The 243,793-nt window shown below is 40.6% G+C and overlaps 3 protein-coding genes and 1 pseudogene across 6 annotated transcripts; 2 read left to right on the top strand and 2 right to left on the bottom strand.

Annotated features, from left to right (window-relative positions):
- Positions 1–6,404: 6,404 nt before the first annotated feature.
- PTCD2 (pentatricopeptide repeat domain 2) lies at positions 6,405–34,203 on the bottom strand. 2 transcript variants are annotated; one of them, XM_088796559.1, is made up of 10 exons: positions 34,047–34,203; positions 32,639–32,731; positions 30,069–30,198; positions 27,605–27,722; positions 24,819–24,897; positions 24,371–24,462; positions 20,817–20,930; positions 18,845–18,919; positions 13,035–13,148; positions 6,405–8,980 (listed from the first exon to the last, which is right to left on the bottom strand). In XM_088796559.1, the coding sequence occupies exons 1-10, from the start codon at positions 34,156–34,158 to the stop codon at positions 8,756–8,758; spliced, it is 1,152 nt and encodes a 383-aa protein (XP_088652685.1). In that variant the 5' UTR covers positions 34,159–34,203; the 3' UTR covers positions 6,405–8,755. The 2 variants fall into 2 exon arrangements, with proteins under 2 accessions (XP_088652685.1, XP_088652686.1); XM_088796560.1 differs by lacking the exon at positions 6,405–8,980 and adding an exon at positions 12,623–12,775.
- A 12-nt stretch (positions 34,204–34,215) lies between these two features.
- On the top strand, positions 34,216–108,241 carry MRPS27 (mitochondrial ribosomal protein S27). The gene is made up of 11 exons (XM_019728090.3): positions 34,216–34,339; positions 38,694–38,771; positions 50,315–50,385; positions 52,469–52,527; positions 89,222–89,336; positions 92,596–92,674; positions 96,090–96,205; positions 99,889–99,991; positions 102,065–102,207; positions 104,076–104,246; positions 106,974–108,241. The coding sequence occupies exons 1-11, from the start codon at positions 34,267–34,269 to the stop codon at positions 107,211–107,213; spliced, it is 1,248 nt and encodes a 415-aa protein (XP_019583649.3). The 5' UTR covers positions 34,216–34,266; the 3' UTR covers positions 107,214–108,241.
- An 8,507-nt stretch (positions 108,242–116,748) lies between these two features.
- Positions 116,749–210,541, bottom strand: MAP1B (microtubule associated protein 1B). 3 transcript variants are annotated; one of them, XM_019728087.3, is made up of 7 exons: positions 209,994–210,541; positions 201,925–202,026; positions 139,640–139,722; positions 137,360–137,500; positions 123,269–129,764; positions 120,054–120,292; positions 116,749–118,668 (listed from the first exon to the last, which is right to left on the bottom strand). In XM_019728087.3, exons 1-7 carry the CDS (start codon positions 210,175–210,177, stop codon positions 118,513–118,515), a joined length of 7,401 nt encoding a protein of 2,466 aa, XP_019583646.2. In that variant the 5' UTR covers positions 210,178–210,541; the 3' UTR covers positions 116,749–118,512. The 3 variants fall into 3 exon arrangements, with proteins under 3 accessions (XP_019583646.2, XP_074184952.1, XP_019583647.2); XM_074328851.2 differs by lacking the exons at positions 201,925–202,026; positions 209,994–210,541 and adding an exon at positions 150,595–150,808; XM_019728088.3 differs by lacking the exons at positions 201,925–202,026; positions 209,994–210,541 and adding an exon at positions 143,256–143,579.
- Positions 210,542–214,392: 3,851 nt separating this feature from the next.
- LOC109445680 (large ribosomal subunit protein uL24 pseudogene) lies at positions 214,393–215,083 on the top strand (annotated as a pseudogene).
- The last annotated feature ends 28,710 nt before the right edge of the window (positions 215,084–243,793 follow it).

Below are 243,793 nucleotides of genomic sequence, written 5' to 3'. Positions count from 1 at the left end.
AAAAGCAGCGTAGATGAAGAAAATGGGGCAGAAAGTCAATAGCAAAGGTACCTCTGTAAGTTATGGAAACTTGTGTAAGAGGAACCTTGTGGTGATAATGATGGTTTTCGTTTCCTATTCTTTGTTGAACTATAGGTTGCCAGGAAAGGCCTGTCACACATTTGCGTTGAAGGATAAATTTCTCAAAATTTGAGCCACAACAGCCTCTTAACAGTAGGGAATGTGAAACAAAAGGGTGAGCTTTGCTCCTGTCATTGTCAGCAGGTACATTTCTTTAGCAGTTTGCTGTGCTTCTGTTGGATCTGACCAGAAGAAATATAGCCACGGACTCATGATTTGTTAGTTGGTCATCCTTCCTTTTTTCTTATTATTTTGGACAAGGAATCTATTAGACAAGGTGAAGAAATAAAAGGCATTTTCATCGTCATTTTAAATATCAATGATAGGTGACTACAGAGGCTTCCAAAATAATTCTGGACAAACTCATCACAGACCAGCACCTTTTACTTTCCCATGTGCTTCTGAAAGTTTTGACACCAGGGACCAGGGATGAAGCAGTGCTTTCCAAACAGTGTGGGTTTTACCTAAAAGTGTTGTCAACTGAGTCATAACGAGCATCATGGTTCATTCTTTTCCCATTGTTGTCTTAATTAGGTGTACAATTTTCCTTAATTTCACATGCATACAATCTTTGACTTCTACTCTGAGGTCTGAGCATCTTCTACTCACTTATGCATTTATAAGAATGAGGAAATGGCATCAACTTAAAAATAAATATTCCTCTCCTTCCTAGTTGCTACAGACAAACACAATTTGGGTGCCTCAACTTAAAACAATAAAGATGAAAGTGATGGGATAATGTTATTAATTTTGTGGTAATAAGCAATTTCTAAGCTTGAATAGAGGATGTGACCCCATAGTTGGGCTTTAAACCTAGACTTGAAGTTCATAGTTGTTAGGAGGTATCTGAATATCAGGTCTGGAAATATTGATCTGGCAAACACATATGTTATTTTTAAGCTTTCTTCTCTGTTTTCCAGGCAAAATGGGTACTTGTTAAATATTCTCTGCTGAACAAACTGGGAAAGTAGAAATGTACCTTGGATTGTAGCAAAAGACAGTTTTAGTTGGTTAATCTCACCATGTCCTACTTGGAGAGACTTAATTCATGTCAAAGGCTGCACAAGATACTGGACCTGGAGATATATTTAGAGAACAAATGGGCAGCTCCAACTGGCCTTGTTACCTTTCTTCAGAATATAGCCCAAGGGCAGGTGGTGAAGAAAATGGGTTTGTAGGCTTGCTGCTTGCTTTTCTCAGTTTGACTTATTCAGATCTTGTCCCCAGAAATAAGATTTTATGCTGGGGGGAAACAGGACAGAAAACAAATCTCTGGTTTCTTCTAAGTTCCAGTAAAGTAACCTCCACTCTTAGTCAGTGAGTGAAAGAGTGAGAACACAGGAAGCCAAACTCCGTCACCAAAGAGTCCAAAAAACGGACCTAAAATATTTTTTTTTCAAAGGGAGGAGCATTAACAAAATGATGGGGAAGACGCAAAATAGAAGAACAGAGAAAGAAAAAAGAGGAAGTAGCATTCAAGGAGGAAAAAAACCATTAAAACATTCATTTATTGAAATGTGAATAGAAGGCAAATTGCACCCAACCTACTCAAGCTCAGCATGCTTGCCAAAATTTTAACTCGAAGCCATGGAGACTTTTATCACCTATCTGTCTCAGAATCTTCAAAATGGAGTCAGGAGATTTGTTATTTAGAAATAGCAATGGTGTGCTGGTTATCTCTGTTTCCCCCTCTATCTATATCCAGATGTTTTGCGCATAAAAGGATTTCAATAGAGTGAAATAATCAATAATTTATAAGTCTCACTTTGCTACACTGGCGAAGTGAAATGTGGAATTGAAAGGAGAAAAAGATTTTTTTAAAAGACTCAAATAGTCCGTGTGAATAGAAGATTTATTTTACTTTTGGGCCAGACCCCTGGTTCACTGAGTTCAATAGTTTGACTCTAAGAGAATAACAAAGGCTGTGGAAGGCCAGGGATGTAGAAGTCCAGAGCCGCCATTCATACCAGTTGGTTCACTGGTTAACTGCTCAGTTCTTCCCTTTGTCAAGACAGATCCTGCATGAGTGAGCTTCATGCCACTGATTGTTTACTTGCAATGCAGGCATCTTGTCATCACCTCCCCCTGTGCAGTGCAGTAGAAACTACCTTCATATGACCCGTCTTCCATCTCTAACATCCTAAAGGGATAAAAGCCTGTTAATGCAGCTTATAAAGAGAGACTGAGTTCTGTCCACTCAACTCCAGACTCCTAGAGGAATTTGACCCAATTGACATCAGCCAGGTGTTTTGGGATTCTTTTCTTCATTTTATAAGTAAGGTAAATCAAAGCAAATATGTGGGGAATAGCACCTAGTATATGATTTTTTCCCCAGACCTTTATTCCCGAGTTAGTAGTATGCCCAACACACACCAACTCATTGGGCCACTTTTAGAGTAATTAACAGTTTGGGGGTTTGTTTTGCCCCCATGAGTTGTCGTAGAAAGTCCAGTTGTACAGAATCTCATCCAGGTATTTTTGGTGACTCCAAAGAGTTATCTATTGAGTTCTTGTGAGCAAGTTGTCTTGAGCAAGGGCCATTGTCCTCCTCCCTAGCTCGGTGGATGTCTTTCACCGGAATCCCAACCCCCATCCCATTAATCAGTACTCTATGAAGCTTGAATGGACATTAAAGGTTTCTGATAATGGAAATTTGATCTTTGACCTATTCCCCAAAATGAGCAGTGATCAATACACCAGGAGGCCGAAATGCCCCTCACTTAAGTGGAGAAAGTTCCAAGACTGAGTACCTTCCTGATGATGGCAGGAAGAGATAGTCAGGCTGCTATCATTTTTGATGGATTTGAGGAGGATAGAAAGGCAACAGAAATAATTTAAAGCCGAATTCCTTTGCACATCTCTCACATACTAATGTGATTTTAGAAAATATAGGTAAATGGTTCATCGTGAGGTTTCCTTCCTCATTTAGGAGAAAACTCTTTCCCAAGCGAGGCAGAGGATCATGCTTTTTCTTTCATAAGGAGCTGAGTTGGGTGTTTTCTCGTGAAACATCTAGCGTATGGGCTCACACACTTGGCATTTGTGTGCTACCGGAAGAGGACCATCCTCGCTGTTTCATTTTTCTAAAAACATCCTTTGGACACTGCATAATTCTTAATCTGAACGAAGGAAATAGCCTATATCTTCCTTAAAGTCTATCTACAGCTACCTTTCCTGTGGACCTCTGTTCTCTCTGATTGCAGAAATGGAAGATGCGTTTGAAAACTGGCACCTTTTAAAAATGGTGACTCCGGGCGCCCTCTGCTGGCTGCTCTAAGTTCTTCAGCTGTATACTACGTGGTGACGGAGCATGAGGCCAGCCAGGGACTATTAAAAAAAAAAAAAAAGATACACATTTATGTATGTATGTGTATATGTGTGTGTATAACATGTTCATATATGTATGTATATGTGTATTCATGTATATTTTAGCCTTTTTTGCTCAGAGGCCCCTTTGAGGTTCTGTAGAATCAATGGTATAAATCACCTCTCCTGAAAAGTGCACACATGCATATGTGTCTATACACACACACACACTGTTATCATTTGGACAGGCAATACAGAGACAGAGTTTAAAACATGACCGCTGGCATCGGACTACCTGTGCCCACCGATTCCCTAGTATTACATTCGTGGGCAAGTAACTTAACCTCTCTGAGCTTTAGATCCTCATCTGTAAAATGGGGTGATAAGACCATGTGAGGGTTTTCTGAGGATCAAATGAGATACTATATACAAAGTGCTTTGCCTAGTGCCTGATAAATGGTCTTATTATGTATTAGCTGGTGTTTGTTTTTTTTAATTTAATTGGAAATGACATCTCTTCTGCTCTCTAGTTTTATGTAGGGAGACAAACCTATGGCCCCAAAGCCTCATGTTGAGTTGTTTGGTTCTGTCCTGGTTTCTCAGTGAGCAGCGTTTGTGTTGAATTATCCTTGGACACGCAAGTGGCCATCCTGCCACCAGCTACAAGACTGTACTTAATCCTTACACTACGTTGTTAATCCAATTTCCAGCCATGAAACCGAAGGTCATCTGAACCTTGTTGAACTTCAATGACTGCATAATGTGTCCCCCTGGGGTGCAGTGGGAGGTTCTGCTGCTCAGTCGTTAGGCAAGTGACTTACACCCATGGATTCCAAATGAAAGGGAGCCGCACAGCACTCGTTGTGCAGGGCTTAAGCCTTCCTTTGTGATGTCATTTGTAATTCAACAGGATTGTGTTGCTGCCTGGGAGTGAGGGCGATGTGGGAGACTCCATGGCATGGTGACATTGGACTGTTCTGAGAGAGCGGCTTGGCCGGACTTGGGGCAGGCAAGGAATCAGGGGAAGGTGAGGGGTGGAAGCATCACTAATCCAGCAATGCATTTCCCAGGCAGGCCTGCAGGTGACAGATCGTGCTGCTCTGATGCCTTTCAGGCCAACTCAGGAGCTCCCAGTGCATTTTCCTCTCAGGGCCTGATAAACGAGTCTCCTCTCCTGAAGCAGCCAGCTTTGGAGTGTTCCAGCTGCAGGGTAGTGATTAGCAGCCCCGCGTGGGGGTGTTTCCCCCTCTGGGCCTTCTTTCCCGAACCCCACCTTCAATCATGTTGGTAATGCTGCCTCTGAAGCCCTTAGAAACCATAGCCCCCAGACAGTCAGCAGAGCGAGGCTGGCAAGTGGATACCGTGTGCAATTCAGTAGCGTTTTGATCCCCTTTCATTAGCAGCTTGGAAGTTATACCTGGAACCCTTGTGCTCTCTACCTACGCCCCTTCCTCCTCAAATCACTTCTGTCTCAGATAACCTGAGTGCTCGGAAATGCTGCGGGGTAGGGAACCCTATGGAGTCAGAACTGGAAGAGGGATTTGGGGCCAATGTGTGAATGCACTAGTTGGCCCAGGCCCCCTTCTCAGCCATTCCACTTCTCTGGGTCTTGGCTCTGTCATATGTTAAACTGGGACAAAAAGAATGACCGGTATATGAAAAAGCTGTGAGATACTTAAGCATATCATAGCAGGTTATACATATTAGCTAAAATCGGCCATTAATTAATTCACTCTTACAAAACATATTGGGCCCCATTATATGTACGATATTATGCTACATAGGCACTTTGGGGTCATATAAAACCAAGGTAGACTTCTGTGTCCTTCAGGAGACTCTATACATTTGGAGAGAAAACTTCTGTAACAACAGAAGGCAGTGTACTTTATGTGTCAAAATGAGTGACACACATAATTGGTGATACAAAAATCTAGAAAAGGTCCTCCTGTTAGTGTGTGTGTGCGTGTGTGTGCACACGCACACACACCACTTATTATCTTTGTCACGGGGTGATATGAGTATCACCTGAGACTTATTATTTATCCCAGTTATGATCATGTGGTCATTTGCCCAGTTATCTATTTAATATCTGCTCCTCTTGCAGAATGAAAACTCTGAGAACACAGCATTTTTTAATCCCCTTGTTTTGAGTCCATGTTGCAAATAAAAAATATTTCAATCAGAATTACACCAGTATCAATTATTGTTCAGAAGATATTTTTGAACTAATGCCATTTAAGCCATCTTAATTCATTTATTACCTATGCAATACAGTTAAACCATTGCCTTAATCACTTTTTTTTTTTTACTCTTCTGAAATATTTCCATTGGCACCAATTCACAATGATTTGGTTCATCACAATTTTGTGCATAATGCATATCAAATTTCACTGATCACAGCTTCTGCCATTGTGATTTTTTTAAATGGGTATTTTATCTACTAAGTTTAATTTTCCCAAATCTGTAGATAGAAATGTTATAAATTTGAATCTTAGGTTATTTTTGTCAAGCTCTGTGCAATTTTCCCATATGTTGCCTTAGTTTACATGGATGTGTATTAGGTTGGTGCAAAAGTAACTGTGGTTTAAAAGGTTAAAAATAATTGCAAAAACCACAAGTACTTCTGCACCAACCTAATGTAAGTACGTGTAGATGATCGGGCCTCAGCCTCCGCTGAGATCCTGCTATCAAATTGCCCGAAATATAAGTGAGGAAGAAAGCCTTTGAGGTGACTCCAGTCCCAGCCATCACCTGACTACAACCACAGGAGACCCTGAGTAAGGACTGCCTGGCTGAGCCCAAGTATCCTCATCCCCAAAGGATAATGAGAAACAATCAGATAATTGGTGTTGTTTTAAGCCATTAAATTCTGGAGTGTTTTTGACACAGCAATTGATAACCAGAACACTGTCCTGATGTCCTAAGTAAAGAGACATCTTTTTTGTGTCTCACATACTGTTCTGTACTCACCAGTGCGATTTTTAGATTCTGGAGCAACAGCCATTTATTTTACAAGAAGTGAAAACAATCTACAGAGGCACATAACAGAGTTGGGGAATAAGATGTTCTGTCCAGGGAAATATTCGCATTAACAGAATAAGTACAGGCTTCAGGCAAATTGCTGAAGAGTAAGTAGATGCTTTAGGCAAATCATTTATTGCAAAGAAATACTTTTCAAATAAATTAACCAAATTTTTAAAAATAAAATGCTCACTATATACTCAACATACTTTTCCTTTCTTCTTTTTTTTTTTTTTTGCCTTCAGAATCGTGTTTTTGGAGGGTGACCATTATGCACACCAGTTACCTCTGTACTAGGCTGCCCCTCAGTATGACTTGTGGTGACAGGTCACATAGCCCCGCTCTTGCAGTCGGCAGGACACTAGGTACCTACTGCTCAGAGCTGCAGGGCTCAAGGTCACTGCTGCTATTTATCGCTCACAGCTTTTTTTTTTTTTTTTTTTTTTTTTTTTTGCTAATGAATGGTTGTTAGCTAACAACCAGGGCCACATCTACTCAGGGCATAACAGTCATTTGAATGCTCTTTGTTGATGTTGGAGAAGATAAAAGATAAGTTGGGGGACAGGAAGCATGCCCTATTATTCCCTAAGACTTTGAAGGTAGAGAAATCCAAATGTTTGTTTTGTTTTGTTTTTGTAAAGCACTAGACACACAAGATGCAATTAAGATTCTATGAAGGCAGAGAATTTCCTTTAAAAGTGGCTACTAATGCTTCACAGAGCATAAGCAAAGAAATTCTTTTGATATTTCTGAGCAGGAGGAAGAACTCATTTGTTTATATAATTCAACTAGGGGCAGACATTCTGAATGTTACCAGAGTAAAACAGCAACAGTTAAGGTTTATATAGCACTACTTTGTGCCAGGGACTGTCTTGCTTGCTTTCTCTATCTCATTCCATCCTCAGACCACACCTATGAGGTGGGGACTAGTATTATCCCCCTTAACAAACGAGGAAACTGAGGTGAGCCCCTGGCACACAGTAAGTCGTGAGAGCCCTTAGTATTATATCTCTGAAGAGATTCTCCCATTTTCTCTCAGAAGAGACATAATGTGGTATAATGGGAAGGGTATGAGACTACGATTCTAGATTTTAATTTCAGATCCACTTCACACAAATGATTCCAATTTGGACAAGTTATTTCCTCAACCTGAGAGATGAGGGAGTTAAATAGGAGACTCAGAAAATCTCTCCTCGTCTCAAATTTCTGATTCTATGAACAAGTTTGCCTCTGAATAACGATAAAGTTAGCCTTGGCTTGTGAAGCAGCACTGAAGAGTCTGCAGCACTCTAGGAAGATGCTGAGTCCTGAACCTCGTATGGGCACAGCTCCCAGGTGCTGTGCTTCACACCAGCAAGTAGCAGATCAATATGAGAAAACTCTGACCTGCTGTCATGACATTTATTTTTACCAAAAAACAAAATATCCAAAGAGAGAACAGAGAAAATGATACACAAATGAGATGAACTTTAGAACCAAATATTTATGACCCATAGAAACCTAAGCAATACAGAGAGCATTATGTGGTTTTCGTTGGCACTAATTTTGAAAAGCACATGGCTTACCCATGACTAAAGTAGTAGACATTTAAATTTTTGCTTACTTATCAGTTCTGAGAGCTAAATTCTAGTTTTGTTTGTGCTGCTGAGAAAACAAAACAGAATCCCAAGAAGTTTTCTGGGGGATTTTTTTGTTTTATTTCTCTTATTTTTTGAGAAAATTTGACCTTACTGAACCTTGAATGAAAATTTCAAATGAATACACAGGTTCATATAGACATTATTATTTTACAGATGGAAAAATGAGGACTCAAGTATCTTGTTTAGGGTTACAGATAACTGATGACAGAAGCAAGGAGAAAATCCTAGGCTATGCCCCAGCGTGGAAGAATGGGGATTCACACCTTCTGAATTCAGCAAGGGTATAATCTGCAAGTACCTACTTCCCGGAGTTAGTAGGAATTGACCACTGATAGTGAAATTCCTTGCCACTGTTGCTAATTGGGTTCTACTCTGGTACTGGAAGCTGGACTGGAGACTTCCAGAATCCTCACCAGTTTACACAGGAGAAACCTCCTTTCTGAGAGAGCTGAGCCTTCTGTTCGCTTGTATCTAGATCTTCAAAGTGGCAGAGCATAGTAACTTCTCAGGTCAGCATGCAGCCCTCAGTGAGCTTGCAAATTAAGGAGCAGACCAAGTGTTAATTAGTACAGCGTGCACTGGCGTCGGTGCCTGATTCCTCGGGACACCAGTGACTCACTAGAAGCAGGCCCCCTCCAACGTGGGCCCACGGCGGTCGGAACCAAGGCTCACTCAGCCCACAGGGACTGGCTGAGCGGCTGGAAGTTCCGACGGCTGACTGTCCTCTTGTTTAATAGCAACATGTGGGATTTCTGGTCCTTGGGGGTATGGCAGAGCAGAGCATCCAAAGTGTAGGTGGTGACCTGGCCATTTATGTGCAGTTTCTCATAGAGCTCATCAAATCTGGCCAGAAGCGCGGGCACATCCTTCACTTTTTCCCTCACTTTGGCCAGCTGAAAAAATGCAGAAAAAGCAAGTCATTTCATCTTTGAAAGATTTCTTCCTTGTTCTTTCGATCCTCCAAGAAGCAGAGACATAAATACGTAGAAATGTATAGTGTATACGTAAAGTGGTAAAAACCAGGGTAGGGGGCACAGAGAGGTATGACTGACTAAAAGGGATTCCACAAGCTACACACAAAATTCAGACTTTGTACTTGAAAATCATACCTAATATTTTATAAAAGGGGGTTTAAATGGCACCAACTATACAGTGAGACATACCAGGAAAAGGAGCTCAAACATGAATGGAACAAGTTTGTCCCATTTAATGACTAGAGCAGGAGGCAGGGCCAAAACACGTAGGGTTTTCAGTGCGACGTTAGATTGGTTTTCTTTCTTCTTCAGAGATTGGAAATCTTTTGTGAAGCAAGGTTGTGTGTTAGGTTAGGAACACGTTCCATTCTGGCATTTTTCAGAGTGTATTTGGGGTGGAATGAACACATCTTCAGTCTTGAGAGACAGGTTGAATGCGCAGATTCTCACAAGAACAGGTGAGTATGTGTCCCTGTTATTTAGTGTCCTGCCAGCCAAGGTTAGCTTTTGGTAGTGGCAAAAAATAAGCACAGGGAGTCCGTGCTCCAGAGCACGTCTACCTCTGCACCCCACTTGCTTTCCTTTTACATCCGCTCCTCTCTGGCCTGGTTTTTTTCTCACTTACTGCATCCACTTGAATGTTGGCTTCGGTGTGTGCATGGCAAGTGTTTTGGAATTTATTCTAAATACCATCACAGGGTCTAAGCTGGGACATAATGGGATTTCGGTTTACAAAGCTCTGTAGAGAATGGATGGGTGTGAGAATATGGAGACTGCTCAGGACGATCCCACCATTGCCCAGATGAGAGGATGCTGGTTTAGATTGGGAAATGTACAGAAAAGACGGAGAAGTAAATGTATGTGAGGTATATTTTGGAGGTTAAACTGAAAGGATTTATTGTTGAAGGGATGAGGGAAGGGAGGAATCAAAGATATCATCCCAATTTGGGCTTTATAACTTGGGGATGGGTGATGTCATTAACTGAGATAGAAAGATGGGAGGACCAGATGCAGAGAAAGTCAAGAATTCTGTTTTGGACATGACTGGGATGCCTGTCACACATCAAAGTGGATATGTGGAGTTTGTTGGATGTATAAGAATGAGGCATGGAGGAGAGGTCTAAACCAGAGCTTTAAATATTAGAGTCACAAGTATATGAATGGTACTTAATTCTATAAAAATGAGTGGACTCAAAATTAGAATGTGAAGCTACTTTCTGAACGAAATAAACATTCTACTCAGTTCAATCCTTATTAATGATATAACATAACATTTCTTGATGAAATTTAATTGTAATCAAGGTCCCTAACATATCCTTTGGTCATTTTCTAAATATACCATAATCCGATTTGCTACCTGCATACCTTCCTTTCAAACAAAGGCTCCCCACTGAACCTGCAGATAAAAAGTTTAAGCACTTCTTAATGTTCTTAAAGAGAATAGCATGTTTAGTCCTCATGTTCAAGGTGAAGTGACTTAATGTGCAGCTTGTGGCTTCCGAAAGAAGCAAAGCAAAATACGCCACGCTGGAGGTACTGTGCTCTCACTGCACATATGACGTCAGTTCTCTTACATCACTACAAACATATTAAATGGAGTCATTGGGACCATTCTACAACTCAGGCAGGAAAGAGACTGTACCACATTGTTTGTTCATTTCGTTTTAAAAAATAAATCAGTGAAGAAACAGCTAATGTTAGAGTAGTTTCAGTCCCAGTATTGCAGAAAATCAACAAATCTTTTCAACATTCCTCTAGGGGTATAATAGCACCTAATCTCCACACGAGACATTCTAATAACTGTTGGTATAAGCACTAAGTAGAGCAGTTGTAAAATGTAGAGTTGTACAATATAAGCCTCTACATGCAATCTCACAAACATTTAAAACGAGCTCAAAAGCTACCTGGGTTATATGGATAATTCATTTCTCCACAGGCAATTCCCTGAGTGTCTCACGACACCCAGGGGAATACAATGAACTAGAGTGTGTGCGTTCTACTAAGAAAATCAGTCATCTAGGCTTTGGGGAAAAAACTGTTTTTCAGATAAAAACAATCAGTAGTTTTCAATGTGGAGCTTGTTTAGATGCTTTAGTCATATAGTTGACAACATATTGATGGCCCAGATGTAAGGAATGATGCATGAACAGCAGCGCTATTGAGAAACTGATGACGTGTCAGTACCCCCCCCACACACACACGCACACGATTATGCACTTAAAAGTCTGTTTACATTTCCAATGCGCCTACTTTTCCAAAAGGGTTTGGGTGGGTCACAACTTACACAGAGCTCAAGCCCCAAAGAGAAAGAAGCCTTAAATTTAATCATATCAGTTAATTTCCTGCCAAGCACCCTTAACCAGCAGGAAGAAGCCATTGGGTGGAAGTGAGGAAATGGGATAGGGTGTGGAAGGCAACGGTGTGGTAGAGGGGGAGAAAGCAGCCACCTACCTTCCACTGCCAGTCCTGCCATCTCAGCCGCCAGCCCCGACCAGCAGTATAAAAGGCAAGGGAAGGAGGGAGAAAAGCTGGGAAGGACCAGCCAACAGGCCCCTTCGTTGTCAAAATGACAGTACCTGTATCATTCTTAGCACTATGATCATTGCCAGTCATTTACGTTTCCTTTACAATTCTTTTTTTTCCCCCTTTAGGCTATATACTACTAGAAATATGCAGATCACTAAATTTCAAGTGACTTATAATTACTTTCTTTGTATACTTAAGCCATCAATGTGACACATAGGTTCGTTTCATTTTGCTTTCAATTTTTAGAAATTGATTCTTTTTCTTCATTTTTATTTAATTTTGTTTTAGAATTTTACAAAGCATTTATCTAGTACTATTAGTGGGTTTATTCAGGAGCTAAAACCACAATTCTAATTATAGAAGCGTTAATATGGTTTAATATCTGGCAGGTCTAGCACCTCTTCCTGCTCTTCTTTCACAGGGTTTTCGCCACTGTTGGTTCTACTGTGTTTCCCCAAAAATAAAACCTAGCCGGACCATCAGCTCTAATGTGTCTTTTGGAGCAAAAATTAATATAAGACCGGGTCTTATTTTACTATAAGACCCGGTCTTATAATATAATATAATATAATATAATATAATATAATATAATATAATATAATATAATATAATATAATATAATATAATATATCGGGTCTTATATAAGACTTATATTAATTTTTGCTCCAAAATACTCATTAGAGCTGATGGTCCAGATAGGTCTTATTTTCGGAGAAACATGGTACCAAACCTTAACTACAGAAAAAAACCCTTATGGAATTATATTTTTATTGGGATGTTACATTATCATGTTAACTTGGGAAGAACTGACTTTATGAGGTTGAGTCTTCCTGTCTAAACTTTGCATTTATTTAAATAAGGGAGATAAGAGATCCCATCACCTATAGTTTGCTGATGGGAATGATCCACAGAGAAGGGGATATTAATGATGCTCAGAGAGGGTGAGGAAACTTCTGGGCTGACGCCCTGGAGGGGGTCCGAGGGGACGGGCTCCTGGCCACAACTGGGGAGCTGTCTCTAGAGGTGTGAGCTGTCACCATGGCTTCAGGAGGGCAGGCTGACCCCACAGGGAAAGGAGCAAGAAGGCCGGCAATGGGGCAGCAGTTCTCTTCTGATTGCTTCTATTTCCTCCGGGAAACAGGAAATAAGGTCATCACTGAGTCAGGACTGGGGAGAAGGTACTGGAGGCTTGAGGGGTAGGAAAAAGAAAAAGAGAGCCAGGACCCATGCAAACAGTGTGGGGAAAAGAAAAACGTCAAGGGAAAAAGTTTTCCTAGCATTTCAGAGGATATATTCTGTTGGAAGGAAAAAATCTTTGCACCCACACAGAGAAATCTTACAATAGGAATGAGAGACATTGCCATATTTGACCATCTCTCTAAAGAGGTGGCCTTTTTAAAGGGTGCCCTTCACCTGTAAATGATTTCTGTGGCTACCCCATACTCACCACTTCTTCTGAGAACTCATGTTTTTTCACAAATCTTGATAAATTTCCCTTTGTAGCATCCTTCAGTATTTCCATCAGGGTTTTAAACGTATTTGACTGGATATGGATCATAATCTGAATGAAAAGAAGATGCGAGCAAAACCAAGAGTGAGTCAGTACTCAACACTGAGAAACGCACCGTTAGATAAGCTTACATAGGTACCTACCCCGTTTTCATGCTATTTCCTAATTTATTTGCTTGCACAAGGTCAAAAAACTGCTCCGAATGTGTGTCCACCAGCCCAAGCTTGTTTTCCAATGGCTAATCAAAATACCACAGTGTCAAAACTCACTTACGGTTAGAAATGGAGCGAGTGTAGATTTGGGGCTGGATTTCCAACATGCAATTATCAGCTACGTGACTCTGGCCAGATACTTAATCTCTCTTTCAATTTCTTTATTTGTAAAATGAGGAAAATACCTTTACATCTTACATTTTGAGTTACTGTGAAAATTACATAAAATACCAGCACACAGAAGATAACCAATAAACATTACTATCGGCTTCTTCCTCCCTATTTCCTCTAGATTCGAGGCTATGACAATCAGACAATTTCCTAAGATTGCCTTTAGGGCAAATGATACCTTGACATTTATTTATTTATTTATTTATTTATTTATTTATTTATTCATTTATTTTTGGTTAAGAAATTGAAGGCACATATGTTGTTGCAGGTATAAAGTGGAAGTTAATTAAAGCTTTAGTGAGGCACTTCTATTTACACTACTGCCATTAAGGAATTTTCAAAAAACTGGGTACTGTACGTGGCTTTCAAAATGATACTACTAACTACTTTCCATCAGACAGACACAAGTAACACAAGGAAAAAAATAAGAATATTATTTTCCCCCCTCATCACCAATGTTCATTAGTACAATTTAGAAAATACAGAAATGTTTAAAGAAAATGAAAATAACTCTGAATTCACCAACTAATGTTAACCATTATTTATCTTATGTGTTATCTTCCAAACATATTAATTTCCCCCCAAATTTGATTCTGCTCTTTGTCAATTATACAGTGAACATTATCTTATAGCATTAAAAAGAAATTTTAGAAAAAAAGAAAATATTTTAATGATGAGTGAATACTATATAGCAATAGATCATATAAACAAAATAATGCATCAAATAAAACATCATGCTTTATTATGTTGATAAACATACATATTTTTTAAAAAATAAACTTGTTGATTTCTTAGACTTAATTCCCAGAGGTGAAATTACAAAGTCAAAGGGTATAAGCATTTTTAAGGCTCTTGATCCTTAGAAAAGGTAGTTTTTCTGGAAGAGATATTCATTTTTTATTCCAAACCAGCTAAGTTCTCTCAATAGTCCATTTTATAACATCTTATGTTTGCAGAGCAGTGGATTAGGCTGAGGGTTATCTCTGGTCCTGAAGAACAGAAAGAAACGATCCCAAGTAGACTAAATCCAAAGGACTAGATCTAAATTCAGTGTTCTAAACCACAGGCTAACTCTGAGCCCACCCTTTGCTGGGGGACAATTCTCCATTGGTCTCTCACATTTGAGCATAAGCATTGACAGCTTTTATTCCAAACTATTTTCTCAAAGATGTTTGTATAACCAACAGCCTGGGAAGAGAGACAAAGTGTCTCACACAGAGCAAAGGCATGCTTACTGACCATTATAAGATATTTGGGTTCCTCAAATTCAGGGTTCCTCTCTTAACATGTAGCCCCTGTGTGTTTAAGAGGCATATAGACCTCTTCACATCACCCTATGGGAAGTAGGGCACAGGGAACTGACACAAAAATGCTAATACTCTGACTAATGCTATTGCCATGAGTCATAAGCTGTCCTTTACCTCCCGATGTCTTGTACATTCTGCCAGCATCCATGAAACTGTGGCAGGCTAACTCGTTAACTTGCATGTAGAGTAAAATCTCCACTCTTCATAGTTCTTAACCCTTGTTAATAAAAACCAATCTAAATTTGGTTGGCAGTGGTCTGTTTTATTGAGGGCAAGGACAATCCTACCTTGTTAACTGCTACCTCTCCAGTGCCTGGCATCTAGTAGACCCTTAGTACTAATGAATGAGAAGCGGGGGCACAGCAATTTTCAAGGGTAAACCCCCTGAAGATGCATGTTAAAAACTATTAATGATGTGCTTCTGGAAGATTTCAACTTTCTTCCATAAGTTTTCCCAATTTCTTTCCTTGCCTTCAGCAACTATCTCTGATTATTGCAGTAGGGATTTCAAGAGTAAAATTCAATACCTTGAAGTATACTGATGAAGGATGAAACAGGTGAGGCAGTTACTGATGAAAGGCAAAGAGAAAAGTTTAAACTAGGAGCTTGTCTCAAATCGAAGTCTCAGGGTACAATTAAGAAACACTAAATCAGGGTACAGCACATAGCTTTCATCTTACAGATTTCAAACAAAGGCTAGGAAAATTGAATTAGCAAGGAGCAGGAGTAATATTGGTAAGAAAAACTATTAAAAGAACACATACTGCCTGCTAATCTGATTTTCTGTGGCCTCAGGAGTATGTTGAAAAATCACTGGATACCTTTGGCGGAAAAAGAAAACGGAAACCCTAAACATGCCAGATATTTGCACTTCTTTTTTTATTTTCTTTTTAAGTTTGCTATATTTGAAGTAGAATATCACAGTGTGGGAGAGACTGCTACAATATCCATTCTCCCATTCTTTTTTTGATAACAGGACTCCCCAACTTTAACTGATGCTGTCATGTATGGAACTCAAAGACGATCTTTCTCAGGTTTCTTTGCAACTACCTGTGGTCATGGGATTAAGTTCCGGCCAATAACATGTAAGTACCAATTGCTGGGTGAGACAATTTGGAAAGCATCCTTTAAAAGCGCAAACTTCTTTGTCCTTCTCCATTCTTCCTACTTCTCGCTGGAAAAGCGATGCCATGGATGGAAGTCACGTGCTTAGGATAGTGTTACGGAATTACAGAAAGAGGCTGGTTCCCTGGTGATATCATGGAGTGTCACACCAGATCTAGACTGACCACCTCTGATTTTCTATGAAAGAAAAAGCCTCTAATTTGTACAAATGCTCAGGGTTTTTTTGAATCTCCATTGCTCCCTATCAAATGCAATTCTTAACTTATATGCATAGGTGAGATGCTGCCACAAAGAGATTTATGAGAAATGAGTCCTGTCTCTTCCTACTTGTGCAGCCTAAGAGACTTCCTTCCCAGCATGAGCTAGAACATTAGGTGACCTCAGTGAGTAGGAGAAAAGAGCACTAAAGCATTCACCTGTGTTAAATAAATGATAAAAGCAGCAAAACTAACCGCTTGTTAATTCCCTTCCAAGGTAATTCAGTTCCAAAATGAGTGTCCATTTGGGGACATGCCAGATTTCTAGAGAAATGATTAGAATTCAAATAGAATTGGTGAAAAGCTACCCTGTGTTGGTCTCTGATACTTTAAGACTTATTTGGAAGAGGAAATTAATCCTTTGATATAAGCAGCATCACTAAAGAGGGAGCTATAGTTCTTTTAAGGTTGATTGATGGGTTTAAATTCAGACCAAAAGGGCAAAGTCAACATGTGTGTGTTTCGATGAGATCATCCGCTAAATCAGCGCAAAACACAGCACACACTAACTGGGGAAAATGGGAAACCAGACCCTCTGGGTCATATTGGCAGAAGGAGCAATTTCAATGAAAAAAAAATTGAGGAGGAATAATTGAGTAAGTTCAAATTCCAATTGGCAGCAGAAAAAGGATTTTAGGCATTAATTTTTAAAGTAGATCAGGAAAAAAGAAACGTCATTTATTTCTGCTAATACTACTGAACAGACTCTACTCAACTTACTTGTCAGGTTTCCATTTCTTATTAATTAACAAATCGTCCTTAAGGATTTCAAGTAGATGACTCACACTTGGAAAAGCTCGGGCCCATTAAATCATTTTTTAAAAAAACCCATTCTAATAACAGAGACCCAGAATGTGAAAGATTATTAAACCTGAGAATAGCAACCATCTCTTTTTCATCATTCCTGAAGAAGACGAAACAGGCTTATATTGATATATGAGAAATTTAGATTGGACATTTGGAAGAATTTCCTGAGAATTTTTAAGCAAAACTATCTTTAAGTTTGCTGACAACAGATAATTCTGTGACCCAATTCATGGAGAGGATAATTCACATTCAGGATCAACTCAACCTTCCTCACATAGTCCTTGCCTGAAACATGCCCATTCCCTCCACTTATCAGCTGCCTTTGCTTTCCAGCTGTTCTCAGAGAAAGGGAGTGGTTCCAGCTGCCCGGGTTCACGAGCACACTTCCCACCATGCTTTGCATTTCTCCTCCTACTGTGAGTGGACAGCTTCACTCTGGGCAGGCTCATGTTTTATTTCCACCAAAGCATTTTCTCATTTGGGAAAACAAAAAAATCGTTGCTAGAGTCTCATTAGCAACTGTGAGAGATAGCCAAGGATTGAAATAGATGAGGAATCTAAAGTCAAGGGTGCACTAACAGCAGATTTGGTTTTTGGCATCCAGTCCTATGTTCTTTTCATTACTCAGGAGGAGCGGCTAGTCCCAATCCTGGAGAAAAGAGACACAGCCCTTCTCTCTGTAGATCTGGCTGGTGGCTGGGTTTTGTGTTCAAACAGATTTGTTTGTGTTAAAATCCTGACTCTGCTATTTAACTAACTGGGAGAACTTGGGTACTTTACTTACCCGTTGAGTCTTCGTTTTCCACATCTGTGACATGGAGACATATTGTTCTGACAAGTTGTATAAAGTGAACCAACCAATGTAACGCATCTAGCATGGTACCTTAGCTAAATTATATTAAAACCCTGTTGATCTCACTCTTTTCAATAGCTCGCCACCAATCCTTCTTGATCTCCACAACCTCACTTCAACGAGGAAAAGCTACTAATGGCCCATATAAAACCACTCTCACCATCACACTCTCCTGTATTTCTTTCCTACGTGACGCTATGAACCACTTGGCATCTTTGCAATTCTACTTCTGTCCAATCATGAAATGAGGGCATCTGCAGGCCTCTCTCTCAGAAGCAGGTACGTGTTTGGGATACCCAAAGCAGTTCATATCCAGTAGGAAGCAGAGATGATAAAAGACATACGCCATCTGCTGGAAAACCAGACTTCTTAATCTGTTTGGCTTACCGGTATCGGGGGCTTAAATAACTTCAACTTCTGGACTCGGGACCTCTGCCACCTTGGCGTCCCAGACCTGCTTGAGCCTGTGAGCTTTTCAGGCTGACCCACCCACTCTGATTTGCAGCTTCTATTAGGTGCCCAGTCCCTTAGGTGATTCACTGCTCACTGGGGCAGATGGGCCATGGCAGGCTGGCAGCATAAGAATGAGAATAGCCAACATTTATTGAACGTTTACCACATCAGGCAGTGTTTCATGCACCGTAGGTATATTGATTCCATGATAGCATGGATGGGCTGTAATTAGCACGCAGATTTCTCTCAAGTCTTAGTAAAGAGACTGGAGTGTCCATCTCCCTTCTGTCTACATCTACAGCCGTCTGTAGTCATGTGTTATAGTTGCAGCATTTACCTATGTCTTACATCTAAGCATGTCTATATTTCCCACCTATTTACAAACTCCTGGAAGCATAGGCTGTGTTGAATCCTCTCACAGGGACTATACTGTAACTTGCGCACAATAAATGAATGAATTGAATTAAGCCTTCAAGAGAGCAAGTCATTGTATATAAACAAAAACCTCTAGTTATCATTTTAGTACATTTCAAGCCTTACTTTAAAACATAAAGTCACTTACATTTAAATTAGTGCAGATTATGCTTTCTGGCTTCATGATTTGAGAGAAAATGGATACAGCTTTTTCCACCTGGTTCTAGAAAGAAGAAAAACAAGTCATACCCCAAGTCATTTGAACATTACTCTGCTATCATAAAGATCATTTGAAGATGTCAGAAGATTCCTGTTCGTGGTGCCCCAGGATTTTGAAGTCCACAAAGAAAAAACATTTTTTGGTAATCAAGAATGACTATTCTATAAAACGCATTCTACAGCGTCATGTTACCGAATGTTTCAAGAACGTGCCTGAGTTCCAGTGTTTAAGAGGGAGGCATAAAGTTGACATTTTCCCTTTTCCCACTAGAATGAGATTTTTAAAAAGATTGAGAAACAGAAATGCAAACCCCATCTTTGACACAATTAGAACATAGCAGAAACTTCAAGCCACAGAAGAGGTGGAAGCACTGCCCAAAACACTGGCGGCGGAGCAGGGGAAGGGCAGAGAAGGCAGTGAGAGGACAGCACTGCTACGTGTCTCAGAAAGAGCCCACAAAGTAGTTATCAAAGGTGAGGGGCACGGCAGCGAAAAACCTGAATTCCTGTTTACAATGATGGTAACAGAGTTTATGACTAGCAATGAGGAATCCTCTGGATCCTTTTGGTGGCAGAGCTAAGGCTAATCAAGGATTTACACAGATAAGCCACCGTCGCAGGAAGCAGTATGTCACTATAGCAGCAGCAAAGAGATTTTTTATTGAAAACCACTTCCATGCCTACTCCCATTGGCCAGAGAGAAATAAAGCCTATGTATATATGTAGGCAAAACTCTGCATTACATAAAGAAAAATCCTGCTAGCCTAAACATGGCAACACAGCTCTGGTCTCTCTCTGACATGGATCTTCTGCAAATGGCTGGTCTAAGAGAAACTTATTATTTTCAATGATGAATCAAACAAGAATCAGCACATGATCTAATATAAAGACACTACGAGAGAGAAAAAGAATATAGCAGAAGAAAATAAGGAAATAACTGGCAGATGAAGAAACCCCAGCTAAAAGTGTTTCCATGGATACAGAAATGAGAAAAATGAACATGATCAAGTCACTCAGAAACGGGAAAAACTCAGGCAGGCGGCAGATTCTCCATGGCAATACACCATACTAGAAGACAAAAGAGCAATACCTAAAAAAAACTCGAGAAAAGCGAGTGTTACCTCAAAATTTTATATTTCACTGAACAATTAAAAAAAAAACACAGGCAAATAATTTTAAGTACCAAGAACTCGGGGAACACTGTTCCCCTGAAGAATTTACCAGAAGACACACTTCGGTCATAAAGAGATGACTGAAAAATCAATAGTAACACAAGTAGCAATAAACAATGAACATATTTAAATATATATAAGACTAAAACCAATGTGGGGGATATGGTCACAGAATGGATCATATGTTATACACCTGTATAATGAAGAAATGATAATACTAACAAAAGTCGGAAAGAGAAGAAGGAAGATAAGCGATGGAGAGAGTATGCCCATTTCCTTATCTTTATTACCTGGGGTCAAAACAAATCATTTAAAGCTGACAAATAAAGCATATTTAAGGGAAAAGTGAATACTATGAAAGATAACACATCAACCAAAATTGAGTGGTGGAGAAGAAGTAAAATAAGAGAGGAAAAAGAAGAAATATACTAATTTCACCATTACTTACAGCAGGAATAGGTACTGCCAAAAGAATTAGAGGACTAAAATAATTAAATAAAGTTATGGTTTTAAAGTAACCACTAGAGCAGAAACATATACCAAAATGAAACTACCACATGACATAAGTTATCTAAAAAGTTATAAAAATAGAAAGCATAACTGAAACCTAAGATTAAATATGTCTTGTCCATACAGATACGCTATATTAAAAGACTAGCAGTACCTTATAAAGCAAAGTCCAAACCTATGCAGTATATAGAGATAGGTATGTGCACCCCAAAGCCTTACCTGATTCAGAGCTAACGCCACAGCAAAACAGGATGCTCTCGTGGAAAGGACTTCTCCTTTGATTAGGGCTTCTTCTCTTAATGTAGTACAGATTTTGAAAGACTCAGGGCTATTCTGGGGAGAAGATATCTGCAGTGATACATCTGATAAGGGGTTAATATCCAAAATTTATAAAAAACTCATATAACCAAACAATCCCATTAAAAAACGGGCAGAGGACCTGAATAAACATGTCTCCAAAGACAATATGCAGATGGCCAACAGACATAGGGAAAGATGCTCAACATCACTAATCATCAGAGAAATGCAAATAAAAACCATAAAGAGATATCATCTCACACCTATCAGAATGGCTATCATCAATAAATCAAGAAACAAGTGTTGGCGAGGACTTGAAGAAAAGGGAATCCTTGTGCACTGTTGGTGGGATTGCAAATTGGTGCAGCCACTGTGGAAAACAGTATGGAGGGTCCTTAAATAATTAAATAGAACTACCTTATGATCCTCCACTCCTGGGTATTTATCCAAAGAAATCCAAAATACTAATTCAAAAAAATATATGCACCCCTATGTTTACTGCAGTGCTATTCACAATAGCCAAGATATGGAAACAACAGAAATGTGGATCAATAGATTGGATAAAGAAGATATGGTACATATATGTAACGGAATATTACTTGGCCATAAAAAAGGAATGAAATCTTACATTTGCAACAACATGGATGGACCTAGAGAATATCATGCAAAGTGAAATAAGTCAGACTGAGAAAGACAAATACCGTATGATCTCACTTATATGTGGAATCTAAAGAACAGAATAAATGAACAAACAAAACAGAAATAAACTCATACAGAGAACAAACTGATGGTTGCTAGATGGGAGGGGGTTGGGGAGATGGGTGAGAAAGGTGAAGGGACTAGGACATACAAACTGATAGTCACAGGAATGTGAAATACAGTATGGGGACTATAATCAATAGTGTTATAAATACTATGCATGGTATCAGGTGGGTGGGTACTAGACTTATTGAGGGGATCACTTCATAGATTATATAAATGCCTAACCACCATGCTGTACACCTGAAACTAATATAAAGTAATACTGAATGTCAACTATAATTTAAAAAGCACACACACACACACACACACACACACACACACACACACACACAGTTATGGGATGTAAAGTACAGCACAGGGAATATAGTCAATGGTATTGCAATAGCTATGTACGGTGTCAGATGGGTAGTAGACTTGGTGGGATTATCACTTTGTGAGGTTTGTAAATGTCTAATTATTATGTTGACATTAATAATAATTTTTTTAAAAGACTCAGGGCTATTCTGGAAGGAGATAAGATTGCTCTATAAATAAATGCCATGAAACTTCAAGTTGATTAAAATGATTAATAGTCCTTAGCATTTCACATTTCCTTTTGCAAGAATTTCTCAGAGCCTATATCAAGCCCCTTAAAAGACTAAGAACCATATAGAGAATATTTGCAAATAGATGAGGTTATCTATATATCAGCAGCTCAAATCTAAATTAACTTTATTTTTAAAGCTCTTTGTCAATTTTCCGACTTGGAGCAGTTCCACCAGCAAACATACCGGTCTCTTTGCATCTGGGCAGGCTGGTTTCTAGCCACAGGTACCATAATATAAAAGTATAGTCAGCCTGCTACTCTATTAAACAATAAAGCTCCAATCTAAAAATATGCATATAAGTCAAATATCTGAAAGCATGAACACTAATTTGAACACAAATCATGAAAGAATCCCATGAAAACAGAAAACTTAAAAAAAAATTCCAAGTGAGTGATACACAAACCAGCAGCCAGCTGAATCCTCTCCTTCGTACATGATGTGGGAGGATTAGGTTTAGGAGCGCAGCATCAGCTTTGCATCTGTGTATATATGTCATGACATGATTCACAACTCAAATCCTAAAGTAAAACCTGAATTTGATGAGAGGACAGGTCCGAGAATTGGCTTGGAACTTGTAATGGCTGACCAGTTCAATTTTTCAACTCCAGATTCCACTGAGTGAAACAAGCTATTCTAGGACACAACACAGGGGAGAAAAATCCTCTGGCCCTCTGTAAGGGGAAGAAGGAAGTTCTCTCCACTTCAGTATACACTCAGGAGGACATCTCCAAGTAGGTTATAAAACTGGATATCACAATGCTGAATAACTGACGCTCAAGTGCTAAGCAATTATTTTTAACCTTTTAAACTGCAATTACTTTTGCACCCACCTAATATTTTCTTGGCCGTCTGTTTCACAGAACCATGGAGTGGTGTGATTAGGAAGGATCATGAATAATTCAGGGATCAGCAAACTATGATCCTCAGGCCAAATCCAGCCTATGGCCAAAATGGATTTTACACTTTTAACGGTTTGTAAAAGCACAAACAAAGAACATGTGACAGAGACCACATATGGGCCCCAAAGCCTAAAATATTTACTGTCTTGCCTTTTATATAAAAAGTTTGCTGAACTCTGAATCCAACACCCTCATTTCACAAATAAGGAAAGTGACCAGTTTAAAGCCAGTTAATGCAAAAGTTGAGACTAGCCTCCAAGTTTCTCGATTTCCAGGTTGGTTTTCTTTCCACTGTAACCCAACTGCCCCTCTTGTTTTGGAAAATTGGTATTGCTACACTTTTGAGGGGAGTTTTTCAATGGCCCATGTTCTTCTACCTTGCTTGGTGTTCTTTTGTTTTCAGCATAAAACGATATTTTAAGTTTCCAAAGTTTAAATGGCATGAATGACTACAGTTGTGCACGGAACCTTGGTCAATGCACTACTTAAGTTATCATTTATTCATTTATTCATTCAATAATGAAATAGTTTCTATGTGTAAGAAACACTCCTGATACAGTAATGACATGGGGACTTAGGAGTCATGTTCTCCTCAGAGTTCATTTAAATGTTACATACATTTATGAAAGACTGATTTTGTACCAGGCCATGTGTTAGGTGCGGCATACCAAGATGCCTCAAGGAGCTCACACTCTAGTGGGGAGGATGAAATGTGCTACTACTTAGTACAACATCAGGCAGTGTCACAAGTGCCACATATGTGGTACAAACAGAGTACAATCAAGGGATGTTGGAGGCGATGCCAACTTAGGTGACTATAGAAAAATTCACAGATGAGGACAGAGTAGCCCTTGAGTTTGCCAATGAAGGATGTAAGATTTCCATTGGAGAGGGCCACAGAGAAAACTGGTCCAGTAGAGTCCAGCACGAACATGGGAGCAAGACTACTTGAAAGCAGAGCTGAACCCAGCATACTGTTTTCTGTTCTCACTATCTATGCAATTGCCAGAGAAGAGGGAAAGATGATAAAATTGCTTTTCCCATAATAAAACTGTCTGACATGGCTAACTCGAGTTTTCTAAAAATGAACACAATTAAAATGGAAATATCTGCACCAGATGGAAAACAGACGTCAGAAGAACTGAATTTTATTGTAGAGAAAAAAAATAAATCAATCCTCTCACACACTATCCACAATGCTCTGAAGGTTAACAGGAGATAGTCTTACCAGTTTGTAGCAAATTGCAAAAGCAAGGACATAGGTATCTTTGCTGAACTTCACATCTTGGTTTTTCATCTCGATCAATACTTCCAATGCACCTGCCAAAAGTCAGCAACATTAAATGCATTCAAGTGAGTTCAGAGTCCTCTATTGTTGATCTCCAGAGTTCTAATCGGTTCAGCACCATCTACTGAAACGTGCATTTCCGCACAATAAAAGCTATTAGTCAAAGTCACTTAGCAACCAACTACATTTCAAAATTAGTGATCAGGTTATACAGAAAGAACTAAAGCATCGTACGATGCAATGTTTTCACACTTAAACAATGAGTTGTCCATAATTCAGGCACTCATCAGGAACGCAGGCATCATTTCTGCATGGTCTATTGTTTCTCTAACTGTTACACCAGCAAAGACAGCTGAAGTTTTCAGCAAATATAAATCATAATACTTACTTTTATATTTGCCTTTGATAAATAACATATCCATCAAAATATTGAATGACGTGGAATCTGAGAAGAAACCTCGTAAGCGCTAATGAAGAAAAACAATAGTTAGTTAAAACTATTACGGGAGTATTTTTCCTTACACGGCATGTCACCTGTCCAGGACTTATTTTTGTGCATACCTTTCTCATGTGGCTGCCTTAAGTCTCAGATATATCTCTGATAGGCCAAGGATTTCTTTTTCAAAAATTTAAAATGCTGCCCACTGCCTCTTGGCTGTCAAGCTTTTGGCGATGGGCAGACTGAACAAAAAGCAAGAGGTACAGTAAGAGCTATCTGGGTTTCAGGAATACAGTAAAGAACATCTTCATTAAATGTGGTTCTGCCATGCTTCAGAGAAAAGAAACAAGCAATAAACCCTGGTGGGGGTGGTCCTGGAACCTGGGTGGCAGCATATTAACATGAGATGGCAGCTAGAAGTGTACTTGAGCACTAAGGAAGTAGAGTCTAACACAACTAAGATCCTCTTTTGGCAAACAAATAATAGAGTTGATTATTCACTTTTAGTGAATTAATGATTATTAATGATTATTAATTCACTAATAATCATAGTTATTATTTAGTGAATAATTCACTAAAACATTTTTCAATGGTTGTAACATTTTTTCCTCAACATTTTGAATGACATGATAATGTGTCATATGACATTTAAATTTGCCATGAAATGTCTTGCTCAAGTTTGTTCTTTTTTGAGAGCAGACCCTGTTCTAGGTGCTGAGAATAAGGAAAGGATAAACAAGACACAGACCCTGCCCTAAACTCCAGTGGGATTTATAATCTAGTGGAGCTTAAATTCTAGCAGGGGAGACAATGAACAAGTGAAATAAACAAGCGAGAAAAAGAAAAACATAATCTCACATATAAGTAAGGGTTATGAAAAACAATGAAACAGGATAAGAGGGTAGAGAAGATGCTGGAAGATGGTCAGGGAAGGCTCCCTGGGAAGAGAGCTCAGTGAAGTAAAGGAGAAAGCCTCAGTGATGCAGGTGTAGTGCGTTCCAGTCTGAGGCCATGGGCTTAGCACGTCTCAGAAACAACAAGGTGCAGCGTGGAGTGCACAGGGGGGGCGGTGGCAGGAGATGAGATACCACACAGGGCCCTCTAGGTCATGGTCAGGGCGCTGAGTTCTAGACTAAGTGTGATGAGAAGCCACCAGAGCAGCCACAAGTGCAAGCCATGTATGTTTTCAAGTAGCCTCATTTTAAAAAGTAAAGAGAAATACGTGAAATCAGTTTTAATAATGTTACTTAGCCCTCTAAATCCAAAATATAATTTCAACATGTAACCCAAGTAAAAAATTATTAAAAAGGTACTTTACATTCTCTTTCTACCAAATGACTGGCATATATCACGTATTTTACATTTACAGCACATATAAATTTGAAATAGTCACAGTTCAAGGGCTCCAGAGATACACGTAACTAGTGGCTACTGTATTGGCAGCACTACAGGGGACACGGCAAGTTAGGGTGGAAGCAGGATTAGGCTTTATGCCACTTGACGCGAGTTCAGTTTACTCTGCTACTCCAGGAAACAAACTCATACATGACTGTTTCAAACACAAGTAGGTTTAGAAAACATAAAAACTTTCCTTTTGTTTTCTTCCTTTTTTTGTTTGTTTTTTAATCATTATACTCATGGCTATGATTTATTAAAGTAAAACTTTTGTTTTCTTTTAATTACAACATTAAATTACAACATTAATTACAGGCTTATTATAAACTAGTCAAACAATATAAAAATGTAGAAAGTAAAAAGTGAAAATCTTCTATAATTCTACCCTCTAAAACATAAGCAGTTTAGTGTGTATCTTTCTAGATTTTTAATACATCTATCCTAAAATGTAAATATATATTTATTCTTTTAGGAAAAAATAGGCTCCAATTCATCCATACTATTCTGAAACCACCTTTTCTCTGCTTACTCATATATTATGGTCATCTTTCTAATGCATAGGTGTCCTTAACCTTTATATGAACAAAAGTTAGAGGCAGAAGGGCAACTTAGTTAGTTGTGGAGGTTCCTAAAAATATTAAAATGTCCCCGGTGGCCAGTCCTGGCCCCCAGGTTTAACAAACGTTTCTGACCATGGATAAATTTATAATGTCTCTGGGTCTCAGTTTCCTCATCTGTAAAATGGAAATAATAATAGTAGTATCTAGCTCACCAGGGCTATTGTGGGAAACGAGCATACAAAGTGCTTAAGCACAATGCTAAGGACATAGTCAGTACTCAATAAATAATTTAAAAATAATTGTTGCTATTTTCTGTTTTTAGGAAAAAAAATTGGAATATATAAAAGTTTTTTGAAAATAGAAAAGCACTTTACAATGTAGCCTTCAACCAGAAGTAAAACTACAAAAACAGGAGAAAAGGACAGGTAAGGCAGTCTTAAAATGGCAGATGGTCTTAAACTGTCCCCCACTAAAAGCTCCTCAAAAGCGAGGATGTCAGTCCTAGGTGGACACACATCCCAGGTAGGTAGGTACCGTGTAATCTGTCCCTACGTCCCTTCCACATCTGTTCTATACCTCTGTGTAAAGAGACCTACACCTCTTCATGGGAGCTGCTCCAAGGAAACCTTAAAAATGCGGGGAAGAGCTCATTCACTCAGCTCAGCAGCCCTTCTCTAACAATAATGTGTCCAGGGCAGGTGCCTTTCACAACATCACTGAAAACATCCACGTCTCAGCACAAGGAAATGACATTGGCAGGGAAAGCAATCAGGAGACAACCTGGTCTTTGATGAGCTCTGCTGCAGACTCCTCATCATCCAACTCGTAGCACAACCTCATGAAAAGTGGTCCAAACTTATACTCCCCCAAAGTGATGTTTCTGTTCTCCGCATGGTACCTGGTAACCAAAATGATTCAATGAGCCAAATGGTGGGACGGAGGGAAAAGGACAGACAGACCGTGGCATGCACTTTGCTAGGTGCTAGGGACACAATAAAGAAGGAGGCACTCTCATAGTCTGAAGGCGAAAGTGTAGAACTGAAGGTAATCAGAAGAATCCTGGTGTGCAGAAATACACCAGGCATTTCAATCAGCAAATAAACAAACAGGGTGTGTTGGAGGCCCACACACCCTGCGAAATAAAAGAGAGCAAAATGTACAGTGATTATTTTATCAACTGGCCAACAACGCGCTAGGACGGAGTGTGGGCACATGTCAGGAAACAGCAGAGTCTCACATCTGTAAGCCCATCAGAACGACACTGCCTCCACACAGCAGCAAAGAAAAAGGCTGGGGGATGCTCTGTCCCCACCAAGGCTGGCTTCGTCCACATCTAGGGTGGCAGACAGCCAACAGATGCATTTTACCATTCAGACCAATCTCTCTGTTTTTCTCAGCTCGGGGAAAGGCATAGGCGAGCTACAACCACTAGCAAAACAAGTTAAATGCTGGTTTGAAATTTTAGGTTTAGCTAAAGGCAAATTTCAAAGACAGAGATGTCTTACATGTGGATTGAGATTTCTTCCAGCGGCCAGTCTGCCAGTTAGAACTGCGGAACTGTAAATTATTAGCATAAATTTACTTTCAATAACCAACTCTTTGTGCTTTGGATACCAAGGAGACAATCTGGTAACAAAACAAGTGCCTCGTGATTACATGTAATTCAGATTTTAAGACAATTCATACATTGAGAGAATAAATCCCAAATACCATGGTGACAAGCTCTGACTTTAAAAAACAGAACTTTTTAACCTACTGAAGAAAGTCACAGTAGTCTATGAATAGTCTATCCTAAACATATATATTTTGCCAAACAGAATGATGATGTGTACTTAAAGATACATTTGAAATTCCAATTACAAAAGTCATATCAAAACATAAAGTTGTTACATCTTCAATGTATATAATTATCTGTATTTCTTGGGGATGAATTATCAGTTTGTCAGTCATATCTCAATAAAGCAAGACAATATAGTGCAGTGAATAGGATTTTTAGACTCTGATTCCAAAGTGACAGTTCAAATCCCAGATCTTCTATTTATTAATCGTGTAACCATGAGCAAATTAATTAACCACTCCTTGCTTCAGTTTCCTCATCTGTAAAATGGAGATAGAAAGAGAACCCAACTCAGAGTTTTTCTGGGGATTAAATGAAATAACATGCCATTGCAGTCTGGTGTGGTTTGTTATGCAGCAAGAGACAACTGAAACAGCAGGATTTATGATACCTTTCTTCTTTCTACTTTTTTGGTTTTTTTCAAATTTTCAATGAATTTTGTGTAATTTTGTTTTTTCTCTTCTTTTTGAAAAGAACATCAATTTTTTCACATTATAAAATTGATAACGTCCACTATACACAAGTTGGAGAAATAAAAAAAGTACACATTTAGACAAATAAAAAAATATACAATGTGTAATTCCCAGAGAATCATGGTTAACTTTTGGTATATATTCTTCTAGTATTCTATATATTAATACCTTGTATTTCTCTCTATAAGTATGCAATATAAATGCAGGTCCGTGTATAGAAATATATATTTAAAGAATGGTAAAAAGAAGCAATGGACTTAATTTCAGAAATGCAGCCTATTGATTTGCTCCTGAGTAAGTGGAACCTTTGCTGGGTCTCACCTAACAGCTGACTGATTTCATGTGAGTTTCTTCTGACATAGGAAACTCTGGCAATGGATCAGAGACAATGCAACATAACAGGCATAAGCTTGGAGGAGGAAGACTAGTTAGGAGTCCAAATGAGAGACGTCGAGCCTGAACAAAGACACTGAGAAATGGGGACAGAGGTCTACTCGGGAAGAGAAGCAGTTGGATTTCTTACCCTGTCAGGGAGAGCAAATGAGACTAGGAAAAAGAAAGAGGCTCCCCCGTATCCATCCTGAGTGATTGGTCAGTGCAACAGGAAACACAGCAAGAAAGAAATTTGTATAAGTTGAATGTGAAGACCTAGGGGACGTGTAAGTGGAGTTAGTAAATAGGCTGGTGATTTCTTGGGGCATGAATTATCTGTTTTTCTATCCTCAGCACTTGGCATGTAATAGGAACCCAATAAGTGTTTGCTAAATGAATGAATTTAAATGTCTGTAGCTCAGGACAGGCATCTGAATGACAGATTTGGAAATCATCAGTGTATAGGTGATGGCTGAAATCTTGGAAGTAGATGAGACTGCTCAGGAAAAGGAACAGAGTGAGAAGAGACAAAGGCTGACAGAATTCTAAGGAAATGCCTCACCTGTAAATGACACTTTTAACCAGCTCCACATCATCCCGGGATTCACACAAATGAAGCACGGTTCTCAATTCCTCCTTCAAGATGAGCTTGTTCTGGGTCAATTTCTCTTCCAACTTTCTCAAATAGGTTTCTGGAAGAAAGCACAGGGTGGTGGCCGTCGCTAAGGCTGACCGGACTGTCCGAGTCTGACTTCAGGGCGAAGGGGAAGCCAGAACTCAGCATGTTGCAAAGGGGCCGTGAGGGGCTCATGGCTATGCAGCCCCCCATCCCAGGCTGGTCTCCTCGAGAGCAGTGTCAGAGACGGTGCATAAAGCAAAGCATGTGTGTCACAGGGGCAGAAGCCTAGGCCCCACTCCTGACTTTCTAACCAGAATCTCTGAGGATAGGAGCGCAAGAATATGCATTTGTGACTACCTGGGTGACCCTTATGCACACTGAAGTTTAAGAACTAATATCCAAGAGGTTTAGCCCAAAGAACTGTATTTACAGGTGACCCAAGAGGGGAGAAAAAAAAGAAAGAAAATGTAACTGAGATATCCAAACTATCAATTATCAGGGCATCTAGGAGGAAAACTGAAAGAAAAATGTGAACTGAAGATAGTTTTACCCATAATGGTTGACACATGATTCAGGAATACTTCGGGTCTCTTTCATTTGGTTCAACTTTACCTCTCATTCCTCTTTGTGCCTCGCTACTGAGTTGTTAAAAAGCATGCCATAGGAGTATATAATGCACAGAGGGTAAAACAAAAAGTCCCTTTTTAATAAGAATCATTTCAAGGTGATCATAATCTGCCTCTGTCCCTTGTCTTGTACCTGATCAACCAGGGTGGGGACGGGGAGAACAGTCAAACACCAAAAAGAAACCATTGTTTCTTGGCATTGGGAAGGGACTGTATTCTCCCCAGAATGTGGGGTGAGATGCAAGGCAGGCACGAAGTAAGCAGCTGCTTTCCAGAAGGCAAGGCTGTTCTCAGTATCAGAAGCTGCCAAAAAAAAAATTTACAGGATTTGCTCCAAGGCCCAGAGCTTTGAAGGAATGCTGCTTAAAGGAGTGGCACGATATACATTAAAAACATAAGATCTGGAAGCTGAAACAGACACTGCCCTTGATTTATGAGAAAAGCAAGCCCACTAGGTTGTGAGATAAGGTAGTGGGTCCTCCAATCTTGATTTGCAGAACCACATAATGGTTAAAGGTTTTAGAGATAGAAGGACCTGGGCTGAAATCTAGGCTCTGCCACCTGCACGCAGACTCTTGTCATTGAGACCTGATTCCCCACATGAAAAGTGAGGATCTTGACACCTACCTTGTGGGGTTGAGATAATGGATGTAAAGCATTTAGCACAGGGCCTAGCAAAGAGTAACTGCCAGTAAATCACAGACATTATTGTTCTTAATTTTATTCCTTCAATCACTCTTAGATTTAAGAGGATTTATTCTATTAAATATTTCTAAATAATTTCCAACATAAAAAATTTCAATAGGATGACTTTACATCTTGAACTTCTTAATTCTTCTTAATAAACCTTAAGAACCCAAAATTTCAACAACTGTAATTTGTATTGTAATAAATCAATCAAGATTTAAGTGCTTATCATATATGCATACACAGAGGTATGGCTCCTGCCCTGGAAGGGCAAATTCTATTCAAGAAGACAAGATATATTTATACAAAGTTATCTGACAATGGTGGTGACACATGACTGATTATAAATGTAACAGGAGAGAAGAGAGAAATCAGGGTGGCAGAAACAGACCTGGTTTGGGGAAGTGGAGATGTTACCAGAGAGGAAAGAAGCGGCTGGATAGGGTTGGAGAAACTAAGAGGGGGCATTTTAGGTATGGGAATTAGCATGAGTAACAGCATAAACCTGGGGTGGGGGGAGGTGGAGAGGGGAGAGCTGTGACTAGATTAATAGGAAATCACACTGGACTTCAGAAAGGGTAAAGTCAATTATGGAAGAGCTAGGAAACCAGGGGGTGAGTTTGTACATGTAGTATATAACCCAGTACCCTTTTGGAGTCTTATAATATGAAATGTTGACTGGATTTTATAAGTATCAATCTGACAGTGGAGTAGATTGGCACTCATATGAATTGCCTCAGAATATATGCACAACTGTCACAGCCTTAAAAAGACTATGACCATTGGAAATAACAACCAGATAATGACACGGAGCCCTAATTTTGCAAACTTCGCATAACTTCAAAAGACTGAAGTAAAATTTAAACTGGGTCTACTAAACTGGAGATTAATATATTCTCCCTCACTCTTAAGGCATATCTTCTTAAGTACCACAGGTGGTATTATATAACAGTATGTTTAGCAGAGAAGTGAGGGGACACTGATTTCTGAAGGCAGGACTGTGAGTGAAGAGAAGCAAGAAGTGTTAATTAGGTGCCCATAAACACTTGACAGTGAGAAGCAGGACAGCGGAAAAAGTCAGCAGGGACACACAAAAAGTTATTAAAAGAGCAGAATTTTGCTGTGTTTGTAAAGAAGTCGAAGTACCGGGGAAAACTCAATGTGCAGGAGAGAAGGAATGAATGCAATAGATTCAATTACCTTTGGTGCCAGGAAGACTATGTGCAATAGCCACCTTCTTATGCTGAAATTCTTCTAATTTCACAATATTATCTGTAAGTAGATATCTTTTAGCTAAAAATTAGAGAAAGAAAAAGAGTAAAATTATTTTTTTATATTTAGCAAATAACATGAGTAGAGCTTGATAGCTTCTAATAACTAATTTTATCTTCACTTAGTATAAGTAATCCACCTAGACAGATACAAATATAAGTCACCCTAGAGGGAAAAACATCTCCAAACTACCAAAGAATACAAGTCCTCAGCAAGACAAGTTTTGTTTGTGTGAAAGGAGCTAGTGATTGTGTGTGAGGATGGGTTGACAGGAATCTGGGATCTGAAAGACAAATAGACATTCACCATCTGGTTAAGGGATAACAAGGGAATTTAAAAACAAACTAACTAAAGGTCATCGATTAAATGCAAAACAAGTATATCTAGTTTACCTACAAAGAATCATATCGTGCAGTGGAAAAACTATAGTGTGACCATTGGAATTCCCAGTTCTGTCATTTTTGAAATGAAGTGTTGTGGCCTCTCAGATGTGGACTCTCAGTATCCTCAAAGATCACATCAGAGATCACTGACCACAACTTAGCAGAAAAGATGAGTTTGGAAAACATCATCGTTTCTTTAGGATGCTCGGCTGTGCATGGAGTGGATGGAGCTTGGCCAAAGGATCACCCATTAAAAGAGCTCTGGGTACTGCAGTAACAAGGTAACAACAAAAGTTGCTGCTTATTTATGAAAAGGCAGTCCAGAGAAGTGGTTACATCTGGACTCTTCTGTTGGGCTGCCTGTGTTCAAATCCCAACCCTACCAGTTCCCTCCGACCTTGGGCAGATTAGTTCGACTTGCTGTTTCCTCCTATATAAATGGAGAAAAGAATGGTACCATCTATTACTGGGTCTTGTGAGGAGAAAAGGAACGAGTGTATGTAAAATGCACTGATACAAAGTATTAAATATTTTATCACTCACCAGGATTTTCAAATTTAATCATTTTCATAAAGATATTAAGGGATAATTTTACAAATCAAGAAACCTGCTCAAAGTCTTTCAGATTGTTAGCTAACACCTCGGCTCCCCATCTCAGTACAACCAAGAGGGAAGAGGGGTTTCCGGAGAGCAACGTAGCCCCATCCGAGGGAGAGCTACAGCCCCAAGGTCAAGACCCCAGCCCGGCTGTCCTACGGTTCCCAGGCACACCGGCGTCCACGACAGCCAGGAGCCACGGCTGCAGCCACGCACAGCCAGAGGGCGAGGGCACGCTCGGCTGCTCCAGGCCCGTAAATAACTGAGGCGCTGTTATTTCTCCAAAGTGATGTGCGCTGAGGTGAGGTCCCTTGTGTCCCATCCCTCCCCTCCTTCACGGCCCAGGCCGCGGATACCTCCGACAGGGCAGCGGCAGCAGGGGGAGCCTGAGCCTCCCACCCCGGGATACACCAAACTCCGCAGCGCATGCAGTAGGACTTGCTTTGGGGGCCGAAAAGCAGCTGCCATGCCGTCCCGGGCCGCACCAACTGCCGGAACCGGGGGGGAGGAGCATCGGCTCGACTGGGCCCCGCCCTCAACGGCCCCGGACCGTCTTTCTCCTTGGTATGTTCCAAGATGGCGGCCCCCATGGTGCGATGCGGGATCCTCCTGGCGCGGAAAGTACTTCTGCCTCGGCATTCCCTGGCAGGTTGGTGGCTGCTGCCTTCGTGGGGCTGCTTCATTAGGTCCCTGAGAACTATGTTCCTTGAGTGAAGGGAGCGGTGGGCTTTCAAGAGGAGAAGAAATGCTTCTGGAATCTAGTTGCTGGAGAAATGATTTGGAGTGTTTGGTAGCCCAGAAAGGGGAGGTAGGGTCTCTGACCCATTTCCTTCGGTAAAATAATGTGTCTGCCCATCCAAAGATGGAAACAGCAGAAAAAGTCAAGGCATGAACGTTTTTGCCTATGATTTGCTGAGTTTGTGCGTTATGGGTGATTGTCTTTTTGCGGACCGTGAAAAGTCCGAGTATGTCCACCCCTGGGGCTATGCATTTTCCTCCCTGCTGAGGTTTCCTTGGAGCGGCGTTATGAACGTTCTCCTCACCACCTCACACCTGGCCAGACCCCTCGTCTTCAGTTGGTGGAAGAAGTTTTCAGTATACTAATCTTACTTTTCCTGATGACATTGGGCACAACTTTTGATTGACCTTTCTTTGCTACAGTTTTCCATGTATAGACAATAAATGCTAATATAGTTACTTCTAAAAAGTACTTTGATACCTGAATGAATGGCAGCCCACTTAAAACCTATTTCTTTAATGGATCTGCTGCTAAAGACATTGGAAATATTTTTAAATATTTCCAGAAGCTTAATCCTGACAAGTTATATGATTAAAATGCAATAATTACAATCCATGTTTCCAATGCCTGTTATCTCCTCTTTTTCTACATACCTCCTCGAGCCCCTATAAAAAAGTTAACACACACACTCTCTGGCTCACACTTTTTTAGGAACAGCCATTAAATATCAACGTGAAACCTCAGAGTTGGCCACCAGAAGTTTTCTGAGGATTAAACTGGTTGACCAAACTGGTTGACCTACCTGGTGAAAATATTTAATGCCACACATTAGGTAAAGTGGTATGCTCAATACCTGGCACGTCAGTAAGAATTAGCTATTGTAGCTGTTTACAGGTATGTGTAGTTAATGGTTGTTAGTGAATGCTTTTCAATTTAAACAAGACCTTAGATTGTTTGTCAGGGAGGGTATCTTGGTTGCTTAGAATGTTTGGGGGCAATCAATCTAACAAGGGAATGGATAAGGGTGAATTGAGAGAATTTCCAGTTAGTATTTTGGTCTTTGAACTGGTGAACTTGTAGGTTATACACCTGTGCTACCCCCATTGTGGTAACTACTAGCTACATATGGCTATATAAATTACTTAAAAATAAGTAAAATTTAAAATTCTGTTTCTTAGTTGCACTAGCTACATTTTAAGAGCTCAATAGACCCCTGTGACTAGTAGCTACTGTATTTATTGGACAGCTCATAATTGAGCATTTCCATCATTACAGAAAGTTATATTGAGAAAGCACTGGGTTAGACCATAGATGAAAGGAATTTTGAAATTGGGAACGAGAGGCCATACGGCAAATAATATAAGTAAGTAGGATAGTACATTACGAACCACTCGGGGTTTTGAAAATGCTGATAATAACTTGACTTTAAATCATCAAAACATCTTGAACCATTGCAGGATAAGAGAGAAAAAATAGTCTACTTTGTACAAACTCATGATATATCAATATTTGGAACACTTTGGTGCTTCCATTGACTCTCCTTACTTCATAAGGAAGAAAGGCAACTTCAAATGAGCAAGAGGATACAAGGAAACTTGATTGAGTTGAACCAAAAAGTGACTTCACTATATGAAGAGACTAGAGAAAGGAAACTTACTGGGTACCTACTACATAGGGGATGTTAGGTTAGGCACTTACGAGGTTTGAAAGATACGGTGAATGTATAAATAAATAAATAATTACAATAAAAGACACATTGTCATTAATCCCCCACAAAGTACTCCCCCTCACTTCGAACACACATCCCATCATTCTTGCCACTTTCTGAAGCAGTTCTGGAAGTCCTCTTTCATGAGTGTCTTTAGTTGTGCTGAAATTCTGGTTTTAATTCTTTTCAGAATTAAATGGAGAAAATGTTTCTTTTTATAGCGGATAGTTGAGTTAGAGCATATGGTTGCCTCAAAAACTGCCTGGATGAAGGGTAAGAAGGTTACCAAATTAGCACAAATGTGGTGGCTTAAAATCACAAATTTATTATCTTAGTGCGCTGTAGGCCAAAAGATCAATACAGGGCCCTACTGTGCTAAAATCAAGGTGTTGAAAGGGATGTGATCCCTTTGAGAATCTCTAAGGGAGAAGCTATTTCCTCGCCTTTTCCATTTTTTAGAGACCACCTGCACTCCTTGGTTGATGGTCCCCTTTCTCAAACATCTTCAAAGTGAGCAAGGGCAAATCAAGTTCTTATATCACTCTAGCTTTCACACATCACACTAACCAACCTGACTCCCTCTTCCAGCCATCACCACAATCAATTTAGGACATTTTCACCACCTCAAGACCAAACAAACCTGTTGAACAGTTACTCTCCAATTTCCCCCAAGCTTTCCTGACTCCCTACCCTCCAAATCTAGGCAACCACTAATCTGCTATCTGTCTCTATAGATTTGCCTACTGTGGACTTTACATATAAAGAGAATTATATAATATGTGATCTTTTGTAACTGGCCTCTTTTTCACTTAGCATAATGTTTTAGAGATCTGTCCGTGTCATATCACATATATGTACTTCATTTCATTTTACTGCCAAATCATATTCCATTGTAAGAATATACCACATTTTGTTTATTCATCAGTTGATGGATATATGCATTGTTTCCATTTTGGGGCTATTATGAATAATATTGCTATGAACATTTGTATATAAACTTCTGTGTGGATACGTGGTTTCCTTTCTTTTGGGTATATACCTAGGAGAGGAATTGCTGGGTTATATGGCAACTCCAATGTTAATATTTTGAGGAACTGCCAAACTTTTCCAAAATGGCTGCACTATTTTACATTTTCACCTGCAATGCATGTGGGGACAGAGCCCCAAAGAGCAGTTTCCAGGCTCTCAGCCTCACATAGAAAGGTGCTGGCTCAGGTAGTAAATGGCCATCAACTGTGATTGGATGGCCATCAGCTGTGGCTAGTTGGCCGTCAGCTGTAACCAGTGAGCCATTGGCCACTAATGTAACTGCTGTGGCTACGCTAGCAGAAAATGGGGGCTAGCAAGAAGATGGTGGCCGAGCTAACAAGAGCGGATTGCAGAGAGGCGGATGCCACCAGAGAGAATATAGTGATATGATTCCCCTACTTATGGCTCCGTGGGTGTTCCTTTTTGGCCTCACCATATCCTGCGTTCTCTTGTGGGGAGCGGGAGCAGAGACCCCACCGGACACCCCGCATGACAATGCATATCAATGGCTAGTATCTCTCTTTTTTATTATAGTCATCCTAGTGGGTATGGAGTGGCATTTCAATGTATTTTGCATTTCCCTAATGGTAAATGATACTAAATATCTTTCCATGTACTTGTTGGCCATTTGTGTGCATGTGCATATGTTTGTGTGTATGTATACGTCTTTTTGAGAAATATTTGTTCAAATCATTTGCCAATTTTTCAGTTGATTGCTCCTCTTTTTAAATTTTGACTAGTAAGAGTTATTTATGTATTCTGGTTACAAGTCCCTTATCATATCAATGACTTGCAAATATTTTCTCCCATTCTGTGAGTTGTCCTTTTACTTTCTGGATAGTGTCCTTTGACACTTGAAGCACAAAGGTTTTAATTTTGAGTAAGTTGCCACTCATTGTTTCTCATGCATTCCTTAAGCTCATAATTATTGAATATTGCCATACGCCAGTCATTGTGCCAGGTGCTGGGAATACACCTATGTCATTTTGTGGGTTATCTCAAATTTGGTTTACCAGGTTTGTCTTATTTACCACTGGGTGCTGGGTAAGATGTTATTGATTGCTTTATGTGAAATAAGGGTAAATTTGCTGATCCAAGTCAGATGGCAATGTTTTTAGGAGTAACTAACGATTATAAAGCATTTGATTAATGCATTGAGCAACAGTTCAGCAAATGTTTTTGGTGCTAAGGAGTTCTAGGGCTCACCTAGGCTGTAATTTAGTGGAAGCAAATGGCTCCTAGTCCTGAAATTATACGATCAAAATTACCAGCAGTTTTGCCCATAACATTATTGTAAAAATTTTCAGTTTTCTACGTCTTCTGCTTGTTAGAGCTTGTATGCTCTGAGTTGTGCACGTATGCTCTAACTGCGCATGCACTGAATTGTTAACGGTGCAATGTTGGTTACAGTATCATGCTAGGATCTTCAATAATCTAACTGAAGATATGATAGATATGTTTAATAAAACAGATAAACAGAACCTGTTGTAGAACCATGCATGTTGATATAATTGTCTTTTTCCTCAGGTAAAAGATGCCTGCTTTCTGCGGCATATGTGGACAGCCACAAATGGGAAACAAGAGAAAAAGAAGAGTATCACCTTGGTAGGTACCTATGTGTCATTGCAGTCTCTCCATATGTTTATTATCACATATTCATATGATGTATATATGAAATAATGCTTTTATGATAATCTAATTCAGATAAGCACATTTTTAGTCTTAAAAAGAATTAAGACTATTGTTTCACGTGTGGCAAAATCATTTTTGCTATCCTGCAAATTTCTGTTTCTTTTTTGCCTTGACAATTAGTCTTTCTAAATTATATAAGCAATTCTTTTCTTTCTTGTTTTTGTCCACTTTTTATCATATAGTTAGTTGCCACGCAGCCTGTCTGTTCTACATTATCTGCAGAGAAAAATATATTTCATACTTTCATCTTTTGTAATTTTCATTACTTAACTTGTGGTCCTTAGAAAGCTTTTTCACTCTTCTCTATTTTATCACCAGGTGATAGATAGATTTGAAAGCAGTGTTATAATCTCATTTAAACCATTTAGGGAAGATAGTTGGCTAACATCTTCCGGGTGGTAGGCTCCTCATTATATAGAACTTCCCTTTCCCTGTTCCCTGTGTCGTATTACACAGATAGCAGCCTTTCTTTTATAAAAGAACAAGGCCTAAAAGAAATCACTGACCCTATGAGCACTTTGTAGAAATAATACATAAATATAATATGTATTATATATAACATCATTGGGACATTGATAAAGTCAGACGATGGTGATAGTTTTATGAAACTAATTTTTGGATCAGTTCCAGTACTGATCTAATATTTTCCCCCGGGGGGTAGGGAAGGGACATTCTTTTACGGCTGCCTATAACAGCTACCTTGGGAGTGGCAGAGGGTGGAGTGGGAATGTTCAAAGAACTCATTTTCTTCCTTAATAGTACGATTGCAAGAGCAAAGTTGGTTTGTGAGACCTGGGTTTGGGTGTATGGGCCGGGGCCAGCCAAAGCAGAGCTGTGGAGAGTCTGAAGACTAGGAATTGCATGCTTGCACTGAAATGTAGAATCACTGTGAACAACAGGTAGATATACAGATGCTACAAAGGTGGTGTGCTGGCAAAGTCAAATACTGTAGCAAATACCGTGGCAAATATGGCATTATCATAAGTGACACGGTTTTATTCACAAAATGGTGAACTCTTAGTAAAGTTCTCAATGAATCCAAATGCTATCTTTCCACAATTTACACAACAGTTGCATTAATGGAAAATTTAGTTATTTTCAAATTATGCCCCTCAAAGTGCTTTGTTTTTATACTCATATGTAAAATGGAGTTAGTTTTGTTTGTTATGAACAGGTTAGTTTTTTAAAATGTGAATGTCTGCCATGTCATACATGGCATGAAATATGGACCAAATATTTTTAATTTTGTTTTGGGAAATAATTTGAAACTTACAAAAAGTTATAAGAATAATACAAAGAGCATCTGTATACCCTTAGCCCAGATTCACACATTGGCACCATTTTGACCCATTTGTTTTGCTTTCTCATTCTCTGTATGCACACACATTTTTTTTTAACCATTTGAGAGTTTTTTTGCATGTATTACAGCCCTTTATCCTGAATGCTTTAGTGTGTATTAATGACATTTTTTAAGAAGCCAGCCCCTTTTTTAATAAAGTATTCTTTTTGGGTTTGTCTGATATTTTCTCATGATTAGATCAAGTTGTGCTTTCCCAGTTGCAATATTGTCAGTGATATTTGTCCTTCTCCATACACATGTAAAGAGATACCAGTTGTTGATCTACCTTCACTGGTGATGTTAACTTTGATCACCTAGTCAAGTGTGTCTGATTCCCCCCCTGGAGAGTTACTGTTTTCCTCCTTTATGACTAATAGGCAGTCTGTGGGGAGATATTTTAATATCATGCAAATATCCCGCTCTTTATCAAAAGTTTCCCCCTAGATTTAGCATCCATTTATGTATCTTGCCTGAATCCGTCTTTACTAAGACAGTTACAAAATGATGGTTTTCCAGCTCCATTAGTACTTCTACATTTACTAGTTAGTGTTCAGGATTCTACTCTAATCAAGAGCTCCATCTTCTCTCATTTCTTTCTTTGAACTCTATTTATTATCCATATGGTCTTATGGATTGTGGATTCCTCTTTTTATGATTCATTACCATCCTTAATTATTTGGGTGACGAAATTGTCCCAGATTTGGCTAGTAGAAGCCCTTTCAAGCTGGCTCTCCATCTTCTGGGCTCATCTTGTACCTTTCCTGCTGTAGCTCTGGAATCAACTATTTTTCCAAGAAGTCCTGTTTCCTTTTAGTAGGGAATGTTCTTAGAAACAAAGATCTGTATAACGGATGTCCTCTTGCTACTGTGGAGTTATTGCTTCTTGGCCCATTCAGTGGACAGAGCTAGGAAAACATGTATACATATACACATAAGCATATAGATGTGCACATTCATGCGTGTATGCACACATGTACATAGTTTATAAATAATGAGTTCATACTGAAACCTCCAATTCCAGTTCATCCCCACAGGGTTCTTCTTTGCCTTCCTCTAGTCCATATTTGTATTTCCTTTTCATGCTGAAAATGTTGGCTCCCAATAGAGATGATGTTTTGATATGTTGGATTGTCTCGGCATTGCAGGTTATCTAATTTTCCTGTCTTCTGCCCATTAAGTGCCAGCAATGCCCTACAGCCTTTCTGACATTGAAGAAAATACCCCCAGATATTCTAAAATTCCCTTTAGGGCCAGTAGTACTCCTTTTGGAAACCACTGTTATAGTGATGAAACCAACATGGACTCAATTATATTGCAAAGTTTGTTCTGATGTGCCGTATATGAATTTTAAGAAAAGTGCTATGGAAATACAGAGAAGAGAACAAAGAATTTCAGGCAAGTTATTAACACTTTCTTATATGAAGGGGAGATGAGTAAATAAGACCATTATATTTGGCACCTTGGTATGGAGTATAGTCTGCACTCTGTTACTCGGAGACAAATCTAAGGGAAGATTTTCATGGATTCCTGAATAAACAAAAGCTGTTTGCCAGAGAATAAACATAATAATATGCAATGAATAAATGTATGGGGGTAATTGTCTCCTCTCTGTTAAGATTATAATACTTGGAAAAGCTGTACCACCTGCTGTTTGCGGCGCATCCTGAGTCTCGACCCAGTTAGATTTTCCTTGCCCTATATTCTTATAGTACTTTATACCTTCCTTATGCAGTGTGATGTGAAGAGTCCGCACTTGGGGGCCACACATCTAAGTGTGAACCCCAAGTCTGCCAGCTTTCAGAAACTCAACCTCGGTTCCTGTACCTATAAATTGGGGATGATGGTAATGCCTGCCTCTGCTAATACCCTGACATACAGTACGTGCTCCAGAAATATGTGGAATGAATGAGTCCCTAGGCCACTTGATTTTACCCCAATATAAAACGCGGGAGGTGAATAAGGTTTTGAAACTCAAATGGCATGGAAGGAAAAGAGGTTCTTTGAGACAATTTTTTTTTTCCTACTAACAGAATGTGAATAAAACAAACTTGAACTCCTACGTGCTATTAATACATTTTCCCTAACTCTTGAGTGTTTGGGTTGGGATATTGGCACTGAGAAGTGAGACCAGCGCGGGGTCAGGCGCCGCGTCTGAGGCCGCTTCGGAAGATACGGCAGTAGGTGGCAGTGCGCCCTCTTCGGAGACCGCGGCGCAGCCGGTGGAGCCCAGCGTCTGGGTCGGATCCTTGTCGAAAGCCTCCCCGTGCGCGCGTGCGCAGAGGGCTACCTTCAGTAGGTAGAGCTCAGTGATTGGAGGTTGTTATTGGTGCGGGCTCATTCGTTGGGGGAGGGTCGATGTGAGGCCTTTACTCCACGCATCCCGGTTGGAGGGCGTGGAGGGGAGTGGAGCTCCGCAGAGAGGGAGGAGGTGTGGTGTGGCTCTTGGTCTACATCTGCTTAAACTATTTGTCTCCATGCAGAATCCAGTGCAGACGTTTTGGGTTCTCTCTGATGGGCATGCGGCTCTGGTGCCTCCTTTCTTCAGTGTCGTTTGTGGTTCTCAGAGCCTTGGGGGAAGGGTGTGAGGCTCTGTCCCGCTCCCAGCCTGAGGGTAGTTTATTACCATGGAAGTCTTGATCAGCACCTGGAGTTCTCTGTAGTACAGTGTACCTTCACTGCAGTCTAGGGGGCAAGCAGGCCATGGATGCAGTGCTGGTCCTTAGACAAAAATCAAAAGGTAAGCTCTGTTCACTGCTAGCAGTGTGCGGGGTTCTCTGTGAAGCCCTTCACACGCACCATCCTATTTAATGCTCACATCAGCCGGCTAAGGCAGCTGCTATTTACCCCTCAGAGATGAGGAAACTGAAGCCATATTGTGACATTTACTTAGAGCCGTACAGTATTCCATTGCTTTTCTGCTTAAAAATAGCTTTCTCTGTTATTGCTGTAGTACCTGCAATTCTATGATAGCATCTTCCCTTGCGTTGAAACAGTGGATTTCTTGCTTTAAAAACAAACAAACAAAAACAGCTTTGTGATTGCATTGTAAAATATTCTGAGAAGTGCACAAATCATAATTTACAGACTGATAAGTTACCACAAAGTGAGCAAACCTGTGTAAGACAGAACATTCCTACCACTCCAGAAGCCCTTGTTGCAGCTCCCATTCTCTTCAAAGGTAACCGTTATCCTGATTTCTAACACCATAGGTTAATTTTTTAAACGTTTTTAATGACAAATCTGAAATATATACAAAAGTAGAGTGGTATAAGGAATCCCCTTTACCCATAATCTGGTTTCAACAGTTATTAGCCATGGCCAATGTACTTCATCTCTTCTTCTACTTATCCCCCATCCAGATCCTTTGGATTATTTTGAGGCAAATCCCAAACATGATGTCATTTCATCCATAAATATTTCATTGTACACCTCTAAAAGATAAGGGTATTTTAATACCATTATCACACCTAAAATATTAATAACTGTTTAAATATGAAATATCTAGTCAATGTTCAAATTTCCCTGACTCTCAAATATTTTAATGGTTTGGTTGAACCAGAATGCACGTAAGTTTTGTATAGTGTAATTGGTTATGTCCATTCTTGCTGCTTTTAAAATATTTTTTATAGAAACATAAAAGTAGAGAGAATAGTATAATGGACCCCCATGTACCATGACCCAGCTTCAACAGTTATCAGTTTCCAGCCGGTCTTGTTTCATCAATCTTCTACCCCATCACCAGATTGCTTTTTAACAAATCTTTGTTATCAGATCATTTTGTATGTATTTTGATATGTACCTCTAAAAGATAAGGATTTTTTTAAACCATAACTATATCATTTTCATATCTAAAAATTAGTAATTCCTTAACATCTTTATATCCATCAATGTTCACATTTCCCCACAAATGTCTTACACATTTTTTAAAAATTTATAGTTTGTTGAAATGGAATCCAGATAAGGTCCATATCTTATAATGTGCTGAGAGGTCTCTTAGATATCTGTTAATCTATAGGTTTCGCTCGCTCTTTCTTTTAATGTATTTGTTGAAGAAAACAGATCTTTGTCGTGTAGAGTTTCCCACATTCTGAATTTGCTGTTTTTATCCTTATGGTGGTTTTAACATATACTTCTACCTTTCATATGTCCTACAAAACTGGCAGAGAAGGAGGCTTCATCAGATTCAGGTTTTTCTGCTTTTGTTTTTTTTACTTTTGGCATGAATACTTCATAAGAAGTATTGTTTTGTCAGGAGGCACACAGCAGGTTGTCCCTCTGTGATGTTAAGGCCATTCGTGATCATTGCTTAGATCCATTATGAATATCAGGAGCTGCAAACTGTTGCTATTTGAATTCTATCCTTTCTTCCTCACTTATTATCCAGAAAAATTTTTGTAAAAGAATGTCCTTTCATCAACATTTTAGGTATCCTGAGTTGCAGTTTTTATGGAAGAGGCAGTTTTCAATAATGAGTTGACCCCTTACCATCCTCCAAAGATGATCAATAAGGGTTTTTTATATATTATTATGAATTTATGGATTTAAGCATTCCAGACATTTTAATTCATTGCAGTTATTTTTTATTGAAAGTACCTTAGTTCTCTGCAGAGCCGTAGGAGTTCTTGGGCTTTACAACTCAAGTCAGATTTCAGTTTTAGACTGTTTCTGTACTGGACTTCCCTGGGGTTAAAATAAACACTGAATGAAAGAATTGCCTCTGAAATTCCTCTACTGACTGTCACATCTGTTGGAGAAGGTACAGGGTGAAAGTTATTAGCATTAGCCAGTTAGTAGCTTTTGAATTCCACGCTAGGACCCACAGTGAATAGGATTTAGGAGAAAACCATTTGGGAGAACAGGAACATGGTAGGAAGGCAGGTCTGATGGAGAAGCTCCCTGGGTTCTATGACAGGAAGTTTGCTTGTCACCCTGCTAGGTTAAGGGCCCAGGTGACTTAAGCTGAATTGGATGCCTGAGCCCTACTGAATTAAATATTTTACTTCTGAGTTTTCAGTTTATAAGTAATCATAAAGTAAGGGACACCTTTTGGTTTTGGTTACTGTTTTGTTTTTTAAGAAACAAAGGAGAATTTGTAGAATTCAGAAACCAAGGAGAATTTTACCGTTGACACATTTGTGTTCAGGCTGACCCTGAGCACTGTGGCCATCTTTCACAGACGCCTCTCTCTCCCATTAGCTGAGGTTTGGTTTTGCGGTAGCATTTCATCTGTGAAAGCCTTTGGCTTGTTGCAGTAAGTTTTCAAATCCTGCTCTTGAAGCCTGGTGGAGATTTTCTGAAGCCTACTTTCTTAACTTTTATCAATTCCATATTTACATCTCTGTGACACCTATTCATTTACTAGGTTTCATATTTACCATCAGCTGGCTAGTCTAAAGGTGGCCTGACTTGTGCATATCTTCCTCCTTTAGTCTCCTTTTTCAGTATATATGTATACAAAGCTTCGCTTCACATTTTTCCTTTTTTGGAACTATTTGTTTTAAACTTCCTGGTGACAGATAGAGAGACAAATAGAAGGAAATCTAAATATCTATATTCAAAATGGTTCCTAGATTAGTTTTTCCTACTTCCTTCTATTACTTTTATACACATTATATTCATATGTCATCTGTCCTTGTTTTTCTTTTTAAATGTGGGGAGCAAAAACACCGTTTCAGCCTGTTTTTCAGATCACTTTGTCTAGGAAATATAATTATAACTTGTATCCAGTTCTCTATGACGTAAATATTATAGATAAGGTATGTAGATGGTCCTAAGCCCAGAAAGAGCTTAAGGTTGACCGAATGAATAAAAATGATGTACAGTTACACAGAAACCATGAAAAACTGAAACCATCTAACAATTTCTCACTTAAAACTCCCAGGATTCAATAGAGGATCCATCTTTCCTTCAGGGACCTTCCCCATCACAACTTTCACCCAGAGAACATGCTCTCTTATAAGGCACTTCTTTCTCAGCACATCTCTGCTGCAGATTTTGTGATCATTAAGATTGCCATTTTTTTTTCTGAGAATTTTATATACTTTGAAGCTGTGTTACTTTGGTGCACACCAGGTTAAAATTATCTTCTTGGAAAAATGAATTTTTTTTATCATTATGTAATGACCCACCTGTAAAAAGAATGCTTTTTTTTTTTTTTAAGTTTATTGGGGTGACAATTGTTAGTAAAGTTACGTAGATTTCAGGTGTACAATTCTGTATTACATCATCTATAAATCCCATTGTGTATTCACCACCCAGAGTCAGTTCTCCGTCCATCACCATATATTTGAAAATAATGCTTTTGACCTTTAAATCTATTGTGTCTAATGTTAATACAGCTACACCGGGTTTTGTTTGGCTACTGTTTGCCTAGTATATTTTTGATACATTTATTTTTAACTCTTCAGTGTTCTTTTGATTTATATAGCTAGATTTTGTATTTTTAACCAATCTGACAATCGTCTTTTTAACTAGAAACTGTAGTCTATTTATATTGTCATTTTATGATTACTGATATATTTGGATTTATTTCTATCATATTTTGTTATTTCTCTCATCTTTCTTGTTTTTCTGTTTTTTTCCCTTTCTTCTTTTGGATTGATTACCACTGTTTTTGTTTTTTTCATTTTTCCCCCTTACTGGTCTAGAAATTATTTCCTCAGTTTCTACTCTTTTAGAATGGTAGATTCTAGCATTCTAAATCTATATATTTTAGATAATTGCTCTAACTTCCAACATGCATATTTAACTTAAAATCTAATGTTAATCACACTCTCCTATTTTTCAGTCCAGACATGCACATACCCCCAACCATATGTTTTGTCTGATGTTAACGTTTTATCCTTTAAAACACAAACACAACACATTATTATTTTAAACAGTCAATTTTCCCTCAAATTTAAGCAGTTTTACTTACTTGCCATTCTTTTTAGTCTCTCAAGTCTTCTTTAAAAGATCATTTTCCTTCTTACAAAAAAAGACATCTTCTTAAAAACACAACTTCCACAAAATTCCTTGAGTGTTTGTTGCTAATAAATTCTCTCAGTTTTTGTTTGTCTAAAAATACCTTACTTTTCCCTAAATCTTGAAACATAAGATTATTAGATTTGTAAATCTATGTTGATAGTATTTACTCCCAACATATTATTCTACTGTCTATTGTTGTTCCTACTGAGAAAACACCTGTTGATGTAGTTGTTTTTCCTTTATAAGTAATTTATATTTTCCTTCTGGCTACTTTTAAAATCCTCGTTTTCTTCAGTTTCACTGTAATGTATCATGGTGCAGGTGTTGATTTAATTGATTTGAGATTTTATGTGTTTTCTGAATCTGAAAGCATATCTTTTATTAATTCTAAAAAAATACTTAGTTATTATCTTGTCATGCATCACCTCTCCTCATTCTCTTTATTAACTTCTTTTATAAATTCAGTTAAATGTAGTTTAGGCCTTCTTATTCTATTTTCTATATCTCTTATTCCTCTTTCATACATTTCATCTTTATCTTTGCTGCATTCTGTGTAATTTCTTTTAGACCTTTCACTTCATTAACTCTCACCTCACCTCTGTCTAACCTCCTCTTTAACTTATTCACCAAGTTTTTTTTTAGCAGCTTGATTAAGGTATTCTTTATATAAAATACACTGCACATATTAATTTGATAAGTTTTGACACATGTACTTGTATGTACATCCATGAAATCATCACCACAGTCATGATAATGAGCATGTCTGCCACGCCACGCACAGTTTTCTCCTACTCCTCTGTAATCCTTTCCTCCCCTTCCTCCTGACCCTCCCAGATTCCCAGGCAACCACTTATATGCTTCCTATCACTGCAAGATGAGTTTGTATTTTCTAGAATTTCATATAGTAAAATAAACTCTTTAAACCACTTTGAACAAAATTCTCAGGTTGCTATATCATGTGTAACACAGAAGTATGAATTAGGGCGTCAGAGGTGTGAGGGCTGACTGTAGTTTAGGATCCGTGGGGCACAGCATCCTTGCATTTATCTTTGCAGGGTGCATTATTTTCTAATTCACCTTCCCACTCTCGTAGCCCTAGGTGGTCCTGGCTTTACCTGTGGATTCCTGAACCAGTTTGTCATCTTATAAAAGCCTTGGTTTTATCCTCGGTGCCCCGTAAGCCATTAAAACCAAAGCTGTGTCACTAGAGACCTGCAGATGCTCTCAGGTGACTGCAACCATCAGTGCTCCCTTATAAACTCAAGGCTTGTGCTCCTGTCCTGCCTTCGGCCTCTGGCATTTATATCTACCTTCTTGAAAGCTCAGTCATATTTGCAAAAAACTTTTAGAAATATTTTACCTAGGTGTTTTTCTCCTAGGAGGAAAATTTTAAAGGATATTTTGTCCACCTTGTTCCAGAAACAAAATTCCATTTAACATCTTTTCAAGCTTAGGAGGAACACCCAAGACTGATTCTCTGTTGCGCCCATGGTAGTTTTTAAATATAACTCACTCTAGTCTTGGGAAGCTGCATCCCAGTTTCCTGGGGCTTTGTTTAAAAACTTGGATTCCCCTGGTCTCACCTCAGACCTACAGAACTAGAATTGCCCTCTAGGTGTGAGGTGAGGAATCCTCAACCAAGTTTGTGAACCGCTAGGCTCCTATGCTTGGAATAGTGTAGAGTCCTCAAGAAAATCCTTTATGTCCTCAGATCATCAATGGTGTTGTTTTCTTCAAACAGGAAGGACATTTTTATATTAGTAGACATGTCATTTTCTGGGCATACTTCCACATCTGTATAGCTTTAAGTTTTTTTGAATGAAGAATTCAAATTTTCAGACCCATTTTCCCTTGTAGTCGTTGTTGACTTCAACTGTCCACTGCAATGTATATTCCTGAGGAGCTGAGTGACGGGAAAGAAAGCATCTTCCTTAGCACATCCCTTTGAACAAAACCTGGGCATCTGCTGGCCCCTCGGTGAAACATGAAGTGTGATCTTGACTGTTGAAGCCCACAGTCCAGAAGCCTGTGGTGCCAGCCCTCTGCAGGCCGCAGCTGCCCCAGCTTTCCTGGCCATCCCTGCCCTGTGCAGTTTTCCGCCTCATTCATCACGCCGATGCTATCATGGGAAGTGATTGGTCACATATTTAGCAGCAAACCTCTCTCTGACTTGCAATATGCAAATGTTATTCAGCAGCTGCTGGGTCTGCAGCTGTTGCCTTTTTTGAGGTCTCAGCGATTTCACTTGACAGAAGATGTCTTGGTGTGAAGGATTAGAACAGAGTCTTGGGTTATCACACTACAGAAGCCAACCTCATCCAATGTTTCCTTCTACATTGTGCACTATGTGAAATCCACAAGGAAATGGAGGCCACTTTAATTAGGCCAGTAGAGCCTGATCCTCCTTTTTTTTTTTTTAAGTAAAAGTTTACATTTTGAGTAAAGGGAGGTAATTCTTTATAATGTCTATCATCTCAACACAAGGGCCTCTATTGTGAAATGATCATAAAGATTTGGCATCACAGGAGTGCTGTTTAATATTCTGTGAGCAACTAGATTTAACAATATTAATTTGCCTTAGTGTGAAGAGGTTTTAGGGACTTCCTTGTGTGTGTGTGTGATGGGGGTGAGGGTCTTTATCTTTCTATAATCACCTGGTGTCAGTCTCTTTAAGACTGTCATAAGAAAAACGGATTACTTTTATATCACACTAGGTTTTAGGGATTTTGCAAAGTAGCTTTCCCCCAGTAGCTACTGAATCAAGATAGGGAAAAAAATGGTTAATGCACTCAATAGGTCTTCAAAAGATACTTGTCCGTTGATTACCTCTGTCTTCTTATTACTTGATACAGATTTCTTCCTTTCCCTAGAGTCTGTCAATAATAACACTTTCTTGTGCCTCCTTCCAGAGACACTTTATTGGTATATTTTTTTAAAACTAAATATATGCTAGGATTTTTTAAATGTTACTAATATTCCTTATCTTCCTTGATTTATACAATAATGATTTCTAATGAGAGCAAGAAAGAGCATCAGTTTTAATACTGGTTTCATAATGATGGCAGCCATCTGGTAGGAGTTGTAGCTGTTAAGTTGTCCACAAGAAATGTGTAAATTTAACAAGGTTCATTTTCCTTCTTTGTCTTCACAGCTGATCTAGCATCTTTAATGGATAAAACATACGAGAGAAAGTTGCCTGTTAGTTCTTTAACAATATCACGGGTAAGAAAACCTAAATATGTATTTTCAAACAGGAAGGAGGAAGAAAGCAAGAAAGGCTCTTTATATACATGAAGCTGTATAAAGACAGAATATCTTTCACGGGAAATATTTTTCCAGAGTTTGGTATGTTTTTGTAGTTACTAATAGACATTTTATGGTGAAGCAGCAAATTTCTTTAACTGAAGTAAAAGGTAATAAATTTTACCAGACTCTGCTATCAGTGATCACTGTTGTGTTTCTCATTTATTTTAATTTTTTCAGAATATATTCTGCTAGATGATGTCATGATTTTTAAAAATTGATACACTCTTCAAAGTAATAGTATTTACTTGTTAATATTGGAAATGTTTTTGGTAGCTGAAAAAGTCTATAAAAATGTATACTAATGTTAATGTTAAACTGTTACAGAACAATGAAGACGAGAACAATTAGGCTCGGAATTGGGAATAGGAATTGATAGTAACCATTACTGAACACCTTCTGTGCCACCTATGGGACTAGTTTTTGTAACATACATTATCTCATGTTAATTCTTATAGCAGCCATAAGATATAAACATCATTATCTCCATTTTGCATGTGAGACTCAGAACGGTTGATAGCTTTCTCAAGTTCACACAGGTCATAAGTGGAAAAATTGGGCTTCAAACCCAGTTCCCTGTGACATCGAAGTTCTTTCCCCTCAAATAATATCTGATTTGTCTTCATCACAAAATAACTTTGTGACATTGGGCAACTGGGCCCCTCTCAATTTTCTCATTTCCAGAATGGGGACGATAGTACCTTCCTCACAGGGCTGATGTGGTGCTAAAATGAGATCTTAGTTGTGAAAGCTCTTTGTAGAAATTAATGGCACCATAAAATTCAAGGTTATTGTTAAATCTAGAAGAGGAAAAGGAAAGGAACTAGCATCCTAGTCTGGGTCCTTTCTTTCTGCCTCTTGATAGGCTCCTTTTAGAAGGGCAGCAGTTTAAGTCATAACATAAATTTTATAGACTCATAATTTTCAGATTGAAGGGGAACTTAAATACCACTGGTTCATCCCTTGCATGATGGATAAAAATCTCTGTTGCCATAATACCTCATATTTGTTTAGGCAGCACCAAAGAGTTTAAAGACATTTCACATACATTTCTCATTGGAGCTTCAGACTCTTCCGGGCAGGTGCCTTTATTCTGTTTATGCAGATGGAGCAACTAAGTACCAGAGGGGCTATGCCATCTGTTTATGCCACACAGCAAGCAATCAGGAGAGTTAGCTCTCAACTTCAGATCCTGTGTGTGCCCCATATTTCACCCACTCCTTAATGAGATTTCTAAATCAAATTCAAAAGTCTGAGGCCTTTTAAGAAAGTCTCTTCCCTTTTATTCTCCTCTCCCTCTTTATGAGGTTTTAATTATATTCACAACATGCATTATCTCCTACTCCATCTTTTTTGCTTCTTTGTCTCTACTTTAGGGTCCATCTTTGGACTAGCCCTTTCTGTTTGTTTATTTGGTTTAGAATTAAGGAACATAGTCACAGATTTTATGGTTCGAGGGGAGACTTGGTAGAAGAATCACAGGTTGACTAGGTCCATAGTAGAACTTAAATCAGAGTAGGAAAATTGGTTCCAAGATTGAATTATCTAAATTTAGATTTTCATCACTTGGACCATATTTTTGTTGCCATTAGAGACTTTAGCCGTTTCGCTACACATTCCCATGTATTTGGAGCTTGGAATATAGAGAAAGTATCTGGATTTAAAGACAAAGGGAAATATGAATGGCTAGTTATAAATAGTGTAGTAAGTGTAGTAGTATAATTGTAGAATAAGAGGATCTCTCTCGTTCTGAGTAAAGTTCATGTTTGGTTTTCACACAGTTTTTCTGACCAAGGTTGTTCTGTACAAAGAAAAAAGGGAAGCCATTGAATATTCTTCATTTGCATCAGCATAAGGGGGTTTCGAGGATGGCATCATACCACATGAACATTGTTCCAATAAAAAAATGGGTGTTTTGTTTATTTTAAGGTCAATGTGTGAATTAGGCCCAGTATATGGCATAATTTATATTCAACCAAAGGTTTCTTTTTTTGTCTTTTAGTTTGTGGACAACATTTCATCTCGAGAAGAGGTAGACCATGCAGAGTATTATCTTTACAAGTAAGTTTTCCATTTTATTTGGCTCTATACTCTCCTGTTTTATACCACTTTTTAATTCAAATGGTGGTACATATTATATATAATGTTCAGCACCTTGCTTTTTAAGTTTATGTTTTGGAGATTTTTCCATATCAGTATATAGACAGCTTCCTCATTTTTTATAATGGCATCATATTCCATACTATGAATATATTATTTAAACCGGTTCCCAACTGAAGGATCTTTAGGTTGTTTGCTCTCTTTTTATATTGTATACAATGTAATAATTAATAACCTTATACGTGTATAATTTTGCACATAATTCTCAAAAGTATATACTTTTGTAATTTCAATAGCTGTTGCCAAATTGCATTTCATTGAGGTTTTACCAGTTTACATTCCCAGCAGCAGTGTATGAGAGAGCCCTGTTTTTATAGGATGGCCAATAAGGCTATTTTCACACTTTTGGACTTTTTCTGTCAATCTGATAGGTGAAAAATTATATATCTATCTCTTCTCTCCCTTTTTTTATTCAGATGGAATATATACAGTTTTTGTACTGTTTGGCACCTATAATTAATTAAGACTATATTTTAAAACGTTTTCTATATTACCACACTTACTTCATTCTTTCTGTCAGCTGTGAGCCATCCCACTGTGAATTACAGATACATTCGCCCATGTGTACAGAGAAGCATGTTCAGTACATTACCATCTATAGTAGCAAAAGACTGGAACAACCTAGAGCTTATTAAATAAGCGACTGGTCAAATAAATTACAATTCATCCTTATTGTTTAATATTTCACCTATCAAATATCTGTCAAAAGGGTACCTCATAACTGCCTTTTTGTTATGATTCCTTATTGTGATTTTAAAAATCTGATTTATGATTTGTTCCAATTCCTAGTTTCCAAAAATAGACTCAGATTGAAATTTAAAATGTTTTCAGTAAGCATTGCATTAGACTGTCCCACTTGATCTTACGTTATTTTGATCAAGAAAGTTTCGGTTACTTCCATCTGGGGGAATTTTTAAAAGGTTTCTCTGTATAATGGAAATTTATTCAATTTTCTTTTATTTGATTTTCAAAATAGTAATGAGGTTTCTTTTTATTCTTACTTTTTTATTTGGGTAAATTCTACAACTGTTTTGGTGTTTTCTGTTTAAATATAAAACTCAAGTAGATTACATTACACACTTTAAAACCTTTATTTTAAATTTAAGATGGCCTTTAACAATGTCCTAAGTTCATATTTTCGTTCCTGAAATCAGAATCACAAGTGCCTTCCTACTCTTCATTAAAGTAAGCATAAATAGATCCCTTGATGAGAGCAAGCTCTGTCTTCCTTTAGTGGTTCTTTGGTACTGTGGGGTGCCTTTGATAGTTATTTTTGTCTATAATGAAAGGTGTGTTTGGGCTTGGTATCTGCCTAGTTCTCAATCTTTTGCTTTGTTTATGGCAAAATGCAGAAAATAATTCAATTTCTAAATAGAAACTATTTCTTAGAATTCCATCCCATGGAACACAGTGCCATAGTCTTGAAAGAAAGAAGTCCCAAATTTACTTATGTTCGAAAATAGCTCTGTAACATATAATTGATTTCAGTGATTCAACGTTCAACAGTATTTACTGAGCGCCTATTATGTATCCGGGCTCTGTCCAAGGTGCTGGGCATAGAGCGGTGAATAAGTTAGACACTGTCCCTCACGGTCATCGTACATTAGTGTAGCTGAGAAATTTAAGTCCTACCTTCATGAACTTCCATGATTAAGTCTTCATATGATATCCGGTTTTGTGTGACCTGGAGTTTTGCTTAAAGTTTCATAAAATCTCTATTGCTTGTTTCCATATAGATCGTATAAAAGACTCTTGTCCATTTTAAATCTGAGCCACTATTTAATTTGACATCCCATGCTTTGCTTAATCAAAACTAATATTCTAACTATGACCTATCACTTTTTTAGTTGTATTGCTTCTCCCCCTTCTATTGCCAAGAAAATCAGCTTTCTTTTTCCCAGCTTTTTTTTTTTTAAGGAAAAAAAACATTTTTATGACTTCATGAGATGACTGTTGGATGTGTATGAGACTAGGTATAACTCCATAAAGCTGCATCCAGGGATAGATAATGGAGGTTGGCTTGTGTTCACTCATTAGCTAGCTTTCTAGCCTTAGAGACCATACAAAACATAGTAATGCCTTAGCAAAAGTAAAAGTTACAGTTATCGTCTCTTGGAGTTTATCTACATTAATTGGAATCAAGAATGTCAATCCTGAAAGCACCAAGGGCCTGTGGTATTTTCATTAGCTAGGTCTTCAGCACGCCGTGGTCGTCATGCCCAGCACCCCCACATGGGATGGCTTTAGACATCTCAATGAATGTACAATCACAAGTCTAGGGTGAGGAAATATAGAAGCAATTTCTTAATCCTGTAACTAACAGCTCCTTGCTGATCTGCTTTGAGGATTTTTCCTTTCCCCGGTAGTACTGTCTTGAGGGTAAGGCCCACAGCAGGGCTTTTGGCTGCCACCCCTGCCATTGGCTGAACTCTTTCCCTGTCTCGGCCTGTAGAGGTCAGACACTGCAAGCAGAGTGTAGCGACTACATCGTCTCATCTTCTACTGATCAGATCTCCCTGATGACTATGTAAAGAGCATTAGAGCCAAAGAAGTTTAGAAACCTCAAGTGACCTGTGGAGAGCTAATTGAGCCTCTGCCATTATATCAGGTGCACAAGTAAGCAGTTCTAGCGGTTCAGGATGCCGCTAGCACACGCCAGCTTGTTATTACCCTGTCATCCCAGGAGAGAATTCCAGCCTTTGAATCTCCTGAAGTACACGGGTTTAAAAGTCTGGGGACTTCACCATTAAAGAGTCCCAGGGATCTTTTAAGGAGAGTTAGAAAGGCTGCTATTTAGACAGTGGGAGGGAAAGCAAATATCTAACCACCACTGCTGGGCTGTGGGCTGTACTCTGGGGGCCCACAACCCCATGTTCAGCATCTGTCCTGCCACGTGGAAACAAAACATGGTAACATTAAAGAAAGGGAAATGATCTCTAAACAAAAGAATAATGTAAACTAAAGATGATTAAGGCAGTTAATGCCAGAAACTATATAGGTTGACAATAAAAAATTTTAAAAAACCACCCTGATAATACTCTACACAATCTAAAGGGAAAATAAACCAAGAGTAAAAATGATTAAAACAATAAAAAGGCTAAATTGAAGTAAAATACACAAAATATGAAAGCTAAGAAACAAATTGAGGTATGCTATGAACTATTGGGCTGTAACAAAATAAAACATGATTAAAATAAGAGAATGAAAACATTTGAAAAATGAGATAAGAAGGACCTGATACAGGAACTTCATAAAATATGTATAGCTATGGTTGGGAGTGTGGGAAAGTAGAAAATTAAAATTAAGGGATAGGAAATCCCATATCTTGTAGTCTGTGGGTTACAGTTTGTTTTCTAAGGACCATGATTTTAGCTTTTCTCCACAAGGGATCCCTTTTTGGGGTCCGTCAGCTTAAGGTCAATGTTATTTTATATAAAGCTTATCTGGAGTTTTCCTTGATCGTTTAGTGGAGAGCATCACTTTCCTGGCCATCTATTCAGTAGTTCTGAGCTCAGCACCTCCCAGTTCCATGTGTGCTGCCCACACGCAGACAAGTGAGCCCTGAGGCAGCTTCTGTGTTTCCCTTTTCAGGAGATAAGACTGCATTTCATGGTAAAATTGTGGCATTCGTAAAAGCCATTATTTTCATGGTTATAACAAGCTTTAACAATTCTATATAAGTATTTGATTATTGCATTAATAAAATGCAAACTCAAGCCATAAACATTCCTTCTTTCCTGTGGTAGCCTCCTCTTCACTGAGGATGTTTGCACATTACATTTTGAAAGGCTTTTTTAGACTTTCAAATCATTTTGGAACCATGGCAGTTTAGAGATGCATGAAATTAAATGTGTTCCTTTTATTATCAGAGCATAATAATCAGAACTGATCATTTCATCTCCAGCATAATGGTCATTCCTGAAGGATAAGTGATAGAAATTTCTAACATATATATAATAACCTTTTCTATTTTAAGAATATAACATTTATTTAAAGCAGCCTTTTGGTTTTTAGCGAAAATGTGGGGAATGCTGAATTGTCATAAGAAGAAAAGATTGTTGCTGAGCTCCATGGAAGGTCTGTTTTTCTCAGAATACAGCTCTGTGTTGTCATGGAGAGTGGCCTGCCACACTCATTAATGAGAGGAAGTCACGGTTGCGTTGCAGGCTGTGGACTGTCAATACGTTCATCCACACTGTACCTTGGCCTAAAGCATCTTTCATCAGTTGCTTAAGTGACCTGGCATATACCAGGCGTCCCTGGTTGGAGACGGATGGCAGGTCAGGAACAGCTGGGGTGAGGCAGATGGCAGCCTGCATGTCTCCAGGTCCTAGTTGGCAGCCAGCCTAAAAAGGAAGGACCAAAATAGTTTCATTTTTCAATAAGCAAAAATATTCTGAAGGTGAGCACACTACCCCAGGCCTATGCTGTAAGCATCCGTGTCTGCCTAGACAAAGAGCAGAGGTGGGGGCTGATGAGAGAATAACATTCATGAGTTTAAGCAATAGTGATTTTCCTTTGAGGGCATAGAGATTGTTTGCCTATTACAACAATAAAAAGGAATTAATTTTTTTCTGTTAGCATATTGCCAGGTCTCATTATGTATGAACATTATTAAGAAAAGCGTAAGATCCCAAGAGGCGGTAAATGACTCTTGAAGCATGTTTTAGAAACACTTCCATACTTTATGTTGCCAAGTGCTTTATTTAGTTCCTATTTGCTGATCCTAACTACAGGCCTGGGAGAGTTTCTTGTTGTTAATGGCTCTGCATTAGAGCATAGCAGGTTGTCAGGGGCATTGCAAAGGCTCATGGGAGCTTTGTGGTGACAGGATGAGAACCCTCAGCCTCCGATCCTTCAGACTTTGCACTTCTCTCCCCACTGGTCTTATGATGTCGTTCTGGAGCCCGGTCATGGGTGGCATGTTGGGTAACCTTCAAGGTGTACAAAACAACAGTGCTTAGACATTTGTATACCTCACAAAGTGATAACCCCAATAAGTCTGTTACCCATCTGACACTGGATCCACTGTTTTCGCTTGAGTTCCCACTTTATGAAAGTCAGTAATCATGTTTTCCTTTGAAGGCAAATTTAAACTTCCCCTGGCAGAATTTGAGATGAACAGCCCCGAAAACAGATTTCATGTCTTTAAGACCAATGAATCTCAGCTCTGTTTATAAGGGAAGTTCTGAAGCCAACAAAAGGTTAAGAGAAGTATTTTCAAATTTGCCAGAACTGGGGTATGTTCAAAGGAAGGACGTTTATTTAAAATAATTGTAAATTGGTTGGAGATAACTAACTACGGGGAACAACTGAAAATCAACACAAACCCAAGATACAATAAATAGGTGAATTGACTATATGTAACAAAATGTGTGTTTTAGAGAAAACATACTTTGGGCAGGCTGGAAGAGGGATTCATGTCATTATTAGCGAACAGTCATATAAGAAGTAGAACTTGAGAGCGCCTTGAAGATTGGATGAATAGACGAAACAGGAGCAAGTGTTCAAGATGGAACAAGCAGTACAAGTGGAGTTAATAGAGTGGGTGAGAACTGGTGTTACAGGTGTTGACAGGGAACTGTCCTTACCAGGGAGACTGGGACCTATTGGGGAGCAGTGAGCAATAAGGGAGGCAGTTTATAGAAGGAATGGCATGTAGGCAGGGGAGAAAGGAGAGTTTAAAATCTGTCGTTATCATACGTTGCTAGTAGACATGTAAATTGGTCTCTTCTACAGAGAGAACTTTGGCAACATCTATCAAAATTACAAATGCACATACCCTTTGACGCAATCATTTCATCTCTAAGAATTTAGCCTCCGGATATACTCATGCACATGTGAAATAATATTCGTTACAAAAAAGTTAAAATTATGGTCATCGTTTGAGGCCTGGCTAAGTTAATTACTGTACAGCCGTACAGAGGAATACTCTGTAGTGAAGAATAAGGCAGCTTTATTTGTATTTCATATGGAACAAGTTATAAAATGCGTTAAGTGGAAAAAAACAAGGTACAGAACTTTTGTGTTACATTATCACTGTGGTTTCTGTGTATATGTACATATGTGTATATGTGCTTTGATACATGTGCGTGCGTGTGTGTGTGTGTGTGTGTGTGTGTGTGTGTGTGTGTGTATTTATATAGACTGTCTCTGGAATGATACATACACACAAAAAAAACAATTAACATTGTTGTCTTTAGGGGAAAAGACCTGGGTGACTTTCCATTGAATTCTCTCTTGTACCTCTTGAATTTTATATCATGAGTGTATATAGTACTTATTCAAAAAATATTTTTTTTAAAGATCCACAAGATAGTCATTGTAGATTTTTTGAGAAGTACATATCATACTAAAAATATTTCAGAAATATTCATTATTGTAAATTTTGGATTGAAAAGGGGGTGAGTGTTAGAGGGAAATTGAGTATGCATAAGGTGCTTTTTAAAAGGCCTGACCTGTGGTAGTTGACAGTGAAATGAAGAGAGAAATCTTTTGCACATAGGAGGGGAAAATAAATCAACAGGATTAATGACAGCTTGAATATAAAGACAAAACAAGGAGGGTCCAAAATGAACTGCAAATTGAACCTCAGTTAATGAGAAAATGGCTAGTCTGTTGATAGAAGTAATAAATTGGAAGCAGATTTAGAAGACAGCAGAGTGTGGGTTTTTCTTTTGCATTTTCATTATCCACATACAGATTTATTGCTAAGTTTGCTGCATCATGTTTTATGCCAACTGACCACACTTGAACTGTTTGAGAGGCACTGTCCAGACCTTGGAGAAAGAACAGCTGCCGAAACAGACCGACATTAGGGTCTTCCTGGTGTCCTGGCACCCGCTGGGAAATTTTAGCCTATGTCATCCTGAAGTCCTAGCAATGTTCAGAATCTGGAATTTAGACCTGGAAAGACTAAGCAGTTTTCTTAGAGCCATTCTACAAGTCCAAGCTTCCTCAGGATGCAGGCCTGCTTTCAAGTTCAGAGGTTCATCAGCTTGACCAGTGTGTCTCTCTGGGACGGTTCTTTTTCCTAGGGCAGTCTAGGGAATAAACCAGAAGATACAGACTCAATGAATACAGAAATAACTCATAACTAAGCAACACGAAATTAATCAAACCCAGAAAAAAAACTAGAATATCCAGAGATTCAACGGTAAAAATACATAATCATTTTTTTTAAAAAGTGCTGAAAAGACCCTGAAGAATCAGGATGGGAGGACGGAGTCAGGTGACCTGGGTTTTTGGACCAGTTGAGTTCCCACTTTGATCTGTAACTTGGAACTAGTTAATAAACTCTCTGGACATCAGCTTCCTAGATGAGCCAATGACATTGGATGCCTCCCAAGGCGCCTTACCTATCTAAAATTCTGTGTTTCTCAATCTGATTGATATAGAAGCTAGACTTTATAACCAGAGGCCTCAACTTTGAAAGCATGCGTTTCTGGTCATTGTTTAGTTTCTCACTCAGAACTTTATTTACTTAAACAGTGGAATTGAAGTTTCAGCCACATTAATTATGAATATCAAAAGGAAAACTAATAGATGTTACCAGACGTGGGATTTAAAAGGAGCCTAAATAGATCTAATAGCTGCAGAACCCTTTGTGGATTAAACCTAAAAAAAGACAGTTTCATATAAAGAGATATATCCCAAGTTGTCTTTTTCCACAGTGTGAAGTCCTTTGATCTAGAAATCTTTTTACTGGCTATTTCCATACCTGTGAAATCATAATCAAGGTACCAGGAATTACAACTGTAGGACAGAGCAGAAGGCATAACTAAATATATTTATTAAAGAGACTTCAGTAAGGTTTTGCATGTAAAGCTGTTTATTTCAAGATAAGAGATCTTTTCAGGAACTGGTACAATATTTTAAGGGAGAGATGAGTAGATAAACAGAAGCTTGAAGAAGAGATTTGTGGGAAGAGAAGTTTCCATTGATTGCATTGTGAGTTTTGAGGCCAGTGGCAAATAAATTCCTGAGTATTTCCAGATGCTGTGTGTCTAGGCAAGAGGACATTTGAGGAGCTAGAAGTATTTGATGTGAATTCTCTTTAGTGGTCTTGGCTGCTATCATTTCCAAGATAGATTTCCAGTTATGTTTGTTTTCACCAGACGTATTTTATATTTTTGAGGACTATTCTGTTCTTTTTTAATAGCAATGCTGATTTTAAGACAAATGGTATCACCAGTTTCATAGCTAATACTAATAAGCAAGGCCATTACAGCATCTGAGCAATGTATTTATTACATACGGGCTGTTACCCATCTCAGTGATGGATGCTACCAAGAGGTGAAACTCAAATTGGTCATTAGTCTCCATTGATAAAAGCCCAAGCAGAGTTTTGATAGGAAGAACACTGAAATTATTGGTTAAAATGAGAGCTTTGTGGATCTCATACATATAGATTATTACAATTCTCCATTTGCTGACTTAATAGCAGGTAATAACAGTTAATTAACATGCATAGCACACTTAAATACAACACCTTGAGACACCAGCCATAGTGCACTACTGTTCTCTGAGTGTGCCCTATACTTTCTTATCTTTGCCTATCCGCCCCCTTCCGACCCCCTCCCATCCCCCCATCTCCTTCTAATAGAATACAACCTGTCTCATAAGGCCTGTCCCAAATTCCGTATAGCCATAAACTTGCCTTGATTTTCACTATTTAAATGTGATCTCTCTGACCCCTTCTGTGAAATTGTCTTTTATCTATTCAAGGGTGCTTACTTACTTTGTTTTGTCTTTTGACTAATCAAAAACATGTTTCTTATTTTTATTTTTTTTCTTGATAAGCAGTACATTATAGTAGTTAAGATCACAGCCTCTGGAGCCAACTTGCAAAGATTTGAACCCCAGATATGCCATCTATTAGCTGTGTGATTTAGTTACTTGTATTCTCTGCCCCTCAGTTTCCAAAAATGGGGATTAAAACAGTGCCTGTGCTTTAGCATAGTTTTGTGACTTCAAGAAATTAATACGTTGTAAGGCCCTTAAAACAGTCTTGGGACGAAGGTCAATGCTCAATACATTTTAGCTTTAATGTTGGCGATACTAAATTGTAACATGTTGAAAAACAAGGACTATTCCTTCCCCATATTTCTCTCCTTAGAGAAAAATGTATTTTGAACTCCAGTTTTGTTTTCTAAGACTAGTAGTCGCCAATTGTCTTCACCACCCCCTCCCCAAGGTCATCAAGGTACAAAGATTATCAGGACTCAAGGACAGAGAGAAATCGATGCTTATGAACACTAAAAGGTCACCACCCAGATGGAAAGGATATCACATTTTGGAGGAAGCTGCCTACAAGACAGCCAATTGAAGGTCTCATGTGTATACTCCTATTGCTAGGCTTACAGCAGCCAAACACCAGAAGAGGGCAGCAGAAAGTCATGTGCTTCCCATCTGCGGAGAAGGGAAAAGCCGCAGGTGATTACTGGTTAGGAACAACCTGCGCCCAAACTGGTCTCCAATAAGATGTTATTGAATCAGCAATCAAAATCCAGATTAGACATAAAAAGAGAGGTCTGTTCTGAGGGCTAGGAGCATGACAGGAAAACATTTAAACAGTTGAAATAGAAATTGAGGGACCGTTTTCACTGCTTTTAGCTCTGATATCTGGAGTATACAAGAGCAGTTCAGAATGGCTAAAGATGTTCAATGTTGTCAGCATTCCCCACTATTTATTTTAATTTATTGGCTTATTCCCAGCTATGGAAACGGAGGAATAGCTGCTTTTGTGTCGCCTGTTGTTATATGGAGAACTGGGCTGATTGCTAGGGTCCTGCAGGCTAGGTTAGAATATACAGATTTTTCTACATTTTTAAAATTATTTCTTGCTTATGAAAAAAGTAACTACATGCTTTTTTTTTCAACATGTAAAAGAAACATCACTCGCTTTTTAGTATGTTTCCTGCCAGGTTTTTTACTACACATTTCCATTTTGTTTGTTTTAAACTACTTGACACTAACTCTCAGATTTCATCTATAAATTCAATGTAATTCCAACCAAAATCTCCGCAGAATTTTTTTGTGGAATCTGAGAAGATGATTGTAAAATTCAAATGAAAGAGTAAGTGTCCAAGAATAGCTAAGTCAGTTTTAAGAAGACTAAGATAAAGTGGTTGGTTTACCAGATAGATAACAAGACTTAGAAAGCTACAATAAATAAAATGAAATGTTGGCTTAGACAAACAGACTAGTGGAACAGAATAGCTAGAGCCCAGAAATGAATAGATAGAGCCCAGAAATGAATCTATACACAACTTAAGATGTTTTACACATCAACGGGGAAAGAATGGATTTGTTAATAAATGGTGCTTGGACAATTGATTATCTATATGGAAAAAAAATATTAATTTGTACCTGAAAACACATTTGCAAACATAGATTAAAAACGTAAATGGAAATCAAAAACATAAAACTTTTAGAAAGAAATAATAGGAGAGTATTTATATTTGTATGACATATGAAGGATTGTTTTGAACAAGACACAAAAAAATAACATGAGATTCATAAATTTTAATGCATTAAAATTAAAAAGTTCTAGACCGCAAAAGACACCATTGACAAATTAAAAGACAAGCCAAAGGCAAGGGAAAGATTTGCCATGAATGTAACTGACAAAGATTAGTATCTAGAATACATCTATAGATCAATAAGAGAAGATAATCCAATAAAAAAATGGGTAAGGAATATGAACGAACAATTCACAGAATAAAAAAACAAAATGGCCAAAAATACAACCATCTACAAAGGTAAAAACAATTCTTAGCTAACAAGCTGTCCAAAAACCCCTGCTGAGGGTTGGATGTGGCCCTCAGGCCCTAGTTTGCCAGCTCTTAGTCTATACCCTCACCTACTCCCCTGTTCTTACCATTGTTGGAGGGGAAAATCCCAATGTATCATTTCATTCATCCTTACTGTTTTGTTTTGTTTTGTTTTGTTTTGTTTTGTTTTGTTTTGTTTTGTTTTAAGGGAAAAAAAGTAAAGACTAAAAATAAAGCTTTAACTCCTGAGCTGTCTGATTTTGGAACTTGTAGCTTGAGGAGGAACAATCAGTTGGATGTCTATTTCATATCCCAGGATGAGCATGGATGTCATTTTTATCAGTCCTGTAACAAATGCTGGATGACAGCAGATGGCTGGCATGAGCTCCTTTTTCACACAGGTTCCAGAATAAGAAAGATGACCTTGTTAACTGATAAACACCCAACTTACATAGATATTTTTTATTGATACTAATAATTTGACCTTTTATTTAGGCATTTCTCATACATAAGTACTATACAATGATTAAGATCAGAAATCTTAGCAGTAGTACAATACTATAATACACAGTCCATATTCAAATTTTGTCTGTTGCCTCATTGATGTTCTTTATGGATATATTTTTTTTCCTGGTCTAGGATCCAGACCAGGATCACACATTATGCTCAGTTGTCCTGTCCCTTTAGTCTCCTTTCATTTAGAAACAGCTCCTCAGCGTGTGTGTGTGTGTGTGTGTGTGTGTGTGTGTGTGTGTGTGCATTCCTTGACCTTGACCTTTTTGAAGAGTACAGCCCAGTTATTCTGTAGGATGTCCCTCAGTTTATGTTTCTCAGATATTTCCTAGGAAGGAAGGAGTTTGTGGGCAGGAGTACCATAGAAGTGATGTGTTCTTCCCAGTGCGTCATTATAAGGAAGTATGTGTTGATAGTTTGTTCTTATATTGATATTAATTTTGATCACTTTACTAAGCTGGTTTATCCACTCTAAATTTACTATTTTCCCCTTTATAATTAGTAAGTAATGTGTGGAGAAATATTTTGAGATGAAGAAATATCCTGTTTCTCATCAAATTTTCACCCACTAATATTGGCATCCTTTGATGATTTTCTAACTGCATCATCCCTTCTGTATTTTAGTTAGTATTCTACTGTAATAAAGAACTTGTTCTTTCTCCTCGTTTATTTATTCATTTATTTCTACCATAAGGACTCATGACTTTATTTTACTCAGTAAATTATAATCCATTACTCTTTTGATACTCAAAATGTCCCAGATTTGGACAGTAGGAGACCCTGTCTTTTGCATTGTTTTGATCTGTCCCCAGCATTCTTCAAGCATTTTCTTATTTTCTAGCATCAAAATATGTTTTAGTCTCATCTTACACTTTACCTGCCCCAGCCCTGGAATCAGCCATTTTTCCAAAGAGACCTGGTTCTTTTTAGAGGAGAATGATATTGAGACATCAAAATCTGGATGTCACATAATCTCATTGCTATTGGGGTGTCACTGTTCCCAGGCTTTCTCAGCAGACAGAGCTTGAAAAGTCTATCTATCCATCCATCCATCCATCCATCCATCTATCCTTCCATCCATCTACCTGTCATTAGGATATATATTTTAAACCATCTTGCTGGTGCCTCTAGTTTCAGTCTAACACTTCAGGTTTCATTTTAGTTTTGACCCTTCCCTTCTTTTGTAATTCCCTTCTTTGATGGTGAGAAATCTGATTCTCAGTATTTGTTATATATCTGTTTTGCAGATATTTTCTCCTCTAATATATGGCTAATTCTATTTAGTTTCTTAATGGCATGTTTTGATGAGCAGAAATTTTTAATTTTGATGAAATCTAATTTACCTGTCTTTTATTTTATGATTATTGTTTTCTGTGTCCTAAGTGGTTATTGCCTACCCCTTGGACATAAATGCTCTTCTTTTTCTTCTTTAAAACTTTATCAGTTTAGATGTTATGTCTCAATTTAATTTTATATCTCAAACCAATTCTTGTGTATGGAGTCAGTGTTGACATTAATTTTTTTTTCTGTGTGGATGTTTCTGTTTATTCTTTTTCCATTGATCTATCTAGCCTAATGCCAGGACCATACTCTTAATTACTGTAGGTCTTGAAGCCAGATACTGTAAGTCCTTCAACTTTGTTCTAGCTTAGGCCCTTTGTCTTTTCATACACATTTTAGAATCAGATTGGCTAATTTCTATTAAATAGACCTGTTGGGATTCTGATTGGGATTTTGTTAAATATATAGATCAGTTTAAGAATTGACATCTTAATTTGATGTCATAAAATATTGAGTCTTTAAATCCATGAACATGATTTAACTTTTTTTTTAGGTCTTCTTTACACTTCTCTCAGCAATGTTTTATAAATTTCAGTGTAGGCATCTTACAAGTCTTGTTAAATTTATTGTACTTTATGGTTTTTGATGTAATTGAAGCTGTTTTTCTAAATTTCATTTTCTAATTGTTTGCTGCTAGAAGTACAACTGATTTTTGTATCTTGACCCTCTATCTTGAGACCTTGATAAATTCACTCATTCTAGAAGTTGTTTGTATATACCTTAATGTTTTCTACATATCTGATTATGTTGTCTATCTATAGAAATGCATTTTCATCTTTCTTTACAAATTTTAGGCCTTTTAATTCCTTCTTCTTGCCTTATTGCACTAGCTAGCACCTCTAATACAGCATTGAATAGAAGTAGTGGGGACGACATCCTTGTTTTGTTCCCAGTCTTAGGCAGAAAGTGTTTAATATTTATTTCACCATTAAGAATGGTGTTATCTGTCAGTTCTTCAGAGATTATCTTTATCAGGTTGAAAAAGTTCCCCTTTATTTCTAGTTTGCTAAGAGTTTTTATCATGAATGGATGCCAAATTTTGTTAAATACTTTTTCTACAAATAGAGATACAATCATATGGATTTTCTCCTTTATTCGGTTATTATACTGAATTATTTTTATTAGTTTTCAAATGTTAATCCAGTCTTGGATTCTTGGGATGAAGTCCAGTCCCAAGAATGGATTTTCTTAATGTATTCATAAAGCTAATTTGATATTTGTGTCTATGTTGTCAGTAATACTAGTGTCTAAATGTCTTTGCTTATAACATCCTTATGTGGTTTTGGTAACAGGATTATGTTATGTTATAAAATGCATTGTGAACTCTTTCCTCCTTTATTTTCTGAAATTTTATATAAGACATATTATTTCTTCAGTGTTTGATAGTATTTACCAGTAAAGTTATCTGAGCCTGGGGTTTTCTTAAGAAGATTTTTAAATTACAAATTAATATTTTAGAACAGATATATGGCTTCTCGGTGTAGTTTTATTTTGTATGTTTTATTATTGATGACTTTAACATGTGACTAAATGTTAGGAATCACTTATATTTCTGTGAACTTTCTTATGTCCTTCCTACTGGGTTGTGGTCTTTCAATTATTGATTTGTAGGAGATCTCTTAATGTTTAGTAAATAACTTCAAATTGATAAATATTTTTCTCATTTCTTTTTTTTTTAAAGTTACTTTGCTTTATGATAGTTTTTGCTATGTAGATGTTTTCATTTTTTTATGTAAATGAGTTTATCAGTCTGTTATTTTATGTCTTTTGCATCAGACTAAGAATGACATTCTCCATCCCAAGAAATTTTGCCGTATTTTCCTCTAGTGAATGTATGCTTTTGTTTTTAACATTTAAATATACAATTCATCTGGAGTTCATTTTGGTTTAATTATATGAGGTACAGATTTATTCATACATATACTCCTATACATGCATAAAATAAATGGCTACTCAGTTGTCCTAATGTCATTTATTGAATAACCCATCTTTTGCCCACTGATATGATATGCTCCCTTACCATATACTAATTCCTTGTTTGTGTTTGGGTCTCTCTCAGAACTTCTGCACAGTTCCACTGATCTGCCTTTTCATCCAGTAGCATCACCCTTGTTTTAATTATTGTAGCTTTCTAATATGTTTTATTTCAGGGAAAAGGCCATAGTTCTGTCTCTTTGCTCAATTTCCATTGCCCTCCTTTCTCATATGTTTACCTCATTCATTGGTAGAAATACTTCCCAAATGCATTATTTAAATATGCATTCCCTCCTTTTTCTCCCTAGTGGGGAGGCTCCAGTGATGGTTCGAAGTCTCACACGTGACCAGGACCTCAAATAGCCTGGAGGGCATCTTTGTGCAAATAAGAAAAAAACTGCCTTTTCTAGACAGATGATTTAGGGGGAAAGTACCTTTTTCTGAAAGATGTAACCTTATACCTGATTATATAGTTCCTGAGGCTGATTTTAATCCCTGTTCACACATTTGGTCAGTGCTCAAAATGAACCACTTAACCATACAGACCTGTACGTAACAATCTTGAATTGTAGTGCACCATACAAATAATGTAGTCAGTGAAAGAATTGCAAGGAAAGCCAAATGCATATTCCTTCCCTTGCCTCCTCCTTCCCATCTGAGCTGCTAGTCCCTCCCAGAGCTGGTTAATTACATCATTCAATAATGTGCTTCCTTAAGTAGAAGTACAAATGGCTGTTCACACCAACTCCCTGCCTTTGGGAATGCTCAGTTAGATGGGGTGAGAGCAAATAAACCTCTCAAAAGTCCAGTTGGCCACCCATCAATTGGAATGACGTTGTGGGTCATCAAGATAAAGGTCAAACTATAATAATTACTAGTATCTATACAAAAGTACATGTCATCTCATTTTTTATTATCATCCTCATGTAACAGCCTGCAGAATTGAAAGGGCAGATGTTGTTTTGCCCTTCTTTTACCGATAAAGGAAGTGAACCAGAGAGGAAGCTTTTCCAAGGCCAAAAAGCTAGTGAGCGACGGCAGAGGGCCCTGATCCTAGGCATTTTGAGGTTCGGACTCCTTCCTCCAAGTCTGAAAACACTTATTTCCCATATCACCCAATCTCATAAAAGCATTATTGTCAGCTCCACAAACATCCAGTTCAGTTAAATTTAAATCATCATGAAATTGTAGTGATGTGTTTCATCCTCCTCAAAGTATATGTTCATATTTTTGGCATGTTCATATCTATTTTCCTTAGTCGTGCCAAAACATTGTACTTCCTGTTCAGAAACACTCATGCTGCAAAGAGAACAATATCTTTTTAAGGACAAAAGCAAAAGTTGCCTAGTATTTGTTTTGGTTTGTTAGTAGAAGTCTATAAGCCTCTGGGCTTTTAGAAGGCTGAAAGAAAATGATTTTGAGATACATATAGTCCTATGATAAATTAAGTTTGTCATGTTTACGATTCCGAAATTTTATTATATTTCAAAGAGTTGAATTTTAGATTTTTCTCGTAGGGTGATCATTCCCTACCTTAGAAACAAAGTCAGCTTTCAGCTCTGGATATAGATTTGAAACCAAGCAAGAAAACTGCTGAGGCTGGTTTTGGTGCCCATGTTTCTTGGGGTTGGAAGTCACTGTGAAAGGAGTTTATAATGCCTCTGGATGGTTTGTTTCTTTCTCTCTATTTTCATCTCCTCGTATTACCTTTCTTTGCAGATAGTAATCATTTGGACTCTACTTTCAGATCTTTTTGGCCAAGTATTTTGTAGTGATTCACATAGTTCACCTGGATATTTATCTGGAAGGCAGCATCTGACCACACATTTTTATTTTTTAAAGGTCTTGATATCTTATTACGGCAAGATAGTACTGATTCTTTTTCATTTGTTTTGATATCTACGTTTTTGGCAGCAGTAAATTTGATTTTGACTGTAGGCATTTTGACTTTGGACAAAATGTATTTCTGGAGAACTACCAATCTAAAGTGAACTTTTTGAGGATAATGATTATATCTTACTCGATTTTGAATTCCCAGCACTTATCCATGCCTGGAACATAGCTGAGCCTCATTCAATATTTGTTAAATGAATGATAGAATGAAGTCTATGAGCAAATTAATACCCTTTAAAATCCTGACTGCATACACTTTGTCTTCCTCTGTTCATGCATTGTTTGAACCCATTTAATGAGCAAAGTTGGATACATTTTTTAGGCAGTTTCAAGTTAATCTCATTGTGAAACAAAATATCAGTCTAGAGAAGTGTGGTTAACAGTAAGCCTGGACTGGATTGGAAGTTCCATGTGGCGCTACCAAAATTATTAGAGTCTAATACTCGTCAGGTCACAGCCTTGCTGACCTCAGTTTTCTCATCCTTCAAGATATTAAGTGGCATAGGACTCACTCAGCTCATACCTGTGGAAATGCTCTGGAAAGCTTACAGCATTCTATAGCTACAAATGGGCACTGCTGTGTGGGTGGCTTTCCCTAGAGTCCTAAGCCCCACTTTGGGAAGGTTTGGGGGCCCGTTTGTCATAAAATTAAGCATATTTTTTATTTTGAGGAAAGGTTCATGAACCTAATGGTAACACATAGCACATTTCTGGCTCCTTCTGTATTTGCTGCTTTTCCTGTAGTTCAATAACATTTTCCATGTCATTTCTCTGTCTGTGGCTAGGAACTGAGTTGGCAGCACCTACACAGGGCATGAAAAAGCACAGTGTCACTTTGGGGACATCACTTACATTCAAATTCAGGCCTTGCGAAGGTTGGTGTTGAGCTCCTTTACTGAGTTAGGGCAGTCATGTGTGCACTACATCTCGTGATACTTGAAGGAAGCTGATATAGACACCCACTTCCGTGACATGTTAGGAGTGGGTCAGACACGGGAGATGTGGGTCTTAGAACTAGGAGGAGGCAGTGTGGATATCTGATGTTTTCAGACACCATTTCTTTTCAATTCTGTGAGAATAAAGGAACTACTACATAGGGGGATATACCAGTAGTGCCAAAAAAATGTATACACATGACTTGTCTTCATCTTTTGTTATCAGTATATATTGAATATTACAATTTTAATACCGTTTTTTTCCTTTCTTAAAATGTGTATACATTTTTTTGGTACCTTCTGTACCTACTCTCTCAAATTGATACTGCTTTCTTTTTTTTTTTTTTTTTTAATTTTGTATTCTATTAGTTTCAGGTATACAAAGCAAAGTAATAGACATTTATACCCCTCACAAAGGGATAATCTTCCCACAAGCTACTACCCCCCTGACTCCATATATAGCTGTTACAATATCATTGAGTATATTCCCTATGCTGTACTTTACACCCTATGACTACACACACACACACACACGTTTAATTGTAGTTGACACTCAGTATTCTACATCAGCTTCAGGTGTATAGCGCAGTGGTCAGGCATCTACACAGTCTATGATTCCCACTGATAAGTCCAGCACCCATCTGGCACCCTACTTAATCTTTACACCCTTTCTGTTGTTCTTCATGATTCACTTTTAATACCCCAGCACCTTTGCTTCATTCTTTTTATCTATTCCACCAGGGCCTGTTGTTTCTCCCTCCACATTCTTGAATCTTCTCCTTCTCTATCCTATGGAGTATCAGCCCAGGTCAAGCTCTAACCTGTTTTCCATTTTCGTTTCTAGTGTCCATATTCAAATTTTCTTTATAGCAAACTTCAAAGAAGAGAGAATATTATTAACAAATTTCAAATCAGTATCCTCTTTCCTTTTGAAAGTCTAATTATTAGTTTAAAATAGGGAATTTGACCTTAAATTCAGTGATGTCATAGGTCTGCTTGAAGTCATATTCTTGGTTTTCATAACAGAACCAGGCTCCTTTCTTCAATCAAGACACTAATATTACTTGTGCTTTACAAGTTATATTCATGGCTCCTTGGATTTACAATTCCCAGTTGTAAAATAGAGATGTGAACTTCATCATTCACTTATTTTATAACTGTGTGAGACATCTGTCCACGAAAACTTTATTGAGGTGATAAAGCTGTGTGACTTATATGTTCTGACGGTCATCAGTAAGTCCACTATCATTTACTAGATTAGAAGTTAGAAGAGCAATAAAATGATTATCCAGCCTTCCCATCTCCTAACGCTCAGTCCTGTTCTTAATACCACATATATCAAGGATAACCCAGACGGTTTATATAATTTGGTTCCAACCTAATTTTCCAGGCAGATAGCACTACTCCCTAACATAAACCCTACATTTATGCAGTTATCTTTCCTGGCTCATTCAGTTTTGCTCAACACATATTGATTGTATTTCCTCTGTAAACTGGGCCCTGCTGTTGCTCTGGGGATTCATTCCTTTCCTTTATAAAGTCTGCTAGATCTTAAGTGCCCAGACGCCATGATACCATTTCCGGTCACTCCAGCCAGCAATGACCCCCTGACCCGCACCCTAGTAGCACTTAGTTTATATCACTCAGGGACATTGGTCACATGTAGCCTAGCTTTATGGTATTATCAGATTGTGAGCTTATCTGCATTCTGAGTAAACCTTGTCTGATAAAACTTGATAATTAGCAAAGGGCCCTAAAAATGAGTTCTAAACTATCAATAATAGAAAGACAAACATTCAATAGAAAAAAACAAAGAAGGCAAATAGACCGTAAGCATATGAAAAGATGTTCAGCCTTACCACTAAATAGAATATGTAAAAAAATAATAACCAGATGAAGTGGTTTTTGCTTATCCTATTGAGGAAGATTAAAAGTTTACCAATACCCGTTTTCATGGCAACAGACATTCTGAGCAAACCAGTAGGAACTTAAATTAGTATTTTTTGAAAGAATTTATTCTAAGGAGAAATATGTATCGTGTTTCCCCAAAAATAAGACCTAGCTGGACAGTCGGCTCTAATGTGTCTTTTGGAGCAAAAATTAATATAATACCCGGTATTATATTATATCATAGCATAGCATAGCATATATCATATCATATTATATTATATTATACCTGGTCTTACAGTAAAATAAGATGGGGTCTTATATTAATTTTTGCTCCAAAAGATGCATTAGAGCTGATTGTCTGGCGTGGTCTTATTTTCGGGGAAACATGGTACATTGCTCGAGAAAACTAACTGTATTTGTTTATACTAGTGAAATGTGCCCATCATTAGGGGATTAGTTAAATCACTAGAGGATTAGTTAAATAAACAATGGAAAACTAGCTTTGGGTGGTAAAAATTCAAGTAATTTTTTCCTTCTCTGTACTTTTCTATAATGATTAAATTTACATGAAAATTACAGTTATATCAGAAAAAACAGTTTCTTGCAACTTAGAAGAAGGTTTTCAAAGGAAGTTTGTAAAGAAGCTACTGGGGGAATTAGAATTTTAAACTGGGTAGACAGAGATTAACAGATAGATGTTCAGGAGGTCTGGTTAGTAGAATTCAGAGCAGAGTTTTCCGGGTAAGGCGATCCTAGTAATCGTCAGTGGTCTTGGACACTGGGGATCAAGAATACAGAAAATTGAGGAACCATGGTTGAGAGAGGGAGGGTGAGAAGTAAAGTAGATATAATATGCTTGGTTATGAATATGGTGTTTGAAGAGCCTGTGTGAGGTCCAAGTGGAGGTGTCTAGGAGGCAATTGAGTATATGGTTCTGTAGCCGGAGGAGATATTTAGGCTGGAGATGTAGATTCAATAGTTACCTACAGCTAAGTTTTTTTGTTACCTACATTTCCACCCAAGGTCTTTCTTAGGCCTTGAAATCATGATGACAAAGTGGTTCATATTCAGCCCAGAGCATAGAAAGCACAAAATGTATGGACTCCCTCCGCTTGATAAGCCTCTAAAAACAAAAGTTAGACGACATAGTAGGCTTCTTTATCTGACACGTTAGACATCAGTGCATATGGAATAGCAGGTACCTTCACTCAGATGCGTGGGCCGTCTAGCAGCCTCTCTGGTCAGAGTTCTTTGATGTCGTCTGTCTTTGTTGTGGACTCTTGATCTTTGTAGTGTTTTGATGGCAGGGACTCCATGTCTTGATCAAATGCTTGGGTAGAGAAGCAGTGGCTTCTGCTACTGTATATAATCACAAAATCCCATCTCAACTGAGACAGATATTTCTAAACTCTCTTTATTACCACCACTCCAATTCACACTTAATAAATAATAACAATAGTGAAATTGTAATACATTTGGAGTGTCATAAAAATTTGATGCTTATTCTTTCTCCCCATCATGGCCTGGAATATGAAGTTTTAGTCTCCTGAAACAGACTGTCTGTAAAACCCATGCACATGAATCTCCACAGGAGCAATGGAGCTACCACCACCAGGCAGATTCAATTGATTCAATTGATTCTGAATGTCACAGGCATAGGGGGGAGTTTCTCTGTAGCAGCCCATAGTGAGCGAAGAGAAAGAAGACATCAGTCAGGGAGGACAAAAAGTCTACAGTCATTGTAGCGTAGGGAGAGAAATATAGTCTAAGCATTTGTGGACCTCCAAAGGCCAGGTCATATTGTAGATTCGTAATCCATTGGAGCTGTTCAAAATCTTATTTGCAGATGGAAACTATAAACAGAGAAGGAGTAAAAGACTTTCCCAAAGGTACGTAGCTATTTGTAATAAGGTACAGTTACATAAGACTTCTACCAAAAATCATGACAATTGTAAACAGAGTTGGGGGAGGGGAAGGAATCAGAGCTGAGCCTTCAAGTACCTGGGAAAGCTTATCGGTGATTTTCCTTCCTACATCCTATGGTATGTAACTGACATACATAACTGCACAGCCACTGTGCTTATTCTTACATTCGTATTTAGGCAATCATCTTAGCGACTGCCTTCAATCCTGGGTTTACCAAGAATGGCATGTCTAATTGTTCTCTACAGGAACACACTACACCGTCTTATAAGAGTAGCAATATCCTCTGATGATCGATGGAGGAATGCATTAGGCTTTAAGGAGTCTCATAATGTTTCCATCTTAGTCTTGAGGTCTGGTAACAGCATGAATCAGCATAGAGGAGCTGAGTACAGCACTGGTGGACATTTTATAAGAGAATGAGCACATTCTAACGACTGATTGTTTTGAAGATCACTTAGGCAAATACCTGAAATCAGCGCATGGAATAATCCCCCCTCCTCAGTGAGGCTTCTTTCTGAACTGCTTCTACTCTGCCCCACCATATGTTTCTGTGGTCACACCCACTACAGTGCGAAATGACTGGGTGGCTGGGAGGAAAGACAACGGGCAATACGTTAAGGCTCAAATAACATAATTTACATAATGAAGTTGTCAAAGAGCTCTTGCCAAGTTTGCATAATCATTTCAAACTCACTTTTGTATAATGAAGAAGTGAAGGGGTTGAATGGATAATTTGAAGAGCTTCTTTCCAGCTCTACAATACTCTTATAATAGGATGCCTTTCCACTGAGTTAGCATGGGTCTTTTCTCCTATCTATCCCTCCCTTAAATTTTATTTTACTCATTCTTCTAAAAATACTTTTAAATATTTGAGTTTTGGAATGGCTGTAGCTCTGCTTCTTAAATATGAGGGGCATATCATCCATTTGATAGCGTTTCTGATGTGTGAGTATATGTATAAACCTGTAAAAGTACAGCAGAATTCTGTAATGCATGGAATATATCAAATATACACAGATATACATGTATGTGATATCATTAGATGCATATAGTCACTGAGCGGATGTCATAGCAAATGGTGTCATTATGAATAATAGTGGAAACTCTAGGTCTGATGTAGCTTGCTAAACATCTGTTTATAATACTACATTCCAGGATCAGGAGGGAAATGACAATGGCTTTCATTCAGTATGATTCAAACCAAATTATTTTATCTCTAACTTCTGAAATGCAAGATTTTCTTGCTAAATGTCCCTTGCTAAGAGGATAATCTTACTTGGAATAACGCCTCTTATTCCAGTGTCGATAACCTCATTGGAGCATTAAGAAGCCCCCATTGTTGGTGTAGCCGTGGCAGCTGCCCCTTTGAGTGGTTCAGTTTATCTTCAGCAGGTGTCCGTACCCCTCAGCTGACTCCAGCCAGAGGCTGGTGGGCACTCAGCCGACAGAGGACTCTGGCGTAGACCCTGTCGTGTTGTAACCTGCCTTGCCATGCTTGTGAGAATCAGTCCAAGGGCAGAAGAGCACTGACGGGTAAACCAACTCCTCACTAGGTCTCCTCCCAACTTCCTTTCCCTGTCTGGACCTTTTTCTATCGTAAAGATCAGCAACCCTGCCACAGTCACCAGACAGCCTGGCACACCGCGGCACTGGCTGGCTTTGAGCCTTTGTGATTGTAAAAAGGCTCTCTGTTCTCCCGTCGGCTTCACCTTCGGCCCCTCATTTGAGATTGTCTCTAGAGGAAAGAGGGCAAGGGACTCTTCATCCTCTTACGGACCATGGTTTCCCTACTGTTTCCCATCGCAGTTGGCCAATGGCAGTCAGGTATTTGTTACACACATGTGCCCAGCACTATGAAGTCACATCCGTATGGAGGGAAGTGGTCCTAAGAGTGTACATAGAAGCCTGGTCCTAGGCGCTCGCATAGAACGCAGGGCCCTTTCATGGGGCTGTTCTGGCTGCTCCATCAGGCCATCTCAGAGAGCTGTGTGTGAGCCACTGTACTAAGCAGCTCACGTGCCTTACTTCCTCAGTCCTCATGTCAGCCCGGAGTTGTGCTCTAAAGTGAGTACGGCTTTTATTCCCATTTTGCAGACTAGGATCCTGAGGTTTTACAGTCAGTGTCCTGGGGGTATAAAGTAGGAATGAGGTCTGTCTGATGCCTACCTACTTCTCTACTACCCAAGGCAGTTAGGCCACAGGCCTTAGCCTTAGGAAACACACATGTGTAAAGCAACTAGTAAGCAGTATTAGACAGAATGTCATAAGTGCTGTATCAAGTAAATAGGCTATAACAATAATGTTTCTTGTGTGTGTGCGTATTTTTACTCTGCTTAGTTCCAAAAAGGATTGAAAGTTGTCAAAAGAAAAAAAAGTTGTGAAAATACTTACCTAATTCTCCACTGATTTTCATGAGGAACCCGGTGCTAAAGACATTATCGCCTCTATTTCATAGACGACAAGCCTGATTGATTCTCAGGTTGATTTAACCAAGTCTGTCCGTGAGTCGGGGCTGAGTTCCAATCAAACGCAGAGAAGCAAGCACCTTATCAGGGACCGTCTTGTGGCGATGCTGATTGGGCTCCACAGTGAAAGTGGCCTCCAAGCCTCCCTCCTGTCTGAGAGAGCAGTGAATTGTATTTCTCCTGCTCTTGGAAAATGCCGTGTTACTGTGATTTGGCTCAGTCTCTATCAGACAGGCCCTTGGCTGCAGAGTTAAAAGGCGTGTGTGCCTCAAAGGGCGCATCCTAGATGATACAGGTATGAAAACATGTCTGAGAGGGCTGGACACCAGCTTCCCTCCTCTGGAAAGCAGGGGGAGGATATACGCGTAGCTTTATTTATAGCTGTAACATGTTCTTTCTTAAGTATATTCAAAGAGAACAAATAAAGAGATTATTGGGAATGGGAGAGAAAAATTGAATTCACTTTCCTGTTGAGAGCCAATTTAAAAACATTTTAGTGCCAGGTTATTAGGAAATAATCAGGTATATAAATGAGGACGTGCATGTGAGACTTGTGAATTAGCTTTTTTAGCTTGTTTTCGAGGCTCACTGCATACTTGTTTTTTGATAATCTCAGTCTAACCTCATTGAAAGCAGAGTGTGTTTGTGTATCTTTGTCACTTAGTGCCCAGCATAGTATCTTGATCATAGTAGGTTGATAAATGACCAATGCAGAAGAGAGAAGCTTTGCCCTCACTAAATGCTCCATTCTGTTGTAATAAGTGATTCCATATAGGTACAGGTGGAACTATTCTCTGTCTAGTTTAACATTCAGTTTTTCCTTAATATTATTCTATGGGTTTGAAGTGTTTTTTGTTTGGTTTTTTAACTAGCTCCCTTGCTGTTTTGCCCAAAGTCAGTGAAGGAAGATTGTGCCTGTTCAGTGAAGGCTGCGTGCATTGTAGCAGCCATGTACGTACACATGGATAGCCTGCAGCCACTGCAGCGGGGATTCCATTGAACGTGCACTCACAAAGGACAAGCTCCCGCCGGTCCCCGCTCACTCCCGTTGTCCGGCATAGGAGCTAATGATGTTTAGGAAGCTAGGGAAGCGGAGGTATTTGCGTAGCTTATTTTCTCTCCTCCCCCGCAAAGTGCACCATCATCTGACACACGATCAGTGAATGGCCCCAGCCCTTGTTAGGATGCAGAAGATGCGTCCCTGTGTCTGGGTCTCACAGTGACCACAATAGAGACTCCTGCAATGATGTTTTGCCTCCCTGCTGTTCAAACTTCTTCAGCTAAGCCTGTCTGGAATCTATTTAACTATTATCCATCAAAGTTTATATATATTAAAATAAGGTGGAGGCAGGGTGGAACCAGAGAGGAGAGACTCTATCTTTGCCAGGGAGCTCTCTCCTCTCTCTGTGACTCATACGTAGAAAAGCAGAAGGCTTTGGAAAGCTGCCTGCAGTCACATCGAGGCAGGCAGCTCTCCTGGCACTTTCTGCCATTTAAAAATGTTTTCTCAGGCAATAAAAGATGTTTTTCAAATTGTCCGTGCCCTCCTTCTGGGCCGGCCTAAGAGCTTGTTTAGCTGGAGCACGGCAGTTTTATGGAAGGGTTGCCGGCCAGAACAGATGAACCCAGGTCTTTGTATTTGGTATTTTACTAAGGAACTAGCTCTTCCATGTTCAAAATTTGTAATCATTCTTTCTTATGATTGTTATCATAGTGAAAGGAATTGGCTCTGCCCCTTAGTCTTCCCCTGGCATGAAGTATGCATTTGGTCATTCTTAAGAATTTTTTCAGTATATTATGCGTGCTTGTACAATTTCAAATGTGTTTTTAAAAGTTTGACTTTAGTATAGAGAGCGCTAGCTTGAGCTAAATAGAGAAGCTGCTTATTAAATGTAATTGTCCTGATTTTTACCATTTGGCAGCACAGGAAAGAAAGAAAGGTCACCCTAATTTTCCTACCTTCGTATACAAATAAGGGTATTTGGTTAAGCAGTAAATTAAAGCTTCCTGAAAACCAACTGGACTGACAAATCTAAATCTCAATTTTTAAACTTCTGTCCTTTTTAGCTACAAAAAGTGATTCTGTCCTTTTATGGTTCCAGAAACTGGCAGGTAATTTCTTAATATCCCTATGGTCACCCCCATCTACACCCCTTTTTGTAAAGGGTTCAACCACTTCTGCTCTAGGAGTTGCCAGATAACAAGGGTTCTAAGTAAGTTATGGTGGTGAACTGTTGGGGTGATTATGATTACTTAACAATAATTTATTTAAGGAGTAAAAGTAGCAACATACAAAACAATTTGTGTTGTATAAGAAAGTTACTTTGAATGGCTGACTTTTAGATATAAATTGAATACAATGAAGTATTCATTTGAGTAGAAAATATTTTACTAATGGAGGGATCAATTGCTGAAGATTTTATTTCCCACAAAACTTGATCTCCAAGTAAAATCTGCTTTTAGGGACCCTGAGTGAATTTAACTTTAGTGATTGTATCATTTCATCTTGAAATTTTAGATGCCAGTTGGCAGGGTCTGCTGTCCCCGTAATAATCTATGCTGACTGCCCAAACCGGATAAAATGATGTTTACCTGGTAGAGGAATGGAAGCTGATGGAATAGAGCAGAATACGCTGTTGGCTGAATGGTAGCTTGTTTATCTTTCAGTCTCTATTCACTTATTTGTATCACTGCCTCAATTCTGGTTTAATAGAAACATGTAAATAACTGATGTTTTCATGAGTGGATTAGGCTTATTATTCTTTTCTTTTTAACATTTTTTTATTTATTAGTTTCATGTGTACAAAACACTGTAATAGACATTTACCATTTATACCCCTCACAAAGTGATAACTTATTATCACTTTAGACTTATTATTCTTTAGAATAATAAGAATTAAACTTGAGAGCTGGAAGGAGTTTCGGGGTCAGGTCTCGTCCAGAGTTCTGGTATATTTTGTTTGGCCCATATAGTATGTTTTCAAAAACAGTATAACAAGGCAGCTGCTTTGCTTGATGAGAATACAGGCAGCTTTGCACCTATCTCACATGATTCTTCACGCATTTATATTCACTGGCTGCCCCTTTAGACCTTTGAGTTCGTGATCCAGATAATCCTACCTCTTCATTTTACAGTTACGGGAACTAAAACCCTGAAGGACTGAGTGGTTTTCCAACGTCAAACAGCTGGTTCAGGACAATTCAGAACTGTTTCATAACCTGAGTATTTTTCTCTGAATTCTGCTTCTAAATTTAGAAGAGTTGTTATTTATTTCTCATTATGTTAGAGACCTTTGTCAAACTGCAGGGATGATTTTTAAAGATGTCTTACAAATAAAAATTGAGAGGTCACCATAGCCAAGATATGGAAGCAACCAAAATTCCCATCAGCAGACGACTAAATAAAGAAATTGTGGTATATTTCTATTATGGAGTATTACTCTGCCGTAAAAAAAGAATGAAATTTTACTACCTGTGATAACGTGGGTTATTAGGCTAAGTGAAATAAGTCCAACTGAGGAAGACAAATACCATACGATCTCACTTATATGTGGAATCTAAAGAACAGAATAAATGAACAAACAAAACAGAAATGGACTCAGATATAGGGAATAAACTGATGGTTTCTAGGTGGGAGGTATTTGAGGGATGGGGGAGAAGGTGAAGGGACTAGGAAGTACAAATTGGTAGTCACAAAATAGTCAGGGGATATGAAATACAGCACGGAGTGTAATCAGTGATGTTGTAAAAACTGTGTAGTGTCAGATGGGTACTGGACTTATCGAGGGCATAACTTCATAAATTGTGAAAATGCCTAACCACTGCACTATACACCTGAATCGAATATAAAATAATATTGAATGTCAACTATAATTATTTATATATATATTTTTTCCCCCCCACAGGATGTAAAGTGCAGCATAGGGAATATTGTCAAAGGTGTTGTAATGGCTATGTAAGATGTCAAATGGGTAGTAGACTTGTTGGGGTTATCACTTTGTGAGGTGTGTAAATGTCTAATCATTATGTTGTTCTGTACACCTGAAACTAATAATAAAATATTTTTTAAACAAAAATTGAAAGGCGATGGTAGAATAGTACAGAGTCTAGTTTAGTTCGTATTACTAACTGTGCTTATGTTGGACAGATCATTTTATCTCACTGGACCAAGATTCCTCACCTACAAAGTAAAGGAATTAGACTGGACAATTTCACATCACCTAGTACAGGGCTTGGTAAATACTAACTTCTGAATAGATAGTTCAGTGAACAGTGGATATTGAAGAACCCTACCAGCACTAAATTGTAGATTCTCTAATTCTACATAGACTTTTCTTCCTTCCTCTATCCCTAGTTTACTTGACCTGAGACGGCTTTCAAGGTCTCTTCCAATCTTCAGAGGAGTCTAAGTGTTTTGATTGAGAATTTGTTGGGGGAGTTCTTTGAACCCATGTACTGTGTCCTACTCTTTTTGGTTTCCTCTCCTATCAGCTTGTCTATTCCCTGAACTTGTACTGCAGACTCCATGTGTCCTTTCATGTACGATGGGAACGAGACAGCAGGGGGAAGAAACAAGTAGGTGGCTTTCCAGAATGACCTCATATTATTCCCCGCCATCTGTAATCTCTGATCTCCTTTTGCCTTGTACAAAAAAAGAGAGCATTTCCTCCTGGCTTCATCTGTTTATAGGCAGGATGATGCTTCAAAACGAGAAGTGGATTATTCTTTCACATATAAATAATACTCATTAATTTCAACATACGTTATTAGTGTTTATACAATCTTAGCGGGCCTAGCCACTGTTACCAATTCATTAGATACCTACTAGTGTAGGACACACATACACAAAAAACAACAGAAAACTTGTTCCCTTCCTTTTAAGAGCTTGAAGGCTTAATAGGAGAGTTAGTAGAGTTACAGAAGTAGTAAATAGCTACAAACTTGGATTGTATAACTGGAAGTAAGTCCAATCTTAACTTTTGCTCTAAACAGAGAATCCCTAGGGATTCAACTTTTCCATGAATTAGAGAATCAGAACTTTTAAAACACTGAGATGCTTTTCTTCTTTATTAAAGAAAAATTATTTGATTCTTAAGAAATCCAGATTAGTGCTGAGCTTCTCTTGCGTCAAAAATGCCCCTAAAGAAATCCATAATCTCACATGGAAGCACATAAGTCTCAACACCAGCTTAATTCTTCCTGCTTTTATGCTGCTGTGCTTCATCCTCCCGGCCAAGCTCCTTTGCCTGCTCATTTCTTTTGTAGCAGACTTAATCCTGACAACTTCACTAAGCCTAGAATACTCCTGAAATTCTCATTTCTGTTCCTTTGTCTTCCTCCTTTTTGCTTTCTGACCTTTCTTTTCCTCAGAACTATTCCGATGCACAGCCTACCAGTGATTAATACATGTGATCTTCCTGTCTTAGTCACTGTATTACTCATGAGCTTTGCAGACATTTTATCTGAAGTTTCTAGCCAAAACTTTAGAAGACATCGGGAAATGTTTGTGTCTTGTTAAAATTGGCTCATTCATTGCGCATAGATTTCCTGTTCAAAACCAGAAATATTTCCCTTATCTCCACCCAAACCAAGTAGTTCCCACAACTTTATGTGCTTTTATAAATAGGACTGGTTCCAAGATCCATTTCTTCTCAACTTCCTGCTGTTCCTAGTTAAAGACCCTCTCCCTTTAGCCTCACCTTGCCCTTGAACGACTGTCTCTCAGGCATGAAGCTCACCTTCATGACCTGTGTGTCCAGCTTTAAAGTGGCTGGTGTGGCCCCACCAGGTGCTTCTGGGTGCAACCTCACTGACAGGTCAATTGTGGGCCACAAAGACAGCCATTTTCTGCTTTTAGACCATCGCAAAGAAGGTCCCTCAGCAGTCAGTGTAAATGCTTTTTTCTTTTTCTGTTCTCCCCACAAATAATCCTTCCCTGTTACTCATATACATCACCTTTTGGAGGCTGATAAAAATAGCATTCCAGGCTTCAGACAAAGAACAATTGGCTTCATTCTAACTGGCTCCTTCCCTTTCTGTACCATGAAAGAAAGAGAAGCAGAGCAGAGTCAATCGAGGTGTTTTTCTTTCTGTCAGAAAGGAGGCGATGTCATCTTTAAGACTATTTGGAGTTAGAGGAAATTGGGTAGACCAACAGGGATAGAATAGAGATTACTTTTATTGTACCTGGCACATATTTTGTGAATAAGAAATATGTCTCCTAGATTGAGAGAGGTCAGTCGGGCAAAATAACAGCCAGGTCAGAGAGAAGAAAGATAATAATTTGGGGACATAATATCCTACTTGACATTGCTTTCTTTCTGTTCCATGAGAGGACATGGAAAATAGAGTATTTCTCCTAGAGTAGTTTCTCGTATATCATACCAGTGTGTTTCCAGGTGAAATGCTAATGACCTCATTTTTAAACCCTGGATCTGACAAATTTAGACTTTGAGTCTGAGATCTTACAAGCCCCTCTTATCCATCTTCACTTCCAAAAATGTGTTATTATGCTGCATTTATTTAGCACTTCACATTTGCAAAAATCTATGCCTGTGTTATTCTCTACCAAAATCCACTTACTTATCACTCTTTTTAGAACAGCAAACAGGGATACCAGCAGGTCTAATAACTATATGTAAGACTCAGAAAGTGACTTGCAAACTGGGTTTTAATTTTTTCACATTCTTTTTGGAAATTTGCAGAATATAAATTATACACTAACAGATAAAAATGGTAGTTTTATTACCTTATTTGCTTTTCCTCTTATAAAAATAAATAACTGTGGGGTTAGAAAGAGATCCTAGAGGTATCTATATAAAGTTTGTTTAAATTGGCCAGCCAACCCTGGAAAGATTGCCTACAAAGGAGACATTAAGGGATGTTTAGGGATGACAGACTGTTCTTACCTCTTGATTGTGGTGGTGGTTACACAACTGTACGCATTTGTCAAAACTCATAGACCTATATACATTGAAAGTATAGTGGTACCTCGGTTTTCAAACGTCTCTATTGACAAACATTTCAGTTTACGAACGTTGTAAATTTTATGGATCTGTGGTATCATTAGATAGTAAAACTCATGCTAAATTTCCAGTTTTAGGGGTTGATTTTAAAGGTCTGGAACAGATTAATCCATTTTGCATTACTTTCTATGGGGAAACCGTGCCTCAGTTTTCGAATGTTTCAGAACTCGAATGGGCTTCTAGAACAGATTATGTTCGAAAACCGAGGTTCCACTGTATGCATTTTACTGTTTGTGCATTGTATCTCTGTAAACCTGTCTTCTAAGAAAGAAAAAAGTATTAGAATTTTTTTAAAAGGACAATTTAAAAAGTCAGAGAATGAATTCATTGGAAATGTCTGCGTCCACACTGGTTGGCCATTGGAGGGTGAAATGTGTAGCGGGGAGATTCTTCCTCCTGGTGCCTTGTTAAGGGCACACTTGGGACCTGTTTGTCAGAAGTGAAAGTTAACTGAAGTTGCCCTGTAAGAGTAAGAACCTAGGATCTCAAGCAGGAAAGAGATTTTCATCTACTGATGTCTTTATTATCAGTTACTATATTAGACCCTGCCCCCCTTTTTTCAACACTTGACAGACATATAATAGTCATTACAAAATTATCTCACCAAAATTTGATTTTGTTTGTGGTAGTTGGCAGCAACTACTAATTGATTGATGAAAGCAGAATTTCCAGCAGGATGCAAAAGAAAGTTAATTATCCTTTTAGAATGAGAAAGTGGGTGGCAGTGTTTGAATCAGATTCTGGCTTAAATAATCACACACACCTTCTTTGGTTCTAGTTCAGGAAAGAGCTCAAACCTTTTAATAATTACTGTACACACCTTGCTTCATGAATGAGATCCTCAGGCCACATTACAAGCTTTGGAGGCAGCTGTATTTTCTACTTGGCATTCTTTCTTTCCTCCCTTTACCCGCTCGCTCACCCACTCCCTGTCTGCCCAGCTCAGGGACTGAGGTTTCCATCTGTAAAGCCTGTTGCCACAGGATACAGAATTCAAATTCACGAGGGAGTGTGTGTGAGTGTGTGAGGATGGTGGCTCTCATGATCAGATAAACGTTGTGGAAAGCTTGCTCATTCATATGGAAGAGCCAGTGCTGCTGCTGGATGGTGAAGCAGATGAGCTCCAGGCTCTGGCATCTGTGCATTAGCCCCGCTCAGCCAGGGGCACTTTTATTTGTGATACTGCAACAGCTGATGAGCATGGCCACGTTTGCCGTCCACAGCAGCCTTTACTTGAATCCCGTAGGAGAAAGACTATCCCACTTTTTTTTTTTAATGAAATGATGAAATTGGTTACAAATAGGGAATCTCATGTGACTTTTACACACAGTAAAGTACCTTTTATGGAATCATAGTAAGTCTCTGGTGTTTTTCTTTTCACTCTGAACTTCTTTTGTATAACCACTCCTCCCTTCTCAGCTGTCTCTCAGGTGGCCAAGACCTCTGCCCCCTTGTCAGTTTTGCAGCCTGTGATTCTGCTCCCCTTCCTTCCTGATGACATCAGTCTTGAATGAGCTATTGCTGATTATAATAGTGCAGGCAAATGCCCTGAAGAGTCCTGGAGACAGGAAGCTTCTCAATGCCTGCCATTTGGCCGTGATTTGGCTTCCTAAGCAAGTTCTGTCTTCACCTGGAAAGCCCACTCAGCACTGTGGACAGAGATCTCGTCAACCCTGGGATAGCAGCTTTTAGAACTAGAGTCAGGACTTGAGAGCATCCTTTCTCATTCTCTCCTTCTCCTTCTTGTGCCTTCCCTTCCTCCAAGAGATGCTCAGGTCTTTAGAATTATTGTAAGTTTACTTACATTTTGTCATCTGGAAACTCAGAATGTGTGCTGCCTTCACGAGCACAAGCGTTGTTGGGGTTATTGGGGTTGCATTTGTTTATCTTTTCCACACTCACACGGTTTGCCTCGCTTGGCAGCCTGCTGGCCTGGATAATAATAAAGCTTCTGTCGAGGTGAGCAAACAGCTGATGGCATGGGGCACAGAGGAGACTCCTACAGTGGCCGCCTGTAACCTGCCAGGCCGGTGGTCAGAGCAGGCGAGAACAAAAGCCAGTCTGTCTCGAGGCAAACTGGAAAATCAGTGTGTTAGCTGTGTTCTTGTCTCATTGCCTTTCTCCTGGCTGAAAGGGAGAATGCTGGTCCAGCGGTCCACAGAACCACTCCAGGCAAGTACCTGGTCCAGAGACTTACCTGCCTATCATATTACCCCTGGCAGTTGTGAAAAATGATGCAATAATTTTATCTGTGTGAACTGCTTAAAAAGTCATTGACAGGAATTCTTTCCAAACTCGCTATTTAAAGTTAGACCCTACTATCTCAGTGTTTTGAGTTGTTCATAGTCTAGATAGCTACTCCCATAAGTTGTGTGCTAATTTCTTTTTTAACACTGATGGGGGCTTATTTGCTGCCTGGCTGGGAAGTGCAGGAATTGCATTTGGGGCAGCATGTTTCATAATATGTGTGTTTCCCTCTTATTCCTAAGCTGACTTCATGTTGTCACTTAGTTGAAATGTTTTAGTCATAGGTATGTCTCTGGATTATTAGGTCTTAGAAAGCAGAGCTCATACCAAGCAGCGCTGCTCCAGGAAGGGAAAGGGAGTAGACGTATTCAAGACCCTTTTGAGTAGCTGACAGATCTCTCAAAGAGCTGCAGTGCAGAGCTGATTATATTAGATGTATGAAGTCCTAAAATAAAGCGTGAGAAGGAAAGAAACTTTTCTGTTCCTCTAGGTTGCAGTTAGCCTCAGAAGGTTAGCAAATGGCTTTAAACAGATTTTCATTTGAGCTTTGAAGGTCTATAGTTAGGTCCTATCAATCTTTGTTATTCTTGCTCAAAGCCTAGAAATGGTCTGCAGATCACGAGTAAGAGAAAGGGGAGTTCGGCTGGATAGGGTCATGGTGCTCTTATTTTAAAGTCCATCAAAAAGAAAAGTCATAACGGTAGTGGTCATTGGAGACATCCTACAGCAGATTAGATTTTAAATGAGGATTAGGTTTAAAATAATCTTGGGTAAAGTTGGTAACTGACATTTTTAAATTTTGTTTTGTTTGTTTGTTTGTTTTTAAAGGGAAAATAGACTGAACCTACAACCACTACTACCAAAAACACCTCTAAGCAACTAGCCGTGCCCGTTGTGTCTTTAGCACTTAATGTCCCACCTTGTATCCTTAACCTTTATTTGTATGCTTTGTTTTTGTAATGAGATTATAAGTGCCCCAAACAGGGAATTTACAATTCGTCTTATATACCATAGATGTTAACAAGATGATCAACACATAATAACATTTAATACATGTGCTGATTAAAGCTCTGTTCTTATTTGCTGACGACCTACTGTGGGCTACAAATTGTGTCAGGCACTGTTGAGCAAGTCGCTCACTGCCCCTACTTGCCCAGGGAGGTTACAGGCTAATGAGGAAGCAACACCGTCATTTAAGCAATAGAACTGCTATGTCACTTGACTTTTTTTTCTTTAAAAAATAAAATTAACTTGGCCAAGTTTAATTGGCCATTATACTTTAGATGTCAGATTTTTCAGAGTAACGAGGAAAGGAGCTCAAGTAGCTCAATTGATTTTAAAAAATGTGAGGGAAAGCATGAAATAGTAAAGGATAGATTTTGTTTCATTTCTATGTGGAGGATCTCGTTACATCTAGTATCTCAGGCACCGATATGATGCCTTCTTCTGACCAGATCACTCTTATCCTGATCATAATTTGACTTATTTCTATCTTTATGCTTTTAAAGAGGTTAATTCTGTAGAGAAAGAATAAGAGGGACATTTTCCAGCCAAATCTAAGACATTTCAAAAGACTGGAGAGGGCTAGATGACTCTAAATCCATAAAACATTTTCAGAACTTATCTTTGCCAAATCTCTAACCAGAGCACTAACAAATAGCCTAAATTAAATACTACTTCTCGCTTCCTCTCTTTTTCTCAGCGTTTACTTTGGCAGAGAACCTGTTCAGCAGGAAACTACTCCCAATAGCAGATGGCAGGAAATAGCAGGTGGCAGATCGAATAACCAGCCTCTGAAAAACACTAGTATTAGCTTGTAGCCCTGACTCTCAAATATGGCACAAAATCCTTTTGCTCCAAGTTTCTGTCTTCCTTTTTTGTTTTTAAGAAAACAGTTCAATTTTTGTGGGGCCCAGAGATTGCTCTGCTTTCTGAATGGTTAAAAAAAAAGTGGGGCTTCAGCTGACATGATAGGATGTTTGAGAATCCATCCCAATCAAAACAGATAAACAAAGAGAGGACTGAAAAGCCCTTTACAGAACCTCCCCATGGCCCTGTCTCTGCACCCCATCTCTGTTCTCACTCTCTCTTACGGTTTAGATTCACAGGAGCCAAGAGAAGCCGCTCAACCCACAGTGTCACCAGTGTATGCAAACTCAAGGCAAGAGTAGCATCCAGAATTCCTTTCTAAGTTCCATTTCTTTGTGGGAATACTGTTACTACAGAGGGTGCCCCCCAAAAAAATGTATACACATTTTAAGAAAAGAAAATACTGTATTAAAATTGTAATAATATATACCAGTAACAAAAGATGAATACAGTCACGTGTATACATTTTTGACCCCTGGTATATACACCTCAGCTTAGACTGCTTAGGCCTTTTAAAACCATGTGGGGAGCAGTAGGAAGCAAGAGGAGGTGGACTGAAGAGCTAGAATGCAGCTATGAAGAAGGCTGTGGGATTGTGGGTCCTAAAGACCCGGAGGTCCTGAATGTTCAATTTGGCTTAATTTTTATTATTTTTTCTTCTTTTTTGTCTTCTTTTGGTTCAGTGAAGAGTGTCCCAATCTCTCCTAAGTGCCGCAAGAACTATCATTATCAATATAACCCAAAGCTGATTTCCCTCTCTAGAGTTGCCATGTTATTATATTTTTTGTTTTTCTTCCTTTGTTTCATTTTAAACTTCTAAGGTGTCACCGTCAGCTTTGCATCTCTGTTCTAATGAAATATGTACTTACATAACCCCATGGTTAGGAGAACATTTTCCCAAATCGTTTATCATAAATCTTAGATTGAAATTAGATGTTGGGGGGCCGCCCGGTGGCTCAGGCGGTTGGAGCTCCATGCTCCTAACTCCGAAGGCTGCCGGTTCGATTCCCACATGGGCCAGAGGGCTTTCAACCACAAGGTTGCCAGTTCAACTCCTCGAGTCTCGCAAGGGGTGGTGGGCAGCGCCCCCTGCAACTAAGATTGAATACGGCACCTTGAGCTGAGCTGCCGCTGAGCTCCCAGGTGGCTCAGTTGGTTGGAGCGCATCCTCTCAACCACAAGGTTGCTGGTTCGACTCCCGCAAGGGATGGTGGGCTGTGCCCCCTGCAACTAGCAACGGCAACTGGACCTGGAGCTGAGCTGCACCGTCCACAACTAAGACTGAAAGGACAACAACTTGAAGCTGAACAGCACCCTCCACAACTAAGATTGAAAGGACAACAACTTGACTTGGAAAAAAATCCTGGAAGTACACATTGTTCCCCAATAAAGTCCTGTAAAAAAAATAAATAAATAAAAAATAAAATTAGATGTTGAATTAGGGAGTATTAAATAAAGAATAAAAATTTTTATAACATTTTTGTTTATTATTTTTCCTTCTCTTTCCCATTTCAGACTTTATAGTTAATCAGTTTTATCAATTTTTTATCGACTGTTGACTTTTATGACTTTGGTCAACAGTTAATCAGTTTTATCCTCAATTTTTTATCGACTGTTGACTTTTATGACTTTGGTCAACAGACTGCACATCTGTAAGAGAAGGGCCTACTGATGGCAGATGTATTTTGGCATTGACATTGAAGAGTTAACATCAGTTTTCTCTCCTCTTATACTTTATTTAGATTCCGACACAGCCCCAACTGCTGGTACCTGAGAGATTGGACTATCCACACCTGGATTAGGCAGTGTCTAAAATATGGTGCACAAGACAAAGCCTTATATACCCTTGTAAATAAGGTGAGTGCTTTCTTGGCATTTGCAGCTTGTCCTTTGAGTTTAGATGATATGGTGTTTGAACCTATTATAGTACAGCAAAAATTGTGCAAGAAATATCTTTTAAAAATGTTTTACCCTCAGATATCCTTTTTAGAATGGAGTTGGATTTAAATTAACCCTTTAAAAATAAAAATTCCTGTAGCTACCGCTTTTTCAAGCACAGTGACTCAGAAATGGACAGGTAGAAACTAAGGTAGTTCAATCACAAGAACTCTGCACTGATTTCATTTTGGGGAGTTTTTGCTCCCATGACTTGGGCCCAATTCTACTTAATACATATTGCGGACAGTTGGTGGGTGAGACACTGCACTGGGTATGGCATTGTCTACAAAAATGAACAATATCCTGTCCTCGCCCTCAGGAAACTAAGATTTAATAAGGCAGATAAGCAGGTTTACTAATAAATCTAATATTTGGCCCCAGGGGAAGAAATAGATTAAATCCTGCTCGCTTCCGTTCAGTTTAATGACAGAAGAAGATTCTTAGGAAAACAAAGCAAGAAGGGTCTAAAAAGTCAGAAAAGTCTGTCTCATTTTCTGCTGCTCCTAGTCTTTTAGTGGAAAGAACACTGGACAAGGAGTCAGAAGACCCAGGCTGTTATCCCATAATTTCCACCAATTGCTTGTAACTTCAGGCACGTAATTTATCCCCTGGGTCATAGTTTTACCAACTCTAAGTTAAGCCAGTTGTACTAAACCAGTGATTTCCAACCCTGGCTGCCCAGTAGAATCACACAAGAAGCTTTTAAAATTTATAGATGCTTTCCTCCATCCCCAAGATTCTAACTTAATGGATCTTTCTGGAACCCAGGCATTGGTACTTTTTTTCAGTGTTGTTTTTTTTTCAATAGACTATTTTTTAGAGCAGTTTTAGGTTCAGAGCAGAACTGAGCAGAAGGCACAGAGATTTCCCATAAACCCCCTACCCCCACATAGGCACAGCCTCCCCCATTATCAACGTCCCTCACCAACCAGAGTGGTACAGTTGTTATCATTAATGAACCCACATTGACACGTCCTAATCACCCAAGGTCCGTCCTTTTACATTAGGGTTCATTCTTGGTGCTGTCCATTCTATGGGTTTGGACAAATGTGTAATACCGTACAGAGCAGTTTTACCTTGTTTAAAATTCTCTGCGTTCTGCCTATTCATCCCTCACTGATATCTTTTTAAAGCTCCCATGTTGATTCTAATTTGCCACCAGGGTTAAGAATCACTGGCCAGTTGATTCTAAGGCTCCTTCCAGCTTGCTGTAATGACTTATCATTCTAAAATATTTTGTTTTAAAAATAAAAAATAAAATAAATAAAATAAAATATTTTGTTTTCACCCTGCCCCTAGGGATTAGTGCTGATTTGGATGACTGCTTTTACAAATATAGACACTGTGCATGATCTGCAACCTTTCAAACAGGGGCCTCAGGACATTTTTTCCATTTCAGCACACCTGAGACATCCCGTACAGCATACTGGTAACAGTGACTCAGTTCAGCAGTGATTCAGAACTGGGGTTAGGCTTAACAGAATTCTCTAAGGGGATGTACATACTTGGGAAAAATTCCTCAGGTGTTTCTGGTGGTTGGTGGGGAAGGATGAGGTAGTGTGGGAAATGGTGGTTAATCCTACTGAAGTAAAAATTTAAACAAACGAAAATATAACCGTAATTTCGATTGTTAGTAGCCAAACTTGATTGCACACGAAAGTCACATGGGAAGCTCATTAAAACTTCAGGTTTCTGTGCCTCATTCCCACAGATTCTGATCTATAAATCTGAGGCCTAGGAATCTACAGAGTTAAATTCACTACTAGAAAATTCTGAGGCAGATGCTAACAGGTCCACATTTGGAGAAATCTGGATTATCAAATACTCAACTGCTCATGAACAGAACATCCTAGGAGCTTGATTAGTAATATTTTGTTAGCATATTTCTTGGATCTTTAAAAACCAGTGTAAGAGACAAGAGATAACAAGTGCTGGAAAGGATGTAGCGAAGAGGAAACTCTTACACCATGTTGGTGGGAATGTAAATTAGCACAGCCACTATGGAAAACAGGATGGAGGTTCCTCAAAAAATTAAAAATAGAGCTACCATATGATCCAGCAATCCAGTTCTGGGTATATATCCAAAGGAAATAAAATCACTCTCTCAGAGATACCTGCACCCCCATGTTCATTGCAGCATTATTCACAAAAGCCAAGACATGGAAACAACCTAAATTTGTATTGACAAATGAACAGATAAAGACAATGTGGTATATCTGTGCACTAGAATATTATTCAGCTATAAAAGAGGAGATCCTGCCATTTGTGACAACATGGATGAAACTTAAGGGCATTATGATAAGTGAAATAAGTCAATCAGAGAAAGACAAATACCCTATGATCTCACTTATATGTGGAATCTAAAAAAGCCAAACTCATAGAAACAGAGTGTAGAATGGTGGATGCCAGGGGCCGGGGATTGGGAGAAACGGGGGGATTTTGGTCAAAGGGCACAAACTTCCAGTTATAAGATGGATAAGTTCTGAGGAGCTAATGTACGACATGGTGGCTATAGTTAACAATTCTGTACTGTATACTTGAAAGCTTCTGAGAGAGTAGATCTTAAATGTTCTTACCACTACCAAAAAAAAATGGTAATTATGTGATGTGATGGATGTGTTAATCAACCTAATTGTAGTAATTATTTTTCAATGTAATGTGTGTTAAATCATCATGGTGTACACCTTAAACTTATACAATACTATGTGCCAATTATATCTCAATAACTTTGAGGGATAAAACAGCCTGAGGACCAAAAAATGCTACGTAATGTGATAATGTGTGCTTTCTCATGGGAATCCATTTTTGCATTGATATTCAGGCCTTATAAAAAGAATCACTGAACCCGTGGCATATGTGGGGGGTTTGGGTTTGGTGTGGTTTGTTTTTTTTTTGTTTGTTTTTTTAGCTAGGATGAATTGAGTTTTATTTTTCATGTATCAATTGTCATATCAGACACGCCCTCACAACTTTCTTATCCTGACCAACAGTTCCAATTACCAAACCTCATGAGTCACAGCTTCTATTTCACTGTCACAGATGCTGTAAAATGATAGTCAAATATTTTAAAGCTAATGGTGGCAAGTGTTGTCCTGAATAATACATAGGCATATATTATAAATCGAGTTAAAGTGGATATTTTTCTCTGATTTTCCTTTCATTTTCATTTTCATTACAGGTTCAATATGGAATTTTTCCAGATAACTTTACATTCAATTTACTGATGGATTATTTCATAAAGAAAGAAAATTACAAAAGTAAGAAATGAATCCCAGGTCCATTTATAATGAGGCTTCAGCTCCCAAAGGGAAGTAAATGTAGTCACTTGCCCTTTTTTGTTTCTTAATGACATTTTACATCACTCTTTCAGTCAGAAATAGATTCGTGGTTGATTTATTATACCATTTGGCCAGATAGGAAAATCGTGTCCAGGTTTTTTTTTTCTGAGTTTCTCAAGTTTATTTGTTCATGTCTCTTTAGGCAAAGAACAGTGAATTTAGTGAAGCAATAAACGCTGCCTGAGCCCCCAAGGCTGGTTACGATTATAGTGATGCTGTTATTAGCTTGCCTTTTTTTAGCACCATCAGCTAACTGTGTTTTATTTAAATCACTGTTGTTGTATTGTGTAAAATATAAAATCAGTTGACTTTTCTTAGGAAACACAGTATACTATCTGTGAAGGAACGTCATTTCCCATCGCTAGGCTTTTATTTCCTCATCTGTAGCATAAGTGGATCTGTCATCTCCGAGATATCTTTAACCCCGAATTCTCTGAGCCCATGAGATTAATTTAAAGTAACTTTTAACTTCAGCTGCAATAGGAAGGCCAAGGAAGGAGAGGGATTGCAGCAAACTGCAGAGCGCTCAGGTGGGACCCTGCCAGTTCTACTGCAGCATGCTTGTGCTTGCAGCTCCGCAGACAGTGAGGAAGGAAAGAGGAGGCCTTGCTATTTTGTAAAGAAACACAGTGGCTCTCCCCTTCTACCGTTTCATCCAGGCTTGGTACCAAGGAGCCATGAAAGAGCCACACCTGTCCTAGGGGCGTTACTACCTCAGGAACATGGATTGGGCTGGTGGTCACTTACACGTTTATGACGTCTGTGATCCTGTCTTTGGGTCCCATCCCCTCGTCCCTGCACGCCAGCACACTCGGCCTATCCCGTCGCATTAGGCTGGGCACTGGGCATCTCCGCCCTTCGTGTGGGCTCTTCTCTCGTTTCTCTCCTCTGGGTCTCTGCTCCGTCTTCTCTCTCATCAGACTTGCAGTTGCTGGCTGCCAAAGGATGTTTGTTGCATATTATTTTTTGAAATGTTATTAAACCTTGTCCATTTCTTTCTCCATTTTAAACATGCATTTCCTGAATTCAACTAAAAGATAATTGGCTTTTACAAAATCTAATTTTCATAACCTAGTCTCTGAACATCAGATTTAAGAATCCATATTACTGTATCATTGGAAAATTATGGAAAATTATGTAGAGGCAATTTTCTCTCCTCACTCTCTCTGAAGGGATGGTGGGAGGATCAAAGAAATTTTTCCCCCCTAAATACGGAGTAAATAATTAATATTGAGTATTTTTTAAAATAAAGTTTTGATAAAGGCTGTTATTATTTGGCAAAAACTTAGAAAATAATATACTTTTTATTGTTGTTAGGATAGGAAATATCAAAGTACATAAATGATTATGGAGGAAAAGGAAATTAATTATCCAGGCCAATCTAATTTTACTTCCCCAGTTGACTGAAATGCAGACAATAAATAAAAGACAAAGTCAGTTTGATTTATTTTTCATGTGTAATTTTGGATTCAGTAGTGAACAGTTATGAAAACTGAGGGGGTTTTTTTGAACTAGATTTTTAGCTTTAACTGTATTCTTTAAAAATACTGGTTTATTTGGGTTTTGCTTTGTTTTTGTCTTTAATCTCTTCCAGGTCCTCATTTTGCTACTGACTGACTAGATGATTCCCTTGTCTGCCCGTCTGTCTCAGTTTCCCCATTTGTAAAAAGAATATAGAAATTCTTGCATGTGGCCTCATTCAGAACCATGACAACATGTACAAAACCAGCTGGCTAGGAACAGCTGCAGATCACTGTTAGCTCTTATAATTATGAGTGTATGCAAAAACCGGTGAAGAGAGCAACTCAATCAATTAGTCAAGAATATTTTTGGTTTCTGTTATGTTGCAGGCACCGCATTTTAAACCAATATTAACATTCTCTAATTGAACAACAAACATTAAGCAAATTAAGGAATTGTTTGAACTTGATTTTCTTGGCTTCTATCTGTGTTGTGGAATATTGAGGGAAAATGAAAATTGTTCAAGGTCTGATCTCCTATGGCCGGCATTCACGTGGAAACAAATATGTTGTATATTATACTCAGGGGCTTGTAATTTATGAAGGAGCATTTTCTTTTCCCTTTGTTCAAGTCTTTTAAACTGAACTTGATTATCCTTTTTATAGTCATTTGTTTTCTGTCTTTGAAGTAATACCTGGGATTTAGGATTGCCTGTAGCATTTGTCCTCTTTTGCCCTACCAGGAAGAAGTTCCCAGTACACAGAATGGGGCAGTCAGCCCAGCCCTGCTCTGCTTGTCAGGATGACCTGGAAAATATAGTGGTCTCCTTCCTGGATGCCTCGTCTCTTCTGTCTGATGGGCATGATGCCTTCAATTTGCTTCTCAATTTTTGAGGCATTTTCATGTGTATTATCTTGTTGGGTATTTCTTTTCTGTATTTGTTGGACTGTCCGACAGGTATTTTTTTTGGGGGGGGAGAAAGTGAACAGGACTTTTTTATTGGGGAACAGTGTGTACTTCCAGGACTTTTTCCAAGTCAAGTTGTTGTCCTTTCAGTCTTAGTGTGGAGGGCGCAGCTCAGCTCCAGGTCCAGTCACCGTTGTTAGTTGTAGGGGGCGCAGCCCACCATCCCTTGCGGGAGTCGAGGAGTCAAACCGGCAGCCTTGTGGTTGAGAGCCCACTGACCCATATGGGAATCGAACCGGCAGCCTTCAGCGTTAGGAGCACAGAGCTCCAACTGCCTGAGCCACCGGGCCGGCCCTCTATCCAAGTTTTTTGAAGTAGGTGGGACAAATGGTATCTTATTATTATGAAGGTGATGCTAGATGAAATTCAGTGATTTATTCAATGTCCTCGTGGACAAGGGTGCAATGGCACCTGAGTTAGTGCATACTGGTGTGTACAATAGAAGCTAAAAGTTTGGGAAAGACCTAATTTGTAGAAGAACTGGGACCAGAGCCCACATTTTTCACTTCTTAATTCTGCCTATTTTTGTATCACACCCCACTTTCGTTTTCCCTCCCCTCTCTCCTGCTCCACCCCCCCCCCCCCCAACTCCAATTCAAGCCATTGTTCTCAGTCTGGTTGGGGAGGATGCAGCCCCCTGGCCCATGTTGGTGTTATGAGCCTTGCACTCCCCCAGCTGAGGCAGTCGGTCAGCGGCTGCTCACAGCAGCTCACGTCATCGTCTGTCCACTCACTGAATCGAACCGGTGACCTCGGTGTTAGGAGCACAGTGCTCCAACCACCTGGGCCACCCGGCCCCCCACCCCCAAAATCCCACTTTTTAAGAGTGTTTATACCAGTAGTTACAGATTTGATGAAGTTGCCTGCAGCTAATTTCCTCTCGCTTTTACTTTGATCGTTTTGCCAGATGCTCTATCTGTGGTTTTTGAGGTCATGATGCAAGAAGCCTTTGAAGCACCTTCCACTCAGCTCCTCTCCCTCTATGTTTTATACCATTGCCTGGCAAAGAAGACAGACCTCACTGTAAGTGATCTACCTTAAAGCAGTACCAAGGGCCTTAGGAAAAGCAAATAGCAGCTGCTCCATAGGGATGAGGTGGCCAGAGGCAACCTCGGCTCAGAATCTTCCAAGAAGGTATCTGATGTGCAGCTCTGTGGCCATGTACAAACAGGAAGGAGTGTTCAGTCTGTACATTGTAGTTACTGGCTGCTAATGAAGTGGAACTGGATGTCCCTCTACTCAGGAGAATCTCCCGTGAAAGTCCTTATGCACATTTTGAAACCTGAGCTAGGCTAAGTACACCCCTGATATTCAGAAATGGGTCGCTGATAATCAGTAAGAGCTGGAGGTGGCATAGCAAAGAAGCAGTGAGGTAGGTGACTTTGACCACAACCTCAGGTATTAGATACCGATTATTTAATTTGTATCAGTATTTTCCTAAGGTTACTCTGGGTCAATCCATAATACTAAGTTTTGGTATTATCTCTTGGTTTAGGTATTTAGTCATTGTTTATTGCTATCCTAAGAATAACAACAATAACTAATATTTAAATAGCACTTATTTGATACCAGGTGGTGTTCTTGGTGTTTCAAGTTTATTACTGCATTTAATCCTTACAGCTCTATACAGATGAGAAGAATAGAGCACAGAGATGTCAGTTAATAGCATGAAGCCAGGGACTGTGGTCCCTATTCCACCCTTAAACCTCAAATATAACACCAAAAAAATCCTACTTTGAGTACAAACTGAAAAGGTTGTCTGGTCCAGCCTGCATTCTGAAGAATGTATGGTGTATTTTGCTTTTCTAAGATGAGTGTTACAGCCTATGCATACACCATATTCACTAGTTCATTAAATATATATTGAGCACCTATGACATTCCATACATTGCCAGTGCTAGTTATAGAATGGTGCGCAAATATTTCCTGCTTACAATCTAAGAAAAATACAGGCATTTAAAAACAGTAAAACAAACACACAAATACAAAATTATAACAATACAAAGATGTCTGTGAAAAACCTAGTATTGTAGGGAATCTTTGTTTGTATTCTAAACTTAGATAGGTGAGTAAAGTCTTCCTTAAAATATTTGTTGGGTTAATATTTGAAGGATGAATAGGAATTAACTGGCAGAAGAGGGAAAGAAAGTCTAAAAAGAGGAGAGGAAGTAGCATGTGCAGGAGCCCTGTGGCAGATGGAACATGGTGAACAGAAAGGGGCTGGAAGAAGATAGGAAGGTAATCAGTGTTGCTGCCACAGAGAGATGGTGGGAAGGACGTGGGGCGAGATAAGGTTGGAGAGTCTAGGTCATGCTAAGGCACATCGTCTTCTTAAAAGTACTGAGAAACTATTGAAAAGTTTCAGCAGCATGGAGAGTAACATAATCAGATTTGTATTTTGAACAGATGCCTCTGGCTGTAATGTGCGTAAGAGATAGGAGCAGCGTTGCTGTTAGATGGTTTTGGTTGTCTGAGCAAGCGGTGATGGTAGTGTGGGGACCAGAACATGGTGAAGTTGGAGAGTAGCCGAGGGACACATTTGGGAGGCAAATAACATGGTGAGGAACTAGATATGGAGGCAGGGACTAGGGGACAAATCTTATCTCCTCCATTTCTGACTTGTGTATCTGGACAGAAGAGTCGCCATGTGTTTGCAAAGGGAACTCTGGAAAAAGGCTAGGTTTTATGAGGAAAATCTTTAATTTGGCTTTGAACATGTGCATCTTGAGACAATCAAGAGATTTCATAAGAGAAATTGGGATCTTAATGGAACAATCTGGACTGGAGATATAATTTATACATCCACATGTAAATATCTGCAAATGAGCCACAGGGCAAAAAGGAAAATCAGGAATGTGTGGACCACAAAAACCACGGGAAGAGAGTGGTCTACAATGTAGAATGCTTCCGAGGAAGATGAGAACGTCTAAAAAGTTCATTGTAAAATTTAGTGGTGTGAAGGCACCAAATTATAACCTGTGTTTCTGTAGCATAATGGAGCAGGAAACCAAATCGAAGTGGATTGCAGAGTGAGTGAGAGTTGCGGAAAGGAGGCAGCTTGTGTAGGCAAGTGTTTTGAGGTGTCGCTGTGAAGGGGAGTGCAGCAGAGGGAAGAGGAGAAATGAGGGTTTGCTTTGTATTAATGGGAAAGGCAGACGCATAAAATGGAAAAACCTTGAGGACATTGGTGAAATAGCACCTGACTTAGTCTGTGGTACTACATACGACAGAAGCTAACGGCTTGGAAGAGACCTAATGCTTTAGCCATGGTTGCATTATTCTCAGACAAGCTTCAGAAAACCCTCTAGGACATTGTTTGTTTTCATGCATCTTTTTAAAAGCCCCTTTGGAAGTATCACCAATCCAGTCACCGTCACCACCCTGCTCAGCTCCCAGCTCAGCAAGGATGCTGCCTACTTGGATTTTAGTGCCTAGTGCATTCTGACACTATAGATCATTTTTCCCCTAAAGAAAAGAAAAAATGTTTTTAAGGTTCCCTATTTATTATTCACTGGGCCCATTTTCATACAGTTTATATGGGAGGAAATCAAACCTCACAGTGATTTGCTTTTGAAAGTGAAATGACCTGATCCTTAATTGCCAGCAATTTTACTTAGATGCGCTGCAGAAGTACCTGTGGAGGTTTTGTGTTTCTCCCAAGGTGTTTGCTTTTTTCAGACCTTGAGAAATTACACTTTTATTGCACAAAGGCCATCCTAGTGTAAAGGTTTGTGTGCCATTAATGCCTGGGGTGCCTCACTTAACACCCGGCTGCAATTGTCACCTGCATACTTCCTTCATTGTCTTCCCCCCCCCCCCCCCCCAGAGTGCAGAGACCAGGGCAGGGCAACCTGAGCTCTTTGTCTGCTGTATTTCCAAGCCCCATCAGGGCTCAGGCTGTCGCCTACTCATCTGGCACCCAGAAGATCACCACTCGTGTCTGGGGAATTGCCAAAGCTCTCCTGTGGGCCCTGCTTTTCCAGAGAGCCCCCCCCCCCCCCCCGTCACTGCTGATGCCATTCTGCAGCATGCTTTGCAATGCTTATGGTTTTGCCCCTTTTTTCTTATGTCTCAAAAGGCTCCGATTTTATTGAAGTATAATTTTGCACCCTGGGTTGAAAGAAACGATCACTAAGTGTTTCTGATTGCCTAATTTATTTTTGAGAGCCACTAATCTATCTAAAAGCAACATAATGGTTGTATTTATTTTAACACTGTGAAGTAGCAGTCTTATCATTGCTGAATTGTTTAAAATTCAAAAGCTTGCTCCATCACGTCACAGCGTGTGAGTGAATGTGGGGCTGACAGCATGTTACATCTGTATTGATTGTCTCAAGGCAGTGTTGGCCCAGAGTGTACTCTTTAGTTTTGTCTTGTTTTGCTTTTCTGATTGTAAAAGGAGCTCTTGTTCATTGCCAACAATTTGGAAAGTAATGAAAAGTACAAAGAAGAAAACCAAAATTACTCATAATTTTATAAGCCAGAAATCTGTTAACATATTGGGTATTTCTTTTCTGTATTTGTCATTAAACATAAATACCTTTTACTTAAAAAATTGGGATTATAATCTACTTATAGCTTTGTTATTTTGCTTTTTTAACTAAATGCTATACCATGTTCTTTTTCCTCTGTGTCAATAAAAATCACATTTTTGCATAATGTATTCATTGGTTGGCTGGACGGTGATCTGGTCTATTCTGTTGCAGTGGGAAGAGGAGAGGAACTTTGGGGCGTCCCTGTTACTCCCCGGCCTAAAGCAGAAGAACTCAGTGGGGTTGAGTTCCCAGCTGTATGGCTACACACTTCTTGGTAAGCTAAGTGATCCTTACAAATACTGTTCTTCAGGGGTAGAACGAATGCATTCTTCTAATTCATAATAAAATTATCATTTGATTGAAATTTGCTAGTGAAATTCCTATACAACTTTCATTTTTAGGCAAAAAAAAAAAAGACTTTGATGGCCTTACAGTTATGACATAAGAGAATAAAGAGGGTTCTAAAACCTGTCATCACTGGTGCTAGTGGCCGTAGATTATTTTAGTGATAATCAAAGTGAGGAAGGACTAGAAAAAGGAAAGTTCTAGCCTTGTTTTGGGAGAACCAGCCAGTAGAATCTTCCCCAATATTCACAAAGACCTTTCTCTCTCTAGAGACCTTAAAGTCCAGGAAGTGAGAAATTAAGAGTTAGGGCTGAAGTCCTATCCGTGGTATTGTTTTCAGAGAGGGGGAGGAAACAGAGCACAGCTAAGAGGCTTTGGGAAAGCAGAGAGAGACTCATCAGAGCAGTGTCTGTGCCACGCAGGGGGTGGTCGCTTTCCTCGAGTGACCCAGTCACACTGAAATCAGACTGCCCTCTAGACAAAGGCTGCTGAGGCGTAGCCTCAGAACCGGGGCTGTGTGAAATCTGGGCAAATCAAATTCAACATTAAATGTGCATTAAATGTGCACTGTTTTACAGAGGTTTCTTAGATGCATATTATTATTCTTTCATTCTCTCTCCTAAGTGATAGGCATTTGAGAAAGCACCTTCTCTTGATTACACATGGCTTCTGCTTACCTTGGTTTTCTGAAAATCATCCAAGTTATAGCAATCTGGCTGCTTCTGAAGTGGCTCTTCACCAGCAAACTGCAGTGTGGCTTTCTTGGATGCTAATTCTGACATAAACTGACTCAGAGAAGAATTTCAGAGTTTATCAGACTGGCTATCAGACTAGCAAAAGAGATGACCACTTTTTTAAAAAATCACTTTCTCCTTATTTGCCATCTACTTTTGATGCTGATTTATATGTTTTTGCCATCAGATTAGTATTCAGGACTGTTATTCTGCAGGAGTTATTCAGGACGTTATGGCGGCTAAGAATATGTACTTTGTTATTGCTTCTAAGCAGGGGCCCCTGGGTGCTTTGGGTTTGGCGGCCATCAGATCAAAAGCTCTTTGCTTTCATTGTATCAGGCACTGTGTACGCACCCCCATGGAAGCAGCTTCCCAGAGTGTGACTGCAGTCTAGCCCCAAGCATCTTAAAGGTCTAAAATTAGCTGTCACCTGATAAGCTAGGTATATTTATGTCCTGCAGCTTTCCCAAATCCTTCCCAGGAAAGATGAGTGAAGGTGGATTTAAGACCTGGCCGCTCAAGGTGACTTTGGTCGTGAGTGCAGAAAGGGTTTCTGTTCCACAGGCGTGCAGAGACCGTCCCACTCCCGACCCATGGACCCTGCTGTCTGGGGTCCACATCTTGAGCTCCAGTGGGGATGATTTGAACTCCCAAGAGAGGCATTCATGACCTGAGATCCAAAAGGATGATGATTTTATGATTAAAGTGTTGATGAAGCTCGAATAAAGGAAAGAAGAGCAAAATGAGGGCAGTCAATGGCGTGTTTTAGAGCATTTCAAAAAATGTCAAACATTTCCTGGCAGGGAATGTTGCAGATGTTGACAAGATTTTCACTGTAGGGAAGCTGTGGAATTTATTTTTCTGGGGAAGATTTTGTTCTTAAAACAAAAATAGTATTTCAGTTGCTTGACTTATTTTATAAGGGTAGCTCCATGTAGAGGCAGATGTATCAGCCTCTCTACATTTCCCTCAGCCCTGTGATTCAGACCTCCTTATAATCTCACCAGCCCAAATGAAAAGCAGAAAAACAAGTTCATAAAATTTTATATTAAAAAACATATACAGTGAAATTTACCACATTCTGCATCATCCATCTGAAATGTCACCAAGGTGCTGGATTGGGATGAGGCTCTTTGTACAGATTTAAAATGCTCTTTCTTCGTTTCTAGAACTGCCAGCTGAATGTTCACTCGTACTTTCAAGTCCGTAGTCTCAGACATGGTGGGAATGCTTGCCTCAGCTTTCCTCATTGTTCCTTTTGGCCACAGGAAAGGTGGAACTGCAGCAAGGGCTGCGAGCCGTGTACCATAACATGCCTCTGCTGTGGCAACCAGGCTACCTTGACAGAGCCCTTCAAGTGATGGAGAAGGTGGTCTCTGCCCCGGAAGATGGAAAGCTATGTAAAGAAGCGGTATGTTCCTCGGCTCTAACTCAGTGAGCTTTAGCCCTCTCCTGTTCCTCATAAGTCAAGCTTGGAATTTATTTTCATTGTTCACCCCACCCCCACTTTCTTTATTTCTGTAGAATCATGTACTTATTCAGTTGAAAAGGAATGAAAAACCACAAACATTCTCAATGTTACTGATAAAAAAACACTAGAAAATAAGATTAATAATCGTTTTTACAGCTCACTGTCTAGGAAGAAAACTATTCTTCTCCCTTACAATTCAAACTGAGTTCAATAAAATACTGCACACCCCCCAGTAAAATCCCAGTGACAGCTCAGGAGAGGTTAAGATTTAATTTGAAATTTTTGGCTTTTCTGTATGTACCCTTGTAGTCCTGGGAAACTACATGGTAATTTTTTTCCCCCGCAAAAGTCAAGAGATGAATCTGGGGACGGGAGCTGGCACAGTCTCCCTTTCCTCCCATTCACCCATTCTGTGGTGGCTGCGTGGTGCTGGGGGGACCTGGACCAGATGTTCCTTCCGAAGTTCTGAGGACTTCACTTTGCCTGGACTTGGAAACTGTCCTCCCACCAGCCCCAAAGCTCATCTCTCTCAGTCACCTAGGACTCTTGTCCAAGCAGCTTTCGTGGCCAAAGTGAGGCCTGGAAGGACATTGGTTGTTTCATTACCAGGGAGTAAAAGCTAACTCTGAGTTTCCAGTCTGTGTTACCTTGACCCTGATCACTAGCGCTCACCGTTTGGCTTTCATTTCAGTCATGAGATGCGCACGTCGGTGCCGGTACTGGCTCCACTGAAGCATTACGTTCTTTGCCAGGCGTTTATAACAAAGCGTACACATTTCTAAATATATGTTCATGTTTAACACTGCTATAGTCAGTGCTGGTGATTGGAAATACAAAATTATACATAAATTGTTTGCCAGGGAAATATTCTTTCCAATCTGAGTCAGATTTGCATTCTTTGTATTCTGACTTGACAGGAATGCGATTTAGGTGTCAGCAAGAGTGGGATATGTGTCGGGTTTGGGTGTAATGTATGAGTGGCATTAAAAGGCCTGGGGATAGTTCCTGGGTTTTTGTTCTAATGTGACATGGACAGACTTAGTCGATTTCCAAGCAGGTGCTAATGCTGGCCTTGAGGTTCTTTCTGTGCCATCTCTGAGGATGAGGCTCTCCGAGGGTCAGGGGAAGTGAAAGTGGTGGGGGAGAGGGGTCAAAACAAAAATATACCCTCTCTTTTGGAGTTTACTTACTTTCTAGGTCACAGAAATCACCTCGTTAAAATGAATTCCATGTATGCCTGTCTGGCCTCTGCCAGCAGCTTGTGGGACTGTGCTGATCCCTAATGCAGAGCTACCCTGTGAGCGCAAGCCTTTCTCTGAGGGAGGCCCTTGCTTGCACTCAGCGGCTTCACCGTGCATTCACAATGGCCCTTTGTTGGTTGTGGTCTGCGCTGGTTTTGCTTTCCCTTTCTTCCATTTCCAAACCGATTGAGGAAGAAAGACTGTGTGTGGGGGGGCCGGGAGAGGGGTGGGGAGGGGGGGTGTTCTTTCCTGCCCCTGAGCATAAGTTTTGGATTCCTACCTGGTTGAGTAAAAGTGAAATTAAATGCCATTGTGATGATTCATGTACAAATAATTCTGAGCTTGCTTATTTGTACCATTTGTTTGTACTGTTTCCCATGCCATCCAACAGTGTTTTTAATGTAAAAACATGTAACCATTTTTATTTCCTATAATTTTATAAGACGAAGCTTCTCATGATTTTCTAGAGTCCAGTTTTTCCTTCCTTTCCCTCCTCCAGCCTCTCTTCCCAGTGCGCTGTCAGGGCCACAGGCTGACTTGTCCCCTGCCCCTCTTTCTGCTCCACAGCTCGAGGTGCTGGACAGAGCACTGAAGGCTCTGACTGCTCCGGCCCCTGCGTCTTCAGAGGAGCAGCCCCAGGAAGGGGAAGACAGCCAGGGCTCGGGAAACCTGGCGGAGCAGTCAGACATGGAGGAAGGCGAACAGTCCAGGCTGCCCGAATACCTGGACCGATTTAAGGTGAATCACACCTGAACGGGGTCCCTCTCAGCTGTGCATTAAACATGCCTCTCTGCTGTGGTGATAGACAAGCAACCCTTTCATGCATCAGTGTCACACACAGAGCATTAAAAACTGACTTCCAAAATTACATTTTTATTGCTTCATACAGGAAGTGGTCTTAAAAGAAATAAATGGAATGTCTATGCTCCTTTTTGTACTTGAGCTAATGGGTCACCATGTTGTTCCCCAGACAGCATGTCATTACCCCCTCATCCCTGTCATGTGCCTGATGGATAGGTAATATTATAGCTTGCCTCCTCAGAGCAGTCACCTGACTCCATCCCCGGGTGGAAAGGGTCTGGTCGTTTCTTCATATTGCATTAAACGTGCTTGATAATCCAGAAACGCAGGTAGAAATTACAAAGCCACATTTAAGTATGATGGAAATAAGATGCAGTCCTCTTCCTTTGCTCACCTTTGGCAGCTTTGTGTTGTGTACTAGGGCCATCAGAATTGCTCTCTTATACTACATGGAAGATGTAAACAAGTTTCCACTGTTTCTTTTCAGAACAGCCCCAAGCGGTCAAGCCACCTTTGGTAGCTTTCAACTGTATGACCCAAAACGCTCTAATCAGAGTCAGGAAGAAGAGCCTTGTTCAAAGTTTAATCCCTTGGCCTCTTTCTTGCTTTGTTCCTCATCTATTTTGTGCAAAGAGAAAAAAAGTACTGCCTGAAGGAGAATTCTTTGTATGAAGCAAAAAATATTTCCATCCATGCCAGCTGATCTATTGTATCACTTTGGGACAGAGAGATATAAATTTTGCCAGATTATTACATTTAAATCTTTTCAGTAATTATGTTGAACCAGCTCTGGGAAACCCTATTTCTCCATGTATATAAGGGGGATTCTATTGTACTTTTAGCACCTGTTTCTCTCAGTACTTCTATAAGGTCATTGCACAACTTCCCACTTTTATGATTTGACAACTGAGAAAGGTTAATTGATGTTCCCAAGGTAACAGAGAATTAGCAGTAGAGCCAGGTTAACAATATTCATACCTGTTCTTTCCTCTTAACTTTGCCTAACTTTGCAGACTTACTTAGAAAGGCTAAAAACAAAAAAAACAAAAAAGAATTTATTTAGCCCGTAGGTTATCGTTCACCATATACATATTGACCGAGTTTGTCACTCCACTCCTAAAAATTACCACCTCTTTCTCTTACTTCTTATATATTTAATCTCAGAGAATAGAAATCTGTGCCTGCATTAAATTCTCAGCCCTCACTCTTCCACAAATGCGTTTTTTTGAAAATCAAAGACAAGAGACAAATATTTGTTGACTGTTAGCTGTGTATTAGGCACCACTGCATTTCATTGGTGCTCCCTGTAGCTCTGGGTGGTAGGTACTGCTTGGCCCGTGTCACGTGACACCAAGATTGAGAGAAACCAGCCCATCGACTTTGGATTTGAACAAAAGTTTTCTGACTCAGAATTGAGTCCATATTCTCACATTCCAAGCTCTTTCCTTGGCCTCAAACCACATGGAGAATGCTATCCGAAAGAAATAATTCTCATTTTATATTTCCTTTTCTTTCTGTTGCCTGATTTTTATTAGTCTTGTATAATTTGGGGCCTATTTTTATATGACGGACCCATCACACTGGCCTCTGGCCACTCCTTGAAGCCCATGGACCTACCCACCTTCCGCGCCCCCGTTGGAACAGGCCCCGTCACCTGTACCAGTGAATTGCATTTGTTTGTGGAACATGGGGGGGGGGGGGGGGTATATCTAGGGCCAGAAGTGCCTCTCTCTGATAAGCTATATCTTGAAACACTCAAGTAGATTACTGTTTTTAGTACTTTATTTCTCCAGGAGTACAATACAGAACAAACCAAGCTGCCATTTCAGATGGAGCTGTAAGCAGGCAGTATGCAAAGGCTGACTGACCTTCAGTGAGCACAGCAGGTGGAAGTATATAATAGTGCAGGCATCATGGGAGCTGTTTAGCATGCCATTAGTAAGAAAGCCTTGAAATTATTTCCATCTGTTGAAAGGAACACGAGTTAGGCAGACATTTATCTCAGTTATTCTGAAGGAAAAGATATAGATGGGTTTCCTCCAATTCATCGGCTGCTTCTGCCATTTTGTTTGCATCTTTGAGTTCTTTGTTCTTGGAGTTTACTGCTTGGTTTGGTGCAAAAAAGTACAGAGTGGGAATGTAGATTTGTTATACTTGTGCCATCTTTGTGGTTCAGAACAAGAAACTACAGCATATGGAGTTCGCTTTACATTTGTCAATGAAGGGGAGGAATCACATGTAGTACCGTGTTTCCCCGAAAATAAGACCTAGCCGGACCATCAACTCTAATGTGTCTTTTGGAGCAAAAATTAATATAAGACCAGGTCTTATTTTACTGTAATATAGGACTGGGTAGAATAGAATACATAAGAGTGGGTCTTATATTAATTTTTGCTCCAAAAGACGCATTAGAGCTGATTGCCTGGCTAGGTCTTATTTTCGGGGAAACATGGCATATCTTAGCAAAATTGTTGGGCTGAAAAACAAAAAAACAGCAAAAGCTAACAGGGCCTGGATGACAGGTTCCCCACAGAGTGCCTTTTTCTGCAAGCAGAATATGTGGAGGAGATTTTGCAAGTGTCTTAATCTCTTTTCCTCTTTGTATTCTGCTCCTACCCCACACCCACCCCCCTTTCTGTTCTTTTTTTCCTTTGTTTCCAACAGGCCTTACATTCTAAACTTCAGGCTCTGGGCAAAGTTGAGTCAGGAAGCCTTTTGACTCTAACCACGCAGCTCATCAAAGAACAGCTCCCCACCTGTGAAGCAGAGGACATCGCAGCCTATGAGCAGAAGCTGCAGCGGTGGCATCAGGAGCGAGTGCACTTGATTCAGAGGGAACAGGAGCAGAGGGAGAAGGCGAAGCAGGAGCACCAGGCTCGGAGAGCAGCGGAGGCTTCTGCCTGAGGGGGCCTCCAGCGCCCCCGCCCTGTCGCAAGGACGTCACTAGACCCCGTCGTGGGAGGCATTGTGACTGCCATGGCAGCCTCCACTTCCTCCACCCATCTCTCCTTTTCTTAAAGCAGGCCACTGTGGTATAAAAGCCATGATGTTTACATAGTAAGGCACCGTGATTGCCCACCCATAGTGCCAAGGGCTGTGGAACTAGGAAGGTAGGCGGTGGTCAGACTGAAGCCACTAGCTAAATACCTTAGAGGGGGCTCTTGAGGCTTAGGGTGGAATTCCTGGGGGACAGGGGTCAATTCTGAACATCGAAAGTCTCTGATACCTGGTGATGGTGGTGGGAGAGGCCACAGTTGAAGTACTGGGTCTCACACACAGTTTTTGGATGGTCTCTCTTCGCAGCCAAGGCAAACTGCACATTCTGAGACCTTGTCCCCCTTTTCCTCTGTGCTGCGAGCACTAAGCCTGAGCTGGGTGTGGGATGCCCACACATCCCCACTTTCTGCTTCCCCCATCTACCCTTCCAGACCTGAACTCGGAGAAGTTCAGTACCGGAGCGAACGCAAGACCCACTGGCTTTCAAATTTCAGGAACCTGTAGTAGCATTTTTAGACTGTAAGGGCTTCTGAGGAGAAAAGTAGCCCTAGCTCTGAAGCCTCCTTGGCTGGAAGTTTCTCCATCATGTTAGAGGAACTTTTTTCCAAAGCATTGTCTCAGCTCCTTCATCAAGTAAGTGAAATGAGCCTTTTGTGCACTCACACGCACACACAACCACGTACAACTTGTGAACACACATTTCAGTCAGACAAATTGGAGAAAATGAGAGATGGGATGGTGCTTTTGGTGTGTGGGAGACATGAGTAATTGTTACACTGTCAGGTAGAAAATTCCTTCCTGAAGTTTCTCTGTGAAAGGGGTTTGGGGCAGCTCTTGCTTGCTACGTAATTTCACTTTTAAGTACAGTAGTGACTTTAATTCAGAATTGTGCTGTTTTATCAAGAACCTATGGAAATAAATGTTCTGGGATTGTTTTGGTGTATTCTTTATCTTTTGGGGAAGGGAAAGAGACATAGGGAATCTCATCATCATTATAGTTACTATGATTTTGAAAAACACATTATCAACCCTCCTCCATTAGACTGTGGTATTTATGGTATTTATTATAACAGCCACCACAATCACTGCCACTTATTGAGGACTTACTGTATGCCAGCAACACCAGCAACCCTACGAGGGAGGTACTAGGAACCCCATTTCTGAAAGGAATCTGAAACTGCACCCCGTCTGCGGTCAGGTTGGCCCTGCTCCTCACCCTCCGTGTTGCCTCCATATGTACTTGCAATACTCAATGCCCAGCACGGGACCCTGGAGACTACCAAAGCTGACTCTCACTGAGGTAGCGGGTTATGACTCAAAGTCAGTTCCGACATTTTGATTCAGCCACTCCCTTATTGTATCAGGAGGAAGGTTCAAGGTAAATCGAAAGGCACATTTTGCTTGGGAATGACGATCACACATGATGGTGCCTTCACTTTCCCTCCCGAACCATCCCTGTCACACTTTATTTCCAGTCCTGCCTCCCAGGAGTTTTCCTGCTCCTACTCCTTGGGATTCCGTCCACCCTTGGAAGGAATTCCCATCTCGCTTAGGAACCTCTCCCCTTTGAGAGTCGTTTCCCTCTAATCTACTACCCTTTCCCCAGGCTCTTCCCTCCTGAGCAATAGGATACCCTTCCACATTCCTGGATGATTGTGAGATCTAACTACAGTTGTCCTGTCCTTTTCCCTGATACCACCTTCTGTATTTCTCCCATGTGGATGGAGAAACTTCTCTCAGTACCCCAACCTCGGGGGATGACCTTAACTGTCGATGACCTTCCTTCTAGCTGACATACCATAGTCACAGCCAAACCTCCAGCCGCAAATCACATATCCAAGAGCTTAGAACCTGAAGTCCCCTTCTCCCACTCTCCCCTTTCTCTCATCCCGTGACTTCTGCTGAACCAGCTTTTCCCTGTAACTGCCTGCAAACCCTTAACCTTTACTCTGTCACTCAAACCCTTGATCAACAGAAATCAGATCCTACTTGCCCTTCCCAGCCGGGGCCCTATGGTTGGCTGTTTCACTGATGCTCTCATTAGCATCTTTCATTTCCTCTCAATCCCTTTATCTGGCCCACTTACCATCCTTGGACCTACATCCTTGGACCCACCTGTTATGGGTTGAATTGTGTCCCCTCCAAAAAAGGTACGTTGAAGACCTACCCCCTAAAATCTTAGAATCCTTAGTTGAACATACCGTCTTTACAGAGGTAATCAAATTATACTGAGGTCTTTAGGGTGGGCCCTAATCCAATATGACTGGTGTTCTTATAAAAAGGTGACATTTGGACAAAGACACAGACACGGAGAAGACAACCATGTGACTATAAGTGGTGCACCTACAAACTGTGGAAGGCCAAGGATTGTCACCAAACACCAAAAACTAGAAGAGGCGAGGAAGGATTGTCCCCTAGATCCATCAAAAGGAGCATGACCCTGATGACACCTTGACTTTGGACTTCTAGCCTCCAGTATTGTTCTGTTCTTTTAAGCCACCCAATTCTTAACACTCAGTTATAGCAGCCCTAGAAAACGAATACACACCACCGTTTGTTTTCTGTTTTCTTCTGACCTACTTTGTTGGTATACAAAGTCATAATATTAGGCTGTTTGATTCCTCTACAAATTTACAGCTGTCCTCATCAACTCGATAGTCCTTTCATTTATCTTTTATTGACTCTGCTTTTCTACTTGGCTGAAGCCCCAGATGTTTGCCCCCAGAACTGTGAGCAGATGTTCCCGCCTCCTACTTTATCAAGAAAATTTAAGCCACATCATACCACCTTCGTCTCCCTCCTTTCTATCGTAAAAGTTCTCTCCATCACCCCCTCCTACTTCCAAGCGATGCACATCCCCTCACTCCTTTCCAAGGTTAGGTTCTGAATTTGTGACTTGCTTGCATACCTGCCTGCTCCAGAGCCATCAAGCCTTCCCTTTCCATTTTGTATGATCTCTACCGATTTCTTCTTCCAAGTCTACAGTCTTGTTCAAGACCTTCCCTTTTATAAACAAAAAAGCTTTTATCCTGCCATCAGTCATGCTATTACCCTATCACCCTCCTTTCTTTCCTCATGAAATTCCTTAAAAGGGTATCTTCACTTACTGTCTAGCTGCTTGTTCTGTGGATCCCGAGAATTTGGCTTTTGCTCTGCTTGCTGCTTATCAACTGCTATGGTCCTTTTCCCCTCTGCTCCATTTATGTGATACACCACTGACGAGCCCCTTAGAAGCCTGGTGACTGCAACGGACAGTCTGTCTCTGTTCTAGCACTGCTGTCATGTGCTCACGAGCATTTGTTTGGCCTGTGCTGTGTGCAAGGCACCATACTGCATGCTCACATAACACAGGTGAGTAAACTATACATCCTACCCTCAAGTAGCTTGGGTTCTAGTGAGGGCGAGGAGGCAGCACGTAGGCACCTGTCAATGCACACCTGAAAAGTAGTAGACACAGGAAGTGATGTGGGTGTTCACAGAAAGCACTTCAAGGCAGAGACAGGAAGAGCTCTAATGATGGGAAGTCATCGTCTGCTTTGTGCTTTAGTCACATAGGGCTGTCTCACCTCGTCCTGGGCTAGAAACGGACTTCCTCCCCTCGGAGTCTTGTGTAATGTTCAAGAGAAATTATTTTAAGTTGACTTGAAATGAAGAATTCAGACTAGTACTGTTTTGGCCAACACCCTCCTTGGCCAAAAAAAAAGAAGAGTGATGGAAGAAGAAAAAACAGTGGTGAAGTACAAATACCTTACTCCCTTCCTCTTGGGGCTGTGATGTCTTGGCACCAAACTGTGCGTTTTGTTTTCATACCTTGTAGCTGGCTTTGGATATAAGATATGCATATGGGAAAGTTGCTGTAGATTTTCCAAGTAGTCAAAGGCCTTGAAAATGACTTTCTTAAAGTCATTGTTTTCGCTCCAAATGAAATAGCATCTAGTGAGTAGAGGCCAGGGATGCTGCTAAATATCCATCAGTGCACAGGACGGTCCCCATAACAAAGAACTGTCTGCTCCAAAATGCCGATTGTGCCAAGGTTAGAAACCGTGGCCTAGGATATACGAGCAGAGCACCCACAGGGATTTTTGCAGTGACGTAGATGAGAGCCAAGAACAATGTTTGTGCGCATAGCTCATTGCAAATGATATTTCTCAGGCAAGAAACATAATTCATGTTAGTTTCTTGCCTAACTGAATATGAGTATAAAATAAGCAGTGATACAGGCTGGACATTATTCTTCCTAAACAGAGTCCATTATGGCAACAGGTAAATGATGATTTATATGATTTTGCTGTCCGGGATATATAACTGAGACCAGGAGTCTTGAGCCAAAGTGAAGCTGTTGTGATGTGACTTCCAGTGAGTCAGCGGAACCCTACGCCATTGCACTCAGTAGTGTCTCTGGGCCTGTGTAGGGACCGAGTCCCAAAGAGCAGTTTCCAGGCTCTCAGCCTCACGTGGAACAGTGCTGACTCAGGTAGTAGATGACCATCAGCTGTAACTAGTCGGCCATCAGCTGTAACCAGTTAGCCATTGGCCACTGATACAACTGCGGGGCTGAGCTAGCAAGCGCGGATTGCAGCTAGCAAGTGGGGTAGTTGGTTGGCAGAGAAGTGGACGGCAATTGTGGATCGTGTGGCTCCTGCTTCCTGTGTCTCCAACCCAGCCGCCAGCGAGAATATAGTGGTATGACTCCCCTATCTGTGGCTCCATGGGTGTTCCTTTTTGGCCTCACCGTGTCCTGCGTTCTTGTGTGGGGAGCAGGAACTGAGACCCTCCATGACAGCCTGCATGGGTGAGAAAGGGATGAAGTTTGAAATGGGCTCAGATGGCTTCCTTTGGCTTTAGTGAATCATAAAAGCAAAAAAAAAAATGTGGTGTGATTGTATTTTCATTAAATGGTTAGAGCTCAACTTTTCACAGTTCCACTTCAGAGTTGAACTTTTCAAACTCTGAGAACGGTAAAATTTTCAAATCTTACTTTAGAAAATGGGGGCAGAGAAAGAAATGCTTTTCAATATAGTTATGTCAGGAAAAAATGCATTTTATTCTAAATAACAGCTTCTTAGCTTGAAAATAACCTTTTCTTTCCCCATTGATTTGGCCTTTTTGCAGCCTTTCGGATGTTATTACTTGTATGGTAGCCAGGACGTCCAAACAAAAGGTGGTGGTAATGCCCAAACTGTGGCAGTTACCACTGGGATCTTTGTTCAAAACAAAGTAGATAATACTTAGGATGTGTATTTATTGTGTGTGAATGTTAGGGATTCCAGATCTGAGCTGGACATGTTCAGGAAACAAATTTTATTCGTACAAAAAAAGCATCTGGAAATAAATTCCGTTATGGGCTTTAAATGCTAGATCAAGGACACAGGGAAGATTTATAAAGGCTTTATAAAAGGGGTATTATTTCCACTGAGGTACCCAGTGGTAGGAGAATTTTGCTTGCTTTTTTGGCTTCCATGATGTTTCATATTTGCAGAGTTCAAAATTGTACTCCTTGAAACACTTCCTGGAAATGAATAATTTTACAGTGGAAAACAACTTCTTTAGTTAAGGTTAGTCTGATGGATGTCATTAAAATCTCAGTGATGATTTCCCACCCTGAGTGCTCACATGCTTAACCCTTTAATTTCTGGAGAGATTTCAGAATTGCTTCTGGCAAACAGTGACTTCTAATTGAACCCATCAATGAAGCCCCATGATTTGGAGGCACAATGTAAGATCAAAAGGAAGGTATGTGACAAATGAACATTATGACTCAGGAAAGGCTGTGATGGCTTTTGAGGCCAAAGGACCATCTCTGAATACAGAAAGACCAGGTACTAGAAGTCTCTATTGAGTATTCGGCACATTTTCTGTGGCTGTGTGGTGGGAATTGAGATGCTGGCGTGTCCCTCTACACTCTGCCGTTCTGAGCAATCTGGACCCCCAGATACGTTAATCCTGCTCTCTGCTGAGGCTTTGTGTGAGATGTTGCCTCGGCCTCGAATTTGCTTTCTGGCCAACACAAATACGTGCCAGGTCTGTTTAGACATCACTTCTGGTGCGTTTCCTATAGTCAACAAAGCTCACCCTTGAATTTTGGGAGCCCGTCACCTCAATCAATTAGGGCAGCACTTATGTTTTCTTCACCTTTAAATCCCCTACTGCTGGGGATTTTATTACCTACTGCTGGGTAGAGAGTAAAGGAACAGTACTTTGAATGACTAAGGAATTCCTCCTTTGTTGAGGTACTATGTTATTTATAATCACTTTTCCTAAACAGTGTTTAGTTCCTGGGTGTCAGTCAACCCCACAGTGTATTACATTAGCTAGAGCTTATTCTGTAACAGAGCAAGAAACCGAGGAGATAAGTGAGGTGCGGGATGTAACTGCTGAGTATGATGGCCTCGCAGAGCTCCAGGAAGTCAACGATACGAGGGACCATGCAGTTTGACCATCTTGTCAAATCCTTTCCTTTTACAGGTGAGAAAACTCTAGATGGGATAAAGTGACGCAGGTGCCACAGCCAGGCGTGGTGGAACTAGGCTGAGCACCTGGTTTGGGGTTTATACTGTAGTTTACAGAGGAAACCCTCCCAATACCGTCCTCCCACTACACTGGCCTAGTTACTTTTTCTTTTTAAGCAATGTCTCTCCCTCACCTCTCAGTTTCTGTCCTTAGACCCCAATGTCCTCTAGGGCTTGGTTATAAAAAAGAACGAGGCAACAGTTATAGAAATAGTAGGACTCTGTCCCTGTTTTGCGAAAAGCCAGGGCGCCCACCCTGAAAAGAACATAATCACCCCATATGAATGAATGCTGAGACTGCCACCCCGACCCCCACCCCGGGCGTGGCAAACCTCCACCCCTGCTGAGTGAGCCCAACTCAGTCACTCAAAACGCAAGACAGCACAGCACACACACGAACTTTTGCCACTTTTGTATTTTATTGTGGAACTGAGTTGTTTTTTTCTTTTTTCTTTTACATCAAATATCCTCAATGGAAGAGGGGATATTGCACACAAATATCATAAAAGCACTACATATTACTTTCACTGGAAACTAATTTTCTACATTAGATATGACTGGATAGGATAGAAGTGATGCAGGATTATAAGACTTAATACCATACACAGCTGCAGACTGACACAAACACCATTCAGAACGAGAGGAGTGGCAGGTGCCTCTCCGCTGGGCTCAAGACCGCTTCTTTCCAGGCCCGGAAAGAATAGGGCTGCATGCAGCACAGGTAAGCCGCGTCAGCCGCCTCTGGCCTGCTGCTGCAGGGTGTTCTGGAAAGGGCAGCCGGGTCCTGATGCCTCATCTCCATGGTCCCTGCTTTGGAGAGCTCCAAATGAGTGCAGAGAAGCTATTTTTCCCCCTTCCTTTTCAGTTTTTGATGCTGCCTTTTAAATCAACTTAATAAAGTCACAGATTTTTTTTTTAATAGTAATCATTTTAATACCAGGTGAATAACCTAATTGCTTTCAAAGAAATGTTCATCCTTAGGCTGCTTTTGATGTGTTGTTCAGTTGGTTAAAAGATAAAAGCTTACAGTTCCTTTCAAGTGGAAACAGGATCTTCTAAATCTGAAGCGCAAAAAAAAAAAGTTATTACTCTAACTCACAATATCATTACTGAGCAAGAACCTCCTGTGACAGGTGACTAAAGCGAGGCAAGAAAAGCAATTTCAGAATCGTAGAACAGCTCCTGAGAGCTGAAATTTGGTAATAGAGGGAAAATGGAAGGTGGTAAAATTTCTATTAGCAAATGACTTAATCTTATTAAATGAGTATTGAAAACCTCCTAAACTGTGTAAGCTATTGGAGACACTTAAAACATTCATATACACTGGGGAAACCATTCACTATGATATGTAAGGTTAAGAAAAAAAAATTTTTTTTGAACTCCATGGAAAATGGCATTTGGGGGAGAGGGGTTAAGTCATTGTATCCAGTCCACCACAAGACTGAGAAAGCATGCATGGGAGTTGGGTTTTGAGAAAGGGGATAGAATTAGTTAAAATTGAAAATGGAGGATCATCTCTAACATTTAGTCTCCACAGAATTTTGCTTAAGAATACTACCCAAAAGGTCATGATCATGAGTGCTAGCTATCCTGATGGGATCCCATCATTTAAACGGAGTGTGAATTTCTTCCACTCAAATATTCAATCTATACAATTGGACTAAGTAATCAGTGTGCATAAAGCTCCTAGAAGTCTGTGTCAATCTTTAGCTCTCACTATGAATGTACATGGTACATCGTGATGCCTGCTACTAAACTAATCGTGTATTTATGGAACTAGCAAAATTAGGTTAGTCACCCAGGTAAGAAACGTTTCTGGAAGGACAGGCGCAATCTGTAATGCAAATATTGGCTTTCCTGGTATACTCAGGCTCTGTGGTCATCACTGAGAACAATGGATGGAGAAGGGCACTGATACATTTCATAGGAAAAAGAGCCACCTGACTAATGACAGCTTTTGTATATTTTCCCCATTAAATCCCACAGCAAAAGAAAAAAAAGAGTGGGCTAGAATGGCTATAATTGAAAACTGGCTGTAGTTCTCCTGAAATGTTTCTATTTTTAAAAAAGCAAAGTAATGTGTTAAATAAATTTAATTTGGGAAACTGGAAAATAATTCCATCTTCTAACAGAAAAATCAACCAGAGGTCTGGATTTGGCAAGAATGCTGGAAATCTGTTTCTCTTCCCATGCATTACGTGATCTAACTTAACAACTAATCATTAAGTAATTATCTTGAATATCTTAGGTTGTCTCATAAGTTTGAAGTAGATGAGTTTACACTCAATGAAATTCATTTTTTCACAATGAGTTTTCCATCATGTGTTAATTTGTTTGTACCCTTGTTCACTATTTTGTTCTTTAGGACTTGAAAAAAAAAGTGGAGTAATAAATAAAAGCTGAATTTCTAGAGAAGCCTAAAAAAAATAGAATATTAATTTTTTAAAAATTAAACATTTGAAAATGTAATTCACAGCATTAAGTAGACTGCATAGGTCCTCAGTGAAGGGACCCTGAAGAAGCATTGTCTAAACCCTCATAGTAGTTAGCAGTGCAAAACATACACTTTACCAGACAAAAATAAACTACAATGTTACTTCGGAAATAAATAACTAACATAGAAAATAAAATGAGGTCATTGGTCACTACTCCGTAGATCTTCGAGTCTGTAGGAAACGCAACATGACAGAGCACATAGCACAGTTGTCACTGAGAAGTTTGCCACATCTGAACCCCGGGGGCATTGATCTGCAACTTGAAACTTGACATCAGTTTTAATCATGATCTGGCTTCCCAGACTCATAGTTCAATAATGACAATGATGGAAATGATCTCTGAACTCTACATGATGAACCGTTTTCAATGTATTACTTTCAATGTATTACTTCTTTATTTATTTATTTATTTATTTTTTTTTTTCAGAAAAAAAATCCCAAAGCAAATTTTCGCTAGGGTTCTTTGAACTTGTCTTAGCTCTTTTACCTCGTGGTTGAAGATCTTGACAGAAGTATGTAGGATATCACTGGATGATGTAAAGGCCTGGAAAAGGAGTCTACCATGCCATTCTCCCCTACTCTCAAATAGCACGTACTCAGGTTTTTTTATGTTATGGGAATCAAGGGGTGGGAGGTATCACTATTCCTGGTAGTTATGGATTTTAATAAATATTATCACTGCAATATCAGACTTCAGTCTCACCAGAACTTCAACAAACATTATTCATTTTTCTGTCTTATGAAACAGTTGGAAAAAAAAAAAAAAAAAAGACTGTCACTTGAAAATTTTCTTTGCATTTTCCTGCAAATGAAAACATTTGTTAAAAAAGTTCATCTATGAAAAGTTCTCACATACCTAAAAAAAAAAAAAAATTCTTCTGTACACTTGTTCCCATAATTATGCTGAAATTAATGGAAAATTTAAAAAAAGCCAATGTAAGACAAAGGAAGGTAAATACTGTACACTTGCTAAGAACCTCTTCCACCATAAGATTCACTGTTTTCCCAGTTCTGATCATAGAAGCCATTTCCACCTTGAACTTGCAGAAGCCATGAAAGGCTCAACGTGTTTGGCTGAGGGACCACAGGGGCACTAAGGTGGTATCCCCCATGCATGACTCAGCATCAAACAGTTGCACCAATCAGATCAGCTTCAAGTACCCCCACGCGCACACACATGCTCCTGTAACTGGAGTAGCTATAATCCTACACGGATGTTTTATAAACTTGCTGTCTCACGTTAAAAAATAATAAGTGCATCAAGTATCTTTGTACATTCAAGTCACTTCCTAAGGCAAATTGTCTACTGTATGTACTCCCAACTGCTTTGGTATTTGCTTGTTAATTGGGGTGGACATGGGTGCTTCCGCATGCAGGTTAACTGACTCAGAGCGGACTAACTGGGTGCAGATGCTGGGAGCATGCCTTAGATCAGTCTACTTGTGTGTTGGAAGAGTCTGAGAGTTCTGACTGGGGCTCAAACCACTCGCATGTCCAATCTGCGCTCGGTACGTTATGTCAGTGTGCAGCCTTCAAACTGAAGGAGCTTAATTAAGGCGTGAAAAATCTCACAGGTCCTCATAACAAGTTTTGTTCTTTTTGTTTTCTTCCAGCCAACTTGTTTTAGAAAATTAAGACCCTTTTTGATGACTCAGACTGACACAAATTGAAAACTCTGTCTATGTAGATTACAGAATACAGACTGCCTGAGAAAATGCAGACCGAATTGGCCATTTTCTCTTCCTTACTCCACCCTGCTCTCTCTTTTTCCTCTCTGGGAATCTCACCAGCACTCTCTACCATTATATCTCCTTCTCTTGCATTCTTTTTCTTTCTCATTCTCTTTCTCTCTCTCTCTCCTGCGTTCTTTCTTTGTGCGCGCATTCCCTCTCACTTTCTCTCTTTCTAAGACAAATACCTAGCAGAAGTCAGTTGGGTTTGCTAGTGCATGGTTTCCAAATGTTCAGCAGAGATGAACTGGGGTAGGTAATTTTGCAGTAACTTGAACCCTACTGTGGGAATACTGTAACTTCCCTTAGCAATCAGCAACAACTGAGACATATTAGTGACTTGCGTATAGCGTTTGGCAGGTAACAGTTCAGCAACTTATTTCGATGAATTGACTTTTTAGAAAAGGTGATTTCAAATCGAAGAATTTCTGGAAACAAAGTTCCAATCCTGTGGTGTGGCTGGCCTTGGTCTCTACAATTCGATCTTGCATGCAGGGAAGGATTCATCTTGCATAACCACTGTGCTGCTACTTGCTAAAACCATGATGTTGAGGTCTTGCTGTTTCTCATGGGTTTCCTGGTACCATTCCCTCATCACTTCTGAGTCATGGGTCGGGATCAGGGTCACCTGCAGGGAGAGAGGAACTAGCTTAAAGGCAGAGCTGGAAATCAGGTGAGAAAAATAGAACAATAAGGTATTAATTAGACCGACAGGGGAAAGGAAGGAAAATTTTCTATTTTCCTCAAGAAATGCAAAGGACTTTTAACTTATATTTTCCAGGAACCAGAATAAAGCTGGAAAGAAAAAAAAAAAAAAAATCAAGTTTTTCTGGGAAGAATTGAAGACTAGAACCAAAAACAACTAATGATTCATCAATTAGTTCACCTATAAAACTGACCTCTGTCAGTTTTTTAATTCTTTCATGTTAAGACAAGAAGTGCTTCAGTTAAGGAAGAATTTCTTGTATTTCCTTTAACATACCTGGTAAGTTTTCTATCAAAGATATTGTACATTTAATCCAAGGAGCTTTGGTTATTATTGAAGTTCAAAGCCCTCTAACACTTCGTATTGAGAACAAAGATTTGTATCTTTAACGTGTATGTGGATGGGGATGGAAAAGTGTGGTAAGTGGGTACTGGTCTGAATAATAAAAATTCCATCAGTATTCCTTAAGAGGCCACTGGTGCTTCTCATGAAATTTCACATGATTAACTAACAAGTAATACTATTTATTATTATGCAAACACAGTGTACTACCTAGCCAGACAATCAGCTCTAATGCATCTTTTGGAGCAAAAATTAATATAAGACCCGGTATTATATCATACTATATTATACTATATTATACTGGGTCTTATAGTAAAATAAGACCGGGTCTTATATTAATTTTTGCCCCAAAACATGCATTAGAGCTGATTGGCCAGCTAGGTCTTATTTTCGGAGAAACATGGTATGTGACTGTGCAGACAAATACAACTTAGATAAGCAAAGATCACAGCCGAAAGAATAGCACGTGGTTCTTGGCCAGTCATGATGTTTGTGAGTTGGGAATATCCTGGTGGGGACCACCACCAGCAGTGCTCCTCCTGTGGCGTTTCACATGCATAGTTGGTTTTCTAAATGGCCACACTCCTAGCTTTGGTCTATTTGTGAAACATAAAGCAGTAAAAACAATTCCTTAGCAGATTTCACATGGAAATACGACCACTTTGATTCATACACACATACTCTTGGTATATTAGGGGGAAGGACAAGTGATCTTAGGCTCATTTTGCAGATAAGTAAATTACGCCTCAGGGTGGTAAAGTGGCTTTCCTCCCAGGCCATGGTTGTTATTGGTGTCCAGAATAATATTTTAGACGACCTTCTGTGTGTGAAATCCACTTTGTCCTCAGGATATTTCAGGAGTGACAGACCCATGGGGCACCACACAATCACAAGACAAAGAGTCCTTCCCTCCACCTCTGGCCACGGCTCCTCATGCAGTGCAGACGCTATCCTGGAGCTCTTACCTGCATGTTGCTGCCCCATTGGGCCTTCCCTTCCAGCAAGGCATCCAGGACAGCCCGGCTGGGCTCCTCAGCAGCGGGGTCATTCCCACTCACCACGTAGTAGGACGACCTTACTCTCTTGAAAAATTCAACATCGACGTTCTTACTATTGCTGTGGTTGGGAATATAGCACAGGTCCAAATACACAGGGGGGCCTGGAGGCACAGCTGAGGGCTTGGCCGTCTTGGTGGTTCCTGGTCCTGGGTGAATTAACAAAGGGAAAGCCAGGGTCACAGGAATTGAAGAGACCCACAGGTCCTGTACACCTTCCCTACTCATCCTCAAGAAGGTCCATAGGACATGAAAAGGGGGGCCAGGCATTTCCCTCTCTTTGTAGAGGGCATTTAGTAGTGGCAATTTGAGAAGATATAAGGAGGTTGTTTGCCATCTCACCAGGAAATGAAGAATGGAAAGGTTTCCCTTTGTGGCCTGCCCATTAGGAAGTAAGAAGAGTTTCAAGGCATTCCCAAACAATGGAACTAAATGGTAATACTTCTCCTAAAAGAGGTACTACTGTGCATCTTAATTTGAAACATGATCTAAAAAATAGATTTTAGAAGTCAAAAGGAAGCAGCTGCATTTGGTAAACTATAGGTAAGCAATGTAATCCCTGTTAGGGTCTCACTTGAGAGCAACTTGGCCACAACTGAGTATCATACTCTAACATTTGACCTAGTAAATGGTTCAGATCTTATCCTCATATGATTCCCAAGGCCCTCAGCACCTTAACCTCAATCACACACTGATGAAACGCCATTTTCTCCCCTTAGCACAGGACTCTGAAAAGTGAGATACCTCAGCCTACACGAGGCTGGATACCAAGCTTTGGCAAGAGGAAGGTTCAGAAAGACGAGGCTTTCTCTAGCCAATCAGGACATACCAGACTGGGGAAAGTCACCTGGCTGCTAACATTCCCAGTCTAGGTCAGAAAAGGCCTGGGCAAAGTAAAAAGATTCAGATTAACCCAAAAGTTTCCTGGCATCTTGTTTGAGGAGCTCGCATTCTGACTTGTTCTAGTTAGAAGGTTTAAACTTTTTGAAACATTAATAGAACTAGCATTCTAAGGCAGTGTTCTTCACCCTGGCTGCAAAATTAGAATCACCTAGCAAGCGTAATGCTGATGCCCAGGCCCCTCGCCCCAGGGTCTGACATAATGGGGTTGGGGTGAGGGCCTGGGCACCACCATCTTTTAAGAGCACCCTAGATAATTCTAATGTACAGCTGGTCTGAGTCCACTGCTGTACAGTCATTTAAAATACCAGCTGGATACTTAATCCTATTTCCTTTCTCCATGGGATGTTTAGACTGTCATCCTAGAGTCAAAACCACCAGTGAACTCCATGAACTGTCCAGTTTTATTTTTAGGGGGTTGGAGAAGTGATGAGAAACAGTTAACTGATATTTAGATATACTGAGTCATTTTATAAATAGACGAACCAGCCATTTTAATGAATCTGAGCTGAAAACCCTCAAAATATCTATGTATAGGCCACCCAAAGAACTCTGACTTATAGAAGTTTATGAGTTACAGTTCTAATAATTAAAAATGCCGGTAATTTTCCCTTGCGCACTAAATCACTACCATCAACACCAAATGAACATTGCTCATATAGAAGAACAAGCTGAGTAAACTGCCAAAAGTCGACCCAGATTTGTTTTAAAAATCAATTAATAGTGCAATTTTGTCTTTTTAGAAATCTATTAGGGTGCTCACTTTGGCAGGATGTATACCGGAAATCTTTTCGAAAAGCATCTTCAAATTAACTCATCTTTACTTATTACTTTGCCTTAAAATTATCACTTTAAATGACAAAAATATTTTAAAAAATCAATTGTGTGGGCTAGAGTATACATGTTAGGCAAGTTGGGTAGCAAATTTCAGTTGGCTTTTATCTGTTTGAATGGATTTCGTGTTTTATCCATGCAGGTCAGTTGTCACCTCTTGTAGACCAAAGGGTTCATTATCTGGTGGTTTTCCATTAATTCTAAACATGAATAAATTGTTCTCTACAAGCATGTAAAAAAGAGGAAATCTGATGAGAACTGAGTCTTGAAATTGGTCCTCCATGTTGATTAAAGTAAAACTTTGCAGTTGTAATGCTTCCTAAAAGGTAATGAATTTGAAAGTACCAATGTTCATCTATCAGATGTTCCCTAATAAAGCAAGGAAATGTTATTTAAGTTATTTTTGCTTTACATATTTGGGTCAATTTACATTACTTTGTGAACTGTGGTCTAAAATCCCAGAATAACTACATAAAGGAAATAAAATGTATTAATGCAAATCCCTGTGATTGGTTGGAAGCAAAATGAAGCTGGGCCGTCAGAGATCTGTTCCATCAAAAACCCAGGTCATTGCTGAGAACTTTATCAATGTGGGAATCGGAACCAAAACAGTAATGATCATAAGTCAGGGATATTGCTCCTGCCATATGCAATTTCAATCTGAAATAGAATTCTGAGTCTCTGTTAGCAAGACTGTGGGGATAAGAAGGAGATAAGAAGAGCCTTCAATATTCTTCTCTCAATTTGTTCTGGGTACCTACTGGTCAACTAAAATTATGGTATTTGTTGGCTGATAAGAAAACAGAGCATTGTCTTCAGCGAGGATGTAGCCCTAGCCTGATGATGTTTTAAGAAAAATGTTTATAATTTTTTAAATTTTAAAATGTTACAAGAGTTTTATTTTTGAAATTTTTAATGAAAAAAAAAGGAATCTAAATCTTGGGCCTATGCTAATTATTCCAGGCTTGGCTTGGAACTCTGGTTCTCCCTAGGCCTTTGGGTGCTCCTGGCCTGTACCTGAGCTTCATTCTGGAGCCAGCATAGCTGAAGCCATTGCCAACAGTTTTCTAAAGGAGCTTGAAACACATCTCCTTGGTTCTGAAGGTTCAGAACAAGGCTGCAGTTGCTGTGTTGCAGAATGAAGCAAACCCAGGAATCACATCTGGTGAATCAGAGCTGCTCTGGGCCATATGCCGGGCTATCCCCAAGCCTACGGGCTACAGGGGGGCCGAGATCTATACCTTTTGGCAGAAAAGAATGGTAAAGGGAAGGGAGAGCACCCAGCTGTGCTGTCTCATCTTCCCAGCACAAAGCCAAATGGAAATTCAAAGGTTCCAGGTAAAAGCAGACTAGTTGTGGGCTGTATCAGGATCCTGGCACCGTCCACCTACCTGTAGTTGCAGTCTTTACCGATTTGGATGTGGAGACATTGGTGGCATTCTTGGTCTCCTTGTCTTTCTCTTCCCCACGTGCAGCTTTGACCTCAGGAGTGGTGGTGGGTTTTGATGCTTTTTCTACAGATTCCTTCTTCTTAGGAGAAGCCACTCTGGACATCTTATCTGAGGATTCTTTCAAGCCCCCTGGTTTTGGTGAAGCCGCAGAGGGTTTGGACTTCCCATCACTCTTTTTGACAGGTGAAGATGACTTGGTCTTTGTCCCTGGCTTTTTGGTTTTGGTCTTCTCTTTCAGGTCTTTCTTCAGAGCTTTGCCCAGGTTCTGCTCAATGGCCAAGGCCTCTGGGTCCATCATGGACACATCAGGGTGGCGTGGAGAAGGGCTGCGGTCCTGCATGGGGGCCGGAGGTGGGTCCATGTGTTTGTATGTAATGGTTTTGTCTGTGGGGATGGTTTCTGATTCATCTTCGGAGTCGATATTCGCATCAGCGGTGATGGAGGGGCACTCTTCTGTCTCTGGAGGGACATCGGAGTCGGTCTGGGATGGGGCTGACTCACTGACTGAGGTGGGAGGGGTTTCATCACATTGTCGCCCTTGTGGCTTTCCTCCTGGAGGTGGTGGGGCGCCCCCTGACTGAGTGAGGGGCTTCTCAGATTCTTCAGTTGCCTCTTCACTGGCAAACCATTCAAGAGGATTAGGATTAATGAAGGAAGGTGACAGCTCTGTCTTGGGATGCTTGTATTCACAGGAGGATACAAGGCATAAGTCAACATCCTGGCGAGCCTCTGAGGGGGACTTCTTTTCTGTAGGGTAGCACTGGTCTGAAGTCTCATAGGAATATGTAGACCCCAGGGGGGTTCTAGTGACTTTCTCTGAAGTCTCATAACAGTATGTGGAAGTATCAGGGGTTCGTGTAGTTTTTGTAGCGGTCTGATAGGAGTAACTTTCAGACTCAGGGAAACTGGAAATTTTCTCAGTGGTCTCATAAGAGTAGCTGGAATCCCCAACTCTGTGGCCACCATCTTCAGAGTCGTCATAGCCATTGCTGATGTCATCCAGCAGCCTTCTAGACCTCTCAGTCTTTTCATAGTTGTAACCACTGATTTCAGGGGTTCTTATCGTCTTCTCACTTATCTCATATGAGTACCCACCCTCTTCGGGGGTCCGTGTGGTCTTTTCAGTAATTTCACAGGCATAGCCACCATCTTCAGGTGTCTTAGTGGTTTTCTCAATGGTCTCATAGGAGTAGCCACTGTCACATGGGGATTTAATAGTTCTCTCTGTCTTCTCATAGGAATAGCTACTCATATCTGGGGCCCGGGTATTCTCATGAGACTCATAGTCATAACCTTCTTCATCTTGGGACCTAGTTGTTTTCTCAGGCTTTTGATAGGCATAGCTGAAGTTACCAGGTGTCTTCCCTCCGTTGTCCTTCTCCATACCAGATGTGGTCAAATCTCTATTCAAGGCTAGATGGTGTTGCATCGTATCAAATAGCATTGAGGCACGGTAGCCATAGGGCTCTGTGGATGTTGCGTCCATTGATGGAAGAGAGGAAGTGTGGCAAGCCATGTTCTCTTTGCCTACAGAGGTAGAATCTGAAAAACTAGGTGAATTTAAAGGAGAGGACTCTCTTGGGGTGAGTGGAGAGATATCAGATTTTGGTGACAGCTTCTCTCCTTCCAGGCTTTGCACGTTTTCAGAGGTGAGTGAGGCATATAAGGATATATTTCTGGGAGGGGCGACATCAGATAGCATATCTTCTTGGAGAGGAGAAGCTATCTGAGAAGGGGTATGTGCAGAAGAGGTGGATGGGGAGACCTCGACCTGAGATACTGAGATGAGCTCAGAAAGATCATTATCTTGAGTGTAGGATGGCTCCTCCATTGGTGGTATCTTATGTGATAAACTAGAATCCTGCATGTCAGAAGGACTGTAGTCCACCTCAGTTGGCCCATTTTCAGTGATGTGAAGCATACTTGCACCCACCGTAGGGTGGTCTGGAGACTGTCGACTGAAGTCCATAGCAAGGGAGTGCTCAGGGGATTCTTGACCAAACTCGATGGACATTGAGGATTGTTCAGACCGGTGATCTTGAACTGGTGTTCTGGATTTGGCTGTTTTAGGGGAGAAGTCTGGTGGAGAAATTGACATTGGTCTTGGGCATTCTTCTTTAGAGGGAGACATTTCTGTTTCCTGGAAGGTGGTAGGCGTTTGCACAACAGACACAGAAAGGGAGTCATCTACTTCTGTGGAATGTGGGGACCCAACCTCAGCATGCAGAGAGGGAGACACGTCATCTGTTGTTGGCTCCGGAAATGAGCTCGTAGCCACAGAAGCTGTGGAGACTGAGGCCACACCCTCCATATGAGAGTATGTATCTTCTGCCACACCCTCATCAACAGGAGTAGCTGACTTGTCTGAGACAGTGCCTTCAGAAATGGACATTTTAGTGTCTTCTTTAAAAGATCCGAACTGACTGACATCTATTTGTGTAGGAGAAACATCTCCTCCTAACTTCCTTTCATCTAAAGCCAGTCCTGATTGAGAACTCATGGGTTCAATATCGTCAGTTTTCTTTTGTTGACCAAAGTCTTCCTTTATTGGTATAAAGTCTGTGCCTTTCCCTTCCTGTTTGTCTTGGGAAAGACCAGTGGAAATCATGCCAGAAACTGGGCTTATTTGGTCTGGAAAGCCTTGTTTTCCATTCTTTCTTTCAAAGGGGCTTTCCGTACATCTACCAGGAACCTTGTCTTCAACACTTAGAAAACTTTCATATGCAGACTCAGATCCGATTAGTGGGGGGCTCCGCAAAGGAGACAGAACTTTTTCAATAGGAGACTCTGAGTCAGGCACAGGTTCATCCATGGGGCTTATGGAAGCCCTTTCACTCTCATCTTTGGCATCACTGAATTCAAAACTCACTGGAACTGCTGGTGGTTTCTCAATGACTTCTGTGGGGAGGTGACTGGATTTCTCATCGGTGGGAGATTGGTAGTAAGGTGTGTGGCCAGCACTGCCAGTCACAGACTGAGAGGGAGACACCACTTCCAGGGTCTTATCCTCAGGACTAGCATGTTCTTCAACTACTTCTTGGGTCACCTCAGGAGACACTGGGGCTGCTTCTGCCTTTGCTGAGACTTTAATCTCATTGGGTGTCAGAGAAAAGTTCACACTACGTTCACCCAGAGGGGTCTTTTCTATGGGCGGAGACGGACTCAAGGATGGGCTCTTGGATGGACTAAGTTTTTCATCTGAAACTGCTGAGACAGTGTCTTTAATAGCCAGCGTGGCACTGGCTTTCATATCTTTCTCTTCAGAGCAGTAAACATCACGTAGAATAGATTTGCTAAATTTGTCTTCCTCCATGGATGAGGGTGGTGAAATGGTGGAGGCTGAGGCATTGTAATCTTTCCCATCAGTGGCATCTGTTTTTGATCCTTCAGATAACCCACTGAGCGATGTGACAGCAGGTTTGGAGTATTCCTGAGAATACAGCAAAGATTCATATTTGGTGATATTTACAAACTCTTGAGATGGGGACTCTGTCTCTTCATTGTTGGTCTCGTCACTCATCACATCACGAGGAGTAGACATCTCATCCATTGGGGTGGGCTCACTGGATATCTCAATGGTAGACTGAGTGTAGCCGGAAGTGGCAGTGAATTCTTCAGGCTGGTCTTCGCGATTCTCCTCATCAGAAGCGGTGGCCTCACTCTCCGAGCCTCCAGGTAATGTCTCATCATGAATTGAAGACGCAGGTTCCCGGGCAGGAGACTGGGCTCCCAGTTGCTTGGTCGAAGTGGTAAGGAATCCGTACTGATCCTCAGCACCACCAGCCTCCGCAGCCTTATCAACCACGGCCATCACATAATCTTCAGCTTCGGCTCTTTCAGGCCCATATTCTTCCTCTCTGGCATCCTCAGCTTTGTCCTCCTCATCACCCTCCTCTTCAGATTGTTCAGCTTCTCCTTTCTCCACCGCCTCGTCCATGTCTTCTTCTGCTCGGTCATCACCACTGACCACAGACTCCCTCTTCCCCTTGATGTGCACATCTGCCTCGGCCTTCGCACTTTCTTCCTCCTCCGCGAGACTGTGCCTGGAGGTGCTCACACATACATTTTCTTCACCATCCTCTTCTGGCTCCTCTGCCTCCTCAGTTTCTGCCTTCTCCTCATAGTCTCCAGTCTCTGAGGATTCTTCAAAACCTGCTCCTTCATCTTCAAATTTTTCAATGTCATCCACCCCCTGCTTCTCGACTGGCTCCAGCTCCTCGGGTGTTTGCTCACATTCACCCTCCCCTTCGGTGGTGGTGATTCCCTCATCAGGGGACTCGGCAGGACCTTTGATGACTTCTGTCTCTTTCTGGATGACGTAGGCTTCGACCGGCTCAGTTTCCTTCAGTTTCTCTTCACCGTCAATCAACTCCAGCTGAGGCTTGATGTCTTTCGCTACATCGACCTCTTCAGCCTTTAGCTCTTCAAAGTCCTTGGTTAGATCCTCGGGGGATGACATCAGGGACCTCTCAGCTTCCAGTTCTTTGGCAGGGCCAGTGGTTGCTATTCCAGCTGCCGCCGCTGCCACAGCCGCTGCAGAGGCCACAGTGCTGATGGCTGCAGCTGCAGCCTCTGTTGGCTTGCCTTCCTTCTTAACGACTTTAATTTTCCCCTTCTCCTTTAGCTTCCCGGCAGCAGCAGATTCCTTCTTGACAGACTCTTCCTTCTTGGGTACTTTTGGTTTTAATGCAGCTGGTTTTTTTGCTTCAGAAAGCGAAGTAGATGATTTCTTTGAGTCTTTAGGAAGTTTCTTAATTTCTTTTTTGGGTTCCTTTTCTTCCTTTTTAATTTCCTTCTTTTCTTCCTTCTTAACTTCCTTCTTGGCTTCCTTCAGTGGTGTTTCTTTCTTAACCTCTTTCTTGGATTCTTTTTTCTCCTCTTTCTTGATTTCTTTTTTGACTTCCTTTTTCACCTCTTCCTTTTTTGTTTTTTCCTCCTTCTTAATAAGGGTTTTGTCCTCCTTTTTAGCCACTTCTTTCTTTGGCTTTTCCTTCTCCTCTTTCTTTTCTTCAGATTTTGCCTTTGTTTCCTTTTTCACTGTCTTCTCCTTGCTGACTTTGGGTTTGACGTCTGTGGCTTGCTTTTCAGCCACCTCGGCTTTCACTGGCGGCTGCTCTTCTTTGCTGGGCACCTCCTTTTCGGTCACTGGTTTGGTCTCTGTTTTTACTGGCTTGTCTTTTTTCACTGTTACCTTTTCTTTGCTTTCAACTTTGGGTGGCTTTTCCACGTGATTCGCTTTTGTGACCTCAGAGGTTTCTTCTTTAGACTCCTTTCGCACAGATTTGCTGGCCAGTGGTTTTGTGGCTGGCTTCAGACTTTCTCGGCTATCGGCCCTCTGTTTCAGTTTTACTTGTTTCACAGCAGGAGTGGCCACCTGGCCAGTTAGATCCTTCTGGGTGGCCAGCGGCTGTTTCAGGAAGTCTAAATGTTTGAGCTTTTCCAGTCCTTCCAGGATATTGTATTGAGTGCTGTTTCCAGGAAATAGGACTCGGATGATTTTCTCTGCAGGATTTGCTGGATGCCACACAATCAAAGATGAGACTGACGTTAAGTAGGAAATTGGGATATCTATTTCTTGACCATTAGGCAGGATTAGTTCAGCCTTGTCTTTGTTGGTGCCAGTCCATTGCTGCATAAAATACTGCATTTCCTTGCTGCTCTTGACTGGATTAAGCACATACATCTCAAGTTTACCAACTCCCATTTTTTGGAAAAGAATGACAGGATCAATGGTATTGCCTACACTTCTGTAGAGAGGTTCTGGTTTCATGGACAATTTGTTTAGGTACTGGAGAGTGAAGCAAGCTTCTTCAATGCTTCTCTTCATCTTGATGTTTGGCTCTGGGTTTTTCAGATTTTCAGGGACATTGAGAAATACAACTCCTAAGTCAGGGGAGATGAGGTTTTTCATCCAGTCACTATTGGTGGTAGAGCCCTGAGACTGTTCTTCCTCAAGCTCTGCAATTTTCCGCTGTAGCATGCTGTTGATTCCAGGCAAATTGTCATCCCCAATGTGGGTGAGCAGGATGGAGTCCACTCGGTCCAAGTGTCGGATGAGCTTCCAGAAGCAGGATTTTCTTTCTGATCCTCCGTTGATGAGCATATTGAATCCGTTCACTGCAAACAATGCAGAATCGCCCCTCCCTCCTGGAAAAATGTAGCAACAGGGCTTGGAGAGCTTTAGAAATCCACCCGACGTGGGAGGTTCTAGGATATCAAAGGGAGATGGGACTTCCACTGATTCTGAGAGATACTCAGTAAACTCGGAAAGTCCTTCCATTTCTGGCAATATAGAAGCTGAGTTGAGTTTAATATTAATGAAGTCTTGGAGATTGTGTCTGTCAAGATTGGAGTTCTTCCAGTCCCCTTCTTCGGGACAGAAGAGGGTTAAACTAGCTTTGTTGGCAGGATGGGTGGTACTCAGTAATTCCCCAATCTAGGATTTAAAAAAGTAATAATAAACAGAGAAAGAAAAGGTGTAAGTGAATGTCATACCTGATGCATCATCTCCATCTATTACTAGATGTTATAGGATCAATGGATGCACATAGGAGGCTGATTTCAGAGATGCTGGCTGTTTAAATGCTGAAGTATTTCTGCAATGGTAGGCGAACACCCTCTGTCCTGACTTCCCCCTACTACTTCCTTAGGTCTCAGTCACCACCCTCTGAGACACGTACATCGTCTGTTTTTGTCCAGCAGGGGAACTCCAGAGCTCTGGTCCAATTTTAAGACCAGTGACCATCTGGAAGATCAGTGCCTGGACCATAGCGGTTATGAAATACATTGAATTCTTACCCCTGGGTACTTACCATGTAAAAATGCCCTTTAAAAAATATGGTATTATCACAGGGGAAGGCTATGTGAGTCATTTCACCACAGATAGAAAATGTTTTCTTTTATTCTACTGGGCTTGGTAAAAAGACCTGATGGATTCCTTGAAGGCATTTAGATATAGTGCACTTATTGTTGTCTACTTTTAGAATTTGGTAGGTACAAAGGATAAAAGTTTGGTGTAGTTCCCCACACCCTCCGTAAGACAAGAAGTTATAGATTGCTCATTACGACAAAAAAAAATGTATTAGCTCTGGCTTCAGTTCACACTATTTAAAACAAGAGTGGTTCACCCAGCAGATTCTCTACAAATACAAATACTTTTATTGAAGACATGATAATTAAAGCAACTGGGTAATTACACAAGCAAGTAGCCAATTTTGTCCCCCATTTACTAATATTTAAATTCAAGGTGGGATATTCTGCTCTCTCACAACTCCTGTTCCTTTCAGGGCAAGCTGTGGGTAAATGGCTAAGATCAAATTTGACTCAAACGTTTTCAACACATTGTTTAGTGTTTCCCATAGGATGGGAATGCAGAAGAGCAAATCAGGACTGAAACAGAGATTGTGGTTCAATGAAAATGCTATTTTATGTTTCACTCCATATTATGGCCATATGTTTCATGGTCTTAGCTTAGTAAACAGTGAGGGAGAATCAAGCCATAAGCTCCAGTCTTCTTTCAGTTGCAGCAAAACTCATAAATCAGCCCAGACATTCAACAGAAAAGAGCTCTTTGTCCTTGACGGTAAATGATGAAAGGGCAAAGCAAAGACTCCCTATGGTCCAGGTATCCCTGGGCCAGCAGGTCTGAACTCTTATCTTCTAGTATTAGAGTGGTTTCCTTTATCTCATATAGAACCCCAGATACATTCTGAGGCTACTAGTGTATATGTATGCATAAAGGTAATTTATAGAATCTAAATATTCCTACATGAGATTGCAGTAAAATAGCCATTTTTGTTTTGTTAGCCTATTCATTCTACATTTTATGTGAAGGGTCACAAAATAACAAAACAACAAGTCTGAGTTTGCTGTTTCCTCTGACTTAACTTGATAATCTCCTATAAAAGGCATAAGAATCAACTATTTTGGAAGCTAAGGAAACTGAAAACGTGAATGGTAACTATCTCTGGGATAGTCTTTGCTCAAATTATTTGCTGACCAAAGCACACATGAACACCAAATATGGATCCTTGTCCGATAATTAGCATAGACCCTCCTCACCATCACTATAGCACATTGAGGATTCTTATGACTCTCTCCATCCTAATTTTCACACAGGGCACACACAAACTATTCATGTTTTATAATACATTTTAGAGGAAAACTCCAGGATAACTCAAATGTTGAATCTCTAATAGTGAAATCTTAAGAATTTAGTCTATTTTCTTTTTTGAAATTCCACCCTGAGGAGTGTCGCAGCAAAGGGTTTGTTCCAGTTGTGTATAGGGGGTATTCAATCACTAGCTCTTTTTATGTGACATAATCATCAAGTTCAAGGAGCTGGTAAAAAAACTTGAGGAATACCTTCCTACCTTCTATCTTTTCACCTCTACTCAGAGAGTTCCTATGAAATGAAGGAAAACAACCCCAAATAAAAATAAGGTTGCAGAGAATTCCGAGGAAGTCAAGGGTAATGAAAAACAGCAAAGAGAGGCAGGTGAATGGAAAACTATGATGTATAAGGGAAAGAGGGAAAACCTGGTCCCTCTGGAGAAGCAGCAGCATACTGTGCATGATGAGACCAGAATGCAGAAACTGAGGCTAGGGAGAGCTCTCCAAGAAGGAGATGGATGGATGGAATGGGGCAGAGAGAAGGAGGAGGAGGAACAACTACTACAGCCTCGGAGCTACACAGCAGAAACCAACTCCCCACTTCTCCCCACAGGCTCCCTCCAGACCTGTACTCCAATGCACACACGAGACAGTGAGTGCCTCCAGGGCAAAGACTGGGTCTCATGAGCGTCCAGTCCACAGTGGCACTCAATCAATACTTATTCAAAGAACAGATGAGAGCAATAAGGAGGCTCCAATAATAAGAGCAGGGGCAAGGAAACTTGTGACTACCGGTAGGTCTTAGCCTTAGAAACTGAGGCTTCTTCTAAAAGAGTTTGGAAATACTCATCCAAACTCTGATGGTAAATGATAGCTATTATAGCCCATTATATTAAAAGTTCCTGTATAAAAGGAAGCAGATCTTTTGTATCTCTGTATCATAGTTAACTTTGTTCCCCCAATGTATCATCAGGCTAAAAAGCCAGATGTTAGTTGAACTGCATAGAACTTGGCCAATTCAATACGTACTGTCCTCCCAGAGCAGACACTTGGGAAGTGACGTGAGCCTGCTCAGACCTCTCAAGCACACTGATTGTTACCCTCCCCTTGTTCTTAAAAAGATGGATGAGAGACATGACTGGAAGAAATATTGCTTGGGGCCAAGATAGTCTTTTTTGTCAATTTCTTTTTCTAGTTAAATGCAGGCGTACTGGAAGAGGAAGGAAGATAAAAGAAATAAATGACTTTACTGCAGATAATATTAATAAAATAAGATTTGAATTTTTAAGTCATGACCTATTAACTACGTTTCCTTTTTTCATTAGATTACTTGCTTAGCTAATGAGGAAATACGGTGGACAGCATATCTCTGGGTTTCAGCAAGACGTTTCACAGGATCTCTGAACAGCGTGATAACAGAATTAGGTGGAGTTGTAACCAGCCATATAAATAATGCTGCTTAGTGTCAACCTGGGAAGAGGTCTCTGATGGGCCTCCTCAGGGCTTCTTTACGTTTTACTGAGTACTGACTTGGATAAAAATGGTGAAGAAACGATTATCAAACCTTTTGACGGCATGAAAATGGGAAGCGTAGCAAAATGTGGGACGGCAGAATTACGACGTTTACAAAAGCTTTGGACATTGGGGTGATGATAGCTAAGTCAACTCGACCAGGATGGTATTCTAAAGAGATAAAGGTAAGGTCCGATAAACCAGGTAGGTATATCACGTGCAGGATTTAGAGATGTCGCTTAACAATATCCATGGAAAAGACTCAGGGATTTCAGTTTACAGCCAAGTGGATTTATCATAAAGTTAAAGAAGCTTAAACTTTAAGGCCCCTTACTGGCATGCTCCCAAAGCCCTATACTTCATTGTGTATTAATAATTTTGTTTTCTTTTTCTGAAAGGGAGCCCCCCCAAATTATGTAAATTACAGAGCTCCTCAGAGCCGGCATCCCTTCCCCACTGACATTTAATTGTGGATGGTAATAGTCCAGTTACTTTTAGACTTATTCAATAGAAGATTGTATTGAAAACTATGGAAGTCATTGACTCTCAAAATTCTCACCTGGTCAATAACCCCTGAAGTATGGTGTCCAAGATGAGTCACAATATTTTATTAGAGAAACTAGACCGTAAACAAACAAGCAAACAAACAAGAGAACAAACTGAAACAAATCTCCTTGCTGGCTCCTTCTCCTTGACCTTAACCTCTAAATGCTAGACAAGGGCCCTTTTCTCTTCTGCACTGCTCTCTCTAGATCACTTCAGCTATTTTCTCATATGCTGATGGCTTCCCAATTAATAGCTCCAGCCCAACTCTTAGTTCCCTGAGCTCTGGACTCATATCCAACTTGGCGTCTGCTAACACCAAGGCACTGAAGCATGACGAAGACCGAACTCTTGAATTTCCCCCACGCCCATTCCCCTTTCTGCCAATGGAACTAGTTGGAAGGACAGTGACCAGGGACTGTAAGGAGCCATTAATATCTTGTTTTATGAAGAACAGTGAGTGAACCTGAAAATAATTAATCTGGAAGAAAAAAAAACTGGCAGCATTGGTGAAGGATGTCTAAGACACTGTCAGGTAGAACAGGGATCACATTTCTTCCTCGAAGATACTATAAGACAAATAAGGAAAAATTTTCTAACAGACAGACTGAGAAATGTCCCTTGGAGATGCTGATTTCACCAGCTTCAGATTTCAGGGAGGGATGGGTTAGCCAGATGATTGTTCTATCTCTAAGTTCTAGGTTTGCAGTTGACCTCCAAAGACTAAGACTCTCCTAACCTGAAGTTCAAAATGCACTGATAATTCTATTTTTCAGTCCACTGATGTTTAGCTATTCTTGTCAAAAAAATGTATCATTTTTGGTTTTTCCCAAATTGTGTTTCTGATCTCTGTAGAGTGACTAGTATGGATCAAGGACTGGATAAAAGGAACAAAACTGGACACCAAATGGCCTTTAACGTCCCTTTGTTACTGAGTCATTCTGACTCAAACCCTTTTCTCAGGAGCGCGCGGATGGCTCAGCTGGTCAGAGTGCGAGCTCTGAACAACAGGCTTGCCGGTTCAATTCCCACACGGGATGGTGGGCTGCGCCCCGCTACAACTAAAGATTAAAAACCGTGACTGGTCTTGGAGCTGAGCTGCGCCCTCCACAACTAGATTGAAGGACAATGACTTGGAGCTGATGGGCCCTGGAAAAACACACTGTTCCCCAATATTCCCCGGTAAAAATAAATAAATAAATAAATAAATAAATAAATAAATAAATAAAATTGACTCTTATAAATAAATAAATAGGCAAATGACTTCTGGAATGGCTACGTGAGGAGCTCCCACCTGCTTCCCACCATAACTACCATAACTGGTGAAAAAAACAAAACCAAAAAAAAAACCCCTTTTTTCAGTGCAACAGCAGGAAATCATAGCTCCATAAGGCTTGTAACCATAGTCCAGCCAATTTTCAATCCACTTTGGCTGTGGCAGCCTTTCTTCAAAGTCCACAATGTCAAGGAGATCAAGGCTGAGTTGCTCTGGTTGGAGCAAGAGGAAGCGTGAGTTCCACCCAATGTCCTCTCCCCACCTTACCGTCCCCTACCACCCCTGACACCACTGATCTAGTCTGTTAGGGAGAACTCGAGAGGTCCTTTTCCACATGTGTTGAGCATTACCTGCTCCAAAATATTGGAATGGGAGTTATTGCACAGAGTCTCTGGCCTGAACAACACTTGCCGAGTCTTGTGAGAATGAAGGTGTGTGCTCTTCAGAACCCACCCTAGTGATGACAAACCCTGGGGAATCTGCCCTTCCACAGAACTCACATTCTTCAGTTAAGGCCAGTTCTTTTCCTTCTGCAATCAGTGGTAAATTCTGATATGTGCATAGTCCGTTGTGCTAACATTCTACTTCCACGGGCTAGTAAAAATGATTTAAGCAACAATTTCATAACACTATGCCTTATTCAAAGAGAGAGAGAGGGGTATTATTTGGGGTCTAGACAGGTGAATTGCGACACCACCTCATTTAAAGCTCTGGCAATGACAAACCCTTTTCTCTATATATGTCCTCTGTCTGGTTTTACGGCAGGAAAAAGAAAATCCAACGATGTGGATAGAAACCAACCACTAGAAATTAGCTGCAGAACTGCAGCAGAATGCAGGAGAGGCTCCCATGTGCATACAGATGAGCTAAGGGTTCAGGGCTGAACCCCGAGCCTACAGGCAGGACAGTTAACCATCCACCGGTGTTACTGAACCATGGGGCTGTATCCAGTCCTCGGCCGCTCTCTCCCTTCCCCAAGGCAAGGTTCTGATAATGTGTGTGACCTCTGGGCTACCATACAAATGCCCAATTGCCGTCAGGCACAACATACACAAGGGGACACAATCATGCAAAAGATTCTGACATTAAAGTGGTCACGCACCAATTTCAGGGCGGCAGGTAGAGTGAGAATTGTAGTTCTAGCTTGGGTGTCTCAATGTGATTGAATAATTGGATCTTTACTACTAAGTGTGGGGACAATGATATGAGATGGAGGAGAATGGAGCCTGAACTCCAGCAGCCTGCGAGGATGACAGATCACAAGCTCTAGAGAAAGACAGGGCAAAAGCCTTCATCTTGAAGTGGAAAGGTGATACCAGCTGTGAGTGAGCCCTGGGCCCCTTCTCGCTGTGAGAAGCCAGAACTATCTGCCTCACGGCCCAGACGACATCACACCTTCCGAAAGCTTGGCTTTTCAATGTTTCTTTTCATACTTTTTTATTCCCCCGCAGTGGGTAGAGAGAGAAACATGGTTATGTCATCCAACCAGTCTTTTTATAGATGCCTCCAGGTGAGCCAAATGAAGCTGGGCAGTTTATTTACAGCTCTTGCCAGTGATGAAAAGTACACAGAGGCCTCTCAGTGAAGCATAGCCTAAGGAAGATTAAATGCAGAGACAGATGTCCCTTTGCAACACCCACGAGACTGAGATGCCGCCATCTCAGGAAGTGCTCAGGAAGATGGTTTTAAATAGAAGTGGTAACTCCTCCCGTCAGTACATCCCTCAACTTCTCCACGTGGAAATCTGCTATCAGCTACCCAACCTGTTGCGGTGACAGTCCTGAATTGTTTCTGTAACTACTATAAACAAACAAAGTGAAACAGGCACATTACTTTGGAAAGAGAAGTTTCCCAGCCAGGATAAATTCTCAAGCAGAAATAACCAAATTAAAATCTTCAATCTGATTTTCCCAAGTACCACTGTCATCATCTAGTTTTTAATACTTCACATGTATCACTCTTAAACACGATATAGTCATTAGAAATATTAATATTCTACCTTCAGTCCAGCTACTTTAACCCTCTTTTTTCTTGGGGGCATTAACTTGCCCCATGAATGTGCCCCATTTTCCTATATGTCTTCCCTTTCTCAAGCCCTGTATTTTTGGGGCTATTCAAACAGCCTAAGTTCAAACATTGAGACCAGGCATTCAAAGTAAGAGAAATCAGAAATAATCGGATCAGGAAAAATAAGTAAAAGAGATCAGTGAAGTCCTACCAAACGTCCAAGAGATCTTTGGAGTATTCTTTCAGAAAACAGGAAACTTGGGTTTTCTTTTGGGCTCATTTTGAGCATTTCCTTCATTTTTGCCATCTGTAAAACGGAGATTGTTCCAATCCCCCTCCATCTGTATCTCGGGCACATTAAGAATGCTGCCAATTAATTATAGATGAGTACTCTAAATTCTTTTGGTGATGAGCCACACAACTATAGAGCGTGCTAGATCACGAGTTTTGCTTATTTCAAAGGAGGTGTGACATTCCCTTCCCTTCTTCTTCTATCTCCCTGGAGTGCTTTCAAAGAACAGCCTGAGGCGACCACAGTAACCAAGTGATTATAAAACTTAGTCTCCCAGACAGGAGCCCACCTCTTGATCGGTGAAAATCTCTATGAAGTTCTGGAAGGAGAAAGAGCCGGACTGGAGAATGAGCTCTCCGGTATTTTCAAAGCACTGTCCAGTCAGCACGAGCAGCTTGTGTCTGGCCGCGTCAGTTATCATTAAGCGCACCTGAAACACAGCACGGGGAACAGAACGTGAGTCTCTGCCATCCCACCATCAGGACCAGGCTGGCCCGCCGAGTGCTGGAAGTTTATGACCAGCCCAAATCATTCATTCCCCTGTATTCAGATGTCCCCTGGGGTGTTGGACAAAGCCGATGACTGTGGTTATCAGCTCACCCAGAAACACCAATTTCCAAATGTGGCTACAGACAGTAGCAGTGGTTGACTTTCTCCCCCTAGTTTCCTTGTCTTTTTTAAACCTGTCTGCACAGCTGGCGATCATTTGTTCCACAGCTGTGTCTACTGGCAGCATGTGTTCTTGTGAGACTTAGGAATATCTCACAGGCTGAGTCACCAAGTATAATCCAGGTCCCTCAATTGCTGTCTCAGGAAGGTTTCCAACTAGGGTCCCAAGTCAGCCTCTCCCATCTAGGATCCCTTTCCTTCCAAGCCACACACCAAACACCCAGCTCCAAATGCAGCCTCCGATGGGATCAGTGAGGTACCTAACATTGAAAATAACCAAAAAGCTGCCCCTGAATATTTATGTAGAATGGTAAATGGTTTGCCCTAAAGAACACTGGGAACTTTAAGTGGCTGGATGCCAGCCTGTCCTTCAACAGAAACCCGCTCTAAGTGCCAAGGTATTCAATCTAACCGATTCTGCTCAGCACTAACTGACTACCAGGCACCATGGGAGGGATACAAAAGTAAATATGGCATGAGGACCCATTGCTCCCACAAACCCCACAATCTAGTCAAGGAAACACACATATACCAAAGTAATTGTTCCAGTCCCATCTGCTCCATAGGCAAGTCTGAATTCCTTAAAGAAATTCCTTATTTTTTCCATTTCTCACAGTTATTCTAGGCAGTCTGCCTAGATACATATTAATCTTCCAGCTTTTTAAAAATTACATTTATTTCCTGGTTCTGCTAGTCACACAGAGATTGCTAGCCCATCACTTGTCTCAACTTTGTGCTTTAATGGATTGTCAAAGAGGTCCTGCTGATCTGGGGCAGGCGAAGTGGGATCACAACAGGACACATAATGACACCCAAAAAGTGGAAGCAACCTAAATGTCCATCAGCCGGTCAACAGACAAACAAAATATGCTATATCCATACAATGGAATAGTATTCAGCCATAAAAGGAATGAAGTACTGATACACGCTACAATATGGATGGACCTTGAAAACATTATGCTAAGCGAAATGAGCCAGACACAAAAGACCACATATTGTATGATTCCCATTATCTGAAATATTTAGAATAGGCAAATCCATAGAGGCAAAAAGTAGGTTAGTGGTTGCCAGCAGCTGGGAGAAATGGGGAGTACCTGCTAATGGGTTCAGGGTTTTTTGGGGGTGATGGACATGTTTTAGAATTAGATAATGGTGATAGTTGCACAACTTTGGAAACATACTAAAACCCACAGAATTGCATACTTTACAAGAATGGATTTTATGGTATGTGAATGGCATGGTACATAAAATATGTCCATTTAATAAAACAGGCTACAGTCACAGAGATGCTCAAAGCATGGGCAGAAGAGACATTGTGGATAACGGGGGCCCCCAAGGACCGTGGCTACTGGACTATCCAAGAGGCAACCCAATTTCAAGGTTGCTAAACTGTAAGAAAGGAAGTGGGCAATAGAGAGATATCAACTCCTCTAGCCTGGGTCACCAAGGATTCTTGACTTTAGCCAAGTTCCTATCTTACAGTGGGCTCTGAAATACCCAGTTACTCTCTGGCAATTTCATATGATATGGTAACAGCGATATTTGTAATAAGAACACCCAACATCTATACTTCAGTTGCTGTATGCTAGGCTCTGTTCTAAGCACTTGACACTTCTAAGCACAACATTAAATAGGAGCATTAAATGTAAACACTGTTATGATCTCCGTTTCACAGATGTGGAAACTGAGATAAAAAGACAGTAAATCACCTGCCCAAAGCCACCAGCTAATTACAGGCAGTACCAGAGACCAGCCACTGACTAGGGGTAAAGAAGCATCTTGGACCTGGAACTTCTCTCTCGCACGTCCCTCTCCTGCTACCTGCCCCAGCCCCTCCAATCAGCTAGGTCCTGTCACTGTGTGAGGCCCCACCAGAGATGCCGCAGAGCTGAATACTTACCTCAGTGCTGACTGCTTCATCTGAAGGGTTGATCAGGACCACTGTTTCTAACACGTCACTTCGGTGATGAAGGATCTTTTGTCCTGCAGGCACAAAAACACAGACAAAAGAGGAGACCTTTAGCTTTTCCGGATTAAAATTGCCCCGCCTGCTTTTGGGATGGCAGAGGCCTTTCTGCCTCTGATGAAGCACATGGCACCAGGATTCTCCACACCATCTTGGGAAACACAATTGGTGTTACTAAACAAGTGTGTGCGGACCCCAGCAGGTTTCTCCTGGAATTGGGTCCGTGTGGTCTGCGGCTCCTCACGCTCTCATAACCCCCGAGTTTTCATGGTTGAGCGCCAGGCTGCCTCTGTGTGTTAATGGCAGTTTTCATCTAAGACAAGGGGTGGATGCCAGGAAAACTCAACGGGGCTCTTGACATTTCCTTTCTCATGGTAATTGGGGATGTTTCTCCGTATCAGCCTTTCTACTGGTGAGAAAAGTGCTGAGATTAATTAGGAGCCTTATTGTGAAATGAATGACATCCAGAAGCCCTGGCTAACAATTAGCCCAACAACCACTATGGCTTTCTGAGGCAGGCTTACAGTCTGTTGGGGGATTCACTAATTAATTCACTTGCTCATAGAAAAGTGGAAAAACTGTGAGCAAATGAAAAGTAGAGAACAACTCTCCTGCTGGACAGGGCGGCCAAATTGCCCCCTAAAGACAAGCAAAGTTGATGGGGAACAACAAAGCAAGGTGTTATGGAAAAGAAGAAGCCTGTCCAAGGAGGGCTGAAATTCTTCAGGGTCTTTGGCTCCACATCCCTGATTTCCCATACCTTGGAGGTTTTAGGGACATTCTGTGGCTGAAACTACCTCCAGCTGAAGTAGACTGAGGCCTACAGATGACCTACAAAGCCTCCCCCTCCATGGACAATAACATGAAAGTGATCAAGTGCTCTATGGCCAGAGTAGATGATAGATGCTCTGCCAATCTATCAGCGACAGAGAAAACGTGGGAGGGAGACACACTGTTGGGAGGGTAAACGAGAATATGTCTGCTGCTTGGAAATACAATGAAACTTGGATAACAGGAGGAAATGGAATAAAATCTGAGGAAGGCAGACACCAAAGGAGAGAAATACAAGAAGAGAGAATGACTAAAATGCAACTGTTTTCCAGGAAGACAGTTGGGCATTTCTTCAGAAAGCTAAAATAGAATTACTGTATGACCTAGCAATTCCATTCCTAGGTGGACAAAAGCAGGGACTTGAACAGATACTTGTATGCCAATGTTCATTACAGCATTATTCACGGGTAATGGTCTCCACAGACTGCCATCATGGTCAAAAGGTGGAGACAACCCAAATGTCCACTATGGATGAAACTAAACATGGTATATCCATGTAATGGAATATTATTCAGCCATAAAAAGGAATGAAGTTCTGATACATAGAACATGGATGAACCCTTAAAATATTATGCTAAGTGAAATAAGCCAGACAAAAGGACAAATACTATATGATCTTACTTATGTGAAATATCTTGAATAGACAAATTCATTGAGTCAGAGAGCAGATTAGAGGTTACCAGAGGTTGGGAGAGAGGGAATGGAAAGTTACTGCTTAATGGGTACTGAGTTTTCGTTTGGGGTGATGAAAAAATTTTGGAAATTGAGGTGATGGTTGCACAATATTGTGAATGTAATTATGCCAATGAATTGTACATTTAAAAATAGTTAAGGGCCGGCCCGGTGGCTCAGGCAGTTAGAGCTTCATGCTCCTAACTCAGAAGGCTGCCGGTTCGATTCCAACATGGACCAGTGGGCTCTCAACCACAAGGTTGCCGGTTCGACTCCCGCAAGGGATGGTGGGCTGCGCCCCCTGCAACTAGCAAACAGCAACTGGACCTGGAGCTGAGCTGCACCCTCCACAACTAAGACTGAAAGGACAACAACTTGAAGCTGAACAGCACCCTCCACAATTAAGATTGAAAGGACAACAACTTGACATGGAAAAAAGGCCTGGAAGTACACACTGTTCCCCAATAAAGTCCTGTTCCCCTTCCCCAATTAAAAAAAAAAAAAAATCTTTAAAAAAAAGTAAATAAATAAAAACCTGCTAAAAATCATTTAAAAAAAATAGTTAAAATGGCAAAATTTATGTTTTCTATATATTTTACCAGAACTTTAAAAAATTAATAATGTAATATACCAAAGCCCATTGAATAGTACACTTTAATTAGTTGAATTTGTATGGTAGGCAGATTGTAATCTCAATAAAGAGGTAAGAAAAAAAAAAAGCGGTCCATGGCACACAGCTTAGTTGGGGTTTTTTTTCTTTCATATCATCAAGGACCAGAAGTAGTACGGAAACAGCAACAGGTAGAAATACCACCATCTCATCATCAAGCCTGTTCTCCTCCATGATCTTATCTTTCCTAACTGCTAATATTTACCATTAGACCCCACATTAGACAAGGAAGAAGCTCAAACTAAACAATAATGGTGTCAGGCACTGTTCTAAGCCCCTCACATGTACTAATTCATTCAATCCCTAGAAGAGCTCTATGACATATATACTATGACTGTCCCCTTTTACCATGAAGACAATGAGGTCTGTAGAAGAGAATTATCTAGCTCAAGGTCACACAACTAGCAAGTGGTTGAGCCAGGACTTGAACCCCCATTCGCCTGGCTTCTAGAGTCCTCCTTTTCACTGCTCTGCAGTGCTGGTAACTGGGACTAGGATTTGGAAAAAACAGACAAGGTACAGACATCGAATGCCAGGGGAAAGCTAGGAAAAATCCAGAGGAATAAAATCAGAGATGAGTTTAAAGAAGCAAGAAACCAGAAAGCATTAGAATATTGGCAAAAGGGAGAGAAAAGCAAAGGTATCAGAACACCCACATAAAAGAGGGTAAAATTAAGAGAAAGTTTGCGATCCTTTACTTTTACTCCCAGTGCCTGAAAATGAAGAAGCCCCCAAACAGAACAATGTCACACAGTTTGAGCAGGCAAAGGACTGAGCCTCAAGAAAAATAATTCAACTCAGCCATAGGAAAGAGCATTTGTTTTATTACGAATGCGAGTCTGTAATCTGCTGGATGTTGCTTTTTGGCTTGGTTGTTTTAGCTTTTCACAAGCATATGCATTTAAAGCTCAAGCAAAAGAACATCAAATTGAATAAGCAAATGATAAAACGACAATCAGCAAAAACACGAAAACTGTCCCCTTTCTAAATCTTTCCATCAGTGGCCTCCTTGAAACAAAGACTTCGGGAGCTTCTAAGGCACTAAGTTAAGACAAAGTTAAGCAAAAGTTTAAGACCAAAGAGAAGTGAATGGTCATTTCCTTGATCATACTTTTGACGTGACTGCTTTCAGGCAGCATGAAGCTATGGTATGACTGACTATATTCTGTAAAAACCCATAAAAGCAGATTTGGCTTCCTCCCCAAAAGATGGTAAAGGAATCACAGCCCCTTTCTTTTGTAAGTGATCTACACGATGTGTCAACCCTGTTAACTACATTCTTCCAGACGCAAGTCTAAGCAACCAGCCCGACCAGCCCGAGCTTTGGCTCTCCCACCGCGCCCCTCCCGAGACACTACCTGGCATGGGGCTTCTTACCATCCACCAGAAGTTTCTTTCCTCTGTGGCTTCATCACTTGCAAACAAAACAAATGCCATGTGACAGTAGCCAGTTACCTTTACTCCTTCCAAGTCAAGTTTCAGAACTGTTTGTTCAGGAATTCAACTAAGGATTTTTTTTTTTGTCCATCTTTGGAAATACTGACAGCAGTGACACAGACGTGCACCAAGATGCCATGTCTGCTCCTTCAACAAAAGCCTTTTTATAGGATTGGATTTGAATGAAGGAGGGGATTTAAAGAGAGAGAGAGAGAGAAGCTTCAAGCTCTTGTCACAGACGGATGTTGGCCAGATTCTTCCCCCGACGACGTAACCAGGGGCTGGGCCTTCCGAGCATCTGGCAAACCCGGAGCCTGCCTGAGGGGCCGGAGCACCGTGCCCTCATTCCCGGCACCCCCATGGGATGCCAGCTCTTCTGGCAGCAAGCGGCTCTGAGCTCTGGCTGCTGGGACACTCACAGAGCTGCATATTTGGGGAATGTTTCACACTGGGAAATGGGCCAGGCATTCTGAAGGAGAGGCCACCACCCTCGTCTGCAAAGGTCTTATTCAGTTGCTTCAGAAAAGAAGTTCCCAGGAAAGAAAGACAGCACGGTTGCAGCCTGTCTCTCTCTCTCTCTCTCTCTCTCTCTCTCTCTCTCTCTCTCTCTCTCTCTCTCTCTCTCTCTCTCTCACTAATAGTCTGCATTCTACAGAAAGAGCTCACAGGGGAACCATTAGGCAGCTCCAATGACTAACTCTCATCAGCATTGGTCAGAGGGAAGCAAAAGCAGGGGCTTGAGATGGAATGATTGTCACTGCTGCTTCGAAAAGACAAAGTCCTTGAAGGCTCTCCACAAACTCAGTGTAATTGTGAAGGGGCAGTGGGAGGAGGGCATGGAGGGGACTGTTGACAAAAAAGGGGTCTGCTCAACCTTAGAAACAACACAGGATGGCCTGGGGAAGCCCCTGAAGCAGCAGGATCCTTGCAGACAATGAGACTTTTGTTTGTACACTGCCAAAGGCCATGCTTGAAGCTCACATAAGCCTCTATTTTTCAGTTATTGCTCGGACTTTTTTCCTTTTTGAAAATCTGGCAGATTCATTGAATCTATGTGTCTTTTAAGGTTGGGCTATTCTAGTGGTTTATGTTTTACTATATCCAGGTGACTTTGAAATCTCTTGAAGCAACATTTTATTGTCTAGGTATATAATTTATAAGATGTGTATGGGGTCTCCTCTCAAAGGAGTTTAATGTTCATCTAAACACACCACACACACCACACACATACACACACAAACACCACACACCCCCACATATACACAAACACCAGACACACATACACAACACACCCACACCCACACACACACACATACACACAAATACACACACACAAAACACACCCACACACACACACGCACAAGCTCTCCCCTGGTTTATGAGGAAGCTGACCATGGCTGAATTCAGACACCCAATGCTGTGGTCACAAGCAAACCACTATAAAACTCAGAACCTTCTCTCTGCACACAGCTGACCCGTCTCTCCCACAAACATCCCCCACACATCTGTTAACATCTCTGCTGAGGCCAGAGCAACTCCTGCAACAGTCCCACCCCAGGCTGGCAGCTGCAGAATGAAACAGCCTAGTGCAAAGGAGAGAATGCTGGGCCTAAAGTCCCAGCAGCGCTAAGAGATGGGGAAAACCTCTTGATAAAGTAATAACTAGCAATGCTAAAACCTTTTAAATTGTGTTTAAGTGGATGATAACTCTGTATGTCTTGGGGATAAATATTTAATTTCTATTTCCATTAGTGATCACAATCCAGAACTTTGCTTCCATAACTCCCTTTACTTGAAAAATGAACACTTTGCAAGAATAATCCAGAAATCGAAGTTGAAGATTAAAGAAAGCCTTCAGTATCTATTTAGTCGATAGGGAGGGTCTTGAGTCATTGATACAGATGGACGGGTAACCAAGACTGAGTCAGGGCCGGGGGCTCCGGCAGAAGAGCCCTCGTGCCTACCTATCTCTGTCCCTTGTTCCACCACTGCCTCTGATGCCCCGTCTTCACCCCCAATTATGCCGGTCCCTTGCCCAGGTGAAAACCAGAGTGGATTCTTTTTGGAAAAGGGATTTGACATTCAATTTAGCATTAGAAAAACTTCCAATGTGAAGAAGCAGAAATCTTAGAGAGGGCTAAAGAAGGTTCTAGAATTAGAAAGGGAAAGGCATGGGGTAAAGGACTGGGATAATTTGGGTAGAAGGAAGGGTTGGTAGAGCAAGAAATGGCCAGAAGCACAAAATATCATGATGTTAAAGTCTGTTTTCTTCTCTGGAAGGAAGGGAGGGAAGAAGGAAAAGAGGGAAGGAGAAGTGGTCTCCCTAATAAGATAAATGTCCATAGGCTACGCTACAAAATCTTTACAACATTATTGATTATATTTTCCAAACTGTCTTCGTATCCCAGTGGCAATATTGTGGTTACTGATTGTGCTTTCTAATCCCCTCACCTTCTCCCTCATCTCCACCCTCCTCCCATCTAGCAACCCTCAGTTTTTCCTCTATATCTCTGAGACTGTATCTGATTAGTTTGTTCATTTATTCTATTCTTCAGATTCCAAATGTAAGTTCAGAGATCATATGTATTTGTCTTTCTCTGTCTGACTTATTTCACTTAGCATAATATTCTCTAGGTCCATCTATACCATTGTAAATGGTAAGACTTCATTCTTCTTTATGGCTGAATAATACTCCATTGTATAAATGCCCCACAGTTTCTTGATCCAGTTGTCTACTGATGGGCATTTCAGTTGTTTCCGTGTTTTGGCTATTGTGAATAGGGGTGCATAAATTTTTTCAAATTAGTGTTTTGGATTTACCTGGATAGATACCTAGGAGTGGAATTGCTGGGTCATAAGAGGGATCCCTTTTCTCCACATCCTCGCCAGCACTTATTTGTTGATTTATTGATGATAGTCATTTTGACTGGTGTGAGGTGGTATCTCACTGTGGTTTTTATTTGCATTTCTCTAATGATTAGTGAGGCTGAGCATTTTTTCATATGTCTGTTTGCCATCTGTATGTCCTCTTTAGAAAAATGTCTCTTCATGTCCTCTGCCCATTTTCTAATCAGGTTGTTTGGTTTGATTTTTTTTTTTTTTGGTGTTGAGTTGAATGAGTTTTTTTAATTTTGGATATTAACCCCTTATCAGATATATCTTCCCCCATTCAGTAGGATGACTTTTTGTTTATATGGTTTCTTTTGCTGTGAGAAAACTTTTTACTTTGACATAATCCCATATGCTTAATTTTTATCTTACTTCCCTTCCCCGAGGGGATATATCAGTAAAAATATTACTAAGAGTAATGTCTGCAAACTTTCTTCCTATATTTTCTTTTAGGACTTTTATGGTTTCAGATCTTACATTTAAGTCTTTAATCCATTTTGAATTTATTTTTGTATATGGTGTAAGAAGGAGGTGCCTGACCACTGCAGTGTACACCTAAAGCTGAAGTTGAATAATAATGTCAACTATAATGTAATATATATGTATATAGTCACAGGAAGTGGAGTACAGCATAAGGAACAGAGACAGTGGAATTGTAACAGCTGTATACGATGTCAGAGGGGCAGTAGGTTGAGGGAGGGGGGGTTATCACTTTGTGAGGGGTGTAAATGTCTAAAACTGTTATAGTTTTGTACACCTGAAACTAATAAAAAACAAAAAAGAGGGAAGGAGTAGGGACAGAGGGAAGGAGGGAGGGAAAGGAAAATGAAAGCAGTGAGAGTTCTTCAACTCCATCTCTTCACCAAAGTGGATTTGCAAAGAGGAAACCTCTCACCTCCAACCCCACATGCAAAAAACACTCCCAGGGCTAAAATTTAGCTAAATGGGTGAAAGCAAGAAATAAAAGGTACTCAGTGTAGGAACTAAAAAGTAATTACCAACACCGCTCCCAGCAGCTTTTCATAACAGCGTTTCTGTTTGGAGTAACATCCAGGCCTCCTTTCTGCAGGAATCCACATAACAATGTAAAGAAAATGTGCTAAGAGATGGGAGAAGTTTGAAGAGCAAGGCTGCATGTGTGGAGGGAGGGCAGATGCCTGCATCAGCAGTTTCCTAGCAGATCTCTTCTTCCAGAGCCCTCACAGAAGTCCTTTCTATCTCTCACAACCACGGCTGGGCCCGGAGCAGGCCCCAGGCCCAGCCCCATCCTGGCAGGAAGATGTCTGCTAGGCTCCCTCCTCTGCGGGAGGGACGGTAGGAGCAAGTGGGGAAGCCTCACAAGCAGCACCAAGGCCGGTTCCCCAGAGCCTCGATAGTTCTCCCTGTTTCCTTCTATTCCACCTCATCATTTCCAAGCAAGAAAAACAGAAAGAGAGAGAGAAACGGGGGTGAACATGGGTTACACAGTAACAGTGCTTCTGTGAGGCCACCATCAGCAGATGTCTCTCTCAGGTGCCCCAGAGTAAGGGCTCAGAGGTGGCATCTGGGAGGAGGGCTAAGGAGCCCCCACCTACCAGAAGCCTCCCTCAGATATGAGGGAGAATGTGTGTCACGCGGTGTGCCATGCAGGGTCTCAGCTCCTGCTCCCCGCATAAGAACGCAGGACATGGTGAGGCCAAAAAGGAACACCCACGGAGCCATAGAGAGGGGATTCATACCACTATATTCTCGCTGGCAGCTGGGTTGGAGACACAGGGAACAAACATCCACCACTACCCCAACAAGGGATCTTCTGGCACCCGTCTCTCTGGCGGCCGGGTGAGATACACACAGCAGGAGCCACACGATCCCCAATCTGCCATCTGCCTCTCTGCCGGCCAACCAACCGACCCCCTAACGCAGCCCCGGCAGTTATATCAGTGGCTAATGGCTACCTGGTTACAGCTGATGGCCAACCAGTCACAGCTGATGGCCATCTACTACCCGAGCCAGCACCTTTCCACATGAGGCCAAAAGCCTGTAAACTGCTCTCTGGGACTCTGTCCCCACAATGTGACCACAAGGCAGGGCTATACAACTCAGCCCTTCGCGCCTGCCACTGAGAAGCTCTTAAGAAAACACAGGTGCTGGGAGACTTGGTTACACAGATCCCCAAAGACCAACAGTGTCAGCAGAGAACAAGGAAAGCCAGCTGTTACCGGGAAACTACAGATTCCCCCTCCGGGGAAGTAAAACTCCTAACATTGGAGGGAGTTTGATTTCCCAGCGACTCTCACACATCAAAATCAACTTGTTCCTCTGTCATATCTATCTACTCTTGCAGCTCTCAGCCTGAGGCTGGGGAAAGGACCCTTTCTAGGCTGGGTGTCCCAGGGACAACAGGGAACATGGGTAGAAAGATGGCAGAAGCTGGTTTCCAGGTCGCATTCATGTTGGAGAACCTGCCATGTGCTTTGTGCTATGCTACCTGAATCTAAATAATACTTAAACACCAGGCAAATACATGGAAGTGGTTAGTGAAAGCACCAAACTCTGAACACCAGAAAGCCAGTCCATCGCAAGAACACTGGCAGGAAACCCTTACAAGTGTAGAGTGCTTTAGAATTTTCAAAGCATTATGTCCTTCAGGTGGTACCTTGTTTAATCCTCCTAACATTCCTGTGAAGTGGTGGGGAGAACTACTACTATCCCCTCTTCATGGACCAAAGATCTGAGCTCCAGTGACATGCCCAAGGCCTCGCAGAGTGGGAGAGCAGAGCTAGGACCCAGGTCATGCTCCACATGGTCACTCACGGCCGAGACCGTAACGCTATTCTCTTCTCCACCTTTTCCTGATCCACCTTCGTCCAAAATAAAGGTTTTCAAGTTGTGATGCCAAGATTCCCCTTTGTAAGAGGTAAAAATGCAGCCTGGGTCAGCCACTGGTCAGCCAGTGCTTGCTGAATCACTCCCCCCTCCAACGGGCACGCTAGGCCTCCCACACGCAACCCAAGGCCAATTCTCTCTTTGTCTCTGCTGAACAATCAGAGCCCAGTTCTCTCCCACTTTCCCCCTGATATTCCTGGAAATGGTGTTTCTTTTCTGTTGGAAATAATTTTTGTGTTTGTTTCTGTGTTTGTTTCATCTCTGATGTACACTCCTGCACGTCACATTGCTCTCCAAATTTTCAGCGTTTGTTTTTTTAAGAGAGTAAGAACTTGCATTCTGTTATAAACAAGTTCAGGAGGTTTTGTAAATATATATTTTTTTAATTTAATAAGTTGTTTATCGCTTGGGAGTTAGACAAGTTTGGGGTTTTTGTTTGTTTGTTTTTAACCTTAGTTATCTTTTGTTTTACAGAGAATTTAGTTATTACAGAATTGGAGTCTACACCTATTTTTCTCTATATTTCCTGGTCTTAATTGGTTTTCCTTTTTGTTGTCATTGGTTTGGTTTGGTTTTTCATGTGTCTGTTAGTCCTTCCACCCTATCCTTCTCTTGGGTTCTCCTGCTTCATATTTCCCTGACTTTTAGATGCCCAGCAGAGCAAAAAGCCAACCCTCCCCGTCCGTCCCCCCCCGGACTTTGGAGTTTCTCTCCTTGTCCTAAACGTGTTCACTGCATGCAGAGATAAACGAAGCCTTTGGGGGGCATGCAGGACGACCTTGAGCCTGGTGGGAGAAAGAGCTTCATTTTACATTGCACATGCCCTCCCATTCCAACTGCTCACCCCAGGAGAACTTGTGTGGGAGTGGGATGCCAGGTGACAATAGGCCCGATTCCTTTTGCAGGCTTCTCATTGGACCCTCTTTCCAAATTCTCTCTTCAGGGTTTTTTCCCTATCTAATCCCATTCTCTTAGGTTCTCCTCTCCCTTTTCCCCCTCTCACTTTTTTAAATTCCTCAAGGCAGAGGAATGAGAACCCAGATCATCAAGGGTTAGAAGTGGAAGAGAGTGAAAGAGTTTGTTTCCTTTTTCCTTTTCTGTGTTTTATGCCCTGGCTGAAAGAAATAGAAATAAATGTCATCGATTGTGCTGATGAAAAGTCTGGCTCCCTGGAGAATAGCTAGGGAGAGATAGCAGTGCCCAATGTTGGCATGAACCGAGGGTGATAATTCAAAGGTTATTTCTTCAACAATGTATAGATGCTACAGATTAAAATAATGATAAAGACACACTTAGTGAAGGGCGATGTATTAACCTGTTAGTGGAGCCAACTCAGGTCTCTGTTCAGAGATTAACAACCACCTAGCACTTTCCCATTGACAAAGTGTGATCCTCTGAGCTCGCTCATTCACACCTCCAGGATGGGGTTCCAAGTCTATGAAGTGGGTCTGGGGCTAAGGCAAGCTGGGAGGCCTGGGTGCCCTGGTCTCTAAAAAACCTGCTGCAGACAAAGAAAAACACTTACGCTCCTCGTGCACAAGAAAGGAGTCCCTTCTTCTGCCTTCAATGTTCAAGGAGCCTGGGAACCAAGGAGAAAAAGTTCTGCCCAGGAGTCTTATGAGAAGAACTTGTCACTCTTATGTATAAGGAATCAGAATATCCTCATCTCACAGAACGGCAGCACCCGAAGAAACCCTGGTCACAATTCCATCCCCTCTCTCTCCTCTTCCTTTACAAAAGAGAAAGCCAAACCTCAGAGGCACACAGTGGCCTGTCATAGAGAACTGACTGTTTTATTTGGACAGCTGCCAAAGGCAATTCCTATGCATATTGTAGACAGCTCTCTTTGGGGGTAGGTGCTAAAATAATAACACTACCTTTCATCTGTGATGCACTTCATGGATTATAAAATCTTTTTATTTGCATGTTAATCATTAGCACAGCACAAAGATCAATTGTTATAATTATTCCTTTTTTATGGATAGGAAAATTGAAACTGATCAGGCAAGTTATTGAATAAAACTTAGCTGCCTTATCCAGCATCACAGCGATAAAATAAGCTGTTGAACTAGATTTTAAATCTGGCCTGGCTGCCTCCTGATCTTGCCACTGCCCCGTAATACTTTTCAGATTGTTGTAGGAGTTTACAAGGTCCAAATCCTCACTTTTTAAAAACAAAATTTATCCGACATATATTTTCCTTAGTGAGTAATAGACTACTCCCAGCATTTGAAATCTAGGTTTGGGAATTATTTTGTTTTGAGGACACATACCTTGTGCTACATACCCTGCCAAGTACGAGGTTAAACCATGAGATTGCTGATATCAGCTACTTTTAACCTCAAAAATAGCGCTTTCTTATGGTTCAGCAATTAGGCCTAACTTTCTTGAGATCAGAATAGGTTTCAGAGAATATTTTTAAATCTTACTGGTCTCCTGCTTTTCTAAGAGATGCTTTATTTCCTGTTTGTTAAGACAATGTGAATTACTTATAAAAGGACACAGTTCTGAAATTTAATTCAGGCAAATTAGTGCTGCTTTCATGCACTAGCAATGAGATTAAAACAGGAATGTGAGATATAGAGAACAAATTGATGAATGCCAGATGGGAGGGGGGTTGGGAGGCTGGGTGAAAAACTGGAAGGGATTAAGAAGTACAAATTGATAGTTACAAAATATTCACTATGCTGTAAAGTACAGCACAGGGAATACAGTCAATAGTATTGTAATAACTATGTATGGTGTCAGGTGGGTACTAGACTTATTGGGAGGATCACCTCGTAAGTTATATAAATGTCTAACCAATATGCTGTACACCTGAAACTAATGTAATATCGAATGTCAACTGTAATTGAAACTTTTTTTTTTTTTTCATTTAAAAGAAGAAAGAATGAATGCGATGCTCTCCCTATCTTGAAGGGAAGATAGTTTAATGGGGAGACTAGTATTACTGACAGTGTCTAATTTGGGAAATGTAATTCAAAAGTAATGTCTGATACACAGCAGGAGCTCAAACAATATTTGATAGAAGAATAAATAATAAAAATGGCTAAGGTATAGTGAATACCTGCCCTTGCTTGGGCATTGGCCTATGTTCTTGAAGTGTGGTTATCACATTTAATCTGCACATAACCCTCTGAGGAAGGCACTATTCCCATTTTACAGATGAGGAAAATGAGGCATAGGACAGTTAAGCAACAGCCCAAGGGAGTATGGAGCTAGGACGGAAGCCCACCCCGGGTGGTCAGTTCCCAGAACCCCGGCTCTTAGCTAACAGGCCATTTTAAAAGAGGAAGGTAGGCAGAGAGGAGTGGGTTTGGTTTGGGTGAGTTGAGTTAGAGGTCCCTGTGGGAGATCCAGGTGGCTCTGTCCAATAGGCAGGCAGAAGTGGATTGATGCTTAGGTGATAGTTTGGGCCAGAAGCACAACTCTGGAAGGCATCATGCATTTTTAGGTTATGCTCTAGGAGAACATAGAGCCTTTTGATGAGAACAGTTTTGGGAAACACCACTATTTAAAGGGCAGGCAAAAGCAGGAAAAAAACCATGAAGGTGATGGAGAAAAAGCATGATAGAAGTGACGTGGCCATGCGTTCTCTGCTCACCTTCTCTGCAGCCCCTGAGGTGACCCAGCATTGCAGTGCTGTCCTGATTTGCAAACTTAAACCACCTCCACAAGAGGAGAGTCGAGGCAGACTATCCCAAGGACATTAAATAATCCAATAATAATTCACACCTGCATTTCAAATTCAACTCAAAACATACTTTGACCTACACATCTACTGCTCTGATACTTTACTTAGCCTGTGGGCATAACTTTATTTTCTGTCCGGGAGACATCTGCATGGTGGAAGAAAAAGACTGTAGGCTGACAATTCTTAGCATGTAATATACCGCACAATCACCCAAGGAGCTCAATAAATATACAGATTTGCATGGCCACCCACAGAGGGTCTGATTCAGGAGGCGGGATGGGGCCTGAGACGCCGCATTTCTGAAGTCTCTCAGGTGACATTGATGGTTCTGTGATCTCTTCTTTGAGAAACAAGACAGTGTAGACGATAAATACGCTATTGATCAATAACAACATAGTAAGCAACCTTATTTAAAATCATTGTCACATTGTTTTTATGTATTACTGTCCTAATGTCTGAACATACTGCTAGAATTATTTCCCTTGGGAGTAAATGTGATCATTAAAGGCTTAAACAACTTTTTCCAGTAACTATCGATTCTCAGAATCATTTGACAATTTTATCTGACATTTAATTTGCCATCAAACTCCTGCCATTGATCAAATCCAGAGAAACGGTTGACCTTTCACCCTCATCTGTTACTGTTCGGGACCAAATCGTCCACACTATTCACCCTCAAAGCCAGCTGCCTTAAAAACAAAAATCAAATTAGTCCTTTTGGTACTGGCTCTTGAAAAGGAAACCAAAACAAACACAAAACACAAACAGCTGACATAGCAAATATTACCCCTCATCTCTAATAATCAACCCCTTGGAAGCCCTTAGCCCTAGACCAGGGAGAAACGTCACGAGTTGATTTTTCTCCAATAAAGTCCCAAGAGGGCACTGTTGCCCATAGTGGCAGCATCAGCCTGGGGCACAGCAACCAGCTTGATGATGTGCCAGGAAGGAACTTCTGAAGGTCAAGAGCCAGGAGGATGAGGCTCAAGGGACCTAAGTTCTGGTCTTTGCTGAAATGATGCCTCAACTGCCACCATCTGGAACAAGTAATGGGAGGGTGGATGCTAGGTCCTGTGTGCCAGCCGTTATATCTGATCATCTCTTTAAAAGTATTTGGCATAAAGCCTTAGCCCAACCCAAGGGCGCTCTGACTTTTGTTGTTTGTTTTAGCTTAATTTATTTATATGCTGCCTCATTCAGCAGGGGAGGTGGAGATGGCTCAGTCATGCATGCTGACGGAATCGGCACCTGTGTATTTCCACTTTCCACTGTTGCCTGTGCTGTCCAGTCACGGCTCGGTGCTTGGGCTGCCCAGAAAAGTACACCCAGTTCTCACTGACCTGGGGCCTTCCTTCTCCTAGTGCTGAAGGGCAATTGTCAGCATTCCAGGGCTGGAACCCAATTCCTCTTTACTTTCCTGTTCTTTGCCCTCAGTTATGTGCATTGTCTGCTGACCCAAAGTGAAGTTCCACTGAGCGCCTGGTCCTCCACTTCTCAGTCACATGCTCTGCTCAGATCTGGCCAACTCCGGAGCATACGCTTTCCATTTTGAAAGGTCTTTTCTTTAAACTCATGGCTCCCAACCAGTCTCTCCTGATCTCTGCCACATCTCGATCCCTTACTGTGCGCTCTAGCAAAGGGCCCCAGGAGAACCAACATCCTCGTTCACATGTTTTCCTCCTTGGTATGCTCCTTTTCTTATTCTAAGCAGAGAAGAGATCTCTCCAGCCCCTTCTGCATCATCCTCTGTATGTTGTTCTAACACGAGAAGGGTGCCATTTTTGAAGACTGGGTAAGATAGATGAACACAGGCTTTGGGTACATATTTTAGCCCTAGTGACTGAAAATTGAAGACCATGGTACAGGATCTTGCCTGGTTCACTGCTCTGGGCACATCTTCAGAGACTGTCACTGGGATGTTGAGCCCCCGTGTATGGGGTGGTTCCAGCTTCTCTTGGAGGGCACAGAGGCAGGAAAAAATGTATCAGAGGAACTTTCTCCAACTACACCCTTTACCTCTCCTCCCTCAACCAAATCCAACCCCTACATTTTAGAAGAGCACAATGAACTAATGAACTAATTTAGTATTATCTTAGGAACATCATGCACAGAGTTGACCGTCGAACTGCCTTTCATACCATTTCTTGTTTTTAGAGAAATAAGAGGCCTGCTGACACAGCCCTGATGCAGAATCATACTTTGATGGAAGGATGTAGGCCCTAGGCTTTCAGGTCAGCCAACGGGTTTTTTTCATTTCACCTAATAGCATTCAATTTCAGTGAGTCATACTATTACTAGTTTACATGAAATAAACTGGTAATTTACAATCCTGATGTATTCATTTAATTCACATTAAGTAATCTAAATTTTCAGTACATCAGATACTCATGCTAATTGGTCACTGCATTCATTTGTTGCCCCTGTCGGATCATTTGCTTAAAGGTTGTTTTAAGTAAAGGGTGTTGCTTAATGATACCATTTACAGTGCCATACAATAAGGCATGATACCAACTTAAATCTAATCTATTCCTTACGGGTCCAGCTCACATTTCATTTCCTCTGGGGATATCACCCTGTCCACTTCAATTCCCAGAGTCGTCTCTTCCCACACAATTCAGATAATGATTAATGGTCTCTATACCACATCACTCAATTAGAAGAATATTCATAAAATGTTTTCACTTACTTTCATGTACATTTGAACTTCCTGTGAAACTGGCAATTTCTGTATAAATCTCTCACAGAAGCTAGATCAGAACCTTCTACCTATCGGTATTCAGGTATCGATGGTCTTTTACAAAGTAAGATAACTGAAAATATAGATATCCATAGTTACACACAAACACCCATTCAATTTCTAAGAGGGATTTAATGTAATAGTGTAGATTGAAATTCAGCCTAGAGAAGGAAGCAAATCAGGTATCTACTTTCAGGATCTGAAAAATATATGCCTGTGTCATCACTAGCAGAAAGTCCACTGTCATACATAAACAAAAAGGAAACACTGTCTAGCTCTTTTTATGTGATTAGAGCAAAAAATGTCCTAAAGTATCAGGAATTGTTTGTGTTTGTTTTTTCACAAGTACAATGAGTTTTGCCTTTAGTCATTCAGCATCCCTTATGATTCCTAAAAGAATTAAAATAGGACATTCATTGGAAAGATTTTATTTTTATTTTGTATTCAACTACAAGGTCTTCACAAGGTCACTATCAATGGGGTGCCACAGTATGTCCCCACATCGCCCTTGACCCTCTCTAGGAGATCGCAGTCGAACAACTATATATGCAGATGTAAGAAATTTGATGTGGGAAACAAGGAATAAGTACAGTGTCATATATTTAGCTAATATTTACTTAACAAGCAGAGATTTGATCTGACGCGATTCAATCAAATCTAAGGGGCATTTTCAAGGCAATGATAAGTGTATTCCAAACAAGCAGCTACAGCTCTCCTGAGGGAAAGAAGATCCAAATCCTATGATGTAGAAGTGATTCAGAAAGGCAGCCAAGGAAACTTTACCCTCTTCCATCTTCTTTTAAGAAAGACTGAAATTTCCGTTTAGAATGAGTGCAAGGAGGAAGGCAAATAAACTGGAGACTTTCGGAAAACCTGCTCTTGAGAAAATCTCCAGATTTTAATTTCTGTGAGAAGTAACAGGCTCTTATAAGAAAATTAGCATTCATAAAATCACTTCCTACACTCCTATCTTTCATTTTTCTCTACTGGTTATTTTTCATGTATTTATACACTTGCGATGTATGCAATTATCCATATGTATGCTAAGCAAAGTTCTTATGATGCATTACTCTTTGCTCTCTCACAAATAAAACAGGGCACGTTGGGAGTATGTTTTGTCCCAGTAAGGAAGAGTTGAGAAGGGACCGAATCAGGCTCCCCTGTGGAGTTCTGGAATATAACTATAAAAAAGAACATCTGATTCCACTCCAGAAAGCAATACTGAATGTTTTCCCATTTATTTTGGAGTAGAGGCTGTCACTGGAGGAGCTAGAAAGGTGAGACGGGCACAGTAAGGTTGTAGAGGGCACTGCTGACTCGATATAAACTCGCTCTCAGGAAAATGGAAAGGTTCAAACTTAAGGGTTGGAAAGGCCAGAGCAGAGCCCATCTGAGCCCTCCTCAGTTCAGAGCCTTGGTGAAGCAGCACGAGCTGGACCGGGATGGGAGCTCCTGACTGCCAGCTCCTTCAAGGACAAAAGGAGCCCAAAACTAAGGAAATGAGGTGTGGGTCCTGGGTCTGGTTTGAGTCTTGGCAATCTTTTCTAAAAGAGACTAGAACACTCTGCTACATTCCTAACTGTGAGGTTAGAACACACAAGGCCAGAGCCTGGCGTGTGCTGGTCACGACCAGCGTCTGCGCAGCGCCCTGGGAAGTTCCTGGCTCTCTCCCTAATTCATTTTTTTTTTTGGAAGCTTCAGTACAAGGCTATCATCCTAGGTGCAGAGCCAGGTGCCAGTGGATTTACTGCAGTGGTATTATGCAAATCACATTGAAGAAAAGGGACCACTGTTCATCTGCCTCCAAGCCAGTCCATCTCCACCCTCCCTTTAATGCCTGAACTTTTTTCAGTGAAGAGGTTCCAGAATGGGTAGGATGTCTTCCCTCTTTCAGAGGATTATTTTGGTTCAGGCTCTGGAAGCAGCTTCCTAACTGAAATCTGACCACAATAACAGCTCCAAATGAAGGGGATGCTCTTTTTTTTCTTACAACTTCAGGCTTCGCAAAAGGAATCTGCCCTCAGACAACCAGGACTTGGGGGAGGAAATGGGCCAGAAGAGGATTTCATAATATAAAATAGACTTCCCTCCATTGGCACTTGACTATGTATCCAGTATCTTTTGTGCACTGTGGCTAAATGTTTCATCTTGGGACAAAAAGTTGTGTAGGAATTTTTAAACATGTGGTAAAGAAACTTAAATGTGTTACTTTGTTCTCACAATTCTTAAAGGATAAGAGTTGATGTGTTTTCTGTACTGTTCTGCAAAATATCTGCATTGCCTTTCTATCAGATCCAATCAAATTCATCATGAAATTTCCTAAATGTCTAATGTCTATTAAATTGTTTTAAAAAATAAATTACATTTTTTAAGTATAAAAAAATTAAGGGTTATTGGGGTAAAACTAAGAAGTCCATTTTGCAATAATTTGACCCTTGGATTTTTCATATCAAAGATGAAGAAAAAATGTTATTTCTATTCCCTGGCCTATTTTTTGTTTCAATATAAAATGTCTGTGCACTCCTTGTGTTTCCCTGAAAATAAGACCTAACCAGAAAATAAGCCCTAGCATGATTTTTCAGGAGGACATAACATAAGCCCTAATGTGTCTTTTGGAGCAAACCTTAATATAAGACCAGGTCTTATTTTCAGGGAAACAAAGTAGATAAGCTTCATTAGAGAAACCATTATTTTAATATATTAGTCTGTTTTTATTTGATTCAAACAATGACAGTCACCCAAAGGTAGCTAATGGAACACTACAGTTATGATTTGACAAGGAAAAAAAATATTGTGCGTGAGTTTTTCCTATTAATGGATAATTATGCTAAGTGGGCCCAATCGTGTGCCCTCCTCAGTTTACATTGGAATCTTATGGTGCACAAAGAGAGGTGTCTTGTCCAGAAAAGTCATCGAGAAAGAATCAGCTCACACTTTCTTATTAATATTTATAGGAAGCTCTGATAACTATTCTGGGATTTCATCTTGCTCACTTTCTATTCTTTCCACAGGTGAAATTTTTGCTTCTAATTAAAAAAACCAAAAATCCAGCTAATCAATTTCAGACGACAGAATAGATGCTGCCGAAAGCATCACATGTAGGAAATCACAGCCTCTGCTCACTTATTTTTCATAAGACTTGCATGAAAGAGAGAGGTGCTGATTTAGCAGAATGCTAAGCCATTTTGTACATTCCAATCACCTGTTGCCTTTTGTGCCGCCTCTCTTTTTAGTAATGTCTACATTTTGGCATTTCTGCATTGCCTCTTTGGTTTCAGAGCTTCCCAACCGAGTATTTCCCATGGAAAAAAGAAAAAGGAAATATAGCAATTAGCATACATTATGTGGCTGCATCAAACTAGCGTACTCACAAACATGTCTGTGTGACAGGCAAGTCGGCCCCGTTTTGTCTTGTTTCCTGGACTGCCTTGCCCTGCTCACACAGCCTGCCATTTGCCAACTAGAGATGCCCGCCCCTTCCCTTCCTCAGCTTTCAGCTTTCCCAGCCCCTGCACAGCCCCGACAACTCTACTGGCTTGAAGTATTTAATGAGTTTTTTATTCACTTTTGGCTCTGGAACCCAGCCAGCTACTGCTACCGAGGACTGGCATTTCCCTTTATACATTATCAGAGAGCAGTCATAAAGACAAATCATGTCACTACTGGACTTCCACAGGGAGGATTCCCTCAGCATCACGTAATCACATGGGCTTGTTGATTGACAATAAAGGAGCTAAAGGCAATCACCTCAGAGGGCCTTGGGGAGAATGAGGGAGACACCTCTGGGTGCTTGGAAGCAATTTCTAGGGAGTAAACACTGGCTTGTAATCACTGGGCCTCAGTGGGAAAAAGAGAACTAGACCATACTGACTGCTCTTTGGACCAAAATTACATGCATTTTTACATGTAGGTGCCGGTCATATAATAAGACACTGGACTGTTCTCCTCCACCACAATTCCAATGGCTGATTCTCTCCTCTCAGAGGCTGGAAATGGTCCACATGCTATCCTTACCTCCCTGGACTCTTGTGTGGGTCATGAAACAGCAGTGCTCCTGGTAGGGAGGCTGTGTGTAAGCCACAGGAGCTGTTACTCCAGGAGAAGATGCTGAGAAAACTCTCTGAGACTTGAAGTACTGGGACATAGCTCATGAATTATGCAGTTTTTCCTGCATTAGCCAAACCAAAGCTAGGATGATTCAATCTGTTCTACTCAGTCTTTCTGGGTCTTTGCATATGCAGTTCTTACAACACCTGACCCCTCCTATTTACTTGGCTTCTTCCTATAGGTCCTTGAGGACCCATCTCTTCTGTGGACTCTTCCCTGGATGCCCTGTCCCCAGAGCGGCTGATGCTCACTGCTATGGTCACAAAAACCAAACTGAGATCCACGTGGTCAGCACGGAGACCACTCTGATGTCAGAAATTAGGAGCCAAGACGAAATCTGGTGCTTCCTTACAGATGGATGTTTGGCATTTATTTATTATTCATCAGTGGAGATGACTGAAAAAGGCTTTTTAATTGAAATTGTAGTTTGAGGTTTTGAAAAGAGTACAGTAATATTGATTTAATAATGGATGTGGAATCGTTGAAAGGAAGCTTTACAAATGAGGCAGACAGAAACGGAGATTGATTAAGACTAAAAGTTGTACTTGGATATTTTTAAATTGCTGCAAAAAAGTATCCCATACAAGCTATGATTCTATCTATTCATAAGTACCCAAGAACAAGTTGTTAAAAATAGGTACCTGATTTAATCTAGTCATTAAATAAATGACTATATTTTACCTACAACTATGGGTTTTAAGTCCAATCAACCAATAATTTAAAGCATTTTAGAGCCAAGGCTCATTTCCAGAGACTGGCTGAATAAGGTTGATTATCCTATGAAGTAGTGAGGCCCCCACTGTGGAGATGGATACGAAACCAGGAGCTGGTGGTCCACCTATCACCAGTTCTAGCATGGTGGTTCCCGGTCCAGGCTGACCTCAGAAGTACACAGGGTACTTGTTAAAATTGCACATTGCTGGGCCTGATCTAGGCCTACTGACTGAGAATCTCTCGAGTCAGGGTTGAAGTCTGTGATTTAAAATCTCCAAGCAACGATTCTGATCACCAGGCAGATATGGGAACCTCTGTTCCAGAGATTGTTCTAGTGCTGAGGGGAGGGCTGACCGTGCTGAACATTTCACAGGGGACCCCTTTCGGTCCTAAGTTTCAGTGATTTATAACCACATTTGACACTGTAAACAGCAACTCCTTCAAGAAGATTTTCCTCTTCTGAACATATCAAATGGTGATCGCTAGGATTTGAAACATGAGGCAATCATAAGGGGTTTTCACAAGTAAGAAAATAGGAAAAGAAAGAGGTGGCTTCCCAGAATGAAATACAAAGACCTCCAGCCAGGAGGAAGCCAGGAGAGGGAAGAGGAAAAGAACTATGGGAAGGAGCTAGAAGCCAAGGTGAGAACAAGAACAAACGACTGAGCAGAGAGGTCTTGTTTTATTTCCCGACTGAGTGTAATTCAACCCACCCAAAACTGACAGAGTGTTGGCCATGGGCATAGCCCTCAGAACTGTGGGGTGGTAGTCAGCAAAAAGAAGATGGCCCCTGACTTACGGGAACACACACACTCCCACAGGAGAGAGAAAGTGCTTACGGGAGGACAAAAGACACTCATGGGGTAACTGGAGGGTTTCAGACGGCTTCCATATAAGATGGCATCTAGATGGGACCTAAAAGATGGGGGGTAAAATGAAGCAAGAAGCCACACAGCACGGAAGCCACAAGCCCGAGAAACAAGCTCTCAGGGAGGGTGTGATCCAGTCCAATCAGAAGGCCTATGGCCCGTAATCCAGCTTTTACAGAAATGTGAATTTGGACAGATCTATTCCAAACCCCTGTTCTACAGACATAGACATTATCACACAGCAAGATAATGGCAGAAACAAGAGTCAAGCATGGGTAGTCAGCCACCCACGCTTTTTCCTCCCCAAAGGACCACTGCAGATTCTGACGTGGCTCCTTGAGGGCCTCATGACCTCACAGCTCTGTGATCTCGGTGCCTGCACTCTGTCACATAGCAAACGGAAGCATTCCATGAAGTGATATCATCTCAAGTGATATAAAGGTGTCTTTGATGCTTAATCTAGATATTACTCAGATTCCTTATTAGAAGCCAAAGATGGGCTACAAGAGAAGCAGTTTAAGCTTCATTCTTAGGTTACCTATTTGGGTCAGTGATGGCAAAAATATGGAATCTCATCCACTTAGGCTAAAACAGTTGGCTTAGAGCTGGTCATGCATTCTCCCTTCTTTTAGAAAAGGGCTAGACTAGAAAACAAAACAGCCTTATTCACAAAACGATGTCGAGTGGAAGTAGGGAATTCTAATCTAACACAGAATATCCAGTAAATGGCCTGTCTTTCAGCTCTTCTGGGTTTTGCTTTTACAGTCTTCAGAGACCCCTCGTGGCAAACTCTGAAGGATAAAGGATACTGCACTAGCAGCTTTCAAGCTGGGTGGCATAATCACCCCTGAGCAACACTCACTCTGTTGCAATTACTGTCCCACCCATGTGCATTCATAAAAGGTCTCCAAGTGGAGTGGGAAGTGTTTTTAATGATAATGATTTAATATTTTCTAAGTCCTTACTGTGTTGGGTCCCTCACAATACATGGTAAACAGCCTCTGGGCTCCGCTGAGGTGATAAAAATCTCAGACAGGAAATAGAAATGATGTGAACAGCCTTATATTTTTTTAGAAATATTTCATAAGCACGACCATAAAGTAATACATGTAACTTCAGGGAGTAAGGTAGTATGCTGTTCAGAAAGAACTATTTCCTTTTGTTTTTGTTAACTTTATTTTTTTATTTTTCAAATCTCTTCCCTTTTTTAAAAATTTTACCGGGGACTATTGGGGAACAGTGTGTTTCTCCAGGGCCCATCAACTCCAAGTCATTGTCCTTCAATCTAGTTGTGGAGGGCACAGCTCAGCTCCAAGTCCAGTGGCTGTTTTCAATCTTTAGTTGCAGGGGGCACAGCCCACCATCCCATATGGGAATTGAACCAGCAACCTTGTCGAGAGCTCGTGCTCTAACCAACTGAGCCATCTGGCTGCCCCTCTAGCAGCTCAGCAGCAGCTCGTTGTCTTCAATCTAGTTGTGGAGAGTGCAGCTCACTGGCCCATGTGGGAATCGAACCGGCAACCCTGTTGTTCAGAGCTTGGGCTCTAATCAATTGAGCCATCCGGCTGCCCCTTGTTAACTTTATTTTTTAAAGAATGCTTTCATTTTCCGTAGCACCATTTTATTTTCATCTCTCCTCCAAGAAGTCAGAGAAAGGGGGAGAAAAAAAGATGCCCTCCCCATCATCATGGCCCTCACATCAAAGATTTTTCGTTAGTCACCTTGGAGAAATCTCAGACGAAATGAAAGGGTCTTTAAATTGTTATGTTGAAAATGACTTTCATAGGGAAAAAAAGACTTCTGCCTCTGTTTTTGGTTCTTCCCTTTCCCCCCAGCTCAGATCCTCATCTTGTCAATCACACTAGTTTTACCAAGTGATGTGTCAGATCCTTGATCACAGAATGTTAGGTCTCAGGCACCACAGAATCAGTCCAGTCCCTTGGTACAGACATGATGTTGCCTGCGGTGCTATCTCAGACTTGAAGGTCGTTTTCTAAAATAAAATGATTGCATTATGAGGCTGCTGAATCGATGCAAAAGAAGGCACCATGGAACAATCAGACGACACAGGAACATGAAGAAATTGTTTAAAAAAAAAAAAAAGGCTTATTTCTAAACAGTGTAATCAGCCAGGCTATTCCCAGCCTACACTCAATTCCTAGACAATAGTCATGGTTGCTGAAATAACTTCAGCTATTTCTAGCTTAGCAAAATAAATATAGGCTCCAAGAAAACTATTACTTGTAGCAAAAGACTAATACTATTGTTCTTGATTAAAGATGTTATGTTCTTTTCAAAAATAGCTGAGAAGTGGCTGCAGGAATTTTTTTTTTTTGGGGGGGGGGGGGGTTAGTTCTGAACATACAACTGATCCCCCTCTTCCCCGGTCCCTAATCTACAATTACATCTTTTTACCTCCTGCTTCCCAATTTTCATTTAATGCTCAAAAGGAAAATGGAAATACAAAGATGATAAAAGAATGGGTGAAACCTTCCCCTGCTCAGTTCAAAACACATTTTTGCCCCGCTCCATCAAAACTAAAAAACAGCCATCACATGTTGGCTCTAGAAGACACACACCATAGAAAGAAAGCTAAGGTAGCAGATAAGAAGCAAGTCGGGTATAATTCTAAGGGAGCCCCATCCTCTACTGGCTTAAAAGTCTTATTTCATGTGGACAGAGCCTGCATGTACTCCACTTCTCAAGTTCAAACAACCACAAGTAAGGTCTGGATATCACACTACTTGTGGAACATGGTTCCCCTTAATATTGAACTCAGATTCAGACCATGAATTTGGTATGAAACTCTAGTTCCTGTAGGGCCCCTGAATCTTAATAAATGTTCCTTTCTTTATTTCCCTCATTCAGTGACTGAAGTGCTCCCTCTACAATCCATCAATGCCAAACTTTAATGAACATTAAGAGTCCAGAAGGCACTTCCTCCTCCAGGCCATGAAGCTAAATCACTAGTATAATAATGTTTATCAAGAACATAATGCAATATACAACTTAAAGAAATAATTTCATATACGGTACATAACCAACCTAGGAGATGGCCTATTGTTAATTATTTGCCAGACCTTAGGAAGTAAGCACTTAGTAACATTAATTGTGTTAACATATCCTAGCTGCCTTTTCAGGAACTTCCACACACTGAATATTTTTGTTCCCTCCAAAGACTCAAAGAATTGTTGCTGCTTTCAAGGATTCTTAAGAAATTAAGTCCAAATGTAGGCATAATGGGGTAGTAACATATTATTTTGACTAATTCCTAAAATCTTCTTCAGTAAAGGATCACCTTTCAACAGCCTTTTATCGAAGACAGATTTTTTTCCAGTTTTAACTGCATACGGTTCCTTCTCTCCTAGAGGCAGTGAAAGAAGCTATGGAGACAGGCAGACCTGAGTTCAAATCCCAACCCTGCAAGTTGCTAGCTAAGATATTTAATCCTTCTGACCATCAGGTTCCTCATCAGTAAATGGGAATAAATGATAGGATCCACACATTGTAAGGCTGCAGTGAGGATTAAATGAGGTCTTGTTTTTAAGGAGCCTGTCATGTCAGTACTCAATACATGGCTGTAGCTATAATTACTATAATAATTGGAATTGGATATATTGCCTAAATCCTTAACTTCCTGTATAAATGAACCCTTTCAAAATCAAAGTATAGACATTTATATAAAACCTCCCTGATCCAAATTCCCTGTCCTCTTTTTGAAGATGCCCCAGTTGTCTCTGATGCACGTTCCCCATCAGTACTTACTCCTATAGTGCTTGGCGACAAGAGTCCCAGAGCAAAACCAGCACAAATGCTCTGTACTACCTCAGTCGTCCCTGTTGTCTTCCTTTTTCATTTCCATGTGCACCAGTTTGGGATCCCATTAGGAAGCCACCAAAATTCCAAGTTCACATTGCTTTACCAATCAACACACTGGTGATCCTCTCTGAATTAGTCATCCTAAAATCATTAACTAAAATCTCACTGAAAACTCCCCCATTCGGCCACATGACATTTCCCTTGTGCCTCCATTGTTGCTATCTTTAAGGGAATTTGGTCACATTTTCCAAACATTTTTTTTTCTCTTCAATTGCTTCAGTCACCTACATAGTTGTGTGAAATGAGGACAAGATTTGGGTTCATTTAGTTTTGCATCATTTTAGAATTTTGCACTATCCCTGACCAGTACATCTGTACTATAATAAAAATCAGAGGAAAAAGGGTAATAACAGCTAGCATTTAGTAAGTACTTTCTCTCTGCAAGGCGTTGTTGAAAGTGCTTTGCATATATTATTTCCTTTACTATTGTCACTTCCCATAGTCCAGGAGCAATTACCGAAAGGTTTTGGGACTTTGCTTTTCCAGCAACAACCCATTAGGGAATGGCTATGAATCTAATCAGGCAGGTATGGGCTGTCTCGTCATTTTTTCCACTTTCAGGGACTGAGATCAATAATTCCTTTTAGGTTCTGCTGCCCACTTGCCCTTAGACCCCCCCTCTCCCTGTAATCAAAGCTTTCCTCCCCAGTCAGTCCCTAGGGAGGGCGTGGGAGCGCACGGCTTGGCTGTCACCCGGAATCCCTCTCCATCTTGTCCCTTGGCTCCTACTGTCTGCAAGTCACAGCTGCAGCTGTTGACCTGTGTTTTGCTGCTATTTGCATTTCAAGTAAGTTAATAAAAGCAAAGAACTAAATAATAAATTGGAGATTTGTGTTTAAAACAATGATAACAAGGGCCTTTGATTAACCCACAGTCCCACAGAAAAGCAACTCAGTTATACCACTGATGGTACATACATACAGGACCTCTCAGCTCTTTATCTCAGGATTTTTATAAACATGGCCCTCTCAATGCAGAGTGAAAAATAACATCTTTGGGTAGAAAAACTAGGTCAAGACAGATGTTAAAAAAAGGTACTTATTTGCATATGGTTACAATTAAAGTCAGTGAATCATTCATACATCTGTTTAACACACATTTACAAGCACTCACTAAGTGCTGGTCACTGGGTCCCCAGCCAGTCAGAGTGGATGTGGGGGCTGACAATGTATTGCTCTATAGAAATAACTCTACAATGAGCGAGTAGGAACTGGAAAGGCCACAGGTCTGGTTCATTTTGTGCTGCTTCTCAGCTCTGACTCACAGGTCTGCCTGCATCTCAGCCTCCTCATCTGTAAAGTGGGGGCGGGTAGGAGGAAGTTTGGACCAGCTGCTCTTGAGAGTCCCTTTCTGATCTGACACTCAAAGGGAACAGGTTCTTTGGTCTTCCTCTGTGTCTTTGTGTATGTCGGAGAAACATTATTTCCCATATTGTGCGTGGAACCAGAGGGACCACGTTTGAGTCCCTAAATCTTACCAGATCCCAGCTTCCTCGTATATAAAATCGAAACAATGACAATTCTTATCTATAGAGTTGCTTCGAGATTTAAAAGGAGAACCATAGGAGAACCACGTCAGAAAGCCCTGTACAAATGTGAGTTATCAGTAACATCCCTGAAACTTAACAATCATCTTCAGGATCAAAAATCTTTTTACTTTGCTTAAGCATCTGTCATATTTTCAGCTTTAACTACTCAATTAGTACACAATGGCTTTTATTATGGGGCCATGCTATTCCGGCTCTCAGGGTGCCTTTTTTCTTGAAGAAGATGAGATTTAAAAATGTCCTGCTCTCATCTATTATCTTCTTGGTCCATAAATAAATGCTTCATTTAGCCAGAGAGATTTCTGTTTTCTCTCCTACACTGAACACTTATTCACAGGGGTGCTTAAGAAATTACAGAAGAAGAGTAGGCTGACAAGCAAGGAGTGGTCAGTGTTTCAGGCAAGGTCCACACCTACCAGGCTGGTGCTTTTTCCCTGCAGCCTTCAAGCAGCCTGGAGTAGCAAGTGAGTAGTGAATGGTGGAAAATAAAAATAGTCAGTGTTTCAGAAACAGAGGTAGTGAAAGCAGGGAAGGAGGGGCAGGGGTGCAAGCTTGGGGCGCTAGAGGTATGTTCAAAATGAAAATCCTTCAACTACCTCTTGGACTCTTTCCATCAGATATTCTACCACAAGGCTACTCAAAAGTAACGGGAAAATTGCCAAGAAATGAAGTGACTTAGAAAATGTTCCAAAAATGGCCACCCTAGATCAGAACACCACTGCTCACTCAACTCTGCTGATGCTGGGAATGCTCGGGTGTACGGACCCCGAAAGTGGCTGTGTGTGTCTGGACACAACAGTTGTGCAATCCCTCGATGCAGGACACTACCCTTATAAGGACTTAAACACTGTTCCACTTACAGAGAGATTTTCATTTAATCCATCACATGTTTTTGTTATTAGTACAACTACCAGAAACTTCCAAGGACAGGAATAAAACCACAACCTCTTTGTTTGTGAGCCAACATACTCTCACTAAACCATAGTCTCAATTATTGCTTTTATTAAGTCAGTGCACAGCTCAACAATCACCAATGGTCCCCAGTGCCCTCAGAACTTAAACCCAAGCTCTTCAGTCTAAAATGTAAGCTCTTTCACAAGCTGGCTCTCTGCTATACTCTGGAGGCAATAAGATGTACAAAACATGAGATTATCACTCTTGAAGGGTTAAAATTCTAGTCAATGAAGCCACATTTTTGTATATAAAATATTTAGAAAATAACATATAGTAGCATACAATCAAGTGCTAAGACATTGAAGGGACACAGTGTGTAAGGACATTGATTCACCTCCAATTCACCAAAATGTCCCATCTTCCATTCCTAGTCTCTTTAAAAGAATACCTAACCCATTGTCAACGTGATGACATTAAAAATTTTAACGCACCTGGATTTGTCAGGGCAAAAGTTCCCCAGATCAAGCCATTCTCATGATGGGCTGAGATTGACAGGAGCAGTTAAGGTGCCTGTTCACAGAGCAAGGAGGAATGCACCAAAGAGGAGTGAGAAAGCTCAGGAACTACTGGAATCCCCACAGAACCAGTGGATCTCGGGGAAACAAGATCTCAGTGAACAAAGGCAGCTTCCAAATTCCCCAAGCCTGGTCACAGAGAGTGGTACAATTGCTAGACCCAGAGGCCTTGTCCTACAAGCGCCTCTCCACCTGGTGGGGGCCCTGTGTTTATTTATTCAGGAAAACCCTGATTGGCAAAGTTCATGTGCTCAGCTGGGCAGTATCCTGGGCACAGCTGAGACATAAGCCTAATTGCTCCAACACTTCCTCTGACTCTTGCCTGCCTGTGGCCATCTGTATTGGCCAAATTAACTTAAAAGTTGTCAAACCTCCCTTTGTGTTGTATAGATACTACCTCTGGGTCTGTTTACAAATAGATAAAGTTGTTAACAGCAAACTGGAATGGGACCAGAAACATTCAATTGGTCAAAAAAACACATCAGGCTAACATATACTTGGAGGAAAGTCACTCAGTCTCTGAGGCAAAACATGGGCAGTGAGTGGGGTCACCCCAATTCCTTGGCCCTAAACCCTACCCCTCTGCTCATGGCACTTCATGTACACATGATTTATAAAGAATTTGACGGCGTCATGTCCACTGTGACGGACACACAAGAGTGACCTAGGAATAGGAGACAAGTAATAAAGAAAATAAATATCCCAATGGAAACATAAGCAAAACAATAAAAGTAATAATAATTATCACACCAGTATACTTGTTCTGTTTTGTGTTGTTCAATACAAGAGAGATTTTCAGGGCATTTTATTCAAGAATTGCTTTCTAACTATAGTTCCAACCTAAGTTTTAGTCAGAAATTGTGTTTTAAAGATCATCTTGTCAATCTAAAGAAAGGAGGGGTTTTTAAATACAGTAGCACAAGGTGTGGGGAGGGAATCTTTGTGCCGCATACTGACAACAAGGTTGCAGCCACAGCTGGCGTCTTCATTCACATTTGTTATTCAAAGTCAACCTGTGGTCTTTAAACAAAGGGAAAGAGATCCCCCTTCTCTCCTTGTTTGATGCCCAACAGAAGGGAACCCAGAAAATAAAGATGGGAAAGTAGACTGATTCTGACATCTCCAAGGAATTATACTCCTAAGTGCCAATCTTTTTTATCCACCCCACCACCACTAGCCCAAGCCACACACCACCCCGCTGCATGTGGTCCGGCCGGGATCCAATTCCAATCTGTCTTTATGAATTACTACCACACTGACTCTAGGCCTCAATTTTGCTTGCCTTCTCTTTACTTTTGAGTAAGACTATAATGGAATATTGGCACCCACGGAAATGGCAAAATACTATTGCTTCTAGCAAATACTTCCAGATTTTAGCCAGTTAAAAGACCTCATACCTTCACATGACTAAACTTCCATGAGTGATTCTTGTCAAATCAAATGGGGTCCCCGCATGTTTGAGAAACAGTTTTCCAGAAAGGAAGATGACATGGGTTTGGCACATCCACACCCCATCCCCACTCCCTTGTGAGTGTCACAGAGCAAAGCTAACATGTGGCCTCATGTGTGTAAATAGGAAGGAAAGAAATACAAATCTGTGCAAAAACACTCAGCAAATATGTATCTGAGGCGAATACAAGGTAACTCAGCAAATACTTGTCTATCGTCTGGTCAGAATTCATAAAGCCAGACGCCACTCCTAGCCATAGGCAATTTCCTGACTAAATTTTGTTTTCCTATACTTACTCTTGGGGCCCTAGACAGGCTTTCTTCTCAGACTTCAGACGGCCTTGGTTTCCTTGTGGTTCCTTTGGTGGAACCACATTGCTACTTCCTGTTACAGAAAGGCCAGCCAGCAGCCCAGGGTCCACACTGCAGCCACACTGCTCACAAAAACCTAGCTGTACAATGTTGTCACTCAAAATCATATTTTTCAACAAAAGCTGTATTTAAAAAAAAAAAAAAAAAACCTGGGTGATTTATAAGAAATGTTATATAAAAGATAGCAGGAGTATCTAATATTTTTCTGTATTTCTAAAATTATTCAAAAATAAATGTCAGAAGTGATTAAAAACACACTCAGTCTTGATGCAGTGGTTATTTTCCACCTGAAAACTAAGGGAGGGAGTCGTGAAAACCACAGCGGGACCCTGGGTTTAGGCCAGCCCAACACTACATGAGCAGGAAGACCATACCTTTCAGTCTCGTAGACATGGATTTTCTAAACCTTTAACAAGCTATGAAAGTAAATGTATGCCTACTGTGGACAGTTTGGATGACACAAATGAAGCAGCAGCTAGCATTTACCTATGATCACATTCCCCCAAAACAATCATTATTGTTCATCTTTCATCATATTTCCTTTCATTTCCAAACATACATTTTATTACATAGTTGAGAGCATACTGGAAACACAATTTTGTGGTCCTGCTGTCTTCACTTAATGTTCTACCATAAATGACTTCCCCACATTAATCTAAAATTGTGCAAACACAAGGTTTAATGGCTTCCCACTGACTCCACTGTGCACCAGCTCTGCAATTTCCTTGACCATATACCAATTGCTGAAATTAGGGTGCATCAAAGTTATGGCTGTTCAGTTAATACCACAGGGATGGCGCAAGGAAAAAGAAAAAAAAATCAGTCCTGTATCCAGTTCTCTCTGGGTTTAAGTTACTCCTCACTGTAAATTAGGCAAAGGAGGTTGTTCCAGAATGTTTAGGTCCATTTTGGCTTTGTGAGCAGTTAATAATGCTTAGAATAAAATGCCAGTCACCACCAGAGAGCAAACTTTGGACAATGAGAAAACACAAATTAAGTGCCCTGGGTAATATTGGTATAAAATCTTAAATGGATTCTAAGTCAGTGTTGTATAAACATAAAAATAGCAGACATCAAGACATGGAAAACCATGGTGCTGTTTTAAATGAACCAGTCTGCTTGTGTTGCACATTACGTCAACACATTCATTTTTGTAAAAACTAAGTGAGAATAAGTATCACCCAATTTTAAGAATGAGTGAATCCTGGGCATGTAAAAGACGCAGGAATGGCCTAGGCCTAGCTTCTACTCGGGGAGATGGGACCCCATGGATAATACTCACTCAGAGGCACATATACACAGCCAAATTCTAAAATAAACTTAATCCTGCTAAGGTTTTCCTCCTCAGGGTGCACTGAGGTGTCTACATCAATATTCAGGAAGAAAAACCAAACATACACAGAGAAGTCAGCTTTGAAGAATAAATTTAAATTCTTATTTGAATTTCGTTTGTCTCACTTCCTCCCTTCTGGCTATACGGTGTATCTGGAACTCTAAGAGAAGACTTTCCTTTTGCTTCTCCCTTTCACCCCCACCCTCATCCCATTTTCAGTTCCAACCCACTTGTCTCCATGGTTCTGAATAAAAGTACAGAGAAGTGACAGGAGAGGGCAGAGGCATCCCCATTGAGCAAATAGACTCTGTCCAGAGGGCATCCTGGGAGACTTTTAACAATGTTTAGAGAATCAAGTTCTCCGATCTTAGAAAGCTGGACCAGAGTCTTACTATGAGCCAACAATCTTCTCAACAAAGCCAACAAACCACCAAATACTTCTTGTCAAATGTAGTGTTCATTAGATATATGTTCAGAGTATACAGTAAAACAAAAGTCAATTTAGAAAAAAGGAAAATTTGATTTTGCTTACCACCTCCCTTAAATCTCAACATGCCTTACTAGTACAACAGGGGATAAAACATTTGGTGAGAAACAGGAAATTTCTTCTGGGGTGGTTTGAAGGCACAGTGAGCCTCAAGACCTCAGGAGTGGTCCACTACATTCTTGACCATGTAGCTTTCGGAAGTCCAGAAAGAGCAGAAAACTGTGTTGGGATTTACACGAGAGGATTCATTCCAAAAATATATATAATGAGCACCTATACTACGTGGACCAGGCACGACGCTGGATGCTGGCGAATACAGTGAAATAAGACACAGGCTCGGCCCTGGTAGGGGTAAGATGGTAAGCAGATAATCACACACACATGACAGGAAGAATGCTGGGAGAATAAATACTGGGGGAGCCGAGGGAAATCTGGGTGTCAGAGAAAGCGGGGTCCTGAAGAGTGAGCAGCAGTTCTCAGCTAGGTGAAAAGAGGAGGAAGAACTTCAGTAAATTCAAGGAGAAAGACCAGCTGGACATTCTAAATGATCCAATTTGGAGATCACAGAGGGGTGGACAAAGGCACTGTCACCTCCCGACTCTTGGATCTCAGCTCCACACCGGCTCCTCCTTTGAAACTGCTTCGTAGTGAAGCTCCTTTGTACACAGTCCAAACTCGTATGACCTGGCTTATTTTAAAGAGCATTATGGAGCAAGGAACCCTTTCCTCCATTGCTACAAACGCCTCTCTTTTCCTGTTTCCTTTCCCACCTCATGTCCTGTGTGTGTGGTGAGTGGACCCCGCGTCCTGGAGCTGTAGTGCTCAGCGTCTGATGAGCTTTCCAAAATGCAGATTCCTGGACCCCACCCGTGGAGGCTCCCATTCAGCCACCCTGGGATGAGACTCAGAAATCTGTAGGTTAATCACATGCACCCCCTGCCAAGTAATTCCTCTCCAAGTTTTAGCTATTCTGGTCTTCCTGCAATTAATCTGAAAAGAAGAATACTCAAAACTAGCCGGGTAACACTGAGGATAGGTGGACGACTCCTTAGGAGGCACTCGCAAAGACCGCCTTCGCGTGTGCCCTTCGTCTGCAGGCCTCCACTGGTCTCCATGAACAGAGGGATTGAGGGGTGCCCTCTGAATCCCTAGGGGACGGGAAGGAGAAAGGACTTTAAGGATTCCTGTGCAGCCTCAGGGTGAAATGGAAAATTCTAGGAAATAAAGCTTCAAAAGTGGCTTAACTAAGCTGGATAAGTTCTTTGGTTCCATAATAGCCATTGCAACAGGAGTGTTTTATGACCTAAGTACTTATGAAATAATTCCTATTTTAAAAATCTTCATACTCCTCATAACTACCATGAAATTTATTTGTAATTACTATGGATCATTTGCTATCAACTGGGAACGTCTTTACAACCAATTGTTCTCCTATTTAAGGAAACCTACCATTTCCCTAATTTGGGCGATTTTCCCTCCTCTGTACCCAAGAGAAATTTTGGAAACCACTGTCCTGAACTCTACTTTGCACAGACGCCTCTTCATTCTCACGTTAATTTTTCATTTGGGCCCGGTAAGAAGGCTTTGTTTTTCAGTCTATAAGTCTGTCAGTGAAGACGGTAAACTAGATCCTCCTTTGTAGTTGGCAGGGTTTCCCAAGCAATAGCCACCAACCCCAGTCCATCGAATAGTCACCAATTTTCTCCCTTGACATCTCTCCTAAGTCCTCCCCTCCCAGCTGGCCATCCCTCACACCACTCATCTTCCGCCTGCAGGCTGAGAGGATGGGCAGTCCCAGGGAGGACGTGTGAATACCGGCCAATTAATCACCCAGCGGGGTGTCCTCCATGGGCTTAGTCCTGGGCTTCCAAGGATGGGGCAGCTATGTCAGGAGCCTGCCTCCCCCTCCCAGACACCTCCCCCCTTGCTTTTTTAATCACTAAAAAGGATTCTTCCAATAATTCATATAACCTGGAATATAAGCAGCTACAGAAGAAGTAGTAAGGCACAGGTTTTCTTCAAGATGTTGGCTCAGTGACAAAGACAGGCTTTTCCGATATGGCTTTACTGAGAAAGGTGCCAGCAGTGTTGATTCTAGGCTTTGTTCTGTTTTTTTAAAAGAGGATTTTGATAAAATAGATTCTTCCATCAGCTGTGTATGAGAGTATCCTTTAACACATCCCATTGCCAGTTAGGCTGTGCTTTTAAAAAAAGGTTTTAGGTGCCTCTGAAAGGGGCCAATGCTGTATGTCGAAAGCCTGTACTTCCTGTGCTTGGAATCCAGTTGCCCCAGACCTACAAGGTCCTCAGAAGCTCTGCCTTGGGATGCAAGAGTTCTTTAACTAAAGAATGTTTTCCACTGGTATTCGAGGCCTTCAGAATTGAGTAGTATGGTCTCTCTGAGCCCCTTCTCTACCACTCACTGGCTATGTATCCTTGTGCAGGCTTCTTGACCACTCTGTGCCTCAGTTTCCTCATGGTTAAACGGGGATAATAATAGTACCTCCTTCTTGGGAGGTGGTGAGGCTTACTTAGTTCATACATAAAAGTCCTCAAAACAGTGCCTGGTACAGGGTGAGTATTCAGCAAATGTGAGCTATTATTATCTCTCATCAAGAATGCAGATCAAGGCAGGCGGGCTTCATGAAGGGAAGGGGAACAAACCCAGACTCAAAAGCCACTAGCTCTGGCTGATAAAGGTAAGGATTCCTCCCCAGAATACGATTCACCACAGAAATCCCTAGAAAGGTGGCCTTCCTGAAATTATTTTGAGGTTTAATAAAAAAAGCAATCTAGTCCAAATTAGATGAGCTGGGTGACTGTGAGATCCAGCCCTGGGGCACTGTTTAAATTTTTGGTTCTGGTATCATGCTGAGCTGGGGGGAAAAATGATTTAAACGAGTTAATGAAAAATTTAGTCTGTCTCTTTACAACTGGTAACGGAAGGGTTTCTGAAACAGCTCAACTGAACAAGCCCCTTTCTTATAAGAGAGACTCTCTCCTTCAAAAATAAAAGTAATTTACATAGCTTTTCCCAAATCACTCCCAGTGAGTCCCTGAGTGAGCCTATCTCTTTATCCAGCTTCAGCTTTTCTGTGAGGATTCCTGGCAAACTGCCCACATTTCTGGGTCTGACTTTACTCCTGAATGGAATTTAATGGATTTGGCTGGTGGTTCATTACTGGATCCTTGTGGAACAATATAGTATCATGCTTCATGCATAATAAATAAATGACATTTCTAAAACAATAGGAATGAATATATCTGCGATCTAGAGCAAGACCCTTTAAGTGCCCCACTGGGCAGTATCATAATTACCTAGTGATTTAGAACAACTCAATTTTCCACCGTGATTGCTTCGTGCCTTAAGGAAATCCAACACTTCACCACTTCTTGGAGAGATGTTTGGAGTCTGAATGAAATATTGTCAGGTGAAATTAGGTCACTTCTGAGTTGTGCAACATTCCCCTTCAAAATCTTGCTGATCATACAAACACTGAAGACAAAACACTGATTCGTGCATTATACTCCATCAGAAAGACAAAGCATTTGCACTGGCGCCCCAGTTCACTCTGCTAATGAAAAACAGCAAGCGGTTAAGACCACCATCCATCAAAACACAAAAAGAACTCATTCAGAGAAATGACAGGTGCACGACAATGGAAAACAGGATTTTTTTTTAAGTATATGGGCTGCTGCCCAAGATTAAAATCATCCTGTGTTTAATATCATTCTTTTTTTGTGTTCCTCTGAGGTTTAGAATTTTCTTTTGGCCGAGAAACAAAAAGGTCGATACAAGAGACCCCAAATTCCCAGGAGGGTCTTTCTATAATTTCATACTATGTCGGTGAACACTTTCTACTGTGGCTTCTATTATTTTCTTTAGAGGCTAATGCCCTCCCCTTCAACAGTCCAGTGGGTAAATGTGCACAAGGGTAGTTCTCAAAAAAATATTAATCAACTGAGCTGAGGAGGGAGTTTGTCCCAGACAGTACCCTCCACAGCTGTACAGAACGTGATCTGCACTGACACAGAGAGTAATTCACAGGCACTACTAGAGATAGGCAGGGATGGGCCCGCCTCTGCAATCATGCACAAGTGGCAACAGTCTCGGGCAATTCAGATGGCCAAGAGGAAAGAGGGATTTGTTTCAGTTGTAAGAAGGAATGTATTCTAGGGCCTTCTCACACAGCTTCTTCTCATGTATTTCTAGTTATGGCCTAGGCTGCCTCTCAGAAACACTGCTTGCCTCATTTTCCCCCTAGCACCCTAAAAAGCACTGTCGGAAAGACCCAAGCATGACACATCATGTGTTCAGAAGTGCTTTATCTAGCAGTCTCAACTATAACACATTCAGCCCAGAATCGAATAAAAAAGGGCGGAGGGAAGTGCCCCCAAAATAGATAACACAGTCAAAGCACTAAACCTCAAAGACTTTATTTCAGGAAGATCCCTCAAAGTTTATCACACAAGATCAAATCTCTTCTCTTTTTTTCTCCTTTAGATGGGGGGTGGGGAGTCTAGTAGGCTGGTTTTGAATCTACTGTAAATTCAAAAGAACAAAATAGAAGGTACTGGGTTGAGCAGTGTTCCCCCAAAATTCATGTCTGCCCAGAACCTCAGAATGTGACCTTATTTGGAAATTGGGTCTTCACAGACATAATTAGTTATAATGAGGTCATATCAGATTAGGGTGGGCCCGAATCCAATGACTGACATTGTTGTAAGAACAGAAAACAGAGACAGAAACACAGGGAGAACACACCATGTGGCCAGGGATGCAGATTGGAGTGATAAGCCAACATAAACCAGATATTAGAGTCTACAAGCCAAGGAATGCCAAGGATTGCAGCAACCATCAGGAGAACTAGGAGAGAGGCATGGAACATATCCTCCCTGAGAGCCTCCAGAAAGCAACCAGCCTGGCTGACATCTTGGTTCCAGACTTGTGGTCTCCAGAACGTGAAAGAATAAGTTGCTGTTGTTATAAGTTCAGTTAGTAATTCCTCAATACAGCAGCTCTAGGAAACTCACATGGAAAGGCACTTAGAAATAATTAAAGGTAATTTAGAAAGAAACCTAAATCACAATACCAAGAGAGGAGACCAAATGGAGATGTTTTCTTTCTTTTTTTTTTTTTTTAAGAGATGTTTTCTAAAAGACATGTGAATTAAAAAACCATAGATGGGACTCTTTTGTGGGATGGCGAACCCACAGGTCCTCCCCAATAGGACACTGAAGGCATAATGACATAATCCAGTTGTGGAGGTCCATAATGACTGGTTTTTAAAAGGCTGGATTCTGTTCAGGGTGTTCAAACAAGGCCTCACTGAACTGCCTCACCCCACAATCCTAAAAAGGAAATGTACTTGTTTGCCCCTTGAATTTCACTAAACATTCTCTCATATTTACCATCTCAACATGGCAGCGTATTATTTTGTTACTAAATTCTCCAGTCTAATATTTCACATTTTCTTTTCTGGGAATCCTGGTTAAATTGTACAGCTTTTCTATGGTTTGCGTAAAGATTTTTCTACACTTAGTCAATATTTGTGTCTTTCTATAGCAACTGCACACACACACACACACACACACACACACACACACACACACCTTAGGAACACAACAGAAAAATCCTGTTAAAACTCTTAACACATTGATAGTGCAATACAACTTTTCACTATCGATTTCACACAAGAACCAGAAAATCTTATTTCTGAAGGATGAACTGTGAAGCTGGGCTTAGAATAATTATATCTTGTCCTCAAATCACTTAAAAACTCGATGTCTCACTCCACCACACTCCATCTATTAAGAAATAGAAAATAAAAACCATAAGTTAAAAATGTTTAAATACAGACTATAGCCCATATAAAAATGGCCAATAAGAGTGCTCTGATTTAGTCTTTTTCTTTGCCTAAACACGTGCTGAACTCAGTTTACTGTTTGTTTTTGTTTTGTTTTTTAATTGAAATTTATGCTGAGGAATTTCTCTTGTTCTACTTGAGAAGCTTTTTTTTCTGAGAAATCTCTTGGTCTATTTCAAGTCTCTTTGGCTTGAAAAGCCCTAACTCTCCTCAAATCATTTCTGAAAATGAGATATGCACAACTTTAATGTAACTCTTTTTTAAATAATCTTTTTAAGGTTCAATAATATATTTATTTCCATGTCATTATTTCTCAATAAGCTCCAATATCCTTGTCTAGAAGTAGTTTCCCTGCCTCTTGTCTGACCATCAGATTTCAGGTTGTCAACGTGTTAAACACAAGACATTTTGCAGAAAGCCCGCCCCTCCTCCTTGCCTAATGAAAGCCTGTGGATGTGGAATGCTAGGCCCCACCCACAGGTGGGCAGACCTCTGAATCACAATCCCATCTGTGCCGAAAGCAGAGTCCAAATCCCCACCCCACAGAGCGACTTAAATCACTCCCGTTCACCTTGGCTTTAAAAGAGCTCCAGTTTGCCCTTAGCCTCCAGCCAACTTAGGGGAGGTGGGAGAGCAGGGGGTCACACGGGGGGGGGGGCACTGGGAGGGTGGGCCAGCCCTTACACCAGTCCCCCTTCTGTCACTCATGCCGCCGGGCTCGAAGCCCAGGTGGACACGCTCAGCACACTGTCACTGGTTAAGGCTCCACATGTCTCCTTTGCTTTTGCCCTGTCAGCATTTCAGGATTTAGGGCTGGGGGCTGCGTTCCAGAAGTAACAAAAATCACCCATTTGCAGAAAAACATAGCAGGGCTTTACAGCCTCGAAGTCTCTCTGCAGTCCGTGCTGGGCGACCCAGGCCCAATCACTGGGGGCTTCCTTGTCCAAAGCATTCAAGAGGAGGGGGAAGGTCAGCCAGAACCAGCGCAAATGATGGATTTGCTGTCACCCCCTACCTTAATCCAGAATTAAGGTAGAAACAATTGGAAGGGGTTTCTTTTTCTTTTTTAACCAAGTCTCTTAGTAATATGATATTATTGCCTTAGGCTTTTCTTTCTTTTTTTAAACCATGATCCTCTTACAAACCAAACATAAAATAGTCTCAGAACCTCTCCATATAAGGAGTTTCTAGGCAAACTGATTCTACCAGTTGTTTCTGGTGCTCAATGGAGAAAGTCATTTTAGGGCACTTTTAAGCTTTCTCAGTCATGTGATGATGGGTTGTGGGTGCGGGGAGGCTGAGAAGGAGGCTTCACTGAAAAAGGCCTAACCTTTCCGAGCCAAGCCTCGGGCTGGCCATGAGTGGGAAAGGTCACTCTGGCTACTGGTCTCAGCTTGACTAATCAATGATTTCATTTGGCCTGAAGGCAGGGTGGCCTGCTCGGCCAGGAAAATGCCTGAAACAAAGGCTCTGAATTCAGATCTTGTCATCTATTTCTAACTGGGCCTCAGAGGCCACTAAAAACATGCTTTAGAAATTAAAGGCTGGATGACTACCAAATCCTGTTCGTGGACCTCCAACCAGTTAAATCCTGGAGCACTGGGTGACAACTGTTCAGCCCTGACAGCTGTGCTCTGAGGTAGGTCACGGTCATGTGCTTCAGGGAGGTAGATCAAAGGCAGAAGAGAGGAAGAGATGGGAAGAAACAAGTAAAGAAGCTGGAGGGCAGGAGACGAGTGAGGTGCAGGAGCCGAGTCCAGAGAGGTGCATGGTGGCCCTGAAGCCCTGTAGAGCAGGTGCTCTGCCCTCCACCTGCCCAGGTGGAGCTCCAGAAGACACAAGCAGACACCAGGAAAAGCACAGGCAGTCAGTCATGCTTACTGTGCGAGGCAGTGGACATCTCCAGTAATGGTGTGGTCCAGAAGGTGGGTGGGAATCAGACAGCACACTCCTCACCCCCAGGAGACGCTGCCCAGAGCTGGGTACTTGTGGTACATCCTTTCAACCACAAGGACCCATACACTGAGAGTGGGACAGAGACAAAAAGGGAAAAGAACAAGATGGGCACGGCAAACAAACGCAGCCCACTTAGGTCTTGGCCCTTTTATCTTCCAAGGTTGTCTAAAGTTGGTGACGATTTCATTCCTCTGCATAGGTATAATGTGACTGCTTCCATAAGCACAATTTTACCTCTTTTCAGATGCATTCTCCTTACTTGAAAACAACTGGTATGTGTAGATCTCCTCTTTAACATGTTCCTCCTGTTATTTGTGTCCTCGTTTCTGCCCCAAGTTGCTTAACATAGAAAGGATCTATTTTCCTTTCCTGTTTGTCTACAAAGAAATTTGTAAGTAACATTTAATAGTTCTCAAGGACATTTAATAGTGTTTCTCTCCATTCTGGGTACCTCTCCAAAAAGCTCTATACCAGTGTTCTTCCAAATGAGGTGTGCAATACTTCAATGTGGCATGAAATCAAATTAGTGAGTCACAACCAGTATTTTTTAATAGAATAGAATGAAATACAAAATGTCAATGCAATGCAGATAGTAAGAAAAGGTATTGTTTTGAGACTTTTGTTTCATTATATGTATGCGTTGGTCACCAAATATTTTTTTTATACTGTGGTTAAGGTAAAAGAAGTTTATAAAACATTCCTATACAATATACCTCTGAATATAAGTTTGTCTTTAGGTTAAACAATACAATTCCCTGAACTGGGCCCTTCTTATGTACCAGTGTACTGGATGCAGACTGAGCTCAAATCTCAATAACAAAACTACCTCTACCACTGATGGGATGAAAATTAACTTGAATTTTTATATAGGAAATAATATATTGCTAAAGTATATACCAGCTTTGTTCATATTCTGTGACGTATCTCTGCTTTTATTTTGTGATCTCCAAGAGAATTAAACTGCTTTTCTTACCCTCAAATGTAGTCCTTTTCAAGGACTTACGTCATGGTAACTTGCTCTTCAAAAAATGACAGGACCAGAATGACATCAGATGCATCTGATCCAAGGGTATGACCCAGAGGGAGCCTCAATCCGCCTTAGCATTAGCCAGATACCACAAGAGACTCACCCCTCACCTTTTGGGGCTCAAAACTGCATCAGAATGCCAAACTGAAAAAAAAAAAAGAACAAACATCCAGCTGGAATAAAACTCAGACTTCAGAAAGATTGGTGACTTGCCCAAGGTTAAGTACAAAATGTATTAGCAGAGCAGCCAGAATGACAATCCAGGTTTTCAAATCCCAGCCCCAGTGTGATGCACTTTGATACAGATTAAATATAGAGGCATGGACTGACCCTAGAGGTTACCAGAGTTGGAGATAAGAGATTAGTGAATTTTAGTCTCTATTGGCTGTTTTATGTATCCACTCTAACCTCTTTAACTCAAACTGACATCTGTGGCTTTTCCTGCCATGTCATTATTCCACTACATACTAGTTTGAGGTTTCTGAGGTTAGTAGTCATAAGAGCTTTCCAACCTCTGACTCAAACGAGCTCTATCTTCCCCAGACATATAACTTACTATTGAAATCTCATTTCCATGAAAAATACAAAAGCAATCGTGATTCATGTCTCCAATGCTAGGCTTACCAGTTTTGAAAATACTTATACTTTTTTCTGATTGTAAAATAATATGTGCCCACCATATTAAATGTTAAAAAAAAAAAAAGTACAGTAAACTATTAGGAAGAAAATTAAAATAACTTGTTGACTTACTACTCAGTGATAACCCAAATTAAAATGTACGTGTATTTTGTCTATAAATATACAAAAATTCTTTTGGTACAAAGTTGTGATCATGTCTCCTGCCCTTTTCAGTGAACATTACACATCAGTAAAGATTCTTTAAATATATGCTTTATAACGTGACCCAACTATTGCATCCTATAGATGAATCGTTATTCATTACAATTCACTATTATTGAGAACTTTGGTTTTTTCCAGTTTTCTACATAAATAAATAATGCGCAGTAAGCATCATTTTATATAGTTGTGCATATATATTTCTGCTTATTTCCATAGAATAAATTACCAGTAAGGAATTACTGGATCAAAGTGTATGAGCATTAAGACCCTAGACATATATTGAAAAATTCCATTCCAGAAAGGTTGTTTATATCCAAATAACAGAACCTAAAGGTTCTGCCAATGTCCTCTGCCAATGATGAGCAGTATAATTTTAAAGCCTTATTTATATGTAAAAATTTGTATCTTGCTATGTTCATTTGTATTTCTTAAATAATAGGTTGAACTTTTTTATGTTTTCATTTATTGGCCATTTTTAATCTCTAACTCCTTCCCAGAACACCCTCCCTGCCCCATTTGTGTGTGTGTGTGTGTGTGTAAACTGAATGTTCATACTGAAATGTTAAAGTTTTACTTCTTTATTTGTAAGAGTTCTTTATATAATAAGGATATCAAACTTTTGACTAAGGCAAATAATTTGGGAATTGCTTTTAATTATATAACAATGTAAAGTGACAAGATGCATTGGTTTTGACACTGTGACCAGCATAGCAATAATTCATTCCACCTGCTGGCAAAAAAACAAAACAAAATCGATGGTAATCTTCATATTTCCAAGATAGGATACAGAGTTAACACCTTTTTACATGCTGATTATATTAAAGTGTTGGAAACAAAAGAAGAACGGTTGATTGGAATTATTTATATTTCACACACCTGGATCCAATGACTGAGTTTTGCTCACATTGAAGTATTTTTAAGGTTACTTCACTTAAATGGACAAAAAAGTTTTGACTCATATTAGACAGTATTAAGAGAAAACAAAGTTCAGTTCTGAATCATCTGAAAGGTATTTCCGGTGCCAATTTTGTATTAATACATAGGTATACGTGCCTTGTTTTAAGGAATCGTAAAAACTGAAAACCCAAACTGAACAATCAGGTGAATGGAGAGAGGTGGGCTTATTATTTATTTATTTTCACCAAAGACATTTTTTTAAAAGGAAAAATACATCTTCAAAGCAGAGCGTCTCCTACACACGAATAAGCTCTAATGGTAAATCATTTAAAATCAATACAGGCTTGATTTGTCCAGGTAAATTAAGGGAAGCTGCTGCCACTTTAATTAAGATGGGTCTTACCAGTTAAAGATCAGAAGGTTTTCATGTAATTCAACTGGAAAATATGGTTTAATGTGTGGCTTACATAAAGCGACAGTTGGGGAACACATTTGTTGCCTGCATGCCCCTAGTAAACTGATCTAGGAAATACAATCCACTCAAAGGTTCTACACAAACAGGCTGTCAAGATGATCAACTAAGTATAGCAACAGGGCCAAGAGGTCATTGATTTCACTCATATTCATGGAGGTCAACAGCCAAGCTACAGCATCTATCACCGATTGGTCAAACATCCCTAGGAAGTTAAATGGAATAGCTGCTTTGTAAAAAGCCATCCTAATGAATGAACTGAACTGACTTATGGTACTGTGAATTATTACTCAGCCCTTGAGAGTTCTGATATAAAAAACAACAAGAAAAGCACTCCAATAACCCCGCTGATTTGTATGCCACACAGTGAAAGCACTCAGTCCACTGGGTGGAAAACGATGCAGAAATTTGAATTTCTCTACAACTTGTAATAACAAAGTATGAAACAAAACTGAGTTTATGAAATTTTAATGAAATACATTTTTATATTGTCCTTGCAAAACAAAACAAGAAAAAAAAGATTCATGTATTATTCACTCATCTTTGCAACCTCTGGACAAGATTTTCCTTATAGGCTGACTTGGACTCAGGAGACAAAATTTACAAGTTTATAGTTTATAATCAGGGGAGAATGCAAGAACATACTCTAATTGGAAGGGAAGGGAGAGGTTGGCCAACAATCAAGTAGCGAGAACAAAAGATTATGCCAACTCTGATTTGGGGCAGGATCTAAGACAGGGTAGTAGTAAAACAATCATGTCCCCCTGTGAAGAGAAACTGTGAATGTCTCCCTTTTCCCACCATCTAGGCTATGAAGTCTTGAGAGGTGGGAGGAGGATGAAGAACAAATTTTAAGTTATCCCAGAGAAATAAACCCACAGACGAGGACAAGCCCTGGATGACAATGCCATCCTGGGAGCTTGGAGAGGACACAACAGGCCCTGGGAAGATGACCCAACTGCCCCATTAGTTTCCCTGTTTCATGATGGCATTGATCAAGTATGTCTTAAAGTCTCATTCCTTACATCTCAGGGTAAAGCTCTTAGTTCCCATCCCATATAGTAATAATAATAACAATAATAATTAGATTTATTGCTCTTGGCCATCTACACAGAGAAATTTTAGCTTCCAAAAGCAATTGCCAATTTCCTATTTGTACTATGTTTCCTATGAACTTCATTTATATCCAGGTAACTTGTAGTAAGAGCTGCCTTATATTTCAGATAATCTGAAGTGCGCTGTGGATGGGCGGGTGGAGGAAATAATGGCAATATGTCATAAATTCCGGAGAGAAACTCGGAGAGAGCACATGCCGTACACCAGTACGTCTAGTGCAGTGACTGGTCCTTTACGTAGCAGGTAGGTGCAGCACCAGTCAGTGCCTTCTCTCTTCTCCTCATTCCACTGGAAGGCAACAGAACAGTGATTCAGGTGGTCTCGTCCTTTCTAGAACACTCACAGAGATCTTGGCACATCCAGGTTTCCTCCCAACCAGACATCAGAACACTGACCTTAAAGAATTGCAACTGAAGACTTTTGGTCAAATCCAGTTGTGCTACACCTCAAAACCAAGTGTGATTCAGAATCTGACTTCAAAAATACCATTCTAATAAGCAACAATTGGCTAGGTAATTGGACCTAAAAAGTCAGAGGAAAGAGAAATAGCTTACCAGTTACCTTTCAAGGCAACACAAAAATGAAAACGGAAAGGTCCCAGGGCAATCTGGATGGAAAAGTATCGCCTGGCAAGAGGGCCTGATTTGGATTGGATCCATCCTTCCTCACAAGACAACTCTGTTCCAAAGAAACTGGATGCTAAGAAAATTCTGGTGTCCAAATATAGAGAACTGTGAAATGTTATAAGTGTTTGAATATCTCCCAAGAAAAATCTGTGGGGTCTTTTTTAATTCTCTCAGTGCTTTGGCAAAATTCAAAAAGATTGAAATTCCAGAGCCTATATAATCTAGGGACCCTCAATCTCACAGCTCTTAAATCCACCCCCCAGGGAGGGAATCTAGACTGGCAAGAGTCAGCTCCCTTATCTATGTCTGCAAGAAACTGACAGAAATGGGAGAGAAAAAGGGAAAAAAGGGAGGTTTGCCAGCTTTACTCACTGGAGTCATAATAACAAGATCACCTCAGAACACTAGCCTGTTTTCTGCGAGGAAATAGTATTTGGAGATGAAAAACAATAGCCAGTAGGTACCAAGCACAACCCCATGAGGTGTGGGCACTATTGCTAGTTAACTCCATTCTAAAGATGAATAAACTGAGGCTCAGAGTAATTCAGTTGTCCAAGGTCACATAGCTAAGTAAAAGCCAGAGCTGGTATTTGAACCCAGCTTTTCTGGGGCAGTTACTGATAGGTTGCTCCAAAGGAGGACAGGACTCCCTTCCCCCAAGTCTGATCATGATTTTCTTCCTATGCTTATTTTTGTTGGAGTTGGAAATGATTGATAAAAATTATGTTCTTCCACGGCCTCAGCTCTAGGCTTGAAGCATCTTCAACATCAGGCCTCTTCCCTCATTTATTATTATTACTATTATTATTATTATTTTCATATGGGACAGGAACTAAGAGCTTCACCCTGAGACGTAAGGAATGAGACTTTAAGGCATACTCAATCAATGCCATCACAAAAAAGGGAAACATTTCAGAGGTCGATGGGGCCAGCTGCCTGTACGCCCTTTCTACCCAGCAGTGGCCAGTCTTTGCTTCCTTTTTTCAGGGACATTTTCTGCAGCAGGGACCAGGCCATTGTGGGCTTTGAGAAGAATGATATTCTGCCTTTTTAAGAAAAAGAGCAGATTTCCCAGGCATGCTTTGTGTCCCAGACTCTTTCACTAATTGATAGAGTGGCGTACGGAGCACATTTCCATTCAAGCAGTCAGCACATGTCGGCTTGTACCTTCTCAAGTTTTTCTTGTTTTGTTTTTTTTCTTTTTAAAAATTTCTCCTATGAAGTGAGACGACAGTTCTTGTTAACAAAATAAAATAAAACCAAATTCTTCCTAATGAAAATGTCAGTAGGACTTCTCTCTTCATGTTAATCTCCTGTTTGACATGCAATGACATCATTCCACAGAAGCTGGGGACAAATGTAATGTCTGCTGTAATTACAGGCTTAATATGCACGATAAGGGAGGTGGCCATGAGGTACAGGCAAGCCCTTCCCACTGCGCCCTCGCTGGGAATACAACTGGACCCACCAAAGCAGTGGTGGAGTCTTGCTGTGACAATACTCTTTTCAAAGAAGTAGAAATCAAAGCACTACCTCAGCCACGGATTCAGGCTAGATTTTCTGAAGCAAACGTTATATTCTCAAGTGACCATTGAAATAAAATTGCATTTTTCTCATTCAACCAAGTCAAACTGTGGTGTCACAAAAGACAACATGTACACACATAAAACTCTCACTCACAAGCATGCAGAAACTAAAGGTAAAAAGGAAAAGCTGTAATTCATCAGGTTTTCATCCAATGACAATACGAATGAATGCAGCACTTCTTTTGGCAGAAGCTAGAAATTGGGAGAAAGGATTTTCTACAATACCATAAAGAAGAGAGGGATTTATATAAACTCTTGAAATGTGTAAAGTCCTGATTAGATAAAGACAAATGGAAATTTTTGGCTCTAGGGAACTTCAAGTATAGGGAACTGATAATGCTATAAAGAAACCATAAACCTGAACAAATTATGGTTGAATAAACTGTCAATTTTACAGAGCAGCAAATGTTACTGGTCATTTGAACATTACAACAAGACAGATCAACTTCTGCTTGACTAACATTTCTTATTCATTTCATTGAACAGCAGGTTAAAAGCATTAACCATTAACAAAGGTTTTCTTCTTTTTTTAAAAAAAGCACTTTTATCTAAAAAATCTTTTTTAAAAAAGATAACCTATTTGGTAAAGAATACTATTAGTTTATAGTTAAAAATATATGCACATTATTTAAAATAAGAATACTATGCTGTTTACCATAAAACCAATCAAGTTTAACAGAGACTTTGTTTTGTACAAATAACATGTGTGAGTCTCTCTTTAAAAATACAATTTTAAAGCGTATGCAAGATGCCAAAATGGTACCAAATTCTGTAAGCAAAACAAATTTTGACAAATAAAGATTATATCATTTAATTATTACTTTGAGCTGGAATTAAGAAGGCTGGTGCGTTAATATAGTAGCAGAACAAAAGAGTTTAATATATCCTTATCGACATTTATGAATTTCTGAAATATTCATGAACGTACACAAAACCAGAAAAATTAACCGTGGTGATTTAAAGAGATGGCCATATGCTGAAAAGCGGAGGGTAGAAGGGGTTCAGCTGGGAGAGGAAGAACTGCACTAAAGGGAACTGAAATATACATTTTTGAACACTCTTGAACATATACGCCACCTCAAAAAAACAGTACATATATTTACAAGAGCCAACATTTATAGAGCACTTAATATGTTCCAGCCACCCTTTTAATGTTTTACATGTCCTATAGCCAATGAATTTTCATAAGTCCTCTATAAGGCAGGTTTATAGATGAGGAAAACTGAGGCACAAGGAATTTAAGCATGAGATGGATGGAGCTTACATTTGAACTTGGGCACTATAGCTCCTGAGCCCCCACCCTTCACCAATCTGCTGGACTTGAAGTTTGGAAAGGTTTTGACTCATTCTTCAAAATGCCTGGCCCTAAGTTTAGGATGCAAAGACCAGAAAAAGAGGTCTCAGTCCTCTATTACAGGGTAACTGACACCTCTATTACAGGGTAACTGACACCTCCATTCCCTGGGCTCCCCACCTTTCCTCCAGCGCTTCAGAACCCAGCAGAGACTGGGAGTAGAGGAAAATCCACAGTCCTGCATTACAAACAGAGCTGAATGGTTTGTCAGGAAAAGCACCTACCAGCAGAAGCAGAGGGAAGAAGAACCCAGAGAGGAATACATGCTGGTGCATGGTCTTTCTTGCATCTTATTTGTACAAAGAACTGCAGGTCCCATCTAATTCTCTATCAGAGGCAGAAGATCTGACAGTGAAGACATATAATCTCTTCCCAGGCCAGCATCCCACACCAGCTTGCTGGACCATGGACACAGAGTGGGGGATATATACCTGAATCTGACTTCCAGGGTCTCATTAGGAAAGGGTGAAAATGCCGGCACGCAAGTGGGCAGTGAGAATGGCTACAACCCTAACTGTTAATAAATGCTGAGCCTGGACCGCCCTCTCCCTGTATAAGGAGAAAACGAACAGAAAATAGGAACTTTGAAAAGATTCTGCAGCACAAGGCGAAAATGAGCATTGTCTTGAGACTTGGTGGAAAACCCTGTTTTTAAAAACAACTTTCTCTAGGGAATAAAATAAAATTTTAGAAAATGATACTTGGTATCTATAAAAGATGGTAGACATAGTCACTATGACGTGACAGAGAATAATAAAAACAGATTAGGCTGAATATAGGCAAAGATTTAAAAAGAAGCCGGTGGAATCAAAAGAATTCCAAGAAAGACAAAATGCAACAGCAGAACTTGAATCTGCATCCGAGGCAGCAAAGAGCAGGACGAACACTGCAGAATACTGACAGCGACGTACAGGACGAGCGCGAGGTCCCCAGCACACATGGACAAAGTCAAAGAGAAAACGATGAGACAGAGAATGAGTGCAAGAACAAGTTCGATGAGAAAAATTATACATATTTTTAAGGCTGAAATCAGAACCATAGGAACAGAAACAATGAAACGGGTACATGGGGAAAAAACACTTTGCTACCTGAAAAAAGAACAAAGTCTGCAGGCTGAAAGGGTTCAGAGCATTTCAGAAATAAAGCCAATGATAACTACTTATATCTCCACATTTCTTTACAATGTATTTTAATTTCAGGGAAGAGTCAGGAGAGTAGCCAAGATTTGGGACTGAGCAAATGACTAAGAAAGTTCATCTGCATTCAACTGAAGTTTTAACACCTTCACATAAAATCCTATATAGAACACAAAAGTCTGTCCGATATTTGACTTCATGGTGAAGTCAAGTTTTATTTTTCCCAGGACAAGGCCCTGGTTTCAAATAACGCATGGGCCATCTGCTTCAGTCATATCTTCCAGGTTAAAGAAAAAGCATTTTTCTATGCAAAAGTTGAGATTTTAGATACAAGAGCTATCAATGGAAGAGGAGGAGGCGTGGACATTTAAACCACAAAGTAAATGACAAATGACAGATGATCAGAGATGTTATTCAAGAAAGCTGCTTATAATTGGTCTTAAAAATCGACAACATCGGTAAGAGATGCCTGGACTAAGAGAGCCTTGACAATGAAGCAGGTGAGGATCTGTGAAGTAAGCACAGGGACGATCCTGGGACGACGTCACTGAACCTCTAAGCACCATGTACATACGACATGCTCCAGAACGACGCGAGACCCACAGTCAGGTTACAGCACAAACTGAATTCTGATCCAGAAATTTTGGTTGTTTCACTTCTCTATCATCGGGATTTTAGTAGCCTAGCAAATATGTAATTAATCTCATGCCTTTAAGGGGTTGATGAATATTCAGATAGTTCCCTTTTACTTTCATTCTTAACTCAGAGCAAAATAGTGGAATGCTTACAAGAACGGTAATATATTCACAGAAATCATTTTAAATCATGTCAATTTATTTGTTCCTATTTCCTAGGAAATGTGCTGCTGTAACTTCACATTGATCCCTGTGAAATTCAAGAAATATCTGTATAATCTAGATTAACGAATCGTTTAATGCTAATGTTGCATTAAAAGGGAACATAAATACAGTGCCCAATGTCTAACATAGAAAATAAAAACCCTTCATCACAAATCTCAGCTCTGTAAAGTTCTATCACTTTTCCCCTTACTAGGTGAGTTTCCTCTTTTACATCCGTATATAGCACCATATTCTCTTCCCTGGTACTTAGCACAGATTTATACGACTGTTTGATTAATGTCGGCCTCTTCACCTTGACTGAGCACTCCATGGAAGACCATGTAGGGGCTGTGGATTTATTTATTTTGCTTACTATGGTTAATTTCAGTATTTGACACAGTACCAGATCTCGTAAGACAAGCAATATACATTTGTGGAACGAATAGACAGATTGGGGGAACATGTGTTCACTCACTGTTCAGCCAAGCAAGTTACTGTATCCTAAGAAATACAAAGAACTTTATATAAACAACACAGCTTGGCTTTACACAATAGCTATGATTATTAACTTGACATTAAAACCAATTTCTTTATATACTAGAATGACTTTTCTCACTATAGGTTGATAGTATATCACAGAAGATTAAATATAAAAGAAACCTTAGAGATAATAAAACTGAAGTTCATAAATGCTATGTAATTTGTCCACAACAGCACAAATCTACTTAGCAATAGAACAGGGATTAGAGTGCAGACTTTGTACCCCAACCTCTACACGCCAAGGGCTTTGCCCATTGCTTCTTAAGGCAGTGCCTCTTAACCAGAGCTTCTAGGTTGCCAAGTCTCTGAAAGTAATTGATAATTTATTATAAAGAAACATTCGCCACATACACCTCAGTGTTTAAAGAAAATCTGTAATAATGAAAAAAAAAATGTTTGCAATATAATCACTGCAAATTTTCAGATTTATTATGTGGCTTATTTTGAAACCTAAGAGCTAATTATACTTTCTTAAATCCATGACACCTTATTATTCATTGTCTCACTCACCCTGTACTAAGTGCCAGGCACTGTTCTAAGACTCTTTACCCAGGGACATTAGCCTAAGGCGTTCTTAGTTCTATGGTTAAGAGATAATTGCATTCCTTTGCTCTTATCATTCAGTTGCAATTGGGAAGAAGCCATTTCTGAAAAGTTAGAATCCTAAAAGATTAAAATATCTAGTCCTGTGATTCAAGCTCTTTGGCTGCCATTTTTCTCATTCAAAGTAGGTTTTTGTTTGGTTGTTTTTATCTTTTCCTTCTTTTTAAGTTGTAAGTTTGAGCTTTTTAGAGGCAGGTAACTAGTTTCATATTTTTGATGAGTCTGCTTACCAAGCATAGAAAATCCATTTGCTGGCTAAAGGATTCCAGCAACAGAAATTTCTATCTGATGATGGAATCATATTTCTGGATGACTCTGGAGTGAGTCAATTTGCCAAATTATTTCACTTATATTTATATGCTGGAATGTTATTCCAATGGCTCCAAATAGTCTCTGTCCTATGCATAAAATAATAAAGTAAAAATAAGACAATACAATAATATGTATAACTAATACATAATGTAATGTTTCTTTAAAAAGCAGACACTGATCTGATTAGATGTTTTAAAATAACCCACACCAGCATTATTTGTAGAAAAGGCGGCTGTAACTGGAGAGTAGAGAGGGTACATTAGGAAAAGGGGGAAGAAGAAAAGAGAAACAGGAGAGAAAGATGGTATTAGATGGGGGGAAAGGCATGAGTGATACAGATGAGAAAACAATGGAAGGAAAGGAGGTAAACCCACATAAAAATGACACTTTCTCATCAACAGATATTTACTTGGATGTTCTAATGCTTCTTTAAAAGGGAAAGATGTTTTTGAAATAACATAAAAGCTAAGTCACTCACACATATAATTACATATGTGCATGTAAATGTTACATAACTTTAGCCATACAACCTTTCTAATCCTAGGATCTAAAGCTATACTGGGCAATCTTAAAGCACAGGCGATAAACCTTTAAAAATAATCTCAATTCTCATTTCTTTTATCACTTGGTTGGGTTTTTGTGTTTATTAGCTCATTAAGAGGTAAGATGATACATGGAGAAGACAACTATCTATTTTAAAAATTAAGTTTTCATATGCAACAGATACAGGAAGTAGAATGGAAAACTGGGTGGGACTTAGGGGTGGGGTGCACTGGTTGTATATGCAACAGGACAATGTAAATGAAATCGGCTGATGCATATTTTGCAAACTCTCAGATTTTTTTAAAGCTATCTGGACGACTGCGGTGCTGCTTTCTCCACACTTCCCTTCTTTCTCTACAGCAGTCCTGAGTTCTTCTGCAATATCTAGGACCAAGGAGACATTTTCAGAAGCAGTATTACAGCCAAGGCTATCCATTGTTCTAGACAGAAATACAATCATGTTAATGACACCCCCTTTCTGACAGTCTAGTGACCACTAGCGTCCATGACTAAGACCTGAGCACAGGGGATTCTCCTGACTCATCCCACGAGAACTCAGACTGTTCTGAGACTGGGTTCCAAGGAGGTGGCAAAGTGCATTCTCTTATGTGAGTACATCTCTCTTGGCCTGTGTTTCAATAAAATGCCAATATTTGCCCAAGGAGTGCAATACCTCTTTGCAAAAACCTCTCTTTGAAAAGATCACTCTGCTTGGGAGGAAGAAGGAATAACAGATTTCTAAGTGCATGCTTTCTATAAATAGTTTAAGTATATCCTGGGCTAACGTATTAATTTGATTTAGCAATCCTAAGTCATTTCTAGGTAAATTTGAGGTATTCGTATAACAGAAAGCACTATACCATTGAATTCTAAAACTTCAAAAAACAATAATCCCACATTGGCAACTCTCTAGTCACCAGACTATCTGATAAACAAGACCACCATATTTAGAAATAGACCACCATCCATAGAAATAGTATCATTAATGTTGTTATTGTATACAAATTATTTTATTCGGGTTTTAGAACACTCTGTAAAGTTTGCTGGAAAAATGATATTACATGTAGGTTTTAGTGAGTGAATTAAACATTTTTTTGCAAACATGATCAAATTAGGGATAGGACCTAATTTGAAATTGTTACCTTAAAGGTACTAAAGATACCAACAATCATATGATGTATTAGCATAAAAATCACTTTTCCTTCTGGATAATCATGGCTTTCTGATGATTACCTGTATGCAAGTTATACACTGTCAGGAATAATTTGATTGGAGCATTGCTTCCCAAGGGCGCTCATATCTGCACATGCTGCCTTGTTAAATCACGTTGTGCTAATTGATGGTTCACATGACAAGATATGCATAGCTGATCATGCTTATTAAAATGGAGGCCATTCTCAATTAGCCATAACAAACGATGTACCTGCCACTTTGAACCCACTCAACCTACAGATGATCGCGAGAACTCATGAAATTCAATCTTCAGCCTCCTTCCAAAGATCTGTGCCTAAGTAGCTAATCTGAGGCTCAATGCAGCACCAAACAACAATGTGGAAATTCTAATTATAACGAAAAAAAAATGCAGCTAGTTCCTGTTTGACACTATGTAGATAAAACAAATTTGACTTTTGAAACACTTTCCATGCAGGTGTTTGGCATTGTGCAAACACCATTAAATTTTGTCTTGATCGGTCTGTCTGCAAGGTAAAGACAGATGGAAAAAGCAAAGGGCCAAGAATTCCCAAACTAGGAAATCAGCCTGAGTGTCACAAAGCTGTGAACATTCCCCTGAAATTAATAACCCTATCAGAACAGACAGGCATATTTTCTAAACTAAATTCTTTCATTGAATTTTTAAAACCTGGATTAAAAAACATTTTAAGCTAAACAGAGAACAAGTTCCCTTCTATATGTCAACAGATGAGGCAATTTAGTAAAAATCCATGGAATCATAGAATATAAACACTGGAAGTGACTCTGAAGTCATTTAGTACATCCTTTCCCAAATTGTGTTCTAGAGAAATCTAGATCCCTGAGAAAGAGCAACGTTAAAAGTGACCAGTTAAATAGGTTAAGAAAATTTATGGTTGTACAAAATTACACAAGTTTATTTATAAGCGGTCACATACATTATGGCTCCTCAAAGAATAAGATCGAGTATGTCTAGATTCCCAGACTTATTTCATGATGGAATTCTTTCCCACTGACTATCTGTTAATGGTTTACAAAACTTACAGCTGGCAGAACCAAGTCTCAAGTGCCCTGATCTAGTCTAAGCCCTTTATTTTGCTGACGAGACAAGGCCTCACAGCAACTTTTCAGGGGGGCTACATGGGCAACAATAGTCTCAGGTGCACCCAGAGCTGCTGCATTAGGTCAGGCTTCCAGGTCTCTGGAGAGGGGAGGCTCCTGGGAAGCAGCTCACAACACAAATCCCCTCCCTGCTTCCCCTGATACAGGAACAGCTAAATCAGAACTCTCCAAAGGGTCCATTCTAGCCTCAGGGCAGTGAACCAAAGACTTCAGATTTATTTCCATAAAACCTTTCACTTTCACAATCTGTCAAGTGTCTTCAGAGTCTGCCAACGGACAATATTCCAACACTCAAGCAGTTCGGTTCTCACCTGCTTTCTGAGGGGGTGAATCCTTAAAATAGTACTTGAGTCTTTTCATAATTAAATCAAATGGCTTACCTTAAAATACAGTTCCAAACTAGGGAAATTAATTCAGTTTGGATCCAAAAATCTTTGGTCACAAAGAGAATCCAGTGCATTAGATCTGTTGTATTTCTGCTTCAGTTTGTGTAGATAACATGATTTTAGTGTATATTTTTATGTACATACCTTTTTAAAAATAGCCTGAACAAACAGATGTTACAGAAGTACCCTCCTGCAAAATTCTCGTTTGGCAAACATTATATACTAACTTGTTCTCTTATTCCACGCTCAGTTGTAAACAACTCTCAGGCCAGGATTACTTTATACACTTTCTTTGGGCCGGCAGAGCCAGGAACTGGAACTGGAAATGTGTCTTGCTACAGGAACTGCTACATAAATATCTAATGACAGACTGGCTGATAATAAGGCACCTTCTAAAAAGATGTACCATATACTGTGAAAAGATTATCACTTACCAAATGGATTAGAAGATAAGGTATCGCTTCCTTCCTCCCTCCCTCTCTTCTCTCTCTCTCTCTCTCTCTCTCTCTCTCTCTCTCTCACACACACACACACACACACACACACACACAGAAATTAAAAGTGGAGGGGTTTTCTATCAAGTAGTTTTCACACTTGTTTTCTTGTTTTTCAGGTCTTTCACAAACATCAAAACTCCCAGGTGAGAGTTTAGAAGGCGGAGAGTTAACTGCTCAAAATGGCTGAGCTCTGCACCAAGTGTGTTGCTGGCCTGGGTTGCAGAATTTATTCCCTCTTTACTTTTATTGCTCTCAAGGTAACTTCCCCAAGTGTGACACTTCCACTGACTGACATGTCAGGAACCAAAAAGCAACATCCATAGGGAGTCGTGTCCTGGGGCCAGGTACGCTCAAAATGCAGTGCTCTCTCAGGGTAGCAGCCGTTCCTTCCCTCGACTATCTGTGTGAGATGCAAAAAAGGAATCTGTGAATTGATCCAAAGTGCTCAGCTGTGGCTCCTTTACTCATAGCTTCCAAAGAAACCTGTTTGATTAAGAAAACAAGAGCGGCAAAGGGCGGATTTAGAGGACTTTCCAAACCAAGGCAGGTCCTCGGGATGTTCACATTTTATCTTAACCCCTCAGACAATGAACCCCACAAGGCAATGTTTAGAGGAAAACCTCAGTTTGAGTCTTCAAAATGAGGCGTGCAACTTCAGACAGGACCCACATCCAATAAAACACCACCTTCCCTAAGCGTTTTTTGTTCGTTTTTAATTAAATAGTTTTATTTTTAAATCATGTGTAGACTGTCCTGTTGAATTTTCTGTGAGCAGTTATCTCACCAGTCCTGACTACAGGCAAGTCTTTAACATAGGTTGGAATTATTAAAATAACATTATTTTTGTCTTGTGTTTCTGTTAATTTCTCCAGTCCCTGTGGTCATTTTTAAGTGTACTTCCCCAGGGGCACTTCTTTCTTTCTCACATTTCTCTACCGCCAAGGAAATCTAACTTCCCAGGCAGGAGAAATTACCGGTAGACCACAGCAGAGAAAACAAAGGCCTAAGCCCTGGAGTATGATGTTTGGGGACACTTAATGGTTGCCTGGGTAGCGTTTAATTAGTCCCGGGTTTCTGCTGGGCGTGGGGGAGTGCTGGTACCTGGGTAACCTTTGTCACTGTTACTAAATCTATGATCAAACAATCAAAACGCGATGCCTGTTATGATCTCCATTGTCACCCCTTCCCTTCTTTAGGGATTTGAGTAAATCTCAATCTCTCTTTCCTCTCTCGCGCTCTCTCTCTCTCTCTCTCTCTCTCTCTCTCCCTCTCTCTCTCACACACACACATGCACGCGCGCGCACACACACACACACACACACACAGAGTTCGGAAATTAAGAAAACAGTCTTTTAGTGTTTTCGAAAGCTGTAATGATATTTTTCCCAATGAAATTATAAACAAGTGATGATGCCTTATTCTTCCATCTATCATTCCTTTACAATCCCTTGCTTATTAATAAGCTCTCAAAAATAGTACTTGATATTTTTTAAAGAAATCTATTAAAATATGCCTTATTCCTCACTGTCCACCATTATTTACAGCATGTGTCCATAGATGCTGAATAAAATACCTGAGACAAAAATGCAAAAGCAGGCAGTAAAAAGGACTGTATGTGCTTGGTGGTTTACTGATGTTGCATACTTAAAAACAAACAACAACAAAACACTTTCTTTGGTCTCTGGAAATGAAGACAAAAGCACTGACAATCGGCAGGAGATGCTGTCCTTGGTTGGCAGTGTTAGCAGCTGTTCTGAAATGCACTTAGTTGGATTGAATGACGGATTACTGACATTCCCCAAAATGGCCACTGGGCCCACGCAGCCAATTTTCTGCCACCTTTGTGTGTCTATATTGAGCGGTTCCACAGTATCCATTAGGAACCACTTGAGAGCCACTACAGTTGGTCGAGTAAAACATCCTTTTACTTCAAAAATTTTAAAAAGTGAGATAAATAGGCATTTCTGCATTTCTGGGGTGGTCTGAATGAGCTATCAACAACCCCAAGGAATGAAAGCACCTGAGTGGCAATGAAACACCATGTTACTTCTTTTTGTTGGCCACACTTGCACCCGAAAAAAATACATTAGTGCATGAGTACCTAGGGATTTAAAGAATCAGCACGTTTCAGAATTGGCAAAATGTAAACCTCACAGGAAACAGGCCTTGGGTTGCATACACTACAAAATTCTGGTTGTCGGAAAGTTTGGCTTCTTCACCATTTCAAAGGAATGCGAATGGGGCCGACCAGGCAGTTGCCCCATCGGGCTCTAACATGTGAGTGAATGGGAGCACTGAGGCGGGAGCAAACGCAGGAGGGGCTGCTGATTACTCCACCGACTGCCCCCAGCCTGGCTGGGAAGGCTGCAGAGCAGGGGGCAAGTGGAAGAAAAGGTGAATGATTTGCATCAAAATGGGAGTCCCCTACCCAAGCGGGCAGCATTGACCTCAACTGGTGTTAAACAGAGATCTGGTTACTTCAACAAAAATAAGGCTACGTGTCATTTTCTTCTAATACTAGGACTCCTCCCATAACCTTGGATGGTGATGCAATGAGAAAAGGTGAGCCGAGCTGTGTGGGCATATGGGTAAGTGCCTGTACCTGTGCATGCGCACCTGAGAGAGAAAACATGAGGATTAAGTATTTCCATTCCCTCTGAAACTGAAGATTCCTTGACGGTTAAGTCAGCCTCTTGAATGCAACTAAACATGTATTTGTGTGCTTTATTGTTTAAAGGTTGGGAGCTGGGCTGAAAACATATTCATTACTCCCTGTCATAGAGCAGTTGATGCATTCTAGGCACGTACAATTAGGCTATAATTCTTTACAACGACAGACTAAACATACAAGTCTAGACAGAGATAGGAGATGGCTGAAAATATTCTTAGACCTTTGCTAAGGGCGATTTAGCATTTTCTTATCATTCTGTTGGCAAATATTGTAAAACCTTGACTCACTAATGTCAAAAGGAGTATAGGATTCGCATGACTTAAATTCAAGGGGCTTGATTTTAATTCTCCATCAAAAACCAATCTCGAGGCCAGATATTTTTAGCAGTCCCTCAGAACAGATCTGACGATGCTCAGCTGTGGTTTGTTTATCTTCTAGACAAAAGGCATGGGTTCTTAAACAGAACCACCCATATGCACATTACAAAATCAATCACATTGTATGAAGGTTTTTGTGAATGTGATCTAAGAGTTATAAAACTAGTGACAAAATGTAAACATGCCAACGTCTTAATATTTATTCAATTGACTAAGGAAAATAAACCACAACAAATCTCAGTTTCTTAAAACTGCCAAAGTCTATAGTCACTTGTTGATTGGAGAAAGTAGAACGAGTGGTAGAACAGAGTGGAAGAAGTTGCCCATTGAAGGGGAGCAGAATACGTGACCCCTAAATATGCCACTTTGGCATCTGTGGATTTTTAGGAGCTGAAGGCAAGACCCAGAAGACTCAAGAAAAACTTTTACTTCTCCCGGAACCACCTAGAAGAATTTAATTAGGGGGCCTGACTCATAGAAGGAGCTATTACCAAAGGTAACTTTTACCTGAATGACCTACATGGCAGGGCAAACATCTAATTACCAAACATCTGCTCTTCTTATTGTCCTGTGAATTACCCTCCTCCCCTTTGAAGTTCCAGGCCCTTAACCTATTCCTTAGCTTAGGGTGGCATATGACCCTCAATTGCCCAACTTGCCCTTGGGTTTCATTATCTTTGTGAGGTTAAATTTGTGTTTCTCCTGTTAATCTGTCTTACTTCAATTTAATTAATAGACCAACACAAAGAACCTACAAGGGTAGGGGAATTTTTTTCCTACAGCATGGCTAGATTTATCACAGTGAGAAAGCCGACTCCCACCCTCTCTCGACAGCATCCTTACATGGGCACTGACAGGACCACTTTGCAAACGGTCTTTGACCCTGCCCTAAGGTTCTGCTATGCCAGTACCTTAATGCATTGTTTCCTTTTTGCTCTCACACCAGAAAGACCTTCCTAAATTCAGCCACAGAATGTTGCTGAACATTCTATGTTCAGCAGTTATGTTCCTTCTGATAATACTGACTGCAAAATTGTTTCTTTGAGAAACATCTTTAACACAAATTTTAATATCGTTACAGAAAGGAAGCCAGCCCATATCTAAAGCCAGTATTTCCCATAGATAATAATAATCACCAAATATACAAGTCAAATAGATTTTCAGCAAGGGAGACAATTTTAACACTAGCTCATGTTTATTGCTTCACCATGTGATAGGCACTGTTTCAAGATCTTTACACACATTAACTCATTTGATTCTCATGAAAATTCTATGAGGTAGAAGTGATCGTCCCTGTTTTACAAACAACAAAACAGCGGCATAAAATGGTTAAGGAACATGTCCAAGATCCTCTAGTAAATAGTAGTCAGAGCTAGGGTCCAGAATCTGCACTCTATCATGATGCTATGTTGCTGGGGAGGATTTAGGTTCTCAAAAATGTTTAATTATTTTAATAGGCAGAAGTGGCACAATGATGGGGGGGGGGAATTAAAATGAATTTTCCTTCTAAAGTGAAGTGTCCCTTGGATTAGGAATGGTTTGTACTTGCTGGTTGTTTTGAAATGATATCTAACACAGACAATCATGGGGCATTTCCTATAACCCCTAGGAGATATCCTCCTTTATTGTTATATGTATTAATAGACATAGATAGCTCTCAAGTTAAATTAGGGAAAGAAGCAAATAGGAATGGAGAATGAAGCCTAGCTCTACTCTTGTGGTGAGGCTTCTAAAAATGATTCTCATCCAATATGACCAAGGTACAAAAAAACATGCTATAATATATAAATAAAAATGTGTATGATAGCAGGTAAATCCATACTATAAGGAAACATAAGACTGTTGCTCTATTTTGAAAAGACTCAATTGTTGAACTTTAACTTGAGTGAAAGCCTGAGAGTAACGAACCTTTTCTCTCGAGAAAACGGGTCTCCCTTGAGCCCGCCCAGCTTAGCTGTGGCCAGGAATGGTTTTACATCAGGGCAGATCAGCAGACACCTGCTCTGCGCACACAGCAGATGTCTGTTGAAAGATCTTTAGGGAAGGCAACGCTGCAACACGTCTGTAGCATTCAGATGGCCCGAAATGACTGCCCATTCCAAGAATCACAGTCTGCCACAGTTGCATGGCGCTTAGCGATCCCAGAGCTCCCATTCTGAAGAACTGGGCGATCTGCAACCTCACCATTCATACTACACAACCCCCACCTTGTGCAGAGAAAGCGTCATCATCCAGGTTCCTGCTCAAAGGGTATTTGTTCAAGATGCCTAAACCTTTCAGAGCGGTCCTGAATGAGACCTGCAGTCCTAAAAAGACAGGCAAAATGAACCTCAAATCCAAGTTTAAAAACTAGTATCTGGGGTAAACTAGTCCCAGAGATCAAATACGGTGCTGCTAGTTGCATTTGAGGCTATCGCCAGCCTTTCATAAGCTGTCTCCAGACACAGCATCTAGCTCAGCACAGATACAACTAGATGGGTAAACCAAGCCTTACTGTAGGTGATGCAGGAAAACGAAGGAGAATGGGGGACATGAGGCTAATGGGGTGGGTTGTGGGGGACCAACCTTCCCTGTCCACTAGAGTAATACTAGGTCTTTGGTCCAAAAATGGTTAATTCTTTAGCAATTCTTGCAGCCTTTCATTTTGCAACACATAGCTGTCACTCTCTAAAGTCAACCCAAACATGAATGCACAATGGGAATCACAGGCTTCATTTACCAAAAAAAAAAAACAAGTAGTTTTACAAACAGTCATAGTAAGAAAGTCAGAACAATCTACAAAGAAAGGATAAAAGCTTGAATGTTACATTTTGAAACATACTTGTTAGAAAAGGATACTTCCCTTATTTCCCTTTTTGTGAGATGATTTTTAAAGTTATGGAGGTGTGCAAGACATAAAAATACAACACAGTAGCAAGGAGGGAGAGAAACAACCATATACTGTACCTTTACTTCAGCATATCATGTGCTGTCTGATAGCCTCTGGATCATTCTGTCTTTTGTCTTCATGCAAAGTTACTTAGGAGCTGATTTTTCACATGGCTTTGCAGCAGGTTTACCTTTTAATGAGTCCATTCTTGCTCCATTTTTCTTAGCATCTTTACTCAATTCCATTCTTGAAAGCTACAATTCCTTTGATAACTAGAACATGTGGGATTTTATTCTAGTAGCAAACTCAAAGAACTGGGACAGTCTCATGGGCATATTGCTGCAGCCAAGTGTGATTCATGAAGGCGCTGACATTCCATAAGTGGTTTCAAACCTCATCATGCACAAGGCTGATTGAATGATGTATCAGTCAAAAGACACTGAACCCATTCCTAAGGTTATATGGATGCCAATAAAATTAGCAATCATACAACAAAATCACATAGACAGAAGAGTTCTCTCTACTCTATTTTACATAAAATTGAAGTGATATTCAAGAAATAAAATGCAATACTTTATCTATGATGGATCAATGGCAGAGCTTTGGAGAAATACAGCTCAGGTTTGGAGTACTTATGGGCCATCAACTTTGCTCATAATTTGAAATGTGACCAAGTGGGAGAAATATGGGTCACTGATCACAAGAGGAAGACAAGATGAGTGAGTCTGCCTTATCCCCAGTCCTAGAGGTCAGGGTACATCCCCAGTGAAGTGGCTGGTCGGCAGCAGCATTTGCACATCTGACAAAATTGTGTGTCCTTACCTTTCATTTTTCTGTAGTATTCTTTTTCATCTCTGAAACAGCAGTTTGGAATTTTTAACAGCAGTTTGGAATTTCAGACTTTTTTTACCCTCACTAAGAAAAGTGGATGATGTTGCAAAGATGAAATGATGATGTATATTTCATTTTGAAACGCAGATGTTTCCTCTATCTTGGGAGGGAGGGGGAATAAGGGATTCTGGAGGCATCCAATTCATAACTTCATTTGAGTAAAATTAACATTTACATAGTTTGCATTCCCTTAAGGTCAGAGTACAGTAAGATAGCAAAATAAATTAATAAATAAATGACCCCAGAACTTAAAATTTCTCATTAAGAATGGACAAAATACATAATCCACACAGTGACAACTTAGAGTTGACTTTCTTAAAATATGCCTTCTGGCTAATCCAGTAGATAATAACAAATACAAAGAATCCTTCAGCAATAAGAGAAAGTCTTTTTTGATGCCTCAGGCAAAGCTTTCCAGCCAATGGCCTGTTTCCTCATCCTTTCAAATTCTAGGTTAACTAATACAGAACCAAAGCCTCACCTGGGACCTCAGGAGAGAATCTTGCAGAGTGTCTGGATACAAAAAGTTTCAGTTCTTGATCTAAGTTGCATTCAATCAGATTTGTGTCCCATGATCGGATTCCTAAGGAGGGAAGTGAAGACAGTTGACAGACCTCCAGTTAGTCATTTCAGAATGGTTTGGAAAACATCACTGTAACATTTCTCAGGCTTTAAGGGAGGATGTGGAAACCCCTTTTCTGAAGAGCTTGGTGATGGGCAGTGGACGCCCACAAGATGGGAGGGCTGGGGACGTCTCTCCACCAGGCCACAGAGGAGGGCTAACTAGCAGTGTGGACTGAACTTCTGCCCCTCATAAAACGTAAATGCAGCTTTTCTGGGAGAGTGAAAGAAAACAGTTATTAGGAAAATGATAGGCTTTTTACTCCAGGGAGGGAGTGGAAAGGACAGGAAGATGGTGAGCTCTGTAGTAGTTAAAAAGCCACCCAACATTATCTAGCTGTCCTAGGATCCACTTATAAATGGCAAGAAAATGTAGAATGAGGGTGGAAAAGCCAGAGCTATGGGGGCTGACATATGAGTCTAAGCCTTTGTTTTTAAAATGAGGTTTTTGCAGTGTGCATATGCAGTTTGTGTGCATGTGTAGTTTCTTTCTTTCTTTTTTTTTTTTTTTTTACCCATATCCCACTTTTGACCTTGGTTTCTCTACCCCTGGATATCAATTCAAACTTTGTGTGATCTTTTGATAAAAAGGCTGGATCTCAATCTTCAAGACTCGGCCTGCCTGCCCTCCCAGGCTTTTATTTTACCTGACTAGCTTGGCAAGCAGCTCTTTCATTCACAATTGTTAGTTGTGTTGAATTTTCTTATCCAGAGGCTAAGAAATGTGGCAACTTTTTATACTTTATAAGCTTTCTGCAGAGTTGGGGGCCATGAACTGTCTCTTCCCACAGAAGTTCAGGTTTCTGTTCCCTAGGCTAGAAATGGGGGCGAGAGAAACACCAGGGCAAAGAATGCTGAGGCTCCGCTGCCTTTCTAGTCGCTTCCTTCCTCCTCCATCTGCCCTCCTCTGTCCTGCCCTTCCAAAGGGGCTAGCTAAAGGGCAACCCAGAAGACACAGAGAAGGGAGAACTGGGGTGAAACTCAGGGAAAACTGGGGAGCCACAGAACTCTGGAGTGTGTTTTTATATATATTTATATTTTCCCAAATAAACGGCTCATGGTAGAGCCAGTATGTAGTATCCGTGATTGTACTCTTGCATGGAGCATCCTTCCTTGCCAACAATCCTCTGGAACAATAATCATTTATTACATACCTACTAAGAGCAGGGGCTTGAAGCTCTAGGTATAACATAGTAGGTGAGCTATCTCTAGGTAAACACTGGATCATTTAATCATTTTTGCTGGTCATCAGTTATGCATATGGACTTGGGAGTATAAATGGCAGTGTGTTATTTAAACACACCTCAAAATCATTAATGCATTATCTGCATCTACTCCCATTTATCTTGTTCAGTCTTCCTATCTTGAAAGAATCAAAGTAAATTAAATAGCTAGACAGATATAGATATATATATATAGATGTAGACACACACACACAATACAAAAAGATTCTGGAAACTCAGTTCACTGCACATCAAAAATATCTTCAGATTATATACCAAATAACTTTTGGACTATGAAGAATGTTTTCCAATAGATAGATGTATGTCCACTAAATAGAGGCATACATTTCTCATATAATCCATGGGAAGAATTCAGGTGTGAAAGAGTTAACATCCCTAAAGAGAGGCTAAGTTACGAGGGAGCCTTTAAGGGTCTCCCTGGAAACATTAACAGCCTCAGTTTGCATTTGTGCTAATGGAGTATTTAAATTTTAACAAGAAAGGCATGTGGAGATTTTGTGGATCTTTTCAGTGCTGAAATGATAAATGGATTCTTTTTGTTTCACAGAAAGCTTGACAGGTTGAAAAGTCTGAATTCATTAGAATATTTTACTTCAATCTATATGTACACTATATACTCATCTAATGTAAAAAATTGTCAAGCTCCTGTCTGAGCTGCTCAATTTGTAATTGTCAACTGGATTCTCTGTGCTCCAGGTCTTCTGGCTCGTCAAGTTGGGTCAATAAGTTAATAATGAGACATATGTATTTAAATTAAATTCATACAACTTTTCTGCCTTTGTTCTAAGTAATGTCCAAGTTGCTACATCATTTGAATGACTTCATCTTGGGTTATACACAGACTTGCTCTTACATTGTTGTTTGACATTTTTCCCTTGGTTTCAATTAAGTTGTCATGACACATGCAATTAATTGCTTGCTTTATACTTCATAAACTCCTGGCTGTATGATTTGGAATTTAACAATGGAAAAAGCATGATAGTAGAAAAACCATTTGGTAATTTTTAAATTACACTAGTAAACAGCTGATAAAAATATTTCTCATTTTTTTACACCCAATGAAACTAACAATTTAAGGTTCTCTTTTCAAAGGGGCAATTTCTAGCCAAATTGCTTCTTAACAATGCATTATCACTACTACCACTTCTAAAATAAAGGTTACAATGGATTTACTGGTTATTTTAGTTGGAAAGGAAGCTTTTGGAACCAGGCCACTTTCCATACCTATTTTACTAGGTTGGTGCAAAAGTAACTGCAGTTTAAAAGGTTAAAAATAATTGCAAAAACTGCAATTACTGTTGCACCAACCTAATAGAAATAAAATAGTTTTGTAATTATTTTGTACCTTCTACTAGATAATGTTCCTAAAGGGAAATAGTATTTCTCAATGAAAATTCATACTACATTTAGTAGGTTTATGTATCTCCTCATTGCATCTAAGAGAAAGCCATTAGTGGGCCCTCTTTTGGGCCTATGGCTTTTGGAAAAGAGGTCACTCTGAAGAGGCTTTCAGAAGCAGGTCATCCTGGTCTCTGATGGGTTGTAGAGAAGCCATGATAAATTCCTGGCCCTTTTTCTGACTACCCCCACCTCCCACCCAATAAATGCCAGGTCAAGCTGCTCCTTGAGGCTTTGCTTCTCCAGCACTCTATGAAGACTATGCCCCTTATTGGCTTACCCCGATGGGGGCAAAACAGAACAACTCCACCAGGTGGAGGAGATCAATCTCCACTTTTTAAACTGCTGGGCCTGGATGACATCTGTCACCCCTGGGAGGTTGGGCCATGCCCAGGCAGCCTGAGAGCTCTCCCGCCTAATCGGAGACTGTTGCCCAACCCTGGAAGGCAGTGCCATTACTCTGTCAGCCATTTCTCCAGCCAGTGACCAGGGAGTAACAAAGGATCTTTCCATCTCAGTTCTCTGACCCCAGAGGGTATTGGTGCACAACGGGGAGGCTAAAGTACACATGAAGTTTACAGATGGAAAAAGGAGAAAAGGTTGTATGTGAGTGTGTGTGGGTGTGGGGGGGATGGGTCATCACAGGAGAGGTCAGAGCGAACAATGAGGAGCCAGGTTGCCTCACTTCATACAGGTTAGATCTGGCCAAGTTTACCAGTCGTGCAAACACTTTATAGGATTATTTAATAAAACCAACCATTTTTAAAAAGCACCTCCCATTTGAAGGCTAAAATCTATATTTCTAAGAGATAGGAGATTGAAGAAAGCAGAACAAAATGTCCAAGCGTTACATGCTGAACCAGCACATGGGTTCTACTTGACAGTTATTTGGCCTTTGACAGGTTGCTTCTCCTCTACGAGCTTCAGTTGCTCCTTCTGAGAAGTAGCCTTTTGAATATTTTTTTGCATGTACCTAAATGATGAACCTATAACCATAAGATTCTATTTGTAAAACTATGCTAAGAAGTGATTTGAAGTCAGATTAGAATCATAAACTCTATGAATTAAAAGAAATGAAATGCTAAATTCAAGGTTTTATTTCTCAGAGAAGTTTTCCTATTTTTTGCCTTGATCTAACGTTCAATTACTTTCTTCCTGTTTTTAAGCCAACAACTTGATGTTTGTAATATATATGTGATGTGTAACGCAGACACTATCTTACACACACTGCTCATCATTTCAAATGATGATAATTTAGGTCTTGAATAGCATCTCACACTAGAGACAAAAGAAGTGATTTATAATAATTTATTGGTCTAAAAGTTAGAACTTATTTAAAAAGTAAGCTTGTAGAGAAGATTAACAATAAATCATCAATTTAATGACCTTAAATTTGGGGACTGGCTTATATTTCAGCATGGATCATAGAACCATTAGTAGATAACACCAATTAAGCAGTACAAGCAGAAATCCATCTGCCTTTTGACTTTGAAAAGTATGAAGATGAAAATAATAAATTTAATACTCTCTAATATTTTTTTTACCCCCAACATGTGTTGATTTTCTCCTGTTAAATGTAAAGTGAAAACCAAATCCCAAACTTTCCTAAGTTCTTATTTCTCTTAGCTATCTTAGACTGAAAATAGTCAACAGTGACATCTAAAAGTTACAATGTAATCAGCTAAACTTACATTTAAAAATCCACAGCAGTAGATGTTATACACATCTATCTTTTTATGAACAAATCTTGCTGATTACCAATGTAACTAGAGGAAAGTTATATTCTTTAAAAGTGATTGAAAGCATCAAACTGACAGTATTCCTTTAAAACAATAAAAATGAAACGATGAAAACTTTCACATGGCTCTAGAATTCAATTTGCAAAGCATGGATGTATGTAGTCTACATCCTAAAATAAACCAAAAGAGCGGGGGTGCTGCTAAAAATGGTATGGCTGTTAAGTCTATGATGGGGGGCTACTTAGGAAGTGGGCAGAGGAGGTGCCAAGGAACGGTAGTTGGTGATAATGACAATCATTTGGCATAAAGTCCTGCATAACTAACTAAATAAAGCTAGACTAGTGCAAGGAAAGAATACTGTTTCAAACTTAAGAAATGACCAAACCCTACATTAGGCCTTTTGAATATAGCTGAGAAAATGAGTGACCACCTCTCTTCCTTATTTTCAAGAAGCATATACTGAGCATCCACTCTGGGATGTTCCAGGCCTGTTGATTTACTGCATTACCACCATCTTCCTACAGATTGATTTTCTAGGCTTCCTCAATAATCAGATGGTAAAAATCCAAGTCACCAAGGTCTCCAAACCAAGCATCAGTTGAGGTGGGAGGGCAAATAGGAAGCAAGAGTAACAGATGCTGAACTGCCTTCCCAGCCTGCAGCACACAATCAGAGCCGAACCCCCTGGAGCATCTCCATCTTGCTTCACACAACACAGCCCACAGGCACTAGCAACAACAGCAGTGGTATCAGAGTGACCTCTGGAGGAGGCCCAGCTGGGTCCTGAAGGCTGAGGCAGCAGCGTATCAGGCATGGGAAACAGAGCCCACTGGCCCTGTTGCTAAGTCATCTCAGGCTCTGAAAAGCTACAGAGGCACTTAGCACTGAAAGTCCCTGCAGCTTGGGCTGCATTCGAGTCCCCAGGACTCAGGAGAGCAATCTCCGGAGAAAAAGCATCATCTGTTACAGTGCATAAGGAAATGGCTTTGCTCACTTACTCGGTTGATTCTTAATGGGATCAATACAGCCATTTCGGGGTTTCATGCAAAAACCTAACCAAATTAGGGAATGAAAATTCAGGAAAGCATGGTGACTGAAAAGGGAACATGAGGGGGCTTCGGGGGTTCCAGTCATGTCTGGTTCTTGTTCTACGTAACCCAGGTGTGTTCATTTTGTGAAAATTCACTGAGTTCCGCATGTATGTGTGCCTTTTCCTGTCTATATACTTCAAAAAAAAATTTTTTTAATTAAAAAAAGTCAGGAAGACAAATCTGAACGTTATCACTAAGTGCTAATAGTGTAAAAAAGAGTAAAGAGAGCATTTCACAGCAGAATTTGAATGTGTTTATTTTATCTTCAAATACAAGAGCTTGACTAAACCCTGAGGAATGGGGTACTGAAAGGATGATCAACAGAGTAACAAAGCAGGAAGATAATTATGGTCGGAAGGTGATTTCTGAAGCAACTCCCTGCATGGGGCGCAGCCCACAAGTGAATGACTATACAAAGGCAAGCCTGAAATTTGCTGTTTGATCTCCTCTGATATTAGCCTGATAATAGCCTGATGTGCACTAACATCAAGATAGGGCCAGAAAAACCAGCGATGCTGCAGGGGTAACACTTCTGTCACTTATGAGTGGTGTGACCTTGAGCTGGTCCCCTTCTCCTTCCTGCCTCCTGCGGCCCCCACCTCTAACATGGGGGTGATGGTCCCTCTCCTAGCACCACATTGGGTGGTTATGAAAATTTTCTACATAGAAAAGCACATCCTAACGCATTATTATTCTCCGGCAATGGTGCTGACAAAAAAAAATGTTGTTAACCCAAAGTCATTGATTCATACAGTAGCCACACCCAACGTCAGTACGTGTGAATTTTTTCCAAGGAGAAAATGTGCAAATGAACTAAATTAGAACAGAGCAGATTAAAGGCCTATAGTTTGAAAATATGGGTTATTGAGATGCTGTAATAAGGCATTTCATTATTTGAATCTCTTATTCTTGATTTTTTTCCGAATAAAACAGCACATCTTAATTTTGCTCACTTTTTTTTTTCATCTGAAAGGGAAAATCAGTGCTTTAAAGTTAAACAAAAGAACCAGGTCTGCAACTCCAGTCCCCACCCTGCAGCCTTTTGTTCTGGGGACCAGCGGCCGTTTCCAAATGCAGAGGCAGATGACTGACAAGCATTCAGTTTTTTCATCCAAAATAAGGTTTTTCATTCGTTTTTTATAGGGGTGGGGCGGGAACGGGGACCGAGGGCTGCGTGAACGCCCTTTGTCCGCCTCGGGCTGCCGTAGAGACCGCAGTGCGGACTGCACCACGCCCACCCGCCGGTGTCTCCAGGCAGAAACGCTTCAGCACCACCCCAAGAGAATAGAGTGCGGGCTGGGGCTGCGGAGGGACCCGGCGACCTCTGTCAGGGACGAGGAGCGATCTGGGATCCCGGGGGTGGAAGGAAAGGCAGAGGCCAAAGCTGCCCACCCGGGCACTTGGAGCGCAACAAAGCTGGGCTGAGGGAGAGGTGGGGGCACGCAGCAACCCTGAGCCCGAGGCCACCGCGGGCTGCGCCCTAAGTGGGCGCCGCAGTGCGGGGGCAGGTGGAAGGACTGCCGCAGCCCGGGTGGGGCTGGGGGGCGGGTCGGTCTGCGAGCCCGAGGCTGCGCCCGCGGGACCCTCACGGCCCCGCCCAGGGTTCCTGGCAAACCGCTATTCAGCCTCTGCGGAGCGCGCTCCTAGTGCGCGCACCGAGCGAGGCGCTGGCCCTACCCGCCGACCCCTCCCTCTCCCCCTCTAAGCCATCACTCCCGAGGCTGAGACTTTTAAAAGAAGAAGCCCCACCCCGCAACTTGGGGTCCCATTGTCCTTTCTCAAAGCTGCAACCAAGGTCCCAGGGGCGGTAGCGAGGCTGGCGCCGTCAGGGAACGAAGTGCAGGCGGTTCTCCATCTCTGCGTCCCCGGGGGGGTTGAGGGGGGTGGGGAAGCGGGCGTGGTGCTAGGACTAGCCTAGTCATTCCGAGGAAAGAAAAGATCGGAAGGCTTTAAACCAGAAAAGGCATTTCTCGGGGGCTGAGGTGGCTGTGGTGAGAATGATTCCCAAGCGGGCCCTGGCACATGGTGCCTAAGTCTCCGGTCTGCTGGCGAGGTGGAGGGTGGAGGGGCGTGTACCAGCATTTTGTGGGGGTGAGAGGGGGACTGAAAGGAGTGGTTAGCATCAGGTCTCTTCTCCCACCCCCACCCCTTTTGCTTCCTGCGGTTACGGCTTTATTGTGGCCTCTGCTCTTCTGATACCTGCATTTCATTTAGCGGGAGAGGCGGTGGTCAGCTGGAATCTGCAGACCCAGCCTGATGACAGATCCCTCAAGGTTAGAAGAGACTCTCCCACTGGGTCTCAAATCAAATTCACATTAGTCTCTGAAATTAGCTTAGAAAAGAGGCAGGACCCCAGGCGGGAGGTGGCGGGGAGAGGTGGGTGCTGGGCGCGCCCTGGGTGGGGTCGTGTTTGTACGTCTCCCTGAGCGCGTTCCCTGGGGGCGCAGGGCCTCTTACCGAGCTCGATGTTGCCTATGGCGCGTCGCAGGTGCTCCTCGGTCACTATCTCGCCGACGACCACTAGCAAGTAGAACTTGCTGTCGAGGAAGCGATGCGACAGGCTGGGCGAGGTGGACGCCGCCGGGTTAGCGATGCTGCCGGACAGCTCAGGCTCCGCGGCTTCCACCACCACGGTCGCCATCCTGACTGCCCGCTTTGCCTCGGCGAAGTGTCCCGCTCCGGCCGCTCCTCTCCTCTGCGGCAGGAGAAAGGATTATCGCCGAAGGTGCTGTCTCCGCTCCGCCCCCTGCGTCCCCCCTCCTCCTGGCGCTGCGCGCCGCCTCCCCCTCCGCCCTCTCAGAGCGCGCGGCGGAGAGGAGTAGGGAGTGAGAGTGGGCGGGGAGGCGGCGCTGCTTTTATATGGAGACTAGGCAAGGAGCCCGGGAGGAGGAGGAAGAGGAGGAGGAAAGGACCACCCGGCACATCCTCACGCGGTGGCTGCCTCGGCTCTTCCAGCCGTTGGCCCAGGGCTGATGTCATCTGCAGCAAATCATCTCGCTCGAGGCCCGGAAGCCGGAGGGATGAGGTGTGCGGACAATGGTCAGGGCAGGGCTGTGAGGCACGGGGTTGGGGAACCCTGAGGGCCCCTGTTGCAGCTGTGAAGGAGGAAAACACTCCAACCTGCACCCCACACCCACCCACTGCGCGCTCCAAACCCTTACCCGGTTTGTATAGGAGAATGAGATGGGTTCCATTTTCAGAATGTGGGTATCTATCTTATATAGGAGGGAGCACAAGTCAGGCTTCTCTGCCTTGTGTCCCCGTCTGCGATGAAGTTCTGATAGCCTAGCAGGCATGGTGTTCAAGGTACCCCGCCCAGGAATATGCAACCTGTCTATTCTCTGGCCTTGTGGATTTAGGAAGACACACAGTATTTACCAGCTTCACTTGAAGATACATAAAAAATGCAAAACCTAAACCTACTATTGTTCAAGCTTTGGCCCCTACTCTGCGAGGCCCCATGATGAAAATGTACTGGCTTTGTGGTGACCATAGGAAATGAGAGGGATACAGATGCATTAGCCTACATACAGATTTCTTAATAATATGCTGCACAGATAGTATCAGGCATAACAACGAATAAAGAGAAGATACTGTCTCTACCCAGCAGGATTACAGTGACTATAATGTACTGTTCAGTTCCTTGGGGAACACACAAGCAAAATTATTTCATGTGACAATGATGTCTTTTAAAATATATGAAGCATTAGGAATTTTTATTGCCTTTGTCTATGTTTAGAAGAACTCATAATAATGTTTAAAGGCAGCCCATCTACAACCATTTCTTACAAACATACTGAATATAGCTTCTGTCCCAGGAAAAGGGAGGTGGTGGTAAGGAAGAAACAAAATGTGCAGACATGGTCGTCTCATAAAAGATGGGGATTAGAGGCTTAGAAAAGAAGATAGAAATTAGAGTAGTCAATATATGTTTATTTTAAGATTTTTTTTTTTATTGGGGAAGGGGAACAAGACTTTATTGACTTTATTGGGGAACAGTGTGTACTTTCAGGACTTTTTTCCAAGTCAAGCTGTTGTCCTTTCAATCTTAGTTGTGGAGGGTGCCGTTCAGCTTCAAGTTGTTGTCCTTTCAGTCTTAGTTGTGGAGGGCGCAGCTCAGCTCCAGGTCCAGTTGCAGTTGCTAGTTGCAGGGGACGCAGCCCACCATCCCTTGCAGGACTCGAGGGATTGAACTGGCAACCTTGTGTTTGAGAGCCCACTGGCCCATGTGGGAATTGAACCGGCAGCCTTCGGAGTTAGGAGCATGGAGCTCTAACCACCTGAGTCACCGGGCCGGCCTAGTCAATATAGTTTTAATACTAGAATGGATACTAGTAAAAAGAAAATATCACCTAGATATGCTAAGATTTCCAAAATAGCCTGTTATCTTAGCTGTTAACCACCATGACTTACTGGTGATATATATACTTTTTATTCTTAGTTCTTTCCTGAGACCCTGGCATGGGAGACATAGTGGGCAGCCAAAGGCTGTGGCCCATCCTACATGACAGTATGATCAATGGGAAATAAAGATACCATCTGGCCCTCAACACTTGGAGTTTGTGACAAGCTCACTGGTGAGTTGTGTTCACCAGTAGACAGTGACAAAGAGTTTCCAAGAGAGATGGTACCAGGTTATATCTTTGTCAAGAGAAGGCATTCGGTTGCTGTTAGAGAGGTGAAGCCAGCACAGAAATCCATAATTGGGGAAGAAGTTACGGTGAGGAGCGCTGTTTGTTAAAGGTCAGCCATTGGAGCCTGACGCCATTTAGTGATTATCTTCCATTTCTCTGACCCACCATTACTTTTGTTTATGTAATCATTTTCTTTAGCTCTATTTCTTTTACTTAATTTTATTTTTAAATGAAATTCTTTATTACCGTGTGAGCGGAAACACTAATCTTACTTGTTAATAGAAGGTATCCCTAAAACTAAGAATAATGAAAATAAGATAATGTAATTAAATTCCTGCGATATACTGTTATTTGCTCAGGACTCTGACCCTGAGTTGTATTTTCTCTAGATTAAAAGTGGAGATTAGCAAATGTTAGGGAGGTGTTAAAGAGTTGTTCTCCATGTCATAACAGAAGATTGGATGAAAATAACAACTGGAGGACTCGCTTACTGTGTGAGTCAGGGCAGTTCAGTGCCGTGATCAGGGGATCGCCTGTCAGGGAGGACACTGAGAAACAGAGATTATGACAGAACACAGGCTAGACGTGCTGATTGTTACCATAAAGCTTTGTAACTTTGGGTAAGTGACTTACTCTGTTTGACCTTCAATCTTTTCATCTATATACTGGGAAGAATAGTATCTTTATAACTGTGTAATAGGAGTAATGATATAAGGTGTAAGTACCTAATTCAGTGATTGGAAGATAGTAAGCTCTCCAAGCATGGTTGATAAATAGACCTCTCATCTCAGTTTCTTGGACAATGGATTAAAAGTATCCTTACAAACTGTGCAGGTGACATCAAGTTATGTTCCACTACCAACACTTCTACAACAAGAATACAGTATGAAATTATACTACAAAATAGAAAACTGCCCCCCACCCCCATCTCAAGAGAAAAGATATAGTTCTAAGGAGCAGGGAAAGGAAAACCAACATATAAGGGTGCCTGTGTTACCTGCTGCCACCTGACGTCACCTAGGTGTCCCAAAGGCACCTCAGACTCAATATGCTCCAAAACAGAATCATCTTGGCCCTCCAGACCTGACCTCATCACTTTTCCTATTTCGGTGAACAGTATCACCATCTATCCTATGATGCAAGCCAGAAACATCACAGGCATCTTAGCCTCCTCCCTGACCTTTAACTCCATGTGCAATTCAGCATGGAGTCGGGTCAGTTTTACCTCCCAAATATCTCTTCAATCTATCCACTTCTCTCTACTATCACCACCCTAGTCCAAGCTACCATCTTTGTGAGAGGTAGTAGTATACAGGTTAAAAATTGGGTTCTGAAATCAGACTGTCTGATTTTGAATTCCAGCACCATAGTTTATTATCTGTGTGCCTTGGGCAAGATGTGTAATCACTCTATGCCTTGGTTTCCTCATTTATATAGTGGAAATGAATACCTATCTCACCTACCAGGGGGATAGTTTAAATATGTAAAGTGCTTAGAACAGTGCCTTGTATGTAATAATCACTCAACAGGAGTTAGTTGTTTTTGTTGTTATTATGTAATATTTACTATGAAAAAAATCAAACATATATAAAAGTAGAATAGTATATATAAGAAACCTCCATGCACCCATTATCCCCAATCAAATGATTTTTACAGTTTGCTTGTTTAAAGTAAAATCTAAATGAGATCCATTTATTTCAATTGATTGCTATGTCTTAAATCCCTTTTAATCTATGGCTTCCCATTCTTTTTTTTTTTTTTTTTTTTTGCTTGCAACTGTTTGTTGAATAGTGGAAACATTTGTTGTGCTGTTTCACAAAGTCTGAATTTTGCTGGTTATATCCCTATTATATTATTTAACATGTTCTTCCATCTCCTGGATTTTCTGTATAATGATAGATCTAAAGGCTCAATCAGAAGCAGGTTTGACATATATTTTTTGTAAGTATACTTTTTAAGTCAATGATATTGTATTCTTCCGTCAGGAGGCACCTAAAGACTGGCTGACCTTGTTCTGAGATCTTAGCAATCATTGGTGATCATTACCTAGATTTATTATTTCATTAAGGGTTGGAAAATGATAATTTTCTAATTTTATTCTTTCTTCATCTGACACCTGGAAGACATCTGTTAGAAATATCACCCTATCACTTGTTTAGCCTGAGGTACAGTTTATGCAGGAAAGGAAGGATAAGTACATGATTTATTCTCTTTATTTGCTAATTTTCAAAATAATGAATTCATTCTATAACATCCTCCAAAGGTGATTAATAATTTTTGTGTCATTAAGAATATAACTTGGCTCTTCATTTCTGTGGCCATCACTGAAGTGTCAGCAGCCAAAATGAAGTTCAACCCCTTTGTGACTTCTGACCAGAGCAAGAACTGTAAAAGCCATTTCAGTGCACCTTCCCATAGTCACAGGAAGATTATATCTTCTCCTCTTTCCAGAGAGCTGAGACAGAAGTACAGTGTTCGATCCATGCCCGTCCGAAAGGATGATGAAGTTCAGGCTGTGCGAGGCCACTCCAAAGGGCAGCAAACTGGCAAAGTAGTCCAGGGTTACTAGTAGTCCAGGGAGGAAACACATCATCTACAATGAACGAGTGCAGCGGGAGAAGGCTAGTGGCACAACTGTGTATGGGCATTCACCCCAGCAAGGGGGTTGTCACTAGACTAAAGCTGGACAAAGACCACAAAAGGACCCTTGAACGGAAAGCCAAGTCTCGCCAAGTAGGAAAGGGGAAAGGCAAACACAAGGAAGAAACAATTGAGAAGACGCAGGAATAAAGTAATCTTACATACAGCTTCATTAAAATCTGTTAAAATGAAAAAAAATGTATATATATATGACTTGAAGTCATTATTCATATTGCTATTTTAATTTCCTCGTCTTTGACCAGTGGTATGATAAGATGTTCCCAGCTCATCTGGTACATATCTGACCTCAGAACCTGGAATTAGCCATTTCTCTCACCCTGGTTCCTTCAGTGGGAAGTGGTATTTAGAGACCGTAATCTGGATACCAGGAGTGACTTGGTGCTACTATCTTGTCATTGTTTCTAGATATTTTCAGCGGACTGGAATAGAAAATAAATTTTTTTTCAAGGTGAAATACATTATTGAGTTCGTACTGTACTGCCAACTCAGGATACGGACTACAGGGATTGTGCTTAACCTTCAATCTTACATCAGTATTTCCTTTGTCTTATGCCAAGCATTCCAGTTGTCAAAGACACCAAGGGTGATGGGATTAGAAGAGCAGAGAATTTCTCACTTTCTTTATCTGACAATATATACAAATTATACTCGCAGTAGTCGCAGATAAAAATGGACTTGCCAACAATGTGATTACTAAAAGCAGTTTAAATTTTTTGTGGAATTACTTTTGTTCTTAGAATATATCACAATAGAAAACCAAAATTCCCAGTTGTCAAAGACACCAAAATGACCACTTTTTTGTTTTATCCCACAATTGATACATAAAACTCTCAGAACAACAATATAAATGCTACTGATATCAACAGTATTACTGAAAGCAGTTTAAGATTTTTTTGAAAAATGTTTTATTAGATATAACCCAAAGGAATGCAGTTTTAAAGTCACTGAATTAATTCTTTTTTATATGATTATGCCACTACCTCAATACATAATTAGGTTTATATGTTTCATTTTTTTAATGCTTAATTTTGCTTTATAACTAGGTAAAATATTTGGTTCCAAAGTCAAAGTCATATCTACAAAACAATTGTATTCAAAGAACTTCAGTTTCTATCCCTTGCTCCTCTACTCTGCTCCCTCTCTGTCCCTATAAATAACTCTTTTCCTTGGCTGAGCCTTCTGTTTTTAAAATGTTTATCTTTTAGATATGTGCTCGCTTCAGCAGCACATATACTAAAATGTTTATCTTTTAGATAAACAACACCATATATACACAATGTTTTTTCACTTAACAATATAGCCTGTCGATAACCTCATAATTATATGGAGTTAATGTTACTATTCCTCATTCCTTTTTATAGCTGCATATTAACCCATTATCTTTATTTACTATAATTTATTTAATCAGTTCTTTATTGATTGGTATTATTGAGTTATTTCCAGTTCAGTTTGTATTATAAACAGTATTATAACTACTGTTTTTTCCTGTGCAGCAGCAATAGTCATTTGCCTGGCATCAGCATAGCCACTGGGACCCACATCCAATCCGTGCTTCAGACCACATGGAGGGTAACGTTTTCTGATCTGGTTATTTTACCCCAACCCTACTCGACCTCTTCAGAAGCTTCCCATTGTTTGTAGGGTAGAGATCAAACTCCTTAGTGTGGTCTACAAGGTCCCACAAAGTCTGATCCCTGTTTATCTTCCCAGCTTTATCTAGCCCCCCACTTATCCTTACTTTTCAGCTTCAGCTACACTGACTTTATATCAAGCCATGCTTTCTCCCAATGCAAGACCTATCCCCTTATTCTAACCCCCTGCCAAGAGCGCTTGCTAGTTAACGTCACCTAGTTAACATCTCCTTGTCCTGTAGAGAGCATCTCAGCCATCGCTTTCTTAGGGAAGCCTCTCTGACCTTCCTCACCACGTCAGTTAACCTTTTTATGCACATCTTTAGCTCCATGCCCCACTTTTTATTTGTAGCACTTATCATCATTCCAATTTTATATTTTTATATGTAACTGTTAAAATTTGTCTGTCTTCACCACTGGACTCTCTGCTCTATGGAGGCCAGAACCATGTCTATCCACCCACACTCACACATACCTACCAGCTCACCTGAGGATTCCCAGTGCCCAGCATAGAGCATTTGTTCAATAAGTGTATCAGTGACTACATGCATGGCTTCTAAGCAATATACTTAAAGCACCTAGCCCAGTAACATGAAGCCATTTTACAGTGAATTCCCATAAACTTTCTAAGAAATGAGTTTTGTTATCATTTTGATGGCTTAAGTTCTCTTTTACATTTCTGATCTTGGTAATTTGTATTTTGTCTTTTTGTTGTTGTTGTTCAGTCTTGCTGTGGTTTTATCAGTTTTGATCATCTTTACCAAAAACTATATTTGGCATTACTGATAGTTTTCTATTATATGTATGTATTTTTTCATTGAGTCTGTTCTTATCTATACTATTTCACTCCCCTGATTTCTCTGGGTTTTATTTTACTTCCTATTTTAGCTCCTTCAGAGACTCAGATAATTGGTTTTTTAGTTTTTCTTCTTTCCTGATATATCCATTTAAGACTATACATTTCTCTCAAAATCCTGCCTTAGCTGCACCCTACACATCTTGATATGTTGTATTTTCGTTATCATTCACTTTATAAATATTTTCCAATTTCATTGTGATTTCTTCCTCTGCCATGAGTTATTACTGCTATTTGATGGATGAAAAAGGTAACATGCAGAAAAGTTAGTTTGTTCTAAATCACAGAAAACCTGTGAAAACTCAGGTATATCAGGCTTTAAAGTCCATGACCTTCCCTATATAATACTCTTCTTCCTTGCCATGGGAATTAAAGCAAATTAAAAAAAATGAAGCACAACAAATGTGTTGGCTGGGAAGAGGAATAAAAGAGAAGGATCTAAAAGTCAGAGAGAGTAAATTTCACATCAGATGAGGCTCTAATATTGTTTTATTATTTAAAATTAAAGTGATTCTAGACTATCGGGCAATATGTCACTTAAGGGTGAAGAAATAGTCTTTTTTACTCATCATTGGTTAGTCCTTTCTTTCCAAATTTTAAGTTAGCTGTAGAAAAATTAACAGAATCCGAGGAAAGGAAAATTATTGACAAGGTATGGAGTATTCGATATGTTAAAAGTATATGTGTTATGTCATGGTGGGAGCAGCTTTTCTCTGTGACCATAAAATCATTGGGTCTCACTCTCAGTAGTTAGTTATAGAGAGAAGTTTCTGAAACTTTAGTGGTATTCTTCATAGCCAGAGGAAAATCTCATACTTATTTCTGTGCAATCATTCTTGACTCAGAAAGTGCCTCTTCTTTTCTTTTGGTAGAACAGTGAGAACAATATTACACTAGGAGGCCAATTAACTGAGATCTAATTCCTTCTTCTATCTGTGTGAACTAGGGCCTGCCCATCACCACCTTTCAACAACAGCCAAACAAACAAAACCTTGTACGTGTATACAGAATACAAAATCAAAGTTTCTCTTTCCCCATCCCTATCTCCACTTCCTTTTCCACAGGTAACTACTATATTAAACTAAACTGTGTGTGCATGTGTGTGTGCGCGTGTGTGTGTGTGTGTGTGTGTGTGTGTGTGTGTGTGTGTGTATTATATAGGAAGGTCACGGACTTTGAAGTCCATATATACGAGGTCAGACAATTAATTTCCCGAACTTATTGCAACGATGTTGCTAACCGTTTTTGCTATCAGAGGGATTATTCATTATGAATTTGTACCAACTGGATAAACAGTTAACCAAGTTTACTATTTGGAAGTACTGAAAAGGCTGCATGAAAAAGTTAGATGACCCAGACTTTTCTCCAACAATTCATGGCTTTTACAAGGCACTGTCTGTGAGGGAGTCTTTAGCAGGTAAACAAATAACTGTATTGGAACACCCTCCCTACTCACCTGATCTGGCTCCCAATGACTTCTTTCTTTACCTTAAGATAAAGGAAATATTGAAAGGAAGACATTTTGATGACATTCAGGACAGCAAGCGTAATATGACGACAGCTCTGATGGCCACTCCAGAAAAAGAGTTCCAAAATTGCTTTGAAGGGTAGACTAGGTGCTGGTATATATACATATATGCCCTCCACACATGTATATTCATGTATATAGTTTTTCCTCCATACACAGAATAATATTTTACATACTATATTTCCATGTAATTTCCCTTTGGATATCTTTTCATATAAATATATAGAAATATACCGTATATTTTAAGCTACTGCACAGTAACCCATAGAATGAATTTACCATAGTTCACATACCTTTTCCATTGGTGGTCCTTTAAGAACACTTTGTTTCTTTTCCTATTCTAAATAATGTTGCAGTGACCATGATTGTAAGTGCTTCTACGTATGTATCTCTGAGCCTGGAAGTTGAATAGGTGGATTGAAGGTGATACATTATTTTAACATTTAATGACTCCTACCAAATTACCCTAGGAAGAGAATTTAACAATTGAAACTCCTACTACATCATTGCCTGTTGCCCGGTACCATAGTATAAATCTTTGTAATTTTGTGCTTATCAAATAGAGAAAAATATTTATTTAAAATTTAGCTTTTTTATTTGCTTTTATTAATTTTTTTAACTAACTTCATTTGTCCTTAAAATATGCCTTAAAATATGCCCCTTTTACTAATTTTCTATTGGATTGTTGGTTTTGTGTTTGTCGGTTTGTAGGAGTTTTGTTTTTCATTTTTCTTTTTTTTTTGGGGGGTGGAGGGTGGTTAGGAACCCTGTGTGCAAGTTTATGGTGAACATGTTTTCATTTCTTTTGGGCGTATTCCTAGGAGTGGACTTGCTGGATCATACAGTAACTCTCTGTTTAACTTTTTGAGAAATGACTGTAGGAACTATTTATATAATCTGGATAATAAGCTTTTGTCATCAGTATATGGTGCTTCATCTGTTAAGTTTGTATGTAAACTCATTTATGATGTCTTTGACCATATAAAATATTAAGTATATTATAAGATTAAACCAATCTTCTTCCTTTATAAATTATTAGAGGTTGTCTTGCAGAGAAAGGATCTCTTACCCAAAACCTTAAACTAGTCTCCTAGTAATTTTACAGTTTTGCTCAATCAAGAGAGCATTTAATTCAGTAAAGGTTCAATAAAGGTTCATAGACAAGAAATATTTGAAATTGTCCTGGAAGAATTTTTTTTCAATATGCAGAATTGGAGAATGGACAATGTACATGAAACGGACATCATAAGAAAAAACAAGTAGAACTATACTGAACCAATTCTTGAAAATAGCTAGTGTCTGACTCCTCTCTTCTTTTATACACAAATGTGGCTCACCGAACACACTGTTTTGTACTTTGCTTTTGTGACTTAAGGTGTCCTTGAAATATTTCCATAATTGTCATAAAGAACATCCTCTATGCATAGAATCCCATTGTGTATGAATATCCTAATTTATAACTTCTATTTTTTGATCACTCCTCTGTTGATGATTACTTCCAGTGTTTTGATAATATAAACAATGCTGCAATGAATTCGGTTCTATATATGTCATTTCCCATAGGTTAGAGACTAACCATAGGATAAATTTCTAGCAAAATTGCTGAGTCAAAGGATGTGCATGTTTGTAATTTTGGTAGATGTTGAAAATTTACCCCCTGTAGCTTTATATCAGCAGGTACTTTTTTTTTGGCGGGGGGAACCAGTATTACCAGTAATATATGAGTAAGTAGACTGCTGATTCCTCACAATATAAATATTTTCAAACTTTCTGATTTTTGCAAATTTAATTTTAGTTGCATTTCTCTTATGAAATGAGAAGTGAGGCTGGCCACCTTTTCACATGTTTAGGGGCCATCTGCGTTTCCTTTTCTATGAACTGTTTATATTGTTTTCCCATTTTCCCATTGGATGGTTAGTGTTTCTTATTAATTTGAGTGCATCTCTTTACATTGGGGAACTTAGCCTTTTTCTGTAATATGATTTACAAATATTTTTTTTCTCAGTTTGGAAATTGTTTTTTCACTTTACATATTGTAGATTTTGCTGTGGCAAATATTTTTATGTAGTTAAATTGAACTATTGTTTCACTTGTGGTTTATGGGTCCTGTGTTATATTTAGAAAGGTCCTTGCCATTCTGAGATTATACAAGAAAAATTCTCCTAGCGTTTTTCTAGTACATTTAAGACTTTATGTTTAATGTTTCACATGTATCCAAATGAACACTGTGAAATATGGATCCACTTCTTTTTTTCCCAGCTCCACAGCGCTTTGCTGATAGAAGATTTTGCAGAATTTTTTAATGATCTGGTAACTGATCTTTCTTCCCAGTTGATTTTGAAATGTCTCAGAACAGACACTTGGATTTCATGTTTTCAGTCCCTCACGCACCCTGCCCTTTAATCTACTTCAGGCTCAACCCCAAGCTTTACCTAGTGTCTGGCAGTTAAATAGTTCTTCTGCATTTCTTGACTGCTGGGGAGGTGAGAGTCTGCCTGGTTTGAGGTGAGGCCTACCCAGGCAGTAGCTGAAAATGAGCCTGGGGCATTCTCGGCCAGTACCTTTTCATTAAGCTCAGGCTTTCACCAACTACAAGTGCCAAGTGACTCATACCGACACATGTAGAGGATGGCATCCTGAGAGGAAGAGAATTATAGTGGAAATAGCCAAGCCTGCTTGGAGACGGAGCTTCTCAGCTGGCACTGCAGACAAGCAGCCGCTGCCACAGCAAACAGCAAAATAGTAATAAGCCTCACTTACTCAAGGTGGGAAGTTGCAGACATAAATGCAGGCTGCCTTCCTGGGCCACTGACAGGCCCCAGGGATGATATAGTCCAACCAGCTCACAGGCTGGAAAGCCATCACTCACCAGTGGAGGTGCTCTGGGGTAGGCGTGAGGGGTGCTGTTTCAGGACTCTGGGGGAAACATCTGGAGGGCACCAGGCCCAGGGAGAAGTGGCTCGTGTGTCCTCTGCCAAGCATTAGCAGCAACAGCTGAGCACCTGCAATCTCCCCACTCTTCTAGGCCCCAGGAGGGCACAGAGAGTTCGCTCCAGGCTCGGGTTAGTCAGGAGGGTAACGTGCACATACAAATATGGTGTAAGAAAGCAGTAAAGGTCCAGGTTGCTCAAAGGAGTGTGGAGGAAGAAGCAGGTGCATCCAGGTGAGAGGGCCAGGAACATTCAGGAGGAAGTGGCATGGAAACCTCCAGCAGCCTGTGAGTATAGTCAGCTTTGAGAGAGGGGAGGACCTGAGGACCACTTTATGAGGCCACAGGAAGAAAGCAGGTGTAATGGTGTGGTAAGCACAATGATTGGCCCCCAAAAACATTTGTGTCCTAACCCTGAAATCTCTGAATATCCTACTTTATCTGGCACAAGTGATTTTGCAGGTGTGATTAAGTTAAGGATTGTGAGATGAAGAGATTATCCTGGATTATCTGGGTGGGCCCAATATAATCATTAAGGGTCCTTATGAGGTAGACATGCGAATCTCCGAGTAAGTTAGAGGAGATGTGATGATGGAAGAGAGATGTGATGAGGTGAAAGGAAGAGAGAGATTGACATTTGAAGGTACACTGCTGGCTTTGAAGGTGGGGGGAGGGGGCCATGAGCCATGGAATGCTGGTGGCCTCCAAAAGGTGGACAAGGCGAGGAAGCAGACTCCCCCCTAGAGCATCCAGAAGGAACAAAACTCTACTGACACCTTGGTTTTAGGACTTCTGAGCCCTAGAACTGTAAAATCATAATTTGTGTTTTTAAGCCACTAAATTTGTAGTAATTTGTTAACACAGGTGTGTAAGACACTTTGGGAAACATAATTCTTTGAATAATTCCTTCTGGGAAGTAACCATATAGTCTGGCATTCTGCCTGGTGGTGCCCCAACCCCACCCCACATTCTGGGCTGCGTTATTGGAAGAATTGGGCTGGGAACAGATGAAGGCTTGGGACAGTTTGTGACTTGGCACTTCTCGTCTTTGTGCTTCTCATAGATCACAGCCAGGGTACATGGTATTCACCCTCTAATAGGTTGGTGCTAGGCAAGAACATCCAAAACCCACTGGGATTTAAAACAGCAATACAGTAAAAGTTGCCCGTTAGAAAACTGGGGGCAGTTTCTCTCGAATCCCATGGTGAGCAAGTATCTGATTTCCCATTAGACGGTATTTCATGTTTTGCCATTTCTGAAAAGAGCTCGGTTCTGTTTAGAATTCTATAGTTGCTTATAGATTAGTTACTTCAGAGATGGATTATTTCTGTGTGTATGTGTGAGCACTTTTTTAAATTGATAGGAAAAAAGGGAACTCTTATGCAGATAGCCAGATGAAAAGAAAGTTTTCTAAGCTGTGATATTGGTGCACAAAAAGATAGTCATTTATTTGGTCACTCATGCATTCATTCAGTCAATACGTTCTCAATAAGCATCTACCATGCACCAGCGACAGTTGTCATTCCTACAGTGACGCTGCAATAATGAGAAAAACAGGCTTGGTCCCTACCCTCACAGAGCTTACTTCCCAGAGAGGAGAAGTGCAGATATGGAAAACCAGGGGAAATGGAGAATGGCATTTTAAATATTCTTTAGAGGCGAATAAAGGAAGGTTCACTGGACAAAATGCAGCTGAGAGAATTGTGAAGTGACACAGAGTCCACGTGGAACAAGGCAGCATCCTGAATGCCCTTGAACCATCATGTCTCCATCCACACCAGGGAGTGAGACGCTGGCCATGACATAAGAAAGATTGAACTGGCAATAAAGAGTGTGGAGAGTCTGCCCAAGCTAGAGGAGTGTGGGATGATGACCAGAGTCTGACCAGTCCCCGTGTAACCGGGCCTTTGTACTCCCATCACAGTTTGTAGCAGGCCTTGGAAACATCGTTTCTCTGAATCCTCATGCTTTCGTTTTCCAGAATACAAAACCAGCAGGGGGAGGTTATTCTGACTATCACTAACCGATATTATCACAACCTTGAGGAAACATGACTATATTTTCATTTCTCAGCCTTTTAAACGTATGCCCTCCTGTGGTAAATATAAAAACCGACTGCTTTTTAAACATTTGAAACTTCAAGATACGTTAATCATCAGGATTAAAAACAGACCAAACCAAAGCAAAGGGGACTGTAAAAGCAGCTCCGGATTTGACCTGGAAAGGCGCTTTAGTTTATCATGACAGCAGCATGGAGTGGTAGCGCCCAGCGTGGAAGTGTGGGAGAGGGTGCTTCTTTGGTCATTTCAACACAAAGGCCACTGACCTAGTCTTTGAGCCACACATGCTCTCCCTGACATACTGACCTACCACTCCCCTCACTGCCACCAGTGGGGTGATCCCAGGAAGCTGGACCAATATTTGGGTATCTGACTTCTTCTCATCCTAAAAAATAATTATTAAATATCCAATCAACATACTTGATGTAAAACTGTCACACTGCCTAAATGTAAATAATGGGAGAATGAGCCTAAAGACGCAAGAGGAACCACGTTTTGCATATTAATCTTCCATCCCTGTCTTCCTCTATGTCCCACTGTGTACTCTCAGAGATTCCCAAGGAAAAGGCCTTTTTATAGACACTGAGTAAATTTAAAAAGAAAAAAAAAAAGAAAGAAAAAACTCTCAAAATTGGAGTTTCATTTCCCTGTTTTGCCTTATTTATCTCTGTCTTAACCTTCCTCCACTCACTGAAACATTTGCGAATCTTAATGTGCTTCAGAGAAGATTTGGCGACTGCTGGCAACTCTGAGTCTTGAGTAGAAGTCAGCATTTTCTGCCCTTTTACCTAAATCCGGCTCTTCCCAGTGACACTAGTTATCTGCGGGCCCCACTCTCCCTCAATCAGGCTATGGAATTGGCGAGGTGCCAGTCCTACGGGGAGGCTTGTCAGGTGGCAGCTGCCCCAGGAAGCTGGCCTGTCTGCCTCAGTCCCGGCTACTCATTTATCTCAGGCACTGGTCAAGCCCCATCCTTTCTCCTTCTGGAGCCTCTTATATCCAGGGGTAGTCCTTGATGTACCTCTTTCTTCTCATCCTTGAGCCCTGAGCACATTTTTCTGGAATGACCTCTTTCCTCACCATTCCTTGTGATTCTAAAGTTAGCCTGTGCCCCCTCCCCTCCAAATCCCCGTTGGCCCTCGTGCACCAGGAGTGAAGCCAACTGGCCACGCTGATGCTGGGATTCCACTGCTGATGGCTGATCACCCTTCTCTGAAGGCCTCTGCCTCTGCCCATGTGTCTGTCCTTATTTTATTTGGCTTACAATAAAATGTCCCCTGACGCCACCCTTACTCAGCTCTTGCTCTACTTTGGGAGAAAGAATTGATGAATTTTATTTCACATGTCTTCTAAACACACAGCCTAATCACAGAAAAGTTCACATTGGTAGAGAGAACAGCAGGGTAAATGTTGCAAGAAGTGTCTCTTTCTTCCTAGGGTGGAAATTGTAGTTGTTGGAAGGGAGCAACCACCCCTGCAGCTCAGAGATTACACACAGAGGCTCTCAGTTCAGTTCTTGGACTCAACAACTGAAATGGCTATGGGCAAATGGCTAAACCTCTCTGTGCCTTGATTTTCTTATCTCTAAAATGGGGTGATAATCATACTTATTTCAATGAGCATCAAATGACATTTAAAAACAACTAAAGGCCTTAGCATAGTGTCAGGCGCACAGTAGGTGCTCTATAGATGTCAACTACAGTTACAAGAGATGCTAAGAGCATCTCTCCTGTTATCAGCTCAGTACCTTCTGCAAGCCTTGGATAGTAGGGCTGAATTCTCTTAACCTCATTTTTCACTGGACTGGATCCAATACCTGATGTCGCTAAATCCTCACTACACCTGGATGATGGGCTCATCATGGAAGTGAGAGTGTAGCTTTAGAGTTTCCCTGTCACCCATCCTGGACTTGGAAGTTACTTCTAGATTGCATATCCCAGCCAGCTGCAGAAAGAGTAAGCACAATACACATTTCAAAGCTTCTGTGTTGGTCACAGTTCAGTAGAAACTGACCTATTTGATAAACTGCAAGCCACCTTAGATATCTTATGGGTTCTGTATTTGGTGCTTTCATTAAACTCAGTGGTCATTGCTGATTTTCCCCCTGAAATAACCCTGACTTATTCGTGTCCCAGTTTTCTACATACCCATTTTTGACCTTCAGTGTTGTCTGTTTTTACTTTCTTGGCATACTGTTAAATAGCACAGGAATTCAGTCCAAACGATTTGCTGCTTTTTTAGGGACAATCTGCACCCCAAAGAAAAGCGAAAAGTATCTTTTGCCTCTAGGATGTATTTGTACTCTACATAGAGCTCCACTTTTAGAAAATGTCTTCTGGTTGAGCCTATTTATTCTATCTGTCTGAAATAGCCATACCTATTGACGATTTTTCTGGGCTCCCGAAAACAATATAAAAAGCTGTTTAAAAGCCAATCTGCCCTATTAGTGTATAAGCTTCAGGAGTCCGGGGGCAGGGGGAGGAGGTCTGGGAATGATAGCTGGCTGATTCAGTTTGTATCCTTGGTGCTTGGCCCAGAGGAGGCTCAGAGGAGGCTCTCAATAAATGTTTGTTGAATGAATATGTGCAATGTTAAAAACGGATCCTTCTATTTTAAGAAATCCTGTACTTGAACATTTTGTGTTTGACAACTCTGTGAACTAAGAGTGGAAAGGAAGCTTTTTTAGATGAAGTGTCTGTCCCAAGGTCCAGGAGTGGCCAGAGACAGTCAATGCTTCTGTCAGGAGCTTCTTGCCTGTCCAATTTGTTGAATTCCAGATACATATTCACTGGAGAAATTATTCAGTGCAGAAATGTGAGAAGCTATAAATATACAGACTCTAATGCAATCCAGAGGAATTAAAAATCTAACACTAAGTAAAGCTCCCAATGGAAAGGCAAGAGGTTCATTAGGAAAAATTTATAAGATACAAGAAAAGATGATTAAATCTGAGCTAATAATACATCTAACATTTTAATAAAAATAGTATGTGTATATGGCATGAGTTCACCAGTTTTATTACCGCATTTTGCCATGTATAATGCGCACTTTTTTGCCCAAATTTGTGAGGGAAAAATAAGGATGCACCTTATACATGGGTAGTACTCACTCCATATCTTTATACCGTGTTTCCCCGAAAATAAGACCTAAGTGGAAAATAAGCCCTAGCACGATTTTTCAGGAGGGCATCCCCTGAACATAAGCCCTAATGTGACTTTTGGAGCAAAGCTTAATATAAGACCCAATTATTTTCAGGGAAACACAGTAAATGTTTTTCATTCTTTTATTTATGCTTATGAGTTAAAAGTGTAATAATAAATAAATAAATGATAAAATTCCTTTATAATACAAAAAACAAGTACCTAAATATAAACAAATAAAATTTGAATTGAAAAATTAAAATGTGGTGAACACACAATGTGATACATGGATGATGTACTACAGAATTGTACACTTGAAACCTATGTAATTTTACCAACTGTTGTCACCCCAATAAATTTTAATTAGAAATAAAAACTTAAAATTAAACAGTTTTTCCCTGAAAGTTTGGGCCAAAAACGTGGGTACGCATTATACACGCACATTATACATGGCAAAATATAGTAACCTCATTATTCAGTATGTTTACAAAAATCTAGAAAGTTGGTAACAGTAATTAAGCAGAAAATTGTGAAAACCAGAGCATCTATGTGAGCTGCAAGACATTGGGCCAAGTGCTTTCAGCCACCTGGCAGAGATATTTATCTGGAAAGAGCAGAGGAAGGAAGGGAGAGAGGGAGGGAGGGAGGGAAGGAGGAAGGAAGTGAAGGGGAATAATTTTATTGGCTTCCAGCCATGGAGTTATCTCTTTTCACGCATCTTGTATCCCACCTATAGCCTTAATGACTAGATTAGTTTTTATTACATTGAAAGACTCCCTGGACTGGCCATTTCCTTAAGCTCAGACCTGGTGAACTGGAGCATGGCTGTAGCCACTGGCCTGCCTTGGCCGTTCATCCTGTTTCACTGTCTACAGAGGACCCCCAAGCTCCCTCCACCAGAAAGCCAAGCAGAGTGGTGGGGAGGTGGGAGAGCCCACCCTGGGGTCTGGTTCCATTCCTTCCTACTGTGTTAACTAAAGAGTGTGGTACACAATGCTCATCCCAAAAGGTTCTCCATGAAAGGAAGACTTCCGAGAACTTAGGATCCTGTGCCTAGAAACAGACCAACGCACAGGGTAATAGAAGTACCTTGGAGTAAATACAAAGTGAGCATTCAGAGATGGAAAAAGGCACAACCCATTGGGAGTTTGAAAAAAAGGCTTCACAGAAGACGCAGCATTGAGAACTTTGAAAGGTACACATTTTCAAAAGATTGAGATGGGCATTTAGGGTGGGCGTTGAAGGTATGGGGATATTGGAAGCAAGTGGCTGCATGTGACTGAATATAGAGGTCACGCAGGGGTTAGTGAAAGAGGACCCTGCACAGGTCATTGGCAGCCTTAGCACAGCAATCAATACTTGGGTGCCGGATTGAGACAGCTGGGTGAGTTCTGTTGACAGTGGGCAGCCACTAAAGGGTTTTGAGTAGGAGACTGATCTAATAGGAATGATGGGAAACTATGACAGCTATGACCAGGTTATGGCAGAATAGGTAAAGGGGAAACAGAGATGCCAAGTAATATTCCATTTGAGTAGAAGTCAAGGGGAATGCTAGTGGGACCCTAACTTAGTGGGGGAATTAGAGACACTAAGAACCCATAGTGGCACTTACGGTCAAGGCTCCCCATGGTCTGTCCGCTACCTGTCTCTGCAGCGCAATACCTCACCATTCTTGTGCCTCTCACAAGTTTCTGTGAGCTCTTTCTTACTTCCACATCTTTGCATTTGTGGCCCCTTTTACCCCAAATAATGACTGAAGACGATGGCGATGATGGTTGCTGACACTTACATGGTGCTTACTATGTGCCGGTGACTGTTTTAAGTGGTTTCTTTCCCAGAGAAACCCTCATGTTTTGAATGGTGCCATGCCTTTTCTTGTCCTCCATTGGCAGGCTGGTGCCAATGCTATGGAGTGCTAAACTGAGATTGTAAGAAGGGGGTTTCTAGTCATGCTAATATTTTTCAGGCACACACCTAACTGTAATTGAATTTTGTTAACAAGTCAAAAGATTGCTATTCTGTATTTTTGGGCGTATGTTTTTGTGTCTGCCTATTTTTAGAAAAATCACAGCTATACTAAAAAAGACCAGGAAATGATCTCACCATGCTGTGACTACATAAATGCTATGTTATTATCTGTTTTGTTCACCTTTGTCTGTATCCACAGCAGACAAAACAGTTCCTGGCACATAGTAAGAACATGATGTAGCTGCTGAATGCTTGAAAAACTGAATGAGTGAGCGAGTTAACAAATTAATGAAATTTCTATAGAGATAGGCTGTGACCCCCTAAGTAAGCTCCTCACTCTAAGCTCTGCCTCTTTTTCTCTCCTCGTCAAACCCATCAAGACCATAGCCACCCACTCACAGTGTGGTCTTGTCTCCTGTGCTCTTCTCTGAGGGTCACAGAGAACACGATAGGACACGAATAATGGCCTCAGGACAATGTCAAGTTACTGCCTCTTCCCCAGGCCTGGCCCTCCGTTACTCAGGACGAGGAGGGGCAGGTGCAATATTGCAAAGGACAGTCTCTGAGAGTGAGGGTGTGGGAGCGTGAGAAAGAGCAGTGTTTGACAAGACTTGCTGCCAGTTATTGCTGGTGAAGGTGATTCTAATGCCGAGACACTCTAATGGTGCCTGGAACTCCAAGGACACAGCTTCTACTGTCCTGGGTTTCATGGACAGAGAGCTGAAGGTCAGAGGCCCTCTTTCCTAACCTCAGAGTTTTAGAGTTTAAGTTCCTTCCCAGGTGATGGGAAGAGATGTAAGTGAGCATGGCTGAAGACACTTGGGGTTGATGACAGAGTGTGACCGTGAGGGTGAGGGGACTAGAAAGACTTAGAGATTGAACCACAGCCTGTGGGAAAGAGAAACTCTTAACTCTTACATCAACTTCCTGCAAAAACCTGCCAAGTAGCAGACGTGCATCCTTCCAGGAATATGAGGATTTTAACTCAGAGGGGACCAGGTTCACTCTTATATTTTTATTTTACTTCTCCAAATTAGAGTTATGATTACAAAGTACCTAACAAGGCAATTTCATTCCCAGTGCTGGATGGGGAGAAATATGGTAATGATTGACTGGAAGGAAAAGTTGGGAAAATGTTAGTAAATTCAAAGAAATGCTCTTTACATGTAAAGAAGAAAAAAAATGCAAGTTTTAGCATGGCACTAATTTGCTTGATCACTTCAGTAAAATAGAAAATAGTAAATGAATTGTCACTTTCAGAGAAAACCAGTTTTAATATTTTTGATATATATCCTCCATAATGTGTGTGTTAGAGCATGATATATATATATATATATATATATATATATATATATATATATATATCATGTAACAAACATATAAACATATATATATATGTTTGTTATTCTATTTTTTAATAGAATTTTCCATTTTTAAAATAGAGTCATATTTATATGCTATTTTGTGCTCATCATGGATATAGATTTTCTGGATCTAAAGCTTACAAAATTTGGTGGTCTTCTTTAAGAAAATGTTTCAAAATAATGAGTATAAACATATGTACAGGGGCTTGGAGGGGTCCATGCAAGTAAGGGGTCCATGCAAGTAAGGGGTCCTGAAGGTTAAGCTTCATTATTGTCTCTATAACTCCCCCTCTTTCTGCCCTAGTTTGAATTTTTCCCCACTTGAGCGCACATGGTAAACCTCCATAAACTTCTTTACTCTCTCATGTCTCCAGTGAGGACTCCGAGAACAGCTCAGTTTAGTAACACACATTGAACACCAGTGTGACTGGCCCTGGGACTACTAGGCGAGGTAGTGGGGTGCCCACCCTCTGCTCCCTTCCAGGAAGGACTCACGGCAGACAGGCGGTGTGGCCTCTTGGCTGGTGTCTCCCAACGGCCTGTGTACAGTCCAGTTACTTCACAAGCTCCTAAAACAAAAGAGCAACACACAACGTGTTCTCACCTAGAACCCAGCTTAACGGATCTTCCTGGTCATTTATTTCAAGTTGAACTCTCCAAAGTGTAATTCAGGAAGATAAGATGTCCCACCTGCTGCCACTTCCCACAGTCACATTGTCTCCCCCTGTCACACATGTTCTAAGAGCCTTTGTTCTCGAGATAGGGCTGATGGAGCATAGTCCTGAGATCTATCAAAATTGATATTATGTCAGTGATATAAATAATGTAGCTCCAAGAAGGGGGGAAATGGATTTGAAGACTCTAGTTAAATATAGTTCAAATGTTGCTTAAAGTTAATCACTGTAGCGTCAACTGGAATCTTTAAAGCTCCGAATCAGAAGGCATTTAAATCCTTTCCACTGCATTTGAAATGCGCACCATAAGGCAAAGGGAGCATTACCCCAGTTAAGTGCCACGGTGGAACAGAGCAGATGTCAGATGTGTTTTCTGTTTTACTACATTAACTATAACATTTTAAAAGCAAATATTAGGATGACCCTCATTTAAGCACACATGGATATATATATATCTAAGTTACTATCAAATACTATTCATTAATGTTTCACATTCATTTTTTAAAATGCTGCAAAATAGGTGAATCCATCTTAGCAACCACCCAGTGCCTTGTGGCCTGCTGTGAAGGATTCTGGAGTCCAAGTTCTCAGCAATCCTCAGCTGACCCTATTCAAAAGGCACTCTCAGGGGACCTGTCTGGTGAGTAGTATTATAACTGACGTATGATGAGGGCTTATCTCATTTTTAAATACCTCCAAGTAGACAGAGTCTCAGATGCTCTCAGTAACTAGTCCAGATTTCAATAGCCAAACCACAGGAAATTATTGGCCAACATTAAAGGCAGTAGCAAAACAAAACAAAACAAAAAAACCCCACAAAGTACATTCACTGAATGGAATACTATGCAGCCATGAAAAAAGAGAAGACTCTTTATGTACTGATATTGAAAGATCTCTAAAACATATTGTAAAGTGAAAAAAAGCAAGGTGCTGAATATAATATGTTACTATTTGTGGGGGAAAACAGGAATAGATATGCAGTTGCTTGTATATGCACACTATATCTCTGGAAGGATACACAGGAGAGAAAAACCCAACAGATAAAGCACAGGGAGGGTAGGAGATTTTTTTACTGTGTATAGTTTTTGAATTATAGTCCATGTGATTGTACTACTTATTCAAAAATTAAATTAAAAATAAAAGTGTAACTAGTTATCTCCTATAGAAAACCTATATTTCTTATGCTATAATTCAAATCTGGTTTCTGGGCTTAAAAGTCGGGTGCTTCCATATGTTCTCTGTGCCTTCCCTTAGAAAAACAGACCAATGGGACAACATGCCCTCTTGATTTCCCTTCACAAAGGTGGTCTTTGAGAAGTATTTCTCTGGTAGTAGCAAAATGAACAGGAAGGGAATTTAAGGTGTCTTGATCCTTGAAAAGGGAACCTTTGTTTTCTGGATCATTCATTCGGTTTTCCCTGGAGAAGGGAAGATGGTGACTGCAGTCTTCTCAGGAAGTTACTACCATGTTTCCCTGAAAATAAGACCGGGTCTTATATTAATTTTTGCTCCAAAAGATGCATTAGGGCTTATGTTCAGGGGATGTCATCCTGAAAAATTGTGCTAGGGCTTCTTTTCCGGTTAGGTCTCATTTTCGGGGAAACATGGTATATGGTACCAGCAAGAGAAGTCCAGCCAGATCCCAAATCATCCTTCTGAATCGCTGTAATGATTGGCAGCCCCCCCACTGCCAATGGCAGGGGCAGGGCAGTGCTCAGAAAGCTGCTCTGTGATCTCCTTGAACAGGGGCTGAGGCGTAATGGGGCCTGACCCTGTGAAAGTAGCTGGGCAGAAATCCTTGTTCTCTTGAGGAGACAAGGCAGGAGGACACATAGTAACTGCAGCAGCATCTATCGCTGATGCTGAGCAAAATCACTCCAAAATGTAAATCTCCATACAGCCAATGCAATGACCAACTTTTCTTTTTTTAATCTGAGATCTTTTGATACTGAAAAGTTCCACCAAAATATCAAAACAGAACTGCAACCATTTTTATTTATGAAGAGAAGGGTCTCCTTGAGGATGAATTAAAGAGCCTTATAATAGCTCCTATTCTGCTTTGTGGAGATGGTGGTGAAGTTTTGTTCTCACGACATCTCATCTACCTAAAATAAATAGCAAAAGATGACAGCATCAATGGAAAATAAAAGACATTTCAGTTCATCAATAACTGGACAGTGATAAAAATAGGCACTTAGAAGCCACCGCTAAAATGTGCGTTCCAAGTTCTGTGCTTGTGGTAGGAAATGGATTCTCTGGCTGATAGCTGAAAAGTCCTTAGAGGGCAGTGGTTCTCTAAAGAGCCCCCCCTCACACATGAGGTTCTTCTAAATGTCCCCTTATTTTGATGCATCTCAGCGTTGCTCAGAAGCTAAATAACATACAAAAAATGGTGGGCGATATGCAAAAAACGTTCCTGCTCCCTCTTTCCAGCACCCCAACATCAGCTGCTGATTAAGACATCTGACCACCAGATGTTGACACAAATGCAGAAACTGAGGTTTGCAGCGATTAGTTGCTTGTCATTTCTTTCAGTGAGAATTTAAGCACCAGCCCTAAAAAGTTGAAGGTGGGAGGACGAAAGATCCAGGCAAGGCCTTGGGGGAGAAAAAGAATGTTGAAGAAGAAAGAAGAAAACAGAAAAGTTCCGGTATCTGCATAATGTGGCCATCGAGTCTCCATTTGTGTCCCAGCCACTTCTTGAGCAAATCATTCAATTTCTCTACTTCAGACTCCCCATCGGTGAAAGGGAGGTAAAAATAATCCAGTTGCGAAGATTAAACACCTATAAAATACATTGTCATTTAAGGCACAGAGAAAATGCTCAAAAATTGGGAGCTGTGATTGACACGGGGAGGTTGAGGAGGAAGCAAAGCGTCAAGTTTCTAGTAGCCTTGCCTTGGGAGAAGCCAGTGAGATCAGGGATGAGATCACATTTTATTGTTCCAAGTGCAGGCCTGGAAACCAAATGGAAAAGTCAGCAAGAGGATGATTCTGCTGCTCTCAGCCTGTCCCACTGGTTCTCGGGAAGGCTGCCCCACCACGCGGTCCGTAACTCCTGTGTGAGCCCACTCCCCGCACCCCCCAATCTAGTAACTGGAGCCTTCCTTGTTTATCTGCAGCTCCCTGCCAGGCTGTCATCTAGGTTATTCCAGAGTTGATTTGTATCCAACATGACTGTAATCAACACAGTTATCACACCATAAAACCCAAGGTCACGTGAAGGTGAAGACGGACTAAAGAATCTATTATGTTCAATGAAAATAATATGAATAAATCATCTTGATAAAAAAAAAAAGAAAACATCTAAACTCAAGCAAAGCATCATCTTTTCATGTTATTTGATGACTTGCTTCCTTTTCTTGCGGCACATGAGCCTTCACTTGTCTGAGGCAGGGACAAGTCTTTTGTATTCCATAGCAACAGTGAAGAGCACTGTTCCTGGAAAATATTTGGGGACCTATATAATTCTACATAGAATGAGAACACGATGGATTTCAGGCAAATCCTTTCTTACAAGGCACATCAAGGCAGGAGATTGCTGCTATCGGTTTTATGGGCTACACGTTTCTTCCCCTGAGAAAAGTGAAGACTGAATGCCGTGATGTGGTCGAGGATGGGTTTCTCGTCCTCACTTATGTGCAAACAGGCACCAGACCACAGAGGGAGAAGGTTCTGTTTGAACTTTTCCAAGGCCCTCTGAGACAACTGGTGGTAATTTTCAGATCACCAGCTCTTCCCCAGCGGCTTTGTGTTTTGAGCACTCCAGCGCTCCTAGAGCTCACGTGATTAATATCCTGCAGACGATGCCGAGCCCGAGTCCACCCAACACAGAAGCACACGTCCTGTGCAGGCTAAATACCATGAAGACAGGCACATCGGCTCACACAGGCTCACAGGTTTGTGAGATACCTGGCTGGTCTGAATTACTTAGAACAATCCAAACTGGGTTGGGATCACCCAGGTAGAGTCTGCCTTTCTGTTGCGTAGGACAAGTCTGTGTGTTCCAGAATTCCTTCCAAACCCAGTCTCTCTAACATGGTTGAGCCTTATAATCTGTATGTAATCGTTCCTTCATTTATCAATAGCAGCAATGTAGAGAATAATATCTTATTATTATCTTTTCTTATATCTTATTATAAGGTATAATGTGTATTATATATCTATAAATACAGATATTTGAATATATTAGGTTGGTGCAAAAGTAATTGCGGTTTAAAAGATTACATTTTAAAAAATTACATTTGCACCAACTTAATATTATATATAACATATTATTATATCTTATTATTAGTCTTTCATTGTGTGCTAAGCACTTTCACATGTATCTGTGAAAGACTAAAGCATATCTGCATTGTTATTGCCCCTAAATATTTATACGTGTAGCCACAGTTTAAAGGTGTCCAAAGGGTCTTATTTATTTTAAAAGCTGTTTTAAATTAGTGCAGCAGTGGGCCAATATAACAAAATAACCAGATTGTAGTCCACCTCTGCTCAGCCATGCCCCAGAAAGGTAACAGCTACATAGATAAATAAATCTCACACTAGCATTAGTTCTGCCCACTTATTCCTGCATGGCATAGCATTTTGGCTTTCCACAGCGCTTTCTGTTGAATAGCTCAGCAAAGTGTTCAAATTGTGGGCTCTTTTTAAAGACCAGTATCTTGTACAATCCCCCTGACTTCAGCCTTCTAGCTTCTGGGGCACGTGGGGTAAAATGTCTCTAATCCTGGGAGAGCCAGATAGTTCTATCTTTCCAAATAGTTGGGGATCCATCATTATGTGTCGGCTTTGAAAGCATTTTCATTTCTTTGTGGCATTGTGATCCCAGACCTAGGATTGCCTTTGGCTACAGGGACTTAGGGTTCCTCTTTGCCTATTAGGAATGTGGGTGAGGAAAACGACAAGCAGGGCAGTTTCATCTGTGTGACTAGACATCTGACAAACTGTTTCTCTGTGTGCATTTGCACTTGTGCAGGAGTTTTCTTTAAAATGTAATGTCCTTAAGGGGAGACAGAATCTGTGGCCTGCAATAGAGGCATTTATTTTCGTTTGAGTGACCTCAACTAGCAAAATTTGGTGAAACATCTCTAATTTTAAGGAGAGATATTCCTAGAAATATTTTAGCAGGAAAAAAAATGTATTAGTTCTCTTCCATCCATTTTTATCTACCACGTCTCCCCAGTTTTTTTGTTTTGTTTTGTTTTTTCCTTCCCACGGCTCTTAAAGGGCCAAAGAAAATTTTAAGCTCCAGCAAAGAACCATACCTCTGAACACAATTTGAGAAAGGAGGCACTGTTTGGAGAGAAGATGGCATATGTGATATACATCACCATGGAAGGGCCCTCTAGCCTGGGGGTGGCAGCAACATTGGGAAGGAGAATTAAAGTTTGCCTAAGTTATTATTAATTGCAATAGTGCTGTGCCCTTGTTTAAAGAAAAGATGATTTAAAAACCCCACAAAACTGTTGTTATAAAACATGTAAGCGCATATTACATTACCACTGTATTTTTCATTTTGCTAAAGAATTTGCCCTCTGGGTATCGTACAGTATGTTTCATAGCACAGTGAAAATTGCATTCAGTTTTTAAAAGACGTTTCACAGGCAGTGTGATTGGAAGACATATTATCTAAAATTTTAAATATATATGCTATATGTGTTTTATATACAGAGGGTGCCAAAAATGTATACACATTTTAAGAAAGGAAAAAACTGTATTAAAATTGTGATAGTCAATATATACCGATAACAAAAGATGAGTACAATTCACGTGTATACATTTTTGGCACCCCCACTATATACGCGTATATTGATAGATGACAATTTTATTATTTATGGAAACACTGCATACAAAGCATTATTCCAAATATTTAAATTACACAGAGTTTACCTTCTCTAAAGCTGTACTGAGTGAGCAAGACAGAAAACCAGATGAACCTCCTGACATTAGATAAAGTCTACTTAACCCCTACACCACGCTTGACATACTGGAGTGAGCTTTAGTACTGGGCTCACAATGTCCTCAGGTGCACATGGTATTGATCTGCTTGGGTTCCAGCTCACTGGCCCCAGCTGCTTCCAGCATTCAGGAAAAGATGCTGAATAAGCAAAGAAGGGACAGATGGAGGGGAGAGACCCTTTCCTGTTCACTTGGATTGGCTTAGGTGACCTCCAATGATAGCAGTAACAAAAATTGCACGGCAAGCCTGCCTGCGGGAGCTTATTGGAAAAATGAATGCTGGATAGAACAGGCCCACACCTGCCCCAAGCCCTGCATTCACATCTGGCCCCTCCTACAGGAGAACTTCTCAGGGGCAGTTCTCTTGCCTTTGTTCTCTCCTAGCCAGAAACTGATAGAAGGTGGGCATTCTGGAGGCCTCCAAGGGTTGCTGTTCTCCCACTTTCCTAATGGTGTCTCAGTGGCCGCATCTGTGAATGGGGAGTACCTGCCTCAGCGAGTTGTGATGGTTACAGCCTGTGAAGTGTTTAGTATAACACCCAGCACAGGGCGACCATTCATAAATGTTTGCTGCTGCTTTCATCCTTGGTCTCTTAGCTGATGCTGTAGGGCTACATCCAGAGCTGATGGGGGACCACATAGGATGGAGAAAATAAGAGTTTCTCAGACACTCTTGCTGATTTGCTTCAGTTTCTTTATAAAGGGTGGGAGAATGGGGGGCTTCTTCCCAATTAGAAAGAGGCATCCAAGGGCTGGAGCATCTATTGGGTTTTCCAAGGCCCTGCATTTGTAGTCTGCCATATTAGGTTTTACTGTTTTATGTCTCACAAAATTTCTTTTTTTTTCTTTTTTTTTTAAATATTTTGAGCTATCTATTTGTTCTTTGAGCAGCTCTGTGTAGGACAGCTTTAAGGGGAAAAAATACTTACATGCATATTCTCAAGCAATTAACTTGCTTGTGAAAATGGATATGAGCAAACCCAGAAATGCTATGCGTTTTCCACTTAAAATGAGAAACTGATTTCTTGATTTAATTTTGCAAACCCTGCATTGGTATCCACTTATTGGAAAGCCGAGAGATGTGCATCTAAAAATAGAACCAAGATTTATTGGATAACTACTGTCTATGTCCTATGTAAATATGAATGTTTTCTTTCCCTCCAAGTGGTTAAATCTGGAGAGATGCTGAGATGGAGGAGTTTCACGTCTTATAGATGTGACAGGCTCTATTTCAAGAGGTGTTTAATGCTGTGATAGATTAAAAGTATATTCCTTTAAATGTTTACAACAGACCCAACAACTGACTGTTTTCATCCTCCTTAAAAAAATGTGTGAAATCCAAAGCTGAAGTTGTAAACTACAAAGGAATGGTGTGGCTGCCTGATTCAGAACTGGTGGTATGAAACAGGCCGTTCCTGTGACCCCCATGTGGTTCCTGCCTCTGCTCAGGGTAGGGGACTTGTGGCTTTCTCCATCAGAGCTTAGAGTGGGACATGTTTCTTCCATCAACTGCGCCTCCTGGTTTCATGCCTTTCCCCTATTTCTCTTCTTACTTAGAACCCCTCCAGTCTACCTCATCTCTGGGGCCCAGTTTGAAGCCACAGTTCAACTTCCCTGCAGCAGGAGAGAATTGGGGGGTTACAGTCTCATAATGCTGCTTTATTTGGGCGTTGGATCCAGTGCTTTCCCAACAAGGATGTGAACTGAGGCCATAGAGATATTTGGGTGTGTGGTGGTGTTTGGGGTCATCTTATGACTAGGGCACCTTTACTGAAAGAAGGCCAGGGATGGCCAAACTCCTGCAATGTATGGACAGTCCATACAAGGAAGGGTTGTTCCAAGTCCAATATCATTGCCATTGCTTCTACACTCTTTCTAAGTCACTCTTCTTTCGATCATAGACCTCTCTTTCCTTATTTAAGACAGACTTCCAAGGCCACTGACCCCTCTTTATAGAAGCTCCCTCCCAGCCCCCTTCCCACCAGAGGCTGAGCTTTCTGTGGGGTAGTGTTAATTCTGTGTGTAATTCCAGCATCGAATTTGGGCAAGATCCAAATATAACTCTGGCCCTCTCACTGAGGACATCATCATTTATGGGCCCAGAATGAAAACAGAGTTGAGGATGAATGTCTGACTGTAATATCTGAGCCCCCAAGCTCCTTTTGCTGGTTCTGTTCCCTCTAACCCCTGATCTCTGACCCCGGCCTCAACCTCAGACTTTCATGTGATTCTCTCTTCTGGCCTCTTGTCCCCAATCCTATTGGAGTGGCAGCCTTTTCTCTACTACTAGAGACTTTCTGTCCAGACCCCAAATCCACTGTTCTGGGTTTGGGTGAGAAATGCACTCCTAGTATGGTCATCTCTGAGTGGCAGGATTAAGATGGTTTTTATTTTCTCCTATTTACGTGATTCTAATTTTATTTTTTAACAACGGCCACACATAGTGTTGTACCCTCTCCCCTTTGTCCTTTATTTATTTTTTCTTTAATTACATGATACATTTTTGTTATTTAGAAAAAAGGCAATCTAAATGGTATTTAGAGTAAAAGGCAATCATCCCACTTCCCTCCAACCCCCTTCCATTTATCCTCTCCAGAATTTGTCATCAGTTGCTATGTATCAATCCTTAACTTTTCTATGCATTTACCTATAAACGCAAGCATATGTTTGTTATAAACTCAGAAAAAAAATAAAGATTAACAAATGTTTATTTTTTGGCAGGCATGTGGTCCACCCTTCTGGTCAGTCTCCATTATCATCTGTCTGTCCTAAGGTTCCTTCTCTCTCTCGGTTCAAGTTCCTGTTCCATCTTCTCAAGACCTGATTGCCCTTCTCTGCATCTGTTCTTCCGGCCGCCCTCCATTCTAGCCACTACTTTTCTCTAAAGCCTTCTTAGCTTTTCACAAAATCACTCCTCTGCTATGTCAGCATGTTTGATTGATCTTTCCCTATTCTTGTCACTACCAGATTCCTTTCTAAGGAGGAGGGTCGGGAGTCAGATGTGCTAGTATTAGACAGTAACATACAGGTAGGTATCCCCCATCTTCCTCTGGCTGTCTCAGAAATATACCTTATAAAATATTTAAATTGCATTTCATCATATATTCTCTATAGGGTGCCACCTCAATCTTAATTTTAGGGGAGATGAAAGACATTTTTACCACAACTTTTTACAATTTATACATAATAAAACTATATGGTCAGTTTTTCATCCCCAAAGCAAATATTGGTCCCTTAGACACGTAGTTGAACATCTGATATGTGGAAAAATCCAACTGGGAGCAACAGCTAAAAATAGAATTCAGAGAAGCAATGAGTCATGGCCTAAGTGAACAAATACTTTAAATGATATATTAAATAGAACAAACTCGCCAAATGAACATTGAGGCTGGCTTAAGGTTATCTTCACATCTCAGCATGTAGATGTTAGAACGCCTTAGAGATACTGGGGATCATGAACACTTTTTTGGTAACTTTATTATTTGTATTTTTTTTCTTCTTAAAGATGTGATTTGCCCCACCATCACCACCACCAACACACACACTTATTTCAGTCCTAAAATAAAGATTGATTCAGACTGACATTTTTTTCCCTCCCTTAAATGGCTGTAAACCTATCTCTGAAACAGATAAACAACCTGGCTCTGGGCTTAGCAAAACAGTCACATCTATGCTAATCCCTGCTCAGCCAGGTGCTTGCCCCCTGGGTGACCTTCAAGTAAGACCAGCCTCCCTGCTCTTCCTATTCTCCAGTTACTTGAGACAGTAACATCAGTAACATTAGCGTGCTCTTCTGCCCTCCTGGGCTGCTGCTGCGAGGTTGGCTAACAAATGAAAACATGGGGAAGCCATTTGCAAAACGGAAGCCCTTGGCGATGCAGGCATGATTAAAAAGAGATAGGTCAGCTCAGACGGAAGCTCTGAATCCTGACTTTGGCTCCATCCCCAGTCACAGAACTCAGGCACCCCAAGCTGGTATCAGGCTCTATGCTTGCAGTTGGGGGAAAAACTAAGATGCAGCAGTCCCTCCAGCTGGGCAGACCTGACTAAACCACATGAAAAATCAGACAACAGTACTAGAAAATAACTCGTGTCACCACCAAGTGTCACAGGATGTAACTTCTGTACTTGGAGTTTAAAATATCTCCTATCAAGATTTCCCACCTCCCCAGGCCATGTGCCTTCTCAGGACTGCAACTGTTGTTTCCTGAGGTAGCATTTGATTCTAGCCCACTTGTATTGTTACTGTTTCATGTATGCTTGGCTTCCCAGCTTGTGGGAGAGAGTCACATGCTTCTTAATAGCTAACAATTCATAGATATATAATGATTTCTCTCTTTTTTGACAGCTTTGAAATGTAATGCATATACTATATAATCCACCCTTTTAAAGTATACTATTCAGTGGTTTTTAGTATATGCATAGAGTTGTGAAACCATCACCACAATGAATTTTAGAATATTTTCGTCACTCCCAAAAGAAACACTGTACCCTTTAGCTTTTAATTCCCAATGCCTCCCAGGCAACCACTAATCTACTTTCTGTCTGTATGGATTTGCCTATTCTGGACAGTTCATATAATTGGAGCCACACAATGTGTGTTCCTTTGTGTCTGGCTTATTTCACATTGCATAATGTTTTCAAAGTTCCTCCATGTTTTAGCAGATATCAGTACTTCGTTCCCTTTTATGGCTGAATAATATTCCATTGCATGGATACACAACATTTTATTTATTCACTCATCAGGTGATGGACATTTGGGTTATTTTTACTTCTTGGCTATTATGGATAATACTGCTATGAACATTTGCCTGTATAGAAACATATTTCCATTTCTTTTGGGTACATAGCTAGGAGTGGAATTGCTGGTCAAATGGTAACTCTATGTTTAATCTTTTGAAGAATTGTCAGACTATTTTTCAAAGTGGCTACACCATTTTTCACTCCCACCAGCTGTGTCTGAGAGTTCTGAATTCTCCCCATCCTTGCCCACAATTATTAGTATCTGACTTTTTGATTCTAGCCATCCTAGTGAGTGCGAAGTCGTATCTCATTGTGGTTTTGATTTACATTTCCCTGATGGATAATGATGTTGGGCATCTTTTCATGTGCTTAGTGGCCATTTGTATATCTCTTTGGAGAAATGTCTATTCAAATCCTTTGCCCATTTTTAATAGGGTTACGTATGTTTTTACTATTGAGTTGTAAGAGTTCTTTGTGTATATTTTTTACGTAAGTCCCTTATCAGATATATGATTTGCAAGTATTTTCTCCCATTCTGTGAATTGTCTGTTTACTTTCTTGATAGTGTCCTTTGAAGCACAAACGTTTTTAATGTAGAGGACATTCAATTTACCTATTTTTTCTTTTTGTTGCATGTGCTTTTATTATAAGACTCCATTGCCAAATTCTAGGTCGTGAAGGTTTACTCTTACATTTTCTCCTATGAGTTTTATAGTTTTAGCTCTTACATTTAGATCTTTGATCCATTTTGAGTTAATTTTTGTATATGGTTATAATGATCTCAACATGTGACTGTTAATTGTCCATTTATTATATAACAAAAAGAAACGTTGAGCTGAATTTTATCATCTATTAATCACTGAACAAGTATTAAGGGCCTACTATGTGTCAGGTACTTGGGACACAAGAGTAGGTAAAACAGTAGAGCCTTGCTCCTACTCAGTTCGAAATGTAGTGATAGAGACAGATAGTAGCATTATTTCACAAGCAGCAGTAAGTGCTACAAGAGAAAGTACAAGGTAGTTTAAGAGTTCAGCCAGGGGACCTGATCCAGTCTGGAAGGGCCGGCAAGGCAGTGATCTGAGGTGGGGAGGAAAAGGGAGATAGCAAGTGTGGGGTGAAGGTTGGAAAGAATGTTGTTATCAAAAGAAACCGCACTGAGAATGAGAGTGGAGGATACGAAGAAGCAAAATTGAAGAAGCAAAATTAGAGATGTAGGCAGAGACAGAACAAACAAGTTAAACACTTGCTATATACCAAATTGCCAAGTGTTGTAAGCTCTTTGATATGCTATATTCTTTCAAAGAGTTTTCATTCCAACCCAGAGAGATCGGGTCATTATACAACCCTTGAATGAGGAAACCATAACTCAGAGAGGTTACGTGACTAATAGGCCTACTCAGCTGGCAAGTGACAGAGCCAGGACACAAACCCAGGGCTGTGTAAGTCTGCACCCTGCTCTTAGGGGTCTGCTACATCGCCTCTGCTCAGAACTGAAGTCATCCCATTAGGGGCCCTACCCTCCGAGGTTTAGGTTTAGAAAAGAGCAGGCTTCAGTGAGATAGATATTTTAGTCAACAACCCTGAAGAAAGTTGTTTGGGAGAAAGACACTAGAGTGCACCTCTATAGGGCCAGAGTCTCCTGGCCTGTGAAAGTGTGAAAATGACAGTCAGTAACCAACGCGTAATTGTCATTCTCATGCATAAAAGACATATTCTAAGACAAAGCCCTCTGGAGTGTCATGCCTCAGCTTGGCAGTCGCACTGCTTCTCTGGATATGTTGATGTGAGCTCATTCTTTGCACACTCCAAGGAATTAAATCTGAACTGCAACATTGAACCACCTCATGATGGTTCTTGCCTTGACCAGAGTGGCTGATTCTTCTGATTCAAGAAAGGGAATAAATTATTTGATTGTACTCTCCTCTGCAAAAGGCACCTCAGCCTTTACATAGCAGGATTGTCCATGCAGATACAGTGAGTCTGAACTCTGCAGGAGCCCGGAGAAGACTGATACAGCAGGAAACTTTAGACTCAGATGAAATTTCCCACCTGCTTACCCAGAAGCAAGCAGGCTGGTGTGGCTATACAGCCACGGGGGCAGCCAG

Source organism: Rhinolophus sinicus, chromosome 3 (genome assembly GCF_057876585.1).
Source record: "Rhinolophus sinicus isolate RSI-liver-muscle chromosome 3, RSI-T2T, whole genome shotgun sequence".
Taxonomy (NCBI): domain Eukaryota; kingdom Metazoa; phylum Chordata; class Mammalia; order Chiroptera; family Rhinolophidae; genus Rhinolophus; species Rhinolophus sinicus.
The sequence above is the reverse complement of the archived record's forward strand: the minus strand, read 5'-3'. Positions and strand labels throughout refer to the sequence as shown.

Bases quoted from the DNA above. Each gene is read 5' to 3' on its own strand.
- PTCD2 (XM_088796559.1), bottom strand. From the start codon at position 34,158: ATGGCAGCTGCTTTTCGGCCCCCAAAGCAAGTCCTACTGCATGCGCTG. The intron at 32,732-34,046 runs GTATCCGCGGCC...TCTAATTTTTAG, and splicing joins CTGCCGCTGCCCTGTCGGAG to CTAAAAGATATCTACTTACA. The intron at 8,981-13,034 runs GTGAGTATGGGG...GCATTTTTTCAG, and splicing joins ATGAGTTCTCAGAAGAAGTG to CTGGCCAAAGTGAGGGAAAA.
- MRPS27 (XM_019728090.3), top strand. From the start codon at position 34,267: ATGGCGGCCCCCATGGTGCGATGCGGGATCCTCCTGGCGCGGAAAGTA. The intron at 38,772-50,314 runs GTAGGTACCTAT...TTGTCTTCACAG, and splicing joins AAAAGAAGAGTATCACCTTG to CTGATCTAGCATCTTTAATG. The intron at 52,528-89,221 runs GTAAGTTTTCCA...TACTTTATTTAG, and splicing joins GCAGAGTATTATCTTTACAA to ATTCCGACACAGCCCCAACT.
- MAP1B (XM_019728087.3), bottom strand. From the start codon at position 210,177: ATGGCGACCGTGGTGGTGGAAGCCGCGGAGCCTGAGCTGTCCGGCAGC. The intron at 120,293-123,268 runs GTAGGTGGACGG...TAATTCACCCAG, and splicing joins GGTAAAGACTGCAACTACAG to GACCAGGAACCACCAAGACG. The intron at 118,669-120,053 runs GTAAGAGCTCCA...CTCTCCCTGCAG, and splicing joins AATGGGGCAGCAACATGCAG to GTGACCCTGATCCCGACCCA.